This window comes from Brienomyrus brachyistius, chromosome 3 (assembly GCF_023856365.1).
Source record: "Brienomyrus brachyistius isolate T26 chromosome 3, BBRACH_0.4, whole genome shotgun sequence".
NCBI classification, from domain to species: Eukaryota; Metazoa; Chordata; class Actinopteri; order Osteoglossiformes; family Mormyridae; genus Brienomyrus; species Brienomyrus brachyistius.
Window position 1 is genome coordinate 9,825,101 of NC_064535.1, and position 245,523 is coordinate 10,070,623.

General features: G+C 39.4%; 1 protein-coding gene and 1 long non-coding RNA gene across 3 annotated transcripts; one reads left to right on the forward strand and one right to left on the reverse strand.

Annotated features, from left to right (window-relative positions):
- The first annotated feature begins 18,901 nt into the window (after positions 1 to 18,901).
- On the forward strand, positions 18,902 to 205,560 carry LOC125739251 (glutamate receptor ionotropic, delta-1-like). Of its 2 annotated transcripts, XM_049009146.1 has the most exons (17): positions 18,902 to 19,263; positions 24,511 to 24,666; positions 109,909 to 110,193; positions 139,343 to 139,548; positions 167,746 to 167,799; positions 171,366 to 171,539; positions 176,686 to 176,847; positions 177,962 to 178,081; positions 181,349 to 181,450; positions 182,701 to 182,898; positions 183,018 to 183,330; positions 186,082 to 186,220; positions 193,576 to 193,771; positions 200,913 to 201,079; positions 202,263 to 202,503; positions 203,239 to 203,377; positions 204,830 to 205,560. In XM_049009146.1, exons 1-17 carry the CDS (start codon positions 19,185 to 19,187, stop codon positions 205,225 to 205,227), a joined length of 3,129 nt encoding a protein of 1,042 aa, XP_048865103.1. In that variant the 5' UTR covers positions 18,902 to 19,184; the 3' UTR covers positions 205,228 to 205,560. The 2 variants fall into 2 exon arrangements, with proteins under 2 accessions (XP_048865103.1, XP_048865104.1); XM_049009147.1 differs by lacking the exon at positions 203,239 to 203,377.
- LOC125739252 (uncharacterized) lies at positions 165,334 to 171,451 on the reverse strand. Its single transcript, XR_007397105.1, has 3 exons — positions 171,357 to 171,451; positions 168,736 to 168,899; positions 165,334 to 165,596 (listed from the first exon to the last, which is right to left on the reverse strand). It is a non-coding gene; the product is annotated as an uncharacterized LOC125739252 (long non-coding RNA).
- Positions 205,561 to 245,523: the final 39,963 nt, after the last annotated feature.

Consider the following 245,523-nt stretch of genomic DNA (forward strand, 5'->3'; position numbering starts at 1 on the left):
CAGTTGTAGCGGATAAATTATGGGGAAAATACCAATGGTAATATGTTGACAAGACTGGGAATTATAAAAGACTAGCAGAAGTAGAGAGCTTAGAGCTCTGTTTTGTCAAGCCTCAACTGATTCGGCAAGCTGGCTTTCATTTCTGGGATTTCTCACTTGACATTTCTCTTCGCATGAGGCTGTAATTAGAGCAATTCATAAATACCACAATACTTATTTCTGTCAAAGGGCATGTAGGCACTGTCTGAAGGTAGCGTAGGAACAACAGTATATTGTAAAATGTCATGTGTATAAACATAAGAGTCTTTTCACATCTATTCACATCATATTTAACATCATATAAGCTAAGTGTGCCTAGTTAATGAAACTTGGTCTGTGTAATAAATTCCTGTAACTTTTTTACGGTAAATAAAATGATGGTTTAATCATATAGGTCCATCCTGCCATTTTGTACTCTTGGCTGTTAGTGCATTGCTCATGCATGATGATGCTGTGTAGATGATCACTCCAGGGAGGTCAGGGGAACGGAGGACGTAATCTTACCAAACTGCAGCCAAGCTGAAGGCTTTGAGCAGATGCTTTTTTACTTCCCCATCCCTCTATACTATTGCGCCTGTGACTAACATAGCTGCTGCATATTCTTAGTTATGGCAGTGATTCCCGGCACGTCTGCCAAATCTACAGCGCTGCCTGGTGCTGACTCCACTTGAAAAGCAATACGAATTGCTCTAGAGAGTGTGAAGCCATCAGATTTGAGCGGTTATGTGTTGCAAACCTGTGGATTATTAGCTTTTTCAGAGAGGAGGCCTTTAATCATTTTATCCTGCAGGGGACAGAGTTTGCAAGAGTTTGCAAATTACCTAGATATTGATGCAAATGCTGATATCTCTCAGGGGCTTTTATAGCAATGCAAGGAGTGAGCGAGGTTTCAGTCGCAGAATTCAGCTGTTTGGATGCACCGGTGTCACAGTGTTGTTATAATATTCCAAGAAACACAAACGCAGCGGTTTATCTTTGAGGCAGCTAATACCAATAAGTCTTCTTTTTGAGTCAAACACATTCTAATGTTGATTCATTTCTGTAACGTGTCATTTTAATGTAATATCACCTTCAGATCTTTTGAAAAGGGAATGAAAAGGGAAAGAAAATGAGGCAGGTTGTTACATTTCAGTATAACGATACTATAACCTGAATTTTAACAACACTAATTAATTAATCTTGCATATTGTCCAAATGCGAGGTTTGTTTTCCCTCTATTCCTCCAGTGTTATTTGTATACGTTCTGTCTCTCTTGTGCAGAAATAATAAATTCAGGGGCGGCATGGTGGTGCAGTGGTTAGCACTGTTGCCTCACACCTCTGGGACCCAGATTCGAGTCTCCACCTGGGTCACATGTGTGTGGAGTTTGCATGTTCTCCCCATGTCGTCGTGGGGTTTCCTCCGGGTACTCCGGTTTCCCCCCACAGTCCAAAAACACGCTGAGGCTAATTGGACTTGCTAAATTGCCCGTAGGTGTGCATGTGTGAGTGACTGGTGTGTGAGTGTGCCCTGTGATGGGCTGGCCCCCCATCTTGGGTTGTTCCCTGCCTCGTGCCAATTGCTTCCGGGATAGGCTCCGGACCCCCTGCGACCCAGTAGGATAAGCAGCTTGGAAAATGGATGGATGGATAATAAATTCAATGTCTTTCTTATCCACGATTTCTACACCTTTAGGTAAAAACCTGGATGAGTAATGAATGAATTAATGGACAGAAAGATGTAGATGTCTTGCTTGCACATACTACCTCTAAAAGACTAGATCACAGCCTAAAGATAGACAACAATGCATCAGGGTCATACTGGTATGCAGGGAAAATAGTTCTTTCTGTAGACACCTCTGGTATCTTACTGTTTTTGCCTGAAATGATGCCCTTTGGAGCAAACTCAATGAAATCTGAGCTCAGGATCGCATACTGATGTATGGATATTCTTGCTTGTCATATCTCTGCAGTTTATTTGCACATTTGTTCTAACAATAAACAAATGATCAACATATCTAAATTATATCTGATGGGAACTAATGTATTTAGATGAGTTAAATATTCATTCATCCATTCATTCATTTTCTATATCATATCCACTCGTTTTGTGTAGAATTGTGGGAGCCAAATGCATGAAAATCAGGAAATGGTCACAAGTAACATGTTCAAACACTTTCCCACTCTGGACTTATTCCACTGAGCCACTAATACAGAAGACAAAGTGAGTGACAACATAAATAAGCTTTATTGAGAGATTTCATAACATACAGACAGAGCGGTAGGTCTGCAGTTGCTAACTCGGCTCCACATTCCCTTCCAGAAATGGGCTACTCTCAGCTTAAATCCCCCCCCAAAGCCAAACTGTCATATATGCAAATATCTGCTTCTCATACCACACAGCAACCTTTACACTCACGAATAAGTCAAGGGAAAGTCAAGATTTTCCTAACACTGCAAGTACAACCAACTCAAGAGCCTCCTGCTCTGTCCGAAGTCCCATCGTACTCCCTTACGGAAAATAGCCTGAGACCCGCACCAGTATTGGGGGGCGAGCCAGCGAAGAAACACTGACAGCGGCTTGTATGCTAAAATACCGCGTTTACATGTCATCACTTTGTTATGCTCGCAGTTAACTTTATTGCTATCGATCATAATATGGACCCATTATTGTCCCTTACGAATGCTATGTACTCTAAACTGGAAAATCAATGGGGACAGTAAAGAAGGTTCTCTCCGTTAAATGTGCATGCACGCTAGCATAGGAAAGTCTAACCATCGTACAGGTTGACTGTTAGCTCTGTTAATTTGCTGACAATTTCAGGCATGTTTTTTGTATGAACTGCCTGTCATTTCCCCACTTGTTGCTTTTGGTGCTGTCTATGGGCTCTCTAGGTTATTCTGCAGGGAGTTGCCTACTTTTGGAGATATTGACTGTAGAGTTGCCGGTTCCCACTCAAGTACAATGGGACTGAATGGCATTCATTCTGCGGTGATTAAAAAATGTTACAAAAAACAGCAATTGTATTGCTGAGTATAAGGTAGCACTGAGGTGCTTGTATCTCTCACGCAGAAATATGGTTGGTGTGTGGAGTTCAGTAGTAGAAAATAGTTTCTACATTAAACTGCTCATTACTAAAGTCTGTGGATTATCTTGAGTAACCGGGCCATGATTTCTGGTAAGAGATGCTGCTGTTGGATTTTTCCAATGTACGTCTTTGGCACGTAAATCACCACAAATGCTATTCGGTCCCATTATATTCAACAGAATATAATGCCGATTATCTCCGAAACTAGGCAGCTCCCAGCTGAATTCCCTAGATGGATACATTACACTAAATACCCTCTAAAACATACTTTTTTCAGTTTTGTGGTAAAGTACTTCTTAAGTTAGGATCATAATTTTGAGGTATCCCTGTTTTGATCTCACTCCACAAAAGATTGTGGAATTCTTTCATGATCAGTTCCGTTGTGAGACCCTATAAGTAACTCAAGCAAAAAAACAACTGATTGTATTTCTGGTTTTGGCTGAAATATACCGCAAATATTTTCATGTCAACAAATGGACCTTTTGACTCCTTCGAGCTGCCTCCTGGTGTTTTTTTTTTGGTCATGCCATCGCACTCTTTCCTCTGTTCTGTATCCTTGCAGCCGATTAAACTTAAGCAGCTCCCGGTGTGCCCAATTGACCTCCTATCAGCTTGTGCACAGAACTCACTTGGTATACCATTGCCACTCCTGCGTTTCCTTGGTAACCCCCAATGCATACTCAGTATGGTACCTGACATCAAAGCTTAGCATGGTCTTGCCACAACTTGGGTTACTGGCAAGGTTGATACCATGTAACATATCCCTGGTTGTTTTTAATCCATTGTGCTGGATATAGAAATATGACTAGCAAGTAATGAATGGCCATAAATTCATATGTAAAAGCCGTATTTGTCTATAGAGATGGTATCTGTCGATGTTTTTTTTCCCTACAGCCATTGTCACAGTGGCAATCAATACATCATAACAATGGAAGAGTTTCAAAGCGTTGCTTTGCGGCGAATAAATCTATCATGTATTCTCTCTTTGCTGGGAGTTCAAAGGCATTAATGCTGTTCCATGTCCCACTTCTTCATTGTCTAGCTTTCACATCCATAAAGACTGACAGGACATACCATATTCAGAACAATTCTAATATTGGTTCTTAGAGACACATAAATATTCTTAGATTTTACTCTTGACTTTTCTTTGTTGCAGTTCTGAGAAGTGCTGTCTATAAATTCTATGTCTTTAGCACCAGCATTGAAGTTAGCTGCTGTTCCTGTGGTCATAAACTCTTTACTTCAGATTTCTTTAATTCTTTATTTTCATTACCTTTTCTTATGAGTGCCTTCAGATCTTCATGTTGTGCTGTCATCAACATATCAAAGGCTGCTGATATTGTTCACTAAACTTGACATGTTTTAGTTGACGTATGTGTTTATGAGAGCAACGTGCAATCAGTATAATTAAAGGCTTTATTAAGGTCAATAAAGCAAATTTTGTTGCTCCATGGTCCAATGAAAATAGATTTTGCTTCTTCTCCTTTTCTGAATGCAGCTTGTATATCTCAGAATGTCATTAATATGTAGAGCTTTAACCTACATTTAATGATCTTTAGGGTAATGCTATTAATTTAAGTTTGGTGATTTTCTCTTTAGATGTCACCAGTCATCATAGCCTTATTTTTTGACAGTGACCTCAGAAGTAATTATATTTGACCTTGAATATATTTTGATGTCTTTGCTATGAAGGTCTTCTGTGTGTTCCTTCCATTGTTTCCTGATCTTGATTTATCAGTCACTATTTGACTGTTTGTTACGTCCAGGTCTAGAGTAGACAAGGGAGGACAACAGGGGATGGGGAGGGAGAAAGGAGTAAGGGATGGAAAAAGAAATAACAGTGGCAGTATAGTTACAGTATATTTACAGTATATTTTGAGTATATTTTGATATAGTGAGATGAAGCAGCAGGGTGAACTTCAGGGGTGGGAAGGGCCAAAATAACAAACAAAACAAGTGAACTACCTACACGAGCACCAGCTTCCCTAAACAAAAAGAAAACAAAAGACAGTCGCTACTCTCACTAGCCACAAATCGGAGACAAACGATTCAGATGCAGAGAATAACGGGCAGTCACGCTCTACAACCCTTACACAGAAATATATGCAGATTATTTACCAAAAATACACAGGGCAACCGAGTCCAATTCGAAATCCAAAACAGGTTTTTCCACACACCCGCTTAAGGCTGTGACCTTTTTTTCTATCTTCAAGTTTTCAGAACTTATAATTTTTTTTTAAGCCGTTTTGCTGATATTGGTCTTGCTTGCTATTTCTGCATCTTCTATCATCCATCTTTTTTAGCTCTTTAATTTTGGCCAATCTTTTCTCTGATTCCAATTGGATGACTCATATTTTGTTCACAGTTCCTCTGGTTCTATATGGAATTCATGCAGCATCTCAAATTGAGATGTATTTTTCATGAAGGCAGCAGGTCACTTCTTGTAAGCATATTGCCATGTTGTTAATGTGTGTGTGTGTGTGTGTGTGTGTGTGTGTGTGTGTGATTTTTTTTTTCTTCTGCTGCACTTGTAGATGGCACATAACCAGGTCTTGATCTGTTGCACAATCTGCAATCTGAATTGAATTCTTCTGTCGTTTTCTATGGAGAATGTCTATTTGATTTCTATTTGAAGACAGTGCTTTGGTGACTTGAATTATGTACTGCCAACAAAGAAGATTTTTGGATGTGGAGAAATTGCTGTCTAGCTTTGGTTAATTTGATACATTTTCCATTCTGGTCAACTGTGTGTCCAATCTTCTCATTTGTGAAATTTGAAATTCTAATTCCCAGTCACCAGGAATATGTATCGTTGATTTTAACCTGAACCTGTTTATAAAAAAATTCATTCATTCTTTATCCACATCCTTTGTAGGGGAATAAAGCTCCCATATCGAATGAATCAGTCGGTTATTCAGAACATTATATGCAATTACTTTGCAAAGTTTTAATTTTTTTTCTTTGCTGCCCATTTCCTGAGTAGAAAACAGCATATTCATCTGGCTGAAAATGTCCTCTCCAGTCCTTGTATGCTTGCCGATGGCTGTGATGTTGACTTGTAAGTGATCCATCTCCATGTTTACTAGATCTTGATTTCCTTGATTAATTCTTAATACACTACATGTTGCAATATTGATCCCTTCTTTGCCACTGAACATCATGAACAATTAACTGGCTATGCCACATTTTAAAGTAAATGTTATATATTTAATAAAATCTTGTTTGTAGTGAGTGTTTTGTACTTGCAATCAATTGCAGAGATTATTCCTAAGAAACTTGCAAAATGTTGTAAACTTGAAATCATCCATCCATCCATCCATCCATCCACCTTTCTCTGTAGCATGATATGGATTTTAAGATCAAAGAAGTGCTGTATTATTTACCTGGAAATGCCTGAGAGGGACTAGAAATGATGTAAAAAAAAAAAAAACTGAGCTTGCCTTTAATGTTAAACATAATAAAACCAAAATATTGGAGATACTGCCGTTGTCACGCTCGTTACGAGCGCTGGGTGAGGGGGCGAGTGATCGCTCGGTTAGGCGGTGAGCAGGAAGCAGGCAGCCAGGCAAAAGTCGGGTAAATGGGGATTTAATGGTAGAACGAGGACTAGGAAACATCTCACGGGAACAAACAACAGGTAACGTAAGGTAACATCAATGACAGACCAGGCAAACAGGTAAGACCAGGACTTAAATAAGACAGGACCAATCAAAGTAAATGGACAAAGCTGGAGACGATCAGGGAAGCACACGTGGGTAATCAGGGGGCGTGGCACACAGGAGGAGCCGACGAGCCGGGTCATGACAGCCGTTATAAACCTTTTTGTTTGCGGGGCCTACATGGTATTACCTTTGTTATGGTCCTTACTTGACAAAACTATTCAACTACTAATTTGAAAAGAAGAAACAATAGCTGTATGCATCTAATCTGATGGTCCAAATAGTTCACCCAGGTAGCTTGGTGTCATTTATATTCTACAGCTCCAAAATGGATAATGTCATAATAGACCTGTTTAACTGTATACTTATTCATTTTTATATTTAGTTATTTTATTTAATTGGAAACATAAACTCATCATTAAACAGTATTGTCTTTGGCTATTGATTATTTACTAACACTTTTTAAAAAAATATATATATATTAGACACATGCAACCAAGACACATACTTAGTGATGTAACTTGGGGCCATCAGGTGCTTCAGGTCTTTCAACATTGTTTACCCTCACCCAAGCGACCCAGCCATGGGTGATCAGTCCCTGGCTTGTGTCTAGGTAGCTTGTATGATCCACGGATCACCCCTTTTGATCCACAGCCAGCTTGATGCTTTCTTGGCAGCATAAGTGATCTTGATGGCTTTCTTGTTCTACAGTCCCCTGATGTCCAGCTCCTTGAGGGCCCTGAAAAGTGACTAGCTGGCAAATCCCCTGCAGCCTACCTCAATGGGGTAGCAACGGATCTTCCATCCCCCCGCTTCGCCATTCACCTATGAGCTCCTTGTACTTAGTATTCTCTCCAATGTCTCTCCCATCTGGTCTTCCCAGGATACCATCGATTCCATCAGGACCCCCTGCCTTGAAGATTGTGATACAAGAACTATGTCAGGTCTAAGTGTGGTCACAGTGATGGTGTCTGGGAACTTCAGCTGTCTCCCCAGGTCAACATCCAGCTGCCACTCTTAGGCTGTTTCCAGAAGCCCCTCTGTTAGATACAACGCTTCACTGATTGCTGCACTGGTCATGGCGGAATTTGAACAGTAACTTAAAGTGTTTTCCAGTGTTCCTCTTCCCTGGCACAGCAGGCATGGGGGGGGGGGGGTTCTGCCAGACCCCAGGAGAAAAGATTACTTGGGTTTGGGAAGACGTCGTACACTGACTGGATAAGGAATTTGGTCCGGTCTGACTTGGCTTTCCACAGCTCTGCCCACATGATCTTCTGGTCCATTGCCTGCTTTCATTAAATCCACACCCCTTGCTGTTGCATCCCAACCATCCGGCAGGTAGAGATTTCCTCCACCACTGCACAGATTTCTTCCAGAACCAGTTGGTGTCTTTCCTTTCCCTTGTAGCACTGAGGTTCTGGAATGCTACCAAGTCCTACCTGTCCTGATGCTTCTGCCACAGACACATTTCAGCCTGGTCAACTGCATCCTGAGCCCCCCACTTCCTACTGACCAATGTCATATCCTACTAAATTGATGTCATTATATTCTATATACAATAACATACCTCTTGCCCGAGAAACTACAAATAAATTCTTTTGACAGGCTGCTAAATGGGAATTGTAGCTTGTTCTTACTCCCGTATGAGGTGATGCTGCAGAGGATATGTGGGATACCCAGCCACCTATGCAAGAAGTAGCATCTCTTCTCAAAGCCCTCAATGCCGGTCAGAGGGATGTCGTAGACCAGTAATGGCCAGAAGAGTCGTGACAGAATGCCATGCTGGTAAATCCAAGCTTAAAACTTTCCAGGCAAACCTGACTTGTCCCTCACTACAAACCAGGTTCCCAACTCTCTGCCGGCTTCTTCAAGTACAGGTAAGTCCCTCAATGTGCTGTTGAAAACCTTTCCCAGGCTCTTGAATCAGTGATTGATGGAATTTGGACTCCTAGGGAGAAACAGAACTTGTCCATTAACTTCTCCTTCCTCATGACTAGAGATCGGGACTTGGTTGGCTTAAATTCCATCCTGGCGCATTTGATGAGGCATTCAAGACTTTGGAGGATCCATCTGCAGCCCAGTACTGAATGCTGTATGGGTTGTGGTGATGGTATGTGAGCACTGCGTGGTGCAAGGTCCTGCTCCCTTGCATTGTCACTATAGCTGGCACCGAGGTGCTTATCGACCTTATCTACCAGACCAACCTTATTCTCCTGCCTTGCCTGCTTGAACTGCTCTCTAAGCATGGAGCTAGTGATCTTAACCTCCCATTAATTTGGCCCCCTTGGACCATTAGTCGAATGCCTAAACTCCCATTCGCAATATTGATGATCTAGGAGCACATTGTCGGCAACCTCCGGTCAGTATCTCCTCTGGCTGCGGCTTCCAGGATCTGGTCCACATCCTGATCAGACTGTCGGCACTTCTTCTCCTTGTAAGCGACAGGCTACTTAACATGTTCTGAATGCCTGAATTGGGGAAAACCATGTGAGTCGTGGAGGGTCTGGGCGCTGAGAGACAACTCCAGGCCGGGCTCCTGCATTTCACCAGGCGCTAAACCCACGCAAGCACCACTTGCTTTCCAGTCAAGCATTTCATTCTTTCACTCTGGATCTTCTGGCCATGCTGGTTTTTGCAGACTTTGCCATAACTATAGACTGTACTCTTCATCATGTGTAGGTAGAGTGACAGTCATTGATCAAATCTATCTTGCTGTGTGGAACAGCGGTAGTACAATGAATTAGTTGAAGTAATTGATAAAAGTAAGTAAAATATACTTTGTTCAGCTATTGGTGAACCTATAGTGTAGTTTAGACCCTTAAATTAAAAGCAAATCATTAAAAATATTTGTGCAAACATGCTAGCACATTTCCAGTGTTACTACAGGTAGAAGTTTTAACTTTTAATTGATTAAAATTATCAATTAAAATTAAAATGATTCCCCTTTTACACATGCCATTTAACAAATTTACTTTTTTCATAAAACTGTTCTATGACTCGCAGCAATTATGGTATAGAATTATTTGCATTTAATAAGTAATGTGACACTACCTATCAATTTATAAAATTTCTGTCACCCTATAACATACTGGCTAAAGTAGCAATTTCTTAAATTCGATGTGATGCAGATAGTCAGTAATTTATTTAGGGTTTGATGGCTAATTACGGTAATAGGGGACTACATTTAAATCTGGAATTTATTTATACATTAAAAAAACAGAAGTGATGCATGTTCTAGAATATTTTTGACAGTTATGGCATTATGTATAAGTCTAAACTATTATAAATGAAGGTAGCATTACTGAGAAGTGGAGTTTTTTTCAGCAATCTAGCTTCAAATAAAAAACAAACATATAGCGTGGTTTTGGGTCTTTGTGAGTAGAGTCTTTGTTTCACATGATATTTTTGGTTTTCTCCAACAGTAAAAATATCATTATGTGAACTTCTGTCGCTATCTTGTGTTTAAAAGTGAGCTTGTCCCCTGCAATAAATTGGCATCTTCTGCAGGTGTAAATCTGCGCTTGAAACCCAGTATTTTCCTCATCTGCTTTTCCTAAAGGTAAATTAATGCAGGGCAGTACATTGGCTCATTGGGTAGTTCTGTTGCCATGCACATAAAGTTTGCCTCCGCTCTATGTGTGATTCATGAATGCAACCAAAAGAGTAAAAATGCCAAAATCTCGTATTTTGTTTGGTTGCTTATGGTTAAGGTCAGGGCTGGGTAGGGATTAAGGTCGTCATGTTGTAATTAGAGTTTTTCCCATATAAATGAATGGAGAGTCCTCACAAAGATATAATTACAAACCTGTGTGTGCGTATGGGTGTTCCCCTTCCTTGTGCCCTGTGCTGCCTGGGATAGACCATCTCTCTCCCCCCCAGCATATACTGGGATTTGGACGTTAGATGGATGGCAATAATATGAATTACAGTTTTATGTACCAGGGCTCTCTGTTAATTTCCATCTCTAAACCCGATTCTACATCTCTGGCCTTGACTGCCTGTCTAAAAAGCAACATGGTCTACAAGTAAAATGGCACCGATAAGACAGAAATGACATGTTTTCTCGGTAGGTACTGCCTTACTCTTTCAGGATTCTTCATGTGTGTATATATATATATATATATTTTTGATAACTGATTTTCCTCTCTCAATTCAACGGATCTCGGCACATGTTTGCATTTCTTCATATTAGATATATAATTGTCTTTCAACCAATGACAGACTTCTGTTACTTATTGGCAATAAATACAATAAATATTTGTTTGCTTTCCATAAATAATAGTTAGCATGCAAATCTCCCCTTACTGTAGCAACTTAAAATATTTTGACTAATGATACAGAAAATGGATCGATGGATGGATTATCCCTCCAAGACTCGTCTAAACAATTATTACCAATATATGAGCCATACCCTAATATGTGCATGTTTTTACTTAAAATGTCAATCTGAATATTACTCAGTATATCTAGCTTAGGAACATTTAAGTCACTAATGGAATTAAATTGAAATCTTTGATTTTGTAGTATTTTACAGTGAATGATATTACACCTCCATGTGGCCCTTCTTGGAATTCCTGTAGCAATTTCTGTAACAAAGTGTATTCCTGTATTACTTATATTTATAAAATACACAAACCATTAAAAGACACATAATCACACAACAACCATTTGTCAATACCAAGGCTCCAGCAGCCCGTCCTCCATCGAAGACCCTGCTCAGGAAAGCAGTCGGAAAATGGATGAATTGATATAGATACCGTATGCATATTCATTTTTAAAATATGATAAACAAGCAAAAATCAATTTAATAAAAATGCATTGACCTAATTTATAAATTTCATCATAAATAGTACTGCAAACTAAAAGCTACCCTGTTTTGAGAATTTACGTTCATTGAAAACTCATAGGGAAATAACAAATAGTGATTAAGCTAGATAATTTTATGTAGCAATTAACTGGGTGATTGCATGGTGATTAATGTGACTACATGCTCTTGTTTTCCTAATAGCATGTAACAATAGAAGTGAAAGCAAAGAGACTATTTATGGGTGCTGCTTAAAATTGCTGCAATCCAATTGATTACGGACCAGTCATTATGAAAAAAAAATTGATTGTGGCTTTTAAGCTCACCTGAGTCCTTGAAAGTACAGGACCATCTCAGTAACTCTGGTAATTTAACATGAAAGAGTCTCTTATCTAAATCAACTTTCCTTTTTTGAGTGAGGGATATAACTTCCCTAACTTCATATTTCGAGAGTTAACATGGTGACTGATATTCGTGTGACAATAACATTTCATTGTCAATTATCAAAGGCCAACTGCTCATTCAGTGCCTCAGTGCAGGCATGTGAGGGATTGTTATTTTTAGTATTAGCACATTAACAGGGACTGACAATATAGAAACTTTGGAATTCATTACCTCGATTCCTGTAATAAAAATGTATTCTCTGACATGTTTTAATTTTCTGTTCACTATTAGTCCATTGGAAATTAGTTGTGAGAATTAATTTGGATGGATAGTGTTTCATAAAAGTTAAATTCAAACTTATTTTCCAAAATTTCAGTAAAAATATGAATATTAATAATAGATGGGTAGAATAAATGGAGTCATGCCCCACCTTTTTATCATTTCATTTGCATCCTCTGGATCTAGTTCAAGTTATGACCAATCAACTCTGCAAATTTATACAATAATGGGTAACAATTTGATGAGGCACGAATACTTAAAAACTCAGTTACTGATGAAGTAGGTCTACAAATTATGAACAAATATGCTTGAGATGCATCACGATTCATTGATGAACATATCAGTATTTCACTTGTTACTCTTTACTTGTTCCTTCAGTAGTTCAAAAAGGTTTACAGAATTAACAGATATACTTTAGTAACAAATATATTAACTGCTTGAGATAAAACGTGTGAAAATTCATTAATGATGAATTAACATGACGTCCGTATGTAACTATGACTTAGTTTTTCATTAATTAATACATAATTAGTAGCATAATATTATAGTATTTTTGTGCCCTCAAGTAAAGTGTTACCCAATAATATATAATTTAAGTTTATCTGAAAGTAGAATAAAAATCCTATGAGTATCGGAACATATTATTCTACCGATAGATGCATTTATTTGAAAATCGTTACTCTCTGTACTGGTTGCCCATGAGATCTGAAATCCGTCAGAAACTCCATCCATTATGACCGCAACCTACACATACATGTAAACCTGCAATCAAGTTGTTGCACATTAAATATATGTGTGTATTTCTGTACTCTCAATCTTATCATCAATGTAATTCTCATTTCTTCTCCTTGTAGTGTTATCCTTAATCACTTTCTATTGCTATCAAATGTGTTTGTCTGATTTATATAATATTACTTTTATTTGTACAGTAGATTGATTTATTACAGTATCACCTACCTGACTCCTCACTTACAATAAAACTTAAATTAGAGTCTGTGGAAAAACTGTGTCTGTGGACTATTTGGATCTTAAGAATAAGATGCATTCTGCTATTTTTCCACCTTTTTTAAATTAGTACTTCACTGCCCTCTGAGTCTCATTAACTGAGGACAAAAACAGGATAATCGTCTTTCTACTGAGGGGTATGACAGCAAACCAGGTCATTTTTTTTAGACGTAGAGCATCTTTTTCTTTGCAGGAGTGCTTGCAAATAGAAGACATGCTGCGTAATCGCAGTTTTGAGGGTTCTGGAGAGGATGATCTTGTTTTTCTTGTTTTGTATCGGTAATTTGGACCTACATTATCTGAAACTGCTCCGACATCTTCATTCCTCTGTTCTTTTCTGACATTCACTTATTTAGTTGACACTTTTAATAGCGCTCGACTGAAATTTTGCACTCAATACTAATTTATAATTGAGGGGCTACAAAGTCGGATAATTGATAATATCAGCCAATATCATTTAGATGGTTAAACATCGAACAGACAACGGTAGTTTAGTTCAATGGGATTTTACTAACTGATGTTCATCCATTCATTCATCTTCTGCTTTACCATAGTCTTAAAATGATATAGATATAAAATGAGCTAACCTACAACATTAGTAAATAACATGAACTTTAATTACGGAGCTCTCAAACGAGAGCAGATTTAATGAATTGTATTTCACATGCAAAAAAATCACTTTCGGTTCAAATTTTTTTGTACAATGCAATATTTCCATTGCTGGTCAATCACTATGTATGACTGTATGATCACGGACACTGAGTGTGCATGGCCTACTCTGGATTTAGGTCGCTTTTGTTATTCGCTTTAGATGCCTTTTGTTCACTCTTTTGCTTCCTGCAGTGTATTGACTTCTTTGTCTGGTGTATACGGGAAATATGTTTGTACGTTTGCGTAGATCTGGTTTGTCTTTGTTTTATTTATAGGGCAGCTGTTCTGGTAAAATTCGAAGTCCAGCATTTTTCGTATATTTCTTAAAAGACATATGTCAACAATACAATAACACTTAATAATAATTCTAGGCTTCGGAAAATACATTATAATGCAGGATGTATCAACATTTTCTCCAGTGAGAGAGCTTCTCATCATAAATGTTTAAAGTGAAATTATCAGTGCTTTATTGGCAGATTTTCCTTATTTAACCTTGATCAATAATGCCAGCCAACCAAGACATTGGCCATGCCCTTGTGTTTTCGATGATGTTTTAGAGAGGTTGTACACTAAGGGTGACATTCATGGATAAAGGAAGTCAGAGTCATGTGCGTTAGGGAAATGCTGCCTCCCTAACATCATTTATGGGGTAGTCAAGTGGATACGTATTTAATGCATCAGGCTACGCAAATAAGTCATTCTACCCAACTGCAGAAATAATTCCATTCTTTCTACAGACTTAAAGTAGCAGGATTGAGGAGGAACGATCATGATTAACATTGTTAATGCAGATGTGAAGGTGTTGTCATTTGGTCAAAATAATGAAGACCGGAATCTACGTGTATAGAAAGCTTCGAGACCTCATTTGTACCATGGCTTTGAGGCAGAAACAGTTATTACCCCTTGTTATTGTCATCACATTTTAAAATTGTAACATTAGCTGTTGTGATGAAGAGAAGTTTTATGTCATACTGCTAATTTGAAAATCTGCAGTAAACGATGCCAAGGTCGTGGGTTCAATTCCCTGGGCCCACACGTAAATTGCAACCCTTCCCACTACTTTAAGTTGCTTTGGAGGAAAGTGTAAATTAAATAGATTAAAGTAATGCATGTAAACACCTCCTGCATTACAGTACCTGCTGTATAGTAAGCACATTAACTGCAGTATACACTGATCAACCATGACTTTAAAACCACTGACAGGTGCAGTGAAGTACACTGATCATCTCATTATAATGGCACCTGTCAAGGGTGCCATTATATATTAGGCAAGTGAACAGTCAGTTCCTGAAGTTGATGTGTTGGAAACAGGATAGATGGACAAGCGCAAGGATCTGAGCAAATTTGACAAGGACCAAATTCCTCAAGATCTCAGTCTGACTAAGCATCTGTGGAATGTGCTGGACGACCAAGTGTAATCCATGGAGGCCTCACCATGCGATTTAGAGGATCTGCTGCTAACGTCTTGCACAGGACACCTTCAGAGGTTTTGTGGAGTCCAGACCTTAATGGTATAGAGCTGTTTTAGTGGAGGGGGACCACAAGTAGGCAGCTGGTTTTAATATTAAGGCTGAGCAATACCGTGTTCTATATATTTTTACCTGGGCTTAACATACTTCAGAAGAGTACAATTCAGTCAAATGCAACTGAGAGACAATACATGTCTCTCACATTTGATGGCACATTTGAGTGTTGCTAAAATTTAATTTTGTGATAGAATTTTCGGATTCTTGACAGGAATGCTTCTCCACTCTTTCCCAAATGATCTCTTCTACTTTGGCACTTTACCCCCAGGGGGTGGGACTGCCTCCCCCAGTGTATTTTGAAGCCTTTACTAGGCAGAAGGTCAGAGAGAGAGGGACAAAAAAGGTAAGCAAGTTGCGTGTGTGCTCTCTGCCCTCAAAAATAAACATCTCACAGAATGGCGGCCAACCAACCTATCTGCACCCCAGGAAGCATGTCTGACAGTTTGGGGGAAAGGATGCTTCTCCCTGAACTGGTGTCCAGAACCTCTTTGTCACCACAATTGGTATATATTCCCCTGTATTCCCTAAATAAATCTCACCCCTCCAGGGGTACTTGCTTGCACCCACGTCTCCTGTACCTGTTCGCCTGCCACACAAGTGATGCACTGTGATATTTTTGAAGCTGGATCGTAGCCTTCTTCCCCGGCACGGTCATGCTGTTGTTGTTTTAGAAGTTTTGACAAGATGGATCACTGAACTTTCTTATTTACATTAACTTAGGCGTAAAATCTTTGGATGCCCTGGTAGTTTTCATCCCGAAAGGTGCACTTTTACTGTATTTCATTTGGGTTTACAGAAGAGGGGTAATTCAGTACAAGATCTTTGACCTCTCATATGCACTGTTAATGTAGAGCAAATAATTATATGATAATCCATTCCAGGGACAGAATTACTTCTATGGAGGCTCCAGACTAACATGGGTAGGGCCCCCTCTAAGTGGATCATTTAAGCTATTTTTTGGTGCATAATAGAAATCAGAGGGGATTAAAAACAGTGCAACATCAACAACGTGCTAATCCAAATGCAGAGGGAGCCATAAAAGCTACCTATCAGGGTGGGGTCGGAGGGCTGTTGGTAAGGTTGAGCGATTGAGGGGAGAGAGGTATCAGTGAGTCAATCTGCCGAATTTAAGAAGTGTAACCGTTCCCCCTTTTGCCATGGCTGTAGTCGTAGCCCCGGAAGCTGTTGGAAAGCTTGAATTTTTCTAAACTTTTTCCTGTTCTCTCCAAGCCTTTTCACAATTTGTCCACCACTCTAGCAGGGCAGTATCAAAGACATGGGAGGGCGTAACGTTAGGCTTGCATCTGTGTGCCGTTTTCTTCAGATGTCAGGCTACTTTGTGCCACTTGGCGCTACAAAAACTGGTACCACCAGACACCAGTGTGAAAAGAAAGCTGGAAAAGGTGAAGGCGCAAAGTCCATTACGACCGGGATGGAGGGTAACTTTGTCTATCCTGAAAACTGTCACTGAAAATGCAGATGACATGTTACCTTGTCATACCATCTTATGTCCATCAATGTAACTTTCGGAAATTATGTCTTCATGGGGGCCCTAGTTCTTGGGGGGGGCCCTGGGCAGCTGCCTAAATTTGCCTTATTTTAAATCCATCTCCAAATGGTTCATAGTGTGTGGTTCAGCGAATGTATGGCCTGCGGTGTAATGACATCTCAGCCAGCGTGTAACCCTGCCTCATACCCTGTGCCTTCTGTGGCCTGCAGGCTCTCTGCAACTCAATAGGCTACTAAGTAGTTGGAAAATGGATGGATGCCACTTGGTATATATCTTTTCCTTCCTTATAAAAACAGTTGTAAAAGATATGAAAATAGTTATAAGAGCTGTTGCTGTAATGAAATTGCTCAGTTTCAAAACATCAATGTTATTGTAGAAAACATCCAGGTTAAACGTTCCTCAAGCCCTGTAATAAAAGATGAAATAATTGCAATGAGATGACCGTGATTCTCACTAGCAGAACCGCTGGGGAAATAATGATGAATTATAACTTTGGGCAAATTATCTAATCTTTACGTTACCGATTATATCCAGTATCTCGTGATTCCGAAGTAATGGGAAATTATGAACTTTGCTTTGCTGACAATACTGACAAGAAATAAATCTATTAATGCTTCGCTTCCGTAACAGAAAGATATATAAAATACGAAAACACCACCGTTCCATTGAGAAAACACTACTGGGAATTACGCTGTCCATATTACCCGGGGTGCTGCAATGTATTCGGTGACGTGACAGTCTTACTCAAACAATCAATGGATATTTCTGTTTCATATCATTACAAGAAATATCCTTTAATTGTAAGAATAAGAACATCGCGTTTCCTCGTCTTCCGGCACAGTCTTCTTTCAAATGTCCAGGATGTGGAGTAACGCAAGGTACATTTATGGCAATCCTTTTTCATGGATAGATTCTGCAGACTTTAGTCGTGTGTCCTTTAAACTTAGTCTTACGTGTTATTTCGGTAGGAAACACGCATCACGCCCCCTTCTGAAATGATCAGAACTCAAACATTCTCACGATTCAATGCAGTTTAACCACAAATGGTCATAAACATTTTTTGGTATCTAAACAGTGAAACCCTGGTTTTTAAGCAATTGCATAGATACTCCTTTTAAATTTAAAGCAGAATGTACAAATTACTTACGAAGTGCTGCTCCTTTGCAATACGGGAAACCGTTACATCATATCTATACAACTCATTCAAATGAAGCCTTTACAAGCATTACGCAACACGCACACAATATAAGTATACTCTATCTTCATTTGAATCAATCTATCATCATTTAAATCAAATAATGAAGTATAGTAAATGCTTTGTTAATTGATAAATAATTCCCGACAGAATAAAAAGCAATATTCTTAATAACCTTCTTTACTCTTTCTTGTAGGCTAAGATCTCTAAAATTTCTTACACTCCGTTGCATTTATTAATAACCCTCAAATCGTGAGAGAAACTCAAAGTAATTTACATTCATCTGTTTTCAACGACAGTTTCCCCCCCCGCTGATGTAACTAAATCCTTGTAAGATCTTCCTACAAGTATCACTCTGGACAGTCATTCCAACTGCAGACAGATTTGTAACTGCAGTAACCTGTAACTTAGTATGATGATTTAATATCACAGAAAAGCCACATTTACCAATCCCTGCAACTCAAACGTGTATTGGAACGAGTACATAACATACTTGCAAATCTATTTCACCAGCGAATGCGACTGTTTTAGGCTGTTTTCCAGTCAATAAATAATGCATTTTCTATCTCGACCCAGCATCCGGATAAAATACTAACGCAGTCTGCCCTTGTCCGTCTATCTCTGCTTCTTTGAGCAGATTTTTTATTTCATTTGTGCTCTGCTTCTCCGGACCGCTAAATGGTGCCGAAAGTGGCTGCAGTCACGTGGTTGGGGGGAGCGAGCTGGCAGGCAGGCTGGCGCGTGGGGGTGACCCTCCTTCCGCAGTTCGCAGTTTCTAATGTCTCAGTCAGTGCGATCGCCCGAAAGACCAAGAGCACAGGATTCACAAAACAGCCTCTGAGGGATTTACCTGCCTCCATCCATCCACGCTGAATTTCATTCTGCACTTTAAACGCGTTTTCACATCAGATTCGTTGTTTCGCCCTTTTAAACAAATACTTGTTGTTGGGTTTACTTTATACACAGAATATTGCTGCTGTAATCAATTATTTACACTTTTTGGACTGTATTGGGGTTACTGGACGCTAAAGACGCGTGGATGAGCTGCTTTGGTAAAAATCGGAGATGGAATTGCTGCTAACCTGCCTTTTCCTTTGGATATTGCAGTCCAGTTCAGCACAGGCGGACTCCATCATTCACATTGGTAAGAAGCACCGCAAATCAAAGTAAACATGCGGCACTAGCAGTTTATATCTTATGAACCAGATATCACACATTCATTACTAACCTATACACCCCAATGTGGTTAAAGATGAGCTGATGTGACACAGAGGAATATACTGCAATTCCGTCTATACATTTGTGTTTTGGTAGCTGCTTTGTAACCTAAGGCGATTCATAAGGAAAAGCAAATTAACTATTTTTTGGTTAAACGTGTTAAATTTGTATTAGTCATTGTTAAAACGATATTCTTTTGGAAGAGTCTTCAAAAGTGCAGCTTCGATGGCCGCAGCAAAAAAAAAATATATAAGAGCCGGGAGGAGTTTACCTGTAGGATGAATTTGTAATTCTAGTCTCTACATATGGTGAAATAAATGAAAGCCAAGTGTATATTACGGTTAAGGGACCCGCCACCCCCACCACACATCACCACCTATAAGCTTGAACTTTGTATCGAACGTGAGCGAAATATTAATGAAGATGCTATATATAGCTCAAAAATAAACGCGTAAGAAAAATACTTCTTTCTCGCGATGGTTACATAACGTGCATTACACATTCAAACAGGTTCTGATGGATTATCTGAGACAAATGCACGTTTTTCATCACTTGCGCTCAGTATCTTAAATTGCACGAGCTGTAATGAGATGATGCCGGTGCATAAACCATTCAATGGAATGCTGGAAATTAAACTACCTGATATTTATACCTTAAAAGTGAAACCGTTTTTTCCAATCAATAGTGATGAACAAAACTGGAAAGTTAACCAGAAGTTAATAGTATTACTGGGGAAACGTTGCATCGGGATTATTACTCTAATTATGCATATAATTAAGGATTACATTAAAAACGCCGAGAAGAAAGATGTTGCATGTTCAGATCATAGTCATATTATGCTAGCTTTCATTATAACATGCGGATTTATTAATATATAAATTGACAAATAAATAAGCAAACAAGCAAATACACACAATGCCCACATAATCAGCAACACATACTTTGCAAAGGCCTTGTTCAAGTCCGCACTTTTATATCAGCCTGAAAACTGAGTTTTCCGTGTCTGGATTTATATTTAGACCGCTAGCAATGATGATGGATTGCCATGAATCGGTGCTCTGCGTTGTATCGCATCAATAATGACTCCTAGCCTATCAAAATCCGTTTTCAGTGTAATACGAGTGAGAAAAGGATACGGGAGTCAGGAGTAACCTAAAGGCTCCTTTCAAGAGAACCCACTGCCAAATAGATACATAATAAAGAAATACTATGTTATTGTAAACTAGAGGGTCATTGTTTTTATACGACGGCAAGAGAACAATAGCAGACACGTAAAACCACAATATAACAAGGTCTATAGTATTATATGTACCAGTCATTAAAATAAACATTGAACGTAGTAGCGGTCGTTGCATGACAGTCGTTGATCGTTGTCAAATTTTAATGGAAGTGAGTACATTTAAATAGATTATGGCGCTAAATTTCTCATTAGAGCATTCTCCCTTAGACCAAGTTTTTTTTCTAAGCGTGCGTAATCAAAACTAATAAATTAAACAAAGAAAAACAAAAATCTAGGAAATAGACTTCACCATCTGGCAGTATCGTTGAAGTCCCTTCAGTCAAATTGTACGTCGCTTGTACTGCAACAGCAGTTAGTTTGCATATAGCTGAATTTTGTATTATACCTGTCTCAAAGAAACTTCCGGCTACTATAACCGAATGAAGTACTAGTTGCAGTAAAGACACTTCACATAAGGACTTAATCGTCACACAGACATAAAGAAAATAAACATACAATGTATATCCTGTATATACAAACATGAGCTGCATAGCATTTGCACATTTTAATACTTATTGTACTGGGGAATGATCTTTCTTTGTAACCATCGCGCAAACTTATTGATGCAGTACACAAGACTCTCCTGTTTTTCATGCACCTTGGATGCTTCTTTTAGCATGGCTTAGCATACCTTCGATTTTTATAATCTTGAAAGTTGTTGTAAAAAATGCATTAATTGCCCACTAAAGGTTAACTTGATTTTAAGGTTTAGAGCAGCTGTAATTGCGCAACGGTATAGCTTGGAATGGAAATGGAAATATGAACTAGCTGTCTCTCAGTGGGCTGTTAAACCCGCACCTGCAGCTTGAATGGCAAAGATGCAATGTGGCTTGGAGTCAGTTAGGGTCTGGAACTGTTCTGCAGGAATCTGGCACCATTCTCCTGGGAGGAATTCCACCAGTTCAAGTAGATGGAGGCGGAAGCCGCTGTTGCAGGCACTTATCCAGACAAATGCACAAATGATCTATGGGAATGAGGTCTGCTGATTGGGAGGAGCGTGAAAGATGGATAGCTTCGTCCTCGTGGTCCTCAGGCTCCCACTGACAACATGTACTGTGTGAATTGAGGCAATGTCATAATTCCAGGAGGGGAAAAAAACAAGACCATGAAATGTAGATTATAATGAAAAAGGCACTGCGTTCTTCTGCATTAACAAACGGGATAATTTAATCAGGATGTGGATAGCCCATACCATTGTAAAATGATAAAAGTTGTATTTCTGGACCCTTGGGGGTAATGTACAGTATTAAAAAGATTAAATTTCAATTCAAAGTCTACTTATATTTGTTGAATATAAATATATTATTTTATATACAGTTGACTCTGTAACTCTGTTGTGTTAACTGTGTTAACAGTATATGTTAAATGCAAATTACTCGAAGCTGATTGTAATGTATAGCAATTTTTCAAATACTGGCACAAACTGGGATATGCATTACTGCAGTGTTTTCCTTTCCATGAGTTACACCAGGTATTATCCAGGTTCTGCTGCCAATATGGTGACTACAGCAAAGGCAACTTACAGTGACTCAAACTCCACTGTCCAGCACCAAAGGCTGCAGCACTAACTGAATCTACAGTGGCCTCTCAGAAAGGCTACCATTGCTATACATTATGGACACTATGTGTTAGGTACTTATATACATTTAAAAGTTAGGTATAAATACAGTTCAGCAAATGTGTTTCCAGACACAGTTGTAACAGAGTAGATGTTTTTTAACATGCCAGAAGGTATTCATTTTATGTGAACAAAAATTCTGTAGCATAAATTGCTCTTAATTTCGACTACATTATTATAAATATGGTTTCTCTGACAGTTAAATCAGTGAGATAAAAATACACTTTCAGATATAAACACAAAGTAAAAATAAATTACTATTCTAACAATAAATCTAGATTATGGTGTTAGAACCTGATATCACAATCACTCAGATTGAGAATGTCACCACTAAGACTGTGATGGGAAGTAAATGTATTATATAACAAATTTAAGGTAAATAAAAAATGCATTTTAAACAAATAGCGTGCTTAAGTCATGTTATTGCTGCTGAATTGTACTCGGTTAGAGGGAAAAATACTGAATTTCTGCAATCCATTGAAATGTTTAAAACCTACAAATTAAACATGCTTTAATCATGTTAAGTTTTTATGTCTCCTTGACATCGAAACTATTGGACATTGCGTTTTTTGAGAACGTGAGGTAAGGCCTAGTAATTGGGTTGCTTTGCAACTGCATATACTGTATGAACAATCTTATGAAATCAATAAATGTAACAAACATCTCTTTAATTGTATATATATGTTTGTATGTAGGGGGGATTTGGGGAATTGTTCACCTGGAAAAAATGCAGACATTAGACCATTGTTGTTCACATACACACACACACACACACACACACACACACACACACACACACACACACACACATATAATAACTGTTTAGTGGTGACATGTTCCCTCTTTGTCTATGGAGGTAAACAAAAATACAATAATTATGTGAATTAATATAGGCTAGTTATTTATCAGTCATAGTTATATCTAGGTTTGTTTTAGCAGTTGCTAAATGAAGTCCTCGAAAGTTTGCCCATCTCCAGTGCAACTCAACAATGTAACAGCAAGCTAACTGCATGTGTCGCAGCCTAACTGCACTGCACACAGCCTTACTGTTTGTGACTCAATCGATCTCAGTGGGTTTGTTGTAAAAAGTAAGTTCCTCCCAGAGTATGACCCCCCTTCACATACAAAACCCGTTAATGTATCGGGTAACAAGGGTTAGATAACGAGTTTTCCTTCCCACTCGATCTTTAAAAGTAAAGTAACAGGTGTCATGTGCTCTCAGCTGATATCAATGCAGTGAATTGGGGGGGGGGGGGGGGGGGCGGGGGAGTCCCCCCTTGCCCCCCTCGAACGGGGTAATCTGTTACAGTTTAGTTTTCACATTGCAGCCATGTCAGAAAATTACTGTTAATGTTACCAGGGGATGGACTAATGGGTAGACTTTACCATTTTGCTTCCATTGTATTATGACACCATAACAGAAAACTAGTGATATACAGACAGGTTTCAGTCCATGTCTGACTGGCCTATAAAAGCGAGGAGAGAGATGCATCGCTGTCCCACCTGACGAGTGTAAATGCCTGCTCTCTTTATCAGCCTTGGCTGTTTTTATTTTCTTTGGAAAATGAGTAAGCTCATTTCGTTAGAGCTGTATACGAGCGTCTACCAATGACAACGTAAAATACCCTGGTAGCGCCGTCAACCAATTAAATTTTGTAAGGCATGAACCGGTGATAGGAAGAGGGATTCCAAGGCCAGTCACCAAGGTGCTGGATTCTGCTGTGGCGGGCCGCCATGGAGAAATGTTACCAGCGGAAACACTGTAGGCCTATGCATGTATATCGCAAATGAGTTAAGAATCAGTTAGCAAGAGAGCCAACCCATTTCCCTGTTAAAATCCAGTAAAATAATCCTGTGCCTTCAAGTAATAAAAACAGATGGATTTTGTTCAATAAATCAAATAATTACTTATTTTACGCCAGTCACATAAGGGAATTTGTAGTGATATGCACCTTCATCATTTTACCACTTAAGATCTATAGCTTTTTAAGTATCTAAGTATGTAAGTATTTAAGTATCTTTCTTTCAAATGAGTGTAAAGAAAGACTGCTGAATAATTATGTATCTGATTACAGAGCGTCGCATGATTTACAGTTATTCTGCAGACAGAGAATCACGTCCTTTGCTCCCATTGCCTTCTTAATGCTACGCCATTCGTAAGTTCTGTCTTTTAAGACGTAGCGTTAAGAAGACTTTGGGAATCTCACCCCTGATTAATAACTGCCATTCTGTTTTCAGATTTTCACTGGAAACTAAGAAACCCAATTTTCCAACAGGTGCCATATTCGAGGAGAACGCTGCGAGAGATGATGAAGTTTTTCAGCTGGCCATCTCAGACCTAAGTCTCAACGATGACATATTACAGAGTGAAAAAATAACCCACTCCATAAAACTTATCGAGCCCAATAACCCATTTCAAGCCGTACAAGAAGGTAAGTGCAGCTTACTCATTTTTAATCCATGATAAATGCAAGCGTCAACTGGTTTCGAAACTATCAGAAGGTCAGGACTATCCATAAGATGCAGTGGAATTTGTAGGTTTATCTTTGTGCTTGGTCAGTATCACTATTTAGGCTAACATCGTTTTATTCTGAAAAGCAGAAAACAAAGAATGAAGTGCATAAAAAGTAAAACTGTTCCAAACACACAATCTAATGTAGGTATTATAAGGTATTTATGTAAAGAATGATATTAAACAACAAAATTCTAAAAAAGATATTCTAAAGCAGGTTTCTCCAACTCAGGTAAATACCAGGAACAGGTGTGGCTCATCAGAAGCCATGTGGGATAGAAAACCTACTGGATAGTACAGCAAGTCTCTAGGACCGGAGTTGGAGACCCCTGCTTTACAATATCTTTAAAAAAATTTTTATAGTAGTTTAAGCGGACTGTTCAAACAAACTCATATTATCCATGAGAGGGCATATGGTATAACTACTGACAAATCTCTTATTGAGATCTTTTGCATCTCTTTGTGTCTTTACTTCGGCCCTCAGATATTTGCAATGTTTATTACAATGTATCTGAACATTTAAAATTGGATTTTCCTATAATTGTTGGTGGTTGTGATATTTCACCCATTTTTAAGGTTGAACTTTAGCAAGAATGACTGTTACAGATTTGTTACTACAATGTGAATGAATGAATGAATGAATGAATGATCAACAAGGGATACTGATGAATTTAGATGGTAAGTTTTCCCATTTCATTCTTACAGTGAGTTGCACTAGTGTTCTTTACCTTATCTTTTCTATGCAATGTGTGATATTATATGCTGATTATAATACTGAATACTGCTATACAACACAATGCCGATACAGGCTTTGTTGATAGCGATACCGTTTCGGAAATATGGTTTACAAGTTTGCTCCCTCATAAAAATAGCTTCTTTTTTTTGTCTGCTTCAGCTTTTTGCTACCAAGTGCACTAAAGCTTATGTCAGTTACATGCAGCTGATATATTGCTTTTTCCAGTGACCATGCAGTGATGTGATAGGAAGGTCATGTTGTGCAGAATGTTAGTTATCACACCGGATATGAATCACATACTGTAAAATAGACAGTGGTTTAACCCCAGTTGGCTTGATTTGCATACGTTTTCGCATAAATTTTATCTTTCTTGGGAAAAAAAGTTTTTCTTTTGCAACTGCAGTAGGTCATGAACCCTACACAATGTACTTTAATCCATATTAATTTTAAGCAAGTACTTTTGGAAAGAATTTTATGAACAGCTTAACAGTGAAATAACATTTGTTCTCTCTTGCATTGCCACTTAATTGGTATATTAAGCACTGCTAATCAGGTCTGCTAATAAGGCTAGTATTATATTTAAAATGACTGTATTCATGATCAGTTATGTATAACTAAAAAGCAGATGTCTATAACTCTTCACAGTGACCCCCCTTAAATCACCAGCCTTAGGTCTTGTTGAATTCGCCATATTCAAATCAGGTGTCTTTGTCAGGATCATTTGAAGCCTTTTGCAAGCAGCTGAGTCTGGGGCGTGCCCTGGACAGGATGCTAATCCATTGTAGGGCCACATAATCCTACTCCACGTGTGATTATAGAAATATTAATTACCCTAATTGCATGTCATTGAACCATGGGAAGAAACCCGCATGACACAGGGAAACATGCAAACTCTACACAGGCAGGATTCAAACCTGCCAGCCCTGGAGATGTGAGGCAATAGACACTAACTCTATAACTGTATATCTATGCTCTCTGAGACACCCCATGTCTCTCCCACAATGATCTATTTAGGCTATAATGGTACAGTGTTTTATTATATTGTAGTTTAAAGACAAGCATGATCCCTGTTTGGGCTGATGTATCCAGGTCCTGGAAAAATGGGTACAGAAACCATTTAGTGACATTTGCCCCCCCCCCCCCAGACACACACACACACACATCTATACCTTTGTGGGGACTATCCATTCATTTCAATGGGTATAACCCTATTGTGTGTGTATAACCCTAATCTCATGCCAACCTTAACCCATACCTAGCCCTGATGTTAACCATAAGTAACCAGACAATATACGTGAATCTTGGCATTTTTAGTTTCTGGATTGCAATCCCAGATTATTCTAAACCAAGGTTACCCTTGTGGGGAAAGCAGAAATGTCCCCACACAGTCATACTAACAGGTTTCGGAGTTTTGGTCCTCACAATGTAATATCTACATGACCACGCATACTGTAAACACCCCAAGGCCCGTTGTGTAGAATGCTGCAGTGAGCATGCAAGCATCGGAACTGGACATTGGAGCAACGGAAGAAGGTTGTCTGGTCCGAGGAATCCTATTTTCAGTTGTGCACGGCTGCGTACGTGTCGAGTATCTGTGGTGTGCATTTGACTGACAAGTCTAATTTCCCGGCTACGCAGACCGATATGCAGCAGTACTCAATTAACCCTCTTCCCATGATCATCATCAAAATTGTCTGTATCTATGGCATTAAAGTAAACCTGTCCTGCAGTCAATGAATTCGCTGCTGGCCGACATTTAACGAAGCGACTGAATTTGTGCTGGGATCCCTACAGAAATCTAGATACTTGCTGTCAACACTGAGGTTGACTGGAAGAACTGTGTGTAGCTGAAGCATTTATCTGAAGCATTTATCTCTCTGATCTGTTTATCTCTGTTTATCTCTGTGTAGGTTGTTCAGCAAACATTGACACTGATAAAAAAAGCAAAAAGACATGGTTTGGAAAGGTGAAAAATTTAGTAGAAGTAGACATTTCTTACTTTCTTTTGTGGCATGACTGCAAAATCCAATTTGGAAAACTAAACAGAATTGACTTGTCAGGTGTTCTTCACTAAATGCAAAGAAGAGATACAACCACACGTTAGTTTTCACAAAAAAAAGATATTATGTTTCTGTATTTAGTACTTCTTAAAAATAGCTGAGGTACCTGTTTTAAGAAAATCTGAAAAAGCCCCAGACAATGACTTCCTGTGTTGCCCACTGACACGTAATTATGATTCTTAAATTCTCTCTGATTTCCATTACAAGTAATTCCAAACCCTTTTATAATTTCCAGCCAAACAAAATGTCTATAATGTGGTAGTATTAATGTTTACTTACTTTTAATTTCCTCCTGTTTATTGTCACACTACAAATGGCATGTATAGTAGTTGATGAGAGGATAATGTGACAATTAGTGCTTTTTAATTAGTGTTTTAATTAGAAAAAGACTGGATGGAGATAATAGCTCTGCTGACTAGTGGCCCTTGGTCACATCAGATCCTTCCAGCAAAGTGATTTGACAGGAGCGTTTTGTTGCGAGTGGGGTGATGCTGTAAGTAATTTGTGGGGTTTGGTTACATGAGTCAACATCCACATTAAATCTTTTTGCAAAATTATAATTATTGTTCATGGATGCAAGTTACATTCGGACCCAGAAAAAATATGGTAATTAAGAACTCATTATTCATGTGTGACACTGAATTGGGATTCATGTGGGATTCTGAATGGGAGGAATGGCAGAAATGTGCTTAGTGCAGAGTTGGGGATTGAAATCCTACATCCCCATTGTGTGTGTGGAGCTTGCATGTCCTTCCTGTGATGTGCGCATTTCTCCTTGATGCACCAAAGACAAGTAGTTTGTGTAATTGACATCTCATAAATTGCCTGTATTGCCAAGCACATACCCCTGTAGTCACATGACAGGTTTGAACCCGCCCCCTGAAATTCTTTTGTAATTGATTAGGTACGTAGCTGGGTAGTAAAATTACTATTTTGAACCCCCTTGAAATTTCCTTCGGGGAACCCCCCCCCCCCCCCCAGCTGGCCATACCTGCCTAGGGGACCCCATTTGATAGTTTCCGGACCTCCGGCCAAATTTATTTCTGGTCACAGGCCTGGTGTTTGCGCAGTGAAGGACTGGCTGCCTGGGATAGGCTGCTGGTGACATTGACCAGCATATGCGGATGGATGGATGGATGGATGGATGGATGGATGTAGTCTGACATGATGGAAAACATTTGTATTAAAAACATCATTATGTCATTGACTGCTCTATTTCCCATCTGTAACCATGCCAAACAAGAGCAAGCTGAACAGAAGCTTTGTTGGCAGAATCATTCAGATGAAATGCTTTAAGGGTGCTATGTATAATTTACTACTCGCCACCTGGACTTGTGGCTATCTATGATTCAGCTAAATGATAGGAAGCAAAAAGCTACTTCTGTCAGTATATAAAGAAATTGGATGAAAATACGCATTTTCTTCCAGGGAATGTAGAATTTAATGGAAATGCAAATTACTGTGTTGTCTCTCTGTACAGCTAGAATGTAGCAACAAAAATAAAAATACCACAGGTGTATAAAGCTCAGATTAACACGTTTGGAACCACCCATGGAATTGGTAAATTGATGGGAACAGTGATTTTCTTGTCAGAGGAGATGGTTTTGTTTTCTTTTACTGTGAATCTTTCGACAAGTTATGCTCCTATGCATGTATATGTAATGGAGGAGATGCTTTTGCAAGTTCAAGGTGAATTTTAATGAAATGTGCTTTCTATGATCATAACAGCTGTATGGAATATTAATCTGCAGAAAAGCTATGCAAGTCTAGATAATAAGTGAGTTCAGCCCGAGACAGAGTTATTCATTGCGGGCGAAATAATGGTTACAATTAAATCATTTATCAAGCTTCTGCTAAGTAAGATTTACATAATATATTAAAATCCCAACATCTAAGGCAGATTCAATTTAAAATATATATAACCTTGTTTTGCTGGCCCCGTAATTGTAACCATGGAAAGGTGTTAAGAAACGGATCCATAGTTGGATTGACGATTTACAGAATTTTTTTGATGAATCTTGACTGCTCCGATGAACAAAATTGACTTTATAAGCTGAGAAAAAGAACACAGTGGCGGTTGCTGCTGTTTGGTTGGATCACGCATTTTCATTTGTCTGCTACCTATCCTTTGTAGATAGTCTTTTTGTGCGGTAGTCCCGCTGTAGAAAGGACACGTTTTATAAAAGAACAGCCGTGGGAAATGCAGCACGACTGGTGAATTGCGAGTTTTCTGTCGGTACGAAAGCTTCCGGCTAAATGTAAGCAACCTAGCTGAATGTAACAGAGCGCAGTGGGGTGACCTCCTGCTTGGTGGGGAAAAGCTCTGGCTCAAGGCGTCTGGAGTTTGCATGTTCTACCTGTGTTCATGTGCAGCTCCAGTTCTTCCAGTTTCTTGCCCCAGTCCAAAACATGCTTTTGAGGGAATGTGTTTTATGTACCTTGTGGAGATGCTATCCTGATTCATGTCCTGTGCGTCTCGGGACAGGCTTCCTGTACATTTCTACCGGATAGGTGTTTATACAAATATGTGGATGGACAGAAACGTCTAAGAGATGCAATCACTGACATTGGTGGTCATGTTTGCATTGTGCTCTATTAATGTAGGAATGCAATTGTACTTGTGTTATTATGGAAACATAAACTTACCCTCCAAGGAACTGAAAGTTCCGTGCATTTTACCGTCTTGCTAACCACTGCCTGAAAGCTGTTGATATTGCTGTACATTGCTGCCCCCTGTAGTTGTATGGAAACACGGTAGATTTTACAAGATCAAGAAATCTTTGAAGGTTTTTGACTGCTGCTTGGAAATAGATGGGATGCCAGGCAAACAGCAGAATCCCTGTCAGGTCTAATGTCAGGCTATGGACATATAACGTAGGATCCAGAATGCTTCGTAATTATTCTCTAAATTATTTAAAATACATCGCCCGTGGAATGAATGTTCCAGAAAGATATTCAAAATGGTTTCTCACTTGACTGAAAATTTAACTACCCTGGAGGAGACTGCATAATACATATATTCATGAATTATATATCTATGTAATATATGTGATATCAACCAAAAAAATGCAATTAAATAATAGTCACAGCACAACTTTGAATAAACAATTGCAGTTACCATTTCTTCGTCTTATTAAAAACTGAATATAGGTCTATGAATATACCTATGAAAACATCACTACAATCGCCAATAACATCTTAAGCAATTTTTGCTATCTTGTCCTTTAAACAAGGCAACACATGATTATCATAATTCTGTTCTATTTGCCATTTTGGTTTGTGTTCATTTACGTAACTTTTATCTGCCCCAGCAAATTGTATATTATATATTTCTTTATAACAAAACCAGAGTGGAAGGATGAGTAAATGGTTGATGTTTTAACACCCATTAACATTATTTCACATTGCAACATAGTAATTTAGACAGAAAGGACAGAAGGTGTGTATTTACCTCCAGAACACCTAAAGGGAGCCTATGGAAATGTGGGGATTAACAGGTGCAAACATAGGAATAACCTGTGAATGTGGGGGGTGTAGCAGCAGGTTGCCTTCCTGTCCTTAATTTAAGGAGGCTCCTGAAGTCGAAACACGGTTTTATTTTATGAATTGGTCCCATTCTTCCATTCTAACATAGAAATATTCTGACGAAAGTTACACAACCGTTTATCCCGGGGGAAGGGCACTGAGAAGAATGAGAAGAGAAGAAATGGCTCATTTTTAGCCACTAAGGCTAGATTTACCACCACGGCAGGGCTCTCCCGGTTGCCCTCATTCCCAAAAAAACAGTTCCCTAGCAACCTTTGTATCCAAAAGTGCGAGAAAAGTGCTCCCACAAACATAATTTTCTCTTTCTTTTAAGAATCTGGTCAGCAGGATCAAGCAGGATTTCCAACAGCGTCAAAACTAGTTTGCTAGTTTTTTAGACTAAACGGCTAGATGTATATGCAGAAATACATGTAGCTTGTCACGATGTGCTAGAAGACGGACTCGAAGGCCGGCGTTTAGCGAACAAAAGGGATTTATTGAACTGAACAGGAGCAAGGAAACAAACCAGACCGTGTGAGGTCAAAACCAGAAGGCTGGTACAGGGAAGGACACGGGCAGACAGGAGGAGTGACATCAGTGATCAGACTGGGGCTGATGAGACAAAGAGGTACTTAAGTAAAAAGACTAACAGGGGGTAAGAAGCAACAGGAGTGACTCATCAGGGAAGATACAGGAGGATTAGGCGAACATCACGCGGCGGACATGACAGTCCCTCTCCCGAAGCGTGCCCAAATAGGGGAGGGGAGCAGGGGGGCCAAAGGAAGGGCGGATACACAGGGCCAGGGACAGACAGGACACTGGACTGGACAGGGCGCAGCAGCACTGGCAGGGTATGCAAGATAGACACCACAAAAGGACAGAGAGACAGAACCACTAGACAGGACCGGACAGGACCGAACACTGTAGACTGCAATGGAACTTAGCGTCGGGTCACTGCGGACTTTAGGGTGAGGCAGGGCAAGGCCCACAGGGTCTCATTCTGAGTCTTCCGGCTGGGCATCTTCTAGGCAGAACCAACCCGGCCTGGAGACCGTGGAGCCGGACACCGAAATATATGACGCCCGACTCCGGACATAACATAGCTGATATTAAATAAAACCATATTAATTTCAACTGATTATGAACTAAGTATCTCTAACAATACATCAAATGGTAGTAAATACTGTAAGACACAGAGATAACCAGGTTATGTGTTGTAATATAGTAATGCATAGCCAGTTTTTGTTGTTGTCTTTTGGGTGTTGGTATGGCAACGGAATCTGCAGTGATAGATCATTGGTGTTGCCATGAATTGTGTTTCCTTTTCACCAGTTTTGTTTACAAGGGGGAAAAGAAGGAATTTAAGACTTGGCAATGAAAACACAGTCAGTCTTGAAAATGCACTTCACTGCACTGCAAAGGGGAAAAGAGATATAAGACTTATATTTTATTACTTGTTGTCACTGCGCAGCCTTGTTGCAGTTCAGTCCAAACATCACACATTGGTTAGAGTGGATTGTTTTCACCAAAGCAGGAGCTGTGGCTTTTTTCTGTGCTGCCATGAGTTAGCGATCATCTCCATCGAATAGGGTGTATAAAATTGGAACATATGGACTTTTACAAACCGTGTTTCATGTTTTGTAAATTACCTTCGACTTCTGAAATTTATGAAAGCTATTTTATCTCTATTTTTGCTGCGAATTGCATGATTTATAGATAGCTACAGAAATTAAACAATAAAAAATATGGTTTTTTATTGGCACAAAATGGGCACATACTTTCATGTCTTATTCGCTAGAAATCATTTTATGATATCCGGATTATTATTAAAGTGTTTCAGAAATCGATTTTGAATACAGTGTTTTATGGTTCTATCAAAACAATCTGGAAATACGATGATTTGCTTTACACTAATACATCTATACATATTTTTTGTATTATATCAATTTAGATTTCTATCGGAAGCACTTATTTCATTTATTTTATTTTAGAAGCTTATAAATGTAATTTACATAACAGATGAATGGAATTCTGTAATCTGAAAATATTGGGAATACTTTCAGACTGGATAATTTTGGTGGAAAAACAAATTAATTTGTCATTAATAATAAAGGAAAAAAGAATAAAGATTCCGAGCAGTGTCATTGGATACATACTGGGGAAGAGGTAGGTTGTTTCAACCAACCAATTGATTACTCTGTTACTGTGACTCTTTAAACTGAACTGGGTGGTTGAAACAATATCTTGGCCTGAATTTTTTACTTTCTGAACTTTCTGCCTCTGTCCATTATCTATAGGGCAAATGCAACTGACGAAACTTAGAGATGAACTGGGCGGCATGGTGGTGCAGTGGTTAGCACTGTTGCCTCACACCTCTGGGACTCGGGTTCGAGTCTCCGCCTGGGTCAAATGTATGCAGAGTTTGCATGTTCTCCCCATGTCGTCGTGGGGTTTCCTCCAGGTACTCCGGTTTCCCCCCACAGTCCAAAAACATGCTGAGGCTAATTGGAGTTGCTAAATTGCCCGTGCGTGTGAGAGTGAATGTTGTGTGAGTTTGCCTTGCGATGGGCTGGCCCCCCATCCTGGGTTGTTCCCTGCCTTGTGCCCATTGCTTCCGGGATAGGCTCCGGACCCCCCGCAACCCAGTAGGATAAGCAGTTTGGATGGATGGATGGATGGGTAGGTAGCTGAGCTGGTTAAAGTCCTGGACTGGATGGGCCGACCTGGATTCACTGACATAACATTAAGGGATTTATGAGGTTTTTAAAACTCATACAAAGGATGTCTGGGGCTGAGTAAAGGTGAGGAATGATAAAATTATAGCTGCATTCACAACAGCACAAGTGTTTCAAAGAAAGGAATACCATTAATAAAATCTTGCTCATTTTCACATGACCATGCTATAAATTAATGTGGTCTGCTTGCATGAGCAAATTTGCATATTGTTGATATTGTATGTAGAATAAAATTAGACAAGTGTATTCTTAGTGCTGTTTTCTGCTAGGAGATTATTACGTGGGTCAGGACAACCAGGGCAATCAGAGAGGGGGATTGGCTGTTCAATTAGAATGGCAAATGATCTGATTCATTTTTAATTACTCTCGCACTCGGCCTCTGACTTTATCCAACAATAAGAAAGACAGCTTGTGCTTCATTCGGCAGAACTACACGTCAGAAACAATGATCTCTTTAGGATTCGGAGAGTTACCCCAGTTTTCACTGCCTCCGTCTGCCTGATAAAGATTTTTGTTTTGATAACAGCGTGACGCAAGAGCAATGATCAACACCTTGTCGAATGAAAATGAATATTAGCCTTATGCTAAATGAAGTAAAATAATAGCAATTTAGGAAAGTCAGGTTTGGTTTAAGGGCTGGAATGGTGGCGCAGTGGTTATTACCGTCGCCTCGGACCTTTGCGACCAGGGTTTGGGGTTCTGCTGTACTGGAGCTTCACACGTGTGGAGTTTGCATGTTCTCCCCATGTCATTGAAGGCTTTTTGGTGATTTCCCTTCACAGTCGACTAACATGCTATGGTGAATTAGATTTGCAAAATTTACTGTAAGTGTGAATGATTTGTGTGCCCTGCAGTGGGTTGGTGCCTAAATTTGCACTATTCCCTGCCTTGTGCTCGTAGCCTCTGGAATAGGCCCCAGACCCCTGAGACCATGCACAGGAAAAGTGAGTATAGAAAGTGGATGGAGGTTTCACTTGGTCTAAATAGGTTATAGGTTATAGCTTTTCTGGGTTGGAATTGATGGAACCTTACCTACTGTACAGTGTTCTGTGAATACTTGCTCTGTGATTTTGATTCTTCAGGTTATGTTTTGCTTAATGTTCTTTGCTGAGTCACCGCTCTGCTGTTTATATACTGAGTTTTGCTCTCCACTGCTATTACTGTGCTAAGCAGGGTTTAACCTTGTGGCGTTCACCCTCACCACAGCCACTAAGATAAAAATATACCTGTCTTTTCTGCACACGCATGTGCAAACACGTTTTATTATAGCTGTTTTTAAATGCCAATTTATTAGGTACAAATGCTTGCTAGTGCAGGCTGCAACTTGGGACCCCTAGCAAAAATTCACCCTGGATACTCAGACTGCTGACATCTTACAGGGCACCTGTCCATGTTGGGGCCCCTTAAACTGTCATGGGTGTCCACCCAATCTACAGCACCCTTGGCCTGCTCCTCCAACCATTTACTTGTTCGAATCAGCATTGCAACAGAGAAGATGCCTGATCTAATGTATTTTGAACGTGGTGTGACTGTCGGTTGCATACATGGTGCTTCCAACATCTCAGTAACAGTCACCCTATGGAGATGTTCATAAACTATAGTGTCTACTAGGGATGTGAATCACCTTCACTGAGGCCAACGTGATGCACATCTCCATGCATTGCCAACAATCCAATACATTATAGACACATGAAGCAACTACTAATGCAATATGATATGATTCAACCAAATTGCAATGCAGTGTGATTTGACACGATTTGATTCAACACATAATGCGACTCAACGTGATATGATGAAGTGCAAAATAATATAATGCTACAAATCAACAGGCTGCAGATGCAGAAACATTTTTTCGATCTAAATATGAAATTACTGGACAAAAATCATTGGTCACATTTCCAGATAATAAAGACAATAGGGCTTATATTAATAATTATATATTAAGAAATTGGATTTCACAAATGCAAAGATGTTAGAAATTACACATCCAGAATTCATCCCAAATTCTACCTGGTACATATTTTTTTTAATCGGGCCAATTGTATTGTGAATTCTTATTCTGGTGCAACGATGCAAATCGGTGAATCTTACCATCCCTATTACCTACAGTGGTTTACAGAGAATGTTACGCCGAATGAAAAACCTGTTCTGGAGCTCAAATGACCTTGTTAATGAGAGAGGTCAGGGGAGAATGGCCAGGCTCACTGACACTAGCAGGAAGGCCATTAGGTTCAGAAATAACAGCTCGGTACAGCAGTAGCGTGCAGAAAAGCTTCTCTGAATTGGTTGTGGAGGCAAAAGTTGATGTTATGTGGCTACCGGCTAGGTGTAACTAATGAAGTGCTTATATACCGTAGGACTGCTAGTAGCTTACTGGTGGATTTTATTGTACATTATCAATATGAAGTATTCACTGCTTTTCAGCAGCCATCAACAACATCAAATATGAATCCATGTTTAGGGTAGTTAATGCAGCAGGAATTCTAAGTTGATGAAGTATACGGCACATTTTGAGTGCAGAGCTACTCCACATACATTCATTCATAAATGTATGCAAAATAAAGATGAGTGCCACTCACAGTACAATATCTCACTTACAATGAGTGCTAATCCTCTTCGTCATAATTCAGAAGCTCGATGCATCTTCTCTGTCTATTTTGATATTCGTTTGTTCTTTTAAAGCATACTGGAAATTTGAATGATGTTGATGATTATTCGACAGAACATCTCGGTGCTGGATTCATAGTTAAACCAGTGTTTCCCAACCCAGTCCTTGGGGAACTCATGGACAGTCCACGTTTTTGCTTCCTCTCTGCTCCTAGCCCGCCTGTACCAGATATTCGGTGATCCTGATTGGCTGGGAGCTGGAAGGGAGCAAAAACTTGGACTGTCTGGGGTTCCCCGAGGACTGGGTTGGGAAACACTGAGTTAAACAAACAAATATATAACACATGCGCTGATCTGGCCATAACATCAAAACCACTGACAGTTGAGGTGAATAACATTGATTATCTCGTTACAATGGCACCTGTCAAGGCTGCCAATTAATATTTAGCAATTGAACAGTCGGTTTCTCAAGTTGATGTGTTAGAAGCAGGAAAAATGGGCAAGTGTAAGGATCTGGGTGACTTTGACAGGGGCCAAACTGTGATGGCTAGACAGCTGTGTGGTCAGTACCTCCCAAAAGCGGTCCATGGAAGGCCAATTGGTGAACCGGCAATGGGGTCATGGGTGCCCAAGGCCCATTGATGTGCGTGGGTTTGAAAGATAGCCCGCCTGGTGCGTCCCATAGGAGAGCTACTGTAGCAGAAATTGCTGAAAAAAATTCTCCAACATTTTATCGATATCTTGTTACTGTATATGGCTGGAAGAACAGCACTTCAGTCCTCAAAACTCTCCTCAAGGGCACCTCAACAATTCCAGGTATTCGTTGAATTCCATCAACAGCTGATTTTATTCATTAACTTTAGTCAGATAACTTGATGAGGGATTCATTAGCCAAACATGGTATGCTAACGGTCGAGTCCAAAAATACGTAGATGGTCACTGCAAACGTTGGAATGACTTGAAGAGAGGTTTTCAAATGACAAAGCCATTGCACTTCTCCAGAAATGCATACTATCATAATTTTACACTAGCATAAACACAATTTAAAAATAATTTCCTTTTGCATAGTACTGTACGCATAAAGTATATGCTTTTACTGTATGCTAAGCAAGTATAATGGATCACTGTAAATCGCAGCCTAATTTGCATTTGTGATGTAATATTAAACTTAAATTTAGAACATAGGTTTGCCCTCTTGGGACAAAATTGACTGTCAAAGTTTTTTTTATTATTATTATTTTTATTGCTTATGAATCCATTGTGTATATATGACCCGGCTGTGTGTGTTCCCCAGTGACGGATAACCTCTGCATTCTGATGCACTCTGTCTCACAGGTGATGACACTTAAATCCCTGGCAGGAAAGGTCAAGCTGGATAGGAAATACAAAGAGCAATGTGACAGCATAAAGACAGGTGTGGGATGACGCTCCATAGCTTCTCACATTTTTTTCCCAGCCACTACTTGCGTTTATTAATTGCGAATGTGCGATGCATGCAGATCGTCTCACATTTTCGGATATGACATGTTTTCATCTAAAAATGCATATCAATCAACAAACTCCTGGGAGATTCTGAGAGTTATTGCTGTGCTTTTGTTTGCTTTCCTCTGATTCCGCTACCGTATGCGGCATTTCGTCAGGAGGACCATTATATGTATGGCGCTCATTACCATTCATATTGACTGGTTGTCCCCTGTGCCACATGCACCATTGCACCTGATAAGTGAGATGTGCCTAAACTTGCTTATGAGTGGAGCGAAGCATGATTATGCTGATTTGTACACTGAAGGATTCTGGGTATGACAGTTCACGGACTGGATGAACACAGTTAGAATGATACCTGTGTCAGTGTTAATAATGTCATCTGTCACCTGCCAAAAAAAACTCATCACTCTCAGGTGTCTGTCAAAATCTACACTTTTTATTGCTTTTTTTGGTATCAGGAGCTGAGAGGTTTTGCGTACCGCGGATTACTTGTTCGTCTTCTCGCTTATATTCCTCTTTCTCAGTCCTGCAACAATTTGGCATATCCGATACTGCAATGTTAGGATTAAATGATGTTAAGTGTTAGCATTAACTTGCTGCCATATGCTAATACGTTTTATCCTACTGGATACCTGGAGGTCCCTCGCCTGTTTCAAATGAGCCCATTTACTTTTAAAGAATTTGCTCTAGGCAGGAAAGTATCATATCTTGTATATTTGCAGAGTAGCTGCGTCGTGCCTCCTCTGTAAAACTGTGCCCAGCTACACCATTACTTCAGAGACACTCAAGGATACTGAATGCGCCCTGATCAGCACATTCAAGTATGGAAGATCAGAGTTTTGATGAGTGAGGAGGACATTAAATGTACAGACATTATGGCTGAAAATAATCACCAGCAGTAAACAATAAATCACGTAACATAACCCTCCAGTTTCCCAAATAAACTGCTGTGTCTCTTGTCCATTTGAGTGCATGGAGGCCATTGTGCATTATCGTAAAAGTGGGATGCACTTTCTATCACACTTATATTAAAAGTTAAGAGGAGATTTGTGTGAGGTGTATGATTTGCATCATTATATGATGCAAATATAACAGATTGATTAGTGTGTAGTTCTCTCACATTACACATGTCTACTGTCTCCAAATGACAGACAAATTTCATATTTCAGCTAAAAGATTACATATTTTGTATAATGTCTTTCTTTTTTCCTATAATTTCAGCTGGTCTGATTTATACATTCTAATGCATAGAGTCATTTTTATGGTATAGGAATGATGTTTTGCTATTTTTAAAGAGACACAAGCATATATGCGGGCCCCTCTAACCTTTAAATTATCTGCTTGAACAATTTGTCAATAATTTATCAAAAATACATATTTACGAAAACTTATATAGTGTCAGTGAATCGCATGAAATCCTGTTATTTTTGTATCTCCCTAATTTCCCTTGACAAAGTGGACTCAATCCCCCCCCCCCCCCCCCCACAGTTAACTATCAGAACAGTAAGTCATCTAAAGTAAAAGTCAAGTGCTCAGAAAAGGAAAGAAAAACAAAGTATAACATTAATGAATAAATTAGTTTAAAACGGGTTCTGCTTAAGGTCCCAATATGTATTTTTTCCCACCTGAATCTGACAGTGAGATCATTAAATTGAGTTTGTTATAAATGTTCCAATAGACAAGTTCAAAGCATTAAAGTCAGAAATGATGGTCTGCCTATAATATAATTACATTTCCATGGTGGGGCTATCCTTTTAGTTACCCTGTATTTTGATTAATTATTGGAGATTATCTTGTCCCCAGGCAAAAGCAAGACACACGGCCATCCTGCATATTTGTACTAATTAAGGCACACTATGTCATATATCGCTGGGCACGGACCGGGGAAGTAGGAGTCGAAGGATCAGGGAAATAGGGTTTTACTGGGAAAATGGAGAGACGTCCAGCGTAAGACAGGCAACGACCACACGAGTCTTAATTGACTTGACTTCAATGACAGGACTCCGGAATCATACTCAACGCGGAAAACAACTCGAAAGAGCTGACGACACGTGGATTCCACACAAGGGGGTTAGCGAGGGGGTGTGCCACCCCATTTGCAGTATACAAATAATTTTATAGCTAACTCATAATGCTCACATTGTTCTTTTGTTTGAGAAGGTTGCTCCCAGACTGCATTGAATGAGTCCTTAGTGAAGCTCCCAATTTTCCACTTGAAAAGAAGCAATCGATAATAAAACACATCACCTTTGCAGTCGCAGTGCTACCCACTGAACCAGTGTGCTGGCCCTACGTACAGTGAGTGTAGAAGTCCACCAGACCCATTCAGAATTTGTTGCATTTGTTGAATTACACATCTATAGTGAAAACGGTAATAATCATTTTCATTTACGCACAGTAACCCATCACAGTCTAGTGAAGATAAAATTTCAGAACAAGGACAAAACAATGTAATTGGTTCCCACCCATGATTAATTGTAGTGGTTTTCGTAAGTTCTACATTTACAGTCAGTACTGGATAAATAGTAGTAGTTTATAGAAAGTGGCATTGCCTAGAAGAAGTACATTTCAAAGAAGTGTGGGTGGAAAGGTACATGGATAAGAGCTTTGAGATAAAGTCGTGGAAACGCACTGGTTAGGAGAAGGGTGTAAAAAGATATCAAGGGCTTTAATGATTCGCTGTTGTACAGTAAAGCTCAGGAAGGGGTACAGCTATGGGATCTCCACATCTTGCCTAGATTCAGCTGTTGGATGATAGAGCAAGATGAAGGCTTGCAAGAAACGAGTGGCAACTCTGAAGGAGCTACAGATCTTCATGGGTATGACAGACGGCTGTGCTGGGAGGGAGCAAAAATGTGCAGCTCAGAGGGAGGAAAAACATGGACCAGCTGTGGGTCCCCGAGGGCCGGATTAGGAAACACTGCTCTGCAATACCAGAAGTGCTCTAGAAATCTGCCCTTTATGGGAAGGTGGCAAGAAAGAAAAAGGTCATACAAAGTCTCCTCTACATTTTGCTAACAGGGATCTTACGGATTGTATGACCAGGTGGCAAAAGGTGCTGTGGAGGTGCTACAACCCAAACAACACTATTTCCAGAATAAAGCAGCATTCTGCTGTGGGGGTGTTTCTCTTCTGCAAGGACTCGGGATGTGAAAAATGGATGGTGCATATTATTGACGGGTGCTTTAAGAAAACCTGCTGCCCTCAGCCAGGAAGTACAAGATAGGAAGCCAGTTCACCTTTAAGCATACAGTCACAATAACCCAAAGCATACTGCCAAAGAAGGTGATCTGTGGGGGGGGCAGGTAACATAGGTAACAGAGGGCCGTCCTTCTATAACGTAGCCAATCAAAAGGTCACCAAGATCTTTGGCAAAGATAGGATAAGAATTTCTCCCTTTAAATGTACAAAGTTAATGGATATGTATCCGAACAGACTCAAGGCTGTAATTCAAGCAAAGGGTATTTTCATTAGGTATTTACCCTAAGAGAGTCTTGTCTTATACTACCTGATTATTCTTGTTTTTCATATTTTCTTTTATTTTTTATTTGTATTTATATTGTTAATGATTTGTGTGATTTGTAAATAAATGTAATAAAAAATATCATGCTGTTTGCTGTGGGCCAAGAATGATACTATTTTTAAAGGACTTTCTATACTGACTATATGTGTAAAGAGAAAATTAATATTCTCTAAGTGACTGATAATATTTTTGGTCGTAGATGATTATCCATCCATTCACCTTCCAGCTACTTTTCACAGAGAATCACAAGGTGGGCTACAATCCATCCCAGGCAGCAAAGGGCACATGGTAGAGGCGCGTACACACACACACACACACACACACACATAGACACGTATGCCTTTGGATTGGAGGAGGAAACTGGAATCCCTGGAGGAAAGCTGCATGACACAGAGATCATGCAAATTCAACATACCCAGATCGGAGGTGGGATTTAAACCTGCAGCCTTGAAGGGCAAAGCAGTAGAGCACAATGAAGTGGCCTAGAGAGTAATGATGAAGGTAATCTGGACAGTCTAACCTGTCATCATTCAACCGTTATCCAGTACAGGTGCTAATAATTAGGTTTGACAGAAATTTGAATATTACTGGAAGTAACATTAGTAGTATGTCTGCCCCCCTCCCCATAGGTTATGATATTCCTTCTCTTTTATGCGTTCTGCAATGATGACAACAATTGCTAATGGTTATTACTATAAACATATTTATTTTTGGTTATACTGCCAAGCAATGTAATTTCTTCGGAACATGACTCAGTCAAGATTTCGCTGCACTAAGTCCAACAACAGTCTTGTTTTTCTCAGTTTATGACATTGCTGTCAAAATAGAAGGTGAATGTTTATGGACAAAAAGCTAAATGTAAAACCTATTTGGCAAATGGGTCTAACATCAAAAGTCTGACAACCATTAGACATGTGCTTAATAACCGAAAGACTCACATTTTAAGGTATTAGCCTTCAACAAAATACATATTGCAAATTGTGATAATTTTAACAATGTTTTAAAATGAAATGAACCAAGTAACAATTACTCACCTTTCCCCTTGGTCAGCTTCCCTGTGAGATGCCACTAACCAAAAAGCTGGATTTTACAGTATCTGTGAATTCTGTGTAACGTCATGACTGGAGCCCTTGTACTAGTTACAACCAGGAAGGAATAATATTAGATTCTATTAAAAATCTTACTAACACTTTACCTGACAGGACACAAATATAGTATTATGGTATGTATTTATTAACCACAAACTAAGTCATTGTTACATACTGATTGCATGATGCGTCATCATTAACGAATTGTGACATCTTTTATCTCAAGCAGTTACTATTTTTGCTACTATATCTGTTGTTTCTGTAAACCTTTGTGAACTACTGAAAGAACTAGTGAAGGAACAACTAATGATTGATACAAGTGAAATACTGATCTCATGACTGTTCATCATTAATTTATCGTGATGCATTTTTTTCTGTCAAGACGCAACTAAATTTGTTCAGGATTTGTATTTCAGTAGTAACTGAGTTATTGCTAATAACTGAGCCCATTTGCAAGTAAAGTGTTACCAAAATTTTAAAGAATAATGAGTGTATATCAACATAAACGGTATTGTGTCATAAAAATATCTCATTTTGAAAGTGTGTTGTACTTTTTTCATCGCTGCTTTCGGACACAGGACTCTCTCCTCTGCAGAACACAGAGCTGAATGAAGTGATCCAGGTTCAACAAAAGCTTTAATACTGTGTATATACATTAGCACATTACAGCATTTCTGTGTCAGCTGTATGATTTGCTAAACCCGCTTGTGTCCCGCTTCTATAACATACAGTAGCCATTTTATTATTGCTAGCTACCATCAGCCTGGTTTCTGGCTCAGTGACCGATACCATCAACGTCTGGTATCAGTGCGGCGCTTCATTGGTTACAGGACACAAATTACTGTGCCTCACTGTTGTTAAAACAGTTGTTATTTCAACTAGTTGTTTTTTTTTGTGATTTTAAACTAGTTTTTTAAAGGTGGAACTTAAAATACATTACAACATCATTGCCTTTGAATCTTTTCCATGTTCCCTACATAAGCTGTAATTAATGTTACAAATAGAATAAATTGATCTCTGTCGCTATTGGTATAACACAATTATAGTTTTCGAAGCAATACACATTTCGCAATGGCCCTTTAAAGAAATTTAGGGGAGCTGGAGCCATATGCTTCCATTTTGTTCCACTCTGCCGAGTCACTGTTTCATTATATCTTATATGGACCATATGTTTAAAAGGGGTCCTGTCCAAGACGCACTTGCACAGTGTGAGGACAGTGGCGGAATTGTACAAGGAAGCAAACCTGAGATGTATTGACCTCAGTAAAGATGCTTCTGTAATAATGCATCGTATTGTGGTTACATCCACGGTCCCCTCTCTCTGTTTATAAGCATGAAAAGCTTTTTTGGTTCTTAAGTAAATATAGACACTGGTATGTGTTGATTTTAACACATTTTTTTTTTTAAATATGCTTATGTTCAACCTTTTTGGCAGCTATTTAAAGCAGATGGTTTTGTCTTAACATAATCTTTTAGCGGGGAAATATCCTCTGACATTTATTTGGTGAAAGACCTTTTTTCATGCCAGCTTAGAAAATAGCAAGAAGAAGAAAAGGACATGTATCAAGTCATGCCTCATCTGAATGAATCAAATAAAAGCAAGTATCTTTTTGTTTCACAACATTTATATAACCTGTCAGGGCACAATATGAGGGTACAAAGGATTTATTTTCCCCTCGCCAGATTGCTGTAATGTAATGCAACCAGTAACCAAGGGAAATTAATGCCGTGCTGCTTTCTATATTAGGTTCCTGGCCGCCGTGCCACAGTCGGGCTCATACATCTGCTCTGATTGCAATGTCAGACGTGTCACTGATCACATGCTCTTTTATCTGAGAGCCACTACGGTTGGCCTTAAAACCAAGCCCAAGAGTTGCATAAAAAAACGGAGAGGTACTCAGCTCCCACAGCGTCCCATTATGTCATTCGTAAGCATGTATTTTTGTGGGATTCACTGAGATCTTTATATGTTTTTCGTAAGGAACTGATGCACAAAGGTGGATCAGAGATCTTAGGCCAGAAAATAACTCATGTAACCCAATCAGTCTGAACAGCTCACTTCAGTTGTACTGGAAACAGATTATTTCCTCATGGTAGACCTGATGGAAAGATGCACTTGACTGACTACTTGACTTGATTCTTATGTCATAAAACCTTCCATATTTGTAGGTCAAGATGAGGTTTTTTTTATAATGAAATTATAAAATATACTATATGGTTATATCTGTGTGATTTTGATCAGTCTTCACAAGTGAAATAATGTTTAAGTCAATAGAGTCTTTGGTAACACTTTATATTAACTGCACCTTCATAATGCATTCATAGAACATTCATAAGCAGCATGCAAGCATACCGTAACATCCTAACTTACCTTGAGAGCCTTATTATACATTGTAATAAAAAATATACAATCATATGATTGTAATGTTTGCAATTATCATATAATGTTTGCTGTTAATGTATATTAAAGCTGTTAAGGTGTGTTAGAATGGTAAGGTGTACAAAACCATTAGTGTGTCTTCCTGTCTTCATCACCCTCATAAATACATATTAATACTGTAGCCAGTTGTGTGTTTTGTATTTACCTGGCATCATCAATAACACAATGCTGCCTTAGCATCATTAGTCTCGACTACTGTCAGTTTGTTGATGAGATTTATGGCATAAATGGCCAGACATATTGTCTCGCCGAATTTTATAGATGTTTTCTGCCATTGAACATTCTGTAAAAATTACAAACGATGCAAAGCCATTGCGTTTCATTTTTTGAATGGATCAAACAATTTTATCCTCTAGATTCATGTTTGCTAATGTGTCTGAGAAGATTTCCCAGGGTTTCACTTTTTATGCCCTGGATATATTTTCAACATAAAAGTCACCTTCAGGCCTGTTACTATCAAACATATTTACTGTTCATTTCAGTATTGCAATTCTAAGGGAATCAAGAGTAAGATGCGGGTAAGTTAAACCAGTGAAAGTAATTTAAATGGAGACAGACATAAATTCCACCAGAGATGAGTGTGAACTCAGCTTGACACTCCTATAGGGATGGATATTGAAATTCATTGGCATTCCTTGTAAAAGTCATGCAAATGACATGATATTACAACACTTGCTGGTAGGTTCCCATCGTGGTTGGAATTAAGGGGAAAAGGATCTGAGCTCCCTTGAAAGCCGACCCTGAGATGTCTGTGTTGTTGAAGGGGTGTGTGCATGTATGAGATGGAGAAGGATGTTACTTGTGTCCTTCTGCTTTGCGATTTTGTTATTCGTTTGTTCTGATTAGGCTATTAAACTTTCTTGCATGATTCTTATATTTTATTTTGTTGTGTTACTGACAGTATTAAATGCCTACAGTAGTAGTAGGATGATTTTTGCTGTAACTCTCTTTTTGAGCGCACTGACGCACACTTACATGTACTCACGTGTGTACAGGTAACAGGAAGTCGTGGCACACACTAGAAAACAGGGCTCCCCAAAAGCTACTGTGTAATCTGAACCCGGTTCCCATGACAGTCAACCAAGTGAACCAGGCTTAAGTCCCTTCAATCAGACTAAATTTTTGTACTCTCCACTATAGTGCCAAACTTCATTAATGTATTCATTCATTCTTTCATTCGTTTTTTTATCTTTTTGTGACGGAACATGGGGACATTTAGCCATAGATGATATTTCTCAGTCGGTTGCTGATTCTCTACTTTAAATGAAGCAGAATTCTTTCGGCACTTGAAAGGAATAACAGGAAGTGTCATTGAGCAATATTATGAGAGCTACAGTATGCAGTTTAAGTGGGAAAGTAATACTGGCCAAGCACTTAGCAATGCCGTTTTTAGTTTAGGTTATTTTAACTGTGACTGTTGTGCGGTAGGGCCTGGTCATTATGCAAGAGCTGCAAAAAGATTATGTCTACTGAGATGATCTCTATACATCGGAGCAGAAAGGAATATAAAGGCATAGAAGAAATTTAATTCAGCTTGTATAACCTTATAATGTCAATGTCAGTGATTTCTGGTGCATCAGCGCCTGAATTCTGTATTTGCCAGTGAACTCTACTCCTTCATTTAGTATGTATGTTTGTGTAACTTGAGCCTCAAAACCTACTCTTTTACCACTGAAATCTGAAATTGGGTTTATTTAAATTCCTCATCAGTCAATGTGATTTTCTGAGGCTTCTTGAGTAAATTGTCCATTTAGCGCTTTAAGGTTCTGACATTGTTGATCTCACATCTTAATACTGGTTTTTCAATCGCAAGAGAAGTATGAACGATAGCCGAAAGAATAATTAATAACTTAAAAATAGCTGTGTAATTATGCTCTAACATATCTAAACGATATGTCAATAGGTTTGTGGAAGGGCTAACCACTGACAGTGACAGGAGCGAAAACACGATTATATATATATATATATATATATATATATATATATTTATATATATATATATATATATATATATATATATATATATATATATATTATATAATCCAGATTAATATATATATATTATATATAAGACTGTATCTGACGCTCTGTGTTCCGAATACCGGTTTTATGCCAATACTAACACTGATAATCAGCATCCATTCAGTCATTTCAATTGTTCCATTTTCACAAACCCAGCTTTGATGCTGTTTGTACCTCTGAACAAGGAAACACTGTAAATAACCCTGTTTCCTACTGTCAAGTCTCCTGTCACGTGACTCAGGTGCCCATTCTTACCACAGACAGTCCCTCAGACTTTTTTTTCCACACCTTTGAAAGGTTATAGATCTTAGAAGGTGTGACATTTGACAGACTTTCCTTGGAGTAACATTCGGTTATCAACGGTAGCCTGTCACTCAATTAGCTATGCTATATTCCTCATGAATAATGCCCTCCACCAGGGTACGGCTCTCTTCACTGCCATGGAAAAGCTCAAGGGTAAGTCATGGTCTTTGCTCTGGTCCTGCGCCAAGTCAGCGGCTCATGTATGGTAATGGATATTCTCAAACTTCGGGCAAATTTATTTACATGGACGGCCCAGGGAATATTATTAGGGTTTGGGATACAGCATCTTTGATGAATGGGAGTTTTTGATAATGCAGGGAGCAAAATGCTTGTGCTGGATATGTGAGCAGTTCCTGGTAATAAGTCCAAGCTGCTTAGTGGAGAGCAGGCGGACGCAGAAGCTGCTGACTTACAGCAGACGTTCAGCAGATGAGACCCAGCTTTTAAGCGTATTATTAGATGAAGCTTAGCTTAATTGTCTTGGGTTTTTTTAGTTCTCCATTTTCCTTTAATTGTGCACACAAAGGTAGCTGTATATGCTTTTCTTGCACTTTATGTATGTATATGGGTGATTTTCCTACATGTGCCACTGGGGAAAAGGCATTTTACTTTGAGAGATTTCAAGGAAAAGGTCACACACATGCAGAGACACTGCTACTTTCGCCTAGAACACAAATCCTCCCGCAGTACATGACGTGTGCCTCTGTGATAAGGGACCTTTCATCTCCAGTGACAAAGAAAATCCCAGTGATGTCTTTTGACTCTTAATCAATACTGTCTAATTTATAATTTTCTGTTGTGCCTACTGCAAGCTTTTTAACCACACAACCCTAAACTGTCTCAGACTTGGAAAAGTCTACTCCAGTTTTCTTGATTCTGTGTGGAGGATATCAAAAGTAAAACATTAAAAAGTAAATAACATTCTACTTCATCTCACTCCCAATATATTATTCTATGATATTTCTAATATACAAATCAACTATACATCTGCATCACCTGTGGTATGTTTTGTTACATTTATTTTAATTAGTTATCTCATATAAATGAACATATTTGTTGTATATTATTTTAAATGCCCTGTTGTATTATTTTAAATATAAATGATATCTTCCATGAATCATAAAACATGGCATATGATCTTACAAAAAAAAAACATTTTTCCTCGTAGCACGGTGCTATTGTCATCGCATAGATCCGATGCTCAGGGTTAAAATTCAACACCAGCTACGTCTCTTAAACGTCCCTTTTAATTTGTAGCTCGTCTGTCTGGGTTCCTTGGATGCAGTTCAGTCCCTTTCCATATATTTGAGCTGAACTGCTGACTCCATATATCCCTGATTATGTGCGTGTGCAGGCAACGATTCAAATGCGAACGAAGGGACAAATTACTGTAATAAGGATTAATAATTTGTAAACACTAATAACTCCCTTGGTCCAAAAACAGGTACCCCTTGAGATATGCTATTGCACATATCATTTAAATAGCTTATTTAGTTAATGGATTACTCAATTACAACTAAACGTGAGACTGATTTTTCACGCTTACTAGTAACAAGAGCTGAGTGTTTGCACAACTTTCATATTTTGCACAATCAGCCGCACCTAGATTGCTAGTGGTGCCACCCCCTGTTCTCAAACTCAGTTACCATCTCCGCACCTTCCTTTCAGGAACTGGTTTCCAAGAATTCATTCCAGAAAGGCTCTTAAAAGAGGGAGCTATATTGTGCTACCTGTTATCATGCTTAGCATAAAAACTTACAACCATGCCCGTCATTCAAGAGAAATTATAAATAGGCTGCAGCCTATCCCAGAAAGCACAAGGAGAAAGGCAGGGGGATTGTCTGAGAGTAGAGATGCCACTTTGTATTGTCATTCCATTTAAACGAAACCTCTCAAACATTTTAAAAATAAATTTGTAAAGGCCAGTCAAATTAACTTCTGAATACTTGAGTTATTTATAGTTTATATCCCAAACCACGTCTCCTAGTGTGTGTAAAGGCCTTAAAGCAGAATTTAATTATCAGCTTTTGCTTGAACTGTGGCAGCGCTGTGCATTTTCTGGGTGCCTGTCTGGATTAGCAGTTACGGAAAATTGAAGGTTTCGGTGCCTGCATTCCGACTCTAGCAAATATTTCATCTGAGCTATTCGAGGGTTGTGGCCAGAGGAGGCCTGTCTCAAGCAGTGGACCAGAGTGCGGGCCGAGCTCCTTACTGGGCTGCTTTTTGGCGAGGTTAAAGCCACATAGCGCGTGGTTGCCCCAATGCCATTCAGCTAGTCATAGGGACACTGCAGTTGTCTGCGCTTACAGGCGAATTTACACTCAGCCCTGTCTTACATCCAGCTCTGATATTCCCAGCCGACTGCCAGAGGGAAGAATGCTGGAATAAGGCTATGGAGCTGCCTTCTCCAACTGTCACTGCCCTTATTTAAACCAGGTACTACAGAGGCAATACATTATCCCTGTAGAAAACAAGACAGCAGGGGTGGAAGCACAACTAATGTTATCGGATTGTCAGAGCTCAGTGGAATATATTGAATGGTCATGACAGGTAAGGCTCTGGCTTAAATTTCTACAAATATTTGGAGGGACAACTGGAAGCGGTTTGGCTTATACAGCAGGGTCTGGTCTTTCGTAGCAGGCAATGCAATTACGTCGCTGCGCCCTTAAGGCCTTCAGCTTATTTAGCCTGTACATTACTGGATTCGGAAGGCTGAAAACCAACCTCCTCCAGCACAGGTGTGGAAGAGACCTCAAATAGGCGCAGATTTTTCCAAGTAGAAAATGGAATATTGAGTTGTGCTGCTTTTGTCGTGGTTCTTAAATTGTACGGGATGAAACTCAGTTACAGGGTCATTAAAGTAAAGGGAGTGTGGAAATTTGCTGTCCTGGGTCGACGAGTGCTGTATCCTAGCAGAAAGGAGAAGTTGTATTGCTATTGGCAGGGACAAATGAACAAGCTATGCAAGAAGACTCTAAACTTCTGTAAGGTAATTCATCACATATGCAGCATAAAAGCAATTGTTGGTTTCTGATTTTCTGTGACAAATTAGTCGTGACTCCACCAGTGCCCCGTGGCTGGTGGGTTTGGCTGGTGCTTGCAAGGTTGGAATCACCTGGCTTTACCCTTTTTTAGGCTTTATTTCAGGATTTAACATGTTGACTGATTACAGTGACTGGACAGACCTCTATTCATTGTTTACAAATCTGAAATACGGATCTGTTGAAACATAAAATTAAAGTAAAATAGAAATAATTCAAATAAAGACAAGGTAATATTAGATAAAATGTATTAATTTCAAATAAAATGTTCTATGAGAAGTGCATGGAGGTTAACGGCTGAACACCCCTTTAACCAAACTCGCCATTCTAGAATGATACTTTATCTCCATTTGCATTAGATGATACGCATGATCTTCTTTTGACTTTAATAATTCTTTGGAATTATAAATTGCACAAGTAGTAGCGATTGCTCTCATTTCCCATTCTATGTTACGCTCTGCTGGCCACAGTAACTGAAAGGGTAATTGACGATGTTGAAAGCAGGTTGGGTGTAAGTTAACTTTAATTTCACAAGGAAATATTTTAACACGAATGCTGAGACCGTTTGTTTTGAAGAGGATACAGTATGTGTCAGCTGTGTTTCACTCATAGCAGTGACTAGATGGTGTAACGATAGTAATCGATAGCTTGTGTAACAGATGAATCGTAAGGCATTTTCTTTTTTACAAACTGAATATATTTACTGGCATTATGATATTTTACAGTCTTACTACTGTAAGTGTTAATGCTACGCATTTTATATAACAAGCGAACAGTCAAATATATACCTGTAAACACAACATCTTAGTTATCATTTACTTAGTTTGGGTTTACCTATCAAGTAAGCCTGATTGAACAGCACAATCTTTACTAGCTCTAGACCTGAAAAAAAAAAATTGTGTTTGATAAAATACTTCTGAACAAGGGTCCTTTAAAATGTGGAGAGGTGTTTTATGAATAGCTGGTATGTTTAAATCAAGCGCAAAAGAGCCCTTCATTCCTGTTCAATGGAGTTGATGAGTATAAAGAAGAAAGCACAGCACTGTAAAATAGCTGTCATACGAGTCACTGCTGCCATAGGACTCACATCTGTACATCTTGCAGGAGTCAGAGCAGTATCACATTCTTGCCTAGGAAAAAGGATGGTAAGGAGATTTAGGAACAGGAAATTTCAGGTTTATACTGTCTGGAGAGAAATGACACATTTGAGGATTATTCTTAACCTCCCTGCAAAAATACCTTGAGTCAAAGAGAAATAATTCAAGTATTGTAAAAAAAATAATATGTTCTGGTGGAACTTCCACTGCCGAAATTGACCAGCCCCGGCCCGTTTTGAATATACCATCAAAATACTCTATACTGTAGTATATTGCATGGAGATATATAAAAAAAATACCACCCAGGCTTCCATGCATCAGTGCAAAGTACCTGAAGCTCAGTGAGAAAATGGGAAGAAGCGCTGAAGACTGGCATGGATGTTCGTCAATAATGGCCGGGTGACAGTTGGCTTCGGAAAGAATTCATTATCCTTGGCTACTTGATTCAGCTGGATATTCGGCTGACCCCTATTGTATAGTCAGTACTGGTCCTAACCAATGCAGCACCTTTGGTGAGAATTACTGCCAGCATTCCCTGTGCCCCCTTACAAGTAGGCGGCCGCCTATGTTACTATAGGATTGACTGGCCCTGTACTGTGTATAGTACATATTCCTCAATCTGCAGTCATTAACATGCAGTCTGTGTTCCCAGCCAACCACATTAAAATATATTATTATGCCCAGTCAGAGGCAGATTATACTGTTATATCAATCCTGCTCTTTCTCTTTGCTTCCTTTGACGGGAAATTTGGCAACAAGCAGAATGATTTTAGTGTCTGTGCTTTTTATAATGGCTTCCACTTTATTGAATTTAATTATTTTTGAATGATTACTCATATGTGGACTCGTTTTTTTTTTGTGATAAAGCAGCTGTAAAATTGGGAGCTTCTCTGCAATTTATTATTGAAACTGTCTTTCTCTCACATATAAACAGAGAGAGAGAGAGACAGACAGACCAGTACTCATATGTTTGTAGGGCCTCTCCATTTGTCCATTTGGCAATCCAACTCTAACCCCTACCCAGCCCTAACCTTAAACCATACGAAATGCAAGTCTTTTGGCATTTTTTATTTTTTAATTGCAGTCACAAATTTTTATTAAATTGAATTTCCTCTTGTGGAGACTGAAAACACACACGGAGACACATTTGTTTGTATTAATATCTTTGTGGGCACCATCCATTCATTTCCATTAAAAAACCCAACAATGCTAACCTTAACCCCTAACCCAGCCCAAACCTTGACCATGAGTGAGCAAAGAAAATTCAAGACCTTTGGCACTTTTAGTTTTTGATTGAATTCACAGATTTGAATGCAAGTATCCCCATAAGGTCAAAATAACTGGTTTGCTTCATGTTATGGGGACATTTCGTCCCCACAATGTACATATACATGCACCCCCCCCCCCCCACCCCATACACACACCAAATGCTGTGTAATATTTTATATTGATTACTCTACTCTACGTGATACTCTACTGATACTCTACGTGTCATAGATTTCCCGGTGCCTCTCGTAAGCAGGAGCACAACTGCTCATGCCTCCTCCTCTTCACCCCTCCCTGTCCTTATTAATCAGCTTCTCCTCTGTACTGGGGGGCAAGGTTGATTAATAAGGTTAGGTATTCTTTTCCAGACAATAGATTTTGCTTGCTCCAGTGCAAATATTTGGACAGCCCCTTGTCTAATGATGGAGTATAGTAGCATCATTAAAAAAATAGAATGGACCTGGAGATAAAAGGCAAAACTGTGGTAGTATGAAGGGATGGGCCCCCCAAGGGCAAAGGGCCAGGTACCCCATTTATGGACTGCTATGAGAAAACCTGTCTCTATGTTACAGAAACAACAATAAAAATACTGGCAGAGATCTCAGTGTAAATACAGAGATCCTGTAGTGACTGGAACAGGGAGAGGATTCAGGTGCTAGAACCATGAGTTAATTCTAGAATCATATTCCAAATGCAGGCAAAATTGTTGAAAACCGGGCAGAGGCAAACAAAGGCAAAATATATCCAAATTGTGAGCCAAACCCATAGTCCAAACACAGGCAGAAAGGCGGTACAGTGGGTTCTGAGCCAATAAACAAATCCAAATCACAGGAACAGAAGGAAAAGAAAACCAGGAAGCCAATCACAAGTTAAGCAGAGACCCAAGGCCCGTATCACAAAGATGGATTCCTTACTTAGCCAGATAACTTTGAGGATGAGTAGTGGTACCTGGCTTTTTCATATGGCGATGATTGTCTTTTTTAGTGGGATGTATCACCATGGTAACTCATTCTACAGAACAAACCTGCTCCAGAGCAGGTTAGGTTTCAGGATCACAGATATCAAACGCGCTTTAAAAAAAGTGCTTTAAACCAGCTAAAGAGAAGAATTCGGTTTATTAGCTGACAGTGCATAAATAATGGGGTTTCCCAAACTCTCAAAATGGCCTGACCCTGAAAATCTTATGACTGCGGTAAAGTTAATTATGTATCTGTCGTCCAGGTTAAGACATCTTTCAAGAAACCAGTCAGTTCTCGATCAAAGACCTTTGCTGTCCACAGGAAGAGATGCAAAATGATCCATCCATCCATCCATTTTCCAAACCGCTTATCCTATTGGGTCGCGGGGGGTCCGGAGCCTATCCCGGAATCAATGGGCACGAGGCAGGGAACAACCCAGGATGGGGGGCCAGCCCATCGCAGGGCACACTCACACACCATTCACTCACACATGCACACCTATGGGCAATTCAGCAACTCCAATTAGCCTCAGCATGTTTTTGGACTGTGGGGGGAAACCGGAGTACCCGGAGGAAACCCCACGACGACACGGGGAGAACATGCAAACTCCGCACACATGTGACCCAGGCGGAGACTCGAACCCGGGTCCCAGAGGTGTGAGGCGACAGTGCTAACCACTGCATGCAAAATGATCATTTTTGTATTTCAGATCCTTTCACTATGTATGCTAATCCATATTAATATCTACAAAAAGTAAACATCTCTGCTGTAATGAGATATTGGTTCAGCATTTTGGGTTGACAGCAACTCTTGCATGACCCTTGGTATGTCGGGCAAATTATCATTAAGACTGGAATGTCTGAATGTGCAATTAACATTTGAATGTTTTGTGCGTGCACTTCAAGTTCAATAGCTGTTGCTTTCTTAAGTCACTGGTGGCGAATGGGCATAGTACAATTATTAATAAAGATGTATAGAAATACATAATCTGAAAATCAAGACGTGGGCAGTGGCCCCCATAGTCCATTCCTGAAACCACATTTTATCTGACATATCTGTCTCATATAGTTTTATGATCATTAGTTCATTTATTCTCCCCTGTTCACTTTGAATGGTGTTTAAATGGCTTTATGTCTGGATAATGGCTGGAGACTTGTGTATTAATTTAATTAAGTAGTTTTCGCCTGGATGTTTTTTTTATGGTACAATGTCATTTGATTAGTTACAGGTGTACCTAGTACATGGGGGAAATTGACTGGGTGTGGTTCAGTGGACTTTTGCTTAATATTGGCATGACCAATCCATTTTTAAAAAATTATTATTTAACAAATAGGCTGCATTTTCTTTTAATGATTTAATGATATTATTCATCAGTGTTATAGGTGCTTTCATTTAATTTTTAACAGCAGATTGTAAATGCATATTATATGTTGGTTTTGGTCCTGATTCTCACATGCAATATGCCTGTGATGTGCAATGTTTATAATTTAATTCTGTGTGATGAGGGGTATAATTAAGATGCAATAATGCTTCAAAGTTCATAGGACAGACCTGATAGGAAGGGTGAGGGATTATCCCATAGAATACAACAGGTTCACTTAAAGATAATTCAATAGAAAATATGCATTAGCTAAAGGATCGCATTGGAAAACTGGGAGAGAACTCAGCTTTGAAATCTCTAATAAGCCTCTACTGAACATTCTGCTTTAATGCACACCTAGAAAACTTTTCAGAAGAAGAGTTTAAGAAAATATTCCTGTGAGGTCCGTCCCCACATGATGTACCCCATGTAAATTCAACCCTTATGATTTATGAAAATATCAAAATCGCACACTTTACCTCTAATAGCTAAATGTTTAATAATCATTATTTTTATAGTAATGGATAGCCCACAGTTAATGCTTCATAGGCTAACTTTTCAGTCATCAATCATTTACTTTAAAACTTTCACAGTTATCCATCCATCTATCCATCATTCTAACCATTCAACCATCTTTTAACCATTTACCCTTCTCAGAATGGGAGGAATACCCAATTATGCTATTATGATTTTGTCTTCTAATATATATTTTAAAAATAACTGGAGTAGTAGAAGTCTCTGAATTTAGAATGGTGTCAAAAAGATGTCAGATACTAAGATCAAGTCCACATCCGAATATAAACTGTAACTATCCAAATCACATTATACAAAGGCATTTCTTACAAAGCAGAGCCAAATGCTGAATGTCAATCAATGACATTTTTTACATTCAATTTGCTGTCAGTTCTTTGCCTTTTAAAATTGAAACACATATGAAAAAGTCATTGGTATTTAAAGTTGTGTTTTTTTTTCTCCTGCTAAAATTTACCGTAAAACGTCCATTTTCTGTAACCACGCATCCCATTCAGCATGTTTTTGGACTGTGGGGGGAAATCAGAGTACCTGAAGGAAACCCCACAATGACATGGGGAGAACATGGTGGAGACTTAAACCCTGATCCTAGTTGTGTAAGGCAACAGCGCTAACCACTGTGCCACTATGTCGCTAAGGAAACATCCTCATTTTTTAATTACTGTTGCAATGAATAAAATCCATTTGTGTGAATGCCTAATAAGAACTGTACAGTACATTGTAATGATGTGCATTGTATTGTAATGTAACGCATTGTGTTAACTCTTAATTCCTTTTAACTGAATACACTTTGAACTGAAGACTCAAGGAATCACAGAGATGTGTTACAATTATAAATCCACCATTTTCTGCACACTCACTTTGAGAGATATGCTGCGGTATTGCTGTCAATTGTATTTCCATTCATGGAAGGAGATCCCACCCCTGAATGCACCCTGATTATTAGTCGTCAGAAGAGAGGATGTAGCAGTCGCTTACCATGCCTAAGAATACTGACCTCAAAGTCTGTTGTACAATAACTGATTGACTCTCTAATTTTATTGCAATGTGTGTGTTTTGGCCTGTTCAAACAAGCAGTACTCTTGCATAATTAATGAATAACAAATAAATAAAAAAATTATTAAAAAATAATAAAAAAAAATATATAGGGTAAAAAGCTATGTACAGAAATTCAGGTATTTTGCATTTAAAATCACAAGGCTGCAGGACTTAAAACTTGAATTTATCCTACAGATAAAAGAAGCAAAATGTTTAAAAATTCGACCATCCTGCAAAATCCTGACCTTGGTGTTTAAATACAGTGCAAAATAAAATTGGAGTGTGCTTGGAAGGGGATTACTAAGGGATGTGCTTTAAGACTGAATTGTGTGTCGTCTGACTGCATAATATTGAATTGTCAAGGCATTTGATCTAATTTTGATGTTCTGCACAGAAGTACCATATTCCAAGCTCCTATGTAAATCTCTAATAGAAAATCTATAATATTGACTGTGAGAAGAGGATTGTCATGTAGCAGTGGATATAATCCAGTTTAGTGCAGGTATGTTACTTGCCAGCTGTTTTTACTTTTTCTGCTAATCACGTTCTCTAAGAAGAACAAGTTGGGAAGATGACAATCTGCATGTGGTGTGTAGCGTTCTGCCACCCTCATCAAAGTGCCATTTTCGTCAACTCTCATTTTTAATAGCTAGAATCCATTTATATTTTTCAAAATATACATGATATTTCCCCACAATCTATATAAACCAGATCTAAATATAAATAATAATTTATATTTATTTACCAGTGATGGGCGGCATGGCGGTGCAGTGGTTAGCATTGTTGCCTCACACCTTTGGGACCCGGGTTCGAGTCTCCGCCTGGGTCACATGCGTGCAGAGTTTGCATGTTCACCCCATGTCGTCGTGGGGTTTCCTCTGGGTACTCCGGTTTCCCCCAACAGTCCAAAAACATGCTGAGGCTAATTGGAGTTGCTAAATTGCCCGTAGGTGTGCATGTGAGAGTGAATGGTGTGTGAGTGTGCCCTGCGATGGGCTGGCCCCCCATCCTGGGTTGTTGCCTGCCTCGTGCCCATTGCTTCCGGCATAGGCTCCGGACCCCCCACAACCCAGTAGGATAAGCGGTTTGGAAAATGGATGGATGGATGGATGGATTTACGAGTGATAGCCTCTTCGTGTTTTTTTCAGACCTGTAGTGTCCTGTTATTTTCTAGTATGAATGCAAGATCTGATCCCCCCCCCCCCCCCCCCAGCCCCCACCCGTGCTTTCAGAACAGCCTGGATTCTGGGTGGCACGGTCTAAACATTCTGGAAAGATTCCTTACTGATATCAGATCCATATTGACTTGCCAGCATGTTCAGCTGAACATTCACACCATGGATCTCCTGTGAACTGGATTTAGATCTGGTGACTGACACTGACCTCATATGGAACCAGTAGGAGAAGATTTTTGCTTTCTGACATGGTGCATCATCGTGCTGGAAGTAGCCGTTTAAAGATGGATAAAATAAGGCTTAAAGGGATGCACATGGTCAACAACAATGATCAGAGAGACAACGGCATGTACATGATGCTTGATTGGTATCGGGGGCTCTCTTTGTGCCGAGGGACACATCATTACACTGCCACCACCAGCTTGAACTGTTGACACAAGGCAAGTTGGGTCACTGAATTCATGTTGTAGACATCAAAGTCTGACCCTGCCATCTGCCTGTTGCTGCAGAAATCAAGATTCACCAGACTAGATGATTTATTTTTTTCCCAATCATCAAGACTTCAGTTTCAATGACCCCTTTCCAGTGTAGCCCCAGGTCATTTGCTGTTGTAGCCCTTCCACCTCAAGAATCGACATACTGTGTGGTCTGTGATGCTCACAATTGTCGTAAAGATTGGATATTTGAATTAATGTAGCCTTCCTGCCAGCTTGAACCAGTCTGGCTATTCTCCACTGACTTCTCTCATCAATAATGTGTTCCCACCCTCAGAACTGATGCCCATTGGCTTATTTTTTTATTTTTTATTTTTTTACACTATCTCTGCAGATTGTTGTGTATGGAAATTGTATGGAAGTTTCTGAAACACCCAAACCACCCTGTCAGGCACCAACAACCAGGATCAAAGTCAAAATCTGCATGAGTTTCTGCACGGAGCTGCAGGGAATTACATATTTGCATTAACAGGCAGGTTGCAGGTGATCCTAATAAAGTGGCCGGTGAGTGTATGTGGCTAACTTGAGAACTGAACACATTTACATAGCATGGCAAAGGTTCCCAGTCAGGAAACAAGATCTTTCATTCACCTGTAGTCAGTTGCCACCAATATAAAACAATCTTCTTCCTCTCACAGCCACGGCAGACCATACCTCATGCCCAGACCATGTGACCCCATTAGTAGCCTTGAAAACCACCCAGTTTTCCATCAATTTGTTACAGCCAAAATCACGTTTTTTGTTTTCATTCCTCTACTCCGGTTTGTTAACCCTCAAAGGCCTATTGAAGTTCCTGTTCATTCCTCGCATCCCCAATTTTTTTCATCTCCAAACAAAACAAATCTTACACACTCCATTTCAGTGATGTCTATGTATCATAGAACATATTAGTATTATATATTACTTGGTTGCTCTCCTCCGTACTAACAATGCTAACAGTGAGTCTTTGTTTTCACCTCATACTCCCATTTTCAGTTGTATTTTTGAACCCATCAGAGTACTTTTTTATGTCTACTTGTGCATTATTTGCTGATCCCATCTCCACATTCACCTGAGTACCATAAGGTGCATCTCATGTCATGTGGTCCTGCCTGCTGTCTGTGTAGGAGATGCTATAGTACTGTACGTACTGTTAAAAATGTGGCCACCTCATGTGGAGTATCTTAATTAAACAATCTGTAATCCATAAGAATCTGTGTTACTCCAGGCTAAGAAAGACTGCAGACAAATGGATGCAATTTGCTTTAATCAACATACAACCTCTGCCTTTAATAGTAATGAATTGTAGTCATTGTCAAGGAAATCTTAGTGTTACATACTTGCCTCCTTGGTAGATCAAATCTGCCGCAGTGTGTATTTGTGTGTGTGTGTGTGTGTGTAAAAGAGAGAGAGAGAGAGAGAGAGAGAGAGAGAGAGAGAGAGAAAGACAGAGAGATGCTTTGAAAATGATGAAAAATAGGATATTCAGCTCAAACAGTGGAAATTGTAATCCTGTTACTTATTACATAAAAATTATTTAGTCTAAGCACGTCCCCTGTGGAGCAATGTCTGACTCTGTGAGTTAAGACATCATTGGAAGGTTGTTGGTTCACTTCCTGTAGCTGGCTGAATCAAAATACCTCATTTGGGCCCTAGTGCCAGACCCTTAGCCTTGAAAACCGCTCCAGGCATGCTGATAAATAGCTGATCCTGTGCTGTGACCCCAAACTTTACTACTTCACCTATATGTGCATGTTTGATAAGAGAGAAGGGTTAGGATAGGAGAAAGCTAAAGAATTTCTTTATACCTATATTTAGTAAGTAAATAATTATTTCATTAATTTAGCAACATGGGCCTGACAGTCAATGGGAGTAAAGTGCATGCAGTACCTTGTGTTCTCCCAAAATTCAATATGTGCAATGGCAAAATGACGTGTCATCATTAGAGTCCTCTTCAGGACTGAAAAATGGGAGGATGGAGAGAGTTTAATAGATAATGGTCTCACCATAATACAATACTAAATTATAGTATGTAAATGTAAAAATATTAAATTATAAATCAGAGCACATGATCGTATGATACCAAGAGAAAAATCAAGGCTGCATTTTTGCAATGTGGCAGATGGCCACACTGAACATATTCTGCTGTGAAAACACTGATATTAACAGACACTGACAGTCCTCCAATTTCAGAAACCTTTTTATTTTTTGATGCTGTAATCATTCATCTGACTTGTCGGACTTCTGGCACTGCGGGTGCCGATGTACACTTCATGTGAAGGGAGTGAGCAGTATCTTTGTGAGGATGCCAGTGTCTCAGGGAACAACAGGGTCACACTGGGTCCTGGTGGAGGTCTGTGTGTCGACGGTCATATGGCAAAGGCTGCGCTTCCATCGCCGTGTCTTCTGCTCCAGGAGATAATGTGGGCGGCGTCGTGGCAAGCCAAGTACTTGGCTTGTGCTGGAAGGCAGACGGGCACATTTCCATTTTCAGTAAATGGTTCAAAGCCAGTGCTCCGAGATGCGATACAGAGTTTAACAGTAGGGCGGGCATCACCATGGTGTGAAAATTTAACCTTGTCTGTTACATCTTATAAAAGACTCACTGGGGCCTTCAATAGAAAGCAGGACATTTCATGTCGTATTTAATATTTACAGCTTACGTGTTAAGAATCACTACAGATGATAGCAAATCTGCCCGTGGTGGGGATGGTGACTGTCTCTTTGACCTTGTATTGACCCAGAAGTATGAGAAACAGGAGCGATGTAATAAGAGCAGTGACCTGGCATGAAGGATTTCAGGGGATGTGTGTACCTCTGCAGTATTGGGCTTTGTGACTGGGTTGCCAGTTCAAACCCATGGATAGCAGAATAATCACATCATTGTTAGCATCTTGAGCAAGGCCTTTAACCCTAACAAATGCTCCAGGGAGGGGTGGATAAATGGCTGGTCCTACACTCTGATCCCAAGATTTGTTCTTGTCTGCATGTATATATTTCCTAGGAGAGCAATATATGTGAATCACAGCAATTGAGTAAACAAGCAGCAATACTATGTAATGGGAGAGTTATGAGATCCAAGTGCAAAGCAGTTTTAATGACTCGCACCAAGCTATATAATCTGAAAATTAGTGTCAAATCACTGACTTCCTTAGCAATAATTCCACAGCAATGCAAATCCCAAGTCCAAATCACATCAGAAAATGTTAGGAGAAAAACTGCCATACTATCAGAAACATAAGTCTTTAGCTCAATAAGAAGCTCACAAGCCACTTTCTTCAGAAAAGTTCTCCCTTAGTAAAGTATAAGTAAATTCTTTTAATATACGATAGGAGTAATGTGTAAATTAAATGTCACTTACTTTTAATTAGATTAATATAATTTACTTACATGCGGAATATCTTTTTGTAATTGAGTTTCACTTTACTGAAAAGGTGAATTCTAGTTGACCTGCTAGTCATGAGACGGAAAATGTCAGATGTGCTAGTTTGTCAATCGTAACACCATCAGAGATTGAGGTGAATCGAATCCTGACCTTCGTAGCCCAAGCTGTTCGAACCATTCAAGCAAATGGTATGTTATTATATGATCCACACCCCTATGCTAAAAGTCAACTAAATATCGAACTGATTATGAATTGCAAATATGCACATTAGAATTCAGCAACTCAACTTCGTTGAATATATTTGACAAATAAGCATGTAGGTCTATAGCGGTAATTAATGAAAATGCAAAAGATCAACTCAATGTTTGTCATGAGGATAATGAATAAAGTAAAAATTAAAATATAATGTCAGTGTGATAGATGCAAGGATGGTGAGATGGATGGATATCCACAGAATCTATTATGTATGTAGTGTGTTTATGCACTGAAGGAGATATTTGGTGGGACACCAAAATAGTTTTAGCTACTCATAAATCTAAGGCATGAAAGAGCTGCGGTACAAATATGTGGGGTGAAAAAGAAACAAAATTTAGCTTTGGGTTGGATGGCGCAACAAACATGCTTATATCACGCAGAAATGTGGGATTATATCCTGGCACATGGTTCTTCTATGATCTGGTCCAATCTCAGCAGCCAACCTCCTATTGTTAAAAACTGGCTGCCACATGGATGCAAGGTGAGAGTGAGCTATATGCTTTGTGGCATGAAACGTCTTAGTTTATAGCGGCAGCACATTCTGTACTAACCACCCCAGCAAATCGTACTAGAGGATCATTGGGCCATATCAGAGGCTGAGACAGGTGGTGAGGGGGAGAGATGGCATAAACGGTGTTGCCACAGCAACAACGTTACGATGATTTTACTGCCTTATTTCTGTCTCCAGAAATGGTACCAATTTTTCATTCTTAGAATATCAAAAGTGGTTTTGAGGAACTTGGTATATTCGGTGCGGGGGTGTACAGGAGGTTGCCCCCTCCATAAATGTTGAGGTTTTAGGATGCTTGGATGGGTCAGGTCAGGTCAAGGTGGGGAGCAGGCAATGATGACGAAACACTTCAGGATCCAGGTTGGCGGCCCTCTTGGACGACATGCGATCCAGTCTCACCCTACAGAAATGCCTCTCTATGTGCCACAACCAGGTGTTACGTGGGCGTGTTTATCGAATAATTAAAAACTGTTTAAAGGACCATAGAAACATAAATTAGCTTTAGTAAATAAACCTAAATAGGTAATATGAGAAATATTATATATCTGCTGGTTACGGGCAGACCTTAACTTCCTTACCTTGTTTGTCTCAAGGTGATCCCAGATCTGGTCAAAGAAGAACTTCCATAAGCAGGTAATGGGTTGTTCTCTTGGTCTCCTAAAAACCATCAAGGGGATTATATTCTTATTTGGTGTCTCAACCACACCAGCTAGCTCTTCTCTCTATGGATCGTAGCCATTATTCTCTGAGAGCTGCTGAACAGCTAAAGTTCTCAGAAAGTGCCCTGGTTGCATCCATTGAAAACTTTTTAGTTTATTTTTAGTCTCTTCCAAAAGCTGATATCCACCGGTAAGGATGTGTACAGGTTGGCCTGCAAATCAGTAGCCTTACTGTTGAACTCCACTTGCACTTTATCACAGTGACTGTGCCGTTCCATCCCCCCTTCACCCAAAGATACTTGAACTTCTTCAGCAAGAGCATTCTGTCCCCTTTCACCAGCACTCTACTCTGTTCCTTGGCCTCAACCTTGAAAGTGCCAATTTTTGTCCTATTCACTTCACTTGGCAGAGAAATATTTGAGTGTTTGCCAGAGATCGCACTCTAAGTAAGAAAGAGGTAGGAGAGCCTATGGAAAGAGAAGGAAGAACAATTCTGGGTTTTTTTTATTCAAAGAACAACAGGAAAACAGGCATTATGACATGAAATGCCTTAGCCCTGTATTTTTTTACCTCAGCTACTCTGCTAATATGATGCATGACGTCACTCAGTGGCATTGAAGTGCTTATCAGGAAAACACAGAAAAGGCAGCAGTGGCAGAGTGTTTCAGGAACCTTCTGGGTGTGTAGATACTTCAGCAGCTTCATTATCAGTTTTTCGGGAAAAAAAAAGGTTCGCAGGGTGTGATTGATAAGTTGTTTTGCCACAACAATGACAGATTATTGTGAGATTATGTGTTGGGGTTTATTTGGGGAATGATTGCTGTTAAGTCTGTATTCACTGTTATCTGAGGACTTAATCAGACCCTCTAATTTTTGGCAAAACGATTTCTTTCTATTTTTGTTTATCAAAGTGCATAATTTATTTCCATTAAAAAAAAAAACCTTGGTTGGTAGGTGCATAGGTAGGCAGGCAGTTTAAACAGCGTAATTAATAATTACATTAAGTAAACATTATAAGGAATGTCTTATACATCCATTTTTGCAAATATCTTTAAAACGTCTTTGAAATCTTGGAAATAAACTTTTTTTCCGCAGCTGGTTATTTTTCAGCATTTCAGGGTCTTAATGTATTTGGTTGTAACTTTGCACCTTGCATATTAAAATTTAAATTCTACTCTTGCTTTACTACTGTAGTTTTTTATACTTCTCAATAGGAAAAACCATCATGAAGGTATGTAACGTAAAACAGTATAAATAAAAATGAAGCATAAAATTCATTTGACAGATAATAAAAATATTAGTAATTTGCCTGTGCTGTTAAAGGAAATTGCTCTTTTTTGTAATACAGTGGTACTCTAAGAAATTGGTGTTCGTTTTGCTCTTGACAACATTATCTTTGAACTCCTGACCCAAAACACTTATCCCAGATGCATGCACAGGTTGTCAGGACTCCCCAGTATTAAGTAAATTCTACTAACATTGGACTGGTGCGGAGAATTTCAAAGGAAAGGGGAAGAATTTAAAACTCCGTGTTTGAATTTTCGGTAAAAGGATAAAAAATAGTTAACTTTCTGCTATGCACGTCAGTGTGTCAAAACACTGCTGAATGTTTATTAGCCGAATTAAGAGATAATTAATTTTCCAGAACTAATCTTGTCTATCAACATTTAGTCGCTGAGAAATAAGCTTAATTGTTCTAGTAGATTATATAGAGGTTCTGGGAGGAAGTGTGGAGGAATAACAGGTATTATTTATATCTGGTTGTTAGTCAGCTTGGAGAATTTATTCTAGTAATACAGTGTATGTTGAATTTACTTCATATGTTTCTGTTCTCTGTACCATGACATTGGAAGTCATGCAGTGGTGGCTCAGGTCACTGAACACTGTAGAAAACTTGCATATTTGTAGAGCAGACGGCGAGCCAGTTCCCTCCACTGAATATAGTCCATGGTATTTCTCTCCTTCGATGACCAAACCTGACATAGCAGCTGCAAGTGCCTCATAGGGTATCATGTGCACCAAGTACCCTGTGCTACACTTCATAGACCAAGAATAAAATATTTATTTCAAGTTAAATTGGATGAGACAACCAAATACTGGAAATGGATAATACATTTATTTGCCAAAAAAAATAAAATACAATTTATTAATTTATTTGTTTTCATTTTTTTGTATCATTAACCCAACCACATGAATTGTTTGTTTCATGGTTGACAGGACCTGTATCTCAGCCATTCAAATATGACTGCAGAATTGCCTTACTCTGTGGGAGTGAAGTGTTAGATAGCTATAAGGATTTAGTCATGGATTGGTTTTTGTTGGTAAGCATGCAATTGTTACTATCCTGTGATTATGACCATTACGTAGTTATTTTGTTTATTACTTTTTGGATAGGACGGTTTTATGGTGTTCAATCAACTGCTCATGTCCACCCATTATGATGTAATACAAAGGCCATGCACAACATCGCAACTACCGAGACAAGCTACTGCAGGCTTTAGGGTATGTTAGGATTAACTTATCTGGAGGTCCGAGCTTACATCGGAATGGACCCTCAGGTTTTCCTGATTTAACTAGCCATTCCATTTCTCCTGCGGCAGGATGGGGTCCTGATGTTTGCTGGAACAGCCAAAGCTCAAATGGCATGAAGGATGATCAAATGAACACTCAAATTAGAGAGATCACAAAAAATGTTAAGTAAGGTCAGGCACTATAACAAATACAGTATGTCCGATCTATAATCGCTGGGCACCAATAAACTGTATTGCTTATACATCCATCCATTTGTGCATGTTTATGTTTTTATAACAGTTTAAAATTTTCTTAGAAAGTATTTAATTGTGTTTGCTTTCAGAGCGTGCTGGATAGTGTTGTCATATCAACAACACCTGAAGATTTGTCATCTGTGTCATTTGATTAATTAGGAGACGTTGCTTATTCATAATCAGGAAGTATTTGCCCTTTTTAATTACTCTAGCAGATGTACTTAGTTTGTTAAACAGTCGCTTTGAAAACACAAATCACTATACAGGATTCGTTTCATAAGTCTTAATTCTCTCTGTGAACATCCCCCGCGATGAAACTTAGTCATACTGCAAACTACGGTCTTGCAAAGGTGGCTGAAATGTTGTCCTTCTAGTTAAATTATAAATTCAGTTTATGATTAAAATGATCCATATTCTTCTGCTTGTTTTTGTAAGTAGCATTTCGGATGAAGCACATTGTCAGACTAACCGAGGATAGATATCAAATGTAATAAGAAGTAACATTATCAAAGGAGCAAATTAAGGTATAGCACCTAATTACGGGTAGAATATAATTACCCAATCTTCTTACAATCTGAGAAAAGGAGAAAATGTGTCCCCTAGATATAAAACATATTGTCTGATGCTGGGGACACGAATTGCTGAACTCTTGAAATATTCATTGTGTTAATATTCATTATATTATATAAAAATAGGACAAACCAAAATGAAAATATACACTTCCAATATGTTTGAAGGTATGGTATAGCGTGAGATTGGCGGTATTCTCTGCATTGGATCAGGGATATTAAGTCCTAGAGGGACAACTCTCATGTATTTTAATACAAACAGTCACAACAAATTACCACTGTTATCTATACCCTGAGTTTGCTACTGGTGCAATAAGAATAAATGATGGATTTCCCTTCTTCTAGAGGTCTCCGCAGTATCAGCAGGGCCTGTGTTTGGCCAAAGTCGTCTGATATGGCGTGATTCTCTTAGTGTCTCTGTGGTGGACCTCTGTGCTCCTAACTTTTACATTACATTCTCTGACACTCCTGCGTTAGATTCTTAAGAATGACAAGTTTTAAGGTCATGTCTCTGCCAGCAATAACTCCCATACCAACAGAACTTTCAATGAAGCAAACCTTAAAATGACTGATTTGAGTATTAATTGAAGTACATCGTGTTTATTGTTATAGCAGTATTATTACTATTGTTGTTGTTATTATTATAAATAAGCCCCAGCTGAATTTTTGGCTGTGAACTGAAACTAACCAGTTACGGCCTAGAACTCATTCAATAGAGTGTTAGAGAAGAAAAATAATAATGAACAAATGAGTTCATGCTGTTGGGAACTAACCTCTCCTGTGTAGTGCAGTAATTAAGCATCCTCTGCTGCCTGCTCACATCAACGGTGTAGTGAACTGTGGCACACCGCACTGTTCCTAATATCAAAACACTCCGTGAGAGTGAGAGTGCGGTGTGGAGAGTAGGCGGGTGGCGGGTGGGGGGTGGGGGGCTGTCATTCAGCTCAGCAAGGTGCTTCATTCTTCCCGATACTCTTCCTCAACCTCTCTAAATTTTGCTGTGCTGTTATTTCTCTTCGAGAGTAACTCCAGAGCTGACCCCCATTACGTGAGATCATAATGTCTTTGCGGTGAGGTGCTTTAATATGAAGTATTATTTATATATATATATATATATATATATATATATATATATATATATATATTTTGGAGTGAAGTTTACATTCATTTAACAATAAAGATCCATTTTTCCATCTTATCTACCTACTTCTATGGATATATGTTCACCAAGCGATACAGGCTTTCTGCTTAAACTTTTATTCTGCGTATACGATTATATAACTCAGTTTCACCATATCACCAAACTATACTGGCTTTCTGCTTAAACTTTTATTATTCTTATATTATTATATAGTTCAGCTGCTCCTTATCACTAGTCAATGCTGGAATGGTTTTTATTATCTCTTGCAAAGAAAACCTTGCCATATTCAGCAATGCCACCCCTAGACACCAAACAGTATTATACATAACAGAAGTGGCACCTGGTCACCATTGGTTCTTTCAATGGTCTTTTTTCTATTTTCAGTCATGTGAAGTCAATACCTTTCAGCTGAGAATATGTTCTGTTTTTTTCCACATTCAGGACTTCTGGAATGTATGTGTGGTTGTACATAATTATCTGAGAAAACAGAATTTAGAACAAATTATAGTGAATATAAGCATAAGCAGGCATTCTATATCCTATGCTTTTAAATGGTGTAACGTAGAAATACAAACAAAATTCAAAGCATACTGTGCATTTCCAAACAATAGAGTAGCTCCTTTCAAGAAAATATTCAACATATCCTGCATGCAGGTTCCTGGCCAAATTACTCACTACTGTATGAATGTAACCAGGATGACTGAATCGGAATAGGACGAGTGTCGTCTCCTCTCAAGATGCGTGCACAGCATGTCTGCACTGGGGGAAGTGTGGAGAAAGATTTAATACCTCTGAAATACACTGGACCGGGGAGATGTCGTGGAAATAGGATAAAGCAGGAGCCTTAAAATAGGAGGATATACAGTAAAAGGAAAGTTAGTGAAAGTCTGGCAGGTGGACCATACCATGCTGTCAACACATTATTTGCGTATTATTATTTCAAATTAAATGATTGCTTATTACATTGTGTGCTTGCTATTTTAATTATACTGGAATATTAATTTATAATTAAAATCACAGGGGATGTTTCCACTGATTATATTGTAATTACTAGCTTATGTCAGATTAAAACATCCCCTTCAGCAATTTTGCTGACCATCTTATTGTTTTTTCCAAGAAATAAAACTGTGAGGCTGCAGAACCCCCCGCGACCCAGAAGGATAAGCAGCTTGGAAAATGGATGGATGGATGGATGGATGGATGTTACCGTATCCAAATATTGGTGCTTTTTCCAATCTTTTTCGCAGGAGCTTTTTGTCCAATATGTCCGACGAGTGAGAATAGCTTGTGGTGAGGGAGAAGAGTCAGCTTGAATCTCGTACCTTGCAGAGCAACCGGGGTTAAGGGCTCAGTGGTGCTATCACGACTCGCGTACCCTCGACGTACAACTACGGTCTTTTAGACTCGGCCACAGATCCGGAGCTACTCACCGCACAGCTTTCCCTCCCTGACATTTTACGCGCACATTTTCGCAGCTTGCAGGTATTCCGTTACAGTTAATTTACCATGTTTATTGTTTTTAATGTGTCAAATCTTGTTCTCCTTTTATTTTATGCTTCTGGTTCCTTGCTGTTGCTGGCTGTGTCAACCCAGGTGTGAAAACCAATGTTAAGTCTTGCATAAATTCTTTTTCCCGATTCCTCACAATGCGCGTAGCTAACGCCGAAATGATTGTTTTGCTGATTCGTTAGTGCTGCAGGTCCCTTTGTCATTATTGTGAGTGATGGTTTCACCGGTTCAAGCAATCCAGTGTCCAGTGGCAGACACTTCTGTGCCTGCATAGTCAAAAGCGATCAAAGGAACACATCCCTCTTACAAGCGTCAGCAAGCTCATGGGGTCATTTAAGCACTGATCTCTGGGATTGTGTTAATGACTTAAAACTAAAGCCGCAAAGCGCTGTGCCGTTTATAAGGATGAGGCCCACAGAGAATGTGCCATTGGCTTTTGGTGCAAAGTCCTCTGAGCTTTGATTCTTCTGTGTAATGATCCCTCCCTTGAAATGGGTGTTTGGGGAAATATTCTCAAGCTGGCAAACATTGAATCATAAATCTTCTTGGTATATACACAGAAGGATAGCAAATAGGTCCTGATCATGAATCAGCCTTGTTGCTGCCTGAAATTGCTTTTGTTTTTGATTGGATCGCTCACTGCCAGGAAATAGTTCCAGTGTATGGCACACATATGTGCATTTAAAAATACAGCCCTTAAATCTGCATAAAACGCAGCTTTTGAAGGCATGCTTACTGCTTGAAGGATGCTTTCAGTTGGAGTCATTTGTCTAGGTTTAGAACAGCCTTAACTATGGCCTGTCACAGCACGAGCTGCAATCATTAGACTAACAGATCTGACATCTGTTGTGTGGAGACCCGGCAGACTGGCGCAAAAGCGACTCCAAAGTGTATAGAGGGCAAACTTGGAAAGGCAATTATCGCACTGGCGTTCTGGAAAATTATGCAGCTTAAACAAGAAGGAAGCTTATTTATCCGTTTTTTTATTTCACCGAAGCATTTAACACTATTTGAAAAGTAACACGTGGGACTTATTTCTCCATAACATGTATGACATCACTTCATGCAAATCTTGCAACTTACCCGGTACTCTCATGCTGAATTTTCAATCACATGGAACTACAGTATAAGGGTGTTTTATAGTTTACAGTATTTAATGTGGTTGGTTCCTAGACAAAATGCAGTGGAAAATGTGTGGAAGCCTCTGAATACAAGGGGTGGGGACTCGAGTCATTGATTTGTGACTCGACTTGGCAAAACCGATGGAAAGACTTGGACTCAACTTGGACTTGAGGGCAAATACTTGAGACTTGGACCTGACTTGGACCCTGTGACTCAAGAAGACTTGAAATACAACTGAAATACTGTAGGTAGGGACTCAAGTTACCTGACTCACAACTTGACTTGGACTCGAGTCACAAATTTGATGCCTTGTGACTTGAAAGCAAAAATGAAGCAAAGACTTGGACTCTACTTGGACTTGAGGGCAAATTACTCGAGAATTGACTCTAGAAATTGCTAGAAATTTCTTGAATGAATTAGGTCTAGTTAAATCTTTACATTTACCACCTACATTCTACAAAAATAGAATTGCTTCTTGCTCTTCACAGTATATATGCTCTCTTGATTTCTGAGTAATGCATATGGTGTATATCTATAACAAAGAACGTTTGATGTACCCAACAGAACTGCAGGGTATAAACAATTCAAACATAAAATATGTACAATATTAAAGTATTTACTGGGCTAATTGTGAACTATTCGTGACTTATGCCAATAAATATGCATTTATTTGGGGGAGGAGGCTACAAAACATTTTAAAAAACCCCTCTACAGTAGGCCTAACGACACCCCTGATAGAAACTAATCTCGAGAGCTCCAAAACTGTTGTGATTTCCTAATAAATAGATGAGAAATGGTGAGAAAGGGTTCTTGACATGACAGTGCCTATAGTGTGAGAACATTACAGCATGGTGCATATCACACTGTTTTACTGGGCATCAAGATAAGACAAGATGATATAAGACAAGATAAGACAAGACAGAACTTTGTTTATCCCTGGGGGGGGGGAATTATGTTCCATACTGTGCAGATGGTACAAGTGTGGTGGAAGGTACATAATTTAGTACAGGTGAAGCAGTACAGTGGTGGGTCAGTTGGGTTAATTTCCTCTAAGCTGGGTGGAGAACAGACACATTGGATGAATGTAGCATCACGTCAAAGGAGCGCAGGGTCCTGTGACAGTTAGCTTTCCTCCATAAGCTACCAGCTTCCATCACATTGATTTTATCCCCCAGCAGACAGCATCAGTGATACTTTACCTTCATTCCCATGGCAGCGTTGTGAAATGTTCACACACAGTCTTGCTCTCCCTGACACACACAGCCATACATATGGATGACAGCTGTATTTGGGGTCAAAGTGCAGCGTCTGCCAGCATTCAGCACCCCTGGAATTATCGGGGTTAAGGGTCTTGCTCAAGGGCACAACGTAGGCATGATTCCATGAGCTGGTAACCTTCTGACGACAGGAACAGAGTCTTAACCCACAGAACTGCGCAACGCCCCCAAAGAAGAACCATATACCTAGTCTAAGGGTAACCCCTCCTCCACTTTCGTGTTCTGTCTCTTACAGGTTGGCATCCCTTACACTAGATCATGAGCCAATCCAGCACACAGAACATGACACTGTCAATGATGGAACAGTAAGACCCGCGTAGACGTTTTCTGCACACAATGAAACACTTTCATCTCCTCAAGAAAACCACCCTCCTCTTGCCCTTTCCCTGTATACTGTACATGCTCTTTGTTGTCATGTCAGTATAATCTGTCACTGATGCAAACGTCATGGTGATTCTGAGATAATTTGAAAATGTATGTTGACAGTTGCATTCAACGTAGGATTGGCATAGGGGTGGATGTTGGTAAACTTGGACAATTTTTTAAATTGTACTTTACCATTTTAAAAATATTGTCCCGTTAAAAAATAAATATGATCCTATTATTATAAATATTAAAGCACAAAATTATCATTGAAAGTTCAAGAACTGAGCAGGAGTTGATAAACCACAGAGGTGTAAAGATATAAAGTATCAAACATCTAAGTGTCCCAGGTTACCCTTTGTATAGAATTTTAATCTCCTTGCATTGCTTGCTAGTAAAAAGAATGGTGCGATGGGTCCTTGTTTTGTTCTGGGTTGCTTTTTTCCCTATTGCTTATTGCTTTGCTCCATGGGACTAAAACTGCATCCGGCACAGTTTAAGGCAGCCCACTTCTCAACTTGTTCAGCAGCCAAAACCCCTACAGCAGAATACAACCAGAATGTGCAGGGTCAAGAAAAGCAGCAAGTATAGATGTTTTTAAATAAAATGCTGTAGGAACTAAGCATTTCAGTGTTTGAGTTACTTAATTTTTGTTAAATCAGTTGGGCATCATGGAAGTGGAGAATTCTGAAGCTATGTGTAGACTACTAGGAATGCATGTATTTTACTATTTCTACCTAATAGGAATGCATGTATTTTATATTTCTACCTAATAGGAATGCATGTATTTTACAATTTCTACCTAATAGGAATGCATGTATTTTACTATTTCTACCTAATAGGAATGCATGTATTTTACTATTTCTACCTAATAGGAATGCATGTATTTTACTATTTCTACCTAATAGGAATGCATGTATTTTACTATTTCTACCTAATAGGAATGCATGTACCTTACAGTTTCTACCTACAAATGGAAGGGTGCCAGTTCCAATGCTTGTATGCAAGCACAGGAATGCATGGACATATAAGTGAGCTCCTACCTGCAGCAACCACATGCTGTGAGCAGTTTTTGAAGGTCGACACAGTTTGATGAATTCAAGCATTTAGATATCCAACCATATTAGGTATGGTACTTTAGTTAATTTTTAATTAAGTTTAATATTTTTCTGCTCAAAAGTTGAGGGACAACCTCTATGTGATTACGGGAGTCATGTCCCCCGGTGCCCCCTGCTATCTGCCCCCCTGCCTCTGTCTGTCTGGTATGCAGACGGTAGTAGGACTAGGGGGACCTGCATGAGACGCCTTAGGTAGTGAAGAACCAGTCTCTTAAATATTTTCATTATGCAGGATTGCAAGGCCACTGGTCTGTAATCATCAGGGGCAGTGGAACATTCATTCTTGTGCACTGGGACACTTTGTACAGTAGAGCTAGAAATACATAGCAAACATCCATCCATCTTCCAACCGCTTGTATCCCATCCCATGGAACAAAGAAAGCCGAGAGAGAGAGAGAGTATAGAAGCAGGAAGTTTGTAATGTCTCCCAGGTTCATTCAGCTTTTTTGCTGAAATGGGTATGGGGGGAGTTACATGTATAATGTGTTTTACTCATTCAATAAAGGAAAAGAACAGTCACATTTTATATATTTCTAATGGATGTGCTTGAAAGACGAGGATAAAGGAGAGGAAGCTGGCTGGATGTTATGTGCACAATTATGTTTGTAGGGTCTGCCTGCCTTTTTTCAGTTTTTACTCATCCTGGGTGTTCAGTCTAACATCAATTAGTTATTTGGTATTAGGCTGGAATTAAGCTGGAATTTTTAAGTACAAGAAATAACTAACTTTGATAGTGCATTTAACACATCATTGTAAAATTTTTCACTTTGTGATGGAAAAATTCAATTTAACTAGAATTTCTATATAAGTAAAGCTCAGATCATTTAACTGGATGTCCTATGCATTTCATATTCATATTTCATGAATTCTGCCTCTTTCAATACAGCGTAGATTAGAGGCCTTGCATTTTAGTTTCTTTCTGGTTAAACAAATTCAGTGACTTGTAATTTTTGTGAACGTAACTGTCAATCTGTTTAATCATGTGGAATTTGCATGATTCAGTCATATTCTGAAAGATTAATCTGTGAAAATACTCTACGCTTTCAGAAAAGTATTACAGTATTTAATAAGAAGGGTTTTAATTAAAAAATGACAAAAAAAATCATTCTTTTACAGGTGCTTCTTTAGCAAGTGTTATGGGTTTGCTGAAAACATCAGCCTGTGTAGTTAAACAGACATGATTGTAGCTAACAGGTAGTAACATTGTACCTTTGTCTTCAGTAAGAATTCCTCATTGTGTAAGACAAATCAAGATCTTATCTACTGAACAATGACAATTATAACCTTATTGTATTCCAGATAATTTCATTTATTATGCTATTCTTAAATGCTCTCAAAGCAGAGGGATGCCGAGATATGTTTAAATTTGCATTGAAATATATTTCGTTATGGAAAAGGTGCAAGCTGTCAAATTTCTATTGACCTGAGTCAGATACCTAAGACATGATTTTTTTATTTTTTGAAAGGTTGTTAGATTGATGTTTTTGAAGATTTGGACAGATTATAGAATTATACTGAAATTATATGCAATTGCTAAATTGTACATTTGTACATTGTACAGCTCTAATTGTTTTTGTAGTTTCGGTAGATGAAGTCTCTAGAATTTTAGGTGAAATTTAATTCTCAATCTCTTGTATTGCAAATTGATTAAAAAAAATATGCATGTGAGGATTATAAACATACTGCTCTGCATTTACACTACAGATACAGCTCTACTTGAAAGTTTCTGTATCGGAGATGAACCTCTGTTAATTGGATATTTTGAAAGATGGATGACCGCAATTTCAAACACACGGTGTATGGATTTCTTCCATAATGAGAACCAGGTTTATGTAATTTTGAAATCCATCAAGTTTCCAAATGCTTATCCCAAGCAAAGTCACGGTACGGCCAGGAGCACATCCCAGGACAAGGACAGGACACAGGGCACAAGGCGGGGATTCACTTCGGGTTGCATGTAAGTCCATTTCAGGGTAGAAGAAGCGATTCTGGGAAATCTAGAGTCACTATTTAGTCTAATTGCAAGTCTCTTGAATGAAAGATAGATGTTAGAAAATATACAGTTAAGAATTTAAAAATAAAGTGGTAAACTGATGTTAATGACATTAAGGTGACACGATGGCCCAGTTGATCACAGGACTACCTCACTCCTTCCTGGTTGGGGGTCCATATCCAGCTACCATGTTCTGCAATATATTCCATGCTGTTTGGGAGTGAAAGCTGACGTTAGTTAGGTTCTGACTTTCTATCATGTGATGACTAATTTGGGTCTTCATGAACACAGATTGTTGCTGATTATTATTCTGGGCATCGTCAGGTCAGTGTTAATCGCGAGGGAACTAATATTGTCTAAATACAGCAAGCAATGGGATTGATATGTTATTATGGGGGGTTTAACAGACTGGTCTGACACCTATTCTGTTAATCCGGGAAGATCTCTGCATTGCAAGTAAAGCTCATACTGAAGTTAATTGGACTGGAATATGGAGTTTAATGAACTCAGACGTGAAACTGATTGCGCAGTATATTCTATTCCATTGACCACTTTAGTAATTCATGAGAATTTTATTCTTTCTGTTGCTTAAAGATGGTATTGGTGAGCTGTCAAGTTTTATTTTGGAAGGGAAATAATTCAAATTTTTAGGTGAATGGCAAATTATTAGCTGTTCCACATAATGGCACCGGTCGATGCTATTTAAAAATGTGTTTTTACTTGCTTTGTTGTAGAGCTACAAACTAGACTTGATAGAATACAATTACTGTCATTGTACAAATAGCCCGTTCAACAAAATTCAGCCTTCACCTATCGCATCGCGTTTTCACCAATAGGCACATGCGCATGCAGATGACAACATAGCTTGAAGTTAAAGTGCTTGACAGAACCCCAGGAGAAGTTTTTGGGGACATTGAGTAGACAGATGTCTAGACATTGAGTAATATGGAGAAGGTTTGTCATTTAATTTCATATTTTGTTAGAGGTGATGAACTTCCATATCAGACCCTTTTAGTACATATTCTATTTATCTATGCACTCCTGTCTCTGAAAGGAAATTGTCTGCATCTCAGAGATCACAGATATCAAAGAGCTATTCAGACAAAATATATATATATTTTTTTTTTTTCACTACTCAGCTAAATACTTATTCACTGTAGCCTGCCTGTATTGCTTTTATAACTTAAGCTTAAATTGCATTTGGTTCTTTGATTTCATGACTGCATCTTGTAAAACAAGTCAATGAGAAAAGTAGTTAATTGGAAGATATAAGACATTTCTTAAGGGCAGCTCCAATAGTCTAAAATCAGCAAAAAAACTCAATTTTTAAAACATTGTTTCCATTATGCCCTCAATTGTTTTTCTTTAGTAGTTTCTTTCATTTTTAACTTACTATATATCCATTCACTTTTCTACCTGTTTAACTTACCAGGTAATTTAATACCATATAACTATTCTCAGGTACCACTTGCAATCTATCCGCACCTTTACACTTTGTCACTTTTGTTGATATAATGCCTCAAGAGTTTTAACTTTTTGACAGAAAAAATAAAGTTGTCTTTGTTACTGAAGACTATAGGGTGAATAGAGTGTGTTTTAAACAAAGCAGGTTTCCTTTTTTTGTAGATTATAGGGATGAACTGGAGCAAGAAATAGCTTTAAGGTTGGTTCCGAAAATTAGGTTTCCATTCAGTAAACAAACAAACCAGATACGGAAAAGGTCCTAGTTTCGAAAAATGATCTGGTTATTGGTGCTGAAAGTTTAATTATGCTTTCTTGTTCTCCCACTGAGTTACTCCCCTCCCCTTTATATAGTTATAATTCCATGGGTGGCAAAGCACATGATAACAGTGTGCATGCTAAGCTGATGCTAAAGAAATCGTATGAATGCAAAGCACATTACCATTCTAATGTATCGGTGGTGCATTGCCTATGAAACCTAGCTAACTGTTTATTTACAAACAAATGAGGGGAGTTCCATTGTGTATATAAACATAAAAATTAGAAGGCATTAATTATTCTGGCAGCAAAACTGATGATGGGCTGTCTATGCATGCTGGTGTACACAAGGCTGCAATGCAATTTCATCCAGCTATGTGGATTTCAAATAGCACATTTATCATCATAGCAATGTCTTAATTACATATGATAAACATACTTTCCTCTGAAAGATATGGGATCTGGGCCAGGTACAGAAATTTGTATTGCAATTATGTCCTGTATGAGCAAGAGGGCGCGACATAATATATAATATATAAACACGTAATATGTTGTTTTCTTTTATTGTGTTACGGCAGTGAGTTACATAGGATGAGTAGCTTAGTCATATGTTGTAACTGGATATCGGGTACCATAAATAACTGATAAAAATGCTAATGTGTGCCTACATTTTTGTATTAAACTAAAGCTTAAGTTTTCGTCTTTTGCAGAGTGTCCTGTCGTATTTTATTTTTCAGTGTTTTCTCCTCCATGATTACTGTTATCACTTTTGTTATAATGTTTACTGAGATTTTATTTAATAGAGTATATTGTCATTTCTTTCTGTCCTGATGATACGTTTCCCAAAGCAAATTCTGTGGGAGTTTTTGTGCAAAAGAATAATAATAGAATAATAATCCTGTCATTTCCGTGTCAGTCAGTTTTTTTTTCTTCCCTGTTGATGTAAGATTATCAGTCTCTTGACCCATGTAACTGGAGCTTATGGAAGGAAAACAGACAGTTGGATGCCCCTGTTGGTCAGAATTGTGTGTGTCCAGGTTGGTTTTATTTAATCCTGCTAATGTGACTCTGGCCTGCGGATCTATAGAGATCTCCTAGCAGGATGACACTGTGCGTAAATCCAGTGGAGTCAGCTTCCCGTCCTGCGGCACCGACCCTTGCAGCTAACGCTACCTTCCATCAAGTTCCCATCAGAAAAGCACGGACTGGGATGAAAGGAGCCTTGTCTGAGTCTGGGTAATTAGCATTCCACCCCAGACAAACAAGTAAATGAGACACTCTGAGTGTCTGCGTGCCAGTGTGGAGTCTGAGTCGCTGAGCAGTCGACCCAGTGGCTTCCAAATTCCCAGAGCATCCCGTTCTGAGACGTGGATACGCATGAGTAACTTGTCAGGCCACAACCGTATCCTGCTTTTCAAAGACATGTTAGAAACACAAAAGTTAAGTGAATGGATTCATAATCTAACCAGGTCATTTCAACAGGTCATTCAAAAATCAAATGGTTCATTGCCATTTAATGCTGTATCTGACGCTATGTATACATAAATGCATAGAAATACAAAACACATGGTTATATAAATCTCCAGAGATTTTTTCTTCACTGGAATTTAAGGTGAATCAATTCCTATTTATGCATTTTGTACTTATCCATGAACTTTTTCAGATTTTATAATCTTTAAAATGAAATAATATATAGAGAGGTATGAATACACTTCAGGCGGTGTCATGATTAATAACTGTCACAAGTATTCAACAAATTTTTCGTTTATCAGTGTTACACATAATGGATACATAGTTCATGACAATTAATTAACTGATTAGACTAAATTAAGGAATCAAACCAAATGAATCTATACAGTATCAAATGGTTTCATTTTCTAGTCAAATAATGACCACAGAATATTTTTTTCAACAATGGCATATATACAAAAACACAATCATCTGTTATACTTATTGTACACGAAAGAAAAAACATAGTACAGGTCAAAAGGGATGTTATTTAGAACATTCTTATTTTTAGCTTTGTAGTTTGACTCATACAAGTAAAATAAAGTGAGGTTTATAGAGAACCTCCTTCACATTCTCGGTGGTGTGCATCTTCTATCTTGGCTTATTGCACTGTATAATGTAAATCCATGGTTGACCTGCAGTGGGAGTGAGGTAGTGGAATCAGGTGAACGCACCAGTAAGAGTGAAGTTAAAAAATAAAAAGAACGTGAATACAGTAACCAAAAGATGTCGCAAAAAAGAAAATGTAAAGAACCAAAAGTTTCATAAGGCTTTACAAAGTCAGCTAAAGTGTCTCACGCACCTGTTAAGAACGGGATGTAAAATCAGCAGGGGCATCGTTAGAGATTTTGGGCCCCATGACAGCTTTTCATTTTGGGCCCCCAACCAAAACTAATCCAATTATGTCCCAAAAAGGAGTGAATGGATGTAAAAAAAAGTAAAACGACACAATATCTGCATACATATATGTTTTATAAATATATAATAATTATTATTTCTATTTAAAATGTGCTAAACTCTGCACAAAGTGAACATGGTGGTGCAACAGGTAACTGACACCTGCAGGTTCTTTTGTTTCCATGTTCTCTTTTTTTTTTGGGGGGGGGGGGGGGGGGGGATTACACCCGCAGTCTAAAGGCATGACGTTAGGTTTGTGCCTGAATCAGCCGTAGTGTGTGACTGTGTCCGCCAGTCTGCACTGAGTCTGCCCCTGCGCTGTGCTTAGTGCTGCCTTGGATAAGTTCCAGGCTCCTTCAAGACCCTGCATTGGACAGAAAAAAAGGTTGGAAAATGGGCCGATGGGTAAACACACATATGTGACCCATCACCACGAAATGAGTCTCATGGGTGTATTTCTACCAGTGTGACTTAAGACTCATTTTGTGGTGATGGGTCACATATATTTTTCTTTATGTATGACAGGCCAAGTTCCAGACCAAGTTCTTTAAGTGTGACGGACCAAGTTCCTCTTGTTCCCTTATCTCCTCTTTTAGGTAAAACCAAAAAAATATTGCACCATTTTGCGTCTCCAAGATTTATTACTCTTCTAGTGTATTAAGGAAATGGATGGATGGATGGATAATACACATTTCCTAGAAAATTACGGAAATGGAAAAGTATCTTGGGGTGGTAGCACTCATGAATAAGAACTAAACTGAATAAAATTCTGCTATAGGAACAGTCAACATGACTGTTTTCACTTTGATTTTAGGTTGTAGCCTGTAGAACAAACTGGGAAAAAATTAATGAAATTACAGTAAGCAACAGGAAGGCAAGAGGAACAAAACTATATTCCGGTAAACTCATGTAATTCCTCGATGAGCAATTAGTGTTTCTTCTGCTCCAAGTGCCAGAGCAAAGTGGCAATTTTTTGATAAGTCATGGATGTTCTCATGATGAAGATTTGACGTCTGTGTAACAGATTATAAATTATTATGAAATATGATGCTTTAAACCAGAAGCCAATATCGGCAGCCAACAAAGATCTTATTGGTTACTGCCAGTTTTGCAAATTAAGAAATAGATAGTTCATATTTTCTCCGTTCTGCACAGTTTAATCACTGATTAAGATGCTGTCAGTTTTCCAAATGCAGGGATTCCTAAGGCCCTAAAGATGTTCCCAAACCAGTTCAAAGACAAAGATGGGAAGATGGGTCACATAACGCTCTTGTGATACTGACATTTATTTTATTTTTTCTTTTGAGGAAATATGTACATGTAGAGCTTAAAGTTGCACAACACACATTGAAATTGTTTTATTATACACAAAGGACAAAAAAACACAGTCATACAAATAACCGAACCATGCTCTTTTAAAAACAAATAACATTAAAAGTCATCATACTGTCGGGTGCCCGTGGTCATTGTGTTCTGTTTAAAGAGAGTTCCCCAGTTCCGGTCCTGGAGGGTGAGAATCGAGCACAGTTTGCAATTTCCCTGCTCAAGCACATCTTAATTAGCTAATTACCAGGTTTAGTTGCTGTATTTGAGCAGGGAAATCTGCAAACTGCATTGGAATTGAGGAACCCTGTCTTAAAAGAAACACCATATGCAGCTAATAAAAGATATTTCAGCCAAGCAACATGCAACTAAAGAACTGAATGCTAATTTTTTTTTTGTTTGTTGTATAGCGAAGGAATTCCATTTCTGTATTATTTTCTGCTTTGCTAAAGCCACTTATTGCCACCAAGGGCTCATCAGAATTGTTAATCACAAGCATTGTGGCGCAGTGGGTAAAGCCATTGAGTAGCTAACCTCAAGGGTACCAGTTCCAGCCCTGCCAGGGAACTTCAGAACACTGCAATTGAATACCTGGATCAGTGGCAATGGTGGCTCTGCTCGAATGAATGAAAAGAGGCTTTAAAGAGTCGTAAAATCGAAACTGTCTCATATGATGGGTTATATTTTATTTTTATTTTTTAAGAGCATGGGTGGAGTGTGACTCAGCAGGTTAGTAGGACTGTGTATCATTGATTGCATGCTTACTGGTTCAAATCTCGTGTTTTGGCCCTTGGGAAATCCCTCGGCTTTCTGTCTTGTACGTCACTTTGGATTAAAGCATGTGCCAAATAAATAAATGTAAATGGTTGAGGTGGAACTGTTCATTAATTGGCATGTCAGCTGTAATCTCTAACACATAATACTTTACTAATGTAGGTGTGATGGGGAAGTGCGGCTTTTTGCCTTTTGTAATTAGTAATTAATATACAGCATGTAAGTGTTATTCATGGGTGGTTTACCTGCACTGGCAAATATTCCCAAAGGACAAAATTAAGATTTATGTAGGTTTAAAAGCTGATTTTGTTAATGGGTAGATTCCTTGTTGTTAATGTGTGTATTAATCAAATTGGACAGCACAATCCTTTAGTATAAATGCATAACTCTGAATATCTTGAAAACTGTCAAAAGTTTTTCTCTTCTTAGCAACTTGGTACAACTACATTCTTTGGTTCTGAATTGCTGAATGTTGTTTTGTTGATTAATTTACTAGACGCCTGTATAACCACACATGAGATGCACATTTATATGTATATATGTGTGTGTGTGTGTAAATTATATATATATATATATATATATATATATATATATATATATATATATATATATATATATATATATATATTATTTATAAGTTATATGTATGTAAATGTACCAGGAAAATTGCAATATGGATTGCAACATGAAAGAAAATATATCACTATCTTAGCAATTGTTAAAATCTCTGCTGGCAAACTAGCTGAGTGACTAAGAGAGGATGTGAAATTTCCCTTCTGTTGATTCACTAACAGCGGTCCCATAGCAATCAGCACTCCATGACTGCTCTTACGGCACAGGAAGCTTGCATTTCTGGGCTGGGGGAGGGCTTTTGCTATGTGTTACAGAGGGGGCAGCTTTTTGCAATTGTCTGTGGCTGCATCAGCATCAGCAGATGTAATTTAATTGTGCCATGAGCACACAAGGAATTACTTTTCGAGCACAGAACTAATTACAAGAGCTGTAGTGATAGGTGGGAGAGGCATGCAGCCTTAGTCATAATTGTGAAACATCTGATTTATTTCTAATTATTAGCATTGTAATTGGAATCACAGATAACCACACCTCTAGCCAGAGAGAGACGAGAAGATTAATTATTAGTGCTTTTTTGGATTGTTAGTGCTTTCAACGTCATATCATGCATTTAGATGAATCAGGAAAGGAATGCAGCGCTTTGTTGTATTTCCATGCAGAGGAACTTAAGATCCAGCTCTAGAGACTTCATGAAATAACTAGAAGTTTTGCGTAAACATGTTGTCAAATTTCTTAACAGTATCAAACAGCTTAGGCATTATAACAGCTTTGTTAATTGCTATGTTAGGCTTGTGTCTTCTGATCAAAGCTAGACACATTATAACGTATTTTAAGTAAAACATTCCAAAGTAACCGGTCCCATTTCCATTTTTTTTTCTAAGAAAAAGACTGTCATTCGTTTTGTATGACTGTCAACGCATTTCTGCAGCATTCTGCTCCAAATAACTTGAGAGATAATAGGTTTTGTTGCCAGATGAGATGCTAAGCAAAGCATCGGAAATGTATCCCAGTAGAGAATTTTACTGTCTTGAATCCTGTATCCTGTGGTACATACATAGCATCACAATATAGGGGCCTTAGCGTCACATCCAAGATCAAAAGACCCCAGAGAGATCTGTGGCTCTATGGTTTAGGGGAGGAGATTTCAAAGTTTGGCCCCTGAGCAAACCTTTAACTCCAAATGCTCCAAGGACTGCTTGTCCCTGATTTCTCAATTGAATGTTACTTTGGATAAAAAGCATCTGGTAAATAAGTTTATACCAACCAATAGCATGGTGGTTCGCGCTTCCAAGGTCGTGGGATTACCCTTCGCACACAACTTACTCTGCAAAAAGGAGCAAGTTGAGGGAGGCGTAAAGAGAATTTCCCCACGAGGATCAATAAAGTATCAATTATTATTATTTCTCCCTGTGGGGGGGGTCCCACCTCTTTTGCTAACGGTGCCATAAATGCATATTGGCGTACAATTAAATGTATCAAAAATTTATCAATAATTCTGTGCTGTAAACTTCCACCAATTAATAAATAGATGAACGAAATGAGACTCGATATTATTTCTCTGAATGACTGGCAGTGTAACCGTGTCTAAATCCAGCTGTCGTTGCACTGAGGCTTTGAACAATAGCTGGACAATCATTACTGCAGAAAAAAACAAAAATGGGATAGAAGATGACTTCTCATAGTGCTGCATTCTGATTAGACATCAAAGACCCCAGGGAGCAGTGGCATATTAACTTCAGCATTGTAATCGGCAGACAGCTCTCATTCACCCTTTCAATTACACTATGGCTGTGATTTATTTCACTCCCCTTCCCACATGACATCTAAGGCTCTCGATTTCTGTGAAAAATCTAAATGGTATAAAAGATTCCCTGTGTGCTTCTGCCGGCCTGTGAGTTTCAGATGTATCCGTCTGTATTTGGTTATGAAACCTCGCGACTTAAAGTGCTATAAGAGGATGCTGGGCCTGGTGTAGCATGGTGCATGAAACACTGCTGAGTGAAATTCTGAAGTGACGAAAGACCGCCAATATATTTAGTTCGCTGTGCAAACCAGATTGGGAATACATTCCCGATTAGAAAGAATATATTATGAAAAACCCTGAATGAAATTTTGTTTTGGAGAATTCACAATATTACATGAAAAACTGACAACTATATGGTGCATAGACATAGTGTAACATGGAGATAAGCCAATTAGCTGCAAGTTTTTAAAAAAAGTGTTATGAAAGTGCAAAACCGCAGTGTGACTGTACTGTAAATACGGCTGTGTGGCTGTAAATTTAGTACATGCTAAACAGTTGCTTGTACTATGATTTTGCGCTCAGCTTCATAGTGAGCGCATGAAGTCACACCTCATTTGTTATAAAAATAGCATTTGTCTGCTCATTAATGTGTTTTGCTTGAATTGCCAGCTGATTACTTCCAAAGAGCTCCACAGGTGTCTGAACAGCTATTGTTTCCATATCAACAGTGAAACGATGAAATAAACAGACAATCCATAGAATTCTGAATTCAATTAGAAATTATTTGGCTCAAGCAATTAAATATATTTCCCGCTGGTTATGCTAATACAGAGACAAATGCATTAAAAGCAAGTGTGTCCAGACTTTTGACTGGTACTGTATATACACATTAGAATGAAAGTAAAGGGTTTGGTTGGCTTTTGATTAAAACAATCCTTTTGAGTGGAGTTGAAGGGAAGCCGGTTGTCCAAGTAATGTGGATGATGAATAACGATTTTAGCACTTGACGTCTCGGCTTCACCTAATTACCGCCACATTCCGATCTTCACGTGTTTCTTTTTCACAGAGAAACTTGAAAGGACTGCTCAATACTTTTTTTTCAGTTTAAAAGGTCATAGGGAACAATACTATCTAAGTAAATATACAAGAGTGATTCACATCACATTACTGTCGAGGTTTGGGGACTGGCTTGTACCTTGCATGTAAATTCACACTTCGTCTGTTTTAATTCAATTACCTTTCACTTATTTCTTTCTGAGTTTATTATATGCAAATGCTTTCCTGTGCCCCTTGCCTGTCTGCTCTAGTAATTGAGTTTAGAAATGTGGCATGATTTGCCCTTCCCTCCAAACACTCCCATCGTCATCCTCATTAAAGCTCTATAATTGGAATTAGTCAACATCTATTTTTTTTTTCTTTAACAAGGACCTTAGTTAATTAGTTGTCCCAGTTTGCTGCTCCAACTGGACATTAAAACACGGCCAGCTGACTATTACTTCCAGCTACGAAGTCAACTGGTTTCTGAGGAGGCCAAGTACAAAATCAGCTTTCATAGATGCCGTCCTTTGTTATGGAGAAGGAATGTTTGTACAGCTAATGCTGCCATATTCAGATGAACTTTTTTTTTTGCGTCGTGTTTGTATGTCTAAATATTTGAGGATTTTATCTGCAAATCTGCCACCAGGTAGAAACTGAACACAGATAATACTTGAGTACTGGGTAGTTCCTCCTCTTCTCGGAGAAACCTGGGACAAAAATAGAGCATGTCTTCCAGTATCTGTGTCATTTATTTACAAAATTAAGTGATAGCGTGAGGAATGAGCATGAGGTAAAATGGAACAAACGCAGCAGCCTTAGTACAGGTATATGGAATATTTTAAGGAGATAAAACATGATCTAGCTAATTCATTCATAGTCTGTGGGAGGTGATGATTGCGAAGAAGCTTTGCCAGATAATGCATTATTGAAGCAATGGCTCTTAGCTCTTCATTTATTTGTAGGTATTAATGCCTCCACTCTGTATGTGTATCATTAGCATGTCAACAAGTTTTACATTGTGACATTGTTACATTGTCCGATTTTATTGTTTTAGTACAAATTGCTCATACAGGTTTTAACTACAACAGTAGAATTACAAGAAAATTGACCATGTTTTCCATCTCAATCAGTCAGTTGTTATTTTACAGATTTTTTTTAAATGTGTATTTATATTGCAAGTGACGGTTCTGACCTTTAGATTAATGCTGTCAGTGTAACGTAAAGGTTTGTGTCCCTATTTCATTTAACTTTTCAGGACGCCGCTGACATATTCAACATGCTAACAAAGGCAGACATGGTCAAAAATCCATAGTCAAAAATCTATGGATAAAAAAGGTGGTCGAGTCACCAGATTGCTAAGGTAGCTGTCATTTACGAAAGCAATTACAATCTACCATTACATTTTGACATTGTTTGTCTGTTTGACAACTCTGCTCTGCCTTCCAGTGTCAGTGTCGTCACCTTACAATTGCGGTCGGTTGCGAGTGACCAGTTGATAGCCCTTTATTTTATATACAGAAACGACCATAAGTATAGTAACTATATAATAAAATTATATTATCTTTAAGTCATATTGTTTGGTATTTTTTAACCTTTTTATCACAATTTTCTTCATTCGTTGCTGCCAGCAGTTGGGGCAGAAACTGTCATACACCCATTTTGGGCAACATTCGTGCTACCAGGCGTGGCAAAGTCTCGGAACGGTTGTAAAGTCGGTCAGTTTTAATTTGGATAGGTGGCAAGTTGAGGATGACCTGTACAGGCAATTTAGCGACACCAAATGAGTCTTACAGATGCAGGCTAGTGCAACCCAGGGTGAGAGAGAGAATCCAGAGAGAATCCAAAGACAAAGAGCAGAGATGGCATTTGAATGCCCAGATTGGAATTAGTCAGGCAACAAAACTAACTACTGAGCTACTGCTTAATTTAAATACAATTACACAGATAAGGGTTATCCCGGAAGCAATGGGCACGAGGCAGGGAACAACCCTGGATGGGGGGGCCAACCCATCGCAGAGTATGAAGTACAGATTTGCACAATTGAGGTAAATTGAACCACAAGCTATGTGTAAATTTTACATGAGTACTTATTGCCAGACTATGTGGAACACACCTAAAATTTTATTGACAATTAACAGTACTGGACTGGCTCCAGGAAGAGGTAGGAGTTTACTTTCCAGTGTGCAGGGCGTCCTGTCTAGTTTGGTCTCGCTGAGCTAACAGTGGACGATGTTGAGGGCTGATATTATGCATTAACAAAACAATGAACAGTGTCACAGATGAAAGACCTTTAAAAAAAAAAAACTGGCTTCCCACTGATCTGGATGTCAGCCACATTGCAAGCTATTTTTCTCCACCTCTGCGCAGGAAACGAGGATAACTATGTTTTGTTAATGCGTTCTACACTGCGTCTTATATTTGGCTGCAGGGCCATGTCATTCACATTCATATAACGCATTTTAAAATCCATTTAGAAGTTGTAAAATGAAAGTGACACCAATGCTCTTATAACCATCTGCACTGAAAAGTTTGCCAAATATCTGGTGTTTACACATTTTAATTTGCTATGTAATATTCAGATTTAGTTAAAATGTCCGTTTACCATATATGAAAATCAATCACTCAGTTGAAATGGTTTTAGCAGAATTCGGGAAGATCCATTTCTGCTAAATATCTCTCGGTTTCTGCAGTCACTTTGCAGCAAACTCTGCTTTCAGGAATTTTGAATTGTGCCAACAATGCAGTACGCCAATAAATCACAGCACATTGAAATGACGTGTAAACGAATCCATATAACAGCTTTATGCAGGCAATAATACACCAATGAGCCATAACATTAAAACCACTTGCTTAATATCATGTCGGCCCCGTTCATGCCACCAAAACAGCTCTGACCCGTCGAGGCATAGACTGCAGCATGGTGTCCTCTGGTATCTGCCACCAAGATATTAGCAGCAGATCCTTTAAGTTCTGTAAGATGCAAGGTGACCACCTCCGTGGATTGGATCTCTTTGACCATCACATCTCACAGATGCTCGAACGGATTGAGATCAGAGGAATATGGAGGCCAAGTCAACACCTTGAACTCTTTTTCATGTTCCTCAAACCATTCCTGAACAATTCTTGCAGTTTGGCAGGCCGTGTTATCCTATGTGTGAAAGTAACATCCATATGAATACTAGGACCCAAGGTTTCCCAGCAAAATATTACCCAGAACATCACACTGCTTCCATCGGCTTGCCTTCTTCCCATAGTGCATTTTGGTTCCATCTCTTACCCAGCTAAACATTGCACATGCACCCAGCTGTCCAAATGATGTAGCAGAAAAAGTGACTCATCGGACCAGGCCACCTTCTTCCAATGCTCCATGGTCCAGTTCTGACACATGCCCATCGTAGACGCCTGTGGCGATAGACAGCGCTCAGTATGGGCACTCTGATGGGTCTGCAGCAAGCAGTGAAGTACTGTGCGATCTGATGCCGATTACTTTTCTAACAATTTGTGCTATAGCCGCGTTACTGTGGGTTCGGACTAGATGAGCCTTTGCTCCCCAACCGCATCAGTAAGTCTTAGACACCCGTGACTCCAGTGCTTGTTCACCGGTTGCCCTTCTTTAGGACCACTTTTGGTAGGTACTGACCACTGCATACCGACAACACCCCACAATACCTGCTTATTCAAAGACGCTCTGACCCAGTCATATAGCAAGTACGATTTGAGTCCATCACATCAACTTCAAGAACTGACTCTGACCTGCCTAATATATAATGTTGCCCTTGTCTAGCACCATTGTAATGAGATAATCAGGATGTTATTCACTTTACCTGTCAGTGGTTTTAATGTTATGACTGATCGGAGTATATAAGACAAATATTGCTACTAATAGTATTATATCAATAATAAATTAGCTTTCTGATGACTGATGGAGTTAGTGAGTAATGCTCATGAAATCCTACAATTAAAAGTTACAAACATAGTTACCAAAAATGTTGTAACAAAATTAAACTTTTTGACCTTTCTTTAAATATTTTAAGAAAGAAAACATATGGCAACTGTGTCTGGAATTTTTACAGTGACAGACTGACAGATGGTGGAGGACAGTTTAGTTTTTCCCCCGTACGGACATCTGGCCATCAATTAATATAGATTTTTCCATTATGTAGGTTTGTAGTGTCCTACTTGGAGAAAATCTTCTTAATATATAGAAAGACGATAAACAGAGAAGTGTAAGGAAATAGATATGAGAGCATGGTTACACAAGCAAGCTTGAGGAGTAGCGATAGTATGATCACATACAAATTACAACAGGCAGATGGGTAAACATTGGTAACTGGGGAATGAAAAAGAAAGGAAGTTATAGGGGGAGGTTGGGGACAAGTGTGGAAATTGACCCATTATGCAACATTGTCACCTAGGGTGCCATCTTCTGAGAGGACTGACTTAGCAAACCCCTTAGGGAGGCGCTGGTGGTGAAGTTTGTCTAGGGTGTCACAGGGGTTTGAACCAGTACTTCCCAGTCTTTATTTTCACTAAAGCCAGAATAAGGAGCCTGTGACAGACAAAGATGCAGGTAAGAATTAGAGAATGCTCAGAACTTTGAAGGAAATTTACTGAAATGGACTTTAAAAACTGAGGACTGAGGGCTGGGTGACAATGACCTTTATTAAGCAGTGAGACTCATCTTTCTGCCAGTTTTATGAAGCACTGACAGTCAAGTGTCAGTCAGCTTCATAAAGCACTGAGCGCCAGGTGTCAGTCAGCTTCATAAAGCACTGACAGTCAGATGTCAGGCAGCTTCATAATGCACTGAGAGCCAGGTGTCAGTCAGCTTCATAAAGCACTGACCGTCAGATGTCAGGCAGCTTCATAAAGCACTGAGAGCCAGGTCTCAGTTAGCTTCATAAAGCACTGACAGTCAGATGTGAGGCAGCTTCATAAAGCACTGAGAGCCAGGTGTCAGTCAGCTTCATAAAGCACTGACAGTCAGATGTCAGCCAGCTTCATAAAGCACTGAGAGCCAGGTGTCAGCCAGCTTCATAAAGCACTGACCGTCAGATGTCAGGCAGCTTCATAAAGCACTGAGAGCCAGGTCTCAGCTTCTTAAAGCACTGACAGTCAGATGTCAGGCAGCTTCATAAAGCACTGAGAGCCAGGTCTCAGTCAGTTTCATAAAGCACTGAGAGCCAGGTGTCAGTCAGCTTTACACAGCACTGAGAGTCATGTGCCAGTCAGCCTCACAAAGCACTGAAAGTTTTGAAGCCACAGTTCTCTGGAAACAGATAAATAAAATCCCATTTAGCTAAGTAATCCATGATGGGTGGCACAGAGTGCAGTGCTGTGGCCTCACTGCTGCAGAGCTGATGGTTCCAATGCAATCCTTAGCTATGTCTGTGATGTTTACATGTTCTCTGTGTTTTTATCTACAGCCTAGAAACATTCAGTTTGAATAGGTGGGCATGTTTGTGCCCTGTAATTAACTGCCATCACTTGCCTTGGGTTATATGAAAAAGGGTTCCTTAATAAAGGAATAAAGTGAAGCATTGTTTAAATGGGAAAAGTATATTCCTAACTGGAACCATTTTATTTTACAATAGTCATAAACAGTATTTGGCATACGTTGTATTGCCAAACGCTATAAAATCCCCTTATTTCTAATTAAATTTAACCTTTGGAAAGTTCAGATCATTCCCAAAATATCATTGAAAAACTCGTAGCTGTTATTCTTCTTAAGCATTCTATGAATAGAAAAAAATACGGAGAAATATTTGTACTAAGCTCTATGGTCACATGGAATTATTATTGGTTACTTTTGAGAAAAGACATTACAAAGCATCTAATTCAGTAATCGGGAATGAATTAATAGTAACGAGAAATATGAAACAAAAGGTAGGAACAGGAGGGAGTCCAGGACCAGTTGTCTGCCTAGCTGCAGATTTGGGAGTAACGAGGAGAACGCACTGCTGACTCAGCCAGTGATGTGCAGCGGGGACCAGCTGCTTCGGACACAGCTTTTGCCATCTGGGCTCAGGCTGTTCCAAATGTTTGCAGGTGTTACTCAACCAGTGCTTAACCCCACTGCAGGGGTGCATCAGGATAGGGAATTGCTATTGTTTTTGTTTACTGTTTCATGATGTAATCCTTTTTTTTAATAATTAAAAGAATTTTTAATTTTAAAAGTCATCTGTTTACTCACAGGGAGAGAGAGAAAGGGAACTTTTGGCCCACTACAGGTGACAGAGGTTTTCTTACGTTCTCTGTCAGGCCTGATAAGAGAGGACCGAGATCTGTTATAAGGCTAAATCTCTGTCTGGCCCCATTAGAGAGGACTGAGACCTGTAATAAGGCTAAATCTCTGTCTGGCCCCATTAGAGAGGACTGAGACCTGTTATAAGGCTAAATCTCTGTCAGGGCTGATTAATGAGGACTGAGACCTGTTATAAGGCTAAATCTCTGTCTGGCCCCATTAGAGAGGACAGAGACCTGTTATAAGGCTAAATCTCTGTCTGGCCCCATTAGAGAGGACTGAGACCTGTTATAAGGCTAAATCTCTGTCAGGGCTGATAAGAGAGGACTGAGACCTGTTATAAGGCTAAATCTCTGTCTGGCCCCATTAGAGAGGACTGAGACCTGTTATAAGGCTAAATCTCTGTCTGGCCCCATTAGAGAGGACCGAGACCTGTTATAAGGCTAAATCTCTGTCTGGCCCCATTAGAGAGGACCGAGACCTGTTATAAGGCTAAATCTCTGTCTGGCCCCATTAGAGAGGACTGAGACCTGTTATAAGGCTAAATCTCTGTCTGGCCCCATTAGAGAGGACCGAGACCTGTTATAAGGCTAAATCTCTGTCAGGCCTGATAAGAGAGGACCGAGACCTGTTATAAGGCTAAATCTCTGTCTGGCCCCATTAGAGAGGACCGAGACCTGACATACTGTAAGGCTAAATCTGTCATTCTGCATCATCTTTCATCATGTTATGGGACTCAACAGTCAAAAAAATATCATTTCACCCCATGCCATAGATACTCCACCTTACTTTCATATCCAATTAGCTGTGTGATTGCTGTCAAAATTTTTATATTAAATTAATGTATATTGTGAATTTATTTGAAATGACTGCAGCTTATGTTTATACAGTACAGTATGTATGTGTTCTGTGCTGGATGTTCCCACTCAGGCTGTATTTGGACGATTGTACTATATCTGTTACAGATGTATTTGATTTGGTGTTTCTTGATAATTTGCTTTACAATGACCCGAGGTGTCATCGTTTCTTACTGCATTCTTATTATAAGACCTGGTATCAGTTTCTGAGAACATACAATATAGATACATCACACTCATAATGTCTTATGATATGTGTTTCCCTGGTGGGGTCTTTTGAATCTGTCTTAAGAAGCAGTATGGTGTGTATGCAGGTGCTCAATTTTGGTTTTATTTGGGTCATCATTTATCATTTTAGCAGTTTAATGACAAGGCATTCTGCAATAGATTAGAGAATGTGCTGGTAGATTTCAGATTGGGTCATTGGATATTATTGAAATTGATCGAATGGAATGTGGAATGAAAGAATGAAGGACATTAGCAGCGGGTAGCAGTGTGAGTCTGAATCCCAGCTCTATTCCATGTATGTGGAGTTCGCATTCTCTCCATGTCTTGTGCCAGTTTTGCCCTGTAGTCAGACTGAGAATTCCTAAGCTGGAGTCGCTACCCCTTTGTGGGTCGTGAAAAATGGTTGTAAAATGTGAGGAAGTCGTTTACCTGCCAGCTCTTTGCCACCATAGCAACAACTACTAGACAGACTACATGTTTGCATAAATGTTGCCGTGCTTTCTCTTGGAATGGCTGGGCGATATAAATGACATATCAGCTTATCGTCATGTAAAATTTAAAGTATAAGGAATTGACAAACTTGAAAGAAAACTACCTTGATAGCATATATCAGCTTAGCATGTCATAGAAACGAAAGCAATTCCAACCAATCGTATGGTGGTCTTTCGAGAACAGACAACACACCGCAAGGTTGATTGAATTAGTAGAGCACATCACATACGAATATCGTGGCAATATCATGGAAGAGATGAGTGAGAGCTCCCCAGCTACAACATCTTTTTAAAAAAGAGATCTTTTTGGATGAAGGTACAAATATGATAGTGGTGTGCTGGTACTTTGGCAAGTCCAACATGCAACAGACTGATACTGTGCAATTCTAAGCTTGTGCCAACTAAAACTGGAAATACTACAAACCTGTTTCACCACCTGAAGCATCTCCATCCAGCAGAACGTACAGAATGCAAGTGCCTACAAGCCACCGGCAGTCAGGAAAACTGGACGCCTCTTTTGGAGAGCTCTTTATTAGGTGGAATGTGAAAAATTTTAAATATCATCCCCTTTATGTAGGCTCTTTGTGGGTGGGTGAGGTCGGGGGGTTGCAAAATAATTAAATTTCCCAAAAAGGGCTGGAATCTCAAAAAGGTTAAAGACTCCCGAGTTTGACTAACTGGCATCTGTATTCGGCCTGAGGTCTTTGGGATTATGTGTGCATGTATGTGCCTGTGATGGATTGGTATCCCATCCCATGCAGGGTGCCCCTACCTTGTCCCCTATTCTACTTGTAATGATAAGTGGTTGGAAGATAGATGAATGAAATGAGCCAATGTGAGACAATGTATCTCTCCATCTGTCTTCTAACCACTTATCCTGGTCAGGGTTACGGGCTGAAACAATGAATCAATTGCCAAAGTTGTATTCACAACCCAACAGACCTTTAAGTTATTTAAGTGCATTTGTAATAAAAAGGGGGTTGTTTGGTGGTCATGCCATCATGTTCTTCCCTTCCAGATTAGTCATAATTCTTTGCCTCCTTAACCTCTCAGTGACTCTGTCTAGTAATCTTGCATATTTCTATTGTACAGGTATGAACCAAGTGTTTGTGTACAAGATTCACAATAGATTTTCTGCCTGGCTTTCCGATATACTAAAAGGTGTAGTTGTGATTCTGATATCAACAAGCACAGAAATAACACTGAGGAGTTAATGCATTTAACAGTATTGTACAGTATTTCTTCATAGACATTTCCTTGGGTTGATGAGCAGTGTCAACAGTGTAATACAAAGTTGCTAATGTGACAGGTGTCTTTATGAATGTTAAACAAGCAAAGAGGCAGCGGAAGTGACTGGGGGAGCTGGTCGTTTGTGTTGCCTGTTTAGGGTCTAGGGTGATTGATTTGGACAAGCATGCACAGCACTTTCAGGGGATAACTCCAATCTACCTTGTCAGCTCCATCCTTCAGTTTGGCCACACTTATTAGAGTAATAGTAGTATGTCCGTACTTGTTTGCATAACATACTGTTCTGTAGCATTCGTGTCAATTACTGCAGTATACATTTATTTCACCCAACTGTCAAATTGATATAATGGAAAATTTTAAATACTGGGTATTGCTGTTAGGCATCAGTTTGTCGCTGTAAAATAACTGAGAAGTTAATTTAGTGGACTGAATTGTAAAGAAATCACAGGGTGAGCTCGCTAAGAGGGCATATAATTCATCAATCACATATATCTGTACATCTACAGGGCTGGGTTTGTTGTGGATATTTAGGATCGTATACTACACAGTTCATCACACATTAACCCCAAAACACACGTTGCATAGCTAGGTTTAAAAATATGCTTTCATTGGTGTTTTTCTAGGTATTCAGTGATCTTCGAAAGAAATGGAGACCAGCTTTAACAAAGATTCTATCCCAAGGCCATCCTTCAGGTCTGGAATTAATCTATTAGAGGGGGCAAGAGAACATCCTTTCAAGCGAGGGCCAGGGTCTGCCGTGGAATGTCCAGTGATATAGCAGTTTCTGCAGCAGTTTCCTACAGGAGATGCCTTTTGTTGTGTGCACGTGGTGTGGGGTAGATGTCTACTGTACCACAAGAGTTTCATCAAAGAAAAGGTTCTCAGAAACACAACAAACGGTTTCCATCCCACTTTAATGGGAATATTATCGCAGAGAAAATTAAGCAAAAAAAGCCTGAAGAATGATCCTTGCTTAGTAAAGAGTAGGAAAGAAAAAAAAAAGTATGATTTCTAATCTGTATAATTTGTTGTTGATTTTGCTTGAGATACGAGCTTCATGCGGATATTTGCTATGGCAACATGGGCTTCAACTGCTTTCAATACTGTGTTTCATTTCAAATTTTCAAATAGAAGCCTAGTACAATAAGTGACAACGTTATTTTTTTTTGGGTGGAGGGGAGACGACACAGATTCTGCTTTAAAAGCCCTGCTGCTGGCCCCCAGGACAGCCTGGGGCAAAACAGCTTAATTGCTACACTCCTGCTGCAATGTTCCACAATATTGATTCCCAGCCTTTGTCCGCATGTATGCTGCCTTTAAGTCCAGCTGAGTGCTTCATTTTATGTCATAAGTATGTGTATTTTTATTTGTCCTTAAGCAGCATATTCTGTCAAGTGATTTGAATCATCTAACAGAGTCAGTCAATATGTTAATCAAATCTAAACATTTAAAGTGTAGGTGTAGACCAAGACTGGGACACATCTCATGAAATTCAGCAGTCTTACCTGGACCCTCCTCTGTGTGTCTGACTTTACTATGATTTCGGACTAAATATTTTTGCCGTTAAGCATCATCAACCTTCATGGCCACTAGGGCCACATTTCATATTTATATGTAATTATCCGTTTCAAAGCCACCTGCCCCATGCAATGCCATTGCCATAAAGTAGCAATGAGACAGTAATGGAGACATCATTTCTAACATCTCCTTTCTAATTTCATTTAAAATCATCCTTCATTATTTTGATTTTCCTGGAAACTTACATTAAGGAGGCCCCCTTTTGCACTCCATGTGTAATGGAATGTCTGGAAGGTTTGTTTGCCAAAAATAGTCTCATTTATAAAATGTCACAAGTAAATCCCACCCATTTTCTGAAATCACTTCTCCTATTCAGGGTCGCGGGGGGGTCCAGAGCCTATCCTAGAGGCTACAGGCACAAGGCAGGGACCAATCCAGGATGGGGTGCCAACCCATCGCAGGGCACACTCACCCATGCACACCTACAGGCAATTTGACAAGTCCCTTCAGCCTCAGCTGGACTGTGGGGGAGAAACTAGAGTACCTAGAGAGAACCCCACAGGGAGAACATGCAACCTCCACACATATGGAACCCTAGTAAAGACTTAAACCCAAGTCCCAGAAGTGTGAGGCAACAGTGCTAAGCACTGCACCACCACACCCCCCCTCCTGAACATAAAAGGCTAATATATTTATAACGGTTTCTTCTCAAATACCATGCAAAGACCGGGAGTTGTGCTGTTTGAATCAGAATGTGGAAACCGCATCCACCTCCCAGGAAACGTTAGAATCCCAGGGAACTGGGGAAACGTACGAATAAATTGATTTTTAGGAAGGGTAAGAAGACTTTATTCATGCTCATCAGGTGGTGATGCATAGAAGTCCGTTTGTTTTTGTTTAGTATTCACAAGGTCTCATTAGCTGCCCTTTCCTTCCCATTAGATTTTTTCTTTTTGTCTGCAAAAGCAGACAGTTGAGTCTTTTTTGCCAACCTGTGCCCTTATTAAGGTCAAGAAATGTTATTTTCAGTCTCTGTGAGCTATGTGGATGCCATTTGTTTTCCCTGAGCATCGTACCTACCTTGTATATTAAGTAGATCTGTGGACCGCTGCTGCAACTCATCAGAGAGGTGCCAAGAGATTGTGATGTGATAATTTATGTCTTTGTGGACATTGGGCTAAAACAATTAAAAACGCCACTTGTTTATTAAAGTACGCAATTAAACGTAGCGTGTCTCTCAATATCCCACTTAAGCTGACGTCTGTGTTTATCATCAGTGAAAATGTGTCCTTCGTTCATATCCGGGGTCTTTTATGAACATTTAGTATGGCGCTTTTGTTCATTTACAGAAGTGGATACCCTGTGAGTGGTGTGGCGAATCAGTGGGGCTAACACTCTCTCCTTTACTGTGTATTTCATTTCTGGCCAAGCTATGTGTGTGTACAGTAGGTTACATGGTTTTCTTTTGTTGAAACAAATTCACACTGAGTACCTCAGCTTCCTCTCACAGTTCAAAAACATACTATGAATTTTTCTCAAATTTCCCAATACAGACGCACCTCTACTTACGAGATTTGTTCCGTTCGTAACTTGAAATGTTCGTAAGTCGTTATTCAACATCATTGTAAGGGTATACGCAAGTACGAAGAACTAGGATGCTGGGAGTACGGATGCACGCTGCGCTGCTGCGTGGTGGGAGTCTGTGCGCCTGAAGTCGTACTAGGTGGAATTGGCACGCAGAAAATTTTTTAAATGTTGCAGACAGGAAATGGGAGCCCAATGAAAACAATTTGGACTTACGGTCCTCTTCGTTTGTATGTCTGAAAGTCTGTAAGTTGAAAGTAGAGGAGCGTCTGTAATTTTGTATGTACACGTGTGAGTGGATGTTCTGCAGTGCTCTGGGATGGGCAATTATTGTAAGGTGTTCCTGGCCTTGTAAACCATGTTTCCTGGGATAGGGTTCAGACTTACCATGTTCCAAGATGGAAGATGACTAGATGTTCCGCTATGATAAATTAATAGGTAATCATAAGTCACTTATGAATATGATATAGGGAATAATGGAATAATATCAAGATCGTACATGAAACCAGAAATAAATAATATAGTCCAGTCGAATATCTAGATGAAAGAGAAATAGCATGCACATCTAATTTACATTTCCACTTGTCAATCAAACACTAAACTAACAATCCTTTGAAGTTGAAATGCAAAATATGATTAATTTATTCTGAATTTATTCAATGATACAAATATTCAACCAAAAGATACACGCTAGGTGTTGCATTAACAAATAAAATGGTGAGCATGCTATGACTTCATTACTCGATCATTCCTAATTAAATTGTTATGAATAACTAATTAGTGTTATGTTTCTTCATGTTGTTTAGTCTTCGCTAGCAAGGTTTCTTGGTGCAGAAGACAAACTGCACAAGACTAATTGTTCAGCCCCTTGTGTTTGGGGGAAAAAAAGTCCTTGTGAATCATTTGTCTCTACACGATGGGTCTATATGTAATTATGTTATGCGGATATGCTATTTATTATTACAGCAAAGCTAAGAAAAAACAAATCGCTGATATTCTTTTGTATGTGCAACAATAGCTGGACATTGCGTAATTACATTTGTCTCCTCTCTGCTATTACTGCTTGGAATGTATTGATTAATTGTACTATACAGATGGCCTGACGCTAATTACCACCTAAACTGAAAACTTAGCAAGCATGCAGGGAAGCCGCGATCTCCAAAACCCAGTCTGCCGTCTCTACGCTTGAAATGAGCGATTATAATACATCAGAATATTCTTCATATTGCCTGATAGACAAGTGGCTGAAACTAAGCCTCGGTTTTCATCGTGATGCATCAGTGTTACACTTTTGCTGAAAATAAATGTGATCATTTGTAGTGTATCATACATTGGAAAGTAGGTCAGAGGAAACTCATTCCTCATCCATTATTAGTGTCAGTTACACATCTACACTTCTCAAGTTCCTGCAGGCGAAAGCCCCACCGTCTTTTGTATTCTGTTGACACAAGGCCTTTGACAGATCAGCCGCAAAGACAAAATATGCAGAAATCAATTACTGATTCACATCAAATGACAGTTCAAATAAAAAAAATCCCACTTCACCTTTTATTGATCCAAGAAAGGCCTCGCTTAGTGAAGTTTATTTGTTGATATTTAGTCAAACACACAATAATAATTGTAAAAGTATGTCTTGCGCTCACTGTCACCCAGTGTGACTTATTTTTTTTTTCTCATTTATACAGCTAGATATTTTAGAATATTAACTCAAGCTAACTATCTGTCTCATAGGTGCGATATTTTCGGATATGGAAAGGTACGGCTCCAAAATAAATGGTGGCCAAATTTTGAGAATTGTAACTTGTTTGTATCCGTCTTGTTTTCAGTTTACGGGCAGGAATTCCAAAATATTAAGCTTTCTCTTCCCTGGCATGGGCCCTAGGCTCACCAGGGATGGATGGATTTTTTTCTGTCCATAACGTAATTCCTCATCTGCCTGTCAGCGCTTCTCTGTTTATCATCATATGCCACACCGACAGAAAAACCTCCCAAATATTTTCAGAAGCTGGCCATCTGCTGCATCAGTAGATTACTATACTCTCCCCACAAAAATACACATTTTAATGGTTTTTGCCGGTCTTCATTAAAATTCCCTACAATTATTTTCTTTTGTTCTCATGTTAAACTAATCAGTGAACACTGTGGAATACAAGCCTTTTAATGTTATGCATTATTAAATGAGTATTCTTTTATTTATCTGTTTGGTTTGAGTAAGCTGCTTTTTCTATATCCGGATCCAGACACACAGACTGCCATGCCTTGAGTGTAGGGCCATTGCCTGGAATGGCAAGCTAGTGGGTTATTCTGCAATCCTATAATCCTAACTCTCCGAAATGGGCAGAACATAATGGCGCGAGAATGGAAGCACACTTTGCCATATATGTTTTAAGCAAACTCAAACACCCAGATATGCAAATGAAGGGTCATCGCCAGGATCATACTGGCAGCGAGATAAATTAGTGCAGGAAATCTGTGGTCATGTTAATGTTACACACATAAGCCACTTTTGTTTCTAGGGCCATTTACCTTCCAATTGCCTATCCTGGGTAGAGTCGCAGGGGGGCTGCAGCCTATCTATGCAGCATAGAGGCATAGGATTCATCCTAGGAGGGATGCCAGCCCTTGGGAGGGAAGAGGTGCACACAGGATGGCAGTACATGCGACTGCATGTCTTCAGATTGCAGGAAGAAGTCCAAATGAGACGAAGAGAACATGCAGATTGCACACACATACACGCGCACACGTGCATGCACACACACACACACACACACACACACACACACGTGTTGGCGTACCTGTCTGAATGGAGAGCTTAATCTCAAGTATGACAACCTTAATCCCTACCCAGCCCTAACCTTAACCATAAGTAACCAAACAAAATACAAGGCGTTTGGCATTTTACGTTTTTGAGTGCATTCACAGATATTTATAAAACTGAGTTTCCCCTTGTGGGGACTGACCACATCTTCCCACACGGTTAAAATAAGAGGTTTGTATCACATTATGGGGACATTTGCTCCCCACAATGTAATACATACATGAGCACACACGCACATAGCAAGGTTCAAAGGGCCAAGCCAGTAGTGCGAGGCAACAGCTCTAAGCACTAAGTGACTGTGATTCCCTGGTTTATTGGTCCTGTAAGCATGTCCTCCATTCTCCATCAACTGTCATTCTTCCTTTCTCTGAGTGGGAGTGAGGTGAGATTCCGACAGACAATTTCTCAAGCAGCAGCTCTGCCATGTTAATAAATGCCAGGAATTTAAAGCTTTCTTGTTGGGACTGGTAAATCATTGTTTGTTTGTTTTTTTTATTTAATTTTTTTAAGCTAGCACCTATACCGCATCATGAAAAAAAAAATCAAAGAACATTTTTATATTGTGCCTTGTCACAACATAATCGAGGAAACATCACAGCTTCTGATTCCAGGAAGAGTACAGACATAAAATGAGACACATTGCTGTTTAGAATTCAGAGTTATCCACAGACTTTTCCTGTAATGGGCAGGGACCGGTAACTGACTGCACTATGTGAAATCAAATAATTTAGGGCTAATCTTGAGACATGGTACAATAGCGTGTCCGTTCACACATTAAGTACAACTCAGATTCAACCTCCACATCCATATGAATATTGTGTACGCCAGTGAGATAGCAGTTAATCAATACATGCATGTATGTAAGGGATCTGAAAAACGAACAAAACGATGAGACTGAAGACTGTGTTTTTGTAATGCACCTTTTATTGCATGCAGTCAAATCATATCTGAAGTGACTGCAATATATGGCAGAAATTGTATACAATGTACAAAACTCTACCAATTACTAGAACCTAATTGAGGTGGCTGCTCACAATCAGTGATGATGAAAATTAAAAAAAAAGCTTTTAGAGGAAAGGCAATTGATGATTGTTTTCCTGAGGTGTCTCGCTCGAATGACGATCTATGAAAACAAATTGGTTGGAGGCAAGCAATTATTACAGAGGAGAATAAAGGGGTTTGGGCAATTTTAAATTGAGGGTTGATTATGTGTAATACAGTACTTTATGTCTTAAACTAAGCAACTGTTGGACTATGGAGTTTGGTCTGTTGAATGACGGGAATGCAAAACAGTACGATATAGGGGGTAATATTTTGGAGAAAAGGATATGTGGTCAGTCAGTGAATTTAAATAGTGAGTAAATGATTAAATGATAGAAGAGGATGTTTGGTGAAAACTGGTTAGAGAACGAAAGACAATGTAAATTGGGACAGATTTGAAATTAATTTCTACCTTCAGTTTCTTGCAGTAAAATATTTTAAAGTAGACAGATTTAACGCACGTTATGCCGCTGCATTTAACCCAAACGTGACTGAGCAGGGAACAGCCAATTCAGCACCTGGGGCAGGGGCAGTACTTTGCTCAGGGTGCCTCAGTGGGGCCTTGCTGGGCAGGGATTCAAAAGAATAACCCTTCAGTCACAGGTGCTTTTCCGTAACCATTAGGCCACATCGTGAGCACATCGGAATATTGGGGAGGGCGGAAGGAACGAGGCTTTATCATGCACGGAGAAATATGTGGTGACCGCAGTCAAAACCTGAGACCAATGGTGAAGCATTCGTTAGGGTGGGGGGTCATATTCAAAAGGAAGAAGAGCAAATATTACAAGGATGATGACAGAGAGCAGTCTGTGGAGGAGCCCGGTGCAGTTTCTAAGCCTACTGGGCCACAGGGAGTGAACTAAGCAGAGAGCAGGAGGAAAGGTCACTTAGAGCAAGCGGTGTTTCTGTGAGCCGCAGGAAGTGCAGGCAGCGGAGCGTATCAGCGCGGGCTGCTTATAAACCCTGCCTGCTTGACAGCAGATTGGCAGTTACAGGATCCACCTTTGAGAATGAAGCCCACGGCTAAGGGGTGGAGCTGTCTGACTCTGCTTAATGAAAGGAGGAAGGCAGAGTGCTGACCATTGCCTTGCCGGGAAGTGGTCAGGAGACTTAATGTGAATTGTGGATGCAGGAAAGGAGTGGAAAGTATGGAGATCATGGCCTGTGGTTTGGAAGGATTATTTTCTCCCTCTCCTTTCTTCCTCAATGGGCATTTGCAGTCACATGGTCCACATTGCCAAGGACAACAGCAGCACGTAAATCTCCAGATCAGTTTTATGGAGCAGGGCTACCTGCCTATTGCAATGGAATGGAAAATTTCTTCCAGACGTCTGTCATTGAATCATTTTTGTCATTGAACACCAACACGATACTTTGCAAATAAATTTATAGTCAATTAACAAATGTGCCCACACATGTGTTCAGATAATGAAAAGTCACTTCTTGGAGAATAATTTTGCTAGCAAAATTGCTAACTTTCTGGTCCATTTAGCATAAAACTTGTATTCAAGACCATTCAAAAATCATAAAAATATTTATAAGTCAGTATGTCGGCTCAGCGGGAAGCATTGTTCCCAGGAAAATCTGAGGATGTGGCTTGAATGCAGTTATATCCGTGTGTTTTCATATGCATATATATATAGATAAATACACACAGCCGCGTGAAAAATTAAGTTACAGTTTTTTGTTTGACTCATTTCTCAATGAGTGTATGTGTCTGTGAATAATATATATTTTTCTGCAGTCTGGTTCTTCCCTGCTTCTCATTGATGAAGAGCTTCTTCCTTCCTTTATGGGACCTCAGTAGTGCTTCTAGGAGCCTGATACGAACTGTCCTAACAGTGCACCTCACACCTGCACTTAATGTTTCTCACCCCTATTGAAGGTCACTTGATGTCATCCTTTGGTTCATGAGAAACTGTCGGATAAGTCAACGTTCATCACTGGCATTAGAACGTCGCTTCCCCCCCTTTACCTGTCTGGTAAAGATCATACTCACCTGTTTTGTCCCTGTAATCTGGGTGACTAAGTACAGGCAGAGAGAACAGAGATACCATCTGCAGCTGGGCCGTGCTGCTTGGCTTCACCCAAGGGAGATTTTTCATCTTATTGCGTCCTTAGCAAAGAAACAAAGCATTTAACATTCAGGGGGAAGGGAAGTAAAAAGGGAAAGTTGACTTAACAAATGTCAGAAGCTGCCAATACACCTGCTTATCCTCAGCAGCTATTTCAAAAAAGGCCAAATGAATTCCAAATGCCAACACTTTAATAACCTTTAATCAATACCTCAAAAAGGTTACTACGTGACAAGAGCAGGGATCAACGAGAACAGTTTTCTAGTTTCAATGCAAACTTTCAGCCAGATATTGAAATAATGTTTCACGTGTTGAATCCTTAATCATACAGAATGATTAAATATTATAATGTCAGAATTTAGAGGTCTTTGCCAAGCCAGAGTGGGCTTTTCTTTCAGCTTTTTGCAATGTATTAAAAAGCAATTTTGCTGAGGAGTCTGAACTTATAGGAGAGAATATGTGTTGTAGTCATTGTTCGGAAGACAACATAGGTAATAATGCTAATTCCCATTTCATGCATCTCCCACATACAAGGTATATTGAACCGGTACATAACATTGATGCGTAAGAAATATTCAGATTTCAATAACATCTCTGACAATTTGTAAGAAATATTTAGGATCACAGAGAATATCAAAACGTCACATATATTTCCTGCCAGAAACTGAATTTTCTGTTAGTGGCACAATGCTCCAAGAAATGAATGCACTCAATCACGAGAATAGCCTTCAAGGCTGTTTTTAAAAATGACTGCCCCAAAACGGTGTCCAAATAGATTTTCAATATCCTGGAATAAATTCGAACATATTCAAGTCAAAAACAAAGTGGTCTAAATTTTAAGAATCAGTTTGCACAGTTGTCAAATGCATCATTGTTTAAACGTACACAACTTAAGTGCAGTCATTGGGTGGAAATTTATTGGACCCTATGAAATGTACCGTTTTATTATAATAGTGTAGACCACTATTATAGTGTGGACTAATAGTGTAGACCACAACTCTGTTCAAATGCTTCAGAGAATTATAACAGTATTTGGATAACTTTGCCCAAAAAGAAGCACAGTTTCTTTCCCAATTAGTTTTAATCAGAAGTTCTAGAAGCCTCAGAAATGTTCAATACTGCAGGTTGGACTGTGGAAGAACCTTTATCTGTATCATCTATTACAATGTTCAACTTTTCTACAGAACAGTCCGGAATACTCACCATATTTCAATAAATGTTGCACATGCATATAAATACTGTGATACAGTAATAACAGTACATACTATAATACACTAACAGGGGTGTTGGAGGGACATGGACACCCTGGCAGATTCAGGGGGCCAGCACTTAATTGGGGCAGCTCGGCAAAGCCTATCAAGGGGGAAGACCCCCAGGCAAATTACATGTACCTGGGGCCCGTATTTCATCAGATTGAAAGCGCCAACCCAAGAGAGGGACTCAAGGTGACATTTTGTCAGGAGGCTTCTAGCTACCACCCTTACTGATAATATGCTGGCATGATGACACTGTGGATAGCTCTGCTGATTCAGTCCTCCAGAGGGTTTGATTCGTGCCCCTGACTCCAAAAAGACAGATAAAGTTAAAGTGTATGTGGAGTGTGTGTCTTGTGATGGACTGGCATCGTCTCTAGGGTCTCACTCTGCTTTACACTCCTTGCTCCCTGGGATAGCGAATGAATGTTGACAGCGGTAAGCGGTTCCGCGGTGGGCAGCGCTGCGCCCTCACGCCTCCAGCACTGCGACTCCAGCCCGGATCTTCTGCGCTTCTAGAGTTTATATGTTGTCAGGATGACGGTAGGACCTTTAATTCCAGAAGGCGTAGCTATGTGTTCGGAAACTGAGATATTAACTATTGGGTAACAGGACACTATGACTTGCGTGCTGTTGTTATAAGAGTGAAACGTGGGAGCTTGCTGAAAGAAAATAGTGATGGGAAAGGAACTATACAGTGCAATTTAAAATAATACATTTCAATGTTTAATTTTGAATCCATATTTAATTCATTAGATTTATGTCAGACATCACGGATGATTCATTTTGCTGCAAATACTAGTTGTACCACTTTTAATTTTATTTGTGATGCAGAGAAAAAACAGTATGAAGCCACTACACTTACCTGTCATCGCTGGTACTAGGTTTATTTTTATATACAGTAGCTTCCTTTCTGACAGGCACTTAACAGAATATATAACATTATAAGCAATCAATGAGGGCCTTAAAAGTGGAATCGAAGCACTTCATGTGGAGAAGTGGTTATCCAACTGAATGTGTGACTGGGAGTATCATTCAATAGTTGTATGAAGAAACATAAAATAATTTTAAAAAGCATAATGTCAAGCCATCCTCACCTGTCATTATTGAACCATTTCAGATGATGGCTAACAGTCCTCAGGTTGCAGGAGTGTAGATCCATCGTTCTCGACGTCTACCTGAACGATTGAAAGTGAACCCCCCCATCCTCCCCCGCCCTGGGTCACACAAATTCACAGAGGTGGACCCACCCCCATTAAGGAGGAACTTCATCCACAACCCACCACCCCTTACACCCCCCCCTCCCCAAGATGGTGCCAGACCATCAAAGTACATTTATTTTTCAGTTGTAATTTTTTTAATTACAGTTACAATTAAGCTCACTAAATCCATGGCATACACTTTCAAGAAAAGTTCACAGAAATCTTCTTGAAGATGAGGATTTATATATTTCATGCTTGCACTAATTCAAAAACAGAAATGCTGAAATGCTAGTATGCATCCAATAAATGCATACTTGTGGTTTACACTATTAGTCTACACTATAATAGTGGTCTACACTATTATAATAAAACAGTACATTTCATACGGTCCAATAAATTTCCACCCAATGACTGCACTTAAGTTCTGAAAGAAAAAAAAGTGCCTTCCTATTGTGTTATTCAATGAAATTAATTAAACAATGTTTCAGTAGTTTTGTGATTGTAACCATTAACTGTATATATGCTGTTTTTAAACCGTGTTTAATGCATTTAAAGCTACTTAGCATTTATATTTTATTTCTTGTAGAGAGATCTTTTGGCAACACTAGCTGCTTTAATAAATACATTTTGAATTTCTTATTAGATGCTGAGGTTCATTGGCACCAGGATATAATGTCTGAGACACTGGTGTGACCGTTTGTCAATTTTATGTGTTGTTGCTGTGGCTTAAAAGCTTTGAAAGGATACATTTTACTTATGAATATGAATATCTGTCCTTTTACCGTAATCTTTCATCCAGCACAGGGTTGAGGTACGTCTGGAACAGACTGAAGCAAGTAGAGAGCATGAGAAAATGGACACCTTGAATGGGGTGCCAGTCTGCCATAGGGTATATGATTAAACACTCAGACACACTTTATTGGCGATTTATGACCACCACTATTCCGTAGCCTAACCCTATGCTTTGGGGGAAATCAGAGTTCCACAGAATCCCATGCAGTAATTGATAGAACATGACGTGAAACATTTCTCTTTTAATTATGCACTGCAAATAGCCAGTTAACAGACTCTGAATACTTTGGATTCGAGTAATATGAGGAGTGCATTGAACGTGCATTTTAACACAGTTAAAATGGTCGCGGTGAACGAAAAAAGTGGCAGTAATATATTACGATATGTTCAACAGGCTAAAAACCAAAGGACATGTGACTGGAACTTAAAAAATATTTTAATATTGAACCCCATGTAAGTGTGCTTATTGCCAATATTTTGTCCTCTCTTTAAATTGTTATTCAGTTTTTGTAATTTAATTAGCAGCTATGTCTTTTAATTGTTTAATTGAATTATTGGGTCATCTTACCTAAGGTAAAAACATGGAAATAGAATGATTGCATTATAATAAATACAGATGAGAATAATTTTCTTGTATCATTTTCCAAATGATTATAGGCAGTAATAATACTGTAGGTTATTAGTTATATGAGTTGTACCCCCACCTCTCTTGTTGCTCATTGACTTTTCCGCTGCTTTTCTGTTCTGTAGAATCTTACTTTTCCATTTTGTTTGATTCTCTCCATGCCACTTAAACCCCAAAAAGCACCCAGAAGGTAAACGTTTCACAAGGAAATTATAAGAAATGTCACTCAAAGTGATACATTTTACCGTTGCGCATCGGTAACCTTTTATCTACAGCAGTGTTTCTCAGCCGCTCGTCTGCGGCCTGGAAGCAGGCAGCAAGCAGCCCTTGTGGACGGTGGAACTGCAGCAGGAGAATGTGGTTCGGTCTGTAATGGGCTGCTGCGCGGATGCAATCCCAATCGTTGCCCGGGAAAATTCCCCAGTTACTGAAATTTACCAAGGAGTTAGGGCTGGGTGATATAAACGACATATTGATACATCGTCATGTTAAATTTAAATGAAAAGAAAATGAGAAACATTAATAAACTCTGGATAAGGAACATACCACATCAGCCTATCACATCACAGAAATGAAAGTAATTGCAACCAATCATATTGTAGTTTTTTAAAGAACTGACAACCTACAGGCAGCAAAGGTAGGGCAAGGTTGGTTGAGTTAGCGGAGCATGGCACTTGATCCTGTTCCAGTAGTGTGGAAGAGATGATAGATCCCTCAGAGGAAACTTCAAGTGGTCCTTGTTTCCTTTTCTGTAATTGCGGCCACCAAATTTAATTTCATTGTGAGGTCTTAATCTTATCATTTTAATTTTTTTACTTTTATAATTTGTTTGGAAAACTGTTAATCTAGATGTGTTTTTACATAATCTTTCATTTACAATATAATCATTTATTTTTATACAATCTAATTGCCTTGATGCCTTAATAGCAATGCATTTTTAATCCGAACTGTGTTTTCATGCTTTCAGTTAACGGCTAGAACGAAAAAGCAGATTATTCTTTACCTCATGTAATCATGAACAAAAGGGAAGTGTTGAAAAGAAAAACACATCATTAATGATCCTTTTTACTCAGATTATATATACATCTACACTGCTAATCCTGTGCAGGGTCACAGGAGCGTGAGTCTTCCCTGGAAGCTACAGGCACAAGGCATGGAATAACGCAGGGTGGGGCTCAGGGCACACACACACACACACACACACACACACACACACACACACACACACATACACCATTCACTCACACATGCACACCTATGGACAATTTGGCAGTTCCAATTCACCTTAGCATGTTGTTGGACTGTGGGGGTGGGACCAGAGGCCCCAGAGGGGTGGGGGGGTCACAATGACACAGGGAGAAGATGCAAACTCTACACTTATGGAGTCTGGGCAGAGAATCAAACACTAGTTCCAGAGTTGTGAGGCAACAGTGCTAAGCACTGCAGCTCTCTGCCCCCACTAAGTACATCATAAGACACACTATTAACAATTATCTGTTTTCAGTTTAGACATTAGTGAAAAAAGTGACAATTGCCTCTCATTTGATTGAGCATCTCTCTTTTTATATAAATTTGTATACATTTGTATGCAAAATACAGACTATGCAGTGTGTGCTTATACCACACCGTTTCCTTAATTTCTTCACTTAATTCATATGTACCTTATATCTTCTGTACTCACTGCGTTTTATGCATGCAGTGGTAGAACTCTCTTTACTGACTCAGCTATCTCACAGTCGCACCTTCAGGTTCAGTGAGGTGAATTGGCGATGTGCTGAAGATGGATATTCACTTAGAATTGCCTTTGATATGTTTCATCACAAAATGCTGTGATTATTGTATTTTACATGAGCAAGATGCCATGTCAGCAGCCACTGAGAGAATCAAGCACTTTGCGTGCAGCAGTTGCATGCAGCCCTTCACATTCAGCATAGATTAATTCCACGTTAGATACAGTATCCCTTCCATTCTAATGAATAGGGATGCCCCCCTCCTCCACACACACACACACACACACACACACAAGGATACAAAGCAGCGAAATTAGACTTCAGTGCCTTTATTTCCTTTAACTTTCCATTCTCCCGGATCCTGTTTGCACCTATTTTGCATACTAATGCGAAGGCAAAAATTGTTCAACTGTCTGTTGTTTCTCTTTGGATATTTTTAACATTTCAGTGTTAGTGTTACTTTAAGTTGTAATCCAAGCCACTGGACTGATTGCTGGTCTGGAACAGACATTGTTTCATTTGAATCTCCTTCTTCTTTCAAAAACTGAATACTCTGAAAGTCACATCATGTGCTGGAAACATGCTGCTGTCTTCAAGTAAATGCATAAATACCAAATAACAAAGTACTTGCCACAATGATTACTTCAGGAAAAAGAAACCATTCTTCTTCATAAAAAATATGAGATAAAAGTACTAATTATAGTAATAGAATAAAAACCAATTTGTATTTCAAGAGAGATGAATAATATTCTTAATATAGAACTATTTATGATTGTAGCACTATTCCTGTAGAATCTTTTGTTTCAGTCTTTTCAAATAAATTGTGCTCATGTTACTGGAAGCAAAACCATGATATTGTACAGCTGAACAGATGCAATTAGTCAAAATAAATTAAACCAAAGTACGAGATAAGTCATTTCAGCGCTAAATGTACAATGTATAAAGAAATGTACTGATTATAATAAAGGCAAATAAAATACTTAAAATTTAAATAACATACGTAGAAAAGACAACTGTCTTAATGTGTTTTCTGGTTATTAGGTTATTTTTAGAATCTGACAATATTTATTAAAAACATGATTAAAATCAAACACAATGATGTCATCTACTGCTTCTATAGGAGTTATGAAATGCTGGACACTGACCATGACGTTCTATCCAGAATAATATATTTATCATAAATTTCTCTGCGTTTACTCGGTATGTAGCACTACGCAAAAGTCTTTGGCATTCAAAATGATATTTGAGTGATCTTTCTGTTTGTGCCACGTAGCAGCAGGAGAAGGACGACCCGAATGGAGGCTGTTGGTAGGCTAACCCTCCCCCCCCGCAGGGGTGTTTATTGTGGGGAAACAGGCAGGAGAGCAATGCAGACTGGGAACAATGACTGAACAAGAAGCACAGGACTAAGAAACGCTAATATGCTCATAGGTTAACAGAGGAGTAAAGACAAGGCAGCTGTGGCTGCTTAACAAGAGAACAGGAACAAGTGGTACGACTAACGTGCTTCAGGCGCGGCTGATTAGCAGCTACACTCGAGGGAGACACAGGAGCAAACGGACAGGGCGGGTCTGACTGCGATAGTTTGTGTAAAATCATGACATCTGTCAAAGTGTGTCAGGTTAACCAATGTATTTTTTTGACTTGATCACTAGCACGTCTCACATGTCTAATCAATTCAAAAGGACATCAGTAATGTGTTTTACTACATTTTTAATTCCTTTCTCTTTTCCTTTCTTCCATTGTAGCTTGCGAACTAATGACCCAGGGCATCCTGGCACTGGTCACATCCACAGGCTGCGCCTCGGCCAACGCGCTGCAGTCGCTAACCGACGCCATGCACATCCCGCACCTGTTCGTGCAGCGTAACCGTGACGGCTCGCCGCGCACCGCCTGTCAGCTGAACCCCAGTCCCAACGGGGAGCGTTACACGCTGGCTGCTCGGCCGCCCGTGCGCCTGAACGACGTCATACTGCGGCTGGTGAATGAGCTGCGCTGGCAGAAGTTTATCGTTTTCTACGACAGTGACTATGGTGAGTGACCTCCTGAGCAGGCTTTTTGAACTTTATAACATCCAACATCCAATCTTCTTCTAACGACTTACCCTGCTCAAGTTCATGGGAGGGGGTCTGGAGCCTATCCCAAGTAGCAAAGGGCACAAGGCTGGAGTGCACCCTGTATGGGATACTAGGCCAACACGTGCGTGTGTCTTTTAACTGTGGCGGGAAACTGGTGCAGCCAAAGGGAACCCGCCAGACATCCTGCTTAGGGGGTGTGAGGCACGGGTGTTGCCCACTGACCCACCACAGCCACCCCGTCATTTAAAAGGGGAAAATTATTTTCCCATTTACATCACAAGTCATAATGTATATTCAGATTAAAAGTTTGGTCAAATTGATGTACAGTATGAACCTTTAAAGAGTGTGTTCGGTATAAATTCTTGCCGTCATGTTCAGACAAAATGAGCGACTGCAATATGGAGAATTATAATTAATTCTCATAATTCAGGAAACTGGTTTTGTGTATTCTCTTGGAGATGCTTAAGGCTTTGGAATATTTTGGCTATTCTTGCAGTGCTTTTTTTCCTGCAATTATATAAACCAATTCCTATTTTAATATGTTTCATAAAGGTTTTTATTTTATCTGATAATTATCAAAATTGGAATCAGTCACATGAGTATCTTAATTATGTGAAAGTCAAAATATAATTTTTGTTTTATTTTATCTTTTAAAGAATGTAGCGATATAATAACAATATAGCAGTATAATAATACTATAGTCTTGGGTCCCAGCAGCAGCCCCTAACATTACTTTTCTTTGGCTCTTATCACTGAACACAGAATCAATTGTAAATAACCTTGTTAACTCCTTATTTTTCCCAAGGAAAACCAAAAATAGTGCGGAAACATTTGTAAATTTAGAATTACATTGAAAAGTTAAATGAGCCTGTATGTGACATTATGTAAAGACATTTAAGTACCTATGTCTAGCAATGGCAAAAAAAATAAAAAATCTACTTCAAATTTATGAATATCATCTTTCTTTGGTAAAGGAAAATATTTTGACATCAATCAATTTTAATTATGTTTATCTCAATTTGTTTATGGGGCATAAATAACATTTTAATTGAAGTTTAAATTAGATATATCCATCCTCTGATTGGTTACTGGGGCGAAGGTTGTCTGAAGTCTATCAGCATAGGGCACAAGGCTGGGGTACAAGTGCACAGGATGCTAGTCCATCACAGGACACATACACACATTTTGGGCAATTTAAATATGCAAAGTAGTCCAACTGCATGCTTATGGAGGGAAACAAACCAGGGACAATCTTCACGCATAGACAGCAGAAACTCCCGCCCGATAGAGGGAGGGTCGACAAAGTCCATGCACGAAGAACAGAAAGGAGATCTGATCGACCATATCATTCACTGAAAGGACAGTGTTTTTTTTTTAATTACTTAAAAGGAAATACTAACAGTAATGAAACAAGGAAAAAAAGTCTTTCTGTAAGGGAAGACTTGTTTCACTGCAAATCACCTTGTGAACAAGGCTGCAGTTCTGTTCATTTGCATGTTCTGACTTGCTGCACAGGTGTGTGAGCTGCATGGGCACGTCACTTCTGATGATTCATAATGCCTTTTCCACGTAGTGCTACACAGAAGGCTGCGCACAATAACACCACATCGGCTGGCACCAGTGTCATTTTCACATTAAAAGTGACAAGCTGCACGGCTAGGACAGTTTAGTCATATTCACAGCTGCGTGACTTGCCATAAATTATCAGAAGTATATTTAACTTCAGTTGCTGTTACAGCTAATGTAGGATGGTTGGGATATTAACTAACACGCCGTGTGCAAAATTATTAGGCAAGAACGTTACCCGGAGATTTTTTATTTTTTTTTGCAAAAATTGAGCACGCCTATAAATGTCAATTCAGACGTTTTGTTTTTCGAGGGAAAATGTTACAATGAAACTCTGTTACAAACAAAAACTAAAGAAAAACTGATTATCACAATTATTAGGTAATCATAAACTAAGTGGATTTCTTTCTCTTCATCATCAACAGAAGAAAAAGTTATTGTCTATATAAGGAATAACTAACTACCAGCCGTCTTATACAGGACACTTACCTGGTTAGTGGTGTGATGGTTCTGGAACTGAGACCAAAACCATGATACAAACATTCACAATCTCATGTTGTGGTACTGAAAGAAGAATTTGTTGGTGATTAATAAAACCCAGATATTTCCCCTGTTTTTTTTTTTCTTATTCACTCCCCTCCTCCAAAAAAATGATAAAAAAATAGGTGTGAACCAAACCATGGCTAAAAAACGGTCTGAACTGAAGGATGGATTTGGAGAATCATTACACCCTGCTTTAATGCCCGCTACAGCCTTTCTGCTCATCATGAAACCGTCACAAGCCTGTTGTTCATTGAAGCAGTAAAGTTCTTGATGTGATCATATCATGTATTAACTGAGGCAGCTTTAATTTGACACATATCTTTGGCAGTTAGTTTTTGTCATCTTCTCTCTACAAGATTTTTCCATCTTCTTTAGCTTGTTGGCCACAAAACACTCTGTTGTACAGTTGGAAAAGTCTGGCAAGTTTAATTGTCTTGCATCCATTTGACTAGCACTTTTTGGCCCGTTTTAATAGTAATAATTATTTGCTAAATAATTCTGCACAGGGAATTATCTTTGGTTTTCTGCTTTACTCCTGTTTTACTAACAGAGAGTAACCATCCAACACACCAAGTATTTTTTGACTTAACCACTGGCACACCTTGTTTGGCTAATCAAATCATCATTTAATTAATGAATTAAGTGAGCTTGTGGTGATATTTAACAAACACTTGGGATGGCTGAGGTGCCACTGAGGAGAGGTTTGGGAAGTCAAGCGGTGTTCATCTCGCCATCCAAAAAGATATCAGTCACTTTTTGGAGAGCAGGAGAAATTCTTGTTATTTTTATTGAGCTATTCTTGCTTCTGTTTTAATATTAAGTTGTGTTTTTCTGAGCAAATACACACTTACTACACAGATAAATAGCTTTAAATATTTTCGTTAACTGCCTAGCACGTTTTAATGTTAGTTTTGCGAATTCCTGGCATTCTCTCAACTAAGTTCGTTAGGATTCATTGCAGATGCTTCGCCAGCAGTCTTAAAGTAGTGCCTACAAATGTTGAGTAGTTCGCAGTTGGGTTTAGCTTGGGTGACTGTGGAGGGCAGGTCATATGCTGCAGATCACTGCACACCATTACTCTCCTTTGATAGATAACTCTTACACAACCTGGAGGTGAGCTTGGGATTCTGTGGAAAAAAAAAACAAACAAACGATTTCCTATTTAAGCACAGACCAGGTAGGACTGCATGTCACTGCAGTATTCTGTGGTAGCTATGCTGGTTAAAGTGTGCTGTAGAATCTAACTAAATCGCCAACAGTGTTATCGGCAGCCATGAACCATCACATGTCTTTCTCCATGCTTGATATTTGGCACAACACTTGCAGAGAGTATCCGTTCACCTCCTTCATCTTATAGAGACACAAAGGTAGGACACAAAAATCTTAAATTTGGACTCATCTGACCAAAAGTCCGACTGGAAAATTTTCACGGGCCTGATGCCACTTCTTGTGTCTCTCGTCCCACACAGGAATCTCATGTTCCTCAGCAGTGGTTTTCTGGCCAATTCCAGCATGAATGTCCGATTGGCAGTGTTGAGTTTTCATAAAACGAGATGCATTAAAAAGCAGAGACATTTCAGAAATTAACATGTAATCAGGTGTAATGCAGCGTAATATAATCATCATTGCACGATATAGTTAAATAAAATTGATATTAAAAATTTAGAGTTTTGAATTATCTGGCGATATCGATTCTGTATTTTCCCCCCTTTGTAAACTACTAAGCATTAAATGTGATATTTCTAACAATATATTCCAATTAACATGGCAAACTATTTGCATTTAGGGCTGTAGCGGCATTGTTTGTGTGCTAAGAACACAAAAATAAAATGGCCGTATTGCTCAAACAAAAGTTATGCCACTATGCTATAGGATAAGAAATCCACAGCCAACATGATTTACACAAATCTCCTTCTTTGTTTTATTCAGTAACAATTTTCATAGAAATGAAATATTTCTTAAAGTGAAAATTGTGTTATGGCACGGCATGAAGCGGAGAAGGAAAAGGTGATGATCCACTTGTGGCTCCAAGAGACAATAGGGGTTCATTGGCGGAAACCAAAATAAACACTGGGTACAAAACAAAAAGGGTCAGAAATAAAAAAGGGAAAATGCTCCAAACTGAACCATAAAATTGACCTACAGAGAGACCACGATAAGAGAAACAGGCAGCTTAATATCTACAGAACAAAGCACACAATGACTGACTAAGGAACTGAACAGGAGGCGGCACTTAAATACAATAGGCAACTGGGATAACGAGAGGTTCAAGGTGTGGAACATCAGACAATCAACCAGTCACAGAGGGTGCAGGACAGTGAGCAATGCATGGAGCAATTAACAAGCACTGAACTTAGAAAACACCAACAGCAACAAAAATACAAAGAGGGCAAGAAGAGAAGAAGACACACGCTTGGCAAACGTAGGACAAGGAAAGAAATTGAAAATAATAAACGCCAGGGAAACAAAAGCAATAAATACAAAATAACAGATGAGGCTGGCCTCGAACCCATGACCAGAGATGCATCAGTCTCTGAGACACAAACACAGCCCACTGAGCTGGACTGGGGCACGCTGGGGCTGAAGGGCAGGAGACAGGGAGGGGGAGGACATGATGGCCAGCAAACGAGAAGGAGACACAAAGGGCAGGGTGGGATGGTACAGACCCTGACAAATCGTGCAATTTAGGATGCTGGCCAGTGGATGTTTGAAGAAAACGTACTGACACACCAGACTCGATCCACACTTGCACACATTGCACGCCAATTTGAATTCATTCATTTTGGTTTGGTCTTAAAGGTTCACCTTTTTCTTGTCTTTTCTTTTAAATTGTTGAACCACGACCATTCAAAGCTGCACTGTCAACATCCACGTGAGATGCAGGCTGACTGTTTCTTTGATTTATGCGTGTATGTTAATTGAGAGCAGACCATTTCTGACCTACTTTCAATGTGTCACATTCATCACACTCATACATAAAGACAATTGCTAATGAATGCACTGACTGAAAGCATGATGAGCTGACCTGTCAAAGTATATTTCAGTTAATAATTAAAGATGTCTAAGGCTATTTTCAACTTTATGAATTTATATATTGGAATTTAATCATTGTTTCCGCTAGTAGCATTTCTCCGTGATGGCCTGCCACATCAAAATTTTTGCTGCCGCAGCAAAAAAATATATATCCAACCAATCCATCACCTAATCCGAAGCCTTCATGATTTTCCCCGGGAAGCCTGATTCCTGCCTCCTTGCATGCATACATTGCCAATTCAGTTGATTAATGGCATTAATAGGCTATATTACATTGTCGTTTAGCAGATGCTTCTGTAAAGCTACAATAAAATGCACTTAATTAAGTATTTTCCAAGAAAATGCTAAACAGATGAGGCAGCTAAACAGAGTAGGCACTTAGTTAGGTGGTAGGCAATAATACTGTACGTCTCTTTCCTTGCTCAATTATACCCCATTCACACACTATTTCTAGTGTACTATTATGGCGTTGCGTGTGAACGGGAGCAAAATGGAAAGTCAACTAGTCAGTCAAATTAGCAGTAATTCTCTGAGACAACTCTAGTGTGAATGCAGCTATTCCCTCTTTATTCACTGCATTGATATCAGAGCAAGCTCATAACCCATTATGACTATTTAACAACATCCGCAAGTGGTTGTGATCACTTTCAGCCCGATGCTGTCTTTAATTGGTGAGCTGATTTTGAGAAATAGATCTTTGGTTCTGGTTATGTAGCAAACATTTTTTCCTGGTTGCTATCGTTGCCTAGCTACTTCGTTAGCTAGGTAGCTAAGTAAAGCTAAGTCTAGCTGATGTTAAATTGAGCTGTGACCCTCAAGATCCACTTGTGGCGTGGAGACATGAAGACTAGAGGCAAATCTAGAATCTCTTGTGTACTCTCAATATTTTGCTTAAGAGGCTAGTAAATAGTATGGTTAGATTATAACAGTATACAATACTGCAGTATGCAATACATTATTGGCAACAGGGAAGATATTAAAACTGAAAACATTTAAAGGTTACTTTGTAATAGAACACACTAAATATATCAATATAACAACAATCTATGTAGTGTTAAGGGAACATTCAACATTACTTTAATACTTAGTCATTAAGTATAGTAAATTTGCTCCTGCTTTAGAATGTCGAAGACTATGCACCTATTAAGTCTCTTTTTTCATGTAAATCTTATAAAGAACTTTTTTTACCTACATACTCAGATACCACTACAGTGGAAAATACATGTATTTTGTACTCACTTAGAGCTGAATGTAACTATTTTGAATTGTAACATGATTTTATTCCATTGTTTTGTGATCATAGACCGGTCTGTAACATATCTTATTTTCCGAGATGGAGAGATAGACACCCTGACTACTTTTCACAAAATCTATTTTGTTGCTATAAATATGAGTGAACAAGAATAAGGTCCTTAGGAATGTGAGATTAACATGCAGATTGATCCGGTAGTCAGGGGAGTGAGGTACAGTATATGCTGAAGAAATTAACCGGTCAGTCTATGTCCTGATCCTGACCCATGATTATGAGCTATGAGTAATGGACCTTAGAAAGAACAAGGTCATGCATGCACCAGTGACCAAAACGAGCTTTTCTCCTTAGGATTGCAAGGCCCCTCAATACGGTGAGTAATTCAGAAATCTGGAGTAACTCTGAAATAAAGGTGCTGCTCCTTCAGATTTAGAGGATCCAGCTGAGGTGATTGAGGTATCTTGTATAGATAACCCCTAGTGGGTTCCCGTAGGAGCTGTTCTGGGAAGTATGGAGTGTGTGGAGGCCTCAGGCAGGCCCAGGATACACTACAGCAACGTTTCCCCAACCCGGTCATCAGGAACCTCCAGAAAGTCCACGTTTCTGCAGAACTGTCTGGTAGGGAGCAAAGACGTGGACTATCTGGCATCCCCAGTGACTGGGTTAGGAAATACTGCACAAGAGGGACTGCATCACCCACCAGCTTAGGTACTCCACCTGAACGTGCTAGAATCCAAAGCCTCAGTAAGGGAGGTCCGGTATGACCTGCTTACTGCAGCATGCTGTCACAGGGACTCTGTCCTGCAAAAGTGGTGCGAAGAAGATGAAAGTTACAAGGTGTCTAAGAAACATACTGGTGACGTTTTGGGTTTTGGACATAAAAAATGCTTTAACGCCGAATATCTGCCCCAAGCTTGTTTTTTTTCCCCATAAGTCCTGTTATTTTGTTATTTGATTTGCATAACACAAGGTTTCACAATAGCACATCTGTCACATTATAACAGAAATTTCTTCATTTCAGTGATAAAAAAATGTTTTGAAATTGTCGCTGGATATTTCGGTATTTTTTTTCCTTAGCTGCTATAGTGTATGATTTATGCATTCTAATGTATGCTGTCAGTCAAGTGCAGAATGTGACAGTTCTGTCAGAAATGGGGCAAGTGTGAGGCATACTTATTTAATGGGTTACATATACCGCATATAGATTTATCCTACGTGGTAAGTGTTCATGCATTTTTAAAACTTATAGCGCTTATGAGCTATTTCTTTAGGTTTTTTAGTTATAAATGTATAATGTGCACATGTAATAACGATATAGGTCATTTCTTACACATTTATATAACTTATTCTACCTACATTTATGAAAAACATTACAATGTGGAAAGAGGCTTAAACTGGAAAGCAAGAAGCATGATATGCTCATTCAAACATAGTGCTACAGATTTTTGAAATGTCATTATTCCCAAAGCGGTCCATTTCTTTATTTGTGTAAGACTAGGTTAACTGTTATCTCTTTTTGCATGCTGCTAAAGATTTCTATGTAATTAGGCAGGAATAAATTTACCAGTCTCAAATGCAGTCATATTTAAGTGACATCTAACACCTATCAACGCATTAACGCAGTTTGTTTCGTTATTAGAAAAATCTATTTTAAAATCGGCATGACACTTAATGCATATTTAAATCTGCATTATCTTGAAACACTAGGCGAATACCAATAAAGATAGAATAATCGCAGATACTTTGTTACATTGCCGAAAAAATACTGTAATCCAGTCCTTTACTTGTTGGTCATTTACCTCTGTTATGCATTAAGTAAAACCATTATCATCACCTCCCAGGATACTATATCTGTCCATTTCTACCCAAACCTCAGAATTGTCTGCTGGTAACAGAGAAGGACAGGAACAACCATTACCAAATTCAAGGTGAACACATCTTTGCTGTTTTAGCTACCAGGCAGCCTGGGAAATAGAGCAGGGAGAACCTTGTAAAATGATGTCCTTCAGTGTCCTGGATGTGGGTTAAGGGACTTACTCATGCCTTGGGGTGTAGGACAGAGACTAAGAACGATACACACAGGTGTCAGTGGGACCTCAAGGTGGGTTTATTGTGCAATTTAATTACAAGGTGTGAGAAGGTATGGGATCAAAAAGTAAGGTGGTGGGGGGGGGGTGTTTTGGGATGAGTGTGGTAGAGGCCAATGTGACTTTCAGGGGAAACCGAAAGAAATGCTGAGTCAGGTTGTCATGGCAGCCAGCCTGGGGTTGGCAAGGCAACACGCAGGGTAGGGGCCAGGTCCAAACCCTCTCCTTTCCAGAGTCACCTTTTCTTAAGTCTAGGGAAACCAACTTTATCAGCACAAGTCAGTTTCCTGAGTTTCTCCATACACTGAGGCCAGCATTTAAAGAATGGCCTCTTCTTTTGCCCAGGGAGCAGCTGGGAAAGACGGACGAGCTTCCAGCCCTGCCGCGCTGGCGATTTTCACATGTTTAATTGGTCTCATCGATTGAGTTGGAGCTGTTTCTGCCCAGCGGCATGTTACTGACCCTTCTGGGGGGGGGGGTTGGGTTCCCCGCGACATGATCGGTGGTCCCTCACAGCCTGTATTCACATATTAACAAAGCTGGTGTTAATCATGGCCCCCTATCTAGTAATCGGCAATGTCTATTTTTGATTTAGGATCTCTGATTGGGGCAAGGGTTGGTAATTCTGTTAGCCCCATGTAGCACAACAGGAACACTGCAGAATCTGGTGGAACACTGGGTTCCCTAATTAGGAGAGCTGTTGGCATAATGATAAAGAAATGGGACTTTCTGTAGTACTGGATAACACTGCTGCTCTAATGTAGTCATAAAGGAACATAATTATAGTGTCAGATATATACCATGACGTCTTAATGGTATTCATGATGAGGCATGAATTTTATCCAGTAGGAACGCAAAGCACATTGGACTCGTTGTATAACAGCAGGAAAGCACTTTTAGGATCAGTGTATTGTACCCATTATATTCAATCATATATCCATATTCCAACTGCTTATCGTGGATGGAGATGGAGTCTGGAGCGTATTCCAGGCAGGATAATCCTGGGGAGGTCAGTGGACAGGCTGCTAGTCCATGGCAGGAAATATACACACACAATAGGCGATATGGGGATCTCAGTTAGCTTAATTGCACTTCAGGAGGAAATAGGGCAAATATGGTAACGTCACATATATGCGATGTAAGGCAAATGCGACGCAACCATGCAAGCCTTTCAGTTGCTGAACTGGAAGAGAAGGAGTGTTTTTTGTTTGAATATACACTTTTTTAATGGTGTAGTGTATATTGTTTAAAAGCACACTTCATTGTTTAGCCGGCTGAAATGATGAATGGTGAGGGACAGTTATCAGGCAGCGTAACACCACTGCATCGCCAGGTGGTCCTTGCCAGTTCATTGTCATTTTGTAAGGTTTTGTCCGCACAGCAGCAGACTTGGCCCTGTGAGCTGCTCCCTTCCTTATTCCCAGCTCATGTGCCGGGCGGCTCTGATGAATGACCTTGGTTCTAGAGCTTCTGGATGTGACCATTTGTTGTGACAATGAGGTGAACCCCTCCAAGATTTTTTTTTGGGGGAGGTGCGTGGGGATTTAAAGGTTCCACTGAGTGAAATTTGCGTTAATATTTTCTTTGACATAGTGAGACTATGGAAATTGTCATAATAAGCAAGCGATTACTTCCCTACTGTCTTTTAGCACATTTCACATGCCAGCATGTTTTTGACTCTTGTAAATATGAATTGTACATCAGTTTAGGTTTGAAAAAGTACTTTTGTTATATTGACTTTGCTTTGATAGCACATCTCACAGAAGCAGGTTTGGTTTTTAGCAGCACTGAACTTTAAGTTCAGTGGATGTTACGTAGAGATTCAATCATTTTCCCGGGGGATCAATAAAGTTCATCTTATCTTACAGCAGATCTTTTTTCATCCACTTGTCCATTCATCCATTTATTCATCCATCCAGTTATACATCCGTCCCGATCAGTGACTAGTGATATCACACCATTTTTACTTTAAACATTGTGTATTCCAATCTATTTAGGTAGATTCTCTTTCTAATTTGCATATTGCATATTCAGTTTTCATATTGCGGGTAAAAAGCTTCAGTGTTGACTTAATTACTGTAGGGCTTTCAATTTTCTGTCGACATTTCAACCACTTATCCTCGGGGGAGGGCTGGAGCTTATCCGAGGCAGCAGGACTCCCTGGATGGGATAGCAGCCAATCACAGGACCCATCCATATACCCGCATACTGTGAGTATCTTATTTATCTAGCTGCCTGATTTGGACTGTGGGAAGTAACACACACAACACAGAGATAACATGCAAAGTCATGGAACATGCTGGAGGGACTTGCGCCCCAAGTCCTGTAGGTATGATGAAATAGTGCAACCCAAGAGACACTCACATAGAACGTCCTCTTTTAAAACTGCGTTTGTCCTCTCCAGTTGGGACAGTGAACAGAACCGTATGGTATTGTAATGGGAGACAGAATTAGGTGCATTATTTCATGATAGTGCTGTATTTGGGTTTAGCAAAATGGTGGAGAGGAATGAAAATGAAGCAGCCATTTCAGGTTTGTCATGAGGGAACAGACAGAGAAAAATAATGAGTGTCAAGTCCTAGGAACACGTACAAAGGCTAGGAGATCATGGTGCGGAAATGTATTCCGGAACCCGGGTAAAAAAAGCAGGAACCATTGTTACATCATTGGTCATTTGACACAGGTAAAGTGAAAGAATGGGGTTGTCATCTGTCTTCACTCTCCCCCCCCCCCCCCCCTGCCCTCCCCCAGTCATACTGTGATGCTTCCTGCATTACTTCTGCAAAGTCCTTTAGGTCATAGTCCCACTAAAGGATGAATTTCCTGGTCGACTTTGGCAGTCTAAGACAGCTATTCTTCTAGGATATCCCTATATTTAGCAACGCACACTTTTCTCTCTTAGCACTTTAAGCATTAGGAACACATTATCTAACTTTACTTTTAGGTGAAGCTGTTTCTTTTCTTTCCAGTCTCCCCCGTCACTCTTTGAAAATTCCAAGAGTGACACAGACAAGCATCACTGTCGCACACTTGCCCCATCCATGCACACGTCCTGCACCAGCAGGGTTCCCAGTCCCAGTCCTGGAAGACCAGTTTGTAACACAGTTTGACAGATGTCCTTACTCATGCACATCCTTACTCATACTGTCCACATCAACTAAACCTGGTTGATTAACTGATTAAGGTGTGTTTGAGCAGGGAAATTTGCAAACCGTGTTGCATTCTAGCCACACAGAACTGAAATTGGGGAACCCTGTACTAGAACCAGTCATTGTTTACAATAAAAGTCCTTCCATTTCAGCAGGCACACTCTGTGCAATTACTGCAAATTAATTATGCTTATTTCAATTTATCTGAGCATGCATTATCAATTGAAGATAGAACTAGTTATATGCATGCCTTTTACTACTTATTGGAGTCAAGGTCACCTGGAGCCAATCCCAGGAAATATAGGGCTCATGGCTGCGGTAAATTCTGAACAGGATGCCAGTCCATCACAGAGCACATTCACACACTGCAGGAAATTTAGAGATGAAGTTAACTGCATGTCATTGGTCTGCGGGAGGAAAATAGAGTACCCAGAGGAAATCCTCACTTAACCGGGACCTCTGGGGGAAATCTCCACACACAGAGGGGAGATGCAAATCTCTAACTCCAGAGGTGTGAGACAGTAATACTGCCCACTGAGCCACCAAGTCATAACCTTACCAGGTGATAAATTCCTTGCTAATTGTTTGCTGTAATTGCATTTTTGTAAGTGTAATGTAAGTACAAACCTAGGTGGGTGTTAAGATTTGCTGAGTATTGTTTTTAAACATTCACATTCTGAATTCCATTCAAATGCATTGCATATTTATTCCCTCTAGAGGATTGTAAAGTATTGTTTTAACTGAAACCACCCTGTGACTTGATTTAGTTGGGTTTAAAGCTGTCGCGTCCTGCACGATTGACCCTTTGGTTTCCTCCCTAATGTGGCCCTGACAAGCCACGGCTGTTGCTTGTTACCCTTTGTTAGTCCTTATATTTAAATACCTGCTTATCTTGTCATCCTCAGTCTGGTTATTGATGCCAAACCTTCCTGCTGCCTGTGCCTTTCCTGGTTGCCGGTTGCCAGACTTCCCATTTTTATCCCCCACAGACCTGTTTGTTTCCAGTTTGTTCATTCAGTTTGATAAACCCCCTTTTGTTTCGCCACCACATCTGCCCTCGAGTCCTTCGTTCCTTAAGTCACGACAAAAGAGTGCACAGAATGGGTTTTTAAAAGCATACTTTCTGTGTTTCTGGAAAACTTTTAAAAATCTGGTGCTGGATTTTTAAATAAAATAGTATGCAAATTATTAACAATGAAATTATGGCTTATTTATTGTTATTCATTGTTTCTAAAATTGTAGTGTGCAACACAGGTGTTCTCATAAATAATAACAGGTGCACTAAAATAATAAGTTGAAGTTAAATTGCTGGTACACCGTATCCATACTGGAATGTGGTTGGAACTTAATGAATGTGAAGCTTTTAAATAAACAGAGATATTTGCCCTCTGTTGCCCTGTTCGTCTTTTACACACAATTTTCAATGTCTATCATTTCTTTTCCACTCCACTGTTCGTTTCTCATTCATCTGTTGTTCCAAAAGTTCCTCAGGCTTTGTGATTATTTAAATTCATAGAGGGCATATTATGTGTAACTGAGAAAGTACATGATGAAAGAAAGAAGGAAGAAATATTCTACAGTATTCAATTAATGACCACAGTTGTGCACAGCTATTGTTAGCATATCAGGATAGACTAAACCAAAGCACAAGGGAGCTGATATATAGAACTGAAAACTTTCCCAGAGTAGCACAATGAATGTATAAATTCCTGCATAACAAACCATGTCCATAATCATTTTGCTTCATCTCCATACAGTAGCTCAAATTATATCACAATCTATTTGTCAATTTGCCATTAACGTAAAATAATCGCTCAGAACTTTCCTTAGTTTTGCAATACAGACGCTCCTCTACTTACGATTGAGATACGTTCCGAACTGGCGTTCGTAACTTGAAATGTTCGTAAGTCGTTATTCCACATTATTTTAAGGGTATACGCAAGTACTAAGAACCAGGATGCTGGGAGTACGGACGCACGGTGCGCTGCTGCGTGGTGGGAATAGCGGCCTGAAGTCGTACTGGGCGGAATTAGCACACAGGAATAAAAAATGATGTTGCGGACAGGAAACGGGAGCCCAATGAGCACAATTTGTACTTACAGTCCCCTTCGTTCGTATGTCTGAAAGTTCGTAAGTTGAACGTTTGTAAGTAGAGGAGCGTCTATATTTCTACTAGCTTTTCAGAATGCAATGTAATCACAATTACAAGTTTTCAAAAATCTACATTTGAATATTTTCTTAAGAAAAGTGGTTTATTCGGGTATGTTGTTCTTGATCACACAATTAATGATACACGTAATTTACTTACAAATAATTAATGACAATTTTAATGTTAGACTTAAGCAGTGAAAGGCTAAGAATATCAGTGCATCCACCCATCTTTTACACTACCAACAAGAAGCAGCTAGCGAACAGCACCCATCAATGAAGATGTTCTTATTTGCTCTTGACTTGCCTAGGGAGTGATGAGTTGCAGACCTATGTGAAAAGGAAATGACCGTTCTAAATTGCAATGCGATAATCAAGTAAAAATATACTTGACAATGTACATAATTACAACTTTGAATTCCTTGTGCCCTCCCACCGCATAGCTTCCCTTCATCATTCCTGTGGCATTACCACCACAGTCTATTAAAAAGAGGATGGTTTTTTTTATAGGGATATTGGGCTGTGAAATTACCAAATGTGGTCGATATGCAGGGTTTTACAGTTAAATATGAAATGGAGTCAATTTAGTATTTATAATAATTTAAGGTGAGAATAAGAAGGGAAGTAATTAATAAATTGGCATCAATGAAATGAAGATGGCTCCTGCCTTCTGTCATTTGGATAATATTTTCATAAATTCAGTATGATGTACTACATGATACCTTTATTTATAATTGATATCTGCTTAAGACCTCTGACATACTCTGCATGTTCTCTTTTTCCCCTTGGTGAATTTATGAAATTGACCTTACGTCTTTAGCTACTTCAGCGTGTCCTTTTGCCACTTCCCTCCAGTTCTCCCTCCTCTTCTCGCTCTCTTAAATCCCTCCGAGTAAAATCCTAGCTCAAGTTGTTCCATGGCAGACAGTAACTTTAATTTGCCCTTGATTTTCCGCGCAACAACACGTGCTTGTGGCTTATCGGTGACCATGCAAGACCCTTGAGAGACACCAGTTGTTAGTCTTCGTCATACGATGCTATTTTTTTTTCCCATTTTGTTGATATCCATGATATAGTTATTCGAAATGTTTCGCCATGGACCTATTAAAACGCACAGTTTACCATTTTTAGCTCAAATATTAAGGGTATATAAAATATGTACTCAACATATATAATATTGTTCAGCTAATTAGCTGCAATTAATGAAGAAAAAGCAAGTCAACTGACCAGATGGGGATATTTGTGGGAGAGAATAGAGAAAAATAAAAGCAAAAGCATTTCACATGCTGGGAAGAAGTGGGAGGTCTGATTGCAAATGGACCCCTGTGGAGCCTCCGTTTGCTCTCCACCTTCTGTAATGACTGGATTGGAGAAAAAAAAAGTCACTTGAAAACTTGTTAGCATTACAAGAAAGTCATCCTGACATTTATGGATATTCCACTGCTATTTCTGACAAGTATGTTTTAAATGTAGATGTCCGTAACTACTGAAGCTGTATACTGTTATAATAAAGTACTCTGTACTGAAAAATCACTACACCATCCATCTATGTTCAAACTTTTTTATCCTGGTCAGGGTCATGGGGGGGGTGGTGGAACCCTTCCCAAGCAGCATAGGGTCCAAGGCTGGGATAAATCCCGGACAGGATCCCACTCACAAGGTAAAGACATGCATGCACTCACTTTCACTATCATACGCTTTAGGAAATATACTTACAGTGATTAACCTAAATGCATGTCTTTGCACTGCAAGAAGAAACTGTTATAAGCATAGGAGACCCACCTGGCATTACTATTTGAGAATCATTTCTCTTTGGGGACTTTGTAACATATTGTGATTAGGGCTTAAATTACATAATTATTCTCATTCATCACTTGTTCTCATTGATCTTACACGAAATGAATCGCCACTTTACAACAAGGGCATCATTTTAAATATCAGTACCTGCACCTGTCGATTTAATTTTGTTTTTATCTACGCATCATAGCGATGACAAATGAAATTCCACGACTGTTGTTTTCATGTAATTTAGTTACTGTATCTTAATGAGTCACAAAATTGTATGGGAAAGCTGATGGGTCTGTTCTCCCGGAACCTGACAGACAGCTCTATGCCACCCTTTATTTAAATCAGACCAAGTGCGGCTTTCTGTTATACTCAATATTTTTCCCATACACATCCACTGATCTCATCCCATAAAAATGCAGCGATCTTATCCTGCTAGCAAATATAATGAGAGCAAAGATGTACAACAATAAGCCAACCCTGGGTTGAAGTAGAAAAGGATTTGAATAATGGAAGACAGAATATAGGCAAGCCAGATCAGAAATGTCATTATGAATGGTATCATAAAAACTAGTGCCTTTTAAAATAATAGCAACTCAATGAGTTACCAGGAATTAATGTTTCAAATTATATATATACAGATAATGACGCGGTGCTAAGTAAGAACGGACAGCACATAAGGGTTCAAACATGTCATTACTGTTGAAGCCTAACCGGGAGACAGTAAATATTCATATTATGCCTTTTTAAATAACATGAAATGCATGTTTTAATGGGAAGGTATTCTCTGCAAACTAACAATATAACTTAAATATTCCATCCATCCATCCATCCATCCATTTTCCAATGTCTTAATCTGGACTGTTTCACAGGGGGATTTGAAGCCTTTTCCTGATACAACCTGAAAGTGATGTCAGTGATGAACTTGAAAAGAAAGAATCAAAAAATAACATTCACAGGCTTGACTTTCACTACTGCAAGTCAGGACACGGTGTGAAATCGCACAGCAAATCATTCAGATAACACCAGTTCATTGACATTTTGATGGGACTTCCTCTGAGGTTTTCTGTGTGTAATGTACGCAATGTATTTTACTTTTTTGACATCTTCAGTTTCAGTTTGCCGATAAAGCTCCACTAACTTTAACAACTTTATTGTATTCTTCCTCTAAGGTTTTCAAAATGGAGTTCATGACCTCCAACTTCCCCATATGGAAGGTTAATCGTGAAATGTATAAACTACACATATATTTTTGATGAAATTACATTCTTAGATAGCTGTAATTATGAAATTCAGAGTACACATTTCACAGTCTCTGCAACCTGCTGTGCATGCCAGTGAAATTCTGGCCCTAGTTCAGTACCAAGCAATTATCAGTTTTTTTTCTGGAAAACATTGTTAGACCATAATGCAGGTCAGATAAATAGCTGGATCTCATTATAATCAATTTTATTTTTGCCGCATTTAATCACTCCTTTAATTTAGCTGAAAATATAACATTATTCAAGGAACACAATGATCCTTTTAGCGTTTGAAACAAAATATGGTATTTATCCATGCACTTGCTGTATCGGTTTCCCCTGGATACATTGGTCTCCTCTTGCAGTCTAAAGGCATGCAGCTAAGTTAATTGATGTCTGTAAATTGCCCATGCTGTGTACTGACATCCCATCCAGAGTGTACACCTACATTTTGCCCTTTACTGCCTGAAATAGGCTCCATTCCACCCCCTCCCCTTGCAATCCAGACCAGGGTGAGTGGTTGGGGAGATGGATGGATTAATGTATTAAAATTGGCCCACATTGAATAGAATGAATTTGAATTCTAGCATTGTGCATTGTCAGCTTCATACAAATTTGCTGAATTAAGAGACTAAACACTAATTAGACAAATTGTAAGGCAGCAACTAGGGAATAAAAATGCATGGAGGGTTAGGGTATCTTTCGTCCAGTTACTATCTATGTTTGTGGGGTTAATTTATAGAAATTTTTACTATGTATAAATGTTACATGTACTATTATTGAGTGCATGTTTCAGATCATGATGTTCACTTTCACCAGAACAGAGAGTAAGGATGTTGTACAACTTGTATAAAAGACGCAAATAATCAATATGTATACTGTGGAATGTGTGAAATGATGTTGATTTTGTTGTCAGCGCAGAATCAAAACACAAATGCACTAAATGTTATCTTGATGTCTGTGTTAGTTGTAATGGCTAGTTACCTAGTTACTATAACTTAACAGGGACACTCGTAATTGGACATGGGCAAAACTGGGAATACTGGGATAATATCTGCATATTAGGGGAGTTACATCACAAACATTACTGAAAATTTAAGCCAGTCCAAGGACTTAATTGTTGATGGAACAAGTAATCATTGTTCCTTTCTTGTATATTAATAATGGATGATTCTTGAAATCCCATTCTTTAAGTGAGTCTTATACTGTATATTCTCCAGGATAGTGGCAAAACACCATGACTGCATATTTTAACAAAACTGGTTTATGACAAAAATCGGGTGTCTAAGGCTGTTAAGGGAACACAAAAACTTACCCACCTACTATGCATAGCTACTGTATGTCAAAGTTCTTTTACTCATTTTCAGTGTCAGTGCAGTTACTGTATTTTGCCTTTGAGGGTGGTTTAAGTATCCTGGTTTACAGCTAGTTCCGATGTCTGAAAGGTATCCTAACTCTCTGGATTTAGTCTGTATCTTTCTTTAGTTGTCTAGATTGTAAACATGGCTTTGCAGAATTCATATGTAAGTCATACACCATATTCCCTTCATGCCGCAAACTGGGTAGACTGCCGTGATTTTGGAGTCCTCAAATGACAGACCAATCAGAAGTCCTTTGTTTCCAAGTATAAAGAGAACAGTCATTATTTGACTGAATGTCGAATAGGTTTTGAAGGCTCAGGTCTATTACAGTTATTGAGCATCATAGTGCAGATGCTCTAAAGCCAAAAATTTCTCTGCTTTACTTTCACTTATCTCTTATATCTCATTCTGTTATCATCTCCTTTGTGCTTCATTTTTCACCATAATAATACTCATTGTTTGCAAACCTCTGTTCAACACGGTGGAGAAGGGTACTCTGCCTGGGGACAGACCTTATCACTTGTGCGAAAACAAAATGCCTGATGTCATCTCATTTTCCTGCCATTTCTCCTGGTGAGGGCTGTTCTGGCAGCATGCTCAGACCAGACCTCTTTTTCCAGGGCCCATAGACTGTAGCTTGTAATGGGGGATCCCTAGATGTTCCTAAGCCTGCTTCGAAGATATAATCCCTCCAGAATGTCCCAGGTCTTCCCTGGGGCCTCCGTTCTGTGGGATGTGCCTGGAACAGCTCATCTGGGAGCCATCCAGGTGGCATCCTTATAAGATGCCTGAGCCACCTCAGGTAGCTCCTCTTGATCTGAAGGAGCTGTGGCTTTATTTAGAAGTCCCTTTAGATCATTGAACTTGCTTTCGTATCATGGAGAGTGAGTCCAACAACCTTCAGAAAAAAACCTCATTCCTACTGCGTAGACCTGGGATCTTGATCTTTTGGTCATTACCCACAATTCAAGACTTAATTTCCAATTGACCAGTACTGGTCACATCAGTGCCCAAAAGCCTGCAGCCACCAGATGAATTTAACTGTTAATCTCATGTTCCCTCTTTCCATTACATATCAAGATCCAGAGGTATTTAAACTCCTTCACCAAAAAGGAGGCAACCACTTTTCTTCTGAATGAGCACCATGGCCTCAGAATGATAGGTGCTCTCATCCACACTGTTTCACATTCAGCATCAAATACCTCATATGTGCTTGGGAGATTCTGGTCAACATCATCTGAAAATAGTATGACAATCATGACTATCACTTATCACATTCAGGGCCAGACGTCCTCCGAGACATGGCTGCATCGCGATATCCCATTCTTTAAAATCTGGAGACAGGAGAGGAGAGAAGATATACCCTTTCCATAAGCCAATCTCTGTACTGTACAATACCTACTGCATTCATACAGGGAAGGAATAGCGCACAGTAGTGACTCTGGCACCCAATATCTCTCACAGAATGTGCCAGGGCACACAGTCATAGACATTTCGAAGTCTACAAAGCACATGCAGTGCATGTCAGCATATTCTCAGGAACCGCTGTGTAAAAGTTCATTTTTCACAGCCGGGCCAGAATCCACGTTGTTCCTCCTGAATGCTGGGTTAGGCCATCAGGTGGAGACTGCTTTCCAGCACCTGCGAGGGAAGCTCAGAATTCTGATCCCCTATAGTTGGAATATACTCTGCCCCAAAAACACCATGTAGTTTTAACATTTCATCTACCCCTTCATTATTTCCATGGGGGTTTCTTCAGACTCTGATCCACCAGAAGTTTTCAGTACTCTTTCTTGATGAGAAGGCATAGGTGTTGGGATAAGGAGTTCCTCAGTGTTTTCTTTCCCCTAAACAATATCCCCAATAGCCCTGCCTGAGCAACCCACCTCCAGCTCCTGAGTTGTCAAACCAAGGATGCCAAAAGTCTCTCTCCTTGGCCTCTTCAAACTCCTCCCAGGCACAAACTTTTCTCTCCATGACTGCCATTGCTGGCCTGTTGGTGCTTTTCAGACGTCTCAGGAGACCCTTGTGCAAGCATTGCACTTCTGGCTTCCTCCTTCATCTTGATAGCTTCCCTCACCTCCAGCAAGTCTTACAGCACAATAGGTACCAACTGCATTCTAGCTATAAGTATTTGCAGTCATTGCAATAATTTAAGGCACAATGCACACACAGTCCATTCAAACTCAATGTCCTCAGTGTCACACCTCAGATTATTGTAGATATTTTATTCACATTCGCTATTTGTAAAATGCATGGCATTCAGAGCTATGGTTTGATTACGAGTTAATCCTCATGCTTTAAGGTTTGCCTTGTTTACATTTTGTGATGTCGACCATGTTTTTGAGCATGATCTATTTCAGGGTTTGGTCATAGATCCTATGAGGCAGTTAAATCGCATTGATGAAACGTCTCAGATCTCAAACAACTGTATTTGTGTTTCTTTAGTTATAAGTTGGAAACTGCCAGATCTGATTTTCATCTCAAGTTACAGAAGGACGATTATGACCTAGAAGTGTTCCAGAGCAACACAGCTGTCAACTTAACTGCTACAGTCCTCTGATATAGATACTAGAGATAGTGGAACATCCTAGACTGGCTGACAGCCCGTCAGAGGGCACACACATTTACTATGGGCAATTTACCGGTATTCACCCGACTGAATTTCTTTGGACTGTGGAAAGTAACACGAGAAACCTGAGGTAACCTACACAACACAGGAAGAACTTTCAAATGTCTCACTTAAAGAGCAACGGTAGGATTTCAACCTGTAAACCTGTGGGCATAAGGCAACAGTGTCATACACCATCCGGACATGCTACACGACAACTAAATCATTTCGCGTATGTAATTCCAAAGTAAACCTAGAATTAGTAACATAATAAGGATACAGTTATGACCTTATTGCTACAGTTATGATGTTACTGCAATTACACCCATTGTGCCAATGTGTCATCCTAGTTTGATTTTCACATGAAATGTAAGTATGTATGCCATATTTGAAGAAAATCTATATTTTTAATATTCAAAACTATACTTGACCAGCATCACAGCACAGGTAACAAGTTCCCTCGTTGTTTTTCCCTTCATTAAGTGTGCAAGAAGAATTCCATCTTTTGGCTTTTGGTTTATGACACAACCACAGTCTCAGGTACTGGTTTGCATTGGTTTCAGGCTCATAACATCATTTACTTAGCACTGATAGCTTGAATATTGTTACGCTGGAACAACCCCCTCCCCTCAGTATTGGACCATGGTGTGAATTTGATCAGTCAGAAAGCCTTTGTAGTTATTGTCATTTATCTTATTCTCTAAGGGGTTGAGTGAATCTGAACTTTACCAGGTAGAAACAGACCACAACATAACGGAGAGCCTTCCTTTGCGTCATCTGACCAGAGAACTTCTCTCACTACTGAATACAGTATGTAGATTACTACTTCAGTAAGAAGGGTTTAAGCACAGCAACACAACAACAGTGTGTCTCTATGTGAAGTTCATCTTTGACAGTAGCAGATAAAATTGCCTGCTTATATTTATATTGACAGAACTGCAATTTAATATTTATTTGCAATTCTAGTAAGCTGATTTGATTCAGAGTAATTTAAAAATACTCACAGATTGCATAAAAAATGTGAATACAATAATTATTGATTTTTAAAATGCATTTCTTTTTATAATTGAAACCACTTACATTGATTGACAGTCAATATATATATGTCTGATCGAGACACATTCAGGTCACATGTTTCACTTTCACATATTTAGAAATTAGAAATAAATTCAGAAATATATAAATTTTATTTATATAAACTAGGTATTTTGCAGTGATAGGACCTTGTACGACTGCAAAGGTACTCGGTACAGTAACTAAATCCAGATCTCTCATCAACTATCTACTTATGCAGAAAATATATCAAAAGCTGTAAACGTTTCAGAAAAAAGGTGCTTTCTGAAAGTGAAATGCCAGTCAACTGAGAAGCGTTTAGTACTTCAGTTGTTTATCTTAAATGACACTTCACCATGAATTCCAAGCAGAGCAAAAATATATGCAGTGAAGGTGCTTTCTCCTTACCTGACTCTAAAAATTGATACTTACTTACAGCGTGAAGCTGAAAGATGGTAGCCCGATGCAGAGCTGCCTCTGATTTCTTTGTGTGAAGTCATGGAACACTTCAAAAACCTAATTTAACGCGGATTTGATGGATCTAGGAAAAACGTCAAGAGAGCTGATCTATAATTCCCTGTAATCCGCTTTCCTGCCCCCTGTGTCGATTGGTCTGGCCAAGCTGGAGATACAGGCCCATATCTTCTGTTTTAGAGTTGGTCTTTGAAGTCCACCGAGGTCATCTGCACCTGCAGTAGTGCAGTAGGGGCACCAAGTCCACTAGATCATGTGCCTAATCCAGCCTAACAACCATGTCTTTTTTATTCTTGGAAACAAAGGATAAATCTGTAGATGTTCCCATTGAGGGAAATGCTTCGGCTGAAGGAGTTTCAATGATACATTATACAAAAACCAACATAAAAAGATAACACATTTATATGCGTACAGTGTAGTATGTGATATATTAAAGGCTAGTTCATGCACTTAATGTTGACTGATGTCCATCCATCCATCCATCCATTTTCCAAACCGCTTATCCTACTGGGTCGCGGGGGGTTGACTAATGTCCAACAGTGTGATATATATTTTTTTATACTATTCTGTTAAGCTAACATTCCACCGGTCTATGGAACTCTGGGGGTAAAGTTATTAAAAAATAAAATATTGTGTCCTGTACTGATCCATGAAAAACTGGAATGTGTTCTGTATCTCTGTACACATGGCTTAGCTCTCCACCCCCCACCCCCACAACAGGATGGGGGTATATAATGCGATCATGAGACTTTCATTTACACTTCAGAATCTAACACAACCTTTGGCGTGTCCCTCTGCGTAGGAGTACCTCACTAGAATGTAAATATTTACCATCTGACCATTTGTGTACTTGTGCCTTCAGCTTTTTTTTATTATCATTTATTACCCTGTTCAGATTTATTGATGCTCACTCCATCTAAATGTTTAGTCAATTTAAAAAGAGAGGAGAGACCACTTCCCAGGAGAGACTGGCCGCCAGACAAATGACATCACATACTGAGGTGACATGTGTTTCCAAACCTCCTCTATGCTTAGGGCAGATGGCCCTGGCAGATTGTATAGTGCATAACAATGCGGATTGGTCCTAAATCAGGCCGCTAACCACAGTGCAATAATATTATCACAATAAGGGGTGACTAAATTTAGTCCACCAGAGCCCTATTTACATTCTAATACATAAGCATTATTTTGAAGTGAAACATCAGCATAAATTTTATTGGTTCAAAAGTACTGACATAGTTAATTGACTATCCACTTTTTGTATCTCATATATAAAGTGTCCTACAAAATTACTGACACCCTTGGAAAAAAATTTGTTAAGAAAAAGATTATGAAAAATGTATGTTTATGGTCAGATAGCGCAATCTCACACTCGGATTTATAGCAAACCAACCTTTAATTGAAATAAACTTATTCCAGTAAGAAAACGTTATTTAAAGGTTGGATTTCTCTAATAATTTCAATCTGAGAATAAACTAGCAGACGATAGATTTTTTTATAACCTTCCTCAAAAAGGTCCAATTTATCAGAGAAAGATGAATAATATTAAAATGATGATAACAATAATAATCAATTTGAAAGTTGGATGGGAAAGATAATTAAGGTTGTCATATTCTCTAATATAATTCAAGGGGAAGTGATTGACCTTTCTGGTTATATATTTGTAATTCTGCATTACTTTTATTGAGGGCTACAGTCACAGGGCAATGTAAATGCTCAGAGATTAACATTTTTCTATTTTGGTGTTGATGAAGTACGTACGGAACAGGAGTAGGGCCACCATAAAAATATTATTTGAATTCCGACTTTTTTCTCAGAATTCTGACTTTAGAAAAAAAATAATTCTAAGAAAAAAAGTCAGAATTCAAATAATATTTTCAGGGTGGCCCTAATCCTCTTCTGTCAGTGAAGAAAAGTATTTTCCATCTGAATGTTTCTTGAAATATCCGTAGGAGAAGCATAAGATATCCTCAGATGAGAAATAATTGATACTGTATATTTCAGAAAAAGAAGTGGCGATTATTTCGTGTGATAACCTTTCAGCATATTCTAAAATTGAGTAAAGATACTTCTCTGACACCCTCTAAAGATCTGTTGTTATATCCAGCAGAGCATGATGAGATTTTCAAATTTGATTTCTCATATTGAAAATGTGATATACAAGTCAAAGTAGCATGTGCTGTGCGATTCACGTTTATAAAGAGAAACAGTAACAGTTGAAGATATCACTAGCTTCAATTTTCTAGTTATGTTCTTCTGAAGTATTAGTTGTAATATTATATTGTTCATTGGATTTTTTTCTAGTCATACATGACATTTTCTGCTGCTATTACCCATTAGGCAACCTTGCCTTTTCATTTTGCTTAGGTGTGAGATCTATTACAAGCTCCACCAGGTTTATTTGCGAAGACGACCTGCTTTTAAAGCATGTAAAATCGTCCGTCCAGATAATTGAACATTACCGTGATTTGTCTGTGAGGCACCCGCCTTAGTCACCCCTTGTAAGTGAGTAAACAAAAAAGAGAATGGTTTCTCACAGCATTTTATAGGCTTAGTACCCACCGTGATTGCAGCATTCTTTACAAGCAAATAGATTAGCTTGATGACATTAATTAAGTCCAGCTGGGGGAAACCTGTTGTTTCTGGTAATGACACTCCAACTTCCCCAACTGAAAAATCTGCTAAGTAAGTGCTAACAACTCGTAGCCAACACCATCAACAGGAATTCAGCAGGGAAAGCAGACGTGTAACTACTGGAATACGAAGTTTATTCTGGTATACTAGTTATTATATAAATACTTCTTTGAAGCTTCAGAATATGAACATACTATTGAATGCCTGCCTCGCCTGGAATGATGTGAATTTCACTTCATATCGTAATACCTCCATATTGGCCCCTTGGGAGGTTAATACAACTATTTTACTGTCAACCTGTGAGTAAATGCCGTACATTTAGCTAGCGGACACTTACTGTAGGTAATGGGCTATGAACCGCATTATATTTGTAAAAATACTGGGATAATTATTTATTTATTTCTATATTTGTTTGTTACAATGTCATTGCTCGGTGGGTAGTGTTATGGTGTCACAGTCAGTGGACTGGATTTACGTCTGGGTTCTGTGCAAGTAGAGTCTGTATCCTGTCTGAAACGTGTTTCACTTTGGGTGACACAATTGCACTATAACCTCACAGTTCCAGGGTTGGGTTTTTGATGAAATATTAAAGTTTGTAAATTCATCACCATATAAATGGATTTGCAGTCTAGATTCTAAAGTAAGTATCAGTGATCAAATAAAATATAATAATAATCTTTTTTTAATATGTATTTTTTTAATAATCGTTTCTTGTTTTTTTATGACATCAAAGCGTTTTATTAATGACTAGAAAGAGAGAGAAGCGTCATTAATCTAGGGACATCAATAAATAAATAAATTCTATTCTGGGGAATAAGTTGGTTCTTTCATATTTTCCTGCCCATTTATTGGCTAAAGGAAAATACTTTCACTGTCATAGACGCTCGCATAAGTTCTCCTTATCAAGTTGAGTGAGAATGCAGTGTATGTCCGAGAGAGTGATATTGGCATTGTGTCGACACTCTTTTCTTTGCCAACTCTGATGGCTTACATTGCCTGAAGAGGAAGTACTGTAAGTAAGAAAAACTCAGAAGTTTCAAATCTGTGAGCAGCAAATTGTATTAATTGGATTTATGTTTCTTAAATCGCGTTTCGTAACTTGCTTTTGTCAAATCTGCTGTGATCTGTTTTGTATGAAGCAATTTTCTCCTTCGATGTTCTCAGATTATTGTGTTCTAAGTTTAAAACCCCTAAATGGCTTTAGTTAACTGTCTTTGGGACATGAGCAGCATCAGCAGCAGCTGTTTCTCTAAATTTACAGGATTGCAGAAGGCAGTTAAAAAAAAAACTTAATTCTCATCTTTAATCAAGTGCATCTATAAAGACACAAAATATTGTTATGGTCTGAAGAGATGTTTAATTTGCCTTTTTAACTGCATTTCTTTCATCTCATTTTTAAGTCACAAAATCCTGTGTAATTTCTTGGGAACAAGCATCTCTGCTGGCAGAACAAGGTTACTTTTCACAATAAAGGGATTATAAAGTTTGATACATACTGCAGCTCATCGGCAGCTATACCTAACTGCCAGTCTTTGGACTGTGGAAGAAAATAAGCTGGAGGGAACTCCTCCAAAGCGGGATAAACTTCATATACGTGCAGTGGAAGCAGCATTCAAGGATATTGTTGCCTACTGAGCCAATGTGCCATCCAGAATATGAAAACAGAAATGAAAACTTAAAATCTTTTTTAAATATGTTTAATACTGGATCTATTATTTGGGTCAGTTGACCTCATGTATTATCTTTCCATTACATATTACTTACTGAATACTGTATGTGTAGGATCCGCTGACCTCCTACGCTGGGTCCTTAACTGGGTGCTGCTTCTGGCTGTGTTTAGAGAATATGCGGTTACATAGCTGCACCTTCATAAAGACTTTATAATGCATTCATAGAACATTCATAAGCAGCATAAGTATACCTTAACAGCTTTACTATACATTTATAACAAACATTTTATACTGTAACAAACATTATAATCATATAATTGTATCATGTTTGTTATTAATGTATATTAAAGCTGTTAAAATGTAATGAGCTTAAGATACTTACATGCTGCTTATCAATGTTCTATGAATGTATCATGAATGCATTTTATTACTGTATATATGCTGTAGCAAACATTATATGATCATAACAAACCTTATAATCGTATTATCGCATAATGCTTGTTATTAATGTATATTAAAACTGTTAAGGTATGTTTGTCAGGGTTCGGGGCACATCCATCCTGGTCCTGTGTGCTTGGCCCCATTTGGCCAGCAGGTGGTGCTGGCCATCTTCTTCCCTCTGTCATGTTACCCTAGTCCCTAATGTGTTTCTCTACTCCCTTGGCTATCATAGCTCAATGGGTTGAGTGAGTGGCTCAGAAGTTAACACCCCACCAGTTGTCGGTTTAAAGCTGGCCTAAGGCCTGCCTCTCTTGTGTATTTAAGCATCTGCCTTTTGTTCATTTTCTTAGTCAGTCATTGTGAGATATTACTCTTGTGTGTGAATGTTACTGCATGTTTGTTACCCTGCTCTGTTGCCCAGTCCTGTTCTCTGTGTTCTGCTTGGTTCCGTAGTTGTTCATTCTCTGGTTCTTAGTTAGTTCCTTTTTTTCCCTGTTGGTTTTCTGAACCCTCGTGGCCCTTTTTATTTTTGTGATTTGTTCCCAGGCTATGTTTTTGTTCCCCCAGTAATGGCCCGAGTCTGTAACAATGTTAGGATCTTATGGCATACTTACAGTACATGGTACTTACTGTATGAATGCATTATAAATGTGCACTTAATGTAATATGCAAATATACATGGTCTCCTGTGCTCTCTCTCCATGTTCAGTCACAGTTCCTTTTACAGTACAGTACAGTATGTACCTCTAAATTGTCCATGATGTGTGATTGTGTGTATTGCCCGATGATAGACTAGCATCATGTCCAATTTGATTTCCTCCCCTGTGATTCCCGGGTTAGACCCAAAGCTCACTGTGACCACTGTACTGTACAGGAGTTTGGAAAAAAGATGAACATTTCTTTACCTGCATTCTTATATTGATTGTTTTGCTGAACTGATTGTTAGTTTTACAAATATTTTTTTCTCTCTTTACTGATTGTTACTACAGTATTTCTCAGTCAGAGCCTATACAACTAGGCTAGTAAAGAGATTCTAAGGATTTAAGGATTGAATCAGAGCCCTGTGTAGCTTAGTTCTTTCCCAGCTCCACCATAAATAATTCAACTCAAGAGCTGTGTGATAATTAGCACGAGAAGTTGAATCAGGTGTGTCAAATGAGGGGAAACCCAAAAATGTGCAGGGCTCTGGCCCCCCAGGACTGGAGTTGGGCACCCCTGATCTAAGTTAAGTTTTACGCATTATCACCTGCCATCATTAGTTTAATAAGTCCCTCATTTCCGTAGCAAATTTATTTCCAAATCAGGCATATCTTTTCTTCTGCTAGTTCCCAGAAAGCAGACCAGGCAGCCCTACAGTCCTGTAAAGAAAGTTTGCTGATATAGAATATAAAAGAGGTATATGTTTGTTTTCCCCCTTTTGTACCTAAGTGGAAAAGTTTTGTACAGTATGCCGAGTATTATTTTCGGCTCCTGCAATAACAGCACCCAGGTCCTTCTGCCCTGTCACGTCTGTTCACCAACCCGACCAAAGCTTTTCCACACATGGATTCTTTGCAGGCAGTACACAAAGAGATTTCACGGAGCAGCCTGCTTCTTCAGTATTCAGGATTTTTCACAGCGAAGAATTTTGTCTCGACCAGTGGTATTTGAAGCCTTTTTAAGATCCGACAACATAAAATATCGGTTGCCAAATGCAATGGCAATTTACAATTGCAAAATGTCTGTCTGTGGTATTATTCAGTTAGACTTCTCTGCAATATTATACATGCACAAAGAATGACATGAGAAACATTTATATAACAGTAATTGTCTGATTACTGGCTGGCATTAAATTGTCAATTTATTTTATGGAGATGCTGGAGGGTGGGTACATGTGTGCCCTGCAGTGGCCAAGCAACCTATCCAGGGTGCACCCATGCCTTGGACCTTATGCTGCCAGGAACTGGCACCTGCCCCCCAGTAACTAGGGCTGGATGGATGGATGGATGGATGGATGGATATATATATAAATGTATGCCTGTTCTTCTGTGTGCTTATTTGTTGCGCTCTATCCCTGCAGATATCCGTGGCCTACAGGGTTTCATGGACCAGGCATCTCGCCTGGGTTTGGATGTGTCACTGCAGCAAGTTGATCGCAACATCAGCCGCGTCTTCACGGATCTCTTCAGCACAATGCGTACGGAGGAGTTAAATCGCTACAGGGACACACTGAGACGGGCCATCCTGCTGCTCAGTCCTCGAGGGGCTCAGGTCTTCATCCAACAGGTCAGAATCAGTCATGAAACACTTTCAGAATGTTATTGTGAGCAGGGGTGGATTAACATCTCAGGAGGCTGACATCACCAGAAGGTCTCCAACAGGCTCAGTTCCAGCTATAATCTAAAATACACCTGCTCAGTGCACTTCAGCATGTTAACAGCTAATCATATGGTTGCAACCGATAGTATACAACTGAATGAATACAGACAAGGTCAAGAGGTTCAGTTAGAGTTTAGGTAATTTTTAGGATGGTTAAGATGTAAGATCTAAGCCAGTTTGAATGTGGTAGTTCCAGCATTTTTTAAACAGCCCCCCTCCTAGGATTTTCATGTACTACAGTCTATGAAGTTAACCGACAATTGTGCAATAACTAAAAAGCATCAAGTCAGCAGCAATTAGGGGCACAAAAACACCTCAGTAAGAGGAGGCCAGAGGAGATAGGCCATACCTGGTAATGCAAAACCAAAAGCACAGAAATTGCAGCTCAGTGCAACAGCTGTGTATGTAATGGTGTGTTTGAACACAGCAGTGTTCTAGCTTAGAAATGGTCCTGTAGGTAAAAGTGGGCCCTCGTTAGGTGTGAAAGAAGGAAAGAAAGAAATTATTAAAGAATAATAAGATTAACAACTAACAATAATAAGAATGATTAAGGATAATGATACTGAATGGTAGTAAGAATACTAATCAGCAAAGAATCATTGTGGTACGGGCGTGCTTTCTTCGATGTGTCCCTGGGTCAACAAAGGAGGCGCTTGTGTTTCGCTGCTGTAACCAATCAAGTCGTCGTCGGATGACATCACCGCATTGATGGGTGGCTCGGCAGGCTCAGTTTCCTTGCTTGTGATTGGAAGGCTACTGGTGTGAGCCTGTTCTGTACAGCCTTTGCAGAAAAGCATATTCCTATGTTAATATGCCCTTGTTAATCTATGTCCCTTAACAGAAGGCTTGCACAGTAAAACACAGATTTTAGTTAATGAGGTGCAAGGTGATGTGCAAGAAAGTTTGTTGCACATTATAAATACTATTATGAAATAAATACTATAATACTATAATTTTAGCTAAATATACAATTGAAAATACAGAATTTGGATGGTGTCTGGGTCTGACATAACCAATGAACAGCAGTCCAGTAACTAAGGATGGAGTGAGTTAGCAACCAGTCAGTTTAACAGCAAAAGACCATCAACCCCTCATCGCTGTATAGTCGTTTTTGGTCGGTTGTTGCAGCATAGCTGAGACAACAGCCTGCCACTGAATATGCTCCTCTGTCTGCTGGTTCATGTGCTGTGCAGAGGGTGGCTGGCATTGTCTGTGATGGACAGCAGTTTGTTTAGAGTAATTTTTTCTGCTATTGGCATAAGGGGATCCAGTTTCATGCCAACCACACGGCCAACTCTGCTCACCAGTATGCCCAGCCGCGTAGAGTCCCTCTTCTTAATGCTGTCTCCCCAGCAGACCACAGCATAAAAGGGAACTCTGGCAATAACAGATTGGTAGAATACGAGCAAGAGCTTCAAGCAGATGTTGAAGGATCTCAGCCTCCTCAGGAAATTGTGCCGGTTCTGCCTGGTTCTGTGTGCCGGTGTTGTCTGATCAGTCAAGTCTATGTTTCAACTGCAACTTGTAGGCCGTGACCTTCTCCACATTGACCCCCCCTCCCCCCCCCCCCCCCGTCAGTGGGGACCGGTTGCAGACAGAGTCCACCACCTTGGTCTTGGAGGTGTTCAGCTGCAGGTATCTCAACTTGCACCATGTAGCGAAGTTCTCCAGCAGGCCGCGTATGCCCCATCCTGTCCACCACTGTACCCATCTTCCTCTATGTATCCCGCGCATGGATGGAACTGGCCTTTGAGCCAATCCCAGGCAGCATAGACCACGAGGCAGGGGTATGTCATCGACAGACTGCCAGTACATCAGAGGGCACACATAAACACACAGACACATCCACACACAGCCACCAATTATGGATAATTTAGAATTTCAGTTTACCTAACTGCCTGTATGGCGGAAATCATTTTCCCATTTCAGCATTACTTAGCCTGTTGGCATATTGTTAGCAGTAGTAATAGATGTGATGGATTTGCTCCAATAAATAAACTATGCAGTTAAATATGCCCGTCCAATCGGTGAGCATGTACAGCATTCAAGTTTTTTTTTTTTTTTAAATCTCTTTGGAGATATTTTAAAGGATTTGTTTGTGACGTATACCAATGCTTCTAACAAACTTCTGGTTTAGTCAATTTGTCATGATCAAAAAATGAAAGTAGTGATAGCAAAGGAACATATTAATGTTATTTAACTTATTCCAAACTTTTACAATTATACTATTCCTCCATGTTGCTGTTCTCGTTATCAATATTATTATTTATTTTGCTCAAAGGAAGCACAGACCTAAAACCTGCCCCCAGTGGTTTAAAGAAGAAGTACAAATCCAGCTTGTTACATTCTTGAAAACAACAAAAAACAGGATTTATGAGCATGAGGGCAGGTTGGGTTTATAAATGGTAAATGATCTGCATTCATATAGCGTCTTCTACTCCTACATTGTACTCAAAGTGCTTTACGTTTCATGCCTCACATTCATACACACATTCACACACTGATGGTGGAGGCTGCTATGCAGGGCGCCAACCTGCTCACCGGAAGCAATTTGGGGTTCAGTGTCTTGCTCAAGGACACTTTGATGGGGTCAGGAGGAACCAGGGCTCGAACCTGCAACCCTCCAGTTGCCGAAACCCCAAAATTTGTGTGTATGTCCATATGCTATTAAACCCAGTCTATACTCCAGCACCAACAATAAATACCTTCCTTACTCTTTCCCGCCATACCTATGTCATATGGCTTTGTTTGCTGTCCCATCACATACATTTGCACATACACTATATGGACAGAATTACTCAGACAATTGTGAAGTGGTAGTGACACAAGTTCACAGAAAGGGACCTGATTGTCCAACACCAATACCCAACCTGAATGGCAGCAAATCCTACCAACAGTGTTCCAACATCTAATGGAAAGCCTTCCCAGAAGAGAACAGGCTATTAGAGGGTTAGCCAGCTTCATATCAATGCTCTTTGATTCAGAGTGAGATGTTGGACAGGCTGATGTCCCAGTACATTTATCTATATACAGTAGTTTATATATTTGGCAGACACTTTTGTCCAAATCACCACAGAAGTGAGGAAAGCTTGGGGAGAAAGAGAAGGATCAGCCAGCATCCCTGGGGCCATTGGGGTTAAGGGCCCTCCTCAAGCGCCCCACAGTGATATTTACTCAGCCATTCATGGGGCCTGAATCCACACCATTCCCGGGCATTTCGCTGACCCACTGAGCTACACGATGCCCACAGGGAGAAGAGAGTGTTTGTATAGGTGTCTTAAGAATTTACCGTTTATATGGATGGTTTATGTATACATACAACACAGTATAACAGGTTTATGTATGAACACAGTAAGTCAGAGTGACTGTGTGAGTGCAGGAGCTGTGTGTGTGAACCCAATCGTATATGTAGCTTCGTAAGAATCACTGAATGTGCACTCAGCATAATAATGAAAGCATTATGACAGCAAGTGAGAGCATGCTTAATAAATAGAGACTGTGCGCAAATACAGATTAGAACTTGTTTGTGTTAATCAGCAATATTTTAACAATAATTAAAATGTTGAGGTTGTACATCTTAATTAGGACAGTTTATGTGTATAGTGTAGCAGGAAGGAAAGACAGGGGAGTCGAACTTGGTGTTAAAAACAATGTCTGAGAGGCAGTTAGAAGAAAAAAACGAGCAGCTGAAAATGGCAGGAGATGCAGAATTCCCTTTGGTGACACTAGCTAGTCTGGGGATTCGGGCTGCAAGAGGGGGACATTCGGCTCTCGGCGAGGCGATGGACTAAGTAGTCGAGTGAAGCGGCTGGAACGGAGCACCCCAGGGATTTCCGATCCTTTTATATCCCTCTTCCTGCTGCGTCGCTCATTGCTCAGGCGGGCCAGCTGGTTCGGTCTGAGCACGTTTCCCGTGCTAGCTGTCCTGCGGAGACTGACCCACAGCGACCGCAGTCCCGGAGCGTGGTGCTGATCCGGTGAAGCAGGTTGTTAACTGTTCCCGCGGCAATCGCTCTCCCACAGTAGGTGTAACACATTTCATAAGCAAATTTGAGGCATGAATATGTGTTGATCCTGCTCTTCTGCAGAAGTCAGTCTATTGCACTTAGCAAAATGTGTGTAACCTGATTTTGGTGATGTTCCTTTGAAGTGCATTTAAATCCGAATCAGCCTGATCGCATCATATATCATATCATTTTGTAAAATATATGATACGGTAACTCGGGTCTCTGATTCTATGAAGAATCTCCCATGGAACTGCAGAAAACTTAAAATACCAGTGCAGGTACATATTGCTTTTTATTCAGAACTATTAACTTTAAAACCCACTGGAAACCTGTACCAGAGCAAAGATAAGATGATTTATGGACTTTTATAATACCATAATAAAATAATAATGTTTCCTCCCAATGCGGCCATATTGGCCAAATGCTTTTGGATAGTATTATGAAGTAAATTGTGTGTGTCTGTACATGCAGTGCTGTTTGGACAGAGGAAATTTAAATTTAGTATTATGCTATTTTTTTATTCTAAAACACGGTCATGCGGTGTCAATACACCCATTAACAATCATAGGACCTTTCATGGCTCTTGGTACGGCACAGGGACAAGACCTGTCACAGATTGTCCCACAAAAGAGAAAATGGGAAAAGCAAACACTGGCAAAAATAAATAAAATATATTACAATAATTTCTTTTATATTACAATAATTTACATACAGCAGGAAAATGTACATGTTTTTTTTATATAGCAGGAAAATGTACTTTTTTTATATAGTTTTTTAATATATATTTTTTTTCATGACATTTCTATTATAGTAAGATGTCTTTCAGGCTGAAAAATGTTATTAATGATGTTTTTACTGAGGGCATTTCAGACACAGCAGTATTCTTGGCATTCTTAACTGTGCAAACCTACGCAGATGTTTATACAGCAAAAAGATCAATCGTCCACAATAATGTGGCTACAAAGTGTTATTAATTTTGAGTGCATCGTGATCTATAAGGTTCTCGGAGTTTAATTCGTGACTGAAGCAGTTTGACCCCATAGCAGTGCAAATACTCCTTCTTCTGAGTGCTTTGTAAACACAAATGAGTTACTCAAGAATATTACCCGATAGCTATTGTACTGTAGCTGTTTGGCTGTCAATAAATTTAAGCTGGATGAGGCTAATGAATGAGATTACCTCTAGTTAGTTAATATTTACATTTTCGTATGTTTGGAAATATAGTCATTATAAGTGCAGTCATGTCAGCACCAATAAAATTTTCCATAGTGATCTTGATAAAGGTTGTGTTTTTTTTATGATGATGTCTACTTAGCTAGTTCAGAAATCATTCGCATTGTTGTAGTAACTGTACTTTACTTTTTCTTAGTGCAACCTGAACCGAATAGGATATTATGTCAGCATTTCTCATCCTTTTATGTTTATCCAGTTTTGCTGATATGTTTCCTGTCCCACACTAGAAGGAGCCCCTCTCTGTGCTCGGTCATCGCGGATATAAAATGAATGCTGCGATGGGCATGATGACCAAGGAGATGATGGATGACAAAGACACTGAGGCAGGGTTCCTACTGAGTAGGATTGGGGGGAAATGCAAATCTCCTTAGTCACCTGGCCAGTGTGGGAAGGGAAAGCACATAAGGTGGAGTCAGGGGAAATTCATTGTGAGAATGATTTCAGGAGGGTGTTGTGTGTCTGTGTGGATTGTGTTTATAGTACATTGTGGGGACCAAAAATCCCCCACAATGTGATTAAAAACCTGTCATTTTGACATTGTGGGGACCATTTTTCAGGTCCCCACAACGATCTGTGAATGCAATCATCCATCCATCCATTTTCCAAACTGCTTATCCTACTGGGTCGCGGGGGGTCCGGAGCCTATCCAGGAAGCTATGGGCACAAGGCAGGGAACAACCCAGGATGGGGGGCCAGCCCATCGCAGGGCACACTCACACACCATTCACTCGCACATGCATTCCTATGGGCAATTTAGCAAGTCCAATTAGCCTCAGCATGTTTTTGGACTGTGGGGGGAAACCGGAGTACCCGGAGGAAACCCCACGACGACATGGGGAGAACATGCAAACTCCACACACATGTGACCCAGGTGGAGATTCGAACCTGGGTCCCAGAGGTGTGAGGCAACAGTGCTAACCACTGTACCACTATGCCGCCCGTGAATGCAATCATAAAACTAAAAATGCCAAAATTCTCATATTTGATTTGGTTACTTATGGGTCAGGATAGGGCTGGGTAGGGGGGAGATGGAGGTAAGTACCAGGATGTTCACCTTGACGTAGCCAGTCATCTGTAATACTGTTAAATTGCCTAAATGACATATGACGCACAAGACATTACAAATGCCGATTTGAATGAATGAATGAATGAATGGTAATATGGAATCTCTCTCTTTCTCTTTCTCTCTCTCTGTCTCTCTATCTGAATGTATGTATGTGTGTGTGTCTGTGTGGATTATGATTATATTACATTGAGGGGACCAAATGACACCTCCAATGTGATAAAACCCTGTTGCTTTGACGTTGTGGGGACCATTTTTCAGCTCCTCACAAACATCTGTGAATTTGATCAAAAGACTAAAAGTTTCATTTCTTGTTTGGTTAAGGTCGTCATGTTGGGATTAGAGTTTTCCCCACAGAAATGAATAGAGTGCCCCCATGCACAAAGATATAATTACAAACCTCAGCAAGTCCATGTATTTGTTATTCATTAATTAATTAAAATCTACTTGGATTTTAATCTAATCTAAATCTAGGGATCTATCAGTAGGGTTTCGATTTTAGGATGGGTATTCCAATTGTATTCTGTTTTTTACTTTCAGTACGTTATTCAATAAATTGTTGATGATTTTGCTCAACTGTAGGCTAATGTTAGTGTTCTAAACATGTTTAAGGTAGTCTAGGCTATGATGTTTGTTAGGGTTAGGTGTACTGTATTAAAATGCATTTTCGCCTTAGGATATTTTCACCTTATGCACTTAAACCCATTGTAACCTGGGGGGAGGCTGTATACGTATGTAAAATTGGTTTATTCTTCTGAGGATTGTTTTACTGTTGACACAGTAAGGAAAGAAGCAAATGAAGAAAGGAAATTACTGCAGAACATTTTAATATGTGTCACTTTTTTGTGTTATTGGAATAAGAGGGTAAGATGAACACCTCTCTTAATGAGGACTTCTATCCATGGACATCTGTTTACTTGCTCTACTTTCACATGGCACAATGTTAAATATTTGTGTGAGAATTTATTAAATGTGTTTACTTATTTAAACGAAAAAAAACTAAACATATGGTATGTGTCGTAAACAGGAGCATGTTGGAAGCACTTTTCTGGAAATGTAGCGGTTAGCGATACGGGTGACACTCTGGCTCAGTGGGTGGTTCTGTCGCCTTGCACCTTCGGGTGGGACTTTTGCATCGGGCCCTGGCTCTGTGTGGGTGGGGCGTGCATCACGCTTCACTCGTGGCATGTGGGCTTCTTCTGGGTTCTCCGGTTCCCTCCCGCAGTCCACAGACATGCTCATTTTGATTCTGATTCCTCTGTAACATACAGATGTATCAAATGCTGAGCTTTGGTTCCAGGCAGAGGTTTGGTTTCAGGACTGGTATTGACCAAATCAGCCCTAAGACCCCTGATCCCCTAAACAAACACGATAGTCCCACAGTATTGGTGCAGACATGTCCATACCCATATCTACGCTCACAGAGTCTTTGTTTGGTAGAAAATGGAGTGGCATTCCTTTATTTTATATATTCTTTATTACAATACAAACCACTAAGTACATACCTGTTTCATAAAATGACATTATTTCATATCTTGATGTAATGATGTCTGGATGTGTCACTACTGATTCGCATCCTTGCTTGTGTTCATGTATATATGAGTGCCTATGAATGAGGCTATCAAGTATGTCAAGTGGCAGTCTACAAAAATACCTCCCACTCATTCCCGGTTCCATTCCTCTACTTATATGAGTAGATATCCTTTTATGCATTATTCACAATTGCTTATCCAGTTTTACAGTATATATGAGTGCGAAGCCTTTTGTTTTTAACGAGTTTGGACAAGGCTGGTTTTATGCTGATCATCCGTTCTTGAGGTTCCACTCATTGTATTGTCTTTGAAGAGCTTTTTCTCTATCCCTCGCTTTATGGTTGTTGTACATTCACTCGTTGTGTCTGCCTTCCTCTATCTCATTTACCCTGCAAAGGGAAAATATTAAGCTTTGGTTCTTTACCTCAAGCTCCGAGTGTCACACCATTCCAGCCCAAAGCCAAGCACACTTTCCCACATATAGAAATACATTTGTTATCATAAGTCAGGCAAAGCACTATTTACACTGTTGGTCTATTTTTCAAGCAGATTGTGAGTTTATTTTGGGCAGAATTACGAAAGAGGCTGAGATGTACAAGACATGTAATAGGAGCCCAACTTAAACACAACAGATTAACTCTTGTCATGTTAACTTTCTCAGATTAGAATGCTGTTATACTTGCAGTGGTGATGAGTGATTACTTAGGATCTCTGGCACTGAAGGAATGGACCAAAACCTGCATATCATACAATATGCTGCTCCTCATTCATCCCTTCATCAGGGAAATGATGATGGTTATCTGTTCTCTTACCACCCATCACTGAATCACACCCACGTAGAGCAAGCGTCACATGTACGCTACAATTAATTTGATTATTATTGATGAGTGCGCAAAACAGCAAGGATTAAAAAAATCACAAGAAATACCAGCGGTTGCATTCCGTGACATTACAGTTATTTACACTATTTATAATATTTCGCTACTTTTCTTGTGAAACAGACACCAGCAAGCAAGTTGGTGGTCAGTATCCTGTGCTCCTGAAATGAAATAAATAAATTATTATTATAAATTATGAAAACAATGAAATAAATTAACTGTGAAATTTTGTTTTCTTCTGCCTTTGAGGGTGTATGGGGGGAGCCCATCTCGCCTAGTGCACCAGAACACCAAAGGCCGGCCCTGGGATTGAGGATTCTTATTTTTGGAGTATGTGTTCGTAAGGACACCTTACAGTGATACTAATACACCTAGCAACTAGCATTCATGTATAATGCATTGAATCAATGGTCTTCACAGAGCAGTGAGATCACTCCTTGAATGCCAAGGTCCATCCTGGTATCCACACTGCCCAACCATCACTGAAGCATGTCGAAAGGGAGCTGCCTATTCCCGCTTGTTTATTTACCTCGACTCATCGCTCTGGCTAAGAGTATGAGCCGCAAGCACACAAGCTCCTCCCGGAGCTCCGCCCTTTACCTTTACCCCAATCCGTCACTGCCATCAAACCCTCCCCCATAATCCCAGAGAGCTAATGAGAGGAGCCAAGAATAATTAAGCATGTCCACCAGTTGTTTTCAGAGTGGAATTTAAAGTACCAAGAAAACTGTTGCTGCAGTGATTAAAAACGATTGAAGGTCCGTTGGGCAGATTCAGAATGCAAATGAGTGTCCCGGACATTGATTGCATTGATTTCAATGAGTTTTTTTTCCCTTCTTGGTGAAGATGCACATTATAGTGTTGACTTCCCTGCAGATTCAAAGAATAACTGTGTCACAAGTAATAGCTACAACATGTATTGTAAACTATGATAATGATTTCCTGGATATTTCTAAAGCTAGTATTTATTTGGCAGCATTGCTTTGCAAGGTTATAGACATGGCAGAATGCAAGTAAAGGTGTGAATTTGCAATTGTCTTTAGCACATTCTGGAGGAAGACAAATAATTCTGAGGTTACAAATAATTTATTGAAAGTTTAAACTTGTTCTGAAGCAGTAGTTTTTAATGGAAATTATCACGTCGAAACATAGCTACTTAGCCAAGTAAACATCATTAAGCATAATATACGCTGCCCGGCCAAAAGAAAAACCAAAAAAATCACACACAGTTCAATATTTTATTGGACCGCCTTTGATTGTGGTGCACATTTGTTGAGGTATTGTTTCCATGTGCTTATGCAGCATCTCAACATTTTTCTTTCATCCAGAATTACATTAACTTCTCGTCAAGATCTCGTATTCGTGATTAGTGAGGTGAACCGCTCCGCAAAGTCCTCTTCAGCAAATCTCAAAGACTTTCAATGGGATTAAGATCAAAACTCTGTGCTGGCCAATTCACATGTGAAAATGATTCTTTGCGCTCCCTAAGCCACTCTTTGACAGTTTGAACCTGATGAATCTTGGCATTATCATCCCGGAATATGTCCATGCCTTTAGGTAAGAAAAAATCCATTGATGGGATAACCTGGCCATTCAGTAGATTCAGGTGTTCAGCTGACATTGCTCACATTGCTCCGTAACGTTGCTAAGCTTTAATAAAGATGCTATCATTGGCTTCTAAGTACCTGCTTATTTAAATACAAGCGGTGACATGTCATTTATGGCCCGGCAGTGTGTTATAAATTAATACTGATAAAAAATGGTTTTGTATTGGGGGCAGCATGAAGGTGTGTTGTCAGTGTTGTTGCTACACACCTCTGGGACCAGAAATTGAGTTTCTTCCATGACTCCATTTGTTTGGAGTTTGCATGTTCTCCCCCCATGTTGTCATAAGGTTTCTTCTGTCCCCCACCCCAGTCCAAAACCATGCTGAGGTTTATTGGAGTTACCAAATTGCCTCTAGGTGCGTGAGTGAATGGTGTGTGAGTGTGCCCTGTGATGGTTTGGTGCCCCATCCTGGGTTGTTCCCTGCCTCGTGCCCATTGCTTCTGGGATAGGCTCCGGACCCCCCGCGACCCACTAGAATAAGCGGTTTGGAAAATGGATGGATGGATGGTTACAGAAAATTTATCTATGTAAGCATTTTTATTATCAATTTAATCAATTTAATTAAGCCAAGCAATGAAAGTACGTTTCGGTGTCTGTATGGAGTAGCTTGTTCTTCCATATAAGGCCTCGAGCAACAAAAGCATCTACTGTACATACAACGGCACCGTTGGCTCAGACGTTGATTGCTCCATGCCCACTGGGTCTCAGAAATACCCAGAGAAAGACCTCAGACATCTATGTGCTGCCACTGAGCTTGATATGTTCACTAGCGGATCTGGGACAGTCCCAGTGGCAGAGTGTTTAATGGATTAGCTCCTTGGAACACGGGGATATTAACATACACAGTTTGCGCAGTAGAATTCACCAAAAGCAAGTCCCCCTTATTGGAACTCCTTGACCTGAGGTGTCCTTGTCTGCTCTCTCTCTCTTATGTTTTTCCTCAGTTCTGTTCTCCTCACTATGCCCTCTTCAAATAAAGGCTCCTAAGGAGTTATTTATCATTGTCTGACATTTCATCATCCCATCTTCTTACCTTCTATTGCTCCATTTGCCTATTTCTCCAACACATCCATCCTGGCTCTACCTTCTGCCAGCCCATCTGCATTTCATATGGCACACAGAGAGCTCGTGTTTCAGTCCTTCTCTTTGTAATGCTGGCTAATGACGACTGACCTTGCCGGCTTGTACAGGTGCTGATAGACAGTGAAACACAGGAATCTAACATTTCACACTTTTCTTGTCTGTTTTGTCATGAGTTGAATATGCACTGTTGCTAATAAATAATTCTATTTCCCTTTTTGACAAGGAGAGCTGTTCCTGTAAACCATGACCGATGTTTAATTGTTGTGCAAAAAAAAATGCTATCATAAACCATCGATTTAATTTTTTTCTTATACTGCTTATCAAATGTAGTCTTCTGCTTAATGCTCTATTGTGGTGTTTTGCTAAATAATGAATAATCCATGCTTTCTTAACATTTATCCGTTGTTAATTAAGAATCGAAAGGTTGTTTCTGGCAGCAATTTAAAGTGACAAATTGTTACTATTACTCACATAAATAACTTTTTAAAAGTAAAGGTCTTACAATAACTTACAGACAGATTTATTTATGAATGTGATTTCATGTTAGGCACAGAAGACTTATCTAACTTTTGTGCTAAAGTTCACAAAAAGTACAAACTCATCAGCATTGCGATGTGATTTTTCATATGAGCAGTTCTAACCATAACTGGTTGATCATGAAATTGCACATTAAAATTATGCATTCCTCCATGGAAATGAAAATACTTCATATGGGACAAAGTATTGGGACGCACCTCTTAATCTTTGAATTCAGGTGTTTCATACTGACCCATTGCCGTGCAGTAGGTGTAAAAAATCAAGCAGTCAGCCAATCTGTCAGGTTTAAAAGCATTTATAAACTAATACTGTACTGTAGGTCATTCTGAAGAGCTCGGTGAATTGAAGCGTGGTGCTTTCATAGGATGCTACCTTTGTAATAAGTCAGTTCGTGAAATTTCTCCCCTGTTAGATATTCCGTGGTCAACTGTAAGTGATATTATTGCGAAGTGGAAGCACTTAGGAGCAACAGAAACTCTGTGACAGACCATGTATAGTAACAGAGGGGGGTCGCCGAGTGCTGGGACATACAGTATAGTGTGCATAAGTCACCAAAGCTCTATTGACTCAACAACTGCAGAGTTCCAAACTTCCTCTGGCATTAATCCCAGCACAAGGAATGGGCTTCCTTGGCTAGCAGCTGCATGCATATCACCATGCGGAGGCCAAGCGTTGGGTGGAGTGGTGTAAAGCACTTCCACTAGACTCTGGAACAGTGGAAACATGTTCTCTGAAGTGATGAATCATGTTTCTCTGTCTGGCAGTCTGATGGATGAATGTGGGTTTGGCAGATGCCAGGAGAACGTTAACCGCCTGACTGCACTGTGCCAAGTGTGAAGTTTGGTGGAGGAGGGATAATGGGATGGGAATTTTATCAGGAGTTGGGCTAGGCTGCTTAGTTCCAGTGAAGGGAACACTTAAAGCTTCAGCATACCAAGACATTTTGGACAATTCTATGCTTTTGGCTTTTGTGGGAACAGTTTGGGGATTGAAGGCCCTTTTCTGTTCCAGCATTACAGTGCTCCAGTGCACAAAGTAAGGTCAATAATGACATGGTTGAGTTTGGTGTGGATGAACTTGACTGGACCACACAGAGCCCTGACCTCAACCCCATCAAACACCTTTGAGTTGAACTTGAATTGAAATTGTGAGCCAGGCCTTCACTTCCAACATCAGTGTCTGACCTCACAAAATGCTCTTCTGGGTGAACGGGCAAAAATTCCCAAAGACACTGCAAAATCAATCCAGAAGAGTGGCAGTTGTTATAACAGCAGAACTCCCTATTGATGCCTATGGATTTAGAATGGGATGTCATAAAACTTCCTGTAGGTGTAATGGCCAGGTGTCCCAATACTCTTGTCCATATAGTGTTTCTGTTTTGTGCTGTGATTCATGATTTTACAAAATTTGTTATAGTCGTTGTCAACATAGAGTGTGCATTTCAATTAATGTAATATGAAATATCTGTAAATTGCAAAGTGTTAGTCTTTTGTTTCTGACTCAAGTATTAATTAATAGTTCTAGTCCTAAATATAAAGCACTTTGAAATTTATGAGATTTTAGGTCACTTGCAAAGCGGAGCACAGGTTACAGGCAGGAGTCAACAGTGACACCTGCAGGACAGAGAGAGGATCACGCACAGGCACCCATCCCCCCCCCCACCACTTTCTTGGCTCATCCTCACGGCAGCCCTGTGGAAGGCGCAGAGCCGTGAGCTGCCCACCTCACACTTTGCTGTGTCATTCTTTTTCAAGGGCATGTTGCAGGCCTGTATATCATTCATCTATTTTTAGGAAGAAACAATATGCAATTATAATAAAGAGTGTTTACCGAAACGTTTAACAAATGAGGATTTGTTTTTAAATGCAAGCATCGACATAAATGAATGCACATTCATAATGAATATCCTATATAATGCTATTACTCACACAGTATGCGTGCTTTATTCCACATCGCCTAATAACTTTAATTTTGACAGGGAAATTGCTATTGCAGTCTAAGTAATACTGGGCAAATGAAATGTGAAGGTTTTCACAATAATAAACTGACTGCTATCCTTTTATATACAGTATCAACGGCTGAAGAGGAAAGTCAATGTACTATTGTATTTAGGTCAGGCTACATTTATATATAAAATGGAGTAGTAGTAGCAGTAGGAACGATGTCTGTAAAACAGTTAACTGATTAAAATTTTTAATGCGTTTGATTTATTATAGTTATAATTTTCTTATATTATTTTCATGATCTACAACATCATCATAGAGCAGCCTGCTATACGGAGGATCGGTTTTCATCTAATTTTACGGTGCTACTCAGGGGGACAAAAGTGTTTTTGCATTAATCGCAGTTCATGTAGTTTAGGGAAAATGTCTCATTACTATTCTGGTGCCCTATTAGACTATTTTGCAATGTAGAATAAAAGGCCAGAATGTATGACAGGAATATATTAGTCATTTGTTCATCTGTTAGCCTGTTCACTAGTGTCAGCTAAACCATTATTAGAAACTGCATTCTCAAAATGGCACTGTGATGCATCAGTTCATATCTTGGGAAATATTTTACATCTGTTCCCTGGGGATTTGATGGATAGTTGTATTGGGAAAGATGCTGTACAAGATGCATTATCTAAACGGACATGTTCCGAGGTAGCTCGGAACTCGATGACCCCAGCAGAAACAGAACTGAACAGTAGTTATTAACTCTTAAGCTTTTGAAAATTGATCTGCTTTATATACAGTAAATCTCTAATTTTAAGTGTATTAAGGTGTCTAATTTTCTTTTGTTTTAGTTAGGTTAAAATATGCAAACCCATTAGTTAAGCAAAATCCATCCAACCATCCATTTTACAAATCGCATATCCTTCTGGGTTGTGGGGGGTCCGGAGCCTATCCCGGAAGCTACGGGCACGAAACGGGGAACAACCCAGGATGGGGGGCCAGCCCATCACAGGGCACACTCACACACCATTCACCTATGGGTAACTAATTAGTCTCAGCATGTCTTTGGACTGTGGGGGGGAAAACCTCATGATGAGAACATGCAAACTCCACACACACGTAACCCAGGTTGAGACTGGCCCTAGAGGTGTGAGGTAACAGTGCTAACCACTGCATCAGCATCCCACCCTGTTAAGCAAAATTCAAGAGTAAATACAAGTATGGTATTTTATGAGTAGCAATGTTGCAGCCTGCCTGTTATGATTCTAAATTCTGTATATGAATATGAAAATATGCATATGAATTCTATATAAAAGTCTGCATTCTCTCATCAGGCTATGCGTCTGCCTAATATCTGGTACTGTTTACTATTCTCTGAAAGATGGTGTAATGGCTTCGATGATGAATTTAGTATTGAAGTTTGTCTGTCAGTGCAGGCTAACCCTACCTGATAGTAGATGGAGCCACATTTTTATCCGCAATTCATGCTCATGCTCAAGTTGTCTCGAGTTTTTCAGCTAATTAAACCATTGCTGTGTATCGCAGAGAAAATGCAAAAATTACAGGAAACACAGTAATTAGTGACATTCTCCAGACATGGCAGGGTGGAGGCAAAATCCACAAGCTTCTTACCAACTACAGATGTTAATTTTCCAACACAATGCATGGCGTGGCAATGTTTTCGCGGTGGTTGCACTTGCGGTTACTCAGAGTAATTAGACAACACCGGTGAAGATTAGCAAGTGGGTTGTGTGGTAACTTTAGTTACTGTGTGACCAACAAGCAGACCTTCGAGGCAGCGGTACGTTAAATAGCTCTCCACCGCCAGCAAGCTAATGGGATGTTTCCTCTTCACCACTGTAATCGTGGTATATGTCTGTCCTCTGACTTTTTGGGAGTTTTAAACATAAGTATCAACATTTTAATGATGAGATTTTTTTTGCGGAATATATTACGTGACTGCCGTAGAGGTTTGTTTTAAAGGTTTGAGTGGCATAAGCAAGTTGGTCTCATTAGCGTGAGCAAATCAATATGAGATAAATATAGATAGTACATGGAACAGTTTATGCATAATGTGGCAATTTACAGAGATCAACTCTAAGAGCACACATACACAGGTTGAATAAAACAAATGGATTTGTGTGTGAGGTAACAATAAGTGTCGGTCTCTGACAAAGCGGCACCTCCTCAATATTGACGTTCCCAAGGACGCAATGTGTCTGAACGTTACATTTAAGCAGGGTGCTGACCCCTACAGCAGACTCACAATACTGGCTATTAGGGCCGAAGTGAAAGGTATGGAAGCAGTTTGAAGGGAGATCCCCTGTCCGAGCCCCTTCATCCCTTTCTGTGAGGAAATCCAATGTGATACATATTTACCTCAACCTTCAAAGTCTGCTGTGAGCTTCGCAGTCAGTCATAAAACAGATATTTGGTATAAAAGTCACTTTTAATACTTTGTGTCTCGTTAATTGCATCTCAAAGTTATGCTAATGGTTCTGAGTGTGCCTCTCAGGCTAATTATCTCACAGCATGTAGTGATAATATTTTCCTGGATTTCATTCCTCTGGTATGGCACATGCTGTCAGCGTTCCAGTCACTTTCATCTTGAAAATTATGGACACAATAACAAATAAGAGTGGAGATAAAATATATTTGGACATCTGCTATAGCTCTTTGCAGCACTGACATAAATATGCCTGTATATTACTAATGTTACTATATACCTTTAGTAATATTCACATACTACTAAAAGCACCTTATTCATTTTTTAACATGTTTTTTCAGGTGTGCTGTACAACTCAATGGGTCAGTGCTTCAAGGGCACCAGCAAACCCTGCTGCCTTTTATACGTTTGTCTGTCTCTCTAATGGAGCAAGATGGGACATGCAGAAAGCTAAGAACTCCTCTGTACCTGTAATGCGGGGGTTTGGTGGGGCATGAACACCACCCTCCACGATTCTGGGGCCCATGAGTACGTAAAAGTGGGGGGGGGGTGTTGAGGTGATAGGGGGCCTTGGCCTTTTTGTACAAGTCTCTCATTCATTTTCCTTTCAGTTGCTGGAAGCGACTACGAAATTAACATCTATCCAACCATATATCCATCTTCAACCTGGTAAACCGGTGCAGGGTCACAGGGAGACTATGCAGCCTGTTCCAGGAAGCACAGCATGCCTAGATAAGCAAAATCAATTACGGAACGGCGACGATGCTTTAGTGTATAATATTAGTAGAAATTATCATTTTTTTATTCCTTCCATTAAAAGGGGCGTGGGTGACAGAGATTGCAACATCTTTCCCCATAAATGTTGCTGCACTGGGACATTTATGGCATTATACATCATAGCAGTGAAACTCATTCAGCTAAACTCATTATTACTCTGTACTGATAGCGAGTGAGATGTTTCAGAGGGAAAGTAAAAGGACGCCAGATATTATACACAAAACACCACACGGACCACTGGCCTCTTCTTCCAGCAGGTCACCTGATATTCCCATGGAGGACTAGAAACCATCTATAGCCCATGGCCAGAGAGTAGTGAGGAGATGAGTGAAGTGGAGATAATTCCCTTGGGTGCTTCTACACGCCTTGCAATATGGCTTGTTAGTTTCTGTTGAGTTTAATTGCATTTGATGTCTTCAAAACACTCCCACTCTAAATGTCTTGTCAGTTCCTTTGCTGTGATGGTTGGTGCTTCCAGGCCACATTTATTTTTTTTTTTCTACCCTTATTATTTCATCAGTGCATTTCCCAACCAGCAAAGGTAATTTTCAGAGTTTCTTTGATATGCCATGTTGATTTAGCATGAGGCTTACTTGCTTTCACTTTGAAAGACATTTAAAAATAAATCTTATTGAATAGCTTTCCCTTTAATATTCTGCTGCATATTAGTGTCCCGGGTGATTCCTGATTTGTTCTATAGATCTATAGAACAGGAAATTTCTAAACATAGACAAAAAAAAAATGATGTCTATCCATCCATTTTCTATGCCCACTTGTCCATTATATAATCTCAGCCTATCCTAGAGGCTAGAGTACAAGGCATGGAGTTACCAGGTTGTGGTGCTAACCCATCTCATTGAGCACTTCAGCAATACTGTATTAATACTGAGTAGAGCCTCTCTTTGCTGTCAAAACTTTGTGGCACGAATTCCAGAGTGTTGGAAACGTTCCTTTCAGATCCCATGCTGACATAATTGAACCACAGAATTTCTGCCGAATTGTCAGCTGCACATCCCTGCTGTGAATCTCCCGTTCTGCCACATCCTGTAGCTGTTCTGGTAGATTCAGATCCAGCAACTGGGAAGGCCACTGAACACTGAAATCATTTACATTTTTACGGAAAAAAAAAAGAATTTTCCTTTGTGACGTGTTGCATTATCATGCTGATAGTAGCCATTAGAAGATGGGTATAAAGGGATGCACGTGGTCAGCAATAAATACACAGATAAGCTGTGACATTCCGGCGATGATCCACTGGTATTAACTGGCCCAAAAAGGACATTCCCCATATGATTACCCCACGACCATCATCAGCCTGAATTGTTGACACAAAGACAAGTTGGGTCCATGGATTCATGTGGTTTGACAGCAAATTGTGACCCCACCTTATGTGAGTCTCAGCAGAAATCATGACTTGAGATACGAATGGAGCTTGATATGGTCTTCTGCCGTTCTAACCCAGGGACCTCAAGGTTCAGCATGCTGTTCATTGTGAGATGGTTTGCGCCACCACAGTTGGTCAGAGTGGTTATCTGTGTTACCCTAGGCTTTCTGTTAGCCTGGCCATTCTCCTCTGACCAGGCTCATCAACAAGGCGTTCCTGTCTGCAGAACTGTTGCTAGCTGGATGTTGTTCTTATTGTTTTTTTTTTTATTTTATTTTTGCACCATTCTGAATAAAGTCTAGAGATTGTTGTACGTGAAAATTCCATGAGATTAGCAGTTACATAAATACTCAAACCAGTGGGTCTGGCACCAACGATTTTGCCACAGTAAAAATCACTGATATATATATACAGTATATTTTCCCTCATTCTGTTGTTTGATGTGAACATTAACTGAAGCACCTGACCTGTATCTGCACGACTTTATGTATTGAGCTGCTGCCACGTGATTGGCTGATTATATGAATTAGATAATTGCATGGATAAGCAGGTCTACAGGTGTTCCTAATAAAGTGCTCAGTGAGTGTACAGTACACAACCAGGGGAAGGACCTTAACCCCCCACCATAGAGTGTGAGGTAACAGGTTGGTACTGCTGCGGTAACTACTTTTTAGTATTTTTTTTATTTTTTATTCATCATAAAACTGTACAAGAAGCACTTCACCACATAGAATTTCTAGGGAAGCATTGGTTTTTATATTGACTTTTCTAGAGATTCCCAGATTTCTTCTATAGATGCCTTATATTGTACATAGTGGGGTTTTAGATAGATGAAACGGGTGAGAGTTTGCACTGATGCAGCCGTTGTCATATAATGCACTGGGACTCTAATGTTTTTCAGACCTGGTGATTGTCTCTTTATAATCTGAATTTTTTGTTTTTGTCATATAGAATGTCAGCCATTACAGGCGTTAGAGGTCATTGACAAGCTTTTATAATTTTTAAAAAATATCAGAAATTTTGTTGAATTTACCTCAAATTACTAAAATAATTATCTTTTGTCAGGTCTGCTATTCACTAAATTATACTATGAATTATGCTTATGAATTTTCACTGCAGCCATTTTCTTTAGAATCCCGCTGTGGCTAGAAATGCTTATACCCAGCTGGGACTATGCAGTATGTTTCTTTATCTCTGAACTGTTTGGATCGACAGCCCATTTTCCATATCGCTCCCCATTGAATCTCATTATGATGGGACTTGGTAGGCGGGGGATGGGGGGGGATTTGTTATACTGGACCATTTCACAAACCACAAATCCCCATCCATATTTCAACCAGAATTCCCAGTCAGGGTCAGGCAAGGGTCGCAGGCTGATTTCAGGCAGGATGCCAGTCTATTACTGGGGACATGCAAACACACACACAAACATTTGTACCTATATCTTTGTGGGGACCGTCCTTTAATTTCTATGGGAAAAACCCTAATCCCAACACAATAACCTTAACCCCTAACTAACCTTAACCATAAGTAACCCAACAAAATTCAAGACTTTTGATTTTTAGTTTTATGATTGCAGTCACAGATTTTTATAAAATCGAGTTTCCCCTTGTGGAGACTGAAAAGCCCGTCCCCAAAACGTCGAAATAACAGGTCTTTCTCACATTGTGGGGAAATGTGGTCCCCCCCAGTGTAATATACACATGCTCTCTCTCCTCCACACACAGAAAGACACCAATTAGCCTAAATGCATGTCTTTGGACAGCGTGCTAACTCCACAAAGGCAGAATGGATTCTGAATTCACGCTCCCCATGCTGAAGGCTATGGTGCGACGCACTGATGAGAAAGCCACCTTCAAACATCTGCTATATCGTTATTCATCATTTAGACATTTGCACGCTGACATTTCACATATGCCTTCAGTCATTAGTCTTCAACCATGAATTTATATGAAACATAATATAAGTAAAATGTTTGCTTGTTATGATAATTTACAATTAAATTGCCACAAAAATAAACTGATTATAAAATCATGAAAATCACGGCAGAAGCAGCTGACAAAGATCATTTTTGAGTTTGATATGAAATCTGCTACTGCTGTTTCCTTTGATACCATCCCGTTGCCTCGTAGGGTGCTGTATTTATATAAATGCCTTTTATGAAAATGCAATGCAAATAATGGCTGCTTTATTCTGGAACAAGTAAAATGATATAATGCTATGGCATATTCAGCAAATTCTCAGCTAAAATTCGGGTAATTTAACTTTGCAGACATTTGCACATTGTATTTCTTTGGCAAACTTGTTTTAAAATGTGTTTGTTTCCTGTGAATTTGTAGTGTCTGTTGTTTCTTTAGATTTGTCTATATTGCACAAATGTTTCTGTCAAGTATCTTATAATATTGTCCTATACTTCATGTCTGGCACTGAACCACAACCAGTTCTGGTATGTTTGTGCATGCGGGCAATAAACTTCTAATAATCGCAGATGCACCAATTGAGTCAGCCAGCTATTGGTATCGGCCGATACAGCAAAAATATACCGGAGGACTAAAAACTGCCCAAATTTTCCCATCACACCTCATGGAAAATCTGCCATCACCAGTTGCATGCATGCACTGCATCTAGACTTTTCTGCACTCATATTGAGAATAACTACTAAAATGCCTACTTTCATTTTTGGCCATATGCTGTCTCTATAGTGGCACAGGGGCTCAGTGTGCAGTGCTGTGGCCTCTCACACCTACACTGATCTGGGTTCAATTCCTTGAAGCAACGCTGCGTGTCTGGAGTGTGCATCCTCTTTCTGCATTTGTGTGGGTTTCCTCTAATCACGCTGGTTTCCTCCAGTCGTCCAAATGTGACTCTGTTGCCAGTGCTTGTGAGTATGTGCCCTGCAATGAACTGGCATCCCAAGCAGGGTGCCTCAAGCCGAGTGCTTCCTGATGTAGGGTCCAGCCTCCCACGACCCTTTACTGAATAAGCAGTTATGGAAGAAGGATGTATGCAATTCACTTCATTGCATTTATTTTTATTTTCCTTGCTTGCCTACTTTTTCATTTTTCCTCAACTTTATTTTAGCTGTTTTCTTCCATAAACAAACATGCTTTGTATTTTTTTTTTTATCTTGTTTAATACAGGTACTTGGTTGATCAAAGACTGTTGTAGAGAAAAATATGGGAGATCTTTGAGAGAATGTCATTCACTCGCATTTCGAAATGCAATTACAAAACTGTAGAACAAAATATTTACATCAAAATAATTATTTTTAAATGAAAAAACAAACGGTTTTCACTTCAGTGAGGCTTTTATGTGTGTTTTCCAAACATTTCTGTGTATGTTCAGAACTTTATTTTAATCAAACTATCACTATAATCACAGATTTCTCTAAATACATAATAATCCCAAAAGCCACAATCAAACAATTTAAATGGTATTTTTTTCTCCTACGCCATTAAGTTTTGCAAATTTTATCTAGGATTATCAATGGATCTACTGTCGTGATTTAGTACTTTTGAAGAGAACTAATTCCAGAGTGGGTGATGTTTAGTAATTATTTTCTATTGTATTTCATATGGATTACTTTTTGATTGTGGATTATCCTCTAATTAACATACTGAGGATGTTAACAGCGTCTTGCTTTAGCATCGATTCCCAGAGATGATAGGTGTTAAGTTAAATAATTAAATATTTAGAATGTTAAACTATTTAAGTCTATGTACTTTCTGTGCCACAGAGTTTGCCAACGTAAGTAGCTGGCAGAATATGACACACTTTTCTTCTGCGGCTTCCAACACCCACCGAGTTTCTCTCGTTCCATAAGTTGTCACAAGCACATTGAATTTCCGATGCAAGATGTAACAGGAAATTGGCTCTGGGGGTTGCAGAAACTTGTAAAACTTTTGACCAATAAGTCTGAGTATAAGTAATATGGCTATAGAGAAATATTTGAATAACGCACCGTGGAATTCCCCAAGATTGAAGATGGATGAAGCATTTTAAGATACCTATGGCATGTAAATGCCCAATCTCAGGGGTGAAGATTTTACCTCGCACTCTGCTGGCTATAAAATGGAGAGTTACGGGTTTAAAAATACAACACCAGCAGGTTCCTTCAGCAACTGCGCGGTGAAACATACAACATTATTCTTTGTGTATATGCTACATGAGCGTTTGTGTTTGCTTTCCTGAAAATGTAATACTTAAAAGAATGCAGAGCTCCATGATGAGGGTGTTATAACACTCTGGGTGTTATATAGCTGAAGGAAGGTACGTCATGGGGGACAAAAGTTAGAATCTGTTGTACTCCAAGTATTTTGGTTTTTATATTTTATTTGACATACTTGAGTTGAAGTTCTGTTATCCCATATAGATAGATAGATAGATAGATAGATAGATAGATAGATAGATAGATAGATAGATAGATAGATAATCCAGAAATGCAGTATCAGAGTCTAAAACATGACTGAAAAATTGATAACTGCAAATTACAACAAAGAAGCAAAAGGACTTTGAAATTGTTGCAAAGGGCGTGGTTGAAGCATGAGGAAATAATCCGGTTCATAGAATGGCTTCAGGATCTAAGCATCTGTATTCTGAGATGATTTATCAACACAGACCTACAGCTCTTTCATTTATCTAGGAACACTGTCAGGAAAAGCTTTGTGCCGCAGTCATACTTAAAGCGTTCTCAAAGCATTAATAATGTATGGAAAATATACACAATGGACAAGAAATTTCAGGGATAGAATTTAAATTTAAACATTATAGGTGCATGCAGAAGTGGCGCTAATCCCCTTTAAGACCTTTGAAGGAATATAATATTTCCTGTATAATACATCCTAGTATTAGGTCAGTGCTACCACCCCTGTAATAAAAATGTATTTCTCGTACACCTTTGTGTGTACCAATTTGTATTGGGGCTGCTTCCTGGACATGTCGGTGGGGGATATGTTACCATGGTTATATGCCACGTATCTTGAGAATTTGTGGTGAAATAAGGAAGGGTGTGCCAACGGTGTTGCTTGAAGAAAATGAGCAAAATGAATACTGAGACTCTCTTATGTAAATGGCTTCCCTTTAGAGTTTAATCATATACAGCATCCCACTTCATGAATCATACATGCATGCACATGGAATTGTTCCTGAGATTATATCGATCCATCCATCCACTCATCTGTCATCTAACTGCCCGTCCACGTCAGGCTCACAGACATGAGATGACATGTTAATATTGCTATTCGTATCCTTTTTTTGTTGGAAACGGCAGACTAATAAATGTCTGAAGCTATTTATGTATAATGCAAGTGATTAATGTTACGTTTTAGCTATTAAACTTTTATAAAATGAATACTGATCAGGCGATGCGCTGGATCGCTTGCAGTGGTTTCAAAAATATGCTGTTTGTGCAAGTTATTTGCAAGTATATCAACGAACTGTGAGTTCTTAGCACAAAGAATGCATAAGGCGCTACCACGGAAGAGCATAAATCTACATGAATCATACTTTTGCAGTGAGGTACGTTTGTGGGTTTACTCTCCTCATTGAAATGCAAGGAGGGGGAATCTGTTTTAATTTACTATGTGTGGTTGCTTTTGGTACATATTGATAAATAGCTGCATGGCAGATGGAGCCTTGCGTCAAAATGGGAACAAAAATTTCATAATACGTCAGGGCTGCTGCAGTTGCTGTGCCAGCCGTGGACATCCCAACCACATCATCGACATGCTCAGACCTTTAACTTAGGCCAGCATAACTGTCAGAGCTTCATTGTTTATTATGCCGCAAAGTGGACTCTTGAAATCTGGTTCAAATTTTTAAACGCGGACTGACACGATTCATTGACATGATAATAAAATTGGTGTGCCCTCTCTACATACATTTTTTTCTTTACATAGCTATTGTAAAGGCTTTGAATCTGTTCAAAAAATGGCTGACGAACTGAACAGGACAAACTCCAATAAGACTGGCAGAGCATTAGACTCAAAGCAAAAACCCAATCCATCACAAGCTATGACATCTTCAATAACATCACCAATGATGATCCAATAGGTGTAAATGTGTTGGGATAAGTGATATACACTCTTTCTCAAGTGTAGAATATCCTTACCTTAGAAAGGAACCCAACATTCATCCATCCTTCTTCCAACTTATCTCAGTGATAGTGGAAACAAACCATATTCTAGTCTATGAATGATACCATCACAACCATACTAATGGCTATTGATGGTGGCTAGAAGATGATGATGATAATAATAATAATAATAATAATAATAATTAATAGCCGTTATTATTAATTGCTATATTTTAGAAATCTAACATTCTAATTCAAAATTATATTTAATTGTTGCTACTACACATAGTAGTAGTAGTAGTACAGTAGTAGTAATAATGATGATATACAAAAAAAAAAGACTTAAAAATAAGGAGTGGCTCTGTGGCCATAAATGTAGCTCCACAATGAAAGCGTCGGTGCTTCATTTCACAACCCCCAACCCTGTACTTGTCAAATGCGACAAGGGCCCCGGTGGGTTCGTAATCCGCAGAACGTTAATGGCTGTCAGGCCCATAAGGAATTTCTATGCCTCACTGTCTTCCCAGACAGACTCTTGCAGGTGCTCTAAACCAGGCCATTAACCGCCTCCCCTGTGGCACCCTGCCGCGTCTGCCTACCCCAGTCACAGGTGTTGCCACCAACTAACAAGGCACCAGCATTTAAAGGGGTCAGCAGTGATTGCTATAAAGGTTCCTTTTCATTTTCACCTGTGATGTTTAAGAGGGTTTCATGTCTCACGCTTTCTTTGCCTCATGCTGTTATTTGTATGCAAAATTTTATTATTACAATTTTTATGGCCGAAACCATTGATATCGAGAAAATTCCAATCTGCACCCCACAAAATACAGTATAAAATACGTTAAGTATATTTTCTTTTTACAAACCCTCCCAACAGATCTGTTCTTTTTATCTCCTATTTATTTTCAGTTTTTCACCCCCCCCCCCACATTGTACTGTACATTTGGTTGCACTCAGCATGTCTTTCTGTGCTGTGATGGCGCTGTAATCTGATGGGTTTTTTTATTCAGTCAGTCAGTGGAGGTGACAAATGGACCCCCAACAGACATGCTAACTGGCTTTTTTGCCAATATTGTTAGCGCTGTTAAGGTTTTCCATCCTGGACCACAGACTTGTATTGTGCATAGCTTGGAGGGATCATGTACCATCAAAATGAACTTGAAGCTAAGTAAAACCAGTAATGCAAGCAGAATATTCAGTATATCAAATTAAAATGATCATCAGGGCATTTTGGTAACAACATGAAAGTTCCGATGGGGGCACAGTGGCTCATAGGAGTTTACTGTTGCATCACTCCTCCTGAGCTGGGGGTGCAAATCTTCCCTCCACTCTGTGTGTGACTTTTTCAGGTTTTGCCCATGTTGGGGCGGTTTTCCTCTGGGTGGTCCAGTTCCATCCTGCAGTTCAAAGATGCATAGTGAGGCTAGTATCTTTAAATATCCCATAATGAACCCTGAACATTCTGCTAAAAGAATGGTATCTGGTCACAATGCAGGCAGCACAGACAGACTTGGACAGCGGGAGGCTGAAAGCAGTGGACAGGCGTGGACAGGGAGAGGCCTGCTGAAAGCAGTGGTCAGGCGGGGACAGGGAGAGGCCTGCTGAAAGCAGTGGACAGGCGGGGACAGGGAGAGGCCTGCTGAAAGCAGTGGACAGGCGGGGACAGGGAGAGGCCTGCTGAAAGCAGTGGACAGGCAGGGACAGGGAGAGGCCTGCTGAAAGCAGTGGCCAGGCGGGGACAGGGAGAGACATGCTGAAAGCAGTGGACAGGTCAGACATGGAGAGGCCTGCTGAAAGCAGTGGACAGGCGGGGACAGGGAGAGGCCTGCTGAAAGCAGTGGACAGGTCAGACATGGAGAGGCCTGCTGAAAGCAGTGGACAGGCAGGGACAGGGAGAGGCCTGCTGAAAGCAGTGGACAGGTCAGACAGGGAGAGACATGCTGAAAGCAGTGGACAGGTGGGGACAGGAAGAGACATGCTGAAAGCAGTGGACAGGCGGGGACAGGGAGAGACATGCTGAAAGCAGTGGACAGGCGGGGACAGGGAGAGACATGCTGAAAGCAGTGGACAGGCGGGGACAGGGAGAGGCCTGCTGAAAGCAGTGGACAGGCGGGGACAGGGAGAGACATGCTGAAAGCAGTGGACAGGCGGGGACAGGGAGAGACATGCTGAAAGCAGTGGACAGGCGGAGACAGGGAGAGACATGCTGAAAGCAGTGGCCAGGCAGGGACAGGGAGAGACATGCTGAAAGCAGTGGCCAGGTGGGGACAGGGAGAGACATGCTGAAAGCAGTGGACAGGCGGGGACAGGGAGAGACATGCTGAAAGCAGTGGACAGGCGGAGACAGGGAGAGACATGCTGAAAGCAGTGGACAGGCAGGGACATGCTTAGGAGAGATGATCAGATGAGGAATTGGAACATGAAGTACATCACACAGACAGTAAGTGACGCGGTATGCATGTTACGAGAACTTGCAAATTCTGAAAATGTGATGACATTTGTTTTCCCACAGTACCGTAGATACCAGGAATGATTGGAATCATACAGAAATTACATTGGAAAACACCATAGTTTTATTGTATTATTATAATTATAATTATAATAATAATAATAATTATTATTATTATTTTTTTTTTAATACTTTTCGTAAAAGTTATGTTCATTGGACTTTGATGAGTCTCTGCCTTCCCTGACGCCAATCCACAGTATAATTGTGGGAAATGCACTTTAAAAAAATGTTGGGGGAGACGTCTCATTTACATGTTTGTACCATGATAGACAGACAGACAGACAAACAGATCGATAGATAGACAGGCAGACAGACGGTTAATAAATAAATTTAGAGAGCCAAATAAGACATAACTCGTTATATTAATGCAGAAGTCTCATTAGTTTTGCAGTACTTGCCAATGGTTTTGTAAAGTCTTGGATTCAATGCCTACCCAATGCTAGGCCCAATGCAACTGCTCAGCAAAACAGATGGGAAAGGCTCTGAGCAGCAGCTGAAGGACACTCTGCTTGCTGCTTACAAACCTCTTTTAACTCTGTATTCTTCCTTTGGAGTTTCCTGCTGATTCAGTAACAAGCTCTTTGGTTTGACCTTATCTGTGGACAACTGCTGCATAAATAGATGTTGCCGTCATTCATAACAGTGAAGCTGAAGTGGCTTTACCCTAATATTTCTAAATGGGGCCAGAATGGACCCCCTGAATCCACAGTGTGGCTACCTGCTGTGCCGGAGAGTGGTCCCTGCAGATTTAAACGCTTTGAGTACTCCTAACTGCTGAAGCAGTCGTTCTTGCTAGTCACTTACATTTGTCTCATTTTATTGGCATAAAAGAACTAGCTTGTGCTGAAAGAAGGAGAGTTTTACACAAACTCTGGTCATGCTAGGAAAGAAAATGTATGGATGCATGTATCTGTGTGCATGTTTATTATTTTAATTGTGCTATTTCACTGTTTATGAATTATCATTCTTACTTCCTGCCAGTGGTATTTCATAAGTCATTGTTACTAATGAATTGAGAGGGTCCTCTTTCTTTTTAGGCTGTTGAAACCAATTTGGCCTCCAAAGACAGTCACTGGGTGTTTGTCAATGAGGTAAGTTTTTATGTTTTGATCTTTACCTGTCCGTCTGTGCACTACGTCGCCCCGTACTGTCCATCTGTTCCCTTCATATGATCTCAGAATTTACATTTTTGCAATCAAGAAATTCATATTTATGCAACACACAGCCAAAATGTTTTTTTTTTCCTCCCTTTTTAAAAGCATATTAAAAAAACATATTCAAAGATAATAATTGTAGCCTAGGTGTGTATTTGAGTTTCAGACAAAGCAGTGAAGTTGCAAATAATGCATTTTAATGCAGCTCCTGCACTCTTGTTTCCAAAATGAATTACATCAAAATAATAATCATTTCTTCTGTGTCCTGCAATCAATGCATTTCTCTTGTTAGGCTTTTAAAAGAGAATTAATCCGAGCAACTTTTTTCCTTAGGAGACAGACATGGGTTTCAAGTAGTTTCCAAACTACTGCATATTTCCATTGCCAGTTGGTCTATGTATTGACTAATGAGAACCCACCAGTATTAGATTTGCATGCGAAGATCGTCTTTTCACCCACTAACCACTCTAAATTTTCCAAATGTATTACTCTGAATTTCCCACATGATTAAGTATGTTATAACAGGTGGAGAATTATGTATTGGCAATCTTCCTGTGTTCATTCTGGGATTACATTTGAACATAGAGGAAGCACTTTTAGTTGTTTACAGAAGTGGCAAAGGATTATTTGTGAAAAAAGTGATAAAGACTGAAAAGGACGAGTGCATATATCAGAAATCTTTACGAACGTATTAAAAATAACAATACTAGAGACTTGAGTCCATATGAAGGACACCCACACACAGATATATATATATATATATACACAATTTCAATAATAGTCTTATATACTATACTGTATAAAAATGTAATGAAAATACTGTTGTATAATGATGATCAAAGTTATAGAGTTAGCAAGTTATGCTTAACATACTTTTTGGTGACAGTATGAAGGTAGTGGGGGTGGCTCAGTGGAGATTACTGTTGCAGCATTCCTCCTGGGCTGGGGGTAGAAATCCTCCCTGAATTCTGTGTATGACGTTTGCGGGTTTCGCCCGTGTGCTGCGGGTTTCCTCTGGGTGGCCTGGTTTCATCCTGCTGTTCAAAGACACATAGTGACGCTAAGTAGCATCTTCAAATAGCCCAGAATGACTAGCAGTAAAGGTTAGAACACTGGTGGATATTAAAGAAACTGGTAGGGGTAAATTGTATTGTTTAAACAACCCCAGTGTTAACGCACTCACCAACCAACCCCAACTAAATGAAAGTTAGCAACATACAGACTTATCCCCGATGCACTATTACACAATGTGTAATCCCATTGTTCTGTGTGTAACAATGTAGCCTCATTCCTGTATGTTGGGGGGTGTAATTGCACTCCTGGAAATCAATGTATGAAGTTTGCTTTTTCTCCTAATGTCAGCATTAGCGGTGCTCCCACATGAAGGCAATCATAGGAATTGGCGGATCTAAATTTATCCTCATATAGGTCTGGAAAAGGCTTTGAGATCAGGATAATCGTTTATTAATTGTTTTTCATACTCAGCATAATACTAAGCTTTATGTTACTGTTTGTGTGTCATTTCTTGTATTCTTCCAAAGACTACTGAGAGGTAGTGAATTGCTCTAGGGCAGGAGGGCCCAACTCCAGTCCTGGGGGGCCAGAGCCCTGCACATTTTGGGGTTTCCCCTCATTTAACACACCTGATTCAACTCCTTGTTCTAATTACCACACAACTCTTGAGCTGAATGATTTATGGGGGAACAGGGAAAGACCTAAGCTACACAGGGCTCCAGCCCCCCCACCACTGGAGTTTGACACCCCTAGTTTAGGGCATGAAGTAACTCTTAATATATTAAATACAGTGCAGTCGATCATTAATTTTAAAGACATTTAATTGCAATATCACTAATCCTTTTATACATATCAGTTAAGGTAGGGATGCCACCTGTCTCCTATAATACTCAATGGTCCTATATTGGAGTCCTGTATTATACAGGTCAATGGTGGCAGCCATAGTTAAAGGGAAAATCTGCATGTAGGTTTTCTGTGTTAAGCTTTTCATTCGTAAGTATTGCTACCATTACTGACAGTGAAAAACAAAAATGGTACATTGATTTTGTCAAAGAGATGCATTTTTTACTTCTATTTCAGCATCTCCACGAATTCATCAGTGATTATTGTCAATATAGGCAATATGTAAAATAATTTGATTATTACTATCTTGTACATTACCAGCATATGAGACAGGCTGGGGTACAAACTGGTTGGGATGTAAATGGTAAATGGTAAATGGACTGCATTTATATAGCGCTTTTCTACTCCTACGAGTACTCAAAGCGCTTTACATTTCATGCCTCACATTCACCCATCCACACACTCATTCACACACCGGTGGCGGAGGCTGCCATGCAAGGTGCCAACCTGCTCACCGGGAGCAATTTGGGGTTCAGTGTCTTGCTCAAGGACACTTTGATGGGGTTAGGAGGAACCAGGGCACGAACCTGCAACCCTCCAGTTGCCGAACGAGAGCACTACCTCCTGTGCCACCATCTTCCCCAGATGTCAGTCCATCACAGGGCACATACAGTAGTTGCACACACTCAAACTCCATGGTGAATGTAAAGGCACCATGTAGCCTAAGTATATGTCTTTGGACGATGGGACCATCACACCAGAGGAAAGCATGCGACACTGAACTGAACTCCACACACCCAGAGTGGAGACAAAACGCAAACCTATCCCTAGAAGGCCAGAAGCAATGTGCTGCCTCACTGTACCACTCTAATAAACATGAAAATATATATGGACAGATGTGAAAAGATGAAGGGCCCAAGGCCCTCGAACTAATGAGATCAATTATTCTTAAAGATATGAAAAAAAAAGAAAAAATTATATGGGTTTCTCACTTAAACTATGAATTAATGTTTTTTTTTATACAGTATGAAGCAGTTCTTTAAGTAAAAATGAGTGAAGGTCCTTGTAATCTACATGCAAATTCAACATGCTAACGAATGCACTCGGACACCATCCCCTGCTTTGACATGACCAGTTTTCCAGAGCTACCTTGATTTTGAACAAGCAAATTAATATGCATAAATTTAAACTTTTGCTGTATAACGATACAGAAAATGATTGTGTTTCGAATTTTAAATCTGATAATGTCTGTATATGTGTCATATACTGCATATTATTCTGCTTTCGGCAATGGTTGAACCCTCTGTACTTCATTTATCGCTACATAAAATGTAAAATTAGTTAAAGCTTGAGATAGCTAAAGAAATTAAATATTTACGTGTGATGTGACAGCTTAGCAGTGTGGTTTTCTGAAACCATATGTCAGATTTAACTCCGCCAACGCCAACACTGCCAACAACACAGCAATGAATAAGCAGTTGAAGTACAGATGAACGGTGTTATTTATTGACAGCTGTCGTGTTCACTACCGCGAAATTCTTTATTGCATACGCAAAGCATTTATCGTACGATGTACAAAATAAATACTTTGAAATTGAAACTTGCAGCATTTCGTGTATTAAATGTTTGACATTTACCGTTTGTAGGAGATCAGTGATGCAGAGATCCTGGAGCTGGTCCACAGTGCTCTGGGACGGATGACAGTCATTCGACAGATCTTCCCCTTATGGAAAGACAGTAATGTCCGCTGCATGAGGAACAACCACCGCATCTCCTCACTGCTCTGCGATCCTCAAGAAGGCTACCTTCAGTCTCTGGAGGTCTCTGAAACACTCACTGCTAGAAATTCTTATTGTTGTCATAATTGCCATCATCCAGTAACACGCAGTGCTACAATGGCTCTGTCAACGGCTTGTTCACCCTTAAAAGAGTTTTCACCGAAATACTCTTTTGAGAAGACGCAAGCATATGACCTCACAACTGTTTCATTCACTTCAAACAATTCAAACAAAAAATGCACACAATGAAAGTTGGCAATTTAGCTAATTTTCTGCTTTTATCTTATAAAGTCGGAAACACAACAATTTATTTCACAGCAATATCTCTAACTATAAATGCTCTAGATATTTGTTTAGTTCTTGCACTAAACTCACGCTCAGGTAGACACAGTAGTGTGGTGCTTCCAGACAGAAGCATAAAAGTTAAAAAGCTCCCAGCAAACTTTTAGTTTATACGTTTTCCCTCATGTCAATTACAGTGTGGCCAGTTTTTTTTTCCCGTTTTTCAGGAATAATGTACATTTAACTGGGTGTCTGAGGAATCTGTTTGATCGCAGGCAAAGTATCCAGTTTCATTGTTTAGAATATGAACGAAACTTGTCACGGTCACAGAACTCTTGTATTCAACCTTCTTTTAGAAAACAATGTTTAGAATAGAGACAGCTTTCAAAACCAGCACAGAACTGACTTGTCATTTTGCCTCTGTGCAAACATTTTACTATTCACTGAATTAAGTGTCATGTACATTTTGTATCTCTTTTGATATTTACTAAGGAAATACAGATAGTTTGGTAAGTTAAGAAATTTACAATATAAATGTATTATTTTCCTGAAGCAACACATCATATGTCATATGTTTGCCTCTGAAATTGATAGTTGCACCACATTATTAAGGGTTATATAAGATACATTTCCATTCATTAAGCAATGCTCAGTCATAGAAGCCTAGTCATATACAGTAGGCATCATTTAAGAACAGATCAATTTTTTTATGTCATTGTTTAACAGAATTGTTCACCTCTCTTTCCAACAAGGACTCAGGTGCAGACTGGAGATTCTCAAAAGTTCCAGCATGAACACATACCATTCAGTACCGCTGATGACTGGATCGTTTTTACGCTGACAGTAGATCACATAGGATGACGGGCAGGCAGGCGTACATGCTTGTTTTCTTCCATAGTTCTGTGCTCCACACTGGCCCTTTAAAAATCTACTGCCCTGACAACCTTCGAATCAACAACACTTCTCGGGCCATAAACAACCAGAAATAATAAAATACAATTTTCCAAACTCAAACGATTTTTTTTGACGTAAGCTGTGATGAGAGGCTAGCCAAAGGTCATAGTGGTTTGAACACCCATGAGCAAAAGTTTTGATAATGACACAAATATTGATTTTCTGCTGCCTTAGTTTTTATGATGGCATATACTCCAGAATGTTAAGAGTTATCAGATAAATTGCAATTAATTGCAGAGTCCCTCTTTGCCATGAAAATGAATTTAATCCCAAAAACCCAATTCCACTACATTTCAGCCCTGCCACAAAACAGACCTGCTGACATCATTTCAGTGATTATCTCGTTAACGTAGGTGAGAGTGTTGACAAGGAAAAGGCTAGAGATCACTCAGTCATGCTGATTGAGTTACAATAGCAGATGCTTGTAATTATACTTCAGTATACAATAGAAACATCTAACAAAAAAAGATCTACAGACAATGAAGCAGCAGTCTTTGCGAAAACCAATACTTTTGTCATTCTCAGAATTTTTGGTCACGGCGGTAGGCGTCTTGTGAGACCTGTATGGTCCCATCTGATCCTGCTGTACCACCACAATCCAGCACCCTTGTCCTATCCTGTTCTCATCAGACAGGTACATCACCACCACACAGGGCACCAACCATTGCCTACCAGTGTAGAACACGGCTCCTTTTCAATGGTTAGGTTGCACTCATGCCCCTGGTATCAGCGGCCTGCTATGGCTGCGGTCCTCATATACCCTCTTTTCATCCTTATGACCCTGGTGGTCCAGGGTGGCCACCCTGGTGGCCGAGTTTGTGGGGAACATTGGCTCTCCTACTAGGCCTTCATCTGGGGTTCAGTGTCTTCACCCCACTCCAAAGAGGAGCACGAGAGTTAGATAATAGGATTTAGGAAAGCTGGTGTTCCCTTCTGATGCGCTACAGTGAAGTTCGCTAGCTGAATCACGGAAATGCCTATTAAACCACTCCACTTACCTCATGTTCCAAGGGTCCAAGGGGGTGGAGACGGTCTTCTGAGCTGGAGGTACTTGCTAACCTTCCCCATCACTGCAGCCTCCCTTGTAAGCTCCTTAGGGGCCCCATAACTGCAGATTAGCTACTCTACCAGCTACTTCTGGGATGCCGAGCTGCTGGGGCGTGCAATTGCCATCTCTTGGATTAGCTGTGCGTCACTCTCTCATCTCGCTCCTGGCATGTGACTGCAGATTCTCATCTGGGTCTGGCTCTGAATTCCCTGGGCGTAGCTACAGCTGTTGCCCTCCATACTGGAGCTTCAGCAGCTGAAGGATGACGGGGCAACTGTATCTGTGATGGTGTCTCCTTGAGAGAGTGAAGTCCCTACCTGTCGCATAGCCAGTGAACATCATTCCACCTGGCACCGCTCTAGCCTGACGGAATTATGGCATCCCTGTGCCTCACAGAATCTATGGAACAGGGTATCAGCATGGCTTTGTAGGCATCAAGGCAACTTGAAACAGTTACAGCTACAGCATTGTAAGCCAGCAGACCACTCGTCTCTCTGGCTTCTAGAAGTTGCAGAGCCAGATGAGCCAAAGAATGACTTAGGAGAGGACCACTTCAATCCCTGTGTCGCTGGCATTGGTGCCCAGCAGAAACTGTGCCACTCATTCAGAAATGCCAGGAAGGGCATGGAAATAAGCACAGAGATCAGGCCCCAGTAGGACATGTCACAATCTACAATAGACAGGACAACTCAGTTTCTCTGGCAGTCAGTCAGTGCAGAGGACCAACAATGACTGAAAACCCTTGACCACCCTACTGGTAACTGGTAAGAGCCCCCTGAACGTCTGAACGTCACTGACTGACTTGAGCATTGGACAGTCCCAAACATGGCCACCTTGCTTAAGTCTGTGGCTGCCATGTTGTCATCAATGACATGCCTCAGAAATTTTACTCTCCACTGGAGCAAGTAGCATATGGAAGAGTTCAGCTTCAAACCACCCTGCCATTTTGCTGGAAAGGCATCCCACAGGTTGTCCAGTGATTGACCAGACCAAATGGAGCACATATTAGCAAATCTATTATTTTTGGGGGACCCCTGCTAGCACCACCTCCATGAGGTGGGTGGAGCACAGCACAACCCAAAAGGCATCAGAGTGAAGTGTCCTTGGCCTAAGTTGAATGCCATATTTCTATAAGAGTTAAATGCCAGGGCCACCTGCCAGTATATGATGTGGATGTCCAAAGAGATGAACCAGCTGTAACTACCCAGGTGTTGTTCATATGGGGCAAAAAGTCCACCCAAATGATGATGTTCAGTTGGCATTAGTCCACAATAACCAGCAGCTGCTGTTCTTCCTCATCAAGACGGCTGAGACGGCACACATGCTAGCTCACAGCCATCTCTTAAACCTTCTTTCTGGCCACTTGCCTTCTTAGTAGCGGCAGGTGATCGGGGGGCAGGCAGATGGGGACAGCCTCATCGGTGTCTTTGTGGTTTTGGATAAGATCACTCTAGGTGCAGTCTGAAATCACTCTGTGCTGCAAAGATGTCAGAGTGGCCTTGAAGGAGCTTCTGTGGCTGACCAGGTACCATCTGCCAATCTTCCAACAGCATCTTTTTTGTGCTGCCCCCCCCCGCTAGGCTGTTCCTGAGATTGCCTCCTGGAGCTCAATGTGATTCTACATTGTCAGACTGAAGTATCATCTCCACATTTCACAATGTCTGATTGCAGGTCCTGATCCCAGTCTGACACCCATGTAGAATCACAGATCTTGCTTTAAAATTGGAACAGTGCTCTTTATTGTCAATAGAGATACAATAGTTGTACACCTCACTGTCCAGCACTATCTTTCCAAATGTCCAGCATGAACTCTTATCCATACGCACTCCTGTTCCCACTCATAGTTGGATTATTTCAACACTGACAATCGGTCACACAAAACAACAGGAAAGGAAGCCAGCATGCACACTTGGCCACTTCTGCGATGCCATGTGTTACAATGTTGTTAATACTGGGGTCACATGCCATTAGCTGGCTGCTAATGTCAGTAAAACAAATTAGCACAATTGCATTGCTCAAAAGACATATTTTAAGCCACTTCAGGCAAGCTTTCATTGCTATTGCTAATTGAGTAACTTACAAATATACAGAATAGTCTAAAAATGGCAAAAACAAAAAGCAAATAACTTAATGTTATCTGGGAGTGATGTGCTATTGTCGAGGTGCTAGACATTAAGATTTCCTGCACCAGTAATCTGCATTTGCTTTTTCTCTCTTGGTTCCTGTTACCTGTTAGTTGCATAATTGGCTTATTTGAATGTTATAGTGCTGTACATTTGCTTTTTTTATGTATAACAATATAGTAATCTCAATGTTGGAAACATTCTCAATTTGAACAATTTAACGTGCTTTCAATATAAGCCATTTAAAAAAAATGTCTTAATATAGTTTTCCTCTATGCTTACAAAGCCAGGAGCAAAATAATACATTCAGAACACATTTATAAGGTAAACAATAGATCACATTTAACTTTATGAAATTCATAAAAGGCAGCAGAAAGCCAAAAAGGTTTTAGAGAAGAAAAGTCATAGGGAGTCTGAATAATGAAAATTACAAGATAGTATCCATTGACGGCAGCCATAAAAGTGAGTGCTAAAATATATATATAAAAAATTGTTGGTCATTTTTACACATGGACTGAAGTAATTCAGCTCTTAGATGCACTTTGATGGTGCAAATTTACTTTATCAGAAGTGTATTTTAGCATAAATATCTGAAATTATGTATGTAAGTTCCATCATTAATTAATAAATTAAACTACTGATGTATGCAGCCTGCATAAATTTATGTCTAACTAAATACTCTTATAAGTCTTGAAATTGGGAAAGAACATTTTATGCACTGCAGCATAAGGATTTAAGGTAAAACAGACAATGTTTTGCTTTATTTCTGTCGTCCATACAGGTGTCCAATCTGTACCTGTATGACAGTGTGTTGATGCTGGCCAACGCCTTCTACAGAAAGCTTGAAGATCGGAAGTGGCACAGCATGGCCAGCCTGAACTGCATGAGGAAGTCCACCAAGCCATGGAATGGCGGCTGGTCTATGCTTGACACAATACAGAAGGTATAAGCCAGAATAATAATAAAACAATAGCACGGCTGTCTATGTGATTATCTGAGGATTGTTTTATAAATGGGAGAAAAGCTTTGGGGGCAGCATGGTGGCGCAGTTCTTAGCCCTGTCGCGGGGGGCGCTGCTAAGGATTTTGGGCCCCATGAAAAGAATCTTGACAGGGCCCCCAACACAGTTTATTGGGGGCTTCTCTGGGCCCCCTCTCAGTCATGGGCCCCGAGAATCGTCATCGTTTACCCCCCCTTTACAGCGCCCCTGCCTGTCGCCTCATACCTCTGGGGCCAGGGTTTAAGCCTCCACCTTGGCTCCATGTGTGGAGTTTGCATGTTCTCCCCGTGTCGTTGTGGGGTTTCCTCTGGGTACTCCGGTTTCCCTCCACAGTCCAAAAACAGATTAATTGGAGTTACCAAATTGTACAAGTGAGGGTGCCGCTTCCTGGGTTGTTCCCTTCCTTCCATCCGTAGTCTCTGGGATAGACTCCAGACCTCCTACTATCCAGAGTAGGAAAAGAAGTTACAGAAAATGGATGGAGAAAACATATTATAGTTCCCATTGCCTGGCAAGACAAAAATCATGATATTCTTTTTTTAGCAGGTCAGACACCAGATAGTCAATTTTGTTCTACAAAATAATTTTTTACATAAACATTGTGCTCATGTGCTGCTGTAACACCGAAATTTTCATTCGTGCAGGGACGGATTACGGACTGGGCCAGCGGGGCCGCTGCCCAGGGGCCCTTGGGGTGCAGGGGGCCCCTAGCCCAAAACGATTTGCAACGCTTATCAACAATGTATTTTCGTTTGTCTATTTTAGAGGGCCTACATTCTTTGATCCTCTGCCTACAAGGGCCCCTGACCCTATAGGGAGGGCGTTTGGCTGCCAAGGGCCCTTGAATTGTGGTGGTTGTGGTGGTGGTGCTGGTGGTGGTGGGGGAGGGGGGGCCCTCGCGAACGTTTTGCCCAGGGGCCCACACAACCCATAATCCGTCCCTGCATTCGTGGGATTAATAAAATTCATTTTATCTTGTCTAATCTTGTCATACACTAAAATGCCTATTACTTTTTGATGAATGCACATAATTGAAATGATGTATCCATTTTCTTAGGGTCGTATTACCGGACTTACGGGAACAATGGACTTCCGAGATGATGGTTCAAATCCTCATGTGCAGTTTGAGATCCTGGGAAGCAGTTACAGTGAAACTTTTGGAAAAGATGTTAAGCGAGTGAGTATATCTGCTGATGTCATGTAAATATTTGTTTGTAAAGAATCATATCAATAATGTTTTAAATTTTAATTATCTTCCTTCTATCTGAAATGATTTATATATTTACCCACGGTTGGTCATTTCTGAAGCAGAAAAAAGCCCTTGACCAAAGGAGTTAAACAGAGGTTCTGTAAGGATGCAGATACGTTCCCTTAAGCATCTTGAGCGCTATGAAATCTGCTGTCCTTTTGTTGTAGTACAACATGAGAAAGTGAGCTATCCCTGCTTGTTCGCCCATCATTTGACTAGTTAGACTAGTTAAATAGTCACACGCACATTTAGTCAAGACATCACGACTTTCTCCATTACCGTTTCGATTTATCACAGGGTCAGCATAATAAATTAAGTGGGAATTATTTTTGCTAGTTTCGACAAAGACCAGTGAATGCAAAACATTTCACAGCAAACGTACATAAAAGGTTTAGTAGCTCATTAATGTGTAAAATATATGTACGGTGCTGGTTTGGAGGACACCAGGTGTGATTATCGCAGCCTCTCATGCGATATGTCGCAGTGATCTTTGCGTTTTGCATCTATTGTATCTTTTCGCTTGGTTTTGCTGGCCACAAAATGTAACGTTTTTCTCCCAGATCACAGAGGGCTTGCACAAGACCTGGGGCCAGTGGTCGTCTACTTCCAGTAGTAACAAGTCAGCTCTGTTGTAGAAAGTTTACACAACAAACTAATGATGCGTTGATCAAAATTAATAATCAGTTGATTTATTCATTTTGGTAATATGTGTCTATTGTATTTTTTTGCTGTGTGATTGTGTTTCACTACTATTAAAGCTGTCCCACATACTAGGCAACAGCAGCTGCTCAATAAAAGCCGGTTTATTACCTTTAATGAGTGTAATGGACAATAATTATTATGCCCTATATCCTCCTTTTTCTGTTGAATTGCTCTACCTGTAACTTCCAGGCATCGTTATAAGAGTTATAACTTCACTTTTGTCATACAATTACCATTAAATGTGTTGAATGTTAAAATGGTGTCATCTGGACAAAGCTGTTTACGAGGGTAAATCTTTACAATTGCCTTATAATGACATAAACTCCCCTTTATTCCTTGTCTGTATCTTTATCTGGTTTCTTCCTCGCTGTCGACCTTCCATACTCCTGATATGAGGCTAAGTGTTCGTTAGACTAAAGGTGATGAGTTGAAATTTCCATCATGTCACAGACAATCTGCCCCCATCCATCTGCTCACACGTATTTCCTTCCCTTGACTTCCTCAACTCCTCCTTCCAGCACATCGCGATATGTGTGTCCATCGCACTCTCTACATAACATGCTCCAGCTGCTTCTGTCAGACCATTAATTCAGATCTATGCTGAAAAACATCTTCCACATCAAGGGCCGAGGTTAGGGAAATTGGTCTATAATCATTATATACTGTACAGCAGTTACCTGCTTTGGGTTTTAGATATCTGCGACATTTACAATATCTGTGAACACTGGAGCTAACTCACTGGGCCTAGCAGAGTGGTCTTACAATTTTTATCTTGTATTCTGTCTTGAAAATGGTTCTCATCTTCATCAGTGAGAGAAATTGAGGTGAGAGGGAGCCAGTAGGTGTTCTGGGGCGAAGAGCCCCCAGGCCCAGCCAAGTGTCCACTGAAACTGAAATGGCTGAGTTTAGCAGAAAGGACCAGGGTATCATCAAATGGGACTGGATTTTTTATTTTTTTTTGCAATCGGTCACTTCAACAGGCAGCTCAGGAGCCTGATTTGAATTACTTTTCTATCTCATGGGCATATTTTGATTTTGCAGTCTTTGATTATGGTAGAGTGCAGTTTGTGCTGTTGACTGTCGCATTTGGAACAGGGAGGATTTTTCCTATTCTGCACTAGCTGCATGTTTTAGGTGAAGCGGAGTTTGTTGTTATAGTCGTCATCTTGTGGGGGATGCATATTTCTTCACAAAAGTCTATGCTAGACAATGCAGCGTTGATCTCTTTATCTGCTGTGCTACACGCTGCTTTGAAAATATGCTAATCTATACACTAGATGGATCCACTTTAAGAGCCTATAGAATCCGGCGACCAGGACTTCATAATGATTGTTTGTTGTTAGATTTCTCCTTTGGCTTGTAGGGTAGATCACTCTACAGTAAGGCTTTACCCAGTGGCACATGTGGGAAAGCCCTCTGAACATCAGGAACGGATGAATGATGACAGTCGAGTGTTTTTCCCTCTCAATTCAGGGAATTTGATAATGGCGGAGCAATGGCATCCAAAACATTAAAAATGTTGCACCAGAGATACTAAGAAGCAAATTTCATCGCCTTTGGATTTTAAGTAAAGTTTACCTTTCCCAATTGCCCACAATATGGTGAATCTGAGAGGAGTAATACCGACTGGTCAAGCCAAGTATCAGTGATGCAGAGAATTACTGTAAGAACCCTTTTCTTTGTATTGGCAGTAAAGTTCAACCAGTTTTATTTTTAAAAGACAGAACATTCAATAGCAACAGAGCCAGCAGCAATGAGGCTGACCCTGTTCTTTGTATGGTAGTAAAGTTCAATCAGTTTTAATTCTGAGACAGAGAACATTCACAGGCACCAGAGTCAGCGGTGATGGGGCTGAGGTTGTCTACTGAACTTGGCAGAGACAAAGGCTTGTTAGTTCTGCTGGTGTTGTAAGTTCCCTGAAAAGGCTGTACATTTTCTTCGTAATCTGCAGTAGATCAAACTTACTTGTTTAAGGTGACACAAACCTGGGCTGGATTAATGCATAGGCTATCCTAGGCTATACAGTAGCTTCAGGCCATGAAAAACATCAGGACCCACCCCACCATGGGAAAAATGGAACGGTTAGTTAAATCGGCAACACCTGAGCATCCATGCTGATGTCAGCCTAGAGCCCTCCGATAAGTTAATCCCCCCCCCCGACACAAACATATGCTGAAAAAAGAAGCAGGACAGAAACACGACACGGATCAGAGCACCTGTACAGTCGGCGTCTTGTGAAATAAACTTCAGAAATAAAATACATGAAAGGGAAGTAGAGAAAAAACATTGAGCAAATTTACCAATACAAGGTTTTACATTCCACTACTTAATTTGAGACACAGAGCTCCAACATTGAGGGCGACTGTGACGATTGAACAGGGCGAGAACCCATGTATGGAAGCAACGTTTTTAAGATTCTTTTTTGTACGCTAGGCACATACGTGGCTCATACAGTACTACTCTTCCTACAACGTTCTCCCGTCTTTCTCTAAGGTGGCAACATGGGACTCGGCTCGAGGACTTAACGGTAGCCTGAAAGAGAGCCGCATCGAGAATGGCATGCAGGGTGTGACGATCAAAGTGGTGACACTGCCGGTAGGAGCTATCCGTCTTCGTACTTCCTTTAATATGACAGACAACTATATATAGCTGTATATAGATATTTATGAGTACATAAATAAATTCTAAAATGGGATTTTGAATATTGAGATAACGTTGGTCAATTTTATTTTTAACTGAAAAGAATTATTTTTCTAATTATTTTACAAATTATACAGCAGTAGTAGAGGAAATGCTCAAAGGATACTTATCTAGAATCCTATTGAAAAGATTCCACATTCACATTAATACCAGTCTTTTGATCCTTCCATCTGGATCTCATGAATGTACTTACAGAAGATTAGATGATACTGGGATACTAAGGAATTTTTAATAGGACTGTGAATGCTTTAGCTCTTTAATTAAATACAACAAATTCCTCAAGTTTACTGCAGAGATATTTGGCTGTTTTGAAGGACGGCTTTCCATGTACTAAACCCTCCGTTTTAATATGCCTTTAGTTGAGCTATGGGGTTTTGTACTTCTAGTACAAATCTATGCATTCTAACTTTTCAGTCTGAGCTTTTACAGCAGCCACATGAGTCATTTATTGGTTTTAAATGTATGAAATAGGTTAAAAATAACATTAGGTTAAGTAAAGAAAAACAAGATGTTAACATGTGACACAAATGCTGCTGTTTGTCTGTCATTTACTGCAAAATGTATTCAATATTCATATGTTTATCCCTGATTTGTGTACTATTTTCTTTCAGTTTTATTTTCCTTTCAGTACCGTGCAATAGTCTTAGGCAGTCAGAGACTAATAAGTGCATATTGGCGAATACAAAAGGGACACAGGTTAGCATTAGAACATATGAAAACGAACAGTAACACGATAAAAAAGTATCTTGAACTTCTTCTCTTCTCCAGGAAGTTACTGATGTCTTGCTGGGTGGCTAGATAGCACCTCAGCCATTCCTTGTATCCGTTCAGTTTCACACCAGCTCATTAATTAATTATACTTAGATAAATAATTTTATGAGATATTGCTTAGCCAAACATGGTATGCTCGTGGTCGAGTCAACAAGCATATGTGTATGTCGAATGATTACTACAAATACTGAGGTAACTATAGAGGTTTTGAAATGGCTAAGAATCACACTTTGACATACATAATATCACAGTTTTACACCAACATGAAGATAATTGAAACATCCTTTTCTTTGTCTGCCTAAAGTTTTTGCACAGTACTATATATCAATGAATGCATAATGTTATGCTCATAAAATGTATTGCCTTACATTAAGGAGGAGCCCTTTGTCATGGTTGCGGAAAATATTCTTGGGCAACCCAAGCGATATAAAGGATTTTCCATCGACATTCTTGACGCATTAGCCAAGAACCTGGGCTTCAAATACGAGATCTACCAGGTAGCGGATAACATATATGGCAGTCAGCTACCTAATGGTTCCTGGAACGGCATGATCGGAGAACTTATCAACAAGGCAAGGCATCATTTAATTGTTTCATTCCCTTCGATTCAGATGAGGTCATCTGTCTTCAGAGTTGGTCTATTGTTCCGTCACTGCTTTCAAATGAACATTCTGTTTCTTCATTCCTACAGAGGGCAGACTTGGCTATATCGGCAATCACAATCACCCCAGAACGGGAGAATGTAGTGGACTTCAGTATGCGTTACATGGACTACTCAGTGGGGATTCTGTTGCGCAAGCCAGAGGAGAAAGTTAACATCTTCTCGCTGTTTGCGCCCTTTGACCTGGCGGTATGGTCCTGCATAGCTGCTGCCATCCCTATAGTGGGAGTTTTGATATTTGTCCTCAGGAGGATACAGTCAGTGCGCAACCCCTCAGCAGCCCATCAACCAACCTCCCTCAATAGCGCCATCTGGTTAGTCTACGGATCTTTTGTTCAGCAAGGTAGGTGATATAGTTCATGTATACCAGGTTATGCATTCACAGGCAGTGCATTCGGCTGCATGTCAACAAAGTATAGATTTAGCTGCCTCTGATGCCCATAATGTGATCATGTATGCAAATATCAATTTACATGGTGACTTAGTACATTATTGGGGAATGTTAATCACATATAGCATTAAGTACCTGGGCTTTTTGGGGAAATAACTGACCCTGTGAAAGGAAGCTATGCATGAACAAGAAGAGGGGAACCAAGACTGTAATAAATCAATATGAAAATTGGTTGAATGGTCAATTAATTCATACGTTTTCAATATGTCCATTGGGTGGTTATAGTGTTGCTGGTGTTATGATCCATGGTGTTTTTTTATGTGTTTTGTGTTAATACTTATAATCCCCCCACCCATTTTAAAGATCAGCCCTTTTAGATATTCTTTTCTGGGCACAGAGGTCCAGTCCAGTTTAAATAGCTGAAAAACTACAAGGACTATACATTTTAGCACTTCAGTGTTCTGCAATGTTGACAGGATAGTCCATGAAGTATGGCTTACGAAACTAGAGAGACAAGTAAGATGTTATAAAACTTACGTGCATCGCAGATGGTCAAGTATATGCTTGATAAATTTCTCCATTTTAACAGTGTTGAGCCTTTGGCCATTGCCAGTAAATTTCATGTTTACTTAAAGCAGTCATGTATAATGCATTATAAATACCTTCATAATGCATTATAATACATTCACAAAGTGTTATGAACATGGCTATAAAAAGGCATAGCACATTATAGCCATGCTTATTAGGCATTATGAATGCTCTACGAAGGTCTCATCTATTATGCACTATAAATACCTTCATAATGTAGTGCAAAGCATCCTTAATTCTTATACTGGCCATTATAATGCATTATACTGCTTTAAGTAAAGTGTTACCGTAATAATTTTTTCTATGTGTTGAGAAACTTTTGAATGATATAGACCGTGATAGACAGTGATACTGGTTCTATGTGTATGCATGTCCTGCAGTTTTACTTATATTTAACCATGGTCTATAATCATGGGTCATGGCACTCAGTTTTTATCTATCACAGCTATGACCAAAATTCATTGAATGGAGCATAATTTAACCACAGGGCTGCTTGTAATTAATTCTGGAAATAAAGCCTAATTTATTCAGGGACATAATTCTAGTTAGTGAGGTCATGGTGGTTCATAACCTTTTGATCCACAGAATCCAAGGAATTGGAAATTATTCATAATCATTCATTTAAAACTATTTGGACCAGGTCGGTAGATTAGAGACCGGAAAATCATGGAAAAGTTATCGAAGACGACTGGAAAATAAACGCCTACTGTTGTTGTTTTTTTCTTTTTTTTTTATAATTATGCTGATAATTTGCATATTACACATATAAATTTATTTATATTATTCATTATTAACAATATCAATGTCTGTGTCATTCAGGGCAAGCGGAGCATCTCAGCAAGCCCAAAATTAATAACCGTTTTCATTTGTGTTGTGAATAAAAAATTAATGTGCAGGACTCCTCATAGTCACGGTTGATGTAATCTGAGTAGCTGGTTTTAATGTCAGTCAGAAGGCACGCCGGGGCAGAATCATCCATAGATTTGATCAGCATGCAGCTCGTGTGGCTGAAAGAAACAGTGATTTGTATACAAGATAAATAATAGATTATCTTGAATTTATTTGAGCCGACTCCTGCATTTAGTATGAAAGTAATTGAGTGTTCTATTTAAGCTATACTGATAAGCTTTTGGAATGAGTGACGTGAATGATATCAAATTTTCATCTACCAAGGTGTAGACCGTATACTGATTAATGTGGTGAATATCCAAAACAGGTACATACTGAAGGAAATTAAGTTCTCATATTTTCAGGTGAATCACCCTGTAGAATTTTAAAGACTCTCTGCTTAGAAATATGCAGTACACTCATCCACAATAGTCAAATCAAAATAGGACGCGCAGTTGACAGATTTTTGCATTGATGTGTCTTTGGGTCCTCAGACACTTGTGGCTGCCATTTGATGTTTCACAGCATAATGTGGGACAGACTTGAGGACCATAGTAAAATGTTGTTCTGGAAGTGTTTTTAATAACTGTGCCGTCAGTCCCTTGTCTTAGCACTCTGACCAAGAGTTTTGGAGATTTACAATGCAGTAATATATAAGGAACTTAATATACAAGGAACCTTACTGTCATGTAACTATAATGGCCTAAAGATTGATTGTAACATAATCTCAATATTATGTCCGTCACTTAATGACAATGTTGTCAGTGTGGTTTTATGTACTGTATAAACATTACATTATCTGACACAACATTTAATTGTTTGTTTTCTGTTTCTGCGTCATGAATGATATCAAAAATGAGTAAAATAATTAAGTGCCTAACATGAACTGATGGATGGTATGAGGACAGGCAGTTGTCGCTAAAATTTGTCACAGTGCCAGTAAGTGGATTAACCCCTGCAGGAATCCTTATATTTGCTACAGATTATTGAAGATTAGGGTTAAGTCATATATCCACATGTTGCATAATTTTATACGTGGTCAGCATTGAAACATTTCTTTCTGGATTATGATATTTATATTCCCATTTCCATCTACTTAATTTGTGTTTTGGGGGAACATTTGAATAGACACTTTGGAAATGTCTAAGTTAGAAATGCATTTTTTTTATAATTATTTCTGGATGAACCAACAGGCAAGACAGCTTGATGAGAGGTTTCCCTTTGCAGGTGGGGATTCGATGGTGACCTCCATGGCCCTGAAGATAGTAATGGGAAGCTGGTGGCTCTTTACCCTCATCGTATGCTCCTCCTACACGGCCAACCTTGCAGCGTATCTCACTGTGTCCCGCCTAGACAACACCATTCGGTAAGATCCCTCACCAGCTCATGTCCGAGGGTGCAGGAGATTTACATGGCAGCTGATGGTGTAGCATGTGACTGCATGACCTAAAGGAATCCAGATTAGAGAAGATGAATGCTTCAATAAATATCAAGATAATGAAATTAGTAAAGACATGTCGACTGATTTGTATGATTGTCTGTAATTTCATATTGTACTTTTGCTATAGAGATGAATGTGAAATCTATGTAACTTAGACTAGGCTATAAAAGAGATTTGACGATTTGCACTTTGATATGTAAGTAGCTAAAAGGCTTCCAGAAAGACCAGTCACTCAATTGCAGGTGCATAAATGCGGCATTATTCAATGCATCAAGAGGAATAAAGTCATGAGAGCTCGCGTGACGGCGAAACTGCATTGGCAAATAAGAATGGTGGTGACCAATTTCATAAAGACTTACCGGGACAGATTGACATTTAAAATCATTGATGCTAAACACCTCAAAAGTTTATCCTTGGAAATTATGAATCAGTACATTTGTCACCTACAGTAGTCTCCACCAAAACTGCGCAGTCTAGAAAGGAAATTCAATATTTAAGCCATATAAATTGTGCATTTCTTATGATCTTGAGCCAGTAGCTGAATTTTTAGATCTGGGCCAATATTTGAATCCAATGAACATCTGGTTTCAGCTCAGGCTCTGAGGCCTTTAAAAATTTTTAAAATATAGTCAAACTGGAAGAAAATGTTACCAGTTAGCAGGGGATGTTGTCAAGGAAGTTTTTATTAGTCAAATAAAATGTTAAGTAATGGCAATATTTCTGTTCTCTTTTTATCTTGAGAGTATATAAAGTAGAACCCTCAAATACAAAGGTGAATCAGTAGCTTGCAAAAGTATTCAACCCCCTTGAAAGTCATGACAATTGTCTGGGGTATAAAATGCAACTTCCTCAAACAGCATTTATGTTGAGACCTCTTCCTTTGCTCCATTATATTTTCAAACACCAAAATAGGTCAGTTGTCTATTAACATAAAAAAGACAAAAAAAATAACATGATACATGCTATTTGCATACGTATTGAAACCTTGTGTTTTGGAAGCTCCAGGTTTATACAGATGACAGACTAATCACAATCGACACAAACGTGACAGTTTATTGACTATGATTAAACATAATTAGGCACAACCTAGTCCTGATGTTTCTCTCTGGATATAAAAAAATGTCCTTTAGATGGGACATTGTCTTAAAATGAAGACAAAGGAGAATTCTGCTGATGTGAGAAACAATGTCATTGAAATGCACAAGGCAGGAAAAATATCAAAGAGTTTGAATATCCCTTTAAACACTATTTGATCCATTATGAGAAAGTGGAAGGTTTATCGTGGCACTTAGACTCTTACAAGAATAGGCCGCCCCTCAAAACTATGCATCAGAGCAAGACGTCGACTGGTCAGAGAAGGCTACTAAAAATCCATCCACCCCTCTCAGAAGTCTGCAGCGCCCTTTGGCTAAACCGCAGTGAGGGTGAAAGGGTCCACAATTTCAGGAGCTCTCCACAAAACAGGCCAAGAAGCTTGAAGCCAGAAAGTAGCAAGAAGTCATTCCTTAAGAAATCCACGTACGGCATTTACTGCAAAGCATGAGAAAGAGCCAGTTAAGATGTGAGAGAAGGTTTTATGGTCAGATGTGACCAAAATAGAAAATTTTTTGACAGGCATCAAAGAGGTATGTGAAGTGTAAAAGTAACACTGTTCCTTGGCTCAAGAAACACCATACCTTCAGTGAAATATGGTGGTGGCAGTATCATGCTATGGAGATGCTTTTCATGTGCTGGACAATGGATGGGTAAGAATTAATGTTCGGGAATAGCCAAGTCAAAACCCTAATCCTATGTTTTGAGCCCTAGTCTAGGGTTGGGGCATAACAGAGTGAAAGAGAAAGGGAAGTGGAGCAAGGGAAGAACAGGATGTGATAGACAAGGGAACACACGTGGACAAAGGAGTATTTCATTTTTTTGTATTGTTATACGCCATGGACACAGAACAAATAAACCCAGTACAAAAGGACTCAGGAGTGACTATAGCCAAAACAATAAACAAAACGCAGAGTGAACTTACCCAAGTGCAAAGAAATCAAAACAAAGCAACAAATTCTGTGCCTCACTCCCTATCCAAACAACTAGCAAAACGAAAATGGCAGTCACTCCCTATGCAAACAACTAGCAAAACGAAAATGGCAGTCACTCCCTATGCAAACAACTAGCAAAACGAAAATGGCAGTCACTCCCTATGCAAACAACTAGCAAAACGAAAATGGCAGTCACTCCCTATGCAAACAACTAGCAAAACGAAAATGGCAGTCACTCCCTATCCAAACAACTAGCAAAACGAAAATGGCAGTCACTCCCTATGCAAACAACTAGCAAAACGAAAATGGCAGTCACTCCCTATGCAAACAACTAGCAAAACGAAAATGGCAGTCACTCCCTATCCAAACAACTAGCAAAACGAAAATGGCAGTCACTCCCTATGCAAACAACTAGCAAAACGAAAATGGCAGTCACTCCCTAAGCACCTGACACACGGCATACACAGAGATCAAGGCATCAAAGTCCGAGGGACACGTGAAAACGTTAACCAAAAACCGAGTGAGAGTTCAAAACCAAATAGCTGGTAAACCAAAGCGAAAGTACAGACGAGGCCAAAGCGAAAAATCAGAAATCCAATAAACCAAACAAATCATACACAGTAATGTCAAGCAAAGAAAAGCAAACCAACAACAGCAATAAATGAGCAGAGCTCCTGTGATGTCTTGCTTACGGCTTTTCACATCGGTATGACGGAACTGACGGACGGTGCACATGGCGAGTCGTGGGCGGAGTCTGGACAGGGGGGTGGAGCGATCGTCAAATGGAGTGGAGTGGCTGTGGGCGGAGCTGCACAGCGGCACGTAACGCCTAACCCTAACCCTAACCCAATGGAGAATCTGTGGCACTACTTGAAAACTGCTGTTCAGAAGTGCCGTCCCACCAACCTAGAGGATCTCTATAAATTCTGCCAAGAACAATGAGATAAGAATTACTTTTGAACAGTGGGTTCTCAACAATATGTTGTGGTGTAGGGGTTGAATATTTATGAAAAAAACTAAATTCTGAGTTTTTCTTCAGTTAAATATAAAATAAGGAAACATTACAAATCTGAAGAGTGAATCTTATGTAGCCTTAATGATTATTGATATGACAGTTAAAAAGAAGTGCAGTGTAAGGAGGATTTATTAATTTACAGTAATGTAATTCACTCTGTTTTATTATTATTTATTATATGTTCTCAGGCGAAGGTATCAGTTGCCGTTTAGCCTAAAAAAAAAAAAATTGTGATTTCTAGCAGTATGTATTTATACCGATCAGCTGTAAAAGTAGAAGCACCTTCCTAATGTTGTGTAGGTGCCCCTTACGCTGCCAATACCGTTCTGGTTCGTTCAGGCATGGACTCTGCAAGGCCTCTGGAGGTGTCCTGTGTTGTCTGCTTCCTTGACATTAGCAGCAGATCTTTTAAGTCCTCAAAGTTGCAAGGTGGAGCCTTCGGGGATTGGACTTGTTTGTCCAGCACAACCCACAGATGCTCAATCAGATTGAGATCTGGGGGATAGGGAGGCAAAGTCACCTTGCACTCTTTTTCGTGTTCCTCAGACCATTCATGAACAATTTTTGCAACAAGGCAGGGCATATTATCCTGCTGAAAGAGGCCACAGCCATCGGGGGAAACCACTGCCATGGGGGGTGTACTTGGTCTGCAACAATCTTTAGGTAGGTGGTACAGTATGTGCCAACATAACATCCACATGAATGTCAGAACCCAACTTTTCCCAGCAGAACATTGCTCAGAGCATCACACTGCCTCCGTTGCCTTGCCTATCCCAGGTAAATAATGCACATGCACCCGACCTTCGCCATGATGTAACGAGAACATGATTCATCAGACCAGACCAATTTCTACGATTTCTCTATGGTCCAGTTCTGATGCTCACATGCCCATTGTACAGTGGACAGGGGTCAGCATGGGCACTCTGATCTGTGACTATGCAGCCCTATATGCAGCAAGCTGTAAAGCACTGTGTGTTCCAACACCTTTCTATCATAGCCAGCATTAACTTTATCAGCTGCTTGTGCTACAGTAGCTCTCCTATGGGATCAGATTGGATGGACTAGCCATCGCTCCCTACACACATCAGTGAACCTGGGATGCCCATGACCCCAATGCCGGTTTACCCAGCTGGCCTTCCTTGGACCATTTTTGGTAGGTACTGACCACTGCATACTGGGAACACTCCACAGGAACTGCTGTTTTGGGGATCCTCTGACCTGTCATCTAGCCATCACAATTTGGCCCTTATCAAAATCACACATCCTTACTATTGTTTTCTGCTTCCTACACATCAACTTCAAAAACTGCCTGCTCACTATATTATGGCACACATGACAGGTGCCAAGGTAATCAAGGTTATTCACTCCACCAGACAGTGATCTTCATGTTACGGCTGATTGGTATGAGGATGATTTTATATATGACACAAAAGCATTTTCACTGTGCATTTTTCTTACTTTACAAAATGCTACCCGTGGATGCATTTCATTATGCTGTTTATTGAGTATCCATGTGCACTTTACTTGGGGTTCTTAGATCGGTCAGTGTTCTTTTTAAGTATTACGTGGTAGCTTTAGCTCACAGTAGGGTCCAATTAATGTTGTGTCCTAGGACTAGGAGCCTGTTGACATATCAGAATCAGAGGGTCTTGGCTAGCTGCTGCATAGGCGCCCTCTACTGGCCTATTTGATAGTGGTTGTGAGGACCTGGGGTTTATATCATTTTTTTATTGGTGTTTAGTTCTTGGCGTGATGCCAAGACTTCTTGCAGCATGAAGCAATCTAGAGAACAGGGATGTTAATGACATTAGCACACAGTGGCTATACTATTGATTCCTAATTTATGGGGCATCAAATAATGTTGATCTGAGTGAAATATGACCTTCAGAGGACAAAATAGTCTGTTTCAATAACAGCTATTAAATACAAAAGAAATACTTAGAAAATAAAAGCTGTATGACCAAAAGAATGTATTTTCTGTTAGTAAATACCCAAAAATATTCACTTCAATTGGCATTAACTTGACGAATCGGCCTGCTGTATTACTGGTTACGCATTTTTGGCATTGTATGCTTTAAATTATTTAAACAGTTGAAATTCCCACTGAGGATTTAATTTCGATTTCATTTGATATACGAATAGGTAACGTTGGCATGGCTGGTCAATCCTATAAGTGACATAGGCAACCACCAAGGGCTTATTCGGGCCTACTTCTTAGGAGCTGTGACCTAGCTAGCTTATTTTAGTCGCGTGCAGCATACACCGTCCAAGATAACGTGAAATCAGCTTACTCTCACCCTGACAATTAATCGTGTCCTCTATAATACCAGCAGATGTATGGTGCCACATTCAGAGCATTACGCAGTCATCATATAAAAATAATCAGAGCGTTTTCTATGCGTTTTGTCCCTTCGTTCACATGTAAACAGTGTTTTAGGTCACTGACTATAGAGCTTTTGTAAAACCCCGTCCGGGATGAAGATTTTTAGAAGCTCCATGTTCAGTGTCGACCTGTAGACAGGGAAAACAGAGCCTTCAGCTTGTAACGTCAGAGTGTGCACCGTTACCTACTTTGTTTGACGTCAGAATGAGCGCGGTTCTCTTTAGCTTAGCAGAACTGGTAAGAAGGGTTCTGATCCGCCAACATGGATTTACAGTAGGGTTAGAGGTCTATCGCCACCTGCTGGTTTGGCATGCACATTTTAGCGTTTTCATGTGGAAAGAGATATTTTTCATTAATGGAAGAAAAAGAGTTTTTCAAAATACCTACAAAATACCTGTATGTATGTGTGGACATGACCTCCGAGTTGTGGTTTTAAGTCCCGCCAGCACAGTTTGTCATTATCTTGTGTATTTAAACCAAGTCTACCATGCAGTTAGCTGAAATGATGTCTCTCTCTCTCTCTCTCTCTCTCTCTCTCTATCTATCTATATGTATCCCTGTTCTTCCCTGTTTCACATTAATGAAGGGCTTCTTCCATACTTTATGGGATTTCAGTCCTGCTTCTAGAAGCCTGATATGAACTGTCCTAGCAGTGCACTTCATTCCTGCACTTAATGTTTCCCGTTCCTTTTGAAGGTCACCTAATGACATCGTGCAATTCATGAGAAGCTGTAGGACAAATTAACGTTCATCTCTAGCATTAGAAAGTCACTTTCGCCCTTTACTTGCTGGTTTCTAGCCGTTCCTGGCAGTTCCTGCTTCAACTTGTTCTTCTGTTCTGCTGTATTAGAGATTTGGAACCTGGAAGCTACCTGCTGCTCAGCATAGCCTTCTGCCAGCAGATATAGGATTAAACCAGGATTTAAAACTAGGATTAAAAAAGTAATAATAAAATAAATGTATATATAATGATCTCTTCCAGAGCTTTTTTCCAGATTTTTCCAGAGCTGTATAAGATTTCACACATCCTAGCTATTACTGACTACATTTTTAATACTTTTGATAGTCATTATATTGTAGAAACTGAAAGTCATACTGTCACGAACAGTTTTTTGTTCATTTGTTTTTTTCATTTTGATTGTAATTACATTCACATCGTGAGGCTATCAACTGATCTTTTGAATTGTCTATGTTTCAATTACATTGTCTTGTCCCTTTTTATTGTGTTTAATTATATCTCGTAGTAAACCAAAATCTATATTATATAAAGATGTCACAAATGATTAACACTTAATTAAATTGTAAAGTGAATTATTAACTTGTAAAATTTGGTTATAGAATCCTTGAGAGAATTACAGCAGGCTATATTCAACTGCCATGGGGGGTTTAGTACATGTAGTGTATATTTGTGGGATAATTGATATTTCTCAGGTATCTTAATTAAATATTCTTACTTTCAGCGATTTTTTTTGTCAAAGTGAACAGTGAAGGGGAGTGTCTTCTGTGAAAATTTTTATTATTGTTTTATACATTGTATTAATATTTTTTAATTTACACTCCATACTTTTTTGATATGCTAGTTTTAAACGTTTTATTTATGTGAGGGTTGTACGTTTGGATATGTGGAAGTAAATGCATAACCATATATTTTGAATCTTGTCGAACTGTGTTCTGTGGGTTTGTTTTTCATTGAAACCAAATATATATGTGGATGTATTTATGAACAGAGATGAATTAATTTGTTTTTTTTTTTTGTATCCTTCTACTAAAAGGGATTGCTGCCATCTGTCTAACTTTGATTGACGTCACCACAGATGGTTTGTACTTGTCCTAAGAGTTAAATCTCTGTTAACAGCACCTTCCAGGACCTTTCCAAGCAGAATGACCTCACCTACGGCACAGTGAGAAATTCTGCAGTGTATGACTACTTCAAGGCCAAAGGTACAAATCCTCTGGAGCAGGACAGCACCTTCGCAGAACTCTGGAGAACAATTAACAAGAACAATGGGCAGGACCACTCCGTCTCCAGCCCTTCTGAAGGCATCCGCAAGGTATTCTCATCAACGTCGTTACAATATTGGCTTTATTATACTGAAGGTGCTTTTCCTTGCTCCAAGATAAATAATTTTTTATATTTGACCTATAGCATGCCTAATTCTTTGGTATGGGGTTGTTTTCAAAAACCTGACACTTTATAAACATATGTTTATTATATATTGTGCTAATAATTTTCCTTAGTGATATTCTTTTTTTTCTTTACCCTTGTTTATTTTTTTATTTTTAGTGGTATGGAAACGATCAGTTTTCTCATTTTTTTCTTCCCTTCATCCTACACAAGCTCATATTTTAATGGCCCACAGTTCTTTTGTAATCATCCCGTAATTACATATATTATTCAGATTAGCATCACTTCATTGAGTGATGCACAGCCATAATAATCACATTCCCCTCATACAAATGATTCAAATCAATGTAAGGAGGATTATAGTTAAATCTTATTATGAAGCCCCTAAGAAGTATTAGGAGAAGGTAGATTATAACATTACAAATAAGACACTCAGTGACATTTTACTTGTTTTTTACACAGCAGGTAATTACAGTGGAGAAAACAATAGTAATTAAACAGTATAATTACTGATCATCTGTATCATTTTATAAAATGAATTATATCAGATTTTGATCATTTTACATATAGAAGCACACACACACACATGTACTATGTATATATATATATATATATATATATTTATATATATATATATATATATATGAAATATGACTATAAAATATGTGCATAGACATGCATTTTATTATGCAATTTTGTGCATTATATTAATATATCTCATTCATGCTGTATCATTTTCAGGACTGTTTGCGTGGCTGTTTATACTACTTGCTATGGCTGGCAGATTATATTTATATAAAAATATACAACAGTGGAGAAACGGAGCAGATTCTGTGCGTTGACCTGAACAGATGGATATTGCACATCTCATTTTACTGTATAGCTTAATTTTCTTTTGCAGTAATGGGGAAGCCTTGTCATATATAAAGTCTAGTTTCCCTGCATTTTCTTAGAAAAGCATGTGAAGCCAGAGGCCATCATGCACAGAGGAGAACTTTTCTTAGCTATGATGGTAATGCTTTTACGTGCTTTTTTGTTGTTTTCATAGAAACAGGTTCAAAAATCTGTACGCTTTGGATAAGAACCTCTATATATTTTAATATCCATCCATCCATTTTCCAAACCGCTTATCCTATTGGGTTGTGGGGGGTCCGGAGCCTATCCCGGAAGCAATGGGCACGAGGCAGGGAATAACCCAGGATGGGGGGCCAGCCCATCGCAGGGCACACTCACACACCATTCACTCTGACATGCACACATATGGGCAATTTAGCAACTCCAATTAGCCTCAGCATGTTTTTGGACTGTGGGGGGAAACCGGAGTACCCGGAGGAAACCCCACGATGACATGGGGAGAACATGCAAACTCCACACACATGTGACCCAGGTGGAAACTCGAACCCGGGTCCCAGAGGTGTGAGGCAACAGTGCTAACCACTGCACCACCATGCCACCCCATATTTTAATGTAAAAAAAAAATATATATTAATTATATGTGTTTGGTCAGTCCAGCTTAGCGACTGACACCTGGTCAGTACCTCTGATCCAACTCAGAGGCTACGAAGTACTTATGAGTTCTTCCTTAGATCAGTTCTACTCAGGGACGGGAATAGCTCAGTGTGTCTGACTGACTCAGCTCAGAGGTGGCAAAGGGACTTACCAATCTGTTTGATCAATTCACCCCAATGAACTGGTACAGCTCAGCATGTCTGATTGGCTCAAATGGCGCAAGATTATTATGTAGCCATTCATCTCCAATTCAAGCAAGTGATCAGCCGGAATGCTACAGTCGCTAAAATGTATATTAGATCAGCGATTCTCAACCCGTGGGTCGTGACACAAATCTGGTTGATGGCAAGTTCTGAAAGGGTCGCGAGGTAGAGTTGGACATGTAAGCATTATAAAACCAGCGAGGTCCGGTGCTGATCCACAATCAGATTTCCCTGCCCCAGTCCTCAAATGAACCTATATAAATGGGTCTCTACCAATCCAAGAATTTAAATAAATGTAAAATTCACTGGCACATTGAACTAGATTTGTGCCATAGGCAGTATTGGCGTGTAGTAGATCATGTCATTAATTTTTACCGATACTTGATATACGTTGAACAGAGCTGACATGGTAACAGCTGTGCCGCGATGCAAAAGAGGTTGAAAACCACTGGATCACATAATGTTCTTATGCTGCTGCTCTAGTTTATACTAATATAGGTCAGGAATTGCTGTATCAGTCACTACTTAAAGTGGTTTGGCAACTAATTAATTAAAATAATTTATTAGCAATGGGGGGGTGGCATGGTGGTGCAGTGGTTAGCACTGTCGCCTCACACCTCTGGGACCGGGGTTCAAGTCTCCGCCTGGGTCACATGTATGTAGAGTTTGCATGTTCTCCCCATGTCGTCGTGGGGTTTCCTCCAGGTACTCCGGTTTCCCCCCACAGTCCAAAAACATGCAGAAGCTAATTGGAGCTACTAAATTGCCCATAGGTGTGCATGTGTGAGTGAATGGTGTGTGAGTGTGCCCTGCGATGGGCTGGCCCCCCATCCTTGGTTGTTCCCTGCCTCGTGCCCATTGCTTCCGGGATAGGCTCCGGACCCCCCGCGACCCAATAGGATAAGCGGTTTGGAAAATGGATGGATGGATATTAGCAATGGCATAGGAAAATGTTTCATATTGGGGTGGACAGAACTTAATTTAAATACAAAGGTATTTCTAAAGGTGGGACAGATGAAGCCAAATTCAGTTTTAATAAGTTTAATAAGTTTCAGGTATAAATCATATGCTTTGCTATGATACGATTTTATTTTGATTTTCCAGCACAGTTATTCAGTATCTGGCTATATTTGAAATGTTACAATTCAATTGAAATGTTACGATACAATTAATTTCCATTCAGTTATTTGTTATCAATGAAACATTAGCTGATTTTAGTGGAATTTATTTGATTTAAAAAATATGTTCATGTTTTAATTTTTCATTTTATCAACAGAATATGTTGAAAAACCATACATGACTTAAACAATGCCGGCACAAGAAACATTCTGCTTTATATTTTTATTTTAACAACAAAAACCTATTTCTGGATACGTATAACTTACTGTCTGACAACATAAGAACACAGGTGTACTAAACTACGTACAATTGTACTCTAATGCAAAGGGGTATAGGAACCGGAGGGCTGTGTCCTCCCCAATATTTCATTCATCACTTTTAATCAATATATCAGTTGTCAAGGCTACAATATGATTTAATCCACTGAAAGTATGACGATATGCCAAAACGCTGCAAAAAAAAAAGATGTGTGAATCTAGAGACTAACCTTAGTAGAGGGTTGAGACTAAAACTAGGCAATGCCACACCTACAAATACTGTGCTGTTACTCTAGGTACAGTACTGTGCAAAAGTTTTATGCAGTCACAGCAAATGTTTAAGACTATTTATCTGGCTAGTAAGTGTATATTTGCTCAGAAAAAAAAAACAATTTAACGTTAGAACATACGCAAATTAACAGTAACAAAAAAAATAACCAGAATTTCACCTGTTCTCCAAAAAGAAAATCTCATTGTATTGCTAGAATAACACTGCTTTCATTCCCAAACCTCTGCTCAGGGGTATCTCAGGCAACCTGTGTATTTGTTAAACTTCACCACCAGCTCTTTTAATTATACTGAACAAAAATATAAACGCAACACTCTTGTTTCTGCTCCCATTTTTCATGAGATGGACTTAAAGATCTACAATTCATTCCAGATACACAATATTACCATTTCTCTCAAACATTTCTCACAAATCAGTCTAAATGTGTGATAGTGAGCACTTCTGCTTTGCTGAGATAATCCATCCCACCTCACAGGTGTGCCACATCAAGATGCTGATCTGACATCATGGGTAGTGCACAGGTGTACCTTATACTGCCCACAATAAAAGGCCACCCTGGAATGTGCAGTTTTTTGCTTTATTGGGGGTCTGGGGACTCAGAACCGGTCAGTATCTGGTGTGACCACCATTTGCCTCATGCAATGCAACACATCTTCTTCGCATAGAGTTTATCAGATTGTCAATTGTGGCCTGTGGAATGTTGGTCCACTCCTCTTCAATGGCTGTGCGAAGTTGTTGGATATTAGTGGGAACTGGTACACGCTGTCGTATACGCCGGTCAAGCACATCCCAAACATGCTCAACGGGTGACATGTCCGGTGAGTATGCTGGCCATGCAAGAACTGGGACATTTTCAGCTTCCAAGAACTGTGTACAGATCCTTGCAACATGGGGCCGTGCATTATCTGTCTGAGTGGCTGGTCTCAGACGATCTTGGAGGTGAACCTGCTGGATGTGGAGGTCCTGGGCTGGTGTGGTTACACGTGGTCTGCGGTTGTGAGGCCGGTTGGATGTACTGCCATATTCTCTGAAACGCCTTTGGAGACGGCTTATGGTTGAGAAATGAACATTCAATGCACGAGCAACAGATCTGGTTGACATTCCTGCTGTCCGCATGCCAATTGCATGCTCCCTCAATGCTTGTGGCATCTGTGGCATTTTGCTGTGAGACAAAACTGCACATTCCAGGGTGGCCTTTTATTGTGGGCAGTATAAGGTACACCTGTGCACTACCCATGATGTCAGATCAGCATCTTGATGTGGCACACCTGTGAGGTGGGATGGATTATCTCAGCAAAGCAGAAGTGCTCACTATCACACATTTAGACTGATTTGTGAGAAATGTTTGAGAGAAATGGTAATATTGTGTATCTGGAATGAATTGTAGATCTTTAAGTCCATCTCATGAAAAATTGGAGCAAAAACAAAAGTGTTGCGTTTATATTTTTGTTCAGTGTAGCTTAATTAGTTCAATAACACAGTGAGGTATTGACTAGCTAAACAAGGTGTGCATCACATTCCAGTGATGACGGACACAGCAGCAGGTATAAGGGAAAACCAATAAGAGGTTTATCAGATGGAAACAAGAACAGAGCAAACAAAAGCAGACCATGTGGGGTCAAACAAAAGGCACAGCAGGAAAGAGGGGAAACCACTGGAGCATACATTAGGGCAACGTCAATGACCGGACTGGGACGCACAGGCCTGGGAGGCACTCTCATACTGAACTGACGAGGGAGCAGATAAGGGGCAGCTGGAGTAATCCACATGGGGGCTGAAAGGAGAGGTAAGACAAATTATCAACAAGTGTGGCTCCTTAGAGCCACACTAGGGAAAGAACGAGAGGGGCAGGGATGCAGGGCATGACAGTGTTCTAGTGATCAAGTCAAAAGTTACATGGGTGTTTTGGATGGTTGCCACAAATACTGGCATGGCATTAGGATTGGTTTTGAATAAGTTGACACACTTTTACAGACAAAATATCACAGTTTTGCACAGTACTGTAGGTGCTGAAGTAATTACTGTTCTGGTAGTTTCCATAGTTTAAATGTGATAGGGATGTTAGACCTGTATGCACGCCCCCTACTCCTGAATTTAATTAAATTACCTTCTCTGAGTGCTGCATATTTATATTTTATAGTATACTGAAGAATATTGCGCTCTGGGTCAAAACTATATTGCAACATAATTACAGCTGCTGTCTTGCAAACAGAAGGGGAGTAGGTGTCCTGTTCACGGAAGCATTTCTGTAATGCCTTTCTTTGAGAGAGGTATAAAGGAGGGATTTTAAAACTATCCCAATACAGCAATACCTCACATTCATGTGATAAAAAGGCAAATGGCCTCCCCAGTGGTAGCTACCCCAGGTCTGCAGAAGATCTTCAGAGCTGAGCCATTTTTCAGCTGCTCCCCCAGCATGATGGGCAACAGCAAATGGTCTGGCGGAGTAGAGGATCAATGACTTATGTGGTGGAGATTGTGATCAGATAACTGGCGGACATAAGTGCCCTTGGACAACGAAAAACACAAAGGCAGACAGACCCAGCAGAAAACAATATGTTTTGGAGTATGTGTTCACTGTCTACACCCTAGCCAATTAATGCTCTGAATGTGAGCCATTTTGCTGGTATGAGCATCTGTTCAATCTGTTGTGTCCAACTTGTAGCTGATGCCGCTGACTGCTTGTAAGTCATAAAAGGTGTCAGCGTTTCAGCTGCTACAGCGGGTCCTAAAAGCTGTCATTGACCTTAACACCAGGCAGGCAGTGATATTTCAATCTCTGCCTGCAGCCCTGGAGAGCTGCATTGGAAAAGCAAGGTCTATTCCTAGTCTGTGAAACCGCCATAATCACTATGTCAGATAGTGTGAAGGAAAGCTGGGATTCTTGACAGACTAACCCAGAGCCTGGCTGTAGCATTCTGATTCACCTTACCCGTGGACACATTTCAACGGTCTGATGCCTTTACACTATGGTGACAAGTTTGTCTGATGTAGCCGAGTACTTTAAATGAACCCCTGCATCACCAAGAGGGATCTGAATCCACTTCAACTCAGAGTGCAATTCAAGGTACAGGAGTGGCCATATCTGCACCAGCAATGTGAATTGCAATGCAAGGTCTGAAACAGATTATGATTCTTGTTATTCTATTAATCTGATGAAATGAACCGGTTGTTGATACAATAATGCATATTTTCCTTAAATGTGATTCATGTCCAAAATTTTGAGGTTGAACTCCAAGTGTGATAAACATTTATGTAAAATAAGTAAATGGATGGGCGCTCTCTCGTTGTTTGGTTTGATTTCTTTTTTATGTGATTAATTTTGTACCATATCATTGTCTATATAAATCAACATGTTTTATTGTTACACTCTCTGAGATATTCAGTGCAAGTACATAATAGAAATATCATTAATAATAATAATAATAATGATGATGAACAAAAAAAACATTTACCTTGAATGGGATTAATAGTGTAAAATATTTGATCGAACATCTCTTGTCATTGGAATAGAAGTTCGGTCAAATAAAAGAGTAGATAAAATGATGAAAAGCGCATGACCTGTTTTGCATAATGATGCTCTCATAATTCAATCAAGTTATTAAAAAATGTGTTTGTTCCAACCACAGATCATGAAGTATAAAACGATCGTTAACAAACGTAAGGCTGCTTTCTCTTTATCCGGCGCAGGCTAAGATTGAGGCGTATGCCTTTCTGTGGGACATGGCGGTCGTGGAATACGCTGCCCTGACCGATGATGACTGCACCATCACCGTTACTGGAAACAGTGTGAGCAGCAAAGGATATGGAATCGCATTGCAGCACGGGAGTCCATACAGAGACCTCTTTTCCCAGAAGTAAGTCAAGCTTCAGCGTATATTGTCTGCTGCATTTACTACCATACTATTTTGTTAGCTATAATAAGATACTGAATTTTCTTTTAGATATTCCCATTATTTTTGGTCTGGAAATTTGTCCCTACTGGAGTTGTGGGTGGTGAGCTACAAAATCATGAACCTTAAACGGCTCCATAATTTCATCAAGTTGAATTGAAAATGAAGGCAGGGGGATAATTATCTTAACTCTTAAAAGCTTGCAACTCAAATCGTTAAATTAATTTCTTTATGCGATCTGGATTTATCATCAATCATCGCAGCCACGCAGAGCCACAATGCTCCTCTCAGAGACAGAGAGTAAAACATGGTCCTATTAGTGCTCAGTTCCAGGGAGCATCTATGAAGCATCACTTCACTGTAATGTAATAAGGTTGGCGATGCTATGGGTGGTGAAAGACTGAAATGACCAAGTCTCAAAGTGGTTTTCTGCAATACACTGTGCTTTCCCTTTGTATTTTAAACAGCATTTATCTGAATCTGCTCTGCTTTCTGTTGGAAAATGAGGATAAATTATCTTGAAATCCAATCTGCTACATCAAAAATGAACTATAATTTTCAGTACAGGTGGCAAGATTTTGTGAGATAATTGTCTATGAGGTTTGGCAGGTAATTTACTCCTAGTTTTAAGTATTAAATGTAGATTTTGTTATGTTGTTGCTCTTAATGAACTGGAATTATCAGTTTTATTGGACAAAACTATTTCAGTTTAGTAAGCCTAAATATATAGCATGTCATTGCAAGTAATAATAAGATTTATGCGTTTCAATAACATTGTAAAGCTACGTGATTTCATGTGATTTATTTGGCTAATTATGTTTCCTATAATTAATTCACAAATCCACAGAGCTGTGTCTGCAAGCTACTGACGAGGCCTGATGCAACATAATCAGTGACAATCAAAATAACATTTAAAAAATATATCTAGAAAGATGTAAATCAACAAATATGTTTTATTTTAGTGTTACAAAACAGAATGATCTTAACGCAGACATGCAACATGTTTGAGCTTTTTAAATGTGTTTTTTCTTTTAATTCTATACTTTTTTTTTTGTTGTGGTATGATTGATTTATCTTAACCGACTTCTGCGAATTATGTGTCGTCGGCCCCCTGCGCATTTTCACGACGCTCCCTTGATTGTCACAGGATTCTGGAGCTGCAGGAGAAAGGGGACCTGGACATCCTGAAGCAGAAGTGGTGGCCCCGCACGGGCCGCTGTCACCTGGACAGCCAGGCCAGCTCGCAACCCGACAGCCAAGCGCTGAAGCTGCACAGCTTCGCCGGCGTCTTCTGCATACTGGCGGCGGGCCTGCTGCTGGCCTGTCTGGTGGCCGGCTTGGAGATGTGGTGGAGCAGTAATCGCTGCCGGCAGGAGCGGCCAAAAGAGGTGACCGAGCACAGAGCCTGGAGGCCCGATCAGGGGGAAGACACTGCCACACTCTACTTTACGGATCCAGCCGCAGACGCAAGCGTTGATTTAGTAGAGCTTCAGTACACTCAGTTATAGATGTGCTCGGGCAAAACCGCTACTGGTTGCAGTACATCACATTGTTTGTATGGGATATTTCTTGAAAAAGCCAGCATCTTTAATCTTTAATGAGACATTCCTTTCTTTTTCTTAAAGACTTTTTTTTTTTTGTAAGTCTTGTTTGAAAGGAGACAAAAATTGACAATAAACCACCTGGTGGCTGTTTTCTGTGGATCAGCGTGAATCTGTTACCATGATCATTGTTATTATTGCTTTGAAAACACAAAATAGATGCAAGGAAAAGTCAATTACATCGCTTAGACATGCAATGTCTTGAGGACTTTTCTGGAAGTTTCTAACACCGATTCAAGACATTGTAATGGCATAAACACTCCCATGTCAGGACATTTTATTGATCTAAGCTACAGGAGAGAAAGCATTATGACATGGATCCATAAACTAAAGTGTGAGCAAAGAACATTTCTGACTGATCAATCCATCCAGAGACCAGCACAATAAGAGGCTCAGATATGGTATATCAGACCAGTCCATAATCCCTAGTAATTCTCTGTGGACAATTTATTGCCATTACATGTGGACACATTGTAACAAATACTTTTTTCTGTATTTATCATTCTTTATGGTCTCATGCAGGTTACTAAGGATTACAGACTGGCAAGGGTTTCTGGTCCATTGATATATAATGATATTACAACTGCTTCATCGGAAGGGAGGAAGGACATATGGACAGAGAGTGTGAGAGACTGGGATGAAGCAGAAGCTATTGACACAGGTCAGAATAGACCCTTTGGGATATGTTTTGCCAGTTTGACTTAGCAAGGGAATAACACGCAGTCTTGAAGCATCGATGTCACAACAGACCCACAAGTGCTGCTGTCTTTATGCATTCGGCTGGCTGATTGTGACAGCATAACATGATGTTTGCAGTACATAGTCCTTTTTAGATGGTTCTACTGTCTTTATCCTACATATAGTTTAATGGGAAATGGAACACAGGTTCGCAGGTATTTCACAGACCATACACTATTCGTGGAATTTTTTAAACATTTTTTGAATGTCTTTAAAGTTTCAATTTTTGTCCGATTTTTCCAAATAATAATATTTGAGTAGTCTTGTTGTAATTATTTTATTATTATTTTATTATTTTTTATTAGTTGATTAAGACTGCACCTTTATTAAGAACATTTAATCTACAAATTGAATAAGAATATCAAAAGTTTTTGTCTACGATAATCGGTTCCATGGTATTTCAATAGTATCCCTGTTTATTAAAATAGCTGGTCAACATTTTTATATATTAAGAAAGACGTGGATTATTACATACCATTTCTCAACCTCATGGCTGTTATACTGTATGACTAAAAGGTCATAGCCTGTAATTCCTTCAAACACAAACAAACTCCCTCATATTTTACGTACAGGTGACCCTCAACACAGAAAGATTAACTCAACACAGTGAGATGCATGACTAATTTTTTTTTTTTTTTTTTCTTCAAACATTATTGTCCGTAAGTAGATGCTGGGTCTTTGATGTGGTTTGATATATCTGTAAGAAGGTGTCAGTTTTATAACAGGAAATTATGAACACAAATACAATATTGCATTTAAAATGTTAAAGAAAAAAAAAACATTTTAGCTATTTATCAGTGGTATGTTAATTACTTTTGACTTGTTATTTAAGGAATTTAATTCAGTTTGTTTTTTTTTTATTCACTATAAAATGTTTTGACTCATACATTAAATCTAATATTTTTTTAACAGAAAAGTTAACTTTTTAACAGAAATTCTGTTGAGGTTTTATTTTGTATAAAATTGATAATTAAATACAACTTCTTAATTGTCATTTCTCATTTCTCATTTGTTGTTGTGTAACAAATGATATGCACAGCACATTTTCTATGGTATATGATCAGCCAAGTCATATAGGTACAATCTGTAATTTGTAAGTATGAGTAAATATACATACATATATTGTAACTGTATGATTAGTATGTATATATGAGTATTTTGTAAAAAAAAAAAAAAAACTCTAAAACAAATCTGATACAATAAGATAAATCAAAGAGAATATGTAGCTATATTTCAGAATAAATCTGATTATTTTTAGTACTTTTTGAAGAGGCAACATAGGAATTGCATGAAACCTCAGTGTCTGACTCCTGCTTTGACCAGCTGGTCTCAGCCTGTCTGTCCCTCCTTTTCTCTTTTCTCTTTCACCTTGTAGGACAAAGAGGTGAATCTGGAGCAGGTACATCGGCGTTTGAACAGCATTATGGACGAGGACCTCGTGCACAAGCAGATTCCCACCCAGTCTATCGAGATTTCTGCGTTGGACATCGGCAGCATGCCGCCCAGCCAAGCTCTGGAGCCAGGCCGGGACTTTCCGGGCACAGGGCTGTCTGTGAGCACCTTCCTTCCGGAGCAGGCACCTGGAGTAGGCAGGACGCTGGCAGACGGTCCTATCCGAACACTTCCCCTCTCTCACAGGAGCTCCACCATTCCCTCCATCCCATGCAAACACAGATCTCCCAACGGGGGTCTCTTCCGCCAGAGTCCTGTCAAAATGCCCATGCCAATGTCTTACCAATCAATGCCCAGAGGACACATCCCCGAAGCCATTGAACTCACACATGGGACTTCTATCTGATTTTGTCCAATCATTGTTCTGACCTGATTCAGATAGAGGAGAAGAAGAAGATGAAGGGGCGTATATTAAAGAATAAGAAAGTCAGCATTTTTAACAAAAATTTAAGTTACAGTATAAAACAGAAAATTTGTTGTACATATCTGTAAATAAAGACTGGGGTGAGGTACAAAAGTGTATTTTGAATATTCTCAGTTTTTGAAGTTGAGTTAAAAAAACAAAAAGAGTAAAAAAATTAAAATGACTGTTTGAATGGCTTTGTAAATTTTGTTCTATATGAATAAAGATGCACATTCCTTGTGGTTTTCTAAGTGCCAAATAAAAGATGTCTATCGATGATTTTTAAATGAATATATTCCTGTAATGAAGGTAATTTATTGTTTTTAATGAAAAAAAAAATACAATTTACAACACAAACAATGCAAAGGGCTGACATCAAGACTGTGTATGTTGATCATAATTTAACATAATTTAACATAAATTTAACATCAGTGCCTCAGGTATACAGACTAATTTCACCTGTGCTAAAATAAGAGCTACTAATTTATTATAAATTAAGTGGAAGACTTCTGCAACACCAGCTTCAACAGGAACCACAATTAAGTGCGTGGTTAGACAGTCTTAATATCTTAAGCATTCATTCTTCAGCTCATGAATCTGGAAAAACCTCTTTTTAACCTCTGTGACACTTAAGTCACTAAAGATGGACAGCACCTGCTATGAAATTTCTTTCCACTTGAGGCTCACTACTGGTAACAGAACTGTTGGCAAATTTCTTTAAGGAAATATATCAGATGACAGGTTTTGTGATTTTTTTCTCCTCGCTGCCATTCTCTTTGCTTTTGCTTGTGGAAATTTACGCAGCAGCCAAATTACCGGCTAAAACAAATATTTCTTTTGTCTATTTGATTATTATTGAGATATATGTGTCCAACATATCTCTGCACATTGCAAATCAACTGAGGTTTTCTTTCTCTTTAAATTATCAAAATGATGGCACAATCCTCATTGTCTTTGTATTCTCCAGCCTAATATGATCGCACACTTCTTCTTTCAATGTTGGTGTTTGGTCGGGGAAATTCAATTTGCCACCCATGTATGCATTGTATACTCAGAAAGAAATATACAACACACAAACTGCCAGACCAAACATAGTTGTATTTTTCAGTCTGTTTTACCTTGAAACCACTGTTCATTGGTATGCACATTTATAGTGTCAGATCATATTTCACAATGAACAGGCATGATTTGTTTTTGTTTCAACTCTAGTAAAGCCAGGAGCACTGGGGCTACCTGGGTAGCTGACAGTGATGCAAAGTACATATTTGTTACATACATAAGGGTACTGTACATATTTCATTGTCTTCTCTGGGATAATATGCCTGTAAATCATGATATGTGAAACAATATCCTCCATCAAAGATTAAGGTTTGGGGCCAATAATCATGTTATTATTTTTCAATATGTAAATGTCTTTACTTTCTTTACTGATTATGCACATACTGTAGACTATGAACATCACACACACACTTTGTCTCTAGGCAACCGCACTGCACAAGTGTATGCGCCTGTGCTATTACCTGTTTAGCAACAAACATAAAATCGCAGAATGAATTAGGAGCATTAATACATATTACGATGTCCCCTGAGCAACACTTGCTGAAAATGTCATAAATGTCAAGCATCAGGTTTACACAGATTAGTTTTTTGTGCAGTATGTTGAGGTAAATTCATAATCTGATCTCTAGCAGTGAGATGTTTCAACAGGACGTCATGACACATGTGTCGCTCTTTCATTCATTAGAAAAGCAAACACAGGCAGATAGTAAAATATCTGTGAGTTGGTTGTTAGCATGACTGCTTTCTTAGTAAATGGGTCCAGGTTTAATTCTGGCTAAGGATAAAAGCTGAACATGTACGATTTTAGTATACATGCCGGAAATCATGCACTTGACGCTTCAAGACAGCTTGTTTCCTAATTCTGCTGAACGTTAAAAAACCTGATGTACTTTTTATAGCTTTCGTGAGCTTAGCCCTCTCTTGGACATAGCTACTAAATTCACGTGCTAAAGTTATTAGGTTGGCAGACATTTCAAAAACTGCTCTGACTGTTTGTAGACTAGCATGTACCCTGTGCTAGAATGGCATTCAGTCCAGGGTAGACAATGTTTGCTGCTTGGCATTACATTCGACCCCCCCCCCCCCCCCCCCCCCCCCGTGACCTTGCTCATTTATTATTATTGCTGTTGTTTTGTTGTTACAAATAATAGTAATAATAATAACAATATTATAATAAATCATAGTAGCTATAAAGTTTAACATAATGCCTTATTATTATACAAGACATTATAGCCAATAGTCAATATTAAATACATATATTAATAACAAGAATAAAATACACACGTATACAATGAGGTCTTACTACTGTGTGTTATTCAATTCCGTTTCTTCAAGATGAAGAGAATATCAGTCTTCAATGTTGAAAAACACTGTTATATTTTTTAACCTCTAATGGCCGGAAAACAATTGTAACGTAAAAAGATTTGGTAGCAAATCAAACACATTAAAGTTTTCAAAAGCTTAATAAGTCTGTTTGTTCTTACACAAGGTAGTATTGCTAAGATACAATGGACTAAAGTAATATTTTTTCTTGTAAATGAAAAATGATTTTTATTAAAACATAAATCATGTTGACTGTTAAAATCATAACCTCAACACTGGGACCAATTAAAATGTTTTAATTAGTGCCTTACTGCATGCAACAATAAACATTTATTTACAAACCTTACTAATTCTACTGAGATACATTAATATCACTTCAATTTCATATTTCTCTGCTTGCTTTGCTATTTGCAATGTCCCCTACATGATTTGGAAAGTAATCCTGTAAACAACCATTTTAAATGTGAAATAATGTTTATATTCGAGACAAAATGAGGCATTTTAATAATTTCTTTGCAGTAACATAAATGTAAAATTTATTTTAAAAAAATAAGTAAATCTAGTGATTGATTTATAGAGTTTTTCTAGATAACCATTTTATTCCAAAATGCATGTTCACATTTGTAAATATAATGTTTAAAAAATGCTAACAAGAATCCTCCTCCCAGGAATGAAATAGAAAGAACCGCCCAAAAATGTAATCCCAGACCTTAGCATTACACCTGCCTGGTGTAGATATCAGGATTAGCATAGACAGCACACACAATTCGGTCTCTCTTCCCTTAAATGATAATCCATATTGTAATTCCAGTTCCAGTTAGATAACGGTTGTTTCACATGTTTCAGGGCAAGCTGATTTTTTATACAAGTAGAGATAAACTGAATGTAATTACATATGAATGTACGAATGTTACCATAGATCTAATTTAACATCAAGGCAAGAGCATTTCTTAACAGGATAGGCCTATGTGAACAAACACTGGCATTAGAAAAAGATTACTAGTAACAGAAATGTATAGCTGATTGCGGGTTTTCATAGATAACCTAATTATTTTTTTTGATAGAAACGGTTATTAAATTGAATAGGTTGTTTGCTGTTATTCATCTTTAATTTTGTATGCATGCATACTGCTCCCTATAATTTTGCTCTTTTGATTAGTTGATTGATTAGATCATTAGTGTGGTCCATAAATTATGGTTATCGCCATCACCATTACCAGCCTTGAAACTAAGGTTTGTGTTATTCCTGATGTGTTTCATTAGGTAATCAAACCCATAATCTGACAATTTGTTCCGATAAACTGGTTACTGTAATGTGCTCTTGCTAAGTGAATAGATCTTAGAGATGTCCTTACGTTCTGTTCAGCATACAAGCAGGATTTTCTTGAATAACATACAATGTGATCAAAATACAAACATGAAGTATCTTATTAACCCAAGTATTTTTTTAAGGAGAACACTTGTTTTCTGAGTCTAGTGGCAGGAAACAAACAGCCAGCCGGTACTTTAGGGTGATTTTCCGAGCATGTCTCAAGTCTATTCATCCTGTTAAAAGGCTGGGGAAATACAGTGTGAAATATTAACTTTCTGAGCATAATCTCTATTCCATTACGTAGAATTGTAGGGACACTAGGACAAACTGCCTTTGATTGACAAATCAGCTTGAAACTGTTTTATGCTGCAGACAATTACGCTTTTGTCACTGGCTTCTAATTAAAGAAATTTGATTGTTATGAAGAATGTGAAATGCTCATCTACTTGATACATGTATATAATACAAGTTTAATTTATTTTTTATCAGATCTTTACTTTGCGCCCGTAGATTCTGGGATAGACTCCGGACCCCCCGTGACCCAGAATAGTACAAATGGGGACAGAAAATGCATAAATGGATCTTTACTGTTGATAATTTTGCGTGCATTATACTCAGATTTGGCGTAATATATTTTTTGTATTTTTTTATGAAAAAAAAATCTCAGGAAGTGTCATATCCACATTGGCTGATGGTTGCGAAAGCGTAATTGTTTTTGGTGCTCAGCTGGAACAAAAACCGTGATACGGAAGGGCTCTCGAAATTCAAACTCCTGCTATGGAGCGTTCGAGGTGGCTTCTGTTTCGAATCAGGCAGAAATGGGAGGGAGGTTGCCAGACTCCTGCTGGATTTGATAAGGCGCGTTTTCGGCTTGTGCCACGTTTACTTCCTGTCATTCTGGCCGTGTGACCAAAAGGGCTGAATGACTCTGAGCGACGGTTTGTTACCCAGTCATTGGTACATTAAGCTAAAACTTTTAAACTGTTTACCAGCATAAGTGGCCTGAAACAGCAACAGTCAAAAAATGTATCCTCTATATAAAATGACATCATATTTAATTTAATAAACAAACAATTTATTTGCATTTATTTAACCAAGATCCCCACACTTCTTGATTTAGAGTGTATATTGTACAAGTAGTACACAGCAGGCTAGGTGCTCAGAGTAACTCCTTACATCACAAAGCATTGTATTGTTATTTAAGCTCCTCCCAGTCCAAATGGGTGTAGCTGAGAAAGGGCAGCATCAGGGGCATACCTAGGAATTCTGGGCCATCTAAGAAAATGTTGCCCAAATTCTGTGGCCCTCTGAGGGCTCTGGTTCTGTACAGCCAGTTCTAAGACCACAAAGTGCCACAGGTTGGTTTGTGTGGAAAAAGCCCCAAAAGATCAATCCATGTTTATCTAGCCAACAAAAAAAAAAAACTACATCTGAGTGTGAAAACAGTTGATGGTCTTAAAACAAAAAAATCGTAAATGAAATATAATGGTAACACTTTACAGTACTTGATGGTACGCAAATATAACATACTATAGTAATACAGTATTAATACTTGTATTCATTAAACACAAACTAAGTGTTAGTTATATACTGATCTCATGTTAATTCATCATTAACGAATCACAAAGCATGCTTTGTCTCAAGCAGTTACTGTGTTTTTACAATATCTGTTAATTCTGTAAATCTTGCAGAAATACTGAAGGAGCTACCAAAGGAACTACTGAAGGAACAAGTAGTGAGCGACACAAGCAAAATACTGATGTGTTCGTTAATCATTAATTAATCGTGATTCATCTTTTACCTCAGGTAGTGGCTATATTTGTTCAGGATTTGGTCAGGATTGTTCATGTAGTAACTGAGTTATTGGTAAGTATTTGTGCCCTGCCAAGTGTCACTAATATAAATTTCTACCGATGATTATTACAGTATGATAATTACCCTTGCCTGTGTGTAGGGTTACCCTCTGTTGTCAACATGGCTTCCACATCATAGGCCAGGCAGAGTCCTTTTGAGGAACAGATGCTCATAAGTAGGGTGGCAACGGTAAAATTTATGGACCGGGAGGAGGCACTATAAATACTACAGGCAAAGGGGGCAGGTTCTTAGACACCCCCAGCCAAACCCCCCTTGCATCAGCCTGTTATGTCTACAGTCAAGTGCATTGCCATGTATGTGGGAACAGGAACGTGTCTGAATGTGGTCAGTTTTATTTGGCTGGGGAGAGGAGAGTGGGGGTTGTGTCTCTCGTGAGGGAGCCAGTATATGTTTTAATAGATTCTTGCAAAAAACTAGACTGCTGAAGTCTAGCTGGCTTCCCAAGCATTCTTCCCTTGTTAGTAAGGGCTACTCAGCCAGTCCATGACAATCATTTATATAGTATTTATACCAGAAAGAATAGCATCTGTCTGTATTGCTTTATGGGATTTCCTTTCTTCGGTTTTATACCCCATACATATTTTGTCTGTTAAGATTAAATGCGTGCAGTAGTGGTATACCAATTATAAAGATTTTCAAAATACTACTGCATTAAATTTTTAATAACGATAATTGTCGGAGGACTGACAGCAGGAGCACAGGGCGAACTGAAGAACCCAGCTGTTCCGGATAACGAGTGGGATAATGAGAGAAGGCGATACACCTGCTTCCCTTCCATTTAGAAATGCAGAATGACAGATGTATGTAAAATATGCCCATCCAGATTTGCTGACTTAAGTTCTTCCATTCTGCATTTAGCTATAATGTAAGGAAACAGATGCTGAGAGCATAAAATGCATTACCATTATCACCATTGTATCAACTGTTATCATGCATATGGAATTCAAAGACCACTGGATTTTATTGAAAAAATCCTACATAATTATTACATTATTGCAATATCATTAAAAGTATTACATAATACTTTTGGGGGGCTCAGAGGTTACCCCTGCTGCCTCACATGTGGTGGAGCCATGAAGGAGAGGAAAGTTAGGATGATTCCAAGGGCCGCTGAGTGACAGGGGCCCTAAAACTTTGGAATATAATTGGATTGGTCCAGGTTGGGGGCCCAATATGATATGCTGTCATGGGGCTCAAAATCTCTAGCGATGCCTTTCCTGGAACCTAGGAATCTATCCTATTCTCTGTAGAGTTCTGCATGAAGGTTTTCCTGCTATAGACCAAGACATACAGTTACTGGCATTGTTGTAAAGTGTGTGTGTGTATGTGTGTGTGTGTGTGTGAACCTCATAATGTATTGGCATCGTTTCCAAGGTCAAAGCCAATCTACATCAATGAGTCAGGTTTCCATGCCAGTGTGTGTCGGGAAGCAAACTGAAGGCTGTTAAAACTGAAGTTAAAGTTTCCTCTGCAGCTGCCTCCAGTGGCTCCAGACTCAGTGCTGTGATGGAGCTGGCCTTCCTGGTGAGTTTCCTGAAGCATTTGCAGTTGCCTGAATTGATGCCCCTTCTCCAGCCAGCCACAGCGTAGAAAAGCACACTGGCCACTATGGACTGAGAGAACATACTCAGCTGGTTGCTACACATGAAAAGACTTGAGCCCCCTTCGGAGGTACAGTTTGCTCCGACGTTTCTTGTTCAGTGCTGATGTGTTGCCCGCCCACTCTGGTATTCAGGTGGACAGCCAGCTGCATGTAGCACTACAGCATCTCCAGTATGATGACCAGTCTCAGGGACTCCGTGTCGCACTGGAAGTTCACCAACTACTCCTTTGCCTTGTTGATGCTGAGCTGTGAGTTGTTCTCCCTGCACACATTCCGACTCCATTGTTGACGTATCCTACAATGGGCGAGATGTCTGAAGACTGCTGTGTATCTTCATTGCAGCAAAGGGCATGTGATAAAAGAAATTACTTATATAGATGTTCTAGCACTAAAGAAACAATACAAGTTAAAACCTCATTTAATGATTAGTCATTTGCAAACTATTACCCATTTATTTATTTATTTATTTGCTATTTTCCCTACATTTATTTTTATTACCATTTTTATTTTCTTTGACTCATAAATTTTGCTTGCATATGCCTCCTTGAAAAGACCTTAACGCAGGTTAACCTGGGTATCCGTTCAACTGAAAAAGATGAGTTTTCTTCATGCAAACTGTCGTATTTCCTAACCAGTCTGCAAGCAATTCTGGGATCCAAAATGCATCTTTAAGACAACTGGTTACTCTTCTCTGATCCTCCTCAGGAGTTTATTGAACTCTCCAGTGACATGCATTTCCAGTGAAATCGTTTTAATACTCATTCAATTAATCAGTTCACTGTGACATTTTCTATGGTTGTCTCCACACTGAGTATTTCCACTATGATTTTGTCTGCTTGTCTTGCATGATCCTCTTCCTGATTTCTCAACTCAGTCTTTGAACTATGATTCTGTTATTTTTTATGCCCCAAAATGTTGCACTAACGACTAATGAGTTCTGGATTAGGATTTGACTTATAAATGACAGACAGCTGAGTTCATATTTGCTTGTTACAGTTTGTCACACCTGACCTCAGAGGCCGAAAGAGCCAAGAGCAGTTCAATCAGTGTAAGACTAGCATGTATGACATGGTGAATGCTGGCGAATGCTGTATGTGCAGAGGGAAATACTGTAAAATATGATGCTCATTTATATCAATCTAAATGACCATGGATCGCACCACACATGGCCCTACATACAGTACCCACTTACATGCTCTTTGTATGAACTACAAACTAACATTTCAATATGTAATCATTCACTACAAAGGTTTGTGTTCAAATTTTGTTTTGCAACTCTATTAATTCAGCAACATATTGCCCTGTCCCTGCTGTGGATGAGAAGGTGTACAATGTGTATGTACGGATATGTTTGTGAACAATTTGTGGACCATCCATCCATCCATTTTCATTTTCATTTGGGTCTGGCACTCTGAGCAGGGCTGCCCAGACGTGTAAGCGAACCCGTTGGGAGCGTCGTGTATTAACACGCCCTGAGGCTGAGCCTAGACACTCTATGAAGGAGGCATCTTTCCAGTGTAATTCTTTTGGTCACTATCCAAAGCTTGTGACTATAGCTGAGAGTAGGAATGTAGATTGACCAGTAAATCGATAGCTTCACTTTCTGGCTCAGCTCTTCACCCCAACAGACCTGGTGCAATCTCTGCTCAGTACCAGTTAATAAAGGTTCAAGCCGTGAAAGGAAATTATTATTCCCTCTGCACATACAGCATTCGCCAGCATTTACCATATCACACAGTACATGCTAGTCTTACACTGATTGAACTGCTCTTGGCTCTTTCGGCCTCTGAGGTCAGGTGTGACAAACTGTAACAAGCAAATATGAACACAGCTGTATGTCATTAACACATTCACAGTTACACTCTGGCAAATTGAATAAGTGCTTTTGATGTTTTCAATATGTTCAATTAGTCGATGAATAAATCATGAATCGCACTTGACTGCAAAACATAAATAAAAACTGAAGTGTCATTTCATATGTGAAGGAAAAGCCACACGCAGAATGACAAGTGTCCCATGTCTCTCCACAGTCTTGCTCAAGGAGCAGCAGCACTGATAGGTCCTGTACCACCTCTACTTTCAATTTCCAGGCACCAGACAGGCCTTCCAGCCAGACAGTGGGAGCCATTGGATCTCCCCATACTCTCAGATGAGGGATCAGCAGAGTTCCAGAGTATTGCCTAGGGGCAGGATTTCAGGTCAGTACTGTATACCTCCTGATGGTGCTGCCTGAGTCCATCTCCTGATTGACTTTTCTTGGACCTTGACACAGGTTCTTGGGGTCATGTGTACCCTCTCTCTGTCAAGGGTGTATCTCACCAAATTATCCTTCTAACCTAGATGCACAGGCATCTCCTCCACACTTGCTGTTTATGGGTGACTTTGTTTCAACTCTTCTGTCCAGCCTGTCCCATATAAATACTACGACACTAAGGTCGGGAGGTTGTGTAGCCATGTCATCGGTTAAAGTTGATACTTCACTCTTTTTCCAGTTAGATCCTACGCAATTTTCAGGCATTCTTTGGGTCATTATCTTTCTGAACAATGAAGGACTGCCCATTCAGCTGTAATGCTGATAGAATGGCATACCTTTGAAGTACACAGCCGTTCAGGTTGAGATTTTCACGGAGTTGGTAATTTGGGGAATTTGATTCCCACTCTTGAGCCATGAGGAGGTTTTGCTATGGTCTTTGCTGCAGATATTGGATGAAGTAGCTGGTAATGTGTATAAGGTCAGAATGCATTACACTTGTAGATGACTAACCTGCTCAGTAGGGTCACAATTGACCATGATGAGTCTGTTGAAAGCTCTCGTGATGTAAGCAAGAAGGATAGATCGCTGGGAAATGAAAGATCTTTCCATCCCAAACTGTTGTACTGTATTGGTCTTTTATCCAGTCATATGGATAAAATTTGAAAGTGGATTTATAGCACTTAAAAAGAAGAAGAATCAAAAGAAATATATATTATACATTCACTGATTCATTTTGTGCACACTGTAATTAATAATGACAATAATAAAAAAAGGCCCAGTCATTTTCAGATTGGGCTTTTACACGGTTTATCCTCATGGTATCCACAGCTTTTCCCTAGAGTCATAATTACATTCAAAGTATAATGACCTCTGGTGAATGATATTATCCAGCAACCACCATTTAAAGCTCAATAAACCCTGTGAGATTTTGAGAGATCAGAGGAAGAGCATAGGGTGGCATGTCAACAGCAAGTCACACGGAAGAAGTAATTATCCATTTCCCGCCAGAGACAGATAAATGTGAAAAACAATGAAGAAGGAGAGGTCATGATGCCCTACAGTAGCTGCAAGATCAAGCAAATGACAATTACATGTCAAGCATGGATGAGATTATACATGAAACATCACATGAACCATACGATTACAGGGTTCCATCCCACTTATTCATTTCCAATACCGGGCATTTTATTTGTTATCTGTAGAGACGAAAGCAGAATACTTTACATTTTCGTATGTTGATCCTTCGTTGTTTATACTTCATTGACAATTAATTACGTTTTCATTTGTTCATATTTTTGCTGAGAATTAAATATCAAGAAAGGGTCGGTGTCACACTGCCGCACAGCAACCTCTCCTACTCAATAAGGATCAATTAAACATCTGAAAATGACCAGTGAGTCACAGCTGCAGGCTCATCCATCTCTCCCATCCATACCCAATGAGACAGAAAGGCCACATTTAAACTGATAAACTTTGCCTCCTGGATACTGGTCAGGGTAACTAAGAGTACCAGGAGGAGGCTTGGTCCAGGATCAGGCCCAAACATTTCCCTGCAGAACCCCAGACCACCCAGCATCAGGATCTGGCCTTACGTGAGCATTAGAGTAAGAAAGCGTGAGTGTCACATCAGATGCGTGAGAGTTGGCAACCCAGGTAGAGCCTCTGCTGTGATTTAAACCAACAACCTTCTCAGCACAAGTCTGTAACTGTCATTGCCACACTGCTTTTCAGGGAATATAACGCTTGTGGATGTCAACTTATTGTGTCTAAGGCTCAGAAAAAGTTAAAACAACTTAGAGTGCAGTAAAAATGATTGAACATGTAGGTAAAAATAAAGTATGAGATAGCTTGACAGCTGAAGACCGAAATTCACAAATGTTAACACTATTCCAGCAATATGTCTACTTATTGTGAATCTGCCTTATTTCTTAAACTTCTACCGCCTTCAAATTAGCAAGCTTTAGAAGAAATCGGTTAAGTTATTTGAAAATGATGCATTAATATTAATATGTTCATAAGCTTTAATTGCTAAATATGTACTGTATAGAAACATTCCAAGTTCTAACTTGGTTAGAGTATAGTGATGTGGAAAGACATCAGCGGGCAAAATAATGTAGCAAAGATCAAGAGAACGAATACAAAACAAAGATCAACAACTTAGATATTTTTAACGATGTCAAATAGAAGGAGAACCTTTAGGAAAGGGAGAGGTCTGCTTGGTCCTGAAATGCTGAAAAGTAAGAGCATGGGAACAGATCCTATACATTACAGCACAAGCAACCGAAGAACAATCAAAGGAACTGACCAAATTATTCTATTGTAAAATGGCCCACACACTGTATGAAATTGGAATATATTCCGGTACCAAAAAAGCGTGACACTATAATGCAATTTCTCTTTTATCAGATGCTGAAAAGATAATGGTGAAAATCATTCAGAATAGATTAAAGGCCTAAATAGAAAGCTACATATAAGGTGAGTTCAGGAAAGACTAAAGAAGGCTAGCATCTCTGATGGATGATTAATAAAATAAGAAAACAAATATTATGACCTCAAGAACACCTTAGTGCTGTTGTTGAAGATTGTGGATGTTTCGCTGCTTTCGATGCCTACTGGGAGCAATCAAGAATAATGCAATAATAATCAAGAACAGCAAATATTTCAGCAGTACTAATTAAGGTGGTGCACATTTGCCTTGTGGAATTTGCCATATGACGTTTTCTTTCTTAACTTGGTAAGGAAAAAGATCAAATAATCTATTTTTTTTGGAAAGTGTTTTTTTCCTTTTAATTAAACTGTAATCCAGTCTATGATGCTTCATTTGTTTGTTTGTTTTTTATTTAGTCGTAATTGTGTGGCTTCGCAGATTGGGAAGCTTCGACTCCGGTCGTATGGTTTCCAGTTGAAATCCCATTGGCCAGCAGAGTGATGTCACCATCAGGTCCCTGGGCAAGGCTCTTAACCCCATTGCTCTAGGCATTGCCTGACCCTGCCTTTTCAGATGTATGTTTCTTTGGATAAAGGTATCTGCTATATAACTACCATGCATAAGAACTTGAGCCTGCTTGTTATGGAATTGGTGGTTTGACGTGTCTCTGATTGACCTTGATGTGACTCGGACTTGGTTTGCAGCTTTTTCTCACCTGCTTATAGATTCTGCTTGTGTTTTGACCTGGATTCCTTGATTATGTTGTGGTGCTTGTCGTTCCTGTTGCCAATACTTGTGATCTGCTCTTGGATTTCAAAACTCTTTTGTCATGAATGCTAAATCAAGCTAGTCTGCCTCTAAAATTATTTTTATTACGGAGGAATATTATTTCGCTAAATAAGAAAAACTTGTGAAATTGTCCTAGTTCAATGATGAGAAATTCATAGTCGGATAGGTCTCTTTATGAATAAGGCTATATTTTAGGTTACCAAATCAGTTTCTTGACCTTGTGTCCAGAACACTTGTTTTGCCCACATGCTTAAAATTGTTGGACAGAAGTAGACTGTTACTGGAGAGTTTAAATATTTGCATGCTGTTCTTCACAGACTGCGCTGGGTCGGAGGGAGAGACTCCGGTCTGACATGAAGTGTGTTAGAGGTATAATACACAACTTAAAAAATGTAATAAATAATCCAAGGAAAAAGACACATTGTACCCTGATAGAACATTAAAGTTTCATGTCCTCCTCTGCTGGAAACATAGCCGGAAGAAAATGGGCGACCTGCACAGAATTCCAATATTCGAAACTTTCTCACTGTCGGTTGTACTCTAGTAAATAATTGACTTGATTGATTTTAGTGATGCTGCCTTAATTACTATGCATGACTTACCATACAGGCATTTACACACCTGTGAGATGTTATGTTTTATTCACTGGTATTTCATGAGGTAGCACATTCTTGTTTAATATAGTTTATTTACCATATAATTATTAAGATGGATCTCTTTTAAATTATGATTTTGAATGCAGTGTAACACACAAAGAAAATCGAGAACAAAACAAATGAATACAAATGCGGCAGTGGCAGGTCTATGGTAACACACTGCAGAAATTTAGCTGACTATTGCATGTCAGTAAAATAAAAAAAAGTGGACAAAGGCACTTAATTCGCACCTTTCTTCCTCCTCTGTGAAATACAAGATAACACAGAAATCATTTCTCTCATCTTCACTCATTCTAAACATATTCAGCATCAGAACTACGTTCGTATAATATATAATCACTTTTTTCAGCGAGATAACATTTTAACAAGAATACAATGGAAAATAAATATTTGCCACAGCTGATTATTTGCACATCATTTTGGCTGGTTCACCTATAAATCCCTGGAATCTCTCATAAGAAATCTAGTCAGCTTGGTGGTAATCCGCAAACATCAACAAAACAATATGTCACCCTCCAAGGGTGTTATATTTTATGTCAGAGTTAGATTTCATATGTGACATACTATATTGAATGGTAACAGATGTTATCACAGGGAGAGCATTCAAATCACTTGAGTGTGAAACATATCCACCCAAATTCAACTGTCCAAAATCATTGGTGAATGCGAAACAGTATTGTAGATTTTTTTCCAGACAATCTCTGCTGTTTGTGACGTATACATAACATATACCAGGGTTTAAATATAAACAGAGACTGGTCCACCTCCTTATGTCCAAATCGCACCTCGATGGAGTGCAGCTCCATCTCGGGACAGCGTTAACTTTTTCTTCTTAACGTTTCAAAATTTAATAAAAGATTCAAAGTGAATGCTTTAGCAAAAGTTAAGGTTTGCATTTAAAAATCGTGCTTTTCATCAGCTTCAATGTTAGCTTTCATTTCTCTAGTGGCTGATATATTCCTAAATGAAATGATGCCTTGATTTCTGGTCTGTATTTTTGTATTTTGACGTATTTCGCTTACCATACCATAGCATTTCACCGGACCTTCACTTACTAGTTAGACTCTGCTAGAGGTAAGGCTTGTGTAAGGAGCAATAGGAGAATAACCACATATTGTACACATGCGAAAATGTGAAAAAGCAATAATATTACTTGTAATCATAAGCTATTTTTATGCATATTTAAGTTTCATTTACATGATCAGTAAATGAAATTCATTCAAGTGATATGTACAATATACCCACATCAAACATAACTTACTTTTTGAACATGTTTGACTTTATTTTGTATTACTTTGAAGTGTAATGCAACATGCCAACAAATAAACTCATCTCTAAATCCTCCCCCACGCAATGAACCTGACAGGTCTCCCCCACCTCTCACTATGAACCATCTAATTGGTATTTAACTCCTGCATATACATAAATACATAAAATAAATAGATGGATATCAGACGATCCATACATTATCAGTCATTTACCTTTAGGGGAACATGTAACTGCATTTCTGACATTAAGCTGATTGATTTATTTCAGTGGTATTTGCAGCAGTGTCTGAGCCTTCATCCAAATGCGATTCAGTCAGACATGTCCATTTTAATCATTAATTTTTATAAACAATTTAAGTGTAAGTGGGGATTTCATGTAATCCCTGCAGCAGCTGGGTTCTCTGAAATATGATACTTGTGCCGATACCTCCTCCTCATCAAAAGCAGTGTTCAAAGCCATGTTCATTCCGGCCACAGGGACAGCAGCCTGTAGGAGGGGGTGCAGTTTTTATGTGCTATGAGACTTTCGCTCGCTTGCGAGCAGAGTATCAGGTATCTATGTGAAGCCACAAAGATACTCAGGCACTGTGAAAATATTTACTTTTATTTAGAAATCTGTAACGGGACAAGCACTCAGTATTGTGATAGAACATTTGCATCTGTTTCTCCATAAGTTATATCCAAAGGAAGAAAAACTTATGAGCTGTCTTCTGCCTCGTCCACTCTGGCTATAAGGCCCATCTGGACTTCTGCCTGTCTACTGAGAAGACCGTTGTTACTCTGGTCTATAATAGTTCCTCATAGCTTGCACTCCTGGCGTTTCAGGTGTGTTGTTCCAGTAAACTCACTTATTTGCTTCAGTCAACCCCTTGGTGAAATCAGCAAAGTTGCAATCGGCAACAGCTTTGACTTGCTGCCAGAGGCTGTCAGTGTTGGTGCCCGTCTGACCTTGTCCTTTGTGTCTCGTCCCCTGTTGGCAAGCAGGTGCTGTTGCTCATCCTGCATCCTCCTTCTCTGTCTTGTAGCCATTCTTCCCCCAGTGTGTTTTCCTGCTCCCTGGGCTGCTGTGAAGCTCAATGGATTGAGCAAGCAGCTCAGAGGCTGAACCCCTCCAGTGATGAATTCAAAGCTGGCCAGAGGTCAGCCTCACCTGTTATTTTATATTTTTTGGCGTTACTGTTTTTCTTTGCACTTGTTTAATTTTGTTCTGCTTATACGTATGTTACTAGTGTTATTAACCCTTAATGTTTGTTATAGCTTCCTAGATGTTGTATTTGTTAGCTGTAATTTTCCATCCGTTTCTTGTCACAATACGCAGGGCAGGGGCCAGGGAAGCAGGCGGAGACAACGAAGGATCGGGGAATAAGGGTCTTAATGGGCACACGGAGAGTCATGCGAGATGGAATCGTAGTAACAATACAATGAAAGTCCTAGGGAAACATTCTCTGACGTTGACTTAAATACACCGAACTAATGAAAACAACTCGAAACAGCTGGTAAACACGGGGAATTAGCATGAGGTTAACAAGGGGGACGGGGCTCACAGGAGGATTGGAGGAGCGGGACAGTTGTCCCATGCCTGTACTGATTGGTTGATTTTGTTATGGTTCACACCTACCCCTGCTTAGGTCCTTGTTATCGGTGTTGATTTAAATGCCAACCCTTACTCTGGTTGTCAGTCATTGTAGTTGTATTGTACATTTAAGCTTGTTGTTGTTCTGTAGTTCGTAGTAGCTATGCATGTTTGTAGTTGCTGCAGTACGTGTTTGTTTCCAAGTTTTACTCCTAGTTATGCCCTGTTCCCTAGTGGGTTACTTTGCGGTTCTTTCAGTTGGTTCAGATTTTTTCCTGTTTTGTTCTTGACCCCTTGCTGTTCCTTTTTTTTTCTAGTTTCCCCTTTGTGATCTATTCAATTTGTTAATAAATCCTTTTTGCTGGAGCCTCTTCATGGATTGTCCTTCTCTAAGCCATGCCCTCCTAACAGAGACTGATGAAGACAGACCTTGACATTACAGAGACATTTGCGTCAGTGTCAATTTTGAGGTCTAATAGCTTGCCAGATATCGGGGAGAGGGACTTTCCATGCCTTGTCTCCATCCTTACAGTCATACCGATGGGTTTAATCAGATTCTGCAACCACTTCTCCCCCCTTTTCCAGTCTTTGCTGGCAAACATGAAGGAAGTGACCCTTTGTCTTACAATATATGCAGACGTTGCCTTTAGATTCTCTGCATTTACTTCACATTTTTGCTAATTTAATTCACTGCAGGAATGAAGTACTTTGTATATTTCTGAACAAATGACTCAAAACACAGTCTCAGTTTCATTGACTTCTGCCATCCATGTTACGACTGCAGGATCCGGTAATCTTATCCTCTCCCACCTGAAGCCTTGCATGATACTTTTTGGCTTTTCTCATTCCCATGTGACATGTGTCACCCTGAGTTTCTCTACTTTCAGCGTTTTGTTTAATGGTGCCCGCAAATCACTTAAATTCAGCCAGAAACTCTCCACTTCCTTCCATCCATTTTCCAAACCGCTTATCCTACTGGGAAGCGGGGGGTCCGGAGCCTATGCCGGAAGCAATGGGCACGAGGCAGGGAACAACCCAGGATGGGGGGGCACCCCATCGCAGGGCATAACTCTCCACTTCTCCAGTTTAAAAGAAAACTTTTGAAACCTGGCAGCCATGCTTAAGGATTCAGCGCATTATACAACTTGCTAATGTCAATTCCACTCACAGCAGTACTCATAGCAGCTGCCACAGGTCTGTATAATTATCCGTCATCAATAAACAATTAGTGTACTTCTGACACCATGTGGAAATATACATTTTTATTTAGAAATCCTTAGCAGGACAGGTACTCGGTAGTACGCTAGAACATTTGTGTCTCTCTTTTTGTTAAGGCATACGCAATGGAAGTGACACAACCCAAACTTATAATAAAATAATGACCTTGCGCAAATATTGTGATAGGTAACATTCCACAAAATGGCTTACGTTTGCCACTTATAAATGGTAGTAACTTATAAAAAAATAAATTAAAAGCTGTTATAACTTTTTCATAATTGGCTACTAATGATTGTTACAACTGTTACAACTGAATTCATAACCTGATTAAAAACCAGTAATGAAAATGATTACTTTCTTATCACATTATAGTACTCTTGTTAGTATATTAAGACATTTAACTATTTCTATGAAGATGTTAGGTTTACAAAAAAAAAACATTTAATTTTGCAGAATTATATCTTCCCAACAGAGAGATTAAACTATTTTCATCTTCACATTTTGTCTCATGTTAATACTTCCTAATTTACGTGCTCAAACTATAGTGTCAGAAAAAGTTGATGTTCATTTGGATAACAGCTGCAGGTCTTAAGAATGGTCCTCATCCACAAAGAGGAAACACTTAATCCTAGATTTGTTGGCTCTTCAGCCGGGTTCCACTAAAAGCTTAAAGAAAATCTCATACTGTTATCGGAGTATTCCGAATAAATTTATCACAATGTCTCGGCAGAATGGGTTGCACTTCTCAAATCCAATATTAAATTGCTTTTTTAAGTGATTGGTGGGCTGATTGACATAAGCTGGAGAAACTAAGTATTCATTCATACAGAAGCCTTAGATCTTTGGCACAGTGTCAGTGGGCCTCTCTTGGATTCTCCTACAGTAAATAAATTCCATCTCAGGTGTTCAATGAGTTCAGTTTACATACAAAGCCGTACTGTGCTCCTGTGCGCACTGCTCTCCATGTTGTATCTTTACTCACAAGTCTGGAAGTGAGTGTCTGCCTACGAGAGTGGGAGTTGAGAATAGACCGTCTTAACGGAGGGTAGGTGTTCTCCAAATAAAAACTCTAAGAAAAAAAACTTTGAATTACATAATGAGGTATATTAATTGTATGTTTTTTTGTAAACCAGGCATTATATTTGACATTATTGAGGGAAATGATCTCCCCCATTTCAACACTGGTGGGGGGACGTTCGCTCCCCCCCCCCCCCCCCCCCACACTAAATCTACGCCTATGCCTAGGAGTGCACCTGGATATCAGGCCCTGTACACAAAGGGACTGGGTTGCCTCTACTTCCTGAGGAGATTCCGATCCTTAAGAGACTGCAGGTATCTGCTGCAGCAGCTGTACCAGTCTGTGCTTGCAGGGCTGTTCTTCTGTGTTGCTGTGTGTTGGAGCGACGATGCTGCAAGACGGGACTCAAACAAACTCAATAAACTGATTAAGAAGGCTGCCTCTGTTCTGGGAACCCACTTGGATTCCCCTGAAAAAACTATCCAAAAGAGAACATTCAAGAAGGTTTTCTCCATAATGGACAATGTCTCAAACCCGCCGCATCGCACCCTGGTCAAAGTAAGCTCAGAAACAGGCCCACACAGCTGTGTGACTATCTGAGGTCTTTTCTTCCAGTGGCCAGCAGGGGCTACAATAAGTTTCCCCCTGACTCCTCTCTCCACTCAGTTGCCAGCCCTCTGGGTTGCTGTTGTATTTTTAAACATTGCACATTGCAATTTAGTACAGTTTGTATCTTTTGTATTGTGTGAGTTCCATTGTATATGTAGAGTTTGAAGTCACTTTCACGTATTTTACTGTAGCTCTTTTGGAATTTATTTCGGGATCAATAAAGTATTATTACTACCGTACTACTTCAAGGAATTTTACCTCAATAATGGCTTTAGAAGCCTTGTCAAAATCCAAAATAAGGTGGTGGAATATCTTTCGTTGACAAATACAGCAGTAATGCGCTGCACATGTGATATTGGTCTATATTTTACAAATTTATCTCTCAGTTTTATATCCATCCATCCATCCATCCATCCATCCATATCCACCTCTTATCCAGGGTCAAGTTATCCACCCTATGCAGAGATGCACAGGCCTCCCCAGATACCAAGCCATTCCCAAGGGTCCAGGGTCTCCTCCCAGTTGGACATGCCAAAAGCATTTTGCGAGAAAGGAATACATTTCCTGCAGAAAAAAAAGAATCATAATAAATATTACGACTGTCAGGAATAAGCAGGGTCCAAGTACAATGAATGTGCTAGTAGGGGAATCTCAGCAGATTAAAGACAAGTGAAAGATGCGCTGATATCCATGCGACTCACATTTCGTCCTGAAATAAATACGGAAAGAAATTGACAGTTCTAAACTCTTATTTTTGTAACAGGCAGTAAATCAATTGGTTTGTTTATGTTCCATCTCCGGAGTCTGCAGGGAGGGCCGGATTTGCATTGTTGCAACCGTTGTGGATACCCTCCATGGCCAGTAACCTAACCTGCATCTACTGCCAGTTAATGAGGTCTGCTGGTAATATGAACAGCCTGGCGGCAGAGCTTAAGGCTCAGCTCTGTTTCTCTCTTCTGTCGGGTACTAAGCTTGATTCGGTTCACTTCCCAGTCCGCTGCTTTCCTGTCTTTTCCTGCCCTTCTTTCTCCACTTGACCGTGCTTCCATCCAGTGCCCTAATGCTCCTGATCCCTTCCTGTTTCAACTCTGACTCTCTCCCAGTTCCACCCTCCTGGTTATTTCTGATAACCGACGCCTGACAATTCATCCGAGTTCCCCCTCATCCTGTATCATCGCGCCTGGTTCCTCCATGCCTGGACTTATATGCTCCATCTGTGTCTGAGCAATATTCTGTGATGTGCCAGTGAAAGTTGTACTTTCAGCCATTCTAAGTATTTCATTTACATTATATTCCATGGTGGTTACTGTATGTGCTATTTTTTAGTTGCTGATGTAATTATACAACCAGTTAACCTGCCCTTATACAGAATAGGGAAATAATTCTGGATAAAGTAATTCACTTGTTTTTGGTTTTGGTTTCATTGTTAAGGTACAGTATGGTCATACTTAGCTCTGCAAAATTATTATGTAGAAATAAAGTTTGCAAATCAGGTATCAACAAGCCGACATGTAAATCTACGTAACTGTCCTTTTCGTTCCTTTCTAAACAAGAAGAATATTCATTCGTTCTTCTTCCAGCCATTTAGTTTGGTCCTGCCTGCATGTGGCAGCACAAATCAGGCATGACGGCACAAGGCTGAGCTGCACCCTGGGTGGAATATGCTGGCCTGCAACATGCCTGTTCATTTTGGTTTAGTTTTAATTTCACAATGATTCATTTTATAATGACTATCTACTATTGTTTTATTATTTTGGTATTGCAGTGTAGTAGGCTGTAGTTTTCTATACTTAATATTGCCTGCTGCAGAAGGTTAATACTCTCAAAGGATTCATAGAATATTAGACGTGCACACTCAGTGCTGTAGGAGACTTTTTCCACTTTATGGAATTGTGAAAATGTGTCTGAATTATAATCATACTTAGAGTTTGCCTGAATGTTCTCCACAGCTGACAGATTTCTAGTCAAATGTGTATTTTTTGTATTTTTTTTATTAATAAAGATTCACGCATAATTTGTTATTACCTCTTTATTTTATTTGATATGGAAATACGTGGGGCGGCATGGTGGTGCAGTGGTTAGCTCTGTTGACTCACACCTCCGGGACCCGGGTTCGAGTCTCCGCCTGGGTTACATGTGTGCGGAGTTTGCATGTTCTCCCCATGTCATCGTGGGGTTTCCTCCAGGTGCTCCGGTTTCCCCCCACAGTCCAAAAACATGCTGAGGCTAATTGGGGTTGCTAAATTGCCCGTAGGAGTGAGAGTGAATGGTGTGTGAGTGTGCCCTGCGATGGGCTGGCCCCCCATCCTCGGTTGTTCCCTGCCTCATGCCCATAGCTTCCGGGATAGGCTCCGGACCCCCCGCAACCCAGTAGGATAAGCGGTTTGGAAAATGGATGGATGGAAATACGTTGTCTAGCGCAAAGTCTATACTGTATAAAAAAAACGCCAAATCAGAGTATGTTTAGATTTTATTTACAAGCCTCAAATGAAAAAGGAAACAGTATAAAGACCACATTTTATACTTGTGAAAAGCACTGTACAGTAACACAATCAGTAAGGCCGGAATCCTGGTTCAGTACTCAGCACTTTAACATCACTCCTGTTCTTATTCCAGCTTTGTACGGATTTTGCATGATCGACTGGCATTGTGCCAGTTTCCTCATGTGGCCCAAAACGTTTTTACTTTCTTGTGCATTTGCTTCCCGCTTCAGCAGTCGAACACCGTTACCACTGGATGAAACGGCGAGCTCACTCAAGCAACGGCAAAGAAGTCTTTTTCTTTTACTATATAAGTAGCTGCATAAGTAGCTTATCATTGGTATTAGACATTCCTAATCTCCACAACCCAGTTGTTGTGTTGTTGTTCAGATCCCACAAAGGGGAAGCATTTACAACACTGATGATTGCTTCCCGTGCCAGGAATAAAACCTGTGACATGGGATTTTCTATCCTCGATAATAATGATTTTATGTGCTAATTATCTGTATCACATATACTTGATAAATTAGAGTGAAATAATAGCACCTTGTGTTCAGTAGCCTCTGTGTGAAGTATTGAGTGTCCCACCATACTGAGCATCCGGTTTCTGATCTGAATTCTCTTTCACTTTCATTTTCCGGTTTTCTTGCTCCCCTGCTAGTGATTTGCATTTGGGTCTGGGTCCTGAACTGTACAGTATGTATTCGCTTACACCTACATTTGGACCAAAATTTGGATTTATATGATATTTATATGAGTAGGGAAAACACACAATGATCCAGCGCAAAGACAGAGGAGGGAACAGGATGGCCAGCACCACCTGCTGGCCAAACATTGAAGAGACGTGAAAGGCAAGGATGTCCGGGCACTGACCCTGACACATTTCAGTCTTGTTCTTTTATTTAGCCTACAAGTAAGTAATAAATAACAGTGTAATATTATATTAAACTATTTATATTAAATAGACACAAGTACTTATACATTAACTTTCCTATCATTATGGATTCTTCACTTTGACTCTTACATATACAGTATCATTCTTTACTCCTCCCCTACAATACTTGGAAACATATGAAACTGCATCATTATTTTATTTAAAGAACCCAAAAAAAGGTTATTTAAGCTCAAAGCACCACTGTACAAGATAAGTGGGCCAAAAATCCTCCGCGTATGTGGCCCTGGTCAATAGCTATATAAATACTTGCAATTACTTTTGGCAAAATCCGTTATCGACAACGCGGAGGCAATTACTTATTCATACAGGACACTTTGGTGGTATATTGCTTCTGTTATTAAATAAATGATTATCTTTTTTATGTTATTCATTTTCTTGCGGGCCATTTATCAGGTGGTAGTTTTGGCCTGAACTACACTGAACAAAAATATAAACGCAACACTTTTGTTTTTGCTCCCATTTTTCATGAGATGGACTTAAAGATCTACAATTCATTCCAGATACACAATATTACCATTTCTCTCAAACATTTCTCACAAATCAGTCTAAATGTGTGATAGTGAGCACTTCTGCTTTGCTGAGATAATCCATCCCACCTCACAGGTGTGCCACATCAAGATGCTGATCTGACATCATGGGTAGTGCACAGGTGTACCTTATACTGCCCACAATAAAAGGCCACCCTGGAATGTGCAGTTTTGTCTCACAGCAAAATGCCACAGATGCCACAAGCATTGAGGGAGCGTGCAATTGGCATGCGGACAGCAGGAATGTCAACCAGATCTGTTGCTCGTGCATTGAATGTTCATTTCTCAACCATAAGCCGTCTCCAAAGGCGTTTCAGAGAATATGGCAGTACATCCAACCGGCCTCACAACCGCAGACCACGTGTAACCACACCAGCCCAGGACCTCCACATCCAGCAGGTTCACCTCCAAGATCGTCTGAGACCAGCCACTCAGACAGATAATGCACGGCCCCATGTTGCAAGGATCTGTACACAGTTCTTGGAAGCTGAAAATGTCCCAGTTCTTGCATGGCCAGCATACTCACCGGACATGTCACCCGTTGAGCATGTTTGGGATGTGCTTGACCGGCGTATACGACAGCGTGTACCAGTTCCCACTAATATCCAACAACTTCGCACAGCCATTGAAGAGGAGTGGACCAACATTCTACAGGCCACAATTGACAATCTGATAAACTCTATGCGAAGAAGATGTGTTGCATTGCATGAGGCAAATGGCGGTCACACCAGATACTGACCGGTTCTGAGTCCCCAGACCCCCAATAAAGCAAAAAACTGCACATTCCAGGGTGGCCTTTTATTGTGGGCAGTATAAGGTACACCTGTGCACTACCCATGATGTCAGATCAGCATCTTGATGTGGCACACCTGTGAGGTGGGATGGATTATCTCAGCAAAGCAGAAGTGCTCACTATCACACATTTAGACTGATTTGTGAGAAATGTTTGAGAGAAATGGTAATATTGTGTATCTGGAATGAATTGTAGATCTTTAAGTCCATCTCATGAAAAATGGGAGCAGAAACAAGAGTGTTGCGTTTATATTTTTGTTCAGTATATTTGTGATATTCATTGTTAATATGCCAGAAGAGAAAGAAAATAAAATGCATTTCACAGCACAACATTATTACAATTCATATATAGCAGAACTACACAATTAGAACTGTAGACCCTCACCTCAATGCAAATTATTGTTGTGAATCGTATAACGTATAAAGTTCCGTGTCCATGGCATACAGCACTTTGTATTCTAGGTATGTGAATGTGCAATGCTTTTAATCCATCCATCCATCCATCCAGGTGAGGAGGATCGGTCACACTATATGATGGGGGGGAGGCTTGGTAAAATTTGCCGACCTGAGGAGTGAGGAAATTCGCTGGGGGTGGGGGGGGGGGGGGGGATGACACCTAAGCCGTATCTAACTGAAAGACAGTGATCACAGTGATGAAAAGCTTATATTAAGCTTAACCTCAAGCGAAACACAGTTTGTGTATTTTAGTTAGATACAATTAAAAGGTATTAATTTGAGAATGATGCGGATGAATGAATAAGAACAGTAGAGAGACTGCTTCTTCTTTGATTTATATCTTCTAAAGATTTTGCATGAATCTTAAAACTGCAATTGATGTTAAAGATTGTCATACGTTTAAATAAGCAGCTGAATTCGTTATACATCTCGATCTTTGGTTTACCAAGATGGACTCAGCAGTACATTGTCTGTCTTTGTCTTTACACAGATTACTAGATAATGAGGCAATGATGTAACAGGATAAGGTGCAAGTACAGAGTATAGAGATACTGTAGTGTACTCAGGCTGCATGAAGGACATATATACGCTGTTTTATTGTTAAAGATTCATAGGACTACACACACATGTACAGCGTGTGTTAGTATATACTGTAATATTATACATACACACAGAATTTTGTGCTGTGTCTAATAACTGCTTTCTAGTTGTGCGTACTGTCATACTCTCATATATATATATATATATATATATATATATATATATATATATATATATATATATATATGTGTGTTCCCCTATTTACTGTTCTTTACAATTCTGTGCATCAGGCACTGAAGAGGATGTCTGCTTCTTATTGGTTGCAGCACATTAACTAGGACCAACTGCTTTTGAGATTGATGCTTTTGCCTATGTACCAATCATTGGTTGAGTGCCCACTTCAATGGAAATAGTCCCGGAACGGAACAGAACAGCAAAGCATTGTAAGAGATTCAGAACCTGATTCCTCAGACTTCACCTCTCTGTAGCCCCTCTGTGACAAGAGTTAGTCACGGTGATTGATTCCGCCTGTCCCTCATTCTCACAAAAATTAGATTTTTCTGTGCCAAATGTAAATCCAACCGCCTTGCCAGTCTCAAATGCCAGTGTGAAAAGCAAAGCCCTCTGCCTGAATGATCTTCCCTTCCCTGCCCAGTACCTAAGCCATCTGGTTCTTTTCTGCCAACAATACAAGAGTGAGTTTGCCAGTGTCATTAATCTTATTCTGTATAAATTTATGTTTATATGTTTATATACCCAATTAACAGCATACATACATACATACATACATACATACATATACATATATATACATATACATATATACATATATATATTAGGAACCCTTGGTCCATACATTTTTACTTACTTTTTGTGATCACACATTAGTGGCTTGTGGTCTCTTTCTGTTTGGGGAACCCCTGGATCTAACACACTAACAAAAATTTATTTTTCAAATATGAGGGACTCTGATTTGCCTCGTTTGCCCTTGGCATGTGAGTGTGTGCCCTGTGATGGACTAGCATCCCATCTGGTAGTGTTACCTGCCTTGTGATTTTGTCACCAATCAAACCTTTTGTCACCAATGCCTGTTGGCACTATCCAGTACTGGATGGGCAGGCAAGGAAAATGGATTAATGTTTTGTAAACTGACACCTTGGTATGACTAAAGGTATTCGATGCAGGCTTCCCAATCTATCTTACAAAACATTGAATCATTTTGAAGGCATTAGCAAAGAAACAGTACTATACAGTACGTGAATATACAGAAATTTCCCTGCGGAAAAAAAAATGATGTGTCTGATTTAGTCAAAACATGTTCTTCTGCATAATTATATTTTGTATTTCCCACCTTGGATTTTATTATATTCTTTGCAAGTATTGATATTGTATATATCACTTCATGTGAAAATTTGTTTAAAAGAATTTCATTACCTAAATGAAATTCTACTCAGAAGTAACGCATGGGTTTGCTACAATTTTTTATTTCATTTGCATAAAATCTTCTTCCACATAAAATGTATAAACTATTTGAAAATGGCACTTCTCACTATAATTTTTCAGACTTTCAATTTCCTTTGAACTCTGAAAGTAGAGCACGAAGTGAATCTTCAAACATGGGTTCTACTGAAGATGCACTAACTCCGGAACTTTCTGCTTTCCTTTGAACGCTGAAATGAAACACAAACGAATGTGTATGCACATGTACTTCAAAAATAAATTCGGTATTTCTGAGGCACATACAGATAGTAGGTTATATGCATTATCCAGGTTGTTTGTCCATGCTGGAATATCTTGGGGCATCTTTCTAAGTTCAGGATTAATAACTTGGAGTGTAGGGATACATGTATTTAGTTTAATTTTATATTACCTGTTTTTTTATTTTATTTTGCTATTCTTATGATTATCTCTACAAATAACATGATATTCATTCTGATCACATTACTTGAGATATTTATTTTGAAAGAAAGGAAGGCAGTGGAATATATATCGTCACAATGAAATGCACCTCCTGAACCTACTGCCAGTCTCCACAATAGACAGGTGGCCTCCTGCCTCGATCAGCACCATGGACAGCAGCCACCAATCAAGATTTCGACTGTCACAAGCCACTCCACCTCTAATTCCGCACGCCTGGCTTCCACTAATGGCTCCAGCTGGCTCAGGGTTGGAAAGCCTCCCTCAGCAGTCAAAAAGGAGACTAAATGTCTAGCTACTGCATCCAGTCTGTAGTGTCCCCTCGGCTGGACCTGAACCGGAGTAGGTCTGTCAGAAGTCGTGTGTCTGTATCGACCACCGATTCCGACCACGCAACCCCTCACTAGCAAGCCGGCCGGAACCTCCAGGATTGAATATGCGTTCACTCCTCCAGAGTTCCATAATTTGTTATCGGCACAATAATTCTACTGAAATGTCTGAATGGCTGCGATGATACATCTTTTTCTATTTTTCTACCTTCATCATGCTTCAGCACTTAGCGAAGAAGATGTTTAGAACACATGCCGCTCTGTGAAGAGCTTTTTATTGCATATTTCATTCACTTTGACTATCATGTATACATTACCACTATAATTTAAACTGCATAGATGATTGTAGTAAAATTATTGGAATGTATCGCACATTATATATATTTGACTATGTAGAATACAGTATGTAGACTATGCAGAGGAGCATATGAAAACTGGCATCATCATTTGATATTCTGCCTGTTGTACTTTACTATGCAGAAATGTACCAAAGACATGGAAGTCAAATACAATGTAGTGTGAAATCCTCCTATATCTAGTTACTAGTATTACTAGTCTGAAGCGTATATGAAATATGACAATAATGAAATGGAACAAACATTACAAAATAAGCACATCAAGCACGATTCTGTGCCAGAAAGCAGCCAAGTGAACATGTTGGTGTGAAAAATAAGCAGCTTTCTTGACCTTTAACTTGTAAGGCAAGAGAACAAAAGTTCAAGTGATATTAGTTATAACAGAAAACAATAGATACAACATTAGATCTGTGGTGTTCTCCGTCCAATTTGAAATACAAACTCTTTTTTAGTCTCACAATAGGCCTTGGGTAGTTTATATATTTTTTACGTGTCTATAAATAGTCTTTTATTAACGGTATTCAGTTTAAATGTCTAACTGCATGTTACACCATCAAAGCCCTACAGAAATCAGATAAATGGCTTGTGTTTAGTTGTTCTTAGTGTAGACAGACGCATTTCTTTGCTCCAGCCAGAGATATTGATAGCTAAATTGGAGTAAACTCTAAGTAATTTCATCCTTATTCTGAAATGCGCAAAACAGTGGTAATGGTAACTGCAGGATAAGTATTTGTTTGTTCATGCTTGGATAACAAAAGAATTTCAGGCACTGACTTTGAGGTCCCCTTAAGAATGGTATCAGCCTAAATTCCTCTTGATCTTCAGAACTAGCAGTGAGATTTTTTTTCCCTTTAGCTTGGCATCTGAGACCTCATCCCAACGCACAGCAGATGACACTTTCTTAACAATATGCTAACATACTGTATCTTTGGCTACGGACCCAGCAGTTTACACAGCAGTCTTGCGTGGCTGTCTGCTTTTCACCGTTTGATTTAGGATTCATTTGTTTTGATATGTGGAAATAATCCCAGTTCCAGATTTTGATTGTTAAAAATAAAATGCCTAATTTACAAAAGTAATCACCATCCCCAGAGTGAAGACTTTGCAAATAATCCTTTGGAAGCCATTGCAGCAGATGGGAAATAGGCAAAAAATATCAGGCACGCATCTTTCGGGATGGAATTTTTGCTTGTTGCTCCATGAACATTGGCCACAACGCTATCAAGTAAGACTGAGAACAATGGAGAGGGATTTTTTCAGTGGAGTTCCAATTAGCCGTTCTGGAACACAAACTTTCTTTTACCTTTTTAGGTGTAATCTAATTGGTGTTTGAGACCAATGTTCTGTTTTAATATAGGAATTTTTTTATATTTTCCAAAAGATCTACACATTTTAATCTTGAAATTATATGGCATTATTAACTATTACTTTTGAATATGTTTATAGACATGCACCTCTGCCTTGAAAAACTAGTAGAGAAGAAGAATCATAGGGGACCATCCATCTTAACTTCGTACTTATGATCAGCGCGCTGTCATTTCTAAGGCATCTACCCATTTCAAGGCATTTGGTATGAGGGGGTTTTAGTTCATTGCTGGCCAGACTCACCGACGTTTTTGCACTGCAACAGGAAAGTGGAGAACCCAACAGAAAACAATTGCAAATAAGGGAGTAAATATATAATCTTTAATTTCATTTTAGACTTCTGAAGAACTTGTTCATTGCAAAGAAATTTAAGGTGATGTAAAAATTGTTACAGAATTTTCAGTTTTATTTCCATTTTCTATTCTGTTTTTCTGTTTTAGCATTAATCAGCATGATGTCTGGAGTTATACTGAGTATTGAAATGTAAGATTATAATACTGCAGGAACAGCCCATGGCATATAGGCAGTACAGGCAAATGCTAGGGGCGCCGTTCATTAAAAGGGGGCGACTGGGCACCCCAAAGAGTAGAAAAGGAAGGCAGAAAACATGAAAAATTGTAGCTTTTATTATATTTATTTGCTAATACTATTTTACGCTACTATTTCAAAATAATAAAACGCTTATTAAATAAGCAAATATAGTAAATAAACTATATTTTTTGTACGCTCTGCAGCCCTCTCTCTGTTCCATATCATGCACTGTCGGTCAGGTGCCAGGCAATTTTATTTGTTTCAAACAGGGGGCGCTAGCTAGGACTGGTACTATAATAATGTTGCAAACTGGGCCTGTCCAGTCATTTAAAAAAAAAAAAAAGATCATGATTAAGATTATATTTCAGTTTTAGCCTAATTATTCTTTATTATTCAGTTTTATTGATCTCTTCTTTTGGTCTTCACTTGAAGAAAGGAGGATGGCAGGCAGGCAAACTACAGTGCTCAGTGGCTATCTATAAATCTCAGCCCATGAAGAAACGGCTCTTTTGGAAGAGAAGGTGAATTTTTAGGGCTCTGTAACAGCTTCTTTCCCAAAATAGCAACTTCTAACTGCGTGGTATAGTTCAGCTTGTCACTTTATTTCAAGATAAGGTGTAAGGTTTTGCCAGGTTATCAGCCTTGTACGGGGCAGCAGGTGTGATGGATTTCCGTGGAAAAAAAGGAAGTGAATCGCACACAGTTTTGGGAGCCTCTAGTAGCAGCATCCCGGCACTTGAAAATAATTATATAAGCCAGACGTGGAGCTTAAAATAGATCTTCCTGATTCAGCTGATTCTGGAGAGAGATATAGAGAGAGTTGGAGGCTTGAAAGTAAATTGTGGGGGGGGGGGGGGGGGGGGGGTGCTATGCAAGATGCTTTCTGTCATTGTTTTCCCAGAATGGATAGTTGTTGTATTTGTTTTTTGCCTGTTTTGAATCATATGTTTGGAATGTATCCCAGCAAAGAAGAGAGAATAGATCCGGCACAGGATGCTGACCTGCCACACACAACATGCAGATGGTAGTTTGAAGACACTAACTAGCATGCCTTTGGAATGTGGGGATATGGCTGCAAACTGAGCTACACTCGTAATGTTTACATAAAAGGTACTTGGGGTGCTGACCTCAGCCAGACATGAGAAGCCCTATTAACAACTAATATTTAACACATTTATTACTAAAATTACAGTCTGCCTGTAAAAGCTGGGAAAGACAGCTTTACTCATCGAGTTTACTCTTTTGCTATGTTACGGATGCTATGTTGGAAGCTAGAGGTTCGAGGCAGGGAATAACCTAAGGCGGGGTACCAGCCCATCACAGGCAAGTGTTAAGGATATTCTTTTAAGTGCCCTTTTTTGAATAGAGTTTATTATTATATACAGCTTGTTTTTCATATGACAGAAGGAGACATCCATTAAAGAGGTGAGGTTTTTATACATTAAATGCTCTATGACTGTGCAATAGATAAATTAATGGAGCTTTAGGCAACTCATTTTATTTTCTTAGTTATCCAACATGGAACACAGACAATACAGGTTCCACGCTGAACTGGCCCATCCAGTTGGCAGGTCCTCTGGCCAACAATTCCTGAGTTTACTGGAAATGGACACCATGGCATAACAGAGACCAACTGGACTTTGAGCTGCTGACAGGTCAGATGGCTTCAGGATCAGCTATAAAAGCAAGGGTTCAAGGACAGAGGATTCATTTTGCCCAGCTGAGCAAACATTTTGTCCTTCATCATCTTCATTTGTATGCAATATGCATTCTTTTTTTATACCATTTTTAGTATAGAAATGTTATATATTTCTTTCAGTCTAAATAGGCATGTTGCATTTCATGAAAAATAGTATTCAAGCCTCTGCAATCCTCCATTAGCACTCTGAAGTGACACTACTTAGTTGATTAAATGGTGCTAAGATCCATCCAGCCAACTGTTTATCCTAGTCAGGGTCATGGGGGGAATCTGGATCTTTTCCCAGGCATATCGCTGGTGCATATCATGGTCTGGTTTTGATGCTAAAGTCTTCAACAAAATTCACTGTCGGTTCTGAATGAAATCAGAAAGAGCACCCAGTCAAATGAGTCATCAAACATATTCTAACATGATTTCTGTTGTGGTGAAAGCAATTTCAGGCTCCTTGATCTCAAGTTTCAGACTGATGTGGACAGGTAACAATGTATCAATTCTCACAATAGTCTGTCAGTGTCTCCACTTCCTGAGATATCTAAGGAGGCTATACCTACTTGTACAGTACAGTAATACCACTGAAAATGTTCTCACTAGGGATATTGTAGTTTGGAATAGTAGAACCACAGATCAGGGCATGAAGGAACAGAGGCTTGGGAGGTAAAAGATGATAGAAACTGAACCAGCATCAATGAAATAAATATAGAAAATGGAAAGTGTATTACAAGACCACCAACATCGCAAGCCATGAGCTAAACTCCACATTATGAAAGCAACACTGCACTTAAGCTTTACTACTTTTTTGTTTCTCTAATTGTATTGGTGACCCCACACTTAGTTTCATACTCATTATACTAAGTGACGACATTTGTTTTCTTTTGCTATTGTAATTTCTATGCTATTATCTCACCATTGGAAGAACATTGCACAACTGTCTACTTGATAAGGAGTTGGGAGAAAATAAGTGTAAATGTTGGTGCTTTGTCTGGTCTGATAGCTCCCCAGGCAAACACTTGAATTTTACAGAAATACAAATTACTCCATAACCAAAAGAGTGGGGACCCAGGGGGTGCTTAGCAAGTTGGTTACCTAGGCAAACCAGTCTGCAAAGATCATCTCCACTTAGACTTCAATATTGTTTGAAGCTGTATTGCTTTTTTGGAAATTATTTTACGATCATTGGTTTATTATTAAGGGTGGCATGATGGCGCAGGGACCCGGGTTCGAGTCGTCGTGGGCTTTCCTCCACGTACTCTGGCTTCCTCCCACAGTCCAAAGACATGCTGAGGCTAATTGGTGTTACTATATTGCCCATAGGAGTGAATGGTGTGTGAGTGTGCCCTGCGATGGGCTGGCCCCCCATCCTGGGTTTTTCCCTGCCTTGTGCCCATAGCTTCCGGGATAGGCTCTGGACCCCTCGCAACCCAGTAGGATAAGCGGCTTTGAAAATGGATGGATGGATGGATGTATTAATTATGTCTTGTGTTTTGTTTGCACTTGTTACCCCAATCTCATTCTGCTGTCATGTATTATGACAATGCAGAATTAAATCTTGAGTAACAAAGGCCTCACACATGACAAATGATTTTGTGTTTGCTAACATCCAGCCTCCGCCTGCTTACCAAAGTCAGGTTCGTGGGTTTGCTTGGTAATGTAAATGTAAAGCAAATACATGCAAATCTATCCTCTCGTAATCTTTTTTCCCGGACTATAATTCTTTAATAGTAAGGTAATGCATCATTTTCAGCAGCCCCATGATGCAGCTACCCCACTGTGTTGCCAATCTGCAAACCTGACCAGGATAAATATTTAAGATGATGATGATGGATGGATGGATGGATGGATGGATGGATGGATGGACATTAATGCACATAGTGCAAAGTGATTTATTTAATGAAAATTTCATATACAAATTCTGCTTTTGACGTGTGAATACTGATTACGTAAAATAATAGTAGAGAATTCTCTGCAAAATTTGTACTTCTACATGAAAAAAGAAAAAAACCATTTTAAGAAATGCTAAAAAGAAAAAAAGGCAGCATTTGCAAGAATTTTCATATTTTAAAAACTAGAGAGGCAGTTTTAATGCTGAACTCTCTCTTCAGGTTGTATAATCATTTGTGACTTTCCACAGACTCGCCCCCAATGCTGTCTCCTTCACAGAAGCTGGATTTATCTCTCTGTGCAAATTAATCTTTATCTTTTGGTGCAACAAAGTGGGAAAGAGGCTTAGAGGTTAAACTGCAGACAGCAGATTCAATTACTGGGAGCTGGGTTACAAGAATCAGGAGCCAGGAAACATACTTTCACAGATTCGCCTGAAGACTGCCTAGGTTTTGAAAATGTGCCTTCGCAAAATATAGATTATGCACTTTTATTCTTGCGTTTTAGAAACATGTAAAAATGATCTATATATTATATTCATTACAATGTAGCAGACTAATCCTGAAATTCATAAATTTGTTACATTCTACGATAGAAATTAAACTTGTTCTGTTGTTGGTGAAGATGTTAAGAAAATTAATGTTCTGGGATAGAAGTTGTCGGTATTTCATGCATCTTTTTAAAAACTTTGTTACAAAGTTTTCAAGACAGTTTACCTTTTCCAACATGTACCGTCTGTTTTGATTCTGAAAACATATTCATATGCAGTATTACTATATGTTGTATAAGCATATGTGTATGACAGATAGGTAGTCTTAAGTTGGTGGCAGGTTTGACAAAAATATATTTAATCGGTTTCTTTTTCTCTAAAGCAGAATTTAATGTCCAACATTAACAGTGTGTACAAAAAGATATTCAATTTCAAACATAAAAAACTGCTTTCATGAAAATGCTTTGATTTTGACAAAGCCGTCTATCAACCAGATATACACTTAAAAAAATATATAGCACTATTTAATATGGGACTGATGCATTTGAAAACTTTCTGCATGGCTTTCCACATCATGTCAGGGATGGCTTGTGATTACCTTTGATGACAATGATAGGTCCCTAAGATACATGTGAATACCCTAAGAATGTAGTTTCCTTCAGTCTTTCTTACAGTTCAGCTCTAAGAGTGGAAAGTACTGTTAAATTTGGCTGTTCTGTAAAATGTCTTTGTGTGCATAGAGATATTCTCTGCGGATGTTAGTTACCACATATAATGTGCTGTTATTTCATCGTAGATAATCTACTTGTTTGTTGGATGATTTACCGATGTCTGCATGTTCATTGCTTGGTTCCGGCTCAAAGTGGTCTGATCTGCAGCTGTAAAAACTGGCGGCACAAATTCTTTTGGGAAACATCCACTTTTGAAGAAACTGGCGGAAATTATGAGAATGCAGGCACTTACATGCACTTTGAAGCTCAGTTCCATCAGTCATTAAAAATAATTTTGCTGTATTATAGAAGCTAGCAAACACAGAAGCTATGCTTAGTCAGAGGCCTTCAACCTATTAATACTCTCATCACAACAATCTTGAGTACACAATGAAATTCAGGAAGCAAAAAGAATAATTCATTCATGCATTTATAGCATCATGTTTACGCATGTTTCAGTAATCATGCATATATATGATTTAAGCAATAACATACTAGTAGGAGTGCGTTTCTGCTCCAGTATATCACAGCTGTGATTTGGTTGTAGGCACAAGGTTACAGGCCAAGTCGTTATCCTATTGTTGAATAGTGCTATTTGCAAATAGGTGGGCAATCAGGTCTGCGTCGTGACTCAGACACTTGAGTATGTGAGCCTTATTATTTTTTATTCTCCTAACAAAGCTCTAAAGATATATTTAGTTTCTTCCTATATATATATATATATATATATATATATATATATATATATATATATATATATATATATATATATATATTGGAAAAGTAGGTAGTTCCAAGTAATTTTTGAATGTTTCTATGACAAAAACAGTTTGCTGAAATTTCTGCTGTGGGGAGGATCGTCCACTCCAAGAGGGTAAGGGTTAAGTTACGTCTTTTTAGATGCAGCTGTAAAACGGAGTGATGCATCTGATGTGAAACGTCTGAGCATGGTTATTCTCTGATAACAGCATTCATGGAGCGCGACTTGTCCAAGCAGATTTCTTGGTCGGAACTTTTGTATAAAATGATATATAGAAAACAAAAATGTAATAGCATAAATGGGAGTTAATATGACCTTCCTATGTCTGGATTTGTTTCCTCTGGGTACCCCAGCTTTATCAAAGACATGGTTTAGGGTGACTGGTCTCTCTAATTGTGGGTTGCAGTGTGTGATTGTGTATGTGAGCATGGATTGGATGATAGTTCCCACTGTCTAGTGCCTTATGTTACCTAGAATAGGCCTAGAATCACCATAAATCTGAACTAAATGGAGTTATGGAAAGCATATGTGCTGACTAGTACAGTACTTAAGAATGAAAGGAAGTTTCCGGAGAACATTCTTTGATGTCATTTAATGAAAGCATATTTCAAATAAATGTCAAGTCTTTTGATTTAATAATAATTTTAATCATTTTGGAGGGGGTAAGATAGACACATCAAACAATGGTGGTTAAAGTAGAAATTTTTATATATAATAATGTGTGGATGCACAGTCAATGCACGTAATCACAGAAGTGGTTTGAGGGGTAAGACAACGTAACGCAAAATGCGTGACTTAATACAGAGTGCAACCTACTAATGTGCTACTATTGTAACAGCACTGAAAATGTACACTGTGTTCAATGAAATGAGACAGGCATTACAAAGGCAGAATGTAGGATTTGTGGGAGTAATGAGCCCCCTATTGAATAAAAACTTTGTGGCCTTTTCACAAAAAGATGATGAGAAAAAAGGTTAGGAAATCGTCAGAAGCAAACCACACCAAGAACCCATGAACATTCTTCATACTGTAAGCATGTTTTATTTGAGAGGCTATTAGAGCAACATAGAAAAAAACCTGCTTTAGATTTGGAGGATTCCCTCAACTTTTAAACTCAACATCAACATTTCAAACTTTTTTGTCACACCATTTAAAGCGTTCACAACCAGGCCATGCAGCAGTAGACTAGAAATAAAAATTCAAACCATTAGAATGAGACACGCCTAAGATCAGGTACTGTATAATGTTATTTATGAAGCATCTTCATAAAGCATTGAGTGATCACCAATATGAACGTTATCTTTATCGGTCAATTTAGTCTCTCCAAATAGAAGAAGATGATATTGTCCAAGGTATTCACCTGCCTTGTTCCTGAGTTCCTGAGATCGACCCACCTTTGACCAAGTACTAGATATGCAAGTAAAAGGATGGATGCATGGATGGATGGATGGATGGATGGATGGATGGAAGGTCAAGATCAGCTTCCCAGAAGTATTAATGACTCTATTCATTATTTCTACACGGGGGGGGGGGGGGGGGGAATGAATGACCAACATTGACATTGTTCATAGCAGAGACAAAAAAGCCAATTAACCCAAAGAATGTATTTTGTCCAAGCTCACTTTTTCTGTCCTGCGAGGAATAAATGGGAAACCATATTAACTGACAAAGCATTAAATTAAAGGAGAGAGGCATAAAATAGAAATAACTGTCTTCTTCAGTGTAGTAATTGGAAGTGGCATCTGGCAGTGCAAGCATCCAGTTTCATTACAGACCAGCCACTGCTATCCCCAAAGACACACTGTCAGAGTAGAAGTCATTTCCGCTATTACATTGTTATGCTGTTATTGTAAGGCATTGTGAATATTTACAAACATAATCAAAGAAACGCAGTTCAAAATCAGAAAATATGCTCTCTAGATGAACATATTTAGCTGGTGCTTTAATCCAGAGTGATGCACAATTGAGTTATCCGGGTCAGCCGGACCCTGGAGGAACTGGGGTCAAGGGCCTTGCTCAAGGCCACAATGGTTAAATCATTCTGCCAACCGCAGGATTTGAAACAACGACCTTCTGATCACGGGTAAAGCATCCTAATCTGCTGAGCCGCACACTGCCTCTGAAGCAAGGACTGGAACATCCTGCTGAAAGAGTTTACAATACATCAGATCCAGTTCACAACATAAATAGTAAAACGTAGCGGTTAACTTTGCCCTCTCCTGGATGGATCTTCAATCCTACGCTGCCAAACAAGCTCTGCTCCTTGACACTTACACCTCTGCTGACCCTGAAGGCTTCCAGCATAAAGCTGTTTAACTTTTGTGTGAAAACGGTTTGGCTAAATGGCAAAGTTTACAAATCAGTTATGACCTTAGTCTACCCCTCACATTTTTTCAAAATTCATTAAGATGTTAACTCAGTATCACATAAGGCTGGACAAGCCTCTGTTTGGTCAACGAAAACACCGTCAACGGCCCTTCAACAGCCGTGCAGTTCCCACCTCCAACATAACATATTTTGATTGGTTAGTTTTATTGTTACTCTGCACTATACTGCGGAGCAAAGGTATTATTCTGGCTCAGAGAATTGTTACTGTATGCATGTATTCTTATGCATGTGCACCTATCTTAAACTGAATGTACAGATATTTGGTACAATGCCCAGGGCATGAACTGCACTAGCAGAAGAGTAAACATTATAGTTATTCTTTCAAGGAAATTTACCTCTGATTTAATTCTGAGCGGAGCAATGAATTAATGTCCAATCTTGGGCTTTCTACTTTCAGTAACCTGGATAGCTTCAGGAGTCCTGCAATTCCGCACAGGACAAGCAGGTATGGAAAATGAATGAATGAATGAATGAATGAATGTATGCTGTACTGTATGCGTGAATATGGTATATGGTAAAGTCACACAAAAATGTTTCAGATATTAAACAATGCTTCATATAAGGAAACCAATATTTTATGTACCATATAAATATATGACTAGTATAAAAGTTGTCAATTAACACTCCATTCTGTTCTTTTTAAGAATTATTCTCATGTCTGCCAGAGAAACCTCAATGACCTCTCTAAGAGCTCTGAAAAGACACAAAGCCACAATAAATTACACAAGATGAACATGATAGGCTTCCCTGCTTCACTCGAGGTAACAGGAATAACCAGACTGCCTGATCAAAGCACATGTGAGCTGTCCTCCGTCCTTTTCTTCCATAAGACTTTGGCAGCTCAGTGCTCTTATACAAAGTACATTAATTAATGTTCACTTGTTGCAGATGTAACAAAAGCCTGGAACATAATTATATCACACAATGACCAGCAATAATGTTTTCTGAGTGTCGTGTAAGTAATTAGTTGTATAAATGTGGCATTGACTCATTGACTTAAGGTTTTTTTTCTGCTTTTGTAACATTAACAGTAGGAAATATTGAAACTTGTTTTATATAGGCACACACACGCACACACACGCACACACACGCGCACACACACACACACACAAACACAGCTGTGGAAAAAATTGAGAGAACAGCATTCTTTTTTGTTTCACTCATTTCTCAATTTATGTATATGCATCTGTGAATAATATACACAAAGACACATACATACACACACACACACACACACACACACACACACACATATGGGCCTTGCTCCTGTGTCAAGCAGTGATAGGATGATTTGGCAAACCTAAAGGATTCAAACCCATAACCTTTCAGATACAGATATATAACCCATTGAGCTACACATCGTACGATTTTTCCAGCTTCGTTACAATATAATCATATGGAACCACCATCATATATGTGGTCCTTTGTTGACCGAAACATCTTTTAAGTGGCGTAAGACTGTAATATGCTTGAAAATTTTCAGTCTAACTTCCTTTAGTTGATGTATGACTATCCTTTCATGCTGTGAATACAACAGTACTTACGCTCCTAAATCTTACTGCTGCTTTTGACACAATCAACAATTCAGTCTGGGGGTTAAATAGGCTGGAACGTGAAGTCAGTCTGTGCAGGACTGTCAAGGGGTTCATCAGCAGAATGTTCAGTTACCTAGCAATAGTGCGGCATTGTGGGTGAAATATGGATTCCCAAGGGAATCAGTGGTAGGACATTTATTGTTATCTCTGTACATGCTGCCTCTAGGAAAGATTCTATGATTCCTATGAACATGACACACAGATACACCTCTCAAAAGCATCGAATGACTGTATACTGGTAATCACCCTAGTGAACTACTTTAGGAAATGGAGAGACTTGTCAGGAATCATTCCATCCATTTTTTATACCTGCTTGTCCTATGCATGGTTGTGGGGGGTCTAAAGCCAACACCTGTGTGGGAAAAGCAGAGGAAACCCGAGAAGGAGAACATGTGAACCCCACACTCACTGAACGAGTGGACCAGCATACTATCCCAAACTGATCTTTCCTTATCTCTAAATACGGATAAGACTGAAGCCCTACAACTTGGTGGTAAGAATCCCACTTCTGATGCCTTATTTTCAGCGATTCATTCTGAGGACTTATATTTTAGTTCCACCGAATCAGCCCATAACTTTGGTCTAATTTGCAATACGGACCTTTAATTCTCGTATTAATTCCTTGTGTAGAATATTCCTCAAACAACTTATAAACATTGCTTAACTGAGGTAAATTAAAACATGCATTTACTGTATATATACTGTACACTTATAGCAGATTAGACCTGCGATGCTGTTCTCTGGGGATGCACAACGCATACGTAGTCTTCCTCGCAGTGAATTCAAAACACAGGATTGTGAATAACAACTGGAAGAAGTAAATATGAGCATATTACACCGATTCTCATTTTCTCCAGTGGCTTCTGCACTTCAGCATTGTTCAGCTTAGTTCCAAAGTACAATAGAGTCAGGCTCCAGCTTATATAATTGAACTGATCAATGTGTAAAATCCAAAGCATACACTGAGATTATGAAATGCAGGCCTTCTTGCAATTACTCACATAAATATGAAGACTATTTCTGTGGAACCATCAGCCACATGGCTTCAACTATATGGAACGATGAAACATCTCCTGACATATAAATGTATTAATTTAAATCTATTAATTCCTGACATTTAAATCCAAAGGTACTGTATATTAATTTTCTTACCTAGCCTGGCATAAATATACCTGCCGTACATCCTGCCGTCTTTCTGCTGAGAGTAACTTTTTTCAGTTACCTAGTTACCTTTCAGCATCTGAAATGACCCGCAGTCTCTCTCCTGCATATGACCGGATGCCCTTTGCGTGAAACAGACCGCAACTGAGTTCAGTGCCAGGGGTATATACTGTAGCAAAGCACAGACAGAGCGATTGTTCAGTAGCGGGCTGACGATTGGCCTGCAGATGGCCAAAGAGAGAGCTGATCTAGAGCACGATGATCCACAAATGGCATGAAAGAAAATAGTACTATAAAAAT

Excerpts from the sequence above, each read along its gene's own strand:
- LOC125739251 (XM_049009146.1), top strand. The coding sequence starts at position 19,185 with ATGGAATTGCTGCTAACCTGCCTTTTCCTTTGGATATTGCAGTCCAGT. Across the intron at positions 19,264-24,510 it reads GGACTCCATCATTCACATTG|GTGCCATATTCGAGGAGAAC; the intron begins GTAAGAAGCACC and ends ATTTTCCAACAG. Across the intron at positions 203,378-204,829 it reads AGCAGAAGCTATTGACACAG|GACAAAGAGGTGAATCTGGA; the intron begins GTCAGAATAGAC and ends TTCACCTTGTAG.